Source organism: Bufo gargarizans, chromosome 3 (assembly GCF_014858855.1).
Source record: "Bufo gargarizans isolate SCDJY-AF-19 chromosome 3, ASM1485885v1, whole genome shotgun sequence".
NCBI classification, from domain to species: Eukaryota; Metazoa; Chordata; class Amphibia; order Anura; family Bufonidae; genus Bufo; species Bufo gargarizans.
Window position 1 is genome coordinate 276,584,922 of NC_058082.1, and position 270,246 is coordinate 276,855,167.

At 44.7% G+C, this 270,246-nt stretch overlaps 2 protein-coding genes, 1 long non-coding RNA gene and 3 other non-coding genes across 10 annotated transcripts; 5 read left to right on the top strand and 1 right to left on the bottom strand.

Annotated features, from left to right (window-relative positions):
- The first annotated feature begins 16,802 nt into the window (after positions 1-16,802).
- Positions 16,803-145,885, top strand: LOC122931852 (multidrug and toxin extrusion protein 2-like). Of its 5 annotated transcripts, none has more exons than XM_044285903.1 (17): positions 16,803-16,970; positions 52,556-52,657; positions 57,331-57,399; positions 86,995-87,143; positions 100,665-100,707; positions 103,466-103,510; positions 104,662-104,759; positions 107,013-107,110; positions 107,745-107,858; positions 109,434-109,501; positions 110,129-110,237; positions 125,756-125,831; positions 129,545-129,614; positions 129,701-129,833; positions 136,608-136,702; positions 142,705-142,795; positions 144,658-145,885. In XM_044285903.1, the coding sequence occupies exons 1-17, from the start codon at positions 16,830-16,832 to the stop codon at positions 144,900-144,902; spliced, it is 1,746 nt and encodes a 581-aa protein (XP_044141838.1). In that variant the 5' UTR covers positions 16,803-16,829; the 3' UTR covers positions 144,903-145,885. The 5 variants fall into 5 exon arrangements, with proteins under 5 accessions (XP_044141838.1, XP_044141842.1, XP_044141841.1 ...); XM_044285907.1 differs by having other exon boundaries at positions 142,705-142,872; positions 144,658-144,791; XM_044285906.1 differs by having other exon boundaries at positions 16,836-16,950.
- Positions 145,886-153,165: 7,280 nt separating this feature from the next.
- LOC122931854 (multidrug and toxin extrusion protein 1-like) lies at positions 153,166-227,736 on the top strand. The gene is made up of 17 exons (XM_044285908.1): positions 153,166-153,460; positions 165,856-165,957; positions 168,344-168,412; positions 169,183-169,331; positions 174,340-174,382; positions 176,432-176,476; positions 176,779-176,876; positions 177,749-177,846; positions 179,809-179,922; positions 186,306-186,373; positions 189,665-189,773; positions 191,815-191,890; positions 194,915-194,984; positions 203,641-203,773; positions 208,644-208,738; positions 224,156-224,201; positions 227,443-227,736. The coding sequence occupies exons 1-17, from the start codon at positions 153,299-153,301 to the stop codon at positions 227,616-227,618; spliced, it is 1,653 nt and encodes a 550-aa protein (XP_044141843.1). The 5' UTR covers positions 153,166-153,298; the 3' UTR covers positions 227,619-227,736.
- A 5,183-nt stretch (positions 227,737-232,919) lies between these two features.
- On the bottom strand, positions 232,920-256,162 carry LOC122932141. Its single transcript, XR_006388281.1, has 3 exons — positions 256,100-256,162; positions 247,327-247,448; positions 232,920-233,125 (listed from the first exon to the last, which is right to left on the bottom strand). It is a non-coding gene; the product is annotated as an uncharacterized LOC122932141 (long non-coding RNA).
- Positions 239,797-240,014, top strand: LOC122933485. Its single transcript, XR_006388447.1, has one exon. It is a non-coding gene; the product is annotated as a small nucleolar RNA U3 (small nucleolar RNA).
- On the top strand, positions 246,981-247,198 carry LOC122933493. The gene has a single exon (XR_006388455.1). It is a non-coding gene; the product is annotated as a small nucleolar RNA U3 (small nucleolar RNA).
- Positions 249,110-249,327, top strand: LOC122933486. The gene has a single exon (XR_006388448.1). It is a non-coding gene; the product is annotated as a small nucleolar RNA U3 (small nucleolar RNA).
- Positions 256,163-270,246: the final 14,084 nt, after the last annotated feature.

A 270,246-nucleotide genomic window follows, 5' to 3' on the forward strand; every position in this document is an offset into this window, starting at 1 on the left:
GAGCGACACTTCCCCAGTGTCGTTGCTGGTACCTCAAACCGACCGCCACCCCGAAAAAAATGTCGTGTCTGTAGCAGGAGTGGAATAAGGCGTGACACCTGCTATTTCTGTCCTGACTGTCCTGACCACCCTGCCCTATGCTTAGGGGAGTGTTTCCGAAAGTACCACACACAGGTACACCTAGCATAAGGATCATCTCACCAGGATAGGCACACAGGGCTATTAGGGCCCATTCACTCACAGCTGCTGCAAACGTCTCCTTTCACATGGGACAAAGTGCATAACGCACTTCGCCACATCTTTGGGCGATTTGCGCTTTGCACATTGACCCATGGGGAAGGAGAGGTTTGTTCTATAAAGGTAAAAAAAAAAAAAAACACCAGTAAGCAAACAGGTTAATGTTTAGTTCCAAAAGTTAAAGTTTACATGTTCTGTTCCAAAGTTAATAAAATTATTGCGTTGTGGCCTGGTTTTTTCTTTTTTTTTTTTTTCTTTTTTTACCTTCCAGGTGGACCAACCGATCTACTAGCTGCAGCACCGATGTGCATTCTAACAGAAGCATTGCGCTGCTGTCAGATTACACGCAAGTCGGTGTATGCGGCGCTGCAAGACGGGATTTTCTCCTCTGCAGTGACAGATACGTTTGCCAAGGCATACGAGCTGAGGAGGAGGTGGCGTTCCTATGCTTTGGCAAACACTTTGTATATATATATATATATATATATATATAAAAAAAAAATCCCGGCAATGATTTATTCATCCACATCGATTGATGCGAATGGAGAAATCTGGTTTGCCAGGGCATACGAGCTAAGTGGGTATGGATGTAGGGCGGAGCTCCTATGTCCTGGCAGACGCCTTTCCCCTCCATTTTTTTTTTTTGGGCAGAGATTTTTTCATCCACATTGATCGATGCGAATGAAGAAATCTGTGCCGTTCATTTTTTTCTTTCAGCCCAGAGGCTGAACGGAAAAAAAAATCTCATTACCTGTATGCTCAATATAAGGAGAATAGCAGAAACTCCTAATGCTGGCCATACATGTAATGATTGCGGAGACCCTCAAATGCCAGGGCAGTACAAACACCCCACAACTGACCCCATTTTGGAAAGAAGACACCCCAAGGTATTTGCTGAGGGGCATATTGAGTCCATGAAAGATTTAAATTTTTGTCCTAAGTTAGCGGAAATTGAGACTTTGTGAGAAAAAACAAAAAAAAAACAATTTCCGCTGACTTATACGAAAAAAAAAAAAATTCTATGAACTTGCCAGGCCCCTCATTGGATACCTTGGGGTGTCTTCTTTCCAAAGTGGGGTCACATGTGGGGTATTTATACTGCCCTGGCTTTTTAGGGGCCCTAAAGCGTGAGAAGAAGTCTGGGATCCAAATGTCTAAAAATGCCCTCCTAAAAGGAATTTGGGCACCTTTGCGCATCTAGGCTGCAAAAAAGTGTGACACATCTGGTATCGCCGTACTCAGAAGAAGTTGGGGAATGTGTTTTGGGGTGTCATTTTACATATACCCATGCTGGGTGAGATAAATATCTTGGTCAAATGCCAACTTTGTATAAAAAAATGGGAAAAGTTGTCTTTTGCCAACATATTTCTCTCACCCAGCATGGGTATATGTAAAATGGCACCCCAAAACACATTCCCCAACTTCTCCTGAGTACGGTGATACCAGATGTGTGACACTTTTTTGATGCCAAGGTGGGCAAAGGGGCACATATTCCAAAGTGCACCTTTCGGATTTTGCAGGCCATTTTTTACACATTTTGATTGCAAAGTACTTCTCACACATATGGGCCCCTAAATTGCCAGGGCAGTATAACTGCGCCACAAGTGACCCCATTTTGGAAAGAAGACACCCCAAGGTATTCTGTGAGGGGCATGGTGAGTTCCTAGAATTTTTTATTTTTTGTCGCAAGTTAGTGGAATATGAGACTTTGTAAGAAAAAAAAAAAAAAAAAAAAACATCATCATTTTCCGCTAACTTGTGACAAAAAATAAAAATTTCTAGGAACTCGCAGTGCCCCTCACGGAATACCTTAGGGTGTCTTCTTTCCAAAATGGGGTCACTTGTGGCGTAGTTATACTGCCCTGGCAATTTAGGGGCCCAAATGTGTGAGAAGAACTTTGCAATCAAAATGTGTAAAAAATGGCCTGCAAAATCCAAAAGGTGCACTTTGGAATATGTGCCCCTTTGCCCACCTTGGCAGCAAAAAAGTGTGACACATCTGGTATCGCCGTACTCAGGAGAAGTTGGGGAATGTGTTTTGGGGTGTCATTTTACATATACCCATGCTGGGTGAGAAAAATATCTTGGTCAAATGCCAACTTTGTATAAAAAAAATGGGAAAAGTTGTCGTTTGCCAAGATATTTCTCTCACCCAGCATGGGTATATGTAAAATGACACCCCAAAACACATTCCCCAACTTCTCCTGAGTACGGCGATACCAGATGTGTGACACTTTTTTGATGCCAAGGTGGGCAAAGGGGCGCATATTCCAAAGTGCACCTTTCGGATTTCACCGGTCATTTTTTACACATTTTGATTGCAAGGTACTTCTTACACATTTGGGCCCCTAAATTGCCAGGGCAGTATAACTACGCCACAAGTGACCCCATTTTGGAAAGAAGACACCCCAAGGTATTCCGTGAGGGGCACGGCGAGTTCCTAGAATTTTTAATTTTTTGTCGCAAGTTAGTGGAATATGAGACTTTGTAAGGAAAAAAGAAAAAAAAAGAAAAATTATCATTTTCCGCTAACTTGTGACAAAAAATAAAAAATTCTAGGAACTCGCCGTGCCCCTCACGGAATACCTTGGGGTGTCTTCTTTCCAAAATGGGGTCACTTGTGGCGTAGTTATACTGCCCTGGCAATTTAGGGGCCCAAATGTGTAAGAAGTACCTTGCAATCAAAATCTGTAAAAAATGGCCTGTGAAATCCGAAAGGTGCACTTTGGAATATGTGCCCCTTTGCCCACCTTGGCTGCAAAAAAGTGTCACACATCTGGTATCACCGTTCTCAGGAGAAGTTGGGGAATGTGTTTTGGGGTGCCATTTTACATATAGCCATGCTGGGTCAGAGAAATATCTTGGCAAAAGATAACTTTTCCCATTTTTTTATACAAAGTTGGCATTTGACCAAGATATTTATCTCACCCAGCATGGGTATATGTAAAATGACACCCCAAAACACATTGCCCAACTTCTCCTGAGTACGGCGATACCACATGTGTGACACTTTTTTGCAGCCTAGATGCGCAAGGGGGCCCAAATTCCTTTTAGGAGGGCATTTTTAGACATTTGGATCCCAGACTTCTTCTCACACTTTCGGGCCCCTAAAAAGCCAGGGCAGTATAAATACCCCACATGTGACCCCACTTTGGAAAGAAGACACCCCAAGGTATTCAATGAGGGGCCTGGCAAGTTCCTAGCAAATTTTTTTTTTTTTGCATAAGTTAGCGAATATTGATTTTTTTTGTTTTTTTCTCACAAAGTCTCACTTTCCGCTAACTTAGGACAAAAATTTCAATCTTTCATGGACTCAATATGCCCCTCACGGAATACCTTGGGGTGTCTTCTTTCCGAAATGGGGTCACATGTGGGGTATTTATACTGCCCTGGCTTTTTAGGGGCCCTAAAGCGTGAGAAGAAGTCTGGAATATAAATGTCTAAAAATGTTTACGCATTTGGATTCCGTGAGGGGTACGGTGAGTTCATGTGAGATTTTATTTTTTGACACAAGTTAGTGGAATATGAGACTTAGTAAGAAAAAACAAAAACAAAAACAAACTAAAAATTTCCGCTAACTTGTGCCAAAAAAAATGTCTGAATGGAGCCTTACCAGGGGGGTGATCAATGACAGGGGGGTGATCAATGACAGGGGGGTGATCACCCATATAGACTCCCTGATCACCCCCCTGTAAGGCTCCATTCAGACGTCCGTATGATTTTTACGGATCCATGGATACATGGATCGGATCCGCAAAACACATGCGGACGTCTGAATGGAGCCTTACAGGGGGGTTATCAATGACAGGGGGTGATCAGGGTGATCACCCCCCTGTCACTGATCACCCCCCCTGTAAGGCTCCATTCAGACGTCCGCATGATTTTTACGGATCCATGGATACATGGATCGGATCCACAAAACACATGCGGACGTCTGAATGGAGCCTTACAGGGGGGGTGATCAATGACAGGGGGTGATCACCCCCCTGTCACTGATCACCCCCCTGTAAGGCTCCATTCAGACGTCCGCATGATTTTTACGGATACATGGATACATGGATCGGATCCACAAAACACATGCGGACGTCTGAATGGAGCCTTACAGGGGGGTGATCAATGACAGGGGGTGATCAGGGTGATCACCCCCCTGTCACTGATCACCCCCCCTGTAAGGCTCCATTCAGACGTCCGCATGATTTTTACGGATCCATGGATACATGGATCGGATCCACAAAACACATGCGGACGTCTGAATGGAGCCTTACAGGGGGGTGATCAATGACAGGGGGTGATCACCCCCCTGTCACTGATCACCCCCCCTGTAAGGCTCCATTCAGACGTCCGCATGATTTTTACGGATCCATGGATCGGATCCACAAAACACATGCGGACGTCTGAATGGAGCCTTACAGGGGGGTGATCAATGACAGGGGGTGATCAGGGTGATCACCCCCCTGTCACTGATCACCCCCCCTGTAAGGCTCCATTTAGACGTCCGCATGATTTTTACGGATCCATGGATACATGGATCGGATCCACAAAACACATGCGGACGTCTGAATGGAGCCTTACAGGGGGGTGATCAATGACAGGGGGGTGATCAGGGAGTGTATATGGGTGATCACCCGCCTGTCATTGATCACCCCCTTGTAAGGCCCCATTCAGACGTCCGCATGTGTTTTGCGGATCCGATCCATGTATCCATGGATCCGTAAAAATCATGTGGACGTCTGAATGGAGCCTTACAGGGGGGTGATCAATGACAGGGGGTGATCAGGGAGTGTATATGGGTGATCACCCGCCTGTCATTGATCACCCCCTTGTAAGGCTCCATTCAGACGTCCGCATGTGTTTTGCGGATCCGATCCATGTATCCGTGGATCCGTAAAAATCATACGGACGTCTGAACGGAGCCTGACAGGGGGGTGATCAATGACAGGGGGGTGATCAGGGAGTTTATATGGGGTGATCAGGGGTTCATAAAGGGTTAATAAGTGACGGGGGGGGGGGGTGTAGTGTAGTGTAGTGTTTGGTGCGACTTTACTGACCTACCTGTGTCCTCTGGTGGTCGATCCTAACAAAAGGGACCACCAGAGGACCAGGTAGGAGGTATATTAGACGCTGTTATAAAAACAGCGTCTAATATACCTGTTAGGGGTTAAAAAATTCGGATCTCCAGCCTGCCAGCGAGCGATCGCCGCTGGCAGGCTGGAGATCCACTCGCTTACCTTCCGTTCCTGTGAGCGCGCGCGCCTGTGTGCGCGCGTTCACAGGAAATCCCGGCCCTCGCGAGATGACGCATATATGCGTGACTCTGCGCAGGGCTGCCACCTCCGGACCGCACATCTGCGTTAGGCGGTCCGGAGGTGGTTAAGGCATATAGTGATACATCATAAGAGAGTTATTACCTTAGGCCATTTTCACACTAGCGTTAGTGTGATCCGGCAGGCAGTTCCGTCGTCAGAGCTGCCTGCCGGATCCGCCGATCAGTGTGACAATTGAAAGCATTTGTAGACGGATCAGGGTGCGGACCCGTCTACAAATGCATTGCAAGTATGGATCCGTCTCTCCGCTTGTCATGCGGATCGACGGATCCGACCTTGCAGTCTTTTTCACATGCGCAGACCGGAAGGACAAATCCGTCCTTCAGTTGTTTTGCAATCCTGGATCCGGCACTAATGCAAGTCAATGGGAATTAATGCCAAATCTGGCACCTAATCAGGCATTTTGGACGGACATAATACCGCAGCATGCTGCGGTATTATATCCGGCTAAAACGCCTGACAGTGACTGAACGGAAGGCATACTGATGCAAACTAAACGGATTTCTATCCATTCAGAATGCAGTGGGATATGCCTGATCAGTTATTTTCCGGCATAGAGCCCCTTTGACGGAACTCTATGCCGGAAAAGAATAACGCTAGTGTGAAAGTACCCTTACATTCCCCATATGTCCACTTTCATGTTTGCATCATTTTGTAAATGTCATTTTATTTTTTAGGATCTTATAAGGCTTAGAATTTTAGAAGAAAATTTTTAAGAAAATATCCAAAACCCACTTTAAGGACCACTTCAATTCTAAAGTCAATTTGTGGGGCTTACATAGAAGAAAACATCCATAAATTACCCCATTGTAGAAACTACACCCCTCAAGTTATTCAAAACTGATTTTACAAACGTTTTTAACCCTTGAGGTGTTCCACAAGAATTAAAGGAAAAGAAGATGACATTTTAAAATTTCACTTTTTTGGCAGATTCTTTATTTTAATTCATTTTTCCCTGTAACACATCAAGGGTTAACAGCCAAATAAAAATCAATATTTATTACCCTGATTCTGCAGTTTACAGAAACAACCCACATGTAGTCGTAAACTGATGTACGGGAACACGGCAGACAGCACAATTTTTGAAAGAAAACCAATCATGTTTTTAATAAAAAAAGAATTTACAAGAAAACCAATCATGTTTTTATGTCTCCATTTTCAGAAAGCCAAATCTTTTTTATTTTTTTGGGCGATTGTCTTAGTTAGGATCTCTTTTTTTGCGGGATGAGATGACGTTTTGATTGGTACTATTTTGGGGTACATACTTACTTTGTGATCGTTTGGTATTACACTTTTTGTGATGTATGGTGACAAAATTTATTTTCTGGCACAGTTTTTATTTTTACGGTGTTCACGAGATGGGTTAGCTCATGTGATATTTTTATAGAACAGGTCGTTACAGACGCTGCGATACCTAATATGTCTGGTTTTTTAAATATATTTTGGTTTTAAATAAAAGCATTTTTGAAAAAAATTGTGGTATGAGATGACGGTTTGATTGGTATTATTTTTGGGTACATATGACTTTTTGATCGCTTAGTATTACACCTTTTTGTTAGCACAGTTTAAATTTTTTTACAGTGCTGACTGGACGGGGTGGATCATGGGATATTTTTATAGAGCAGGTTGTTACGGACGCGGCGATACCTAATATGTGTGTTTTTTATTTTTTCTATTTTTTACTATTTTATATGTCTCTTTTTATGGGGAAAGGGCTTTTTTTAATTGAAACTTTAATATTTTTTTTCTCTTAGTTCACTTTTATTATTTTTTATTTTTGTCCCACTATGGGACTTCAACATTTCAGGGTCTGATCCCTGTTTCAATACAGCACAACACATCTGTATTGTGCTGTATTGAACTGTCAGTGCCTTACAGTGTAAGACGCTGACAGTTGTCTAGGAGACCCAGCCCTCAGGCTGGATCTCTTGGGTTTCTGTAGCTGGCAGTCCCATAGCAACCATCGGGTCCCCGTCACCGCAGCACGGGAACCCGATGGGGATGTACAAGCTGCCGCAAACCACCTGTATGCTGCGGTCAGCTCATCCTAAGGCGTTAAATACCGGCCAGTTAGGATGAGCATTCTCGTCCTAGGTCAGCAACCTGTTAATATAAAAAAAGGACAGTGTGTACAAACAATGGGGTTATCATAGAACATATAGCATAAAATATACAGACATATACAAACAGTGCAATATTCTAGGTATCGGTAATAAAGGTCTATAACTCAATATACTGATAACACCTCATTAGGCTACTTTCACACTTGCGTTTGGAGCGGATCCGTCTGGTCTCTGCACAGACGGATCCGCTCCTTGTCACTACCAGAGCTTTGAGACGTTCTCACAGCTCTGTTTCTCCACCCCTGTGATGATGTCACTACTAGAGCTTGGAGGAGTTCCCTCTGCCCTGTTTCTCCGCCCCTGTGATGAGGTCTTTACTTTCGGTTTCCTTCCTCCCAGCTGTCTCTCCTGTGTTTGATTTAGCTGCCTTTAAATCACCCCTCCTCCTCTGTAGAGGTGCGGATTATACTTTTCATTTGAGCTGTATCTCTCGCTTGAGTAGCTTCACCTGTGTGATATCTTTTCACTGGATCTGTGTTCTGCTGAAGCAAGTACTTCGGATATTGTCTGCTGACTTTGGATCTGTTTTCACTGCAGCCGCAGCTCCTTCAGATAAGTGTTCAGACATTGTGTGTTTCTGTTTCTTTGCTGACTGGATCCGAGGCGACCCCGGTTCCGTCCATATACTGAGCAGGGCACCGGTGGCCGTGCCCCTTCCACTATTGTAGGGGTTTCAGTGGTCATCAGCCTGAGGTACGCGGGCATGTCTCGATCCACCATATGGATCTGGACATGTGCATAGCAGCTTAGGGAGAGCTTTTAGGGTCTGACAGGGGTCACCCTTTATCCTCCCTAGTTTGGGTCCGGTCAGTTGCTATTTACTGTCTGTTGCTCACTTACAGCCGTTACATTATAATCCGCCAAACCGTCCTTTTTTGACATGGATCCGCTTTCTGACCTGGCCGCATGCAGGGTTTTTCTTTGGAGGTAGCGGATCTCCGTCAATCTATGATTCAGCTTCAAGCATTGGGCTCTGCTCCGGCCCATGGAGTCTGTTGCGAGCCAAAGGTCTCACTTCCGGAAACGTTCTCCGGGGCAGTGAGAATTTTGTTCGTTTCAGAGAGGCATGCAAACTCCATTTTTGCTTGTGTCCCCATTTCTCTGGTAATGAGGAACAGAGGGTGAGGATTGTCATCTCCCTGCTCAGGGGTAATGCTCAGACTTGGGCTTTTTCGTTGCCATCGGGGGATCCCTCCCTTCGATCCGTGGAAAGATTTTTTGTGGCCCTGGGGCAGATATATGATGACCCGGATCGTGTTGCTCTGGCCGAATCTAACTTATGTTTTTTATGCCAGAACAAACTGTCTGCAGAGCTTTATTGTTCTGAATTTCGGAGATGGGCAGCTGATTCAGGTTGGAATGATGCTCCACTCCAGAGTCAGTTCTCTCATGGTCTCTCAGAGAGATTGAAAGATGCGTTTGCTTTCCATGAGAGACCAACGTCCTTAGAGTCTGCCATGTCATTGGCGGTACGCCTTGACAGGCGTCTAAGAGAAAGAAACAAGACCTCTCTGTCCAGTCATTTTCAGTCTAGGGGCAGTGGTGCGGACTCATTCAGTGTGCAGGGGCCTCATCCTCTCTCGGTTCCCTCTGTGGAGGAGCCCATGCAGCTAGGTCGACTTGCCCCTGATAAAAGAGGATTTAGTCCTCAGAGAATGGTGTGTTTTTGTTGTGGGGGCATAGGTCATTTGGCAAATGTTTGTCCGTCTAGGAAATTCTTGAACTGTACTAAGAGTTATAATAAGAGAAAAACCTCAAAAGGTAAATCATCAAACTCTGCTTCATCTGCTACTTTGGGCAAAGTTGATGTAGGAATTGATGCTTTTCCTCTGACCTGCAGTTACCGTTTTCTCCTTTCTGCCAGGGTAGCGCTAGGGAGCAAAGTCATTTCTTGTGAAGTTTTTGTCGATAGTGGAGCGGCCGTCAATCTTATTGATACTCAATTTGTAGCCATGCATGGTTTTCAGGTTTGCACATTAGAAAAGGCTATACCTGTTTTTGCTATTGACTCTGCTCCACTCTCACAGAGATCCCTGAAGGGCATTGTTCACAATATCCGGTTAGCGGTAGGTGACACTCATGTGGAGGATATATCTTGTTTTGTCCTTAACGGATTGCCTTCTCCTCTAGTTTTGGGGTTACCCTGGCTCACTAGACATAACCCCACTATTGATTGGCAAGGAAGGCAAATAAATGAGTGGAGTGAGTTTTGTAGAGAGAATTGTCTCACAGCGATTTTTGCAAAGGTGTCTACTAAAACGGTGCCATCATTTCTCTCAGATTTCTCGGACGTGTTTTCCGAGAGCGGTGTTCAGGAGCTACCTCCTCACCGGGAGTTTGACTGTCCCATTAACCTCATTCCCGGCGCCAAGCTGCCAAAAGCACGCCTCTACAACCTCTCACAACCGGAAAGAATCGCAATGCGAACTTATATCTCTGAGAGTCTCGATAAGGGGCATATTCGTCCCTCAAAATCACCTGTTGCCGCTGGGTTTTTTTTTGTTAAAAAGAAAGATGGCTCCCTGAGACCTTGCCTAGATTTTAGGGAGCTGAACCGTATCACGATTCGCGATCCCTATCCCCTTCCTCTGATCCCGGACCTCTTCAACCAAATTGTTGGGGCCAAGGTTTTTTCCAAATTGGATTTGAGAGGCGCGTACAACCTGGTCAGGGTCAGAGAGGGGGATGAATGGAAAACGGCCTTTAATACCCCTAACGGGCATTTTGAGAATCTCGTTATGCCTTTCGGCCTGATGAATGCTCCGGCCGTCTTCCAGCATTTTGTTAACAGTATTTTCTACTATTTAATGGGGAAATTTGTATTGGTGTATCTTGATGATATTTAGATTTTTTCCCCTGATGTTCAGACCCATCAGGATCATCTTTTTCAGGTTCTGCGGGAGAATAAATTGTACGCCAAGCTGGAGAAATGTGTTTTTATGGTATCGGAGATTCAATTTCTGGGTTTTCTCCTCTCTGCTTCTGGTTTTCGCATGGATCCGGAGAAGGTCCGTGCTGTGCTGGAGTGGGAGCTTCCTGAGAATCAGAAGGCATTGATGCGCTTTCTGGGTTTTGCGAACTATTACAGAAAGTTCATTTTGAATTATTCCTCTGTTGTCAAACCCCTCACTGACATGACAAAAAAGGGGCAGATTTTTCCTCTTGGTCGGAGGAGGAGCTCGCAGCTTTTTCTAAGATTAAAGAGAGTTTTGCGTCTGCTCCCGTCTTGGTGCATCCCGATGTTTCCTTACCTTTTATCGTTGAGGTGGATGCTTCCGAGGTGGGTGTGGGTGCGGTTTTGTCCCAGGGCCCTTCTCCTGCCAAGTGGCGACCCTGTGCCTTTTTCTCTAAAAAACTCTCCCCGGCAGAGAGAAACTATGATGTGGGAGATAGAGAGTTGTTGGCCATCAAGTTGGCTTTCGAGGAATGGCGCCATTGGTTGGAGGGGGCCAGGCACCCTGTCACTGTTTTTACCGACCATAAGAATCTGGCGTACTTGGAGTCGGCCAGGCGTATGAATCCGAGACAGGCCAGATGGTCTCTGTTCTTCTCCAGATTCAATTTTGTCGTTACATTCGCCCTGGGATCAAAAATGTGAAGGCTGATGCTCTCTCTCGCTGTTTTCTGGGAGGAGGAAACTCCGAGGACCCGGGTCCCATTTTGGCGGAGGGGGTGGTTGTTTCTGCTCTGTATTCTGATTTGGAGGCCGGGGTCCAGGCTGCCCAGACTGAGTTACCTGCCCGTTGTCCTCCTGGGAAGTTGTTTGTGCCTCCTGAGTTACGTCACAAACTCTTCAAGGAGCATCATGATACTGTTCTTGCTGGTCACCCCGGGAGTAGAGCCACGGTAGATCTCATTGCTCTGAGATTTTGGTGGCCGGCTCTTCGTAAGTCGGTAGAGGGTTTTGTGGCTGCTTGTGAGACGTGCGCTCGCACTAAGGTCCCTCGTTCACGGCCTTCAGGTCCCCTTCTCCCGTTACCCATACCTTCCCGTCCTTGGACACACCTCTCCATGGACTTTATCACGGATCTTCCTCATTCCTCAGGGAAGTCGGTGATCCTGGTGGTGGTGGACCGTTTTAGCAAGATGGCTCATTTCGTACCCTTCCCTGGTTTACCCAGTGCTAAAACGTTGGCGCAAGCTTTTGTCGACCATATTGTTAAATTGCATGGCATTCCCTCGGATATTGTTTCCGATAGAGGCACGCAGTTTGTGTCCAGATTCTGGAAGGCCTTCTGTTCTCGCCTGGGAGTTCGGCTGTCCTTCTCTTCTGCTTTTCACCCGCAGTCGAATGGTCAGACTGAACGCGTCAACCAGAATCTGGAGACATATTTGCGCTGTTTTGTGGCAGAGAACCAGGAGGATTGGTGTTCATTTCTCCCTCTTGCTGAGTTTGCTCTGAACAACTGTCGTCAGGAATCTTCTGATAAGTCACCATTCTTTGGTGCATATGGGTTCCATCCGCAGTTTGGGACATTCTCGGGAGGGGCTCCCTCTGGTTTGCCCGAGGAGGAGAGATTTTCCTCGTCTTTGTCTACCATTTGGCAAAAGATTCAGAGTAATCTTAGAAAGATGAGTGAGAAATATAAGCGTGTGGCTGATAAGAGACGTGTGCCTGGTCCGGACCTGAATGTGGGTGATCTGGTGTGGTTGTCTACAAGAAATATTAAACTGAAGGTTCCCTACTGGAAATTGGGTCCCAAGTTTATCGGGCCTTATAAAATCTTGTCAGTCATCAATTCTGTTGCTTTCCGTCTTGATCTTCCACGGGTTTGGAAGATACATAATGTATTTCACAGGGCTTTTATAAAACCATATGTCCAGCCCACGGTACCCTCCTCTTTGCCTCCTCCTCCGATTTTGGTTGATGGCAATCTGGAGTTTGAGGTTTCCAGAATTGTGGACTCTCGCATTGTCCGCGGTTCTCTTCAGTACCTCGTTCATTGGAAGGGTTATGGTCCTGAGGAGAGGATGTGGGTTCCGGTGTCGGACATTAAAGCCACTCGTCTCATCAGGGCATTTCATAGGGCTCATCCTGAGAAGGTGGGTCCTGGGTGTCCGGAGTCCACCCGTAGAGGGGGGGGGTACTGTCACTACCAGAGCTTTGAGATGTTCTCACAGCTCTGTTTCTCCACCCCTGTGATGATGTCACTACTAGAGCTTGGAGGAGTTCCCTCTGCCCTGTTTCTCCGCCCCTGTGATGAGGTCTTTACTTTCGGTTTCCTTCCTCCCAGCTGTCTCTCCTGTGTTTGATTTCGCTGCCTTTAAATCACCCCTCCTACTTTGTAGAGGTGCGGATTATACTTTTCATTTGAGCTGTATCTCTCGCTTGAGTAGCTTCACCTGTGTGATATCTTTTCACTGGATCTGTGTTCTGCTAAAGCAAGTACTTCGGATATTGTCTGCTGACTTTGGATCTGTTTTCACTGCAGCCGCAGCTCCTTCAGATAAGTGTTCAGACATTGTGTGTTTCTGTTTCTTTGCTGACTGGATCCGAGGCGACCCCGGTTCCGTCCATATACTGAGCAGGGCACCGGTGGCTGTGCCCCTTCCACTATTGTAGGGGTTTCAGTGGTCATCAGCCTGAGGTACGCGGGCATGTCTCGATCCACAATATGGATCTGGACATGTGCATAGCAGCTTAGGGAGAGCTTTTAGGGTCTGACAGGGGTCACCCTTTATCCTCCCTAGTTTGGGTGCAGTCAGTTGCTATTTACTGTGTGTTGCTCACTTACAGCCGTGACACTCCTATAATGCAAACGATGGTATCCGTTCAGAACTGATCCGTCTGCATTATATTTCTAAGTCTAATTGTTGGTCAGACGGATCCGTCCTGACTTTGCATTGAAAGTCAATGGGGGACGGATCCGTTTGAAATTGCACCATATTGTGTCAACGACAAACGGATCCGTCCCCATTGACTTACATTGTAAGTCTGGACGGATCCGTTTGGCTCCGCACGGCCAGGCGGACACCCGAACGCTGCAAGCTGCGTTCGGGTGTCCGCCTGCTGAGCGGAACGGAGCCATACTGATGCATTCTGAGCAGATCCTTATCCACTCAGAATGCATTGGAGCTGTACGGATCCGCTTGGGGCCGCTGGTGAGAGCCTTCAAACGGAACTCACAAGCGGAACCCCGAACGCAAGTGTGAAAGCAGCCTTACCTGCATTTACTAATAATGAGTGATGTGCGAATTTACTTCTGATGATTCATTCAAAGTCGATTCGCATAAAACTTTGTTTTAACCCCATAGGGACACAGCCTTATTTCACCTTAAGGACCAGGCCATTTTTTGCAAATCTGACCACTGTCACTTTAAGTTCTGATAACTTTAAAACGCTTTGACTTATCCAGGCCATTCTGAGATTGTTTTTTCGTCACATATTGTACTTCATGACACTGGTAAAATGAAGTCAAAAAAATTATTTTTTTTGCACAAAATAATACCTAATTTACCAAAAATTGCGAAAAATGTGCAAATTTCAAAGTTTCAGTTTCTCTACTTCTGTAATACATAGTAATACCCCGAATAATTGTGATGACTTTACATTCCCCATATGTCTACTTCATGTTTGAATTATTTTGGGAATTATATTTTATTTTTTGGGGTTGTTACAAGGCTTAGAAGTTTAGAAGCAAATCTTGAAATTTTTTTGAAATTTACAAAAACCCAATTTTTAGGGACCAGTTCAGGTCTGAAGTCACTTTGCGAGGCTTACATAATAGAAACCACCTAAAAATGACCCCATCTAAGAAACTACACCCCTCAAGGTATTCAAAATTGATTTTACATACGTTGTTAACCCTTTAGGTGTTGCACAAGAGTTATTGGCAAATGGGGATGAAATTTGAAAAGTTCATTTTTTGGGCTAATTTTCCATTTTAACCCATTTTTTCCACTAACAAAGCAAGGGTTAACAGCCAAACAAGAATGTATCTTTATTGCCCTGACTCTGCCGTTTACAGAACCACCCAATATGTGGCCGTAAACTACTGTACGGCCACACAGCGGGGCGTAGAGTGAAAGATGCGCCGTTTGGTTATTGGAGGGCTGATTTTTATGGACCGGTTTATTTACACCATGTCCTGTTTCAACCCCCCTGATGCACCCCTGGAGTAGAAACTCCCTAAAAGTGACCCCATTTTGGAAACTACAGGATAAGGTGGCATTTTTTGGGGGACTATTTTTAGGGTACATATGATTTTTGGTTGCTCTATATTATATTTTTGTGAGGCAAGGTTACCAAAAATTGAAATTCTGAAATTTCATCTCCATTTGCCATTAACTATTGAGGAACACTTACCCTGGGTTCACACCTGAGCGTTTTACGCGCGTTTTTGTCGCGCGTTTTTATGCGCGTTTTTTGTAATAGTAAACGCGCGTTTGACGCGCGTTTGTGTCATTGACTGCAGTGTCCTATGGCCACAAACGCGCGTCAAAACGCCCCAAAGAAGCTCAAGTACTTGTTTGAGCGTCGGGCGTTTTACAGCGCGTTCGTACGCGCTGTAAAACGCCCAGGTGTGAACCCTTCCCATAGGGAAGCATTGGTTTTCATGTCTTAAGCGTTTTACAGCGCGTTTGAACGCGCTGTAAAACGCTCAGGTGTGAACCCAGGGTTAGAGGGTGAATAAAGTTTGTATAATCAGTTTTGAATACCTTGAGGGGTGTAGTTTCTTAGATGGGGTCACTTTTAGGGAGTTTTTACTCTAGGGGGGCATCAGGGGGGCTTCAAAAGGGACATGGTGTCAATAAAAAAGGCCATCAAAATCGGCCTTCCAGAAACCATGTCGGTCCTTTCCTTTTGCGGCCTCATTTTTACTGATACAGCAGTTTACGACCACAAATGTGGCATTTCTGTCAACTGCAGTATCAGGGTAATAAATATTAACTTTTGTTTGGTTGTTAACCCTTGTTTTGTTATTGGAAAAAACGGATTGAAATGGAAAAGTGCCAAAAATTGCGTTTTTGGCACCGTTAATTTTTTTAACCGTGTTAATCTGGGGGGTTAGGTCATGGGATATTTTTATAGAGGAGATTCTTACGGACGCGGCGATACCTAATATTGGATCTTCAGAGACCCGAATAACCCCGAAACGCAGAAAACCGCAGGTCTGAAATGACCTGCGGTTTTCTGCGATCGCCGACATGGGGGGTCACAGGACCCCCCGGCGCATTTAGCCTAGGTGCCTGCTCAATGATTTGAGCAGGCACCGGGTTCCGATCACCGCCCGCCCGGCGGCAGTGATCGGAACCATACATGACGTACCGGTACATCATGTGTCCTTAAGTACCAGGGCATCATGACGTAGCGGTATGTCATGTGACCTTAAGAGGTTAATACTGTACAGAGCGGGCGCTCTGCACAGTATTAGAATGTATTGGCTCAGATGAGCCAAAGTTATTACTTCGCAAAGTCTTGCGAGACTTCGTGTAATAACTTTGGAAATTTATTTCTACTGTAAAAAAACTTTGTATCGAACTTGCGTTCGGTTCCGAGTATTAAAACTACGTTTTATGCTAATCAACTTCGGATGAAGCATCCGAAGTTAATTCGCTCATTCCTAATAATTACCACCAAAATAACCTAGTCAAGTACCACAAGTCTCAAAAAAAAAAAAAAAGGGACACATCAATTTTTTTTTCTCGGGCACCGTAAAAAATAAAAATAAATAAAGCGCCAATTTTAACAGACTGGACTGTTGGTAACCGTAAAGCAACAGACCCACTGACGTCAAGGAGTCCTAAACAATGCATAAGCAACATGAACTGTATCCATTTTTTCGTACGTGAGGAGGTCATCCAACATATAAGGTAGCTAAAAAGGTGGCCTCTGAAGTTTTTGGCAAACGCAAGTTATTTTGGCGGGAAAAACACATTAGTTTATCACCAAAGTCTCTCTGAGGCGATAGGAGCTCTGCAGCGTTCTTCCACGTTTCGTGTCTTATTACAGCACATAGACGATATTCCTGTCAGGGAATTCCTCTACAATCTCAGCGCTGCCTCACGCCTTTCCTTCACCTCACAAAACGCTGCTGCGCTCTCCTCTATCTACCAGAGATGTACATGGAGGGGGCGGGGCTAGCCGAGCACGTGTTTCCTGTCACTGACTGAGGCAGCTAGTACACATACTGGGCTGTACATCATGGTGATGGGTCCTGCTGAGAGCGGTGTAGAGGTGCAGCCGGGCACGATGTCTCCCCGTGGCCAGACCTGGCTCCACCGCCTGTTGTCGATGCGCTACTGGAATGAAGTGAAAGAGCAGTGTAAGATGGCAGGGCCTGTGGTAAGGAGAAGCTTTACAGTCTACATGGACCGTACATGATGGGTGTGTGCGCTGATCGTGACTACATGCTCTATAAAGAGAGTATATATATATATATATATATATATATATATATATATATATATATATAATGTGTGTGTATAAAATTCTATTCGCATGTGAAATTGCACTTTCCTTTACTTTTCACAGCAAGAATAGTAAAGAACTTTATTTGCTGTCAGTGGGAGGAAATGGTAATTCAATTCTGTAGTAACTGAACTGTGATAACAAGAAAATAGGAGAATTTAGTAATAAGGGGTTAAATTCTCCAGTAACATGATGTGTGTGGTTAGTCGGGGGTCTTGCGGTACTGTTGTTGGTGGTCTGTTGTGTGGATAGAGCTTGGCACTGCAGTGCTGGTCACTTTAAAGAGGTTCTCTGGGACTAAAGGAGGCAGTTTATAAAGACCTGCGGACAAGAATAGGCATTTTCTACGATATTGCCGGCAATTCGCTACGGTCGTCTGATTGAGCCCTAAGTCTGATTGTAATGTTTAGACTAGGTGGTTACGTGACAGCTGTCGCAGCCGGGTTCCCTGGGTAGCGGGGATCCCATAGAAATGAATGGGATTGCCATGGAAGTCACAAGAAATCCATCCGTGTTGGATTTTTTTTGTGACTGACGCAGCGATTCCATTAATTTCTATGGGATCGCTACAACTCAGCGATCCTGGTCGTGCGACCAGTGTAGCCCTAGCCTTAGAGAGGCAGGCTGTGGGCACTTGCTAAAAAAAAAAAACATTATTCCCGGCGGGCCCCTTTTAATTGGAGCAACCCTGACCACTAAACAATGGGCGGAGCTCTGTAGTTCCAGTGTGAGTTCAATGGGTTCGCACAGTGATGTGGGGTGCAAACAGCCGGTGTCCACCTTAGGGTCCATTCACATGTCCATATGTGTTTTGCGGATCTGCAAAACATGGACACCGGCAATGCGGACCGCACATCGCCGGCACTTTCATAGAAAATGCCTTTTCTGGTCTGCAGTTGCGGACCCATTCATTTCTATGGGGCAGCACAATTCCGTTATCGCAAAAAATAGAACATGTCCTATTCTTGTCCGCAATTATGGACAAGAATAGGCATATTCTTTTAGTGCTGGGAATGTGCGGTCCGCTGTCCGTGTTTTGTGGATCCGCAAAACACGTTACGGACGTCTGAATGGAGCCTAAAGCTAAATAAAACAAGAACCTTTGGCTGCAGCTAGTTTGCAGACAAACTACAGCTCCCCCTATCTCTCATTGGCTGCAAAAGGTAGCTAAAATGGAGGAGTTGTGTCATTGGCGCATTTCAGAATCCCTAAATATAGGCTTACCTGGTCTCCTCGGACCCAGTTTGCAAATGGCTCAGAGATTCTCCCTTATTTGACCAAGAGGAAGACAAGTTGGGCTACACTCCTTCCTGATTCTGTTGTCCTCATGTTAGGCTTGATATCCTCCCCTACGGCCTTGAACCGTTCACATTCTTTAGCGAGATTTACATAGTTGCAGGTTTCTCTTTAGGCTGCTCCTACTGCTTATGTTACAACTTATACTTTTGCAGGGCTTTATGGACCCTTACCATGTATCTCCTTTATAACCGACCCTGCTTTACTGACATTTTGCTATATATGTTCTTGTTTTACTGTCTTATGAAAACCTAATAAAAAGAGATTTGACGCAAACAGGCGGTGTCTGTGGTCTGCAGATCCACGGTTTGCAGTCAGCAAAATAAGTCCTTAAAGAGGACCTTTCACCGATTTATGACACTGTGAATTAAGAATACAGACATGTAGAGCGGCGCCCGGGGATCTCACTCCACTTACTATTATCCCTAGGCGCCGCTCCGTTCTCCCGCTATGCCCTCCGGTATCTTCGGTCACTAAGTTATGGTAGGCAGAGATTTCAGTCCCTAAGTTATGGTAGGCGGAGTCTGCCCTTGTTCTGCTCTAGCGCTGGCCAATCGCAGCGCAGAGCTCACAGCCTGGGAGGTTATTTGAGGTTGGGAGGTTGCGCTAGAGCAGAACAAGGGCAGACTCCGCCAACTATAACTTAGTGACCGGAGATAACGGAGGGCATAGCAGGAGAACGGAGTGGTGCCCAGGGATAATAGTAAGTGCAGTGAGATCCCCGGGCGCCGCTCTACATGTCTGTATACTTAGTTCACAGTTTAATAATCGGTGAAAGGTCCTCTTTAAGGGCTCATTAAGACGGACGTATGTTTTGTTATGCACCCGTTCCACATTTTTGCTGAATGGGTGCCGACCCATTTATTTCAATGGGGCCGCAAAATATGCGGACAGCACACCGCGTGCTGTCCACATCTGTATGTCTGTTCCGTAGCCCCGCAAAAAATCTAGAGCATGTCCTATTCTTGTCTGCAATTGCAGACAAGAATAGGCCTTTTCCTATGAGAGTGGTGGCCATGTGTGGAACGCACACGGGCCGGTATCCGTGTTTTGCGGATCCGCAGTTTGTCGACTGCAAAACAAATAGTCATGTTAATGTAGCCTAAAGGGGTTGTCTCATGACAGACAATGTCTTATAGGTGCGGGTCCCACCACTGGGACCCGCACCTATATCGAGAACGTAGCCCCGAAAGTGAAGGAAGGCGCACTGCGCATGCGCAGCCGCCCTCCATTCATTTTCTGAGGGGCCGCTGAAAATATTCATCTATTTCCGTCGAGCCTATACAAGTGAATTTAAGCAGTGGCTGGTCATGCGCGGTGCGCTTCCATTCACTTCTATGGGGAGCCAGCTTGGTGGTGGCCAGACCGGAGTCCTCCAGCCACCACCTTGCGGGGCTCCTTTCTCGATATAGGTGCGTGTCCCAGCGGTTGGACCTACAACTATAAGACAATGCCCCCATTGTCTAAAATAAGACAACCCCTTTAGATATCTGGAAAACCCTGTTAACCCCTTAAGGACTTAGCCCTATTTCACCTTAAGGACTTGGCAATTTTTTGCAAATCTGACCAGTGTCACTTTAAGTGCTGATAACTTTAAAACACTTTGACTTATCCAGGCCATTCTGAGATTGTTTTTTCGTCACATATTGTACTTCATGACACTGGTAAAATTAAGTCAAAATTTTTTATTTTTTTGCATAATAAAATACCTAATTTACCAAAAATTTTGAAAAATTTGCAAATTTCAAAGTTTCAGTTTGTCTACTTCTGTAATACATAGTAATACCCCCCAAAATTGTGATGACTTAACATTCCCCATATGTCTACTTCATGTTTGAATTATTTTGGGAATGATATTTTATTTTTTGGGGATGTTACAAGGCTTAGAAGTTTAGAAGCAAATCTTGAAATTTTTCAGAAATTTACAAAAACCCAATTTTTAGGGACCAGTTCAGGTCTGAAGTCACTTTGCGAGGCTTACATAATAGAAACCGCCAAAAAATGACCCAATTCTATAAACTACACCCCTCAAGGTATTCAAAACTGATTTTACAAACTTCGTTAACCCTTTAGGTGTTGCACAAGAGTTATTGGCAAATGGGGATGAAATTTGAGAATTTCATTTTTTTGCCTAATTTTCCATTTTAACCCATTTTTTCCACTAACAAAGCAAGGGTTAACAGCCAAACAAGACTGTATCTTTATTGCCCTGACTCTGCCGTTTACAGAAACACCCCATATGTGGCCGTAAACTACTGTACGGCCACACAGCGGGGCGTAGAGTGAAAGGTGCGCCGTATGGTTTTTGGAAGCCAGATTTTGCTGGACTGTTTTTTTGACACCATGTCCCATTTGAAGCCCCCTGATGCACCCCTAGAGTAGAAACTCCATAAGTGACCCCATCTAAGAAACTACACCCCTCAAGGTATTCAAAACTGATTTTACAAACTTTGTTAACCCTTTAGGTGTTGCATAAGATTTAATGGAAAATAGAGATACAATTTCAAAATTTCACTTTTTTGGCAGATTTTCCATTTTAATATTTTTTTTCCAGTTACAAAGCAAGGGTTAACAGCCAAACAAAACTCATTATTTATGGCCCTGATTCTGTAGTTTACAGAAACACCCCATATGTGGTCGTAAACTGCTGTTCAGGCACACGGCAGGGCGCAGAAGGAAAGGAATGCCATACGGTTTTTGGAAGGCAGATTTTGCTGGACTGTTTTTTTTTTACACCATGTCCCATTTGAAGCCCCCCTGTTGCACCCCTAGAGTAGAAACTCCAAAAAAGTGACCCCATTTTAGAAAGTACGGAATAGGGTGGCAGCTTTGTTGGTACTAGTTTAGGGTACATATGATTTTTGGTTGCTCTATATTACACTTTTTGTGCGGCAAGGTAACAAGAAATAGCTTTTTTGGCACGTTTTTTTTTGTTGTTATTTACAACATTCATCTGACAGGTTAGATCATGTGGTAATTTTATAGAGCAGGTTGTCACGGACGCGGCGATACCTAATATGTATACAATTTTTTTTATTTATGTAAGTTTTATACAATAACTTCATTTTTAAAACCCAAAAAATGTTTTAGTGTCTCCATAGTCTAAGAGCCATAGTTTTTTCAGTTTTTGGGCGATTATCTTGAGTAGGGTCTCATTTTTTGCGGGATAAGATGACGGTTTGATTGGCACTATTTTGGGGTGCATATGACTTTTTAATCGCTTGCTATTACACTTTTTGTGACGTAAGATGACAAAAAATGGCTTTTTTTACACCGTTTTTATTTTTTATTTTTTACGATGGTCACCTGAGGGGTTAGGTCATGTGATATTTTTATAGAGCCGGTCGATACGGACGCGGCGATACCTAATATGTATACTTTATATTTATTTATGTAAGTTTTACACAATGATTTCATTTTTGAAACAAAAAAAATCATGTTTTAGTGTTTCCATAGTCTAAGAGCCATAGTTTTTTCCGTTTTTGGGCGATTATCTTGGGTAGGGTCTAATTTTTTGCTGGATGAGATGACGGTTTGATTGGTACTATTTTGGCGTACATGTGACTTTTTTGATCACTTTTATTACCTTTTTTGGGAAGTAAGGTGGGCAAAATTTCAATTTTCTCATAGTTTTTATTTTTATGGCGTTCACCGTGCGGGGAAAGTAATATGACCGTTTTATAGATCAGGTCGTTACGGACGCGGCGATACCTAATATGTGTAGTGTATTGTATTTTATTTTTTTAATTTTTATTCAGTGATAAATGTTTTTTTTTTTATCTTAACTTTTTTCACTTTTTTTTACATTTTTTTTTTTTTTTTACCCAGACCCACTTGGTTCTTGAAGATCCAGTGGGTCTGATGTCTGTATAATACAGTACAAAACCCTATATAGGGTTCTGTACTGTATTTTACTTACACTGAACAGATCTATGCTTTTAGCATAGATCTGTTCAGCACCATGGACAGCAGGACGCCTGAGCAGGCGTCCTGTTGCCATGGGAACCTTCCCCGTCTGCCACAACTTCGCAGACGGGGAAGGGTAAGCACAGGGCTGAGGGGGGCTGTCGGGGGGGCTCTCTACCTCTCAATCGGGGGGCTGCAAAGGCACAGCAGCCCCCCGATGGAGAGGGAGGGAGCTCCCTGACCGATGACAGTTAACCTTTTCCATACAGCGGTCCGTATGGACCGCGGTATGGAAAGGGTTAAACGGCTGACATCTGCGCAGATGTCAGCCGTTTATACCAGGGTGTCAGCAATGTGCTGGCACCCTGGTATAACCCACTAGAAGCCAACGAATTTTCAAGGGGAGGCGGGCGGGGGATCGCGATCTCGCCTGCCGCACCGCCCGCCTCCCGCAACGCCCCCACCGCCTGCGACACACCTCCCCCCCCCCCCCGCACCACCCGCCTGCATAAAATCATGCAGGGGTGCAGGGGAGGGTGAAAAATCTCTAATTTAGGCACTCAAAAGGGACCGCGGGGATCAGAAACAGCAAAAAGCGCAGCAAACCGCAGGTCTGAATTGACCTGCGGTTTGCTGCGATCGCCGACACGGGGGGTCACATGACCCCCCCCCCCCCCCTGTCGTTGTGACAGGATGCCGGCTGAATGATTTCAGCCGGCATCCTGTTCAAATTAACCCCTGGGGCGCCGGAATCTGCATTTAAAGTCCTTAAGGACTCGGGAAATAGGGCCTACCGGTACGCCCTGCGTCCTTAAGGGGTTAAAAGACTTTAATTTTGATGACCAGGGTAGGTCATCAGTATCTGATCGGTGGAGGTCCGACTAGAGAAGGTATCAGCGTTGTGAGTGGCGCAACCTTCTTGCAGTTTACCAAGCACAGCACAGTACATAGTATAGCGGCTGTGCTTGGTATTGCAGGTCAGCCCCGTTTACTTCAATGAGACTGAGCTGCGCCTAGGCCATATGATCGATGAATGTCTATTCACTTGGCCTGGGAAAAGCTTCAAGAAGGCCGCGGCGCTATTGTGAACGCTACTGCCTTCTCAAACAGCTGATCGGCAGGGGTCCTGGGTGTCGGATCCCCACCGATCAGATACTGATGACTTATCCTGAAGATAGGTCATCAATATTAAAATTTCAGAAAACCCCTTTAATTCTGTACTATATAATAGGCAAGTGACTGGTATAGTATTTGCCATATAAAAGGTGCGGTCATCCAACAAATGAGCTGTTGAGTGATCAGCCGCATTCACCACACTGGCTTCATTAGGAGAATCCTTCTCTAAATCCGTAAAAAATGGCATGACAAGATGACGCAGCCTGCCGCACTATGTTGTCTGGTGGAATGCTGACCCTGACAGACTTCTTTATAGTCAGTTGGGCCTGTTCGTATCCCTCATGTTTGTGAGTGACCCAGAGCTCCCATTATCTTGGTTGTTCTGCTCCTGTAACTAGGATAGTTATATAACTATAGGGAGAGGGGAGTAAGCCAGAGGCAGACATATTGGGTGGTGGTTTATCTCCCTTGGGGACCAAAGGATAGGAAGTGTTAGGCTGAGTTCACATGAGCGTGTCCGGATGCGTTGCGGCAAACCCGCGCGAGTAGGTACCCAATTGCAGTCAGTTTTGACTGCGATTGCGTTCCGTTGTTCAGTTTTTATCGCGCTGGTGCAATGCGTTTTGCACGCGTGTGATAAAAATTTGACTGTGGTACCCAGACCCGAACTTCTTCACTGAAGTGCAGGTTTGGGTTCGGTGTTGTGTAGATGTTATTATTTTCCCTTATAACATGGTTATAAGGGAAAATATTAGCATTCTTTAATACAGAATGCTTAGTAGGTGGTCAATTGAGGGTTAAAAAATTAAAAATAATTAACTCACCTTCTCCTCTTGATTGCGTAGCTGCCGGTCTGTTCTTACTTCTTTAATCATGAGCTGCCGGCTAAAGGACCTGTATTGACGTCAGATCACATGGTCCATCACCACGGTGATGGACCATGTGATGTGATGTCACCACAGGTGCTTTAGCCGGCAGCTCATGAATAAAGAAGTAAGAAGAAACCGGCAGCTACGCGATCAAGAGGAGAAGGCGAGTTAATTATTTTTTATTTTTGAACCCTCAATTGACCACCTACTAAGCATTCTGTATTCAGAATGCTATTATTTTCCCTTATAACCATGTTATAAGGGAAAATAATACAGTGAATAGACTGTCATCTTAGCAACCATGCGTGAAAATTGCACCGCATCTGCACTTGATTGCGGATGCTTGCGATTTTCACTCAGCGGGGCCTGCGTTGCGTGATAAACGCACAATATAGAGCATGCTGCGATTTTCACGCAACGCATAAGTGATGCGTGAAAATCACCGCTCATGTGCACAGCCCCATAGAAGTGAATAGGTCCGGATTCAGTGCGGGTGCAATGCGTTCACCTCACGCATTGCACCCGCGCGGAAATTTTGCCCGTGTGAACTCAGCCTTATAATTCATCATCCCCAACATCTGCTGTTGGGTAAGGCCATTTTCACATGAGCATGTTCACAGCACGAATCATAGTATGTGTGAACTATCTCTCGTACGAAACTGGCCTATGAGTGGTGACATCCTAAAACATTGGCTTATGAAAATCCAACAGCTGCTCAACTTATAAGATCTGACTTTTAAAGGGGTTTTCCGGGACTGAAAAAGGTTTTCTCAAAGTCAAATCTCTAAAACTTCCCCCGAAAGTGGATACGGCAACACACGTGTGCTCTGCTTTCCATTTATTTCTATTGGAGTTCTGAAAATAGCTGAGCGAGCATGCACGGTTATTTTCATCAGTCCCATAGAAATGTAGACGGCAACCATGCATACACACCTCTTCTCCACTCACTTCAGGGGTCCTGTTGTTCTGGACATCGGCTCGGGTCCCAGAGATGGGACCTGCATCTCTCTGACTTTGGTGGCATATCTTTACCAGATATGGCAACGCCTTTACATATTTATATTCTATCCTTAGGACAAACTGATGGTTAGGAGTTTGACCCCCTGGGACCCTCTGCATTAGCAGAACGAAGTGTCTGCAGCACTCCAGTGGTTGTGGGTACTGTAGACGACTCCCATTTAAAGAGCACCTGTCAGCAGCATCAACCCTGTTACAGCATTCCTACTGCGGTGTAGGGTTGAACCTGTTGATTAAAATGATACTGTCTTGTCAAAATCGATTGCTGTGTTCGATTCAATTCCTCATACAAATGGCAGGTTCGAGAACGTGGTCAGCTCTGGAAAACGGAAGAGCACCAGGCGGGTGTGCTCACACTTCGATGCACTGAAGCCCCTATGTAAGTTATGTAGTGGCACATTTTGAATAGTACATTTTTCCCATTATGCTAGTTTACAAGCCTAATTATGGTGTAGTACTAGGTTATGTGTGTGGATAATAGAAAAAAAGATGAGTCGCTACAGCTCACCTATTTGCCAATGTCCTGATATAAATCTATGGTAGGGCAGATAGAGGAGGTTCATGGGCCACCTGAGGGATATAAAACTGTAGGTAACATCCAAGGAAGAGGCAAGTATGGAAGGTCCAGGACCGCTGTTTAAAATGACAAACTCTCTATTAAAACTTCATATTAAAAACCACATTGGGTAAGAACCAGGCCATCTTGAAACACATAACTTTTAATAAATCGTTTGGAATTTTAAACTTTGGAGTTGGGCTCTCCCTATACATGAGGCTTCTTTTCATGTGTCTGCATGCCTCTTTTCCACTCCTGTGGATATATAGCTGCGTGAGTCACCTGAGTAAAGTTCACATAGATAGATTGCTCAATACAGAACAGTACAGTAAAATAGACCGCAATCAGATAGGAACTGAGTGCACCATAAATCACTGATGCTGTCAGTTAGGGTAAGAGAAGCCACAGTCCAGACTCCAGGATGATACAGATAAGCTTCTGAAAATAAGATCTGCTGTGAATACCGAAGAAGTAGGGGGGTTTAGGACTTACAGGGGTTGTGCAGAGGTTTTGTATTTATAACCTATTCCCAGGATAAGTCATCAATATCTGATCGTGGGGGTCCAACACCCACCATCCTCACCGATCAGCTGTTTGAAGAGGCAAGTGCTGCTTCTTCTTCTTCATTACATTACGCGTTGTCTCCCCTGTAGCGGAAGAGTAGCGTAGTTACAAGTACTTGCTCCATTCAAGTGAACTTGTAATTACACTGCACTTCCCAGACGACGCTCTCATGGAGTGCCACCTCCTCTTCTTACAGCTTATTAGTGAGGGTTCTGGGTCTGACCCCTGGCGATCGGATATTGATAACCTATCATGAGGATCGGTCATCAATATAAAACCCCTGCACAACGCCTTTTTAATATTTGAATGGCTGGAAGAACGTCATAATAGATGTTTCACAGTCCATCAAAATTGCTTTCCCTCATTCTAAATAAATGGAAGAAACCAGATAAAAAGATTTTTTTTTATTATTATTAAAAGAGGAATGAAAATGAAATATTCCTTTGAGGAGGAGATTTGTGATACCCGGGATAAGCTCCTAAAATAGATGTGGCTATTGCTAAAATTTATTAAAAATTGTCTCTTGTGGGGGTTACCAATAGGGATGAGCAAACTTGTGGTTTCAAGTTTGGCGTACAAGGTTTGGGTTATATAAGAATTCTGTTATGGATTCCGCTACCACGGAACATAACTTATGGCAGGGCTCGACAAATCCCAGGCGCCAGGTCGCCATGGCGACCAGGAATTTAGTCCTGGCGCTTGGGTATTTGTCAGCTAGTTTTCAAAGGTGCCTGGGCGATGGGTGTGGAGCGCCGTTCTGTCCGGAGGCAGCACAGGAGTGGAGATGAGCGGAGAGCTGTGTGACGGTGCCTTAGGTTCCCTATACCCGGCTGCTCTTTGGACACATTCCCCGCCCATGGCTGAGCGTACGCCGCGGAAGTCCACTGTGACAGACATGGCGGCGCTCGGTTCGCGCTGGTGTCGGCCCCAGGGTGTGATGAGGAGAAGCTCCGTCCTGCCCCCAGCGGGCTCGGGCCGCCCATCTGGTCTATAAGCGGAATGCAGAGTCTGGCCTGGCAGCACTTAAGCGGCTGCTGTGTCTGATGAGCCGGAGGCCTGACCTGCTGTGCTGGGCCATAGCGCTGACCTGCGCCCTCCTCGTGGCTCTCAGGTTCACCTGCAGGTAACTACACGCCTCCAGTGCAAATTACTACTACTCTCATCCAAGTGAGGCAGGAGCCTGAGGTGTCAGCACATGTACACTGTATGCCATAGTCCTATATACTGTACATATATCATGGTCCTGTATACTGCGTATGTAACATAGTATACAGCACGTACACTGAATGTCATAGTCCTATATACTGTACATATATCATGGTCCTGTATAATGCATTAACCATACCATACAGCACATGTACACTGCATATGTAACATGGTATACAGCATTATTGGGGGGGGCTCCTAGATTCCAAGGAAATTTGTCAAGCCCTGACTTATGGTCCGTGACAACAGAATTCTTAGATAACCTGAACCTTGTATGCCGAACTTGAAACACAAGTTCGCTTAACACTAGTTACCATGGATCAGTCAGACACCCTTAGGTATGTGGTCTAAGGCTACTTTCACACTTGCACTTTCCGTTATTGAGATCCATCATAGGGTCTCAATAGCGGGGGAAAACACTTCCGTTTTGTCCCCATTTATTGTCAATCCAAGATGGATCCAGCAAAAACGCTAGTGTGAAAGTAGCTTAAAAAATACTTTGTGTAGAACTCATCAAAATAATCACAGCTAAGACTATAACCCGTCAGGGGGTACAGTTACTACAGGCAGTATATATACCAGAGCAATTCACAGACTACCACCAAATTAAAACGTAGCCTTTAATAAATATGCATTAAAATGTAACCCCCCCCCCCCATCAACATAAAGAGGGTAATGTACATATACAAAATAATAATTAAATAGTGAAGATTAGGGCACTCATATAAGTATAGATATTGGTACCTAAATGGAGACTATCCCTAATTCTGTCCCTCTGTTGTCGGCCCTTCCTACAAACAGAATGGCCGCCCCAACAGGGGCGATCCCGTATTCAGAAACCTCCTGAATGACCCTAGAAACGAGGCGGCCCACCGTAGTGGTATGGCCTAAAGCACATTTGTTTAATGACAACATAAATGCCAAAAACAAAAAATTTTTTTTTACTTCTAGATACAAGGAATATTCACTAGTAAAATGTCAGATACTGTTTCCACTCACAATAAAGCAAAATGTACCAACACATTGCAAATTAGTCTAATTAAGTGTCCCAATATTCTAGTCAAATAGTCCCAATGCGTTTCGCCCTGTATAGTTTAAGGACTCATCAGGGGACCATGAAAAATCACTCAGTAGTGCTGCCTTTCAGCAGTGGTCACATAGATATAGTGATCCGACAGAATGCTGCTACCAAGAACCACCAATACTACAAGAGGTCAATCACCAGTTATAGTGGCCAGTAGGTCATCTGGCCCCCTATTATGCAATCAGCACAGATAAAGTAGTAGATCACGATAGGTAAATCACTAGTTATCATGGCAAATAGATCTGGCCCCCTCTTATAAAGCAAACACAAGTTAAAAAATCGAAATTCTGCTGTCAAGATAGACAGCCCAGTGATACTTGCGCGTCCCATAGTTTAAGTCCTGATCCCCCAAGCAGCACAGTTTCCAGATGTAGCGCTGACTAGATGTCATGAAGGGCCCGCTGCAGCATGGTGTCCATGATAAAGTGGCTGAGAGATATGGCGCCCAAACGCATATTGCATCACAAAACCAGCTGGCGGCTGCATAGCGCGATACCACATGACAAAGTCATGTGATGTGTCACGTGATCGTTTAAACAGGAGACAAATCCAGCCGTAGCAAATAAATCACATGACCAAATTGGGAGCGATCATGTGATGTATCACATGATTATTCTGTAAGGTCCTCTGTACACCATCAGAAACGGATCAAAAGAGCGGGCAACCTACGGGGGTTTTACATGACTAATGAGTTTAATAGATGAATAGAAAAATTATTTGAAAAAAATACAAATTATATTATGCATAATAGGATGGAATCAAACCTGAATAAAAATATAAACCTCTGTTTTACATACAGAGTTAAAACCATTAGAGAGGTTACAAGACCAAAGGGCAAACAAGTCCATGGTACTGAAGGAATTGGCTACATATTCCCATTAGATGTTATGTACCTAAAAGGTAAGAAGATAGATGCCCATTGTATAATTCGTTGGTTGGCCGTTCACAAAAAACACATATAATCAATACTTTCATTAAGATCAGCAGGTATAACGGTATTTAAAATGTAAATCCATTTAGACTCTTTCTGCCTTAGAATCCTATCAACGTCTCCACCTCTAATAGACTGCTTTATTGTCTCAATCATGGAGAACCGTAGTGATCGTATATTGCCTCCATGATGTAGTAAAACATGTCTAGAAAGTGGTTTGTCACACTTATTGTGGATATCTCCCACATGTTCAAGGATTCTCTTCTTGAACATCCTGCAGGTTCACAATCACATTGGGCTAGGTACACAACCCCCACCGTATTAGTTTGCAAATGCACAAGTTTTATAGATGTGTCCCTGGGTACTATCGGTGAAGGTGTCCCCTACCGCCACAAAGGGGCATGCCTTACATTTTCCACACCTAAAAGTCCCTGGTTTCCGGTTGGACAGCCATGTACTTTTGACTGGGGTTTCAAAGTGGCTATGTACCAATGCATCTCCTATGATGCGTCCCCTTCTAAACGTTATTGCTGGGTAGTCTGGGAGAGCTTTCTCCAAATCCGGGTCTGCTTTTAATAATGATCAGTATCTCCCCAAGATCTCGCGAACCCAAGGTGCATCAGTTTGCTTCAGTTAAGTCTCCATTCCGCTTTGGAGACGGACACCAAAACTGAGCCAAACGGATCCGTCCTGGCAACCAATGTAAGTCAGTGGGGACGGATCCATTTTCACTGACACAATCTGGCACAATAGAAAACGGATCCGTCCCCTATTGACTTTTAATGGTGTTCAAGACGGATCCGTCTTGTCTATGTTACAGATAATACAAACGGATCAGTTCATGACGGATCCGCACAAAACGTGAGTGGGAAAGTAGCCCAAGCAAGAAACCATTAACAGACTGGTACAGTGGAGAAGAGGACACTGCCTTCCTTCCTAAGGTAAGCTCAAATTTTTATAGGTTTATAGGAGATTGTTTTAATTTCCTTTTGTGCGGACCTTAAGGCCCCTTTCACACGGGCGAGTATTCCGCGCGGATGCGATGCGTGAGTTGAACGCATTGCAGCCGCACTGAATCCCGACCCATTCATTTCTATGGGGCTGTTCACATGAGCGGTGATTTTCACGCATCACTTGTGCGTTGCGTGAAAATCGCAGCATGCTCTATATTTCACGTAACGCAGGCCCCATAGAAATGAATGGCGTTGCGTGAAAATTGCAAGCAACTGCGGATGCGGTGCGATTTTCACGCACGGTTGCTAGTAGACGATTGGGATGGAGACCCTATCATTATTATTTTCCCTTATAACATGGTTATAAGGGAAAATAATAGCATTCTGAATACAGAATGCATAGTAAAATAGCGCTGGAGGGGTTAAAAAAATAAATACAAATAATTTAACTCTCCTTAATCCACTTGCTCGCGCAGGCCGCATCTCCTTCTGTCTTCATCTTAGCTGCGTGCAGTAACAGGACCTGTGGTGACGTCACTCCGGTCATCACATGATCCATCACCATGGTAAAAGATCATGTGATGACCGGAGTGACGTCACCACAGGTCCTGTTCCCACACAGCTAAGATGAAGACAGAAGGAGATGCCGGGCTGCGCGATCAATTGGATAAGGGGGAGTTAAATTATTACCCCTCCAGCGCTATTTTACTATGCATTCTGTATTCAGAATGCTATTATTTTCCCTTATAACCGTGTTATAAGGGAAAATATTACAATCTACAGAACACCGATCCCAAGCCCGAACTTCTCTGAAGAAGTTCGGGTTTGGGTACCAAACATGCGCGATTTTTCTCACGCGAGTGCAAAACGCATTACAATGTTTTGCACTCGTGCAGAAAAATCACGCGTGTTCCCGCAACGCACCCGCACATTTTCCCACAACGCCAGTGTGAAAGAGGCCTAAGGCCTCTTTCACACTTGCGTTGTCCGGATCCGGCGTGTACTCCACTTGCCGGAATTACACGCCGGATCCGGAAAAACGCAAGTGTACTGAAAGCATTTGAAGACGGATCCGTCTTCAAAATGCTTTCAGTGTTACTATGGCACCCAGGACGCTATTAAAGGGTTTCTACCACTTAGGTGTCACATATTTAGCTGTCAGACACTAGCGATCCGCTAGTGTCTGCTCTGGCCAACCATCCTAATATAATTGCTTTTGGGGCGGTGGTTTGGCTAAAAAAACTACTTTTATTAATATGCTAATGAGCCTCTAGGTGCTATGGGGGCGTCATTAGCACCTAGAGGCTCCGTCTACCTTCAGAAACTGCCGCCGCCGAGCGCGTCCCTCCAGCCCGCCCATCTCCTCCTGAATGCGATCGTATGTATTCTGCGCATGCGCAGTGAATGTCTGACCGCTTCCTTGCTCAGACATCTCCACTGCGCCTGCGCGATGACGCCATAGTGCTCCGAGGAACAGGCGCAGTGGAGATGTCTGAGCAGGGAAGCTGTCAGACATTCACTGCGCATGCGCAGAATACAGGCGCTCACAAGGAGGATCTCATTCAGGAAGAGATGGGCGGGCTGGAGGGACGCGCTGGGCGGCGGCAGTTTCTGAAGGTAGACGGAGCCTCTAGGTGCTAATGACGCCCCCATAGCACCTAGAGGCTCATTAGCATATTAATAAAAGTAGTTTTTTTAGCCAAACCACCGCCCCAAAAGCAATTATATTAGGATGGTTGGCCAGAACAGACACTAGCGGATCGCTAGTGTCTGACAGCTAAATATGTGACACCTAAGTGGTAGAAACCCTTTAAAGTCCTGGTTGCCATAGTAGGAGCGGGGGAGCGGTATACTTACCATCCGTGCGGCTCCCGGGGCGCTCCAGAGTGACGTCAGAGCGCCCCAGGCGCATGGATGACGTGCCATGCGATCACGTCATCCATGCGCCTGGGGCGCCCTGACGTCACTCTGGAGCGCCCCGGGAGCCGCACGGATCGTAAGTATGCTGCTCCCCCGCTCCCCGCTACACTTTACCATGGCTGCCAGGACTTTAGCGTCCCAGCCGCCATGGTAACCACTCTAAAAAAGCTAAACGTCGGATCCGGCAATGCGCCGAAATGACATTTAGCTTAAGGCCGGATCCGGATCAATGCCTTTCAATGGGCATTCATTCCGGATCCGGCCTTGCGGCAAATCTTCAGTTTTTTTGGCCGGAGCAAAAAGCGCAGCATGCTGCGCTATTTTCTCCGGCCCAAAAACGTTCCGTTCCGGAACTGAAGACATCCTGATGCATCCTGAACGGATTTCACTCCATTCAGAATGCATTAGGATAATCCTGATCAGGATTCTTCCGGCATAGAGCCCCGACGACGGAACTCTATGCCGGAAGACAATAACGCAGGTGTGAAAGAGCCCTAAGACAGAAGGTGAAGAAAGATTTAATTCCTTAGATGTTAGGCAATGTTTATTACAGTATCTTGCCAAATGGAGAAAACTTCAGCTCTTTTTGTTTCCAGGGTCCTAATAAAAGCAGGCCTGCAACCAGGGTGGATTTGATTTAAATCACGATTTAAATTACTAGTCAGTAAGGCTTGATTTAAATCATAGGTTTTTACATAAAGATTCATATTTGGACAATTTTTCTGTTGTACTTAGGAAGGAGAAAAATAATCATTACCTTAATAATAACAATTTAAATAGGATTTATTCAACTGAAACAATAACATTACAGCATGTTATTTGCTTAAACATCCATGTTTGTTGCAGTGTTTGCATTTTGCACGCATGCCTGCCTTACCGATAGGTAAAGGAACTTCATTAAAATATTGCCAAACCGAGTCTCTTTTACGGCCTGCTGCCATTATAGTTTTTTTCCTCCAAGGAAAGAATGTGATAAACCTCAGGTTATACACACAAAAAGATCCAAAGACTTGTCTGTCTGTGGCTGTGCAGTACTGTGCTCAGAAAGTTTCACTTTCATTTTGTAGTACTCCTTGTCTGCTTGCCTTTTCCTCCTTACACTTAGTTTCACTTTCTTCTTGTGCAGATCTATTCCACTCCAAACAATCAGAAAAATATTGTTTTTCTATTCACTGAACTTTAAACTTTGCACTGAAGGGGTTGATTCTGTATTTATAGGTTTGTAGAAGTTAGGATTAAGATCTTTTTCTCAACTCTTTTCATGTTATAAATTCAGTTTTGAGAACTCCAAAATTAAACCAAGCATCTGTGATAATATCTTGTAGGCAGAGAAACTACCCAGTAATCTTACAAAAACCTCTGGAAGAGCATGGCATTGTGAATGGATTAATGGAATTTAACAAAAAATTTAACATATACAGCCTTATTCTACATAATTAAAAAAGTAATCTTTATTTCATAATGAAATAACCTTTGGATGGTAATATATTTTCCTCAAAGAGCATTTTATATAAAAAAAAATCTGATTTAAATAAAAAAATCCGATATTTTTTTTATTTTTATTTTTTTTAATCATTGATTTTTATCCACCCTGCCTGCAACTGAGCTCCTTGGCTATATGGGTTAGATTGGGTATATAACTAGTGTATTTATCTTCGGGGCGTTCTCCTCCTGCAGAATTAAAAGCCCAGTCTACTCATTCTGTTGCTACTGCTTAGCCTTAAAGCGCTTATGCGTTTGAACATCTGCAGGGCTGTAACTTGGTCTTCCCTTTTTCAGACATCTACTTAACCTTCGTTCCTTTGATCCTTCCATGGATGCAAATGGCACCATTCAATGCATAACATTTCTCCCTTTAACAATAAGTTAATAAATAAAGACAGACAACCTTTGTGGAATAAAATGCCCGCAATGCTTTATTAATGGTAACCTTAAATACATTTTCCAGTAATTAACTGGACCACAATTATTGATTATTAAATTAATCAATCAAAATTGTAACTAAACACCGAAGTCCCCTCAGCTAAGTGACACAGCCCCACAAGCCAAGCCTCAACAAGGCAAGGCCCCCCACAAGCACTGCAGCCATTTCTCCACCGCATTCTGCAAACCGACATTAAAAATGTCAAGCCCCACCTCAGACAAATGCACATCATCTCCCCTGTACAATCCGGCCTCAAAACCTTCTAAATCCACATGCCTATAACTACAACCGCCCAACAGCGGAAGAAATTTCGCCATGGCCCTATTCACCCGCTTCTGAATCCTCTCAAAAAAGGCACACTCTGCACTAGGGCTGAAACGATTATTCGAATAACTCGATTAAATCGAGTCAAAAAATTCATCGATGCAGTTTCCCTGCATCGAGGAATCGTTTAAATCACGTGATCACGGAGCGGGAGTGAAATTAAGCGTCTCACTCACCGCTTCCGTGTCCTCCGGAGGCCAGAGAGGCAGGACTGAGCCGGCCGGCACAGAGGAGGGAGGCCCTCCCTCCCCACTGTGCGCGGCTGCCGCTGAACACCAATGAGGACAGAGTAGGAGGAGGAGGAGAGGGACTGTGGCCACTGCACTACCAATGAATCTGCCGGCCATATCCCACATGGTCGTCGTCCCCCCCATCATTGGTGGCAGTTTGCAGTTCCGATCGGAGCCCCAGCAGTGTATTGCTGGGGCTCCGATCGGTTACCATGGCAGCCAGGACGCTACTGAAGTCCTGGCTGTCATGGTATGTTAGTGAGCAGAGAGCAGCGCATTATACTCATGTGCGCTGTGGCCGCCGGTCGCTCCTTCTGTCTGTGCGGCGGATTGCTAATGCTTACAGCATTAGCAATGCGCCGCACAGACCTATGAGAAGGAGCGACCGGCGGCCACAGCGCACGTGAGTATAATGCGCTGCTCTCTGCTCACTAACATACCATGACAGCCAGGACTTCAGTAGCATGACTCCTGGCTGCCTGGGGCTCCGATCGGAACTGCAAACTGCCACCAATGATTAATACTGGGGAGGGAGGGAGGGGGTTGCGTTACCAGAGGGGGGAGGCAGATCAGAGGCTGGGGGAGGGGGAGGCAGATCAGAGGCTGGGGGGAGGCAGATCAGAGGCTGGGGGGGAGGCAGATCAGAGGCTGGGGGCAGGCAGATGGAGAGAGAGTGGTTAATGGAGGCTGCAGGCACCACCTTGGTATGTATAAAGTTATTGGTTTAGAGAGGGGTTAATGAAGGCACCTCCAAGGTGCTTCCATTAACCTCTTCAAACCAATAACTTTATACATGCCTAATGCCAAGGTGCTTCCATTAACCCCTCCAAACCCAATGGGCATGTATAAAGTTATTGGTTTGGAGGGGTTAATGGAAGCACCTTGGCATTAGGCATGTATAAAGTTATTGGTTTGAAGAGGTTAATGGAAGCACCTTGGAGGTGCCTTCATTAACCCCTCTCTAAACCAATAACTTTATACATACCTAATTTCGTACGTTATTTTAAGTAGCTTTTTCTTATTAGATTGTTGTGGAATCATATATCTAGTATCAAATGTATACTTGCTTGTATTATATCTAACAGTTTGCTTAACAAACAAGATGGCCCCTGAAGTAGCAGCCAGCTCCCTTAATAATCCCTTACTAAACACTTTATGATATTGAAATTGCTGACATAGTGCTGACATTGCTAAAGTATGGAGTGATAATGTGATACCTTGTCATGGGACTTAGTAATGTGACAATTAGATCATCAAATTAGCCGAGTCATAAAGTTCCTCTTTTTTGCTATAAAAAAATCATGTAATCTCAATAAACGCAGCATCTTGCATTGACTGACTTCTCTGTGACAGTCTGTGTGTGATCTCTTTCAAGGCGTACGTATGCCAATTATTTTATATCATTCGGAGCAATACATCAACAATACATCACTGACTATTGGAGTCAGATCCAGAACCATATCAAGATTACTCGATGAATCGAGAAATATAATCGATAGAATACTCGATTACAAAAATATTCGTTTACTGCAGCCCTACTCCGCACCCAACACAATCTCGGAATTATCTCAGAAAAAAACAACTTGGTACCAGGCAACATACACTGTAACAAAGAAAGGTCCTTCTTCATTTCCCACAACAAGTCACACGTCTTAACCTTGCCAATATCATTACCCCCTACATGCAAAATAATCACATCCGGCAACGGCCACATAGTAATGAGCCTCCTAACTTCAAACAATACCCTCCTCCAAACCAGACCACGGATCCCCCACCAAAATAACTGCAACTCAGAACTGTTAAAAGCCAAATTCTATGAGTAAGATCAATTTTCAGCTCGCTTCTGAGCCCAGTATATAAAAGAATGGCCCAAGATCCACACTACACCCTGGCTGCTTGCAAAGAACAAACACTAATTAGTGAGATAACAACAAATCCGGTCTCGCATAAAGCTTAACTCTGAGAATCCCAACACCCAATCCTGCGGATTACGGACTTGTCAAGCCCACACATAGCTGCCTCAGTAGCCGCACCAATTCTAAACGAATGCGATGAGATCTTAAGAGAGCTAAGCTCCAAAACACCCAGACATTTCTTCAAAACTGCCCCAAACTGGAATCTAGTCAACGGAGAACAATCCCTATGCAACAAAAACGGGCCCACTTTTGAAGGGCATACCGCTACCCAAGACCTAGCCACCGAAACGGGACACGGCACCGAACCCGGCCAGTGATTCAACCAAATAATCCTACCCCTCCCAACCTGATCCGTCTTAGAGTACCTCAGCAATATTTCCACCGATGAATCCCTAACATACACATCCGAATATGCTAACCCAGAACACACTGACCTACTCGCTGACGCCATCTCCCCAACCCGCAAAGCTGCAAAAAAGGCAAAACAAAACGCTGTTCTAAACAAAAGCACCTCAAACTCATCAAAACAAACATCCGGTAAAACCCTAAACAAATCCAACAACAACGGAATCGAGATCGGCCTCCTAACATCAATATTAGAAAACTGCTTCCTATACCCTCTGCCTAATCTGGAAACACGCCGAAAGAGGTGGATCGCCAAACAAATTCCCCCGGTTCCTTCTTGGGCACAATACCTAACGGGGACAATCTAAAATTTGCAAAAGGAGGGTCCCTGAACGGGCCCGCAATCCTTCCCAACTCCAACTCCTTCTGCAACTTCACTTTAACCACATCCCTATGAACAGAAACAGATTTTAAATTATCCACCCAGCAACAGCCAGTGCCAAGGAACTCAAGAATTTCAAACCCCTCATTGAACCCATCAAAAATTAACTTGGCTTTCTGCTGCTCTGGGTAATGATCTAACCAAGGACACATTGCGGACAATCTCACTGGACTCCATGCTCTTAAGTAACTGTTCCTTGGTACCAGGCTGCTGATGGCTTGATTGAGAGTTTCTTTTGAAGCAACGCACCATGGGATGTGCGCCCCCACAAAAGTCGCACTCGTGCCTGTAACGACAATGATTCAACCATTTACATGAGCTCTCATTAAACGCAAAACAAAGACCTTTCCTAATAGCAAGCTGAGCTGTATTCGCAGTCCTGACTGGGGCTAACTTCTGAGGTAACATCAAATTTACCCATAAACCGATATCCTTCACACCCCACCTAAGCGCAGGGTGGACTGCCAATTTCTGGCAAAAAGTCTCATCATAATAAAACCAGGCTAAGCCCCCAAAATTGCGATACGCCTCAATAATGATATCCATGTGCTGAAATAAACCGGAACAGAATTCCGGGTGCTTCTCACGCAAGACAGCAGAAAAAATACAAAACGCCTGAATCCAATTATTAAGCGATCTAGGCATAAAACGTCTCCTCTCCTCGCCCTTATCCTCCTTCTTATCTGACCTAGTTACATGCTCCTTGACAGAAGGCAGTAATGACATAATATCAACATATTCAGCACGCCAAATCCTCTCCTTAATGCTGATGCTTAAATGAAACCCAAGGGGCGACACCTCACACGCCAACGCCTCCTTAACACACGTCTCTCTGACACCAGCGCCTTTATCCAACAGCGGAACATAAGCATCAGCATTGAGTTGGAGCCAGCGCCCCATACACCAGCAGCAGCATTAGCCGACAACCTGCTCACCGCATTAACCCTCTGACCACCAGCAGCAACACACATATCCGCAGCAGCATTACTAGCTAAACTACTCACTGCGTTAACCCCTTGACTGCCTGTATTAACACACAAATCCGCAGAGCGTTTAATGCGCATGCGCCGGCCCGTACATCCCGATATTTTGGTAGTTTACTTCCGCCGGCTAGATCGGGCCGCGCATGCGCATTAAACGCTCTGCTGCCTCTGCCCTAGTGGGTAATGGAGTGCGCAGGCGCCGGATTTGTCATTAACTGGAGGATGGTATCTGACGAACCGAGGGCGGGCCAGAGGGGTGAAAGGGGAGGGGTTTGATTTGAACAGCGCCGTGGAGCCTGGGCACCGGCCGCATAAACGCCGCCCCTGGGCACCTTCAGAACCTGATTGGCATATGGATTAAAAGCGTTTTTAAGAGAGAATAGGCGACGGACAGCAATATGAAAGGTAAGATTATAATATGGGGAATGTAATGGTTATCATGATGTTTGTGTTGTGTAATGGTCATTTTAGGTGAAAGACTCCCTTTAATAAAACCATGCAAAGCATCAGGGACAGGGGTATCTTACCAGCCTGATGCACCTCCTGGAGACAACCAGAGGTTGAAGGGACCGCTCGTCCTGCAGATTCATGGGGGCCCGGAGAAGGCTCAACCACATCTTGTGGGAACCCCTCAACAGGCAACCGCAACGCTTCTTGAAGCCGGCTGCCAGATCCTAGCACCGGATTAACAGCTTCCTGGTTCCGGGTCAAAATGCTGTCCCCCGCAAAACTGCTAGCATTTCCTCCGTTCTGGACCCTCTGCGCAGCACTCTCAATGGTGCTGGAGGACCGGAGACTCCGACGGCGAGACTGGGCAGACAACTCGCGAGAACCGCTCCTTCAACTTCCAGCAGCAGGGGGAGGGGTATGGGCAGACCTGGCTTTACGGGACCTCTTGCCTGAACGCACCAATGCCCCCGCCCTCCCCGCTCATACCCGGCACGGACATCACAGGCAGGATCGGACCGGAACAGGATGCAGCGCGACGGAACCCGGAACACCGGACAGCGACACGGGCGACGATAACAGGAGGGGTGACATCACACCAGCAGGAGACATCACTGCGGGAAGCGGTGACGGGAGGACCGAAGGCTCAGTCAAAGCCGGACGAGGCGGTGAGGTAAGCGCAGCAGCAGACAGGACATCAGGCGGCGGCATCTCCAGGCAGGCTCTCAACCAATCTTCTCCAGTGCCCTCAGCTTTCTCGATCAAGCGACGAAGCAGTGTTTCCATCTTCAAACGGTGCGATGATCCGGTCTTCACAACTGGCCCAGAAGCGCCGCCGCACCTGGAATATAAAGCCCTAGCACTTCCCGCCACCGTACTCGCCACCAACCAGGGTCCCCGACTCCCCTCAGCAACAGCAGCGGGCCAACCAGCTGAGACCCCAGCTGTCACTAAGATAAACAGGCAACCCAAAACAAGCATCCTGAGGTAACCTGCAAGAAAAAGCGGGAAAAAAGGCAAAAAACACAAGAAAAGAAGGGGGGGGGGGGGAGAAATGGAGAAAAGCAGCCATAACAATAATCTAAAGCCACATAAGTGTAAGGTACTATTGCCCCCATGTGTCCCCCAAGCTAAACGCTCTGGGGGGCCCTCTCATTCGGTAGAAAGTTATACAAGTAGTGGTACCTACCTAGGATGGGTTTTTCCTGTGTTTTTTCTCATAGTGCCGTTGTGGGGGAAAGGAAAACAGTTACCATAATTTGATTTTCTGGAGCCCACAACAGCACTTTTTTATTTTATTTTTTTTTATTTTTTTTTATACCTTCCTGGGTTCTTCTTTGGGTTTCCTGTTTTCAGGGTGGATAAAAAAAACTGATTTAAAAAAATAAATCTGATTATTTTTTTTTATTTTTTATTTTTTTTTAAATGCTGATGACACAAAGATTTGTAACAGGGTTGATGTTCCCTGAGGGATACACCAAATCGAAAAGGATTTAGGAAAACTAGAGGAATGGTAAAAAATCTGGCAACTAAAATTTAATGTTGATAAGTGCAAGATAATGCACCTGGGGCGTAAAAACCCAAGAGCAGAATATAAAATCAGTGATACAGTCCTAACCTCAGTATCTGAAGAAGGGGATTTAGGGGTCATTATTTCAGAAGACTTAAAGGTAGGCAGACAATGTCATAGAGCAGCAGGAAATGCTAGCAGAATGCTTGGGTGTATAGGGAGAGGTATTACCAGTAGAAAGAGGGAGGTGCTCATGCCGCTCTACAGAGCACTAGTGAGACCTCATTTGGAGTATTGTGCGCAGTACTAGAGACCATATCTCCAGAAGGATATTGATACTTTGGAGAGAGTTTAGAGAAGAGCTACTAAACTAGTACATTGATTGCAGGATAAAACTTACCAGGAAAGAAAAAGGACCTTAACATGTATAGCTTGGAAGAAAGACGAGACAAAAGGGATATGATAGAAACTTTTAAATACATAAAGGGAATCCACAAGGTAAAAGAAGAAAAACTGCTACAAGAGGACATAGTTTTAAATTAGAGGGGCAAAGGTTTAAAGGTAATATCAGGAAGTATTACTTTACTGAGAGAGTAGTGGATGCATGGAATAGCCTTCCTGCAGAAGTGGTAGCTGCAAATACAGTGAAGGAGTTTAAGCATGCATGGGATAGGCATAAGGCCATCCTTCATATAAGATAGGGCCAGCGGCTATTCATAGTATTCAGTATATTGGGCAGACTAGATGGGCCAAATGGTTCTTATCTGCCGACACATTCTATGTTTCTATTTCTGTAATTTTTTGGGTAAATAGATTCCATTAATCCATTCACAATGTCATGCTCTTCCAGAGGTTTTGGCAAGATTATTGGGCAGTTTCTCTGCCTACAAGATATTATCACAGATGCTTGGTATACTTTTGCAGTTCTTAAAACTGAATTTGACTCAGCAGAGATCACATGCCTCTTCTCCACAGAAAAAATGTTATAACATGAACAGAGTTGAGAAAAATACCTTAATCCTAACTTCTACAAACCTATGAATGCAGAATCAACCTAATCAAACTAAAATGAAAAGTTGATTTCCTGTCATGCTCCGGAAGCAACTGACCGCACCCAATGAATTAGCGTTTTCCTCGTTCATTGGGTAATCGGCGGCACCTTTACCAGGGCAGATAATCGCTAACGAGCGTTAAAAAAAAAAAAAAACGTTTTCAAAGTTTAATTATTTGTACCTTCTGCCTATTCTAATATAACTTGGTATGCTCGATGGTAATGAGTCTTTAACCTCCTCAGGACCGCCGTACGCAGGATTGCGTCCTGCCGGCGGCCCTGCTCTTCTGGGTGGACGCATATACGCGTCCTCCCGCGAGAGCCGAGATTTCCTGTGAACGCGCGCACACAGGCGCGCGCGCTCACAGGAACGGAAGGTAAGCGAGTGGATCTCCAGCCTGCCAGCGGCTCCATTCAGACGTCCGCATGTGTTTTGCGGATCCGATCCATATATCCATAGATCCGTAAAAATCATACGGACGTCTGAATGGAGCCTTACAGGGGGGTGATTACCCATATACACTCCCTGATCACCCCCTGTCATTGATCACCCCCCTGTAAGGCTCCATTCAGACGTCCGTATGATTTTTACGGATCCATGGATCGGATCCGCAAAACACATGCGGACGTCTGAATGGAGCCTTACAGGGGGGTGATCAATGACAGGCGGGTGATCACCCATATACACTCCCTGATCACCCCCCTGTCATTGATCACCCCCCTGTAAGGCTCCATTCAGACGTCCGCATGTGTTTTGCGGATCCGATCCATGGATCCGTAAAAATCATACGGACGTCTGAATGGAGCCTTACAGGGGGGTGATCAATGACAGGGGGGTGATCACCCATATACACTCCCTGATCACCCCCTGTCATTGATCACCCCCCTGTAAGGCTCCATTCAGACGTCCGCATGATTTTTACGGATCCATGGATCGGATCCGCAAAACACATGCGGACGTCTGAATGGAGCCTTACAGGGGGGTGATCAATGACAGGCGGGTGATCACCCATATACACTCCCTGATCACCCTGTAAGGCTCCATTCAGACGTCCGCATGTGTTTTTGTTTTTTCTTACTAAGTCTCATATTCCACTAACTTGTGTCAAAAAATAAAATCTCACATGAACTTACCATACCCCTCACGGAATCCAAATGCGTAAACATTTTTAGACATTTATATTCCAGACTTCTTCTCACGCTTTAGGGCCCCTAAAAAGCCAGGGCAGTATAAATACCCAACATGTGACCCCATTTCGGAAAGAAGACACCCCAAGGTATTCTGTGAGGGGCATATTGAGTCCATGAAAGATTGAAATTTTTGTCCTAAGTTAGCGGAAAGTGAGACTTTGTGAGAAAAAAACAAAAAAAATCAATTTCCGCTAACTTATGCAAAAAATAAAAAATTTCTATGAACTCGCCAGGCTCCTCATTGAATACCTTGGGGTGTCTTCTTTCCAAAGTGGGGTCACATGTGGGGTATTTATACTGCCCTGACTTTTTAGGGGCCCGAAAGTGTGAGAAGAAGTCTGGGATCCAAATGTCTAAAAATGCCCTCCTAAAAGGAATTTGGGCCGCTTTGCGCATCTAGGCTGCAAAAAAGTGTCACACATCTGGTATCGCCGTACTCAGGAGAAGTTGGGGAATGTGTTTTGGGGTGTCATTTTACATATACCCATGCTGGGTGAGAAAAATATCTTGGTCAAATGCCAACTTTGTATAAAAAAATTGGAAAAGTTGTCTTTTGCCAAGATATTTCTCTCACCCAGCATGGGTATATGTAAAATGACACCCCAAAACACATTCCCCAACTTCTCCTGAGTACGGCGATACCAGATGTGTCACACTTTTTTGCAGCCTAGGTGGGCAAAGGGGCACATATTCCAAAGTGCACCTTTCGGATTTCACCGGTCATTTTTTACACATTTTGATTGCAAAGTTCTTCTCACACATTTGGGCCCCTAAATTGCCAGGGCAGTATAACTACCCCACAAGTGACCCCATTTTGGAAAGAAGACACCCCAAGGTATTCCGTGAGGGGCATGGCGAGTTCCTAGAATTTTTTATTTTTTGTCGCAAGTTAGTGGAATATGAGACTTTGTAAGAAAAAAATAAAAATAAAAAATCATCATCATTTTCCGCTAACTTGTGACAAAAAATAAAAAGTTCTATGAACTCACTATGCCCATCAGCGAATACCTTAGGGTGTCTACTTTCCGAAATGGGGTCATTTGTGGGGTTTTTCTACTGTTTGGGCATTGTAGAACCTCAGGAATCATGACAGGTGCTCAGAAAGTCAGAGCTGCTTCAAAAAGCGGAAATTCACATTTTTGTACCATAGTTTGTAAACGCTATAACTTTTACCCAAACCATTTTATTTTTAAAAAAACATTTTTTTTTATCAAAGACATGTAGAACTATAAATTTAGCGAAAAATTTATATATGGATGTCGTTTTTTTTGCAAAATTTTACAGCTGAAAGTGAAAAATTTCATTTTTTTTTGCAAAAAAATCGTTACATTTCGATTAATAACAGAAAATGTAAAAATGTCAGCAGCAATAAAATACCACCCAATGAAAGCTCTATTAGTGAGAAGAAAAGGAGGTAAAATTCATTTGGGTGGTAAGTTGCATGACCGAGCGATAAATGGTGAAAGTAGTGTAGTGCAGAAGTGTAAAAAGTGCTCTGGTCATGAAGGGGGTTTCAGCTAGCGGGGCTGAAGTGGTTAAAGAGGACCTTTCATGGTTTTGTATTGAGATAAATACATTTACTTGCGGGCTTATGCTGCCACCCTGCCTGATTTTTATTTATTTATTTTTTAAATATCGCTCCTGCGCCCCACTGTGCCCCCGGTATTTTTCGCGCTCAGTATGCTAATAATGAGCATCGGTACAGGGAGGAGACTGCTGAACAGATCTGTGCTAAAGGCATAGATCTGTTCAAAGTGTAACTCAAATACAGTACAATACACTATATAGCGTACTGTACTGTATTATACAGACATCAGACCCACTGGATCTTCAAGAACCAAGTGGGTCTGGGTCAAAAAAATGTGAGAAAAGTAAAGATTACAAAAAAAACACTTATCACTGAATAAAAAAAAAAAAAAATACACTACACATATTAGGTATCACCGTGTCCGTAACGACCTGATCTATAAAACGGTCATGTTACTTTCCCTGCACGGTGAACGCCATAAAAATAAAAAAATAAAAACAATGAGGAAATTGAAATTTTGCTCACCTTACTTCCCCAAAAAGGTAATAAAAGTGATAAAAAAAAGTTGCATGTAAGCCAAAATAGTACCAATCAAACCGTCATCTCATCCCGCAAAATTCATACCCTACCCAAGATAATCACCCAAAAAACTGAAAAAACTATGGCTCTTAGACTATGGAAATGTTTTTTTTTTTTTCAAAAATGAAATAATTGTATAAAACTTACATGAATAAAAAAAAAAGTATACATATTAGGTATCGCCGCGTCCGTATCGACCGGCTCTATAAAAATATCACATGACCTAACTGGTGACCACCGTAAAAAAATTAAAATCAAAACGGTGTAAGAAAAGCAATTTTTTGTCCTCTTACGTCACAAAAAGTGTAATAGCAAGCTATCAAAAAGTCATATGCACCCCAAAATAGTGCCAAACTGGCATCTCATTCCACAAAAAAATGAGATCCTACCTAAGATAATCGCCCAAAAACTGAAAAAACTATGGCTCTCAGACTATTGAGACACTAAAACATGATTTTTTTTCAAAAATGAAATCATTGTGTAAAACTTACATATATAAAGAAATTGGATACATATTAGGTATTGCCGCGTCCGTGACAACCTGCTCTATAAAAATACCACATGATCTAACCTGTCAGATGAATGTTGTAAATAACACACAAAAACAGTGCCAAAAAAGCTATTTCTTGTTACCTTGCCTCACAAAAAGTGTAATCTAGAGCAACCAAAAATCATATGTACCCTAAACTAGTACCAACAAAACTGCCACCCTATCCCGTAGTTTCTAAAATGGGGTCACTTTTTTGGAGTTTCTACTCTAGGGGTGCATCAGGGGGGCTTCAAATGGGACATGGTGTAAAAAAAAAAAAACAGTCCAGCAAAATCTGCCTTCCAAAAACCGTATGGCATTCCTTTCCTTCTGCACCCTGCCGTGTACCCGTACAGCAGTTTACAACCACATATGGGGTGTTTCTGTAAACTACAGAATCAGGGCCATAAAGAATGAGTTTTGTTTGGCTGTTAACCCTTGCTTTGTAACTGGAAAAAAAATATTAAAATGGAAAATCTGCCCAAAAAGTTAAATTTTGAAATTGTATCTCTATTTTCCATTAAATCTTGTGCAACACCTAAAGGGTTAACAAAGTTTGTAAAATCAGTTTTGAATACCTTGAGGGGTGTAGTTTCTTAGATGGGGTCACTTTTATGGAGTTTCTACTCTAGGGGGGCATCAAATGGGACATAGTGTCAAAAAAACCAGTCCAGCTAAATCTGCCTTCCAAAAACCATACGGCGCACCTTTCCCTCTACGCCCTACTGTGTGCCCGTACAGTAGTTTACGGCCACATATGGGGTGTTTCTGCAAACTACAGAATCGGGGCAATAAATATAGCATTTTGTTTGGTTGTTAACCCTTGCTTTGTTACTGAAAAAAATGGATTAAAATGGAAAATTCAGAAATCTAAATTCTGAAATTTTATCACCATTTGCCATCAACTCTTGTGGATCACCTAAAGGGTTAACGACGTTTGTAAAATCAGTTTTGAATACCTTGAGGGGTGTAGTTTCCAGAATGGGGTAATTTTTGGGTGGTTTCTATTATGTAAGACTCACAAAGTGACTTCAGACCTGAACTGGTCCCTAAAAAGTGGGTTTTTGAAAATTTCTGAAAAATTTCAAGATTTGCTTCTAAACTTCTAAGCCTTGTAACATCCCCCAAAAATAAAATATCATTCCCAAACTGATCCAAACATGAAGTAGACATATGGGGAATGTAAAGTAATAACTATTTTTGTAGGTATTGCTATGTATTATAGAAGTAGAGAAATTGAAACTTGGAAATTTGCAATTTTAAAAAAAATATTGGTATTTTTTATAAATAAAAATGATTTTTTTTTTTACTTCATTTTACCAGTGTCATGAAGTACAATATGTGACCGAAAGAGAAGACTTCATCGGCGCAGGCGCACTGAGGGAGTGCTGAGGAGGCGAGCCTCCTCATCTCAGAGCGCCTGCGCCGAATGAACACAGGCGCGCGATTTTTTTAAATGCTGACAGGGCCGGCCAGAGGAGGAGATCGCGGCTGGCCCTGTTAATCAACACGACGAGGGGGCGGTTTTTTGTAGACGCCCTACTTGCTGGTAGAGACCTAATTTACATATTATAAAAGTTCGTTTTTATAAGAAACTGCTGAAGGAAAGTAAGTAACTCCATTATATTTTCATATATCGCAGTATAAGGAATTTACCTAGCCCAAAAGAAAAAAATTACTTTAGTGGGGTGACAGAAGCCCTTTAACCACCTCCGGACCGCCTAACGCAGATGTGCGGTCCGGAGGTGGCGGCCCTGCGCAGAGTCACGCATATATGCGTCATCTCGCAAGGGCCGGGATTTCCTGTGAACGCGCGCACACAGGCGCGCGCGCTCACAGGAACGGAAGGTAAGCGAGTGGATCTCCAGCCTGCCAGCGGCGATCGCTCGCTGGCAGGCTGGAGATCCGAATTTTTTAACCCCTAACAGGTATATTAGACGCTGTTTTCATAACAGCGTCTAATATACCTCCTACCTGGTCCTCTGGTGGTCCCTTTTGTTAGGATCGACCACCAGAGGACTCAGGTAGGTCAGTACAGTCGCACCAAACACCACACTACACTACACCCCTCCCCACCGTCACTTATTAACCCCTTATAAACCCCTGATCACCCATGATCACCCCATATAAACTCCCTGATCACCCCCCTGTCATTGATCACCGCCCTGTCATTGATCACCCCCCTGTCAGGCTCCGTTCAGACGTCCGTATGATTTTTACGGATACATGGATCGGATCCGCAAAACGCATACGGACGTCTAAATGGAGCCTTACAGGGGGGTGATCAATGACAGGCGGGTGATCACCCATATACACTCCCTGATCACCCCCTGTCATTGATCACCCCCCTGTCACTGATGACCCCCCTGTAAGGCTCCATTCAGACGTCCGCATGATTTTTACGGATCCATGGATACATGGATCGGATCCGCAAAACACATGCGGACGTCTGAATGGAGCCTTACAGGGGGTGATCAATGACAGGCGGGTGATCACCCATATACACTCCCTGATCACCCCCTGTCATTGATCACCCCCCTGTCACTGATCACCCCCCTGTAAGGCTCCATTCAGACGTCCGCATGATTTTTACGGATCCATGGATACATGGATCGGATCCGCAAAACACATGCGGACGTCTGAATGGAGCCTTACAGGGGGTGATCAATGACAGGTGGGTGATCACCCATATACACTCCCTGATCACCCCCTGTCATTGATCACCCCCCTGTCATTGATCACCCCCCTGTAAGGCTCCATTCAGACGTCCGCATGATTTTTACGGATCCATGGATACATGGATCGGATCCGCAAAACACATGCAGACGTCTGAATGGAGCCTTACAGGGGGTGATCAATGACAGGCGGGTGATCACCCATATACACTCCCTGATCACCCCCCTGTCATTGATCACCCCCCTGTAAGGCTCCATTCAGACGTCCGCATGTGTTTTGTGGATCCAATCCATGTATCCATGGATCCGTAAAAATCATGCGGATGTCTGAATGGAGCCTTACAGGGGGGGTGATCACCCTGATCACCCCCTGTCATTGATAACCCCCCTGTAAGGCTCCATTCAGACGTCCGCATGTGTTTTGCGGATCCGATCCATGGATCCGTAAAAATTATACGGACGTCTCAATGGAGCCTTACCAGGGGGGTGATCAATGACAGGGGGGTGATCAGGGAGTCTATATGGGTGATCACCCCCCTGTCATTGATCACCCCCCTGTCATTAATCACCCCCCCCCCCCCCCGGTAAGGCTCCATTCAGACATTTTTTTTGGCACAAGTTAGCGGAAATTTTTTGTTTGTTTTTGTTTTAGTTTTTTCTTACTAAGTCTCATATTCTACTAACTTGTGTCAAAAAATAAAATCTCCCATGAACTCACCGTACCCCTCACGGAATCCAAATGCGTAAACATTTTTAGACATTTATATTCCAGACTTCTTCTCACGCTTTAGGGCCCCTAAAAAGCCAGGGCAGTATAAATACCCCACATGTGACCCCATTTCGGAAAGAAGACACCCCAAGGTATTCCGTGAGGGGCATATTGAGTCCATGAAAGATTGACATTTTTGTCCTAAGTTAGCGGAAAGTGAGACTTTGTGAGAAAAAAACCAAAAAAATCAATTTCCGCTAACTTATGCAAAAAATAAAAAATTTCTAGGAACTTGCCAGGCCCCTCATTGAATACCTTGGGGTGTCTTCTTTCCAAAGTGGGGTCACATGTGGGGTATTTATACTGCTCTGGCTTTTTAGGTGCCCGAAAGTGTGAGAAGAAGTCTGGGATCCAAATGTCTAAAAATGCCCTCCTAAAAGGAATTTGGGCCCCTTTGCGCATCTAGGCTGCAAAAAAAAGTGTCACACATCTGGTATCGCCGTACTCAGGAGAAGTTGGGCAATGTGTTTTGGGGTGTCATTTTACATATACCCATGCTGGGTGAGAAAAATATCTTGGTCAAATGCCAACTTTGTATAAAAAAATAGGAAAAGTTGTCTTTTGCCAAGATATTTCTCTCACCCAGCATGGTTATATGTAAAATGGCACCCCAAAACACATTCCCCAACTTCTCCTGAGTACGGCGATACCAGATGTGTGACACTTTTTTGCAGCCAAGGTGGGCAAAGGGGCACATATTCCAAAGTGCACCTTTTGGATTTCACCGGTCATTTTTTACACATTTTGATTGCAAGGTACTTCTCACACATTTGGGCCCCTAAATTGCCAGGGCAGTATAACTACCCCACAAGTGACCCCATTTTGGAAAGAAGACACCCCAAGGTATTCATGTGAGGGGCACGGCGAGTTCCTAGAATTTTTTATTTTTTGTCACAAGTTAGTGGAATATGAGACTTTGTAAGAAAAAAATAAAAATAAAAAATCATCATCATTTTCCGCTAACTTGTGACAGAAAATAAAAATTTCTATGAACTCACTATGCCCATCAGCGAATACCTTAGGGTGTCTACTTTCCGAAATGGGGTCATTTGTGGGGTTTTTCTACTGTCTGGGCATTGTAGAACCTCAGGAATCATGACAGGTGCTCAGAAAGTCAGAGCTGCTTCAAAAAGCGGAAATTCACATTTTTGTACCATAGTTTGTAAACGCTATAACCTTTACCCAAACCATTTTTTTTTTTTGCCCAAACATTTTTTTTTTATCAAAGACATGTAGAACTATAAATTTAGCGAAAAATTTTACAGCTGAAAGTGAAAAATGTCATTTTTTTGCAAAAAAATCGTTACATTTCGATTAATAACAAAAAAAGTAAAAATGTCAGCAGCAATAAAATACCACCAAATGAAAGCTCTATTAGTGAGAAGAAAAGGAGGTAAAATTCATTTGGGTGGTAAGTTGCATGACCGAGCGATAAACGGTGAAAGGAGTGTAGTGCCGAAGTGTAAAAAGTGCTCTGGTCATGAAGGGGGTTTCAGCTAGCGGGGCTGAAGTGGTTAAAGTGACACTGGTCAGATTTGCAAAAAATGGCCTGGTCCTTAAGGTGAAATAAGGCTGTGTCCTTAAGGGGTTAAGTGTACCTAAAGTGGTAATGGTGAACCCTATGGTGGAATGGTAGACTGTAATATATTTTATTGAAAGTGCCTGCTTCTGCACCTATATCTTTTCCCAGGGGTGGACTAGCCACTTTACAAATTTACAGAAGGTGGGTCAGCACAAGTAGGCTGGGCAAACACAAATAGGTGGGGTCAGCCATACTGTCTGCAGTGCAGGCTACAGGCCTCTTCCAACCTGAGGTCTCAGATGTCTGCATCCCTGTGTCCTCTGTATAGGCTTCATGCCTACTGTCCTCTTTCCTACGGGAGTGAACAGCGGGGAAGAAAGCCATGGGCATCTGTGCCCACAGCTGTATTTAACCGTATCACCATCTTGATAATGGTGAACTGAAGAGGGCATCTGTTGTACTTGGCTTGGGTACATAAGTACATGATGCACCAATTGTTAATTAATGCTGAGAGTGTGAGGTCATTGTACTCTGTTAAAGAGGGCTCAGGTGTTCCCGCCCCTGCATGGATCATGTTTCTGAAGTGACTGATTATACCCCTACACACAAGTCTATACACAGCCCATTGAGGTCTGTGAAAAAGGAGAGGAGAAGTCAGACCCAGCTGTAGCTACTACTGGGAGATTCATCTCACACCAGATCAGGTTTATCAGATCAAACATTATCCTTCTCTTGGATGAGATAATAAATCACTTCCTCACAGTTCTGTCTGCTGTAAGCTCATCTCTCTGTTTCATAGACGGTGAACAGGGCAAGGAGTAAGAAATAAATACAGGAACAGGCACTTTTCTTGAAAAAATTATATAACAAAGTTTGCTAGTTTCACATATATTATTGGATTATGAAAAATACAAGTTTGGGTAAAGTTTAAAGGGTTTCTGTCATGAGAAATAACATTATGTAGCTGACTGACATTAGTGATGTGCTAATGTCTGCAGTACATAACAGTATGCTTTATAACTCCCTGCTCCGTCTATGCACCCTATGGCACGCCCAGGTCCAGTTAATTGACTTTCGAGTCCTCCTCAGTGTCCCGTAAATCCCGCACCTGCGCCATCCCGCTTAGTATTCGGCGCAGGAGCAGTGAGTGAAGGACACGCTCCTGCTGCCGACTTCCTCACTGCGCCGAAGGAAGGAAGCCGGCAGCATGAGCGCGTCCTTCACTCACTGGGCCTTCGCCGAATACTAAAAGGGACGGCGCAGGATTTACGGGACACTGAGGAGAGCTCGAAAGTCAATCAACTGGACCTGGGCGTGCCAAAGAGTGCATAGACCGAGCCTCTAGGTGCTGAAGCAACGCCCCAGTAGCGCCTAGAGGCTCATTAGCATATTATAAAAGTCTTTATTTAAAGAGAACGGCGGCAGGCACATCGCTAATGTCAGTCAGCTACATAATGATTTCTCATGACAGAAACCCTTTAAGCTTTTCCCGCTTAATGTTGACATAAATATCAGAAAACACTTTATTGGTATAGTTTGGTCAATATTTATTTATTTTATGCACTTATATAGCATTACTATATTCCACAGTGCTTTACAGACATTAGCATCAAGCTGTCCCCAATAGGCCTCACAATCATTGACATTCATTGTCAATGGGGACAGAACAGAATGCACCAGAATGCATTCTGTTCCGTTTGGTTGTATTACCTTGCTGGATGGAAAAACACTGCAAGCAGCGTTTTCCTGTCCGGCAGGGGATGCGGAGCAAGACGGATCCAGCATGAAACACAATGTAAGTCAATAGTGCCAGATCAGTTTTCTCGGACACAAAAGACATACAGTGGTTTTAGTGCCGGATCCGTCATGACCATTTTAAAAATAATACAACCGGATCCGTTCATAACCGATGCAGCCAGCTGTATTATCCTAACGGAAGTGTGTTTGCTGAACCCTGCCGGAAAATGGAAGTAGCCTAAGCTGAGCAGCATCTCCATTGAAGCATGCATACGTATACATGTTATAAATAGTAAAATCACACTCATACTAATTTCTTGTTTAACTCTTTTTTTCTAGTTCCTCTCGCAAATAATGGTGTTCCTAATTAATATTGTGAGCTCCATATTCTGTGGTCATTTGGGCAAGATTGAACTAGACTCTGTAACACTTGCTGTAGCCGTAAGTATTAGCAATGTAGCTTAACTATAGATTGACAGTAAGACACATCATATGTTAATGGTTTAATTTAAAAAGATTCTCTGGGTTTTTCATAAAATCCTGGCATCTTCCTGTGTAGGAACAGTTAGAAGAGGAGAACTCTTTCAGAATAATCTGATATGGAAAATACAGTTTGACAATTTATGGCTGTGTTGTCTACGTGTTTTGGACCACACTGGTCTCTTCATCAGGAACACAATAACGTGGCTTAATAAAATAAACCATGTTATAAAAAATAAAATAAAATAAAACACTTGAAGGTCAGCGTCCAAGGAATGGGTGGAGAGTATGCAAATAGTTCACAAATAAAGTAATATATAAAATCTAATATCGGAATAATCTATAAAACTGCATGCTCCTTATTGAAATAGCTAGTGCCGCTGAAAGAGTCATCCTCTTCTTACTGCTCCTACTCTTTAGAACCCCGGCCCGGCTGTGGACCAGTAAGGTCTGTGTGCAGCACCTCAAGAACAGTTAATCCCCACTCCCCCTGGGTTTGGTGAGCTGCATTGCCCTGAGCAGCCGTTTGTTGTCTATACTGTCCTATCATGCTGATGTTCTCCCTCTTCTTTTCTTATTATGTGATTGTCCTGTGTAGGAAAGTAGTTTGGTCAGTATTTCTAACGTCTCACGCCCGATGCCGCTGTCCCCGTTTCCTAAGGCCCCCTTCACACGGGCGTCACGGGTGAAGGCCGGATACGTTTAGGGTGCATTGCGGGAAACCCGCACGAGTAGGCACGCAATTTCAGTCAGTTTTGTCTGCGATTTGCGTTCCGATGTTCAGTTATTTTTCATGCGAGTTTTGCATGCGCGTGAGAAAAACCTTAATGTGGTACCCAGACCCGAACCCAGACTTCTTCACTGAAGTTCGGGTTTGGTGTTCTGTAGATTTTATTTTCCATTATAACAATAATAACATTCTTTAATACAGAATGCTAAGTATAATGTCAATTCAGGGTTAAAAAATTATAAAAACATAACTCACCTCATCCACTTGATCGCGCAGGCGGCATCGTCATCTTTCTTTTTCTTTCAGGACCTGCAAAAAGACCTTTGACGTAATCGCGCTCACCACGTGGTGAGCGCGATTACGTCATCAAAGGTCCTTTTCAGGTCCTGAAAGAGGAAGAAAGAAGACTATGCCGGCTGCGCGATCAAGTGGATGAGGCGAGTTAATTTTTTTTAATTTTTTTAACCCCTCAAGGCACATTTTATTAAGCATTCTGTATTAAGAATGCTATTATTTTCCCTTATAACCATGTTATAGTGGGAAAATAATACAGTGAATAGACTTTAATGGGGTCCGGGGTTGCTCATCCCTATAATCTCCTAGCAACCATGCGTAAAAATCGCACCGCATGCGCACTTGTTTGCGGATGCTTCTGATTTTCACGCAGCCCCATTTATTTCTATGGGGCCTGCGTTGTGTGAAAAACGCAGAATATAGAACATGCTGCGATTTTCACGCAATGCACAAGTGATGCGTGAAAATCACTGCTCATCTGCACAGCCCCATTGAAGTGAATGGGTCCGGATTCAGTGCGGGTGCAATGCGTTCACCTCACGCATTGCACCCGCGCAGAATTTTTGCCCGTGCGAGGCTACTTTCACACTTGCGTTCGGAGCGGATCCGTCTGGTATTTGTACAGACGGATCCGCTCCTATAATGCAAACGATGGTATCCGTTCAGACGGAACCGTCTGCATTATATTTCACTAAAAAAGTCTAAGTACAATTTGTATTCAGACGGATCCGTCCAGACTTTACATTAAAAGTCAATGGGGGGCGGATCCGTTTGAAAAATGCACCATATTGTGTCACCTTTGAACAGATCCGCCCCCATTGACTTCCATTGTAACTCTGGACGGATCCGTTTGCCTCCGCACGGCCAGGCGGACACCTGAACGCTGCAAGCAGCGGAAGCCAAGCGGAGCCATACTGATGCATTCTGAGCGGATCCGCATCCACTCAGAATGCATTAGTACTGGACGGATCCGTTCGGGGCCGCTTGTGAGAGCCTTTAAACGGAACTCACAAGCGGAGCCCCGAACGCTAGTGTGAAAGTAGCCTGAAAGGGGCCTAAGTCTGTTTATCTGCATGTACTGTATACTAGGACTCCAACAATTACTCTATGTAATCGACACAAAAAAATCCTCGATGCGGTTTTCCTTTTAATCATCTGACCACGGAGCGTAAGTGAAGTGAAGCCTATCACTCACCGCTCCATGGCCTCCTGTCGGCACCGCGCTGCACTGTCTTGTGACTGGTGTGCACACATCGTTAGCGTGCGCTGCCTGACGCTGTGTGACGTCAGGTCCCAGTGCACGTTGGGAAGTAGAAGACGCTGCGGTCCTTCTCCTGTGGACTCCATATCAGCCAGCCGCACATCCTGCCAGGTGAAGGTAAGTATTACAGGGGGAGGGGGGGGAACATGAAGGGGCGGATGGCACTGTGGGACATGGCATGGAGGGGATGATGGCACTGGGGAACATGATGGCATGGAGGGGGTGATGGCCATGGGGAACATGATGGCATGGGGGGGGGGGTGATGGCCATGGGGAACATGATGGCATGGGGGGGGTGATGGCTATGGGGAACGTGATGGCATGGGGGGGGTGATGGCCATGGGGAACATGATGGCATGGGGGGGGGGTGATGGCCATGGGGAACATGATGGCATGGGGGGGGGTGATGGCCATGGGGAACATGATGGCATGGGGGGGTGATGGCCATGGGGAACATGATGGGGGGGGGGTGATGGCCATGGGGAACATGATGGCATGGAGGGGCTGATGGCCATGGGGAACATGATGGCATGGAGGGGCTGATGGCCATGGGGAACATGATGGCATGGAGGGGCTGATGGCCATGGGGAACATGATGGCATGGAGGGGCTGATGGCCATGGGGAACATGATGGCATGGAGGGGCTGATGGCCATGGGGAACATGATGGCATGGGGGGGCTGATGGCCATGGGGAACATGATGGCATGGGGGGGCTGATTGCCATGGGGAACATGATGGCATGGGGGGGCTGATGGCCATGGGGAACATGATGGCATGGGGGGGCTGATGGCCATGGGGAACATGATGGCATGGGGGGGCTTATGGCCATGGGGGGGCTGATGGCCATGGGGAACATGATGGCCATGGGGGGGCTGATGGCCATGGGGAACATGATGGCCATGGGGGGGCTGATGGCCATGGGGAACATGATGGCATGGGGGGGCTGATGGCATGGGGGGGGGGGCTGATGAGTTTTTTTTTATAAAGGAAAATGTTCTTTTAATTCGTTTTTTTTTCTTATTAGAGTACTCAATTAATCGATGGATTAATCGATGGAATACTTGCAGCTCTACTGTATACGCAGCTGAACAGAAAGAACCTGGAACACTTCCAGTTGGGGTCCAAACGGAAGAGCCTGCTGCCAGTCTGAGACAGCAGCATTGACAATGTGATGGACAGGTAAATAATGATCTATCTTTCCTACACAGGATAGAAGATGCCAGGATTTTATGAAAAGACCTCTTTGAGGGGAGTCTGGCAAGCGGATTAAGCAGTATTAAAGGGGTATTCCCATCAGGAACATTTTATGGCATATTGATAGCATGTCCGATAGGTGCAGGACCCACCTCTAAAACCTGCCTCTCTCAAGAACAGGACCCTGAAGTGAGAGCCAGAAGCAGAGCCAAGAGTTGAGGTTAGGTGGCGCTGCCTACAGTTCAGCTGACCAATAAGGTGCAGAACATCTTCCTGCTTACTGGCCAGCTGAATCTGACTATTCTCACAGATAGAAGCCAATGCTTGCAGCAGTAGCAAGGAGCTTCAGGATCAGTACTTAAAAGGGCTGACATTTATCTGTCCAGCGTTACTGGCTGCATGTGGCATGTATTCAGGTCAGAAAGGGAGCGGGACCATTCAACCTGGCCGGGCCCCATAACGACTGCATGGTCTGCCTCTAACGACGGTATACCACTGATGTCAAATGCTTAATTGTGAGAAACCGCAACTTTAAACATTTACACCCTAAGGGCTCATGCACATGACCGCGCTGTGTTTTGTGGTCCGCAAATTACCAAACTGAATGGGCTGCCTATAATAGAAATGCTTATTCTTGTCAAAACAGACAAGAATAAGACTTGTTCTATTTTTTTTGTGGCCCCACGTAACGGAACAACGGATGCGAACAGCACACTGAGAGCTGTCCGCATCTTTTGCAGCCCCATTGTAGTGAATGGGTCCTCATCTGAGCCTCAAAAAATGGAACCAAACCACATTTGTGTGCATCAGGAGTAAGGGAAGGAAATGACCGTAATCAAATGCATCTTTGGGCTTCATCTCCATTGTTGTTCTCTCTTGATTGTTTCGTTATTATAGGAACATTTCCATCAAGCCTCTCCATGATTTGGTTTGTCTCACCCCAGGTATAGAATTGTAGACCTTAGCGACAAGACACATTTTTTTTTTTTTTTTTTTTTTTTTACATTTACTGTTTTCTTTCCTAAATTTACGTTCTTCTATATTGGACCAGCACGCATTATGATATTGCTGATCGCAGTATATTTTAGAATGAATTAACAGTATAGAAGGTTAGAATGCTATAATGTTTAACTGTCTTTATCCTCTATTAACAGGTTATAAATGTAACCGGTATATCTGTGGGCTCTGGTTTAGCCTCTACTTGCGACACTCTCATGTCTCAGGTATGTTTGACAGATCAGTAGCAGTGGTATAGGTGTAAAAAGTAAAGCGGCACATGGACCTTAGTACCCAACGTGGTCCCAAAGACCCCTCTGTCACACAAGAAGTTCTGTAAATTGCATGTAATCTGTTATCTTATGATAGAATAACTGCTTGTATTTGCAACTACAGTTTTAATACTCTTCTTTTTCAGAGGGGATAATGTAACAGTACCATAATTTGTGTAATATTTAATTTAGTTTTAATTTTAATGTTCCTGAATCAGAAAGTGGGCCTATAAAACAACGGATGCTGAAGGGGTTTTCCAGATTATTTTTTTTCACATGGGCCAAAAAATTTTACAAATATAAAGCATTATTTACCTCCAACGATCCTCCACCACTGCTGTCCCAAAGCTGCTCTGCTAACTGCTGCTTCCCACTTTCTGCCTTGGTTTGACATGCAGGAAATGCTAGAAAAGGCCCAGTAAGGTCTAGAATTTATGCCAGTCATAGGCTATTTATTGGCTGAGCTGGTCTTTCCTGGCCTTTTATGGCATATTAAGCAAGGTCAGGAACTGGAGCAGTGTTTCAGGATTGCAGTATTTGGGGGTACTATATCTCCTTGGGGAGAGAGCGCCTTAGTCGGCATGAGGAGACTTATAGGCCATACATGCTCCTCTGGAATTCTGGGAAGAAAGGGATGCAGATGAGCTCTTAACAAGCTCTGCCTCTAATGCCACCAGATGTAAGGCAGCTATCCTATAATTCAACGTCTGACCATTTGGATAGGCCTAGAGACATGACGCGGGCATTAAATAAGCCAGCACCTCATCTGCAGACAGCTGTTTCAGGATCATTGCCCTTCAGCAGTGCAGAACAGAGAGCACTGGCTTAGCTGGGTGAGAGGCCTAAGTCTGGATTTGCGGGTACCATCTCACCATGGGGACAGAGAGCCTTAGTCGAAGTGAGGAGAATTATAGGCCATTCATGCTCCTGGAATTTTGGGAAGAAAGGGATGCAAATGAGCTTTGAACAAGCTCTGCCTCTGATGCCACCAGTACATCAGGTAGCATTAGAGGCAGAGCTTGTTAAGAGCTGATTTGCATCCCTTTCTTCCCTGCATTGGAGTAGTGAGGAATCGGCTGAATTAAAGGGGTTGTGCCAAGTCTGGAAGTTCTCCACTATCCACTGGACAAGGAATAACTAATTGTGGGTTTAGACAGCCAGATTTTTGGCCCAATTTTTGAGAATGAACGCTCTTTCCAGATAATTGGCCAGTGTAAAGTTGCCGCAGATCACCTGATGAATGAACTAAATGCTGAAATGATCTTTTGTGCAGAACATCAATCATCGTTTCTGAGCAGCAGGTCGTGCTGAGTAAATGAATTTGTATGAATGCCAGTAGCCTTTGCTCATCCTTATACAGTGGAGGTGATCACTGCATGTAAATGCAGCTCTTTCCTCCACAGACGAGCAGGCAGTTATTGGGACGGGACGCTTCTTGATAATTGTCTGCTCATCTATCTTAAGTGATCAGTAGGGGTCTGACAGCTGGGACCCTCAGCAATCCCAAGAATGGGGGTCCTATATTCCCATCTTGATGGAGCGGCAGGCCGCTCTTTTCATTCTCTATGGGACTGGTAGAGATTGAAGGGGTATTCCAATCACAGACAATGGGGGCATTGTCTGATAGGTGCAGGTCCCACCTCTGGAACCCGCACCTACAACAAGAATGGAGCAGGGAGAGCTGTGGCTGGAGGACCCCGGATTTCCCGGGTCCATCCACCACCAAGCGCTGCTCCCATAGAAGTGAACGGAAGTGCACCAGCTATTTTCCGCGGCCCCATAGAAATGAATGGAGGGCGGCTGCGTATGCGCAGTGCGCCCTCAGTTCATTTCCCCGCTCCATTCTCATTGTAGGTGCGGGTCCCAGAGCATGAGCTCATTCTCTCTTGCTAAGAGCGGGGCGCTTTGATTGGATGCGCTCACAGCCAGGGAGAAGATAACCACTCCCAGGGAAAATACAAGTCTCCGCCTAGTATAACCGAGTCGCCTCATTATAATATAAGGCGCCAAAATATACTGGGCCAACAGGTGACAAACGGGGGGAGGGGGGGTTCTTTAGAGAAAAAAAAAGTGCCATGGCATCAGTGGGGGCCGCCCTATAAGGTAGGATAATAATTAGACTAGAGCTAGCCTGATAAAAGGTCCTCTTTAACATTTTTTGGGTTTTTTTTTTTTTCATTTATTTATTTAATTTTGCCTGAAACACCCCTTTAATATTGTTTTACAATCTATTCCGCTCAGCTTAAAGAGGACCTTTCACCGATCCTGACATTGTGAACTAAGTATACAGACATGGAGAGCGGCGCCCGGGGATCTCACTGCACTTACTATTATCCCTGGGCGCCGCTCCGTTCTCCCGTTATTTCCTCCAGTATGTTCGGGGACTTGGTTATAGTAGGCAGAGATTTAGGGGACTTGGTTATAGTAGGCGGAGTCTGCCCTTGTTCTGCTGTAGTGCTGGCCGATCGCAGCGCAGAGCTCACAGCCTGGAAGGTTCTTTTCTCCCAGGCTGTGAGCTCTGCGATTGGCCAGCGCTACAGCAGAACAAGGGCAGACTCCGCCTACTATAACCAAGTCCCCGAACATACCGGAGGGCATAGCGGGAGAACGGAGCGGCGCCCAGGGATAATAGTAAGTACAGTGAGCGCCGCTCATCATGTCTGTATGCTTAGTTCACAATGTCAGGATCGGTGAAAGGTCCTCTTTAAATTATTCGATTATTTAATAGAAGGTTAATAGTTATTCTATGAACAGTCAGTCTCTTGCCTAAGTGATCTGTTACCCTGGACCTGTCATTTATCAACCAGCCTTTTATGTTAATATCCAGACCACAAAACCTCTAATGTTTTTTTATGTTTTATAATTGTATTCTTGCAGTAACACTTGCTTCTGCTGAAGTTTATATAGTTATATATTAGTTTTATTGTATAATGAGATTTGCTGCTTCCACATACAATTAATCGCCCACCATTTCACCTCTTGATACTGAACAGAAGCAATCTTGCCCACATTCATGGTTTGAAAATATGTCTTAAACGAGTCCTGTTCATACATTAGGCTACTTTCACACTTGTGGCAGAGTGATCCGGAACTGCCTGCCTGATCCGTCAAAACTGATCAGTTCTTTTCTGGTATAGAGCCCCTGTGACGGAACTCTATGCCGGAAAAGATTAACGCTAGTGTGAAAGTAGCCTTAGAAGGATTGTTACATTGCTCTTATTTTAAGGCCATTCTCCATGAGTTAAACACAGCAACGACCCATATCTACCTGTTGTCCCAGACTTCAGGCTAATACATTGTTAAAGGCTTATCACCACGTGTGGGCATTGGCTTCAGCTTCATTCACTGACAACAGTGAGAGATGTTGTAAATCATAAACATGTAACACAAAAAGTATATTATTAAGTAGTTAACCCCTTAGTGACCACACAGATTTTTTTTTAAATTGCATTCCAAGAACTTTTTGGTTTTTTCATCAATGTACTTGTATGAGGTCTTATTTTTTACAGGACAAGTTATAGTTTTTAATGCACCATTTTAAGTACATGTAATGATTGATTAAAGCAAGCTGTTTAGCTAAAATCCCCTTTGTTTACGTCAGTAAAAAGGTATATTAGTGGTCACTAAGGGGTTGTCCAGGATAAGAAAAACATAGCTTCCTTCTTCCAAAAACCGCACCACAGTTAGTGCATGGTATTGCGACTTTGCTCAATTCACTTCAATGGAGCTCAGCTGCAATACACATACAACCCCTGGACAGAAGAAAGCAGCCATGTTTTTCTTACCATTTAATTTTTAGTCAAAGCCTTTTAAATTTCATCCTCTTAGTTACCAGAGTGATATCATTGTGTTTCACCTAGAAGTAGCTTTCTGTAGCTATGAAGTAATATTATTTAGCAATAAGAATATACTGTATGTGAAAAATGGCACCTAACATGCCGAACACACATCCAGTTACACTGTGTGATATCTTGAGGCATACAGAAAAATGTTCTTGAATTGTAGTGATGCCACTGACAAAATCTTATGACTAGGAGTATAAAGCATCTCTACATTCATTCCTTTGGTCTCAATAGCGAAGTCTGTACCCAGCAGACAGAGGAGTGTATCTTCAGGGGATGAAAAAATTCAGAGGGTCTATAAATAATTAATGAGTGTTTTAGGAAGACAATCGTGCTATAGAGCCTGCTGTTTTATTGCCTATCAGATGATTGGCACATGGCTTTATCCATACAGTCACATTGCTAAGAATGTTGATTCAACCAAGGTGCTTTTAGCAGTATTCAGCATATTCCTATGCACAATACAATACATTCTCCACAGATGTAATAATTTGTCAGTGATGATGGCACTGGTGTCCTGGGTTCCAATCTGACCAAGGGCGACATCTGCATGAAGTCTGTATGTTCTACATGTTATCTGGTTTCTGACTGCCCTCCAAAGACCTACTGATAGGTAACTGAGCCCCACAGGGAACACCGAGTGGTAAGTGTTTGTAAAACTGCAAGAAAAAGGGGGTCAGCCAGCACATCCCAATGCACAGGTGCACGCTGCGATGGCTAGAAACACGAAGAAAAAAAAAACACAATGCAACAGCACTCTGCAAACGCAAATAAAGTACATTAACCCCTTCAGGACCCTGCCATTTTTCACCTTAAGGACCAGGCCATTTTTTGCAAATCTGATGTGTGTCACTTTATGTAGTGATAACTTTAAAATGCTTTTATTTATCCAAGCCATTCTGAGATTGTTTTCATCACATATTGTACTTGATGACGGTGGTAAAACTGAGTCAAAATATTTCATTTTTATTTATAAAAAAAAATATATAAAATTTACCCAAAACTTAGAAAATTAGCATTTTTCAAAATTTCTATTTCTCTGCTTTTGAAACAGATAGTGATACCTCCTAAAATAGTTATTACTTTACATTTCCCATATGTCTACTTCATGTTTGGATCATTTTGTAAATTACATTTTCTTTTTTGGGGACGTTAGAAGGCTTAGAAGTTTAGAAGCAAAATAATAAATGTGGCTGGCTGCCAGTAGTTTGCAGGTGCTTTTACTTCATCAGTGCTGCATACATATAATAACATAGTATATAAGGCCAAAAAAAGACATTTGTCTATCCAGTTTGGCCTGTTATCCTGCAAGTTGATCCAGAGGAAGGCAAAAAAAAAAACTGTGAGGTAGAAGCCAATTTTCCCGACTCCAATCGGAATAACTCCCTGGATCAATGACCCATCTCTAGTAGCTATAGCCTTTAATATTATTACACTCCAGAAATACATCCAGGCCCCTCTTGAACTCTTTTAGTGAACTCACCATCACCACCTCCTCAGGCAAAGAGTTCCATAGTCTCACCGCTCTTACTATAAAGAATCCTTTTCTATGTTTGTGTACAAATCTTCTTCCCCCCCCCTCGCCTATGACAGCACCCATGGATAGCATCCGCCCCCTTCCTCAGGACAGGAAACAGGAAGCACAGCCTCTTCAAAAGGGAGGTACAACCCCCATCATGCCAGTTCTGTTTCCTGTCCTAAGGGACAGGGTGGAATGCACAGCATCAAGAGACGGAGCTGCGGGAGCCCCTTGGTTTTTTACCCGTGGGAGGAGGGCCTACCCGAGTGGCGTAAGCCTTCCTTGGAAGCCGCTGCTGAAGCCTGGACCTCTGGACTCCCCCTCGTTCCAGTCACTCCCCCGTCGGGGCTGCCTTGGTGTCCCCAGTACGGCGAACCTCTGCGGCCGTGCCGTATGTTCGGCTGCTGTCTGGCGTTCGCGCGGGTGCGCGACGCCGTCACTTCCGGGTAGGTCAGGCCGGCGCTGACGTCATTAGTCGGCGCCGGATCCTGGCCTTCGGATTCAGCAGTGGGAGGGGGCGTGGCCTTGGGCCGGAAGGGGAGGGGTGCCGGTACGCGCCCAGCAAGTTCAAATCAAGCCAGCTCTCACTGCAGGCTGGTGTTTTGGCCTGCAGTGACCTCCATAGACGAAAGCGAGTGGCAGAAAATGGAGCCCACACAGCGCGCAGAACCCACTGAAACCACCAACGAATCCTTGGTACCGGTGGGGGTAAGAGGGGTGAATGCCCTGCCTTTTTCATTTATTACATTATCCTGATGGGAGTCTTTGTTTATTCTGTGTGTCTAGACTTCCAAAGAGAGAAGGGGGTCAAGGTCCAAGGAGCGGGGCTGCACTATTTGCAAAAGAAAGCTACCGTCCAGTTGGGGTAAACCTGCCTGCCAGACCTGCGTGGGCAAATTATTGGAGGATGAGCCCCTTCTCTCTTATCAAGCCTAAAAAAGATTATCAAGGATGAGGTCAAAGAGTCAGTGAAGGAGTCCTTGAGTAATCTGCTTAAAGATCGCCCTTGCACTTCTGCTGCTGTCTCTATTCCCGCTTCAAGTGATCAGGAGTTGTTATCGGGATTAGAGAAGGAGGGAGAACTACCGTCCTCGGATCACTCCCAGGATGAGCAATTGGCAGGCAGACCTTTGTTCCTTCCAGAGAACATTAATTCCCTAGTCGGGATCGTCAGGGCAACTATGGGACTTGATGATCAGTCAGAACCCCAGTCTATGAGGGATTCTATGTTTGAGGGCCTAGGTCCTAGGAGGCTGAAGTGTTTTGACGTGCATGAAAACATAACTTCTGTAATTAAGAATGAATGGAGTAGGCCGGATAGAAAAATTTTCGTGCCTTCTGCCCTAAAAAGGAAGTATCCCTTCGAAGACAAAGCCTCAGCTGATTGGGACAGAGCCCCGAAACTAGATGCTCCGGTAGCGAAGATCTCTAAAAGAGCAGCCCTCCCGTTTGAAGACTCGGGAACTCTTAAAGATCCAATGGACAGAAGAGCCGAGGTCTATTTAAAGAAGAACTGGGAAGCGACGGCTGGCTCATTCAGGCCCGCTATAGCCGCCACTTCTGTTGCCAGGTCTTTAAAGGTCTGGATGAAAGAAATGGAAGAGCAAATAAAGAAGGGAGCGCCCGTGGAACAATTGCTTTCGTCATTTCCAACTCTTTATAGTGCCATTGATTTTTTAGCAGATGCCTCAGTGGACTCCCTGAGGCTGTCAGCAAGAGCCGCTGCTCTTTCAAATTCCGCCCGCAGAGCGATTTGGCTAAAGGATTGGAAAGGAGATGCAGGTTCAAAGGCGAAATTGTGTGCTATTCCCTGTCAGGGGGAATTCCTCTTCGGGCCCACGTTAGACGATTTGGTGGAAAAAGCTTCTGACAGAAAAAAGGGTTTCCCCTCTATACATCAGCAGCCTCCTAAGAAGCCCTTTCGCTCTCAGACATCCAGATTTAACTTCAAGAGAAGAGAAACTCCCAGACAATCCGGTAATGCGGCCAGAAGGAACAAAGGATTTATTTTTTCAGGTGGAGAGGCCTCTAAAAAGCCTCCGCAATGACGCCAGATCCCCGGTTGGAGGTCGTCTCTGTCTCTTCGCAGAGCAATGGCGGAAGATCTCGAACAGCCCCTGGATTCTTTCAATCATTTCAGAGGGCTATTGCCTGAACTTCCTAAGAACTCCTCCAGAAAGGTTCGTTTTGACGGACTATCGCTCCAGCCCAGAGAAGCTAGAGGCATTACGTCTGGAGATTTCGGATTTGCTGAAGAAAAAGGTCCTGCAGGAGGTTCCAGCTCAAGAGAGGGAGACGGGCTATTATTCAACGCTTTTCCTTGTAAAGAAGCCGAATGGCACCTTCCGTACTATAATAAATCTGAAGCTGCTCAACAAATACCTGGTGTACGAGAGATTTCGTATGGAGACTATCAGTTCCATAATTCAAAATTTATTCCCAGGCTGCTACATGGCGACCCTGGATCTCAGGGACGCTTATTACCATGTTCCAATCCATCCCAGTCACCAGAGGTACCTAAGAGTAGCAGTTCAGTTCCCGGACAGACTCCTACATGTACAGTTTCGGGCCCTGCCGTTTGGGTTGTCTCAGGCACCCAGGCTTTTCACAAAGATTGTAGCAGAGATGATGGCTCATCTGAGGGAGAAGGATCTGATTGTCATTCCCTATCTAGAGGATTTCCTCCTCTCTCGGGAACCAGGCCAGTTAATCGATCGGATTTCCTGGTTCAGGGAGGTGCTGGTGAAGTTGGGTTGGGAGTTAAATCTCCAAAAATCCAATCTTGTGCCAAGCCAGATATGCACCTTTCTGGGGCTACTCCTGGACTCCCAGAAACAAATGTGTTTTCTTCCAACACGAAAAATATCTCTGCTAGTCTCCAGGGTTCAGGACATTGTAGCTCGCCACTCCATCTCTCTAAGAGAAGCTATGTCAGTTCTAGGCCTAATGACGGCCGCAATCCCGGGGGTGGAATGGGCCCACTTCCACTCGAGGTCACTTCAGTTGCAGAACCTGGGGGTTTGGGACAAAGATCCCCAATCCTTGGATTCTCTTTTCCCTTTCAACTCAAACGTTAAAAGATCTAGAATGGTGGACGGTACCTTCCAACCTTCAAAAAGGAGTCCCTTGGTCAAGGAAGGATCCCCTTACTCTGACTACAGATGCAAGCCCTTGGGGTTGGGGAGCTCACACAGATTCTCTACTTCTGCAGGGACAGTGGAATCAGGAGATAGTTCCCAAATCTCACAACTTCAAGGAACTTCTAGCGATCCTCATGGCCTTGAAGAGGAGCCTCCACCTCTTAAAAGGCAGAAATATTTTGATCTACTCAGACAACATGACGGCAGTAGCTCATATCAATCGTCAGGGGGGGACCAGATCTCCAGACCTAATGTCTCTCACCAAAGAGATTTTCGAGCTAGCAGAGGGTTTCCTTCCATCGATCAGGGCAGTACACTTAAAGGGAAAGGAGAATGTAACGGCAGATTTTCTGAGCAGGCATTGTGTTCGGCAGGGGGAATGGTCCCTGGATCAACAGGTCTTCAACGACATTGTGGCTCTTTGAGGTCTCCCGGTGGTAGATCTCTTTGCCACAAGGGAAAACAGAAAAGTGAAAAGATTCTTCTCTCTATCCCCATTAGAGCAGCCCACGGCGGTGGACGCATTGGCCCAATCATGGAGAGTAGGCCTCCTGTACGCCTTCCCTCCTATAAAGCTACTCCCGAGAGTCCTGAAGAAGATTCGGGAGGAGAAGGCCCTAGTAATTACTATAGCCCCCTTTTGGCCCAGGAGGGTCTGGTTTTCCTGGGTACTTCCTGTCTTCCCGGGGCTACTAGTGCAGGGGCCGATACTTCATCCACAGTTAGAGAGCCTGCACTTGACAGCTTGGCTGTTGAGAGGCAGATCCTAGAAATGAAGGGTCTTTTCTGGGGAAGTGATAAACACCCTTTTGTCCAGTAGGAAAGCTGTTACTTCTAAGATCTATTTGAGGGTTTGGAGGGCCTTCCTTAGATTTGCAAATAAGCCAGTTAATGTCTTGGAACCCCCGGAGTTGCCTCTAGTCCTTAGCTTCCTCCAGGAGGGCTGGAATAAGAAACTGAGGCCTAGTACTTTAAAGGTCCATATCTTTGCCTTAAGTGCTCTCTTTGAGTATAAGTTAGCAGACCACCCCTGGATTAAAAGATTTGTCGTTGCAATTTCTAAACTTGCTCCCGTCCAGAAGTCCAGAGTTCCCCCCTGGGATTTAAATCTAGTCTTGTCTGCCTTAACCGGGGATCCCTTTGAGCCCATTGAGGGTATCCCAATAAAAATCTTAACCTATAAATTAGTTTTTTTGCTAGCCATTACTTCAGCTAGAAGAGTGAGCGAGATATCAGCCTTCTCAATTGAGAGACCGTATCTTAATATTTTAGAAGATAGGGTTATTTTATCTCCTGACCCTGCCTTCCTTCCAAAGGTTTCATCATCCTTTCACCGGTCTCAGGATGTAGTTTTACCTTCCTTCTGTCCCTCACCCAAGAATCAGAAGGAAAGGGAATTCCATTGCCTCGATGTTAGAAGGTGTCTAATTCAATACCTTTCTGCCACTCAGGACTGGAGGTCGTCCTCTAAGCTTGTGGTTTCCTTTCAGGGACAGAAGAAGGGCTCCCCTGCTTCCTCTCAGTCCATTGCCAGATATATTAAACAAGCCATTTATCTTGCATATTCCTCTAAAGGGGTTCCTCCTCCTGCCGGGTTTGGAGCACACTCAACGAGAGCGGTGTCTACATCCTGGGCAGAAAGAGCTTCCGCTTCTATTGACCAGATTTGCAGAGCTGCTACGTGGAGTTCTTCTCATACCTTCTTTAAACACTATAGACTGCAGCTTCCGTCACAGGAAGGTTTAGGGTTTGGGCGTAAAGTCCTCCAAGCAGTTGTCCCACCCTAGATAATCTCGCCTAGATTAGTTGAAAATTTAGTTGAAAATTTAGTTGAAAATTTGAAAAAGTTGAAAATTTAGAAAAAAATTAATAAAATTTTATATATATATATATAGAGAGAGAGAGAGAGAGAGAGAGATATACGTGTTTGTATGTACTTCTATATACACACGGATATAAGCGTTTGTTCTGTTGTAGATTTGTTGTGGTGTAGTCTGATTTTTGTCTCCTTAGTTCTTGGAATAGGACTGGCATGATGGGGGTTGTACCTCCCTTTTAAAGAGGCTGTGTTTCCTGTCCTGAGGAAGGGGGCGGATGCTATCCATGGGTGCTGTCATAGGCTCAAGAAAAAACGATTACCGGTAAGTGTAATCCCATATTTCCTCCAGACGCAGAGGATGTCCCCTCGTCACAGTCCTGGGGATAAATAGAGCATGGGAGAGATCTCTGTACTGACACCTGATATATTTAGACATGGTTATTAGATCTCCCCTTGTCTTTTTTCTAAAGTGAATAACCCTAATGTTGATAATCTTTCAGGGTACTGTAGTCCAACCATTCCAGTTATTACTTTAGTTGCCCTCCTCTGAAACCTCTCCAGCTCTGCTATGTCTCCCTTGTTCACAGGAGCCCAAAACTGTACACAGTGCTCCATGTGTGGTCTGACTAGTGATTTGTAAAGTGGTAGGACTATGTTCTCATCACAGGCATCTATGCCCCTTTTGATGCAACCCATTATCTTATTGGCCTTGGCAGCAGCTGCCTGACACTGGTTTTTACAGCTTAGGGTACTTTCACACTTGCGTTTTTCTTTTCCGGCATAGAGTTCCATCACAGGGGCTCTATACCGGAAAATAACTCATCAGGCATATCCCCATCAGGGGTGTGGAATTCCTATCGCCCGACGCCCGGGACATGCAGTTTTACCAACGCAAGTGTGAAAGTACCCTTAGTTTGGTCCTTTTCCAAGTCAGTGTTACCCAGTGTTTTACCATTTAGTTTGAATGGGTGACTTGCATTATTCCTACCCATGTGCATAATCTTTCATTTGTCATTGTTAAACCTCATCTGCCACTTATCTGCCCAAGCCTCCAATCTATCCAGATCCATCTGTAACAGTATACTGTCCTCTTCCGTGTCAATTACTTTACACAGTTTAGTGTCATCTGCAAAAATTTATATTTTACTGTGCAAGCCTTCTGCAAGATCATTAATAAATATATTGAAGCGAATAGGGCCCAATACTAACCCCTGAGGTACTCCACTAGTGACAGTGACCCAATCTGAGTGTGTACCATTAATAACCACCCTCTGTTTTCTATCAATGAGCCAGTTACTTACCCACATACAGATGTTTTATCCCAGTCCAAGCATTCTCCTTTCATGTACTAACCTTTTTTGCTGTACAGTGTTAAATGCTTTGGAGAATCCCAGATGTACAACATCCATTGATTCGCCGTGGTCAAGTCTAAAACTTACCTCCTCATGGAAACTGATTTAAATTAGTTTGACATGACCGATCCCTCACAAAGCCATGCTGATATGGCGTTATTTGCTTATTTTCATTGAGGTACTCCAAGATAGCATCTCTTTCAAAACCTTCAAACAGTTTACCCACGACAGATGTTAAACTTACCGGCCTATAGTTTCTGGGCTCTGTTTTTGGACCCTTTTTGAATATTGGCACTACATTTGCTATGCGCCAATTGTGTGGAACACTCCCTGTCAGTATAGAGTCTCTTTAAATATCAGAAATAAGGGTCTGGATATGACATTACTTAATTCTCTTAGGATACGGGGGTGTATGCCATCCGGTCCTGGCGATTTGTCTATTTTAATCTTTTTAAGTCGCTGTTGTACAAACCGGATTCCAAAAAAGTTGGGACACTAAACAAATTGTGAATAAAAACTGAATGCAATGATGTGGAGATGGCAAATGTCAATATTTTATTTGTAATAGAACGTAGATGACAGATCAAACATTTAATCCGAGTAAATGTATCATTTTAAAGGAAAAATACATTGATTCAAATTTTCACGGTGTCAACAAATCCCAAAAAAGTTGGGACAAGTAGCAATAAGAGGCTGGAAAAAGTAAATTTAAGCATAACGAAGAGCTGGAAGATCAATTAACACTAATTAGGTCAATTGGCAACATGATTGGGTATAAAAAGAGCTTCTCAGAGTGGCAGTGTCTCTCAGAAGCCAAGATGGGTAGAGGATCACCAATTCCCACAATATTGCGCAGAGAGATAGTGGAGCAATATCAGAAAGGTGTTACCCAGCGAAAAATTGCAAAGACTTTGCATCTATCATCATCAACTGTGCATAACATCATCGGAAGATTCAGAGAATCGGGAACAATCTCTGTGCGTAATGGTCAAGGCCGTAAAACCATACTGGATGCCCGTGATCTCCGGGTCCTTAAACGACACTGCACCACAAACAGGAATGCTACTGTAAAGGAAATCACAGAATGGGCTCAGGAATACTTCCAGAAACCATTGTCAGTGAACACAATCCACCGTGCCATCCGCCGTTTCCAGCTGAAACTCTACAGTGCAAAGAAGAAGCCATTTCTAAGCAAGATCCACAAGCTCAGGCGTTTTCACTGGGCCAGGGATCATTTTAAAGGGCTCACTAAACCCTTTTTTTTTTTTCCGTTAATATTAATCCCTACACTGCAAGCTCCCTGTACATATGCTAAATATTCATTTTCGTTCAGTAGATATTGTTAAAAATCAAGTTTTATCATATGTAAATTACCTTGCTACCAGCAAGGGCGGCTACTTGCTGGTAGCAGCCGCATCCTCCTCTCATCATGACGCACCCTCCGCCGTTTGATTGACAGGGCCAGGGAACGGGTTCGTTCTCTGCTGGCCCTGTTCGAATTCAAAATATCGCGCCTGCGCCGTACCTTTCTTTAATCGGTGCAGGCGCACTGAGAGGCGGCCTCTCTTCCGGCCGCTCCATCCTCAATGCGCCTGCGCCGGGTGTAGATGTGACGTCATCGGCGCAGGCGCATTGAGGATGGAGCGGCCGGGAGAGAGGCCGCCTCTCAGTGCGCCTGCGCCGATGACGTCACATCCACACCCTTAAAATGACGTCACATATTTTTCCCTTAAAATGGTACATTTTCTCAGTTTAAACTTTTGTTCCGTGATTTATGTTCTATTCTGAATAAAATATTAGAAGTTGGCACCTCCACATCATTGCATTCAGTTTTTATTCACGGTTTGTATAAGTGTCCCAACTTTTTGGGAATCCGGTTTGTACTTCTTCCTTGGTCAGACAGGGCACTTTTAATGGGGAATTAACTTTTTACATTCTGCATTTCATCTGACAGTTTATTATCTTAAGTGAATACAGTGGAGAAAAAAATATTTACCGGTAATAGCTTTGCTTTCTCCTTATCGTTCTCTGCAACTCCCCTCTTATCACTCTGTAGAGGGTCAACACCTTCAGATTTATACTTTTTACCATTTATATAATTGAAAAACATTTTAGGGTTAGATTTGCTCTTTGGCAATTAATCTCTCGTTCTCTAGTTTGGCTGCTTTTATTAGTTTTTTACATATTCAATTTTTTTCCTTAGTTTTTCAGTGCTTCCTCGCTACCCTCCTGTTTTAGTGATTTTTAAATGCTTTCTTTTAGTAATTTATTGCTATCTTTACAGTTCTATTTATCCACATTGTTTTTTTTTTCTTTTTCCTTAACCTTTTATTCCCATAAGGTATGTACCTCACAATTAGATTTCAGGATGCTTTTAAAAATATCCCATTTTGTGGCAGTATTTTCATTTTTGAGGACTTTGTCCCAGTTAGTTAGGCCTATGGCCTCTCTTAGTTGGCTAAATTTAGCTTTTTTGAAGTTTGGTATTTTTGTTCCTCCCCGAAGAAACACTCTTTTGAATGATAATTGGAAGGTTATTACTTTATGGTCACTATTTCCCAGGTGTCCTCCGACCTGCACATGTGTTCTGTCAGGTCTATTGGTTAATACGAAGCCCAGTATGGCTGCCTCTCTAGTCGGGTCCTTAACCAGTTGGGAAAGGTAATTGTCTTTGGTTATTGCCAAGAACCTGTCTCCTTTATGAGCTATACAAGTTTTCAGTTTCCCAGTCTATATCTGGGTAGTTGAAGTCCCCCATAATAACCACCTCATTATGATTTGCCGCCTCGTCTATCTCGTTTAGAAGTAGATTTTCTGTGGACTCTGGTATATTAAGTGGTTTATAATAAACTCCTATTAGTAATTTATTATTGTATTTGCCTCCATGTATTTTTACCCACAGTGACTCCACATGTTTATGTCCCTTACTTATTATCTTTCTGGAGTGTGGGCTTTAGACAGGACTTTACATAAAGGCAGACCCCTCCCCGTCTCCGGTTTACCGATCCTTTCTAACCCTGTACATAAACCGCCCAGTCATAGCTATCATCCAGCCATGTCTCAGTTATTCCCACTATGTCATAGTCCTCCTCACACATTACTAATTCCAGTTCCCCAGTTTTATTAGTCAGGCTTCTGGCATTAGTATACATACATTTAAGAGGTTTATGTATATTTTTTTTACCCTACACTTTTCCTTCTGAGCTGTTCTAGTTCCTCCCCCAGTCCCATTACCTTTCCCCCGGTCTCTATCTGCACTATCTTCCCATCCTATAACGTAATTACCCTCCCCCAGTCCCTAGTTTAAACATTCCTCCAACCTTGTAGCCATCTTCTCCTCCAACACAGCTGCCCTTCCCCACTGAGGTGCAGCCAATCTCTACAATAGAGCCTGTAGCCAACAGAGAAGTTGGCCCAGTTCTCCAGGAACGCATCAGGGCAGGAGGCAGGAGATGAGCTTTAGCGGCAGGCGGACACAAGTGGGGGCACAGATCGGGGGGGGGGAGGGCACGAGGACACTACCTGATTTCAGGCTCTGATCTGCAGAGCGCAGCTCAGAGCATGAAACCGGCATTTTTTCACTGCCGCGATCCGATTGGTTAGTCTGCACAGACTAACCAATCGGATCGATTGCCGGCAAGGGGCCACTCTGATTGGTCCCTTGCCGGCATTACTGAACTGTATGCTGTCCATGACAGCAGCAGGACAGGGACAGAAGCTTTAATCCAAGTGCTTTGCAGCGCTTGGATTAAAGAGCTGCCATGACGTCTATACACGTGGTAGCTGCACGGGGTATGTGCAGCTATCGCGTATATATACGGATTGCGGTCGTGAAGGGGTTAAGGACACTCCACCTACCTCTAACTTTGTCATTGGTTCCGATATATGGACCATGACTGCTGGATCTTCTCTATCCCCTCCCAGTAATCTGTCAACCCGATCCGCGATGCATCGAACTCAAGCGCCAGGAAGACAACACACAGTTCGACGATCCCGGTCTTTGTGACAGATCTACCTATCTGTACCTCTAAGAATTGAGTCTCCCACTACCAGCACCTGTCTGGCCTGCCCTGCTCTCCTGGTCCCCTGCTTACTGGAGCGTACATTCCCCTGACTGGCAGAGGAAGTGTCTGTCTGCAGCAGTGCTCTCCCTGAACCGACATCCCCCTCATCTGCAAACTTTGAAAACTTGTTGGGGTGTGTCGGATCAGGGCTAGCCTCCCTGGCACTCTTCCCTCTACCTCGCTTTCTAACTGTTAACCAGTTGGCTACCTCACTTTCCTAAGCCTCCTTCCTACCACCCTCCCCCACATCTATCCCATAAAGAGCTTGCTCAGTAAGCAGCAAACTCTTTTTTTCAAAATTGTCAACGCTTCTCAGTGTGGAAATTTGCCCATTTAGATACTCGATGTGCGATTCCAAACGGGCAATTTGCTCACATTTTGAACAAAGATATGCACCCTCAAACGGCTGTTCCAGGACTGCATGCATTAGACAAGATGTGCACTGGACTGAGCTGTCAATAATGGAACACATACTAGGTGGGGATTACGCAATAAAAGAGAAAAATACAATCTAGTGCAGTGATAAGAATCTAACTTACTGTAGTCCCCTCCTAAAGTCCCTTAATCTCAAGTCACGTAATCTAAAGTCACACACTTAAAGGGGTTCTGCAGTTTGTTTAAACTGATGATCTATCCTCTGGCTAGATCATCAGCATCTGATCGGCGGGGGTCCGACATCCGGGAACCCCCGCCGATCAGCTGTTTGAGAAGGCAGCGGAGCTCCAGCAGCGCCGCAGCCTTCTCACTGTTTACCGCTGGGCCAGTGACGTCACGACTAGTATCAACTGGCCTGGGCTAAGCTCTGTTCACTTGAATGGAGCTTAGCCCCGCCCAGGCCAGTTGATACTAGTCATGACGTCACTGAGACAGTGGTAAACAATGATAAGGCCGCGGCACTGCTGGAGCGCCGCTGCCTTCTCAAACAGCTGATCGGCGGGGGTCCCGGGTGTCGGACCCCCACCGATCAGATGCTGATGATCTATCCAGAGGATAGATAATCAGTTTAAACAAACTGCAGAACCCCTTTAATACAAACACACACTTAAAAATCAAACACGTGAACGCTCATAAACTTGCGGTATTTGCCTGCTTGTATAAATGCAGATCTCAAACCAGCCTGCTTCTTTTTCCTTTTGGATTATATAAAACATTTAATAAAATAACCATCTCCAAATACAATTCTATGTAATAAAAGTCCTTATGTTAGGTTGATAAACTTGATCCCAATTGAATGTGGAGCTCGCGCATATGCAATTTTCAAAATAAATAAAACAAATGCTGTTTTCATATGCAGTTACTTGGTTTTAGGCATCTGGTTAGGTGGTATATGATTTTGCTTGATTCAATCGCCTGATATGGATAGATTGAGATATGTCCATATAATTTTTTTAAACTCGTTTTTATTGAAGTTTAACAATAAAGGCATGTTACATCAAAATGAATGAATCAGGGGTAAATCCCACGCAGGGGATACAGTACTAGCACAGCACAATACTATACAATAGTCTTGCAATAGCTCCGGCATAAAAAGAAAAAGCTTCCATCTTAGTCAGCGTCAGGAAACAGCATGAATAATGAAACATTAGTTCAGGACTCACGGTCCACATATTATCATTCATCGGCTACCAAGTACATGCATGCATTATGCAAAGTCAAAGGGGATGCACACCACTCGCCCCACACCTTGTCAAATTTTTGTGGGCATTTCCTATCAATAAAGACAACTTTTTCCATGCTAACAGCTTGATTAACCAATGACTTCCACTGGCCTATTGTAGGTGTTCTATCAGCCATCCATCTCAGGGCAATAGCTTTCCTAGCAAAGAATAGCGTTTCACTCAGGAAAAATCCTGTGGTGATGTCCCCAGACCTCCTCATCTAGGATGCTGAGTACGCAGCTTTTAGGGCATAACGGCACTACAGTTTGGACCATATTGGACAGCACTCCTACTACTGTTTCCCAGAAGCTTTTTAAATATGTGCAGTCCCACATGAGATGCCAGAAATCGGCCCCCTCCTGATGGCATCTATGACATATGCTATGTGACAATCTGCCCATTTTATGCAGTCTGACAGGTGTAAGATAACTTCTGTGCAATATAAACAGCTGGATCAGCCTATTATTAATTGATTGAAAAACCCTTGTTGGAGACTTCAATGTTTCATTCCAATCATCAGCCGATAGTGAAGGAATGGAATTCCTCCATTTCCCTTCAATGTCCATATCATTTATGACACTATATTCTTGTGTCTATTTTGATCAATGCGCTTGGTTGCAAATAGTTTGCATTCATATATGTGCATGCTGGTAAAATGTTCATCAAATCCATGCTTTCATATCACAAAATGATCCAAATATACAGGGTGGATTTGATTTAAATCAAGATTATTTAAATCGCAATTTAAATCACTAGTCAGTAAGGCTTGATTTAAATCATAGTTTTCTACATAAAGACTAATTCTTGCTGGTATAACTTATAATATGCAAGTAGATGAAGATTTTTAGAATAACAACTTTTCATATTAGTTTGATTAGGTTGATTCTGCATTTATAGGTTTGTAGAAGTTAGGATTAAGGTCTTTTTCTCAACTCTGTTCATGTTATAAAATTTTTGCTGTGAAGAAGAGGCTTGTGATCTCTGCTGAGTCAAATTCAGTTTTGAGAACTGCAACAGTAAACCAAGCATCTGTGATAATATCTTGTAGGCAGAGAAACTGCCCAATAATCTTGCCAAAACCTCTGGAAGAGCATGGCATTGTAAATGGATTCATGGAATTTATTTACCAAAGAAATTACACATATAGAAACATAGAATGTGTCGGCATATAAGAACCATTTGGCCTATCTAGTCTGCCTAATATACTAAATACTATGAAAAGCCCCTGGCCCTATCTTATATGAAGGATAGCCTTATGCCTATCCCATGAATGCTTAAACTCCTTCACTGTATTTGCAGCTACCACTTCTGCAGGAAGGCTATTCCATGCATCCACTAAAGTAATACTTCCTGATATTACTTTTAAACCTTTGCCCCTCTAATATAAAACGATGTCCTCTTGTAGCAGTTTTTCTTCTTTTAAATATTCTCTCCTCTTTTACCTTGTTGATTCCCTTTATGTATTTAAAAGTTTCTATCATATCCCCTCTGTCTCGTCTTACTTCCAAGCTATACATGTTAAGGTCCTTTAATCTTTCCTGGTAGGTTTTATCCTGCAATCCATGTACCAGTTTAGTAGCTCTTCTCTGAACTCTCTCCAAAGTATCAATATCCTTCTGGAGATATGGTCTCCAGTACTGAGCACAATACTCCAAATGAGGTCTCACTAGTGCTCTGTAGAGCGGCATGAGCACCTCCCTCTTTCTACTGGTAATGCCTCTCCCTATACAAGCAAGCATTCTGCTATCATTTCCTGCTGCTCTATGACATTGTCTGCCTACCTTTAAGTCTTCTGAAATAATGACCCCTGCATCCCTTTCCTCAGATACTGAGGTTAGAACTGTATCACTGATTTTATATTCTGCTCTTGGGTTTTTATGCCCCAGGTACATTATCGTGCACTTATCAAAATTAAATTTTAGTTGCCAGATTTTTGACCATTCCTCTTGTTTTCCTAAATCCTTTTCCATTTGGTGTATCCCTCCAGGAACATCAACCCTGTTACAAACCTTTGTGTCATCAGCAAAAAGACACACCTTACCATCGAGGCCTTCTGCAATTTCGCTGATTAGATGTTAAACAATATGGGCCCCAGAACAGATCCCCGAGGTACCCCACTTGTAACAAGACCATGGTCTGAATATACTCCATTGACTACAACCCTCTGTTGTCTGTCCCTCAGCCACTGCCTAATCCATTCAACAATATGGGAGTCCACGTACAGCCTTATTCTACATAATTAAAAAACGATTTTTTTTTTTTTCATGATGGAATAACCTTTGGATGGTAATATATTTTCCTCAAAAAGCATTAAAAAAAAAATAATTAAATCCCAAAAATCCGATTATTATTCATTTTTTTTTTTTTTTTTTTTATTTTTATCCACCCTGCAAATATATAGGTTGTGCTCAGAGGACACTCATTTTCATCCACACTCAAGTGTAACTATAGTCTGTGTTACTCAGGACCTTATGTGGTTTTCAGGACCAGTTCAGGTCTGAAGTCACTTTGTGAGGCTTACATAAAAGAAACTACCCATAAATGGCCCCATTTTAGAAACAACACCCCTCAAGTTATTCAAAACTGATTTTACAAACTTTGGTAACCCTTTAGGTGTTCCACAAGAATTAAAGGTAAATGTAGATGAAATTTCAGAATTTCACTTTTTGGCAGATTTTGTATTTGAATCAATTTTTTCCAGTAACAAAGCAAGGGTTAACAGCCAAACAAAACTCAATATTTATTGCCCTGATTCTGTAGTTTACAGAAACACCCCATATGTAGTTGTAAACTGCTGTACGGGCACACGGCATGGAGCAGAAGGAAAGTAACACCATATGGTTTTTGGAGGGCAGATTTCACTGGGATAATTTTAAGTTGCCATGTCACATTTGAAGACCCCCTTGATGCACCCCTAGAGTAGAAACTCCCCCCAAAATTACTCCATTTTGGAAACTACAGGATAAGGTGGCAGTTTTGTTGGTACTATTTTAGGGTACATATGATTTTTGGTTGCTCTATTTTACACTTTTTGTGAGGCAAGGTGACAAAAAGTAGCTGTTTTGGCACCATTTTAATTTTTTGTTATTTACAATGTTTATCTGACAGGTTAGATCTTGTGGTATTTTTATAGAGCAGGTTGTTACGGACGCGACAATACCAAATATGACTACTTCTTTTGACTACTTTTTTTGGTTGTTTCAGTTTTACATAATTAAAAATATTTTTTCAAAAATGCTTTGTGTCTCCATATTCTGAAATCCAAAGCAATATATAACTAAGCTAAGCAAGTTTTATGCAAAAAAAATATATATTTCCTTATTTCCCAGTTTTTTTTCTGGCCCTTGTTTACATGCAATAACAACAACCTCTGCCCCTCCTCCGCTCTGCAAAAGGAGTGAATGCAAAAGCTGCCCTGAGTGACATGTCTGCCTGCTGGGAGAATCGGCAGCATGTTGTATGTGTAGGACTACAAGTCCCGCCTGTATAATGACACTGCTAATACACACAGGATCTTCCCCCTACCTTCTTGTGCAATGCTCTCTCTAGTCTGTCAGCTCCTGTGCCCAGAATTGTCACTGCCTGCAGCTACCCAGTCTGTGCAGGTGAAGGGGGGCGTGGCCAGCACAGTGACCTCTCGTTTACTAACCGAACTTTATCAGAGCAGGGAGAGAAGCTGACATCAAAGGTCATGTGACCCTCAGTCAAATCTGATAAACCAGGCACTGCAATAAAAGTGAGTTAATTGTAAAGTTATCCCCTCCGGTTGCCCCTTGGTGAACGGCTGCCCCTCATTTAACTACTAGACTACCCATATGTGTAGATACCCACCACCCCATCAACAAAGACTCAATAAACACATATGTCGCAAATTATGGGCCTTAATGATACTGACATCACTACCGTATCTAAGGTATCTCACACTATGAACTCACTCAGGCCTCCTTGTACCCTATCCTCCTTCCTTGGAAACGCACAGAGAGAACAAATCCGGATATTCACTGGGTCTTTATTACGGACCAGTGATGTAATGGATACCTCCGACTGTGCGTTAAAAAAAAGGGATTGTGCTGACAACTAAAGATGTACAAATACCTCTAGATCTACCAAATCTTGCCTCTAAGCCATATTTTCACCACTGCTTTCTGACACAGATGGGAATGTTAACCCCAAAAATCACTGGGTCTTTTATACCTCGGACCAGTGATACAATGGGTCTATCCCGAAGATGTATCCACAACCTGGGATTTCAATATTCACACAATGAATCCTCCTCTTTTTGACACAGACAGGAATGTTAATCCCAAAAATCACTGGGTCTTTTATGCTACGGACCAGTGATATAATGGGTTCATCCCTGGTACGTGCTCACAACCAGTAAACCCCCATCATGGGATATCACTTATAACTAGAAAAATACATAAACTGTAATATACCCCCATCTATAAGTTCTATACACCACTAAAAAGATCCACATAGAAATTGATTTGTGATGCTATATTATATGTAGTGGTGCACTCCTATACCTAACGACACTGGGCGAGGTATTCTCTCACATCATATAGAACATATGAAAGTCCCTCCTGAAGTATAGGGAATAATCATGACATTGCCCTTAATAATTAGATTAATCATTTTACTATGGGAAGAATCACCATCAATTATATATATTCCTATATGTACTTGAATATATATTTTCTCATATTTTTCCACTTATTTTTATTATATTTTTCAACTTTTTCATATATATTATCTTATATAATTCTCATTACCCACTTCTTAATGAACTACTCACACAATAATACCTAATGGATGTAATTGTAATAAAACAATTAACCCTTATTTTTATATTCAAACACTTTATCATTATTTTTTGAGAACCAGAAGATTTCTCTATACATCTTTTACTCCAGCCACATATTTATGCACCCATTGAAATAAAGTAACCAATTGAATACATCAACCAAGATAAGATAGTAACTTTATTGGTGACAATAATTGGTTAACAAACAGGTTAATCACAGCCCTATAAAAATCACAGCATCCGCAATAATCCTCCACTTACTGATGAAGGGATAGAGTCCCGAAACGCGTTTAAGGAAGCTGAGGATTACCGGAACACTCACCACTCACATAGAGTTGGGAGAACACTGTGAAGGCGCTTGAGAGAGAGTCCGTGATCACGTGACCATCTACGTCATCCGCCAGACGCGCGAACCACGCCCCCCGGCATCCCTGGTAACACGAGGCACGCCGCTGTCTCTGGAGAACCGGACTGGATTGCAGGAGCCTCCCAGGAACAGCAGACCATCACCAGAGAACCCAGGAGATCAAGCGCCGGGAAGGGTAAGTGATCTCTGTAGCCAGGGACAGTGCGGGACGCCGCACCTAGGCACAGAGCACCACTTTCCTCCACAGAATTACCACCAGTTATAAACTGTTATTCTCTAAAAGGCACATCAGGGATCCTATACAGAATGACAATCTAATTTTCACTAAGGGGCATCTAACAGTGGATGATCATCCTGTAGATCTTCAGTTATTTATATCCTGATCAGTGATTTTTATATGAAAGACTTTGTGGACATTTACCTTTTTTAGACATCTTTTATCTGAAAGACTTTTATCTGCATCTGAAAAATTGTAAACCGCTTTTTTTTCCCAATTTTCCACAATTTTTTTTATATATATATTCAAAACATCTATTCACCATTTTTATATCCATATTTTTTAGGGAAAATGTGCTAAAAAAAACTTACCACCACTCCAACATACCTCTATTAAAAAGGAACTACCAACAATTTTTTACCAGATTACACATATATTAAATTATCAATAAATAATACTTGTACCCAAATAAGAGTGTGCCTGCTTATCTCATATTCATTTTTAATTGTAAAGTTGTTATATTTGCCTAGTTAGGAACATAGAAAGAACAAAAAAATAACTGACAACCCCTTTAAGTTTTACACAATAATATAATTTTTGAAACGAAAACAAAAAATCCTGCAGGATCCCGCACGTGCCACAGTTAGCGCTGACCGCGGCTGTGCGAGGGTAATGCGCCAGCATCTGTGTTTTCACCCATGCCGACACATATAGCAGGGGTCTGGCTAACAGTGACTGCCGGACCCCTGCCGCTGATCGGGCGGGCGCGGCTCCTGCACCTGCCCGATCAGCCAGCCATACATGTACGGCGCTGGTGCTTAAGTCACGTCCACCAGCGCCGTACATGTACGGCGCGCGTCCTTAAGGGGTTAATGTCATAGTTATAGAAAGTATTCTGGTGCTAATGTTACGCTTATTTTGTAAATTTGAGATTCTTGGCAAATACATTTTGCAAAAAATTATTTGGGCCAGTCTTCCGGCGACAAGACAAATCTCTATAAGACGGGAACCTTACACTAAATACTACCTGTTATGTGCCATACTGGCCACCATAAAATTCAGGGAATGCAGGTTCCACTACATTCTGGGACAACTCTGCCTTTTACCATTTTTGTTGGTACAAAATGTATTTGCCAAGAATTTCAAATTTTCAAAATAAGTGTAACGTTACTAGAATATTTTCTATAACTATGGCATTATTGTACGTAATTTGTGTTTGCAGAGTGCTGTTGCATTGTTTTCTTTATTTATTTATTTTCTGAGTGTTTGTAAAGCAAATATTTTGGTGCTGGGGGACATGGCCAACTACCAACATGGTGAGACGTGTCTAGCTACAGCCCACCAGTTTTTGCATATCCTTTTATTTTGCTTAACCCCTTAAGGACTCAGCCCTATTTCACCTTAAGGACTTGGCCATTTTTTGCAAATCTGACCAGTGTCCCTTTAAGTGCTGATAACTTTAAAACACTTTGACTTATCCAGGCCATTCTGAGATTGTTTTTTTCGTCACATATTGTACTTCATGACACTGGTAAAATGAAGTCAAATGTTTTTTTTATTTTGCATAAAAAAATACCTACCGTATTTTTCGCCGTATAAGACGCACTTTTTCTTCCCCCAAAATGGGGGAGAAATGCCCCTGCGTCTTATACGGCGAATGCAGTCAGTTTTACATCGCTGGATGCGATGTAAAGCGAGCGGGGACTCGGGGAGGGACTGGGAGGAGGAGCTGGGGCCGGCAATAGCGGCGGGGCGGTGCAGTCACTGTACTAAAGGCCCGCCCCGCCGCTCCGGTGTACTAATAAAATGTCATATTCAATTAATGGTTACTAGATATGCCCCTTTATGCCTAATGGTACCTTAAATCCTAAGCGCATCCGTACAATGCAGGCCGGGCGGGCGGCAGCGTAACTCCCTGATGTCACGTGCCTGCGCCGCCTACTTTATGAATGAAGCAGGCGGCGCAGGCAAGTGACGTCAGTGAGTGACGCGCCGCGCCGGCTGCCCGGCCTGCCGGCATTGTACTAAAGCGCTTAGGATTTAAGGTACTTTTAGGAATAAAGAGGCATATTTAATAACTATTAACTGAATAAGACATATTATATTAGTATACTGGAGCGGCGGGGGATCTGTGGATGGCACAGTTATGGGCTGGGAGGGTCTGTGGATGACACATGTATAACAGTGCCATCCACAGATCCCCCCCCTGTAACAGTGCCAGCCACAGATCCCCCCATAACAGTGTCTGTCATCCACAGTTCCCTCATAACAGTGTCCGTCATCCACAGTTCCCCCCATAACAGTGTCCGTCATCTACAGATCCCCCCCATAACAGTGTCCGTCATCTACAGATCCCCCCATAACAGTGTCCGTCATCCACAGATCCCCTCATAACAGTGTCCGTCATCCACAGATCCCCCCATAACAGTGTCCGTCATCCACAGATCCCCCCATAACAGTGTCCGTCATCCACAGATCCCCCCATAACAGTGTCCGTCATCCACAGATCCCCCCATAACAGTGTCCGTCATCCACAGATCCCCCCATAACAGTGTCCGTCATCCACAGATCCCCCCATAACAGTGTCCGTCATCCACAGATCCCCCCATAACAGTGTCCGTCATCCACAGATCCCCAGTAATAGTGCCATCCACAGACCACCTAGTTCCAAACCCACAGCACACCTTTTGGTTAAAAATTTTTTTTTTCTTATTTTCCTCCCCAAAAACCTAGGTGCGTCTTATACGCCGGTGCGTCTTATACGGCGAAAAATACGGTAATTTACAAAAAATTTGGAAAAATTTAAAAATTTCAAAGTTTCAGTTTCTCTACTTCTGTAATACATAGTAATACCCCCAAAAATTGTGATGACTTTACATTCCCCATATGTCTACTTCAGGTTGGAATTTTTTGGGGATGTTACAAGGTTTAGAACTTTAGAAGCAAATATTGAAATTTTTCAGAAATTTACAAAAACCCAATTTTTAGGGACCACTACAGCTCTGAAGTCACTTTGCGAGGCTTACATAATAGAAACCACCCAAAAATGACCCCATTCTATAGACTACACCCCTCAAGGTATTCAAAACTGATTTTACAAACTTTGTTAACCCTTTAGGTGTTGCACAAGAGTTATTGGCAAATGGGGATGAAATTTGAGAATTTCATTTTTTTGCCAAATTTTCCATTTTAACCCATTTTTTCCACTAACAAAGCAAGGGTTAACAGCCAAACAAGACTGTATCTTTATTGCCCTGACTCTGCCGTTTACAGAAACACCCCATATGTGGCCGTAAACTACTGTACGGCCACACAGCGGGGCGTAGAGTGAAAGGTACGCCGTATGGTTTGTGGAAGCCAGATTTTGCTGGACTGGTTTTTTGACACCATGTCCCATTTGAAGCCCCCTGATGCACCCCTAGAGTAGAAACTCCCTAAAAGTGACCCCATCTAAGAAACTATACCCCTCAAGGTATTCAAAACTGATTTTAAAAACTTTGTTAACCCTTTAGGTGTTGCACAAGATATAATGGAAAATAGAGATACAATTTCAAAATTTCACTTTTTTGGCAGATTTTCCATTTTAATATCTTTTTTCAAGTAACAAAGCAAGGGTTAACAGCCAAACAAAACTCATTATTTATGGCCCTAATTCTGTAGTTTACAGAAACACCCCATATGTGGTCGTAAACTGCTGTACGGGCACACGGCAGGGGGCGCAGAAGGAAAGGAATGCCATACGGTTTTTGGAAGGCAGATTTTGCTGGACTGTTTTTTTTTTTTTACACCATCTCCCATTTGAAGCCCCCCTGATGCACCCCTAAAGTAGAAACTCCAAAAAAGTGACCCCATTTTAGAAACTACGGGATAGGGTGGCAGTTTTCTTGGTACTAGTTTAGGGTACATATGATTTTTGGTTGCTCTATATTACACTTTTTGTGCGGCAAGGTAACAAGAAATAGCTTTTTTGGCACCGTTTTTTTTTTTTGTTATTTACAACAATTATCTGAAAGGTTAGATCATGTGGTAATTTTATAGAGCAGGTTGTCACGGACGCGGCGATACCTAATATGTATACTTTTTTTTATTTATGTAAGTTTTACACAATGATTTCATTTTTAAAACAAAAAAGTTTTAGTGTCTCCATAGTCTAAGAGCCATAGTTTTTTCAGTTTTAGGGTGATTATCTTATGTAGGGTCTCATTTTTTGCGGGATGAGATGGCTGTTTTATTGGCACTATTTTGGGGTGCATATGACTTTTTGATCGCTTGCTATTGCACTTTTTGTGACGTAAGATGACAAAAAATTGCTTTTTTTAAACCGTTTTTATTTTAATTTTTTTACGGTGGTCACCTGAGGGGTTAACTCATGTGATATTTTTATAGAGCCGGTCGATACGGACACGGCGATACCTAATATGTATACTTTTTTTTATTTATGTAAGTTTTACACAATGATTTAATTTTTGAAACCAAAAAAATGATGTTTTAGTGTTTCCATAGTCTAAGAGCCATAGTTTTTTCAGTTTTTGGGCGATAATCTTGGGTAGGGTCTCATTTTTTGCGGGATGAGATGCCGGTTTGATTGGCACTATTTTGGCGTACATGCGACTTTTTTGATCACTTTTATTACCTTTTTTGGGAAGTAAGGTGGGCAAAATTTAAATTTTCTCCTAGTGTTTTTTTTTTTTGTTTTTTTTTTATGGCGTTCACCGTGCGGGGAAAGTAACATGACCGTTTTATAGATCAGGTCGTTACGGACGCGGCGATACCAAACATGTGTAGGGAATTTTTTTTTTTTTTCATTTTTAATTAGTGATAAATGTGTTTTTTGATTTTCACTTTTTTTCACTTTTTCTTACTTTTTTTTTGACCCAGACCCACTTGGTTCTTGAAGATCCAGTGGGTCTGGTGTCTGCATAATACAGTACAGAACCTATATAGGTTTCTGTACTGTATTTTACTTACACTGAACAGATCTATGCTTTCAGCATAGATCTGTTCAGCACCATGGACAGCAGGACGCCTGAGAAGGCGTCCTGTTGCCACGGGAACCTTCCCCGTCTGCCACAACTTCGCAGACGGGGAAGGGTAAGGACTGGGGCTGTCTGGGGACTCTCTCCCGATGGGAGAGGGAGGGAGCCGCATCTTACTGTTAACTCTTTCCATACAGCGGTCCGTACGGACCGCTGTATGGAAAGGGTTAAACGGCTGACATCCAAGGGTTAAACGGTATACCCACTAGAAGCCAACGATTATTCGGCGGGAGGCGGGCGGGGGATCGCGATCCCGCCTGCCGCCCACACCGCCCGCAACACCCCCCCTGCACCTCCCACCAGGCTAAAATCATGCAGGGGTGCAGGGGGGGTGATAACTATAGATTTGTGCCACACTAAAGTTTCTGATCGCCGCGGTCAGGGACCGCGGCGATCAGAAATAGCAACATACCGCAGGTCTGAATTGACCTGCGGTTTGCTGCGATCGCCGATACGGGGGGTCATATGACCCCCCCAGGCGTTGTGACAGGATGCCGGCTGAATGATTTCAGCCGGCATCCTGTGCGGATTAACCCCTAGGGCGCCACAATCTCAATTTAAACTCATGACGTACCGATACGTCATGGGTCCTTAAGGACTCGGGATCCATGCCGTACCGGTACGTCATGGGTCCCTAAGGGGTTAAAGGGGTTGTCCCATGAATAATATTGTACAGTTTACAAACCAGCACCTGGATCTTAATACTTTCGTAATAGCAAGTAATTAAAAATTTGGCATAGCCACTGAGTTATTCAATAAAATGTATGTGTAAAGCACCACCTGCTGTTTTTTTTTATTCTTATTACTTTGACCTGCTCACTGAGAAGGCTGCACATGCTCAGTTTCATCCCTCATCTGCCTCCTGAGCTGTGATGGGAAGAACATAGACACACCCCCTTAACTGCAGCAGAAAAGACACCCCCCCCTTCTTGAGCTGTCAACTTGATATAAATCCAGCAGAGCAATGAATGGGGAGATGTCTGGATCCATGTGAGGTGCAGGGCTGGTTCTAGCTTTGATAGCAAGAGATTTTCATGTACTATATGATGTCTGATTTTCATTTTTTACGTTAGTCATGGGATAACCCCTTTAAGACATCTCTGCCATAACACAAATGGTTGTGGTCATTTTAAAGTTGTTGTTCAAGAATTTCATATTGATGGCCTATCCTCAGGATAGGTCTTTAATATCAGATCAACGAGGGTCTGAGGATAGGCCATCAGAAGGTGTGGAGGGGAAAAAAAAGACTAAAATTTACCTAGTCCTGAATGGTTTTCCAGGAGTTTTCCAGGAACATAACTATTCCTACCTTCTACACTACCCTTATCTATATAAGCAGCATATATAACCAGTTTTTATTGCACTTTCTGCTCTTTGCACTTCTGATTAGATGCAAATTGTATCTCGTTACTCTGTATTTATAAATGTGTAATGACAATAAAGTTGAATCAAATCAAGAATATTTACTTTTTTATCTAATGCACGCATTCTGCCTTTGAAGATTCATACTTAGCTGCTCTGGTCCTCCACGCTGGCTCCCACTTATCCATGTTCCGGTCCCTAGCTTGTTTACAACCAGCATGGCATGGTCACATCATCTGCTGCAGCCAATGGCTGGCTACAGCAGTGATGTGGCCACATGGAGCCAGCATAGAGAACCGGAGCATGAAAATATTTCATTCTTTCCATCCTTCAACATCATTGTAGCTTTTACTTTCTGTTAACTTTATAGAGCTACGGAGGAAAAAACATGAAGCGCGTGGGGACAGTATTACAGAGAGGGATTCTGATCCTGATGTTGTGTTGCTTCCCATGCTGGGCCATATTCATCAACACTGAACAAGTGCTGCTCTTGTGTAGACAGGACCCAGATGTTGCCAGGTGAGCATTGTTCTAATATCGCATTGTATACTATTGTATAAACCTTACAGTGGGTCTCACAGTGGCCTGTTGCTTTAAATGCAGAGGGCCATTTGGATATTTGTAACATCGTTCGGGGGTCATACAAAATTCTCAACTTAAAAATTTGACTGCTATATTTGGTCAAACATATAAGTGACTTAGGGCCCTTTCACACTTGCGTTGTCCGGATCCGGCGTGTACTCCACTTGCCGGAGGTACACGCCGGACCTGGAAAAACGCAAGTGTACGGAAAGCATTTGAAGACGGATCCGTCTTCAAAATGCTTTCAGTGTTACTATGGCAGCCGGGACGCTATTAAAGTCCTGGTTGCCATAGTAGGAGCGGGGGAGCGGCATACTTACAGTCCGTGCGTCTCCCGGGGCGCTCCAGAATGACGTCAGAGCGCCCCAGGCGCATGGATGACGTGTACATGCGATCACGTCATCCATGCGCCTGGGGCGCCCTGACGTCACTCTGGAGCGCCCCGGGAGCCGCACGGACTGTAAGTATGCTGCTCCCCCGCTCCCTCTACACTTTACCATGGCTGCCAGGACTTTAGCGTCCCGGCAGCCATGGTAACCATTCAGAAAAAGCTAAACGTCGTATCCGGCAATGCGCCGAAACGACGTTTAGCTTAAGGCCGGATCCGGATCAATGCCTTTCAATGGGCATTCATTCCGGATCCGGCCTTGCGGCAAGTGTTCAGGATTTTTGGCCGGAGCAAAAAGTACTGCATGCTGCGGTATTTTCTCCGGCCAAAAAACGTTCCGTTCCGGAACGGAAGACATCCTGATGCATCCTGAACGGATTTCTCTCCATTCAGAATGCATTAGGATAATCCTGATCAGGATTCTTCCGGCATAGAGCCCCGACGACGGAACTCTATGCCGGAACCGGCCAACGCAAGTGTGAAAGGGCCCTTAGAGGTAAGTTACACAAATTGCACTTCAAGTTAAAAAAAAAATCTACAGCACTGTATTTTTGCAGCACAAAATGGCGCCTGCACTATATATATCACATATAGTACAGGTGCCATTTTTACCACATCTAGCAGTCTAATTTTTAAGTTGAGAATGTTATATATTTAGTTCTTTATTTGGCATTAATGGCAGCCAAGCTAAACCCAGGGGGTCCAGAGAGGGGTTCACCCAGCATTCACTTTCCCTGCCTTTGTCCCTTTCTCAGCCTCAGATCTGCCCCCACCTCCATCAGCCTCCTATCAGACCCCCGAGCCTACATCCGCCTCAGATCAGACCCTAACTAGCCTGAGATAAGACCCCCAGCCTCAGGTCACACCCCCCAGCCTCAGATCAGACCCCCATCAAACCCTCCCCACCCTCCATTAGTTTCAGATCAGACCTCAGATCAGACATTTAAAAAAAATAAACTTGCCTCTCCAGTTCCGGACAGCGCTGCCACTTGGCAGATTCACTCACCCTCCCTGGTCGTCTTCTTGCCGCGCTGTACTGTGACCTGACAACGTACAGCATTTGGTCATAGTGCGCATCTACATGCACTACGTCATGACACTGTAGTGGGGCTGGAAGAAGAAAGGTGAGTACAGCCAGTGCTGTTCTCATTTTCCTGTCATTAGCATTTTCACAGGGAGGGGGGGGGGGGTCCACATGAAATGGTTGTATGCGGCCCGCGGGCCGGAGGTTACCCACTCCTTCCGTATCCAAAGAATAGGAGATAACTGTTAGATCAGTGCTGGTCCAACCACTGGGACCACCATCTATCACTAGAATGGGAGCCTGTACTTTGCGTGGCCCTCTGAAATCCATAGAGCAGCAGGTCAGCATGCACACTGCCTCTCCATTCATTTCTATGGGACTACTGGAGATTGGTGTTATTTTCATTTGTTTGATTAGTTACAATATATTGTAATGTTACGAAACAACACAAATGTTTGCTGGTGTTTTTGCTGCTTTGTGGAACAGTATGTATAAATAGCTTCATAATAAATAAAAAAAAGTGCTGTAGTTACATTGCCATTTTTGCAATCTGCAAACCATGGATCCGCAAGATACGGATACCGGTTATGTGCGTACTGCCCATTCTGCAGGCCTTATTGTATAAATCCCTATTTTTGTCACCAAAATAGACAAGAATAGGACATGGTCTATAATTTCAGGAATGGCCTCACGGATGCAGGCAACACACAGATTACATCCGTGTGCTGTCTGCATTTATTGCATCCCCGTAGAAATTAAGGGGTCCGTGTGTGATCCGTAAAAAATGCTGTCATTTGCATGAGGCTTTACTTTTTATCAGCTGTAGACGTTGAAACATTTAGCAACACCAGGAAACGAACGAAAAATGCTGACCTGGTTAAATAATATTTTGTATTAAAAGGGTTTGCTAGGACTTTACTACTGATGAGCTATCTTCAGGATAGGTCATCAGTAGGCTTGAGCAAATCGAGCTTCACATCAATTTGTTAAAAAAACTTTGTAATGATGTTTCGATACAGCATAAAAATGTATGGGCTCCATGTAGCAAAACTTTGTCTTGGCCGAAGTTGCGTGAGACTTCAGTGAATGACTTCGGTATTCCTATCTGCGTATTTAAAAACATTTTCAAATAGGAATTCGAAGTTGGCTTTCGTACCAAGGTACCAGCCAGTACCAAACCTGACTTAGGATTCCTATTTTAAAATATTTTTTATTAGGCAGATGGAAATACCAAAGTCATTCACCGAAGTCTCGTGCAACTTCGGGCTTCACAAAGTTTGGCATTTTAATGCTGTACGGAAACAGAATTACAAAACAAAGTTTCTCGCCCATTTTCCTTGGGGGACACAGAAGACCTTAGGTATAGCTCAGCTCCCTAGGAGGGATGACACTAAGTTAAAACTGTTAAGCCCCTCCTCCAACAGCTATACCCTCAGCCTGGAGAGAGAGACTGCCAGTTTTTTGCTTAGTGTCCAAGGAGGCAAGACACTCCCTCCTCTGCAGGGCTGTTTTCTCTTTGTTTTAGTTTTTGATTTTTACTTTTTCTTTTTCTTCCAGACCATCAGGGACAACAGAGACGCACTAGACCTCTCCGTTTCTCCCGAGGTTGAGCTGCGCCAGTGCCGATTACCCGCACTGCTGCCTCCCCCACAGAAGGCAAGGTAGACCAGGGCAGCCTAGCTCCCCTGCATCCCACCAGCGCAAGGGTCGCCCGCACGCCAAGTCCCTCCTCCAGCGTCCTGCCACTACGGTGCCAGTAGCTGAAGGGGCGACCCTGCTGGAACGGACCGAGGGTGAAGACGGCTGATGGTGAGAGAGCGGCTTCTCCAGCCCTACGTCCCCACCACCACCACCACCACCTCGGTCTCCTGCGTGCCTGGCCCCCATACTGGTGCCTCTGGACCCTTCCCATGCTGGACCTAGACTGGCCCCTGGGGTGCCACAGGGTGGCAATATGCTTCCTCTCCTCCCCTCCTGGCCTCCATAGGACGCCGCTGGCTGCAATAGGTTCAGCCTAATTGCATTCCTTCTCCTACCGGAGTCCCTTCTATCGTCGGCCACCCGGTCTTACCTGTGCGCTGCTAAGGGCCTGGGGCCCGCTCCTGACGGCAGTGGCGTTGCAATTTTGGCCCAGGCTTCGCGACATGCTGGGCCGGCGCTCCTTCCCGGGCCCCTGACTCTTCGGCCCGCGGGGTGGGCACCTGAAATGCCGCCTCCAGGGGATCGCAGCGCCGGATACGGCGCTTGCCAGGTGCATGCGGCCCTTTCTATAGGCAGAATTCGTCACCCACTCCAGTTATGGTGCCTGCCATGTGCTTGACCCTCCTTTCTAGGCGGAATACTGCACTCTCCCTGGCTGCGGGCTGGCCTTGTGCACCCCCTTCCATAGGCGGAACGCGGCGCTCTCACTGGATTCGCTGCCGGCCATGTGAGTAACCCCCTTCTATAGGCGGAACGCTGCACTCTCACTGGATTCGCTGCTGGCCATGTGCATGAACCCCTTCCAATAGGCGGAATACTGCACTCTCACCGGATCAGTGCTGGCCATGTGCACGTCCCCCTTCCATAGGTGGAACACTGCACTCTCACTGGATTCGCTGCCGGCCATAGGCATGACTCCCTTCCGTAGGCGGAATTCTACTCTCTCACTGGATTCGCTGCCGGCCATGTGCTTGACCCCCTTCCATAGGCGGTATGCTGCACTCTCATTGGATTCGCTGCCGGCCTTGGGCATGCCTCCTTACCTCAGGCGGCATACATACTCTCACTGATTGGGGTTGTTCTCTCGCCGGTAGGTTGCTGGCCATGTGCATGACCCCCTTCCATGGCGGGGTGCTTGCACTCTCATTGGATCCGCTGCCGGCCATATGCATGACACCCCTTCCGTGGGCGGTGTATCGCACTCTCACTGTATTCGCTGCCGGCCATGGGCATTCCTCGTTTCCTCAGGCGACATACATACACTCTCACTGACTGTGTTTGTTCTCTCGCCAGTACGTTGCTGGCCATGTGCATGACCCCCATCCATGGCGGGGTGCTCGCAGTCTCCCTGGATGCGATGCTGGCCATGTGCATGACCCCCCCCCCCTTTCTGGGCGGCATATTGCACTCACTGGCATGGCCCTCTAACATGGGTGGAATGCTTGCACTCCCATTGGATACGGTGCTGGCCTTGTGCATGACCACCCCTCATTCCATGGGCGGAATTTTGCACGTTCACGAGATTCACACCTGTCCTTGTATATGCGGTGCTGGACTGGTACACGTCCCCCTCCATTGGCGGAGTGGTTGCACTCTCATGTAATTCGGTGTTGGGTGGATTATTGCACAATCACTTAATGCTAGGATAACCCTGTGCATGCCCCCCTTTCACTAGGTGGACCTTCCTGCGTTCCTGCTGGATACTGTGCGGCCATGTGCATGGCCCCCTTCTGGGCGGAATATGGTATGTCCTACTTTTCCGAAGTAGGTACTGGCCTTGGCATCCCCCCCTTTTTGGGGCGGGCCTTTGCACTCTTGCCGACTGCAGTGTTTGCCAGGTACATTTCCCCCCTTTCTGGGCGGACTGCTTGCGTTCCAAGCATGCCGTACTAGTCTTGTGCATAATTCCCTTTCAGGTTGCACTTTGCACTTCCGTAGATACTGTGGGACTCTCTGGCTAGCCCCCTTCGCTGAGTGACTATTTTTGCAGTGAGCGGACGTTCTTGTGCGCTGTTTGGGCCGTGTATGCCTTCTCCTCCCGTAGGTGGGTTGCCTTCTCACTGCTTACGGGGCTGCGCGTACGTATGCCTCACTTCCTCCTGCGACATACTTTTTTCTCTTGGGATACGATGCTTGTCGCAAGCCTTGCACTCTTCTCTGAAGAGATCATTGTGTCCACCTGTATAAACCTAAGTTGTTGTCAAACAAACAATAAAATTAATATATACTTTATATATAAATAGAAGGGCTCTACTTGCTTTCTACTGCACCGAGCTGGGTGGTACTCATTCTCTGGTTTGGATTGAATATTGTGGTCCCGTTGTGACGGCATCCACCATGTTCGTTGGCCCTTACACCTGGGGAGTGTTTGTGGTTCCTAGATGCGTACCCATTCGTCCTCCCGCGACATTGCTTCCCTGCGCAAGTGGTCACTGGGTCGAGAGTGCTGTCTGCAGTGCCACTAGACTTCTACATTGGCTCTGGCGGGACTACTGTTCCCTCGCCTACTACCATTTCCTCCTCTTCGGATGCAGTGTGGTATGAGTCCTTTCTATTGGTGCCCTCTGCGCTTCAGGCTGATCTGCTACCAGGTTCGGGCTGCTCTTCTCGGGTAGGTCACCCAACTTCTCTTGGGTGCTCGATTATCCAGGTCCGGGGGACCTCCACTTTGGGTTCTTCAGGGTATTCGCCTTCTGCGAGGCGGTGAGCAGGGCGTCTCACAGAGTAGCAGGGATTCTGCTTTTGAGCTGCCATATGGCTTCCTTGATGCCCACTCCTCCTTTCGGTTCGAGGGTGTTATGCCGGCCTCTGTTTCGACTGCTTTTCCTCGCCGGCTCTGTTTTGGCTCCCGCTTGGGGCATATCACCCCGATGTGGCTTCTGCCCCATCCAGGCTTCAGAGGCTGTTTCTTCACTGCCTCCCCCCCTCCCTCGGGGGAGAGCATGGTTGTTCACTTGGATGGTTCCGGTGTTCCTTGTGGTCTTGTACCATCTCCCTCGTTCTCACTGGCAGTACTAGCTGTGTCAGACGCCGGCTGTTGGTTCGGCACGTGCATCCATCCTGCCGTACCCCACACAAGCCATTAGACCTTCAGGCCAAACAGTACCTGGGTCATTTTGGACTACCAAGTCCCTTTCAGTCTGCGCCACTCAATACCCAAACCCCCCCCCCCCCCCCCCTGCATCTGCTATAACCATACAGATGGACTGAGAGTGGGGGTTCACATCCTACCTTACACCCCTGTCCCCTGATGATTTAAGGGGTTTTTAATAGGTAGTGACCTTTGGGACTCAGAGTATTCCCCACACAAGCCTGGGATCCAGAGCTTGTCTCCATTGTTACCCCAATATTAATAGCCTTACCCGGGTTTAAAGCCACATAGGGCCACCTCCCTGTTCTGACAGGGTTATCTAGGGTCTTCTATTCCAGGGCAAAGTTCCGGACGGGGCCACCCCTTGCGGGGATAGGACCCCGTGTTAGGAGGCACTATAGGGCTTTCTAGGCCAAGTAGGGCAGTACCAGGGACAGACTCCTCCCTGTGGCCCTCCTGTACAAAGTGACCACCAACTGGAGGACGCATCCACACGTGAGAACACTTTCTCCGGGGTTTCGGACCTGTAGACCAACCCTTATACAGGTCCTTCTAAAAAAATTAGCATATTGTGATAAAGTTCATTATTTTCTGTAATGTACTGATAAACATTAGACTTTCATATATTTTAGATTCATTACACACCAACTGAAGTAGTTCAAGCCTTTTATTGTTTTAATATTGATGATTTTGGCATACAGCTCATGAAAACCCAAATTTCCTATCTCAAAAAATTAGCATATTTCATCCGACCAATAAAAGAAAAGTGTTTTTAATACAAAAAAAGTCAACCTTCAAATAATTATGTTCAGTTATGCACTCAATACTTGGTCGGGAATCCTTTTGCAGAAATGACTGCTTCAATGCGGCGTGGCATGGAGGCAATCAGCCTGTGGCACTGCTGAGGGGTTATGGAGGCCCAGGATGCTTCGATAGCGGCCTTAAGCTCATCCAGAGTGTTGGGTCTTGCGTCTCTCAACTTTCTCTTCCCAATATCCCACAGATTCTCTATGGGGTTCAGGTGAGGAGAGTTGGCAGGCCAATTGAACACAGTAATACCATGGTCCGTAAACCATTTACCAGTGGTTTTGGCACTGTGAGCAGGTGCCAGGTCGTGCTGAAAAATGAAATCTTCATCTCCATAAAGCTTTTCAGCAGATGGAAGCATGAAGTGCTCCAAAATCTCCTGATAGCTAGCTGCATTGACCCTGCCCTTGATAAAACACAGTGGACCAACACCAGCAGTTGACATGGCACCCCAGACCATCACTGACTGTGGGTACTTGACACTGGACTTCAGGCATTTTGGCATTTCCCTCTCCCCAGTCTTCCTCCAGACTCTGGCACCTTGATTTCCGAATGACATGCAACAGTCCAGTGCTGCTTCTCTGTAGCCCAGGTCAGGCGCTTCTGCTGCTGTTTCTGGTTCAAAAGTGGCTTGACCTGGGGAATGCGTCACCTGTAGCCCATTTCCTGCACACGCCTGTACACGGTGGCTCTGGATGTTTCTACTCCAGACTCAGTCCACTGCTTCCGCAGGTCCCCCAAGGTCTGGAATCGGTCCTTCTCCACAATCTTCCTCAGGGTCCGGTCACCTCTTCTCGTTGTGCAGCGTTTTCTGCCACACTTTTTCCTTCCCACAGACTTCCCACTGAGGTGCCTTGATAAAGCACTCTGGGAACAGCCTATTCGTTCAGAAATTTCTTTCTGTGTCTTACCCTCTTGCTTGAGGGTGTCAATGATGGCCTTCTGGACAGCAGTCAGGTCGGCAGTCTTACCCATGATTGCGGTTTTGAGTAATGAACCAGGCTGGGAGTTTTTAAAAGCCTCAGGAATCTTTTGCAGGTGTTTAGAGTTAATTAGTTGATTCAGATGATTAGGTTAATAGCTCGTTTAGAGAACCTTTTCATGATATGCTAATTTTTTGAGATAGGAATTTTGGGTTTTCATGAGCTGTATGCCAAAATCATCAATATTAAAACAATAAAAGGCTTGAACTACTTCAGTTGGTGTGTAATGAATCTAAAATATATGAAAGTCTAATGTTTATCAGTACATTACAGAAAATAATGAACTTTATCACAATATGCAAATTTTTTGAGAAGGACCTGTATGTGCCGCATGGCATGTTTGTAGACCACGGCACACCTGCTACGGTCTCTTGTTTTGTTAAACGTCTATTGGTCACATAGTCCACCTCCGGTTACATTCTGAGACGTGAACGGGTATCTGACCATCAGGCGACCTGTTACTTCAGGTCCTCTGTTGTTTTGTGTTCTGTTTGTCTGGTAGGGGTTCTCCTCCCACCACTGGGACTTTTAATAACCCTAATAAAAGTTAGGTTTTAAAACGTTACTACCCCTTTCCTTTTCACTCAGTACTAGCTGTGTGCCTATTTACCGGGTCTACCGCGTTCTGTCCTCCCGCTGGGTGCAGATTGCGTTTTCCATTCCGGGCATGGTCCTGCTGTGGACTTACCTTCTCGGTAACTTGAAAAGGGACTACCCTTCGGTCAAGATTGTCCTTAGATCTCCTACACCGGGACTGTAGAACACCTTCCTGTGGTGGCTATGTCGACATGGACTTTAACCTGTTTTGTCCTGGCATCTGTTGGATGCTGGGCGGACCTTTTTCAGTTCCTTCCGTCTGTCCTTCTGCTCCCCCACTCCGGGTGGATACAGGACGACGTTGCTCGGGGGCTGACGGGACCAGTTTTGCCGACCCTTCTGCCTGTGTTACTGGTCTGCGCCTGATCACATAGGGTTTTCTCCCGCTTGCCAGGCGATTCCAGCAGGCACGCTAGTGTTCGCTCCCGGCCGTGCTTCGTCCAGGATCTGTTGTCGGACTTAGGGTTCTTACCTGGGGTTCGGTGGGAAGCGGGGCTTTCCCCCACTCTGCCTTTCTCTCCCTATGGTTCTGTCTTTCTCCAGTCCGGCCTGGACCTGGGACTGGGACTCTGTTACTTGAAGTGTCAAGTGTCGGCGCTGTCCTTCCTCTTACAGAGTTCAAGACCTTCTTCCACGGAGTGGCCCTTTGGTTCCTCTGTACCGTTCCGGTACCGCCCTGGGAACTACATACTGAGCTCTTGGCGCTCCAATCTTTCCCTTGGAGCCGTTACAGAAGTTCTCCCTACTCCTTCTGTCCTGTACAGTTGTGTTTCTGTTGCCATCGGGTGTCTGCATGGCGGCCCCTTCTTGTTCCGAGCCTTCTGTCCTTTTCCAGGACAGGGCTGTTTCTCCATCCCGTCCTTTCCTTCCTTATGAAGGTGGTATCTGCCTTCATCTCAATGAGGCTATCGTCCTCCCCTTCTCATCTCCGGGAATGGACACTTCACCTATTGGACGTTGTTTGTGCCTTGCAGTTTTACTTGGAGATCTCCGACTCTTGTCGGAGTTCGGTCTCTTGTGTTTCCAGGAGGTCCGCACAACGGTTTGACGGCCCCCAGGGTGGCTTCCCTCCGCTTCATCAGAATGGCTATTACTGAGGTTACCGCACCGAGGACAGGGATCTGCCTTTGGTGTCACCGTTCATTTCACCAGAGCGGTCGGTGCCTCCTGGGCCGGAGGCATTGGGCTTCGGCCATGCAATTGTGCAAGGCGGCGACCGGTCTTTCTTGCACGCCTTACCAAGTTCTACAGGGTGCATACTTGGGCTTCGGCGGATGCTGCCTTAGGCCGCCTGGGTTTGCAGGCGGCGGTTCCTTGATGCCTTCGGGTGCTTTGCCTTGGAGTTGTGGTCCCTCCCCTCTTGGACTGCTCTCGAATGTCCCAAGGTCTTCTGTGTTCCCCAAGGAAAATGGGCAAGAAAACGAGATTTTTGTATAACTTACCAGTAAAATCTTTTTCTCGCTCTTCCTTGGGGGGACACAGCACCCACCCATTCATTGTTTTATTCTACACGGTTTCCGGATTTGGTTTACCCCGTTGGGTAGTTGGCTTGTTGGTTCCACTTGTTAGACATTGCCTTTTCTCACTACTTAGACACGCAACTGGCAGTCTCTCTCTCCAGGCTGAGGGTATAGCTGCTAGAGGAGGGGCTTAACAGTTTTCACTTAGTGTCACACCTCCTAGGGAGCTGAGCTATACCCAAGGTCTTCTGTGTCCCCCAAGGAAGAGCGAGAAACAGATTTTACTGGTAAGTTATACAAAAATCTCGTTTTTTTTTATCTGAAGCTCAATTCGCTGAAGCCTAGTCATCAGTATCTGATTGGTGGGGATATGACACCGATGACCCCCGGAGATCAGCTGTTTGAGAAGCCATTGGCACTCTGTGTCGTTGCCTTCTCAGACAGCTGATCAGCAGGGGTCCCCAGTGTCAGACCCCCACCAATCAGATATTGGTGCCCTGTCCAGAGGATAGGTCATCAGTAGTATAGTATCAGAAAACCCATTTAACTCTTCATTAATTCTGTAACTTTAAAATCGGTGTCATTAAAGGGTCAGTGAGTTTTCATAAAACCTTTGTCCTAGAGAAAACCTTTGTCCTGCAGCAAGGAGAGTAAACACAATCAAATCCTTTGGTATGACATTAAGATTTTTATGAAAACACAATGACCCTCATTGACCCTATGTATGAGAGGTTGTCCATATTTTTTCAAATACCCCACTCTCCCAGCGGGACCTGTCAAAGAAGCATATTTACCTGAGGCCCGACACTCTGTTTCAGCTCCATGGATCACTGTGTTTATTGCGCCTTGATCCCTGCCTATAAGCTTTCAGCAGGGACAGGGTCATGTGCACTGCTGCAGCCAATGAGGCACGTCACTGCCGAAACCAGGTAAGGATGCTTCCCTTGACATGTCACGATGAGTGGGGAAGGAGAGGATTTAAAAAAACTTTTATGGGCTTGTACAGGCCAATGATATTGATGACCTATCCTTAGGATAGGTCATCGGTACTGCTTTTTTCATGCTGAAAAAAGACACTTGGATTCTGCAGTGAGGTTTTTATTTTTATTTTTTTAAGCATGCTTCTCAAAATCAGTCATGTGAACTGGCCGTATAATCAGATTTAAAAAATGAATGAAGCCAGCAGAGGAGGCAATATGGAGAATCACAATACATAAGTCTTGTATTAACTTTATCCATAGAAACATAGAAACATAGAATGTGTCGGCAGATAAGAACCATTTGGCCCATCTAGTCTGCCCAATATATCTGAATCCTATGAATAGCCCCGGCCCTATCTTATATGAAGGATGGCCTTATGCCTATCCCATGCATGCTTAAACTCCTTCACTGTATTTGCAGCTACCACTTCTGCAGGAAGGCTATTCCATGCATCCACTACCCTCTCAGTAAAGTAATACTTCCTTATATTACTTTTAAACCTTTGCCCCTCTAATTTAAAACTGTGTCCTCTTGTGGTAGTTTTTCTTCTTTTAAATATGCTCTCCTCCTTTACCGAGTTGATTCCCTTTATGTATTTAAAAGTTTCTATCATATCCCCTCGGTCTCTTCTTTCTTCCAAGCTATACATATTAAGGTCTTTTAACCTTTCCTGGTAAGTTTTATCCTGCAATCCATGTACTAGTTTAGTAGCTCTTCTCTGAACTCTCTCTAGAGTATCTATATCCTTCTGGAGATATGGCCTCCAGTACTGCGCACAATACTCCAAGTGAGGTCTCACCAGTGTTCTGTACAGCGGCATAAGCACTTCACTCTTTCTACTGCTTATACCTCTCCCTATACATCCAAGCATTCTGCTTGCATTTCGTGCTGCTTTATTACATTGTCTTCCCACCTTTAAGTCTTCTGAAATAATTACTCCTAAATCCCTTTCCTCAGATACTGAGGTCAGGACTGTGTCAAATATTCTATATTCTGCCCTTGGGTTTTTACGCCCCAGGTGCATTATCTTGCACTTATCCACATTAAATTTCAGTTGCCAGAGTTCTGACCATTCCTCTAGTTTTCCTAAGTCCTTTTCCATTTGGCGTTTCCCTCCAGGAACATCAACCCTGTTACATATCTTTGTGTCATCAGCAAAAAGACAAACCTTACCATCGAGGCCTTTTGCAATATCACTTATGAAGATATTAAACAAAATTGGTCCCAGTACAGATCCCTGTGGAACCCCACTGGTAACATGACCTTGTTTTGAATGTTCTCCATTGACTACAACCCTCTGTTGCCTGTCCCTCAGCCACTGCCTAATCCACTCAACAATATGGGAGTCCATGCTCAATGACTGCAGTTTATTGATAAGTCTTCTATGTGGGACAGTGTCAAAAGCCTTACTAAAATCTAGATATGCAATGTCTACTGCACCTCCACCGTCTATTATTTTAGTCACCCAGTCAAAAAAATCTATAAGATTTGTTTGACATGATCTCCCTGAAGTAAACCCATGCTGTTTTTCATCTTGCAATCCATGGGATTTTAGATGTTCCACAATCCTATCCTTTAATAGGGTTTCCATTAATTTGCCTACTATTGATGTCAGACTCACTGGTCTATAGTTGCTCGATTCCTCCCTACTACCTTTCTTGTGAATGGGCACGACATTTGCCAATTTCCAATCTTCCGGGATGACTCCTGTTACTAATGATTGGTTAAATAAATCTGTTAACGGTTTTGCCAGCTCACCACTAAGCTCTTTTAATAATTTTGGGTGTATCTCATCAGGCCCCTGTGACTTATTTGTCTTCACTTTAGACAGCAAACTTAGAACATCTTCCTCTGTAAAGACACATGCATCAAACGATTTATTAGTCATCCTTTCTAGTGGAGGTCCTTCTCCTTTTTCTTTTGTAAAAACTGAACAGAAGTATTCATTAAGGCAGTCGGCTAGCCCTTTATTCTCTTCTACATACCTTCCGTCCTTTGTTTTTAATTTAGTTATTCCTTGTTTTAATTTCCTTTTTTCATTTATATATCTGAAGAATGTCTTATCCCCTTTTTTCATAGACTGAGCTAGTTTTATCCACATGATAAATGTAGCTGTTCAGGTAAACCTTCCTACAAAGTGATCGGTAGGGGTTCCGGTAGTCAGACCCCCGCCCATCTGATGTTGATCTTGAGGATAGGTCCTCAATATCTGCAGCCCGGACAAACCATTTAAGGAAAAATTCCTTTCCTTGCATAAATGGATGACACAATAAAAGTTAATTTTTACAAGATAATGTCACACAGATTAATCATCTCATCTTTCACAAGATTGCATGAGTGACCTTCGTTTACACTTTGACTTTGATCTAAGTTCATTAATAAATACCTAGGTTTGTAAATGCCAGGTGTTTTTTTCTATTTCCTAGGTTGACACAGACCTATGTGATGATATTTGTTCCTGCTCTCCCTGTAAGTTCTCCCTTTTTGCTTTCTTTTAATACATTAGTGAAACAAGGAAATGGGCAAAGCAGTGATTCGCATTGTAAACAGTCACACACAAAACTTTGGTTTTCCAGTTTGTTGAACAAATTATTTAAAGGGAGTGTCACCAGGAAATTCACTGCTAATTCCGTTATAGGTTCCGTTATAACAGAGTGATAACTGAATTCTAGGACGGAATGCAAAATGGAAGTCTTTAAGAGGCGTTCCGTTTTGCCCTGTCCTAATACATGTCTGTAGGGGGACATAACTGTTCCCTTTGTTTCCGTTATACATGACGGAAAAAATTGTCCTATCGACAGGACAATTTTTTTCTGTCATGTGTAACGGAAACAAACTGAACCGTTATGTGCCCCCGTAGACATATATTAGGACGGAGCAAAACGGAACGCTTAAGACTTCTATTTTGCATTCCGTCCTAGAATTCCGTTATAACGGAACCTATAACTGAATTCAATAATGCTAATGTAAACCCGCCCTAAACCAGGCACAATGCCTTGTGGGGCTAGCTCAGCTGAATGCAATTATACTTTTCACTTCGGAATCCGCTGCTTCATTATGGAGGAAAATTATTTTGAATCCATATGCTAATGAACAGTTAAGTGCACTGAGGGCGGTTCCAAGCCACTCTCTGCATCCTTGTTCCTCCTAATTCCTCTGTCAGACCCTTCCTCTCCTCCTAGATACGATCCGCTTCCTGCATCATCACCTTGGCTGGCCCTGTCAGTTAAGAAGGAGAGGCTGACAGAAGAATCAGGGAGAGTGAGGGTGCACAGAGTGGCTTGGGCCTGCCCTCGGTGCACCAAACTTCTCATTTGCATATAGATTAAAAAGTACTTTCTCCAGAATGAAGCAACGGATCAGTGAGCGAAAGGTATTACAGGCAGCTGAGCTAGCCCTACAAAGCATTGTCTGGTTTATCCCTTTAAGGCCTCATGCACACGAATGTATTTTCATTCTGTGTAGTTTCACTCCATGTGCATTCGACTTCCGTATGTCCGTATTTCCGCTCTGCAAAAAAAAATAGAACATGTCCTATTATTGTCCGCATTACGGACAAGGATTAGGACTGTTATAGGGGCCAGCTGTTCCATTCCGCAAAATACGGAATGCAAACGAATGTCATCCGTATTTTTAGCGGACTGCAAAATACATATGGTCGTGTGCCTGAGGCCTAACTCTCCATTCGCATGGATGCAAAAAGTATATTTCTTCACCTTACAATTCAAACCTTACAATTCAAGTTTCAAAAAAGTGCAGGCACCAAATAATTGTTTTTCCACTGATGTTGTTGGATTAAAATTTTTCCACAGGTACAAATACTTGTGTTTTCTGTGTAAATTATAAGCCAGGTTATCAGCCTTGTATACTTCTCCTTATTTCTGTTATTTTATTCTAATTTTGATTACATATTGGGGTTTATTTATCAAAGATTGGCATCAGACCGGGTCTTGCTGGTGGATGCCCCTAAATTTAATAAAGAGGCGTGATCCTCGCATTCTGCATTTTATGGAACGTCCGGCCCATAATAGAACAGTCCTATCCTATGTTTTGGGGGGACAAGGTGACAAAAAATGGCAAATCGCGCGTTTTTTTAATGTTAAGGCGTTCACCGCATAGGAAATATTTTTTTAAATTTTAATAGTTTAGACTTTTTCGGGCGTGGCCATATGTAATATGTTTATTTTTTGTTTGTAAATTTTATATGTAAAACTGGAAAAGGGGACGATTTAAACTTTTAATATTTTGGTGTTTTTTTGTGTTTTTTTTTTACTATTAGCCCCCTTAGGGGCTAGAGCCCTTGTCCTATTCACCCTAATAGAGTTCTATTAGGGTGAATAGGACTTCACACTTTCCCTGCTCCCCTGTGCATAGTACACTCATCAGCAGGGAGCTTACCATGGCAGCCAGGGCTTCAGTAGCGTCCTGACTGCCATGGTAACCAATCAGAGCCCCGCGATTACACTGCTGGGGCTCCGATTGGAACTGCCACTGCCACCAATGGAGGGGAGGGGACCCTGTGGCCACTTCCACCAATGAATATAACAATTGGGGTGCACTGCGCCACCAATGAATGTAATTAACACATTAATTCAAGTATAGGAGGCAGCGGTATCACAGACTTGGCACCCGGCCTTAATAACAGGGCATGCAATCCGCCAAACCGCAGCAATTAACCCCTCAGGTGTGGCACCTGAGGGGTTAATTGCTGAGGTTCGTGGGATCGCTGTGCCCTGTTATTGAGGCCGGGTGCCGGGGCTGTGATACCCCTCCTCCTCCCTGCTATCTCCCCATTGGTGGCAGCGGCAGCCACGTCACAGTGGGGAGGGAGGGACTCCCTCCTTCTCCACTGTGCTAGTGAAGAGAACATGGCACGCGCTGAGAGCTGCGCATGCCATATTCTCTAACTGATACTATGCTGCGCTGCTGTACAGCCTAGTATCAGTAAATAGTAAGACCCAGTATCGTATCCATACTTCGATACCTAATCCAGTCCCTGAAACAGGTGTAAAAGTTAATGAATTTGCCTGGGGCAGCGGGCCTGGGCCCGCCACTCCCCGGTGCCAAGGACAGAGTAAAATTTTGTTGCATTAAAAGGTCACGAAACGGGGTCTTGCAACTTTTTTTTTTTACACCAAAAACCCTCTTAATAAATAACCCCCATTGTTTTGTGAATCAGTGTATGTTGATTTTACTGCTATGTTTTGTTTCTTATTTTCCATTACAGGCAGTGTTCCTTTATCAGCTACAGACACGATACTTGACAAACCAGGTACATCTTGTGATATTTGAACTCTTTAACTAAATTAGAGATATTTTGTACAGTTGTTTTCCTTAGTTTCTCATCATATTGCATGTTTCTATTAAAGGAGTTTTCCAGGGACAAATAAAAATAAAAATGGACAATGTTAAAATTAAAATTAAAATAAAAACTGTTCCCCCACTGATCTCCTGCCATCACTGTCCCAATGCTGCTCTGGGCCCCACTGCTCTCCACTATATGCCTGGCTCAACACAGCCAGAAACTGAAAGAAAGTCCCACATGGCCGATCACTGATTGAGGTGCGCCACCACTAAGGGTAGTGATTGGCTGTGTGTCCCTTTCTTGCCATTTTTACCCAAGACAGGAAGCAGCATGGGAAATGCAGTGGCATTGATCAGTGGAGGTGCAGTAACACTTTTTTTTTTTTTTCTTTGTCTTACCCTTTGAGCCCACATGAGCCAGTTTGAGCACTGTATGGCTGAAATGTCCCTGAATTCGTAGGGGTACCATCATATTTCTGCTGCTTCTGACTCGTAAAGAAAAAAAACAAGAATATTTATATGATAAAATTCACAATAATTTAAATAAAGATATATATATATATATATATATATATATATATATGATATAAAACAAAGATTATATTTAGAGATGAACGAATTTCATATTTTGAAATTCGAGTTCAGGTTGTGGTATAATCTGAATTGCGTTATGTATTCCATTACCACGGACCATAAGGCAATTCCATGACTGAATGCATAACGGAATGCCTTTAGAGGCATTCTGTCATAATAGAAGTCTATGGCCCGCATAATGGATCCGTCCGGTTTCCGTTATGCAGGAGAGGACTCCAGCATAACGGAAACCAGATGGACCTGTTATTGAGGCCATCGACTTCTATTATGACTAAATGAATAACGGAATGCCTCTAAAGGCATTCCTTTATGCATTCTGTCATGGAATTACGTTATGGAATCCATAACGCAATTCAGATTCTACCACAACCTGAACTCGAATTTCAAAATATGAAATTTGCTCATCCATAATTATACTCCATATCTGTAGCATATTGCAGTTTGTACCGTATCCGAACTTTTACACAGATTTTACTATCTTTTCATTATTTTGAAGTTTATAATAATTTTTTTGTTTCCACCCAGGGTATAATATGGCCTCAAGTTATTACAGGTCTTGCTGTAAACCTCATTAATGTAGCAGTGAATGCCATCTTTATGTATGGCCTGAATCTGGGCGTGGTGTGAGTCTTTTTACATATCATAGTTATTCGTGCAGTGTCCTTATCTGTCCTTAATATATACTTCAGAAAGTTAATTATTCTGTTTATGTAAGCTTTACTGTGTGTACTGAATACATGAATTTTACACAGGGAAAAAAATGTGTCCTATAAGGGTGCATGTGGTGTAGTATAATGTAACTAGTCCCATCACTGTGGCAGCATTGTGAAAATACATGCGCACAACTGTAGTAGTATTTTAAAGCGACCAACCACCCTGCCCCTCACGGTATAACTGGGAGTGAGCACAGTACTTACCTGCTGCCCTCCTTGTCATATTTTTAGCTGCAGATCCCATCCGGGATGGCAGCACTACTTCTCAGACTACCAGCATTTGATAGTCCAAGACACTTCCTGCTGCTTTGGACTGCTCATGTGAGCAGGGCTGGACAATCAGGAAGTGTCTTGGGCTACTGATCCACAGTGTGCATCAGGTAGTCTGAGAAGTGGAGCCGCCATCTTGGATGACAGAATAGGAGTCTGGCAATCGTCAGATCTGCAGCTGAAAAGATGAAATGGAGAGTACCAGGTTAAGTGTTCTGTTCATTACCCAGTTAATATGTGTTTTGTGTTTTTTGAACCGGGGGGGGGGGGGGGGGCATTTTAACATTATGCTTATAGTTACTAGCAGGGGCTGATTGGCCATAGACTTTACAGGGAAATTTCCCAGTTGGACGATGCCCAGGGAGCCACCCAAGCCCTCCTCTCTGCCAATGGCCAGGTACATAATGAGTTCTCGGCAATAATTAGCACTGTGAGAATCAGGTACTCATATACACAGCCGGTGACAGCACATACCCTGCTGAATTCAACTGATGTGGCTGGCATCTCTCCTCCTAAGGCCCCTGCTCCATATCTTAATCAGAAACAACTGGAGGTGTAGGGCAGAAAATGGCATTTAAGAGGGACTGCTTTTGCGGATATATATTGTGCTGCACTGTGGTACATAGTTCTGCTGGGACAGCCCTACAACATAGGGCCACTTTTAGTTTTTTTCCCAGGGCCATTTTAAGTTCCCAGTCCGCCCCTGGTCAATAAAGAGCAAAGATTGTGTTGGCGAGCTATTTCCTGCATATGATAATCGGTTCACATTACAGAAGAAGTGATTTTTCCAGTGTTGCTTGGATAATGAATGAAATAGTCAACATTTCTGATTTAGTAATAAGGAAAAAGACAAACCAACAAAAACACTAAAGTATGACAGGCAATTATTGGGAATAGGGCTGGGCGATATGGCCTAAAATCTATATCTCTATATAATATGAAGCATGTGCGATATAACGAAATATCGCGATTTATTATTTTCCTCTGTATGTATACAAATTACAAAACAACATCAGCCCCATGCCATTGCCATTTGCCATCATCCATGTCCCCTAGCCAGCGCCATCAGCCCCATGCCATTGCCATATCATCCATGTCCCCCAGCCAGCGCCATCTGTTCCATGCTATTGCCATTATCCATGTCCCCCAGGCAGCACAATCAGCCCCATGCCATTGCCACCATCATCATGTCCCCCAGCCAGCGCCATCAGCCCCATGCTGCCATTGCTATTTGCAGTCATCCATGTCCCCCAGCCAGCGCATCAGCCCCATGCCATAGCCATCCACCCCCCCTCGGTAGATTCGGGCCCCTGCTTATATACTTACCTTTCCTGCAGGGTGCGCAGCTGGCTGATGGAGTCCGCAGGAGACGGACTGCGTCTTCTTCCCTGCATGCACAGGGAGGGACCTAGCGTCAGCCAGCGTGCTGACAATGTGTGCACGCAAGGGCCTGGCCAGTGCAGTGGCGGGAGGCCACGGAGAGATGAGTGAGAAGCTTCTTCAATTCACTACCGCTCCGTGGTCATCTATCGAGATATAGACGAAATCTGTATCGTTGCCCGAATTTATATCGTAGATCGTTTATATCGCCGACCCCTAATTGGGAACATACCAAACGTTCCTGATAATTGCCTGACTATGGGCCAAGGTAAAAAGCTATATTTACATGTAGCAATTGTCTCCCCTGTACAGGGACGAGCAGAAAACGATGAGCTGAGATGATAAATTTGGGTACCGCATCAATAATTCTTTCCCCCTATGACCAGTGGCACATTTACATGGGTCAATTATCGGAAACCAGTTCATATGCTCAGTAATCTGCCAGTGTGAAAGGGCCTTAAATAAGAAAAATACATTTTCATTTACTTGTCTGTGTTTTTTGGTTTCCTGTAGGGGATCGGCATGGTCAAACACATTATCACAGTTTGCAATGTCTGGATTGCTTTTTATTTATACTATTTGGAAAAAGCTCCATCTTTTAACCTGGGGAGGTATGTGACTATTAATAAATCTACAGCTACTGTCATGGAAATGGGGAACTATGCTAGAACTGCATAGTACTTTTTTTATCATTTGGGTTTTTTAAAACCTTATGTATATCACACTGTTGGTGCTGTAACACTGACAACTTTATAGATGCAGGTTTTTTCATGGTTATTAGGGTACTTTCACACTTGCGGCAGGACGGATCCGACAGGCTGTTCACGATGTCGGATCCGTCCTGCGGCTATTTCGCCGTGCCGCCGGACCGCTGCTCCGTCCCTTTTGACTATAATGGGGACGGGGGCGGAGCTCCGGCACAGCACGGCGGTGCATGGCGAGAGCCGCCGGACTAAAAAGCCTGACATGCAGTAATTTTAGTCCAGCGGCCTTTCGCCGTGCTGCGCCGGAGCTCCGCCCCCGTCCCCATTATAGTCAATGGGGACGGAGCGGCGGCACGGCGAAATAGCCGCAGGACGGATCCGACATGGTGAACAGCCTGTCGGATCCGTCCTGCCGCAAGTGTGAAAGTAGCCTTAGTCTTTCTTTTTCCATAATATTTTTATATATTTAATATAGTTCTTTTATTTGTTCTCATCAGGATTCTTGTTCACATTACTTATAGAATATGATTTTTTTTTTAAGGTTGGTCCAGGGATTGCTTGCAGGAATGGGGCTCCTTTATACGCTTGGCCATACCTAGCATGCTCATGGTGTGCATTGAATGGTGGAGCTTTGAAATTGGAGGATTCTTTGCAGGTTAGCCCACACATATTTCTGCAAAAAAAAAATTCTCTTAAAAATGCTTTTAAACATAAATCCCTGAGTCTTCAATCTATGATATAGATTAAAGGGGTTTTCCCCACAGGATAGGGGATAACTATCAGATTGGTGGGGATCCTACCACTGGAACCCCCAATGATTATGAGAAGGGGGCCCTGTACCCTGTAGATCCCCCCCCCCCCCCCCCCCTTTAAAAGGAGGGAGTGGCTGGTCGGAAATGAGCACTGCCGCTCCATTCACTTCTATGGGAGTGTCAGAGATGAGCTCTGTACTCGGCTATCTTCCGCTCTCCCATAGAAATTAATGGAGCTGTGGCCATTTCCAACCAGCTGCACCCTCCAATTCAGGGGGGCTCCACAGAGTACAGAGCCCCCATTCTCGTGATCTGTGGGGGTCCCAACAGTATCCCCCACCTCTAACTCGCCCATTAATTCATTTACAGGAGGCGGGTGCTGGCTGCAGAGTCATAAAGCCACACCCGACCTCTATGAGCGGTAGCTGCGATCCGCAGCAGTTAACGCCTCAGGTGCGGATGGCAGCTACTTGTCATAGAGGTCGGGTGCGGCTATATGATTTTGTAGCCAGCACCCGCCTCCTGTTAAATTTGAATGAATGAGTGAGTTAACATCATTGGTGGCGCAGTGACCACAGCCCCTCCCCTCCTCTTCTTCTTTCTCCTCTCATTGGTGGCAGCAGCAGCACAGGGGGAAGGGAGACACTGCTTGTGTTTCATCCCCATTCATTGTTTTGGATTGTGCTGCTGTCAGAGCGATTCGTGTTCCCGATTCGTTATCGGCATATCGGCAAAATAGATGCTGATACCGATAACTTTGAATCCTGAATATCGGCCGATAATATCGGTAAAAAACGATAATCGGTTGATTCCTAGTCTCCAGAAATGCCAAAATACAGAACAGTCCTGGAGACCATAGAGAGGAACGACAGATGCATACAGTCTCCTCTTTTTGTATAGTGTTGCTATAAGGTTATGTTCACACAATAGAAATACAAGTTGCTAAAATATCATGTGTATTTTCTGCAGTAGCCGCAGATTCAAACCTGAGTCTTGGATTTCTGCGGATCCATCCATAAATTTAGCCCCATCACTGAAACCATGGCAAGGATCCTTGCACATATAAATCTGTACTATGGTGTAGATTATCATTATAATCAATGGGCAGTTAAAGGGATTATCCTATTACAGTAAGCGTCTGATAGGCAGAGGTCCGACCACGGAGGCCCTCTACGATCAAAAGAATGGTGACCCTGTGTTTCCCCGTTTGAACTGAGAGCAGTCACGCTTGCATGCTACTGTTCCATTCACCTTTATGGGACTGATGGAGATAGCCGAGTACAACTCTCCAGCAGTCCACAAAGGATAGCTGACGAGCAGTAGAACAAAAGGCAATGGTAACATGGCAAGCATGAAAAAATATTTTATAGGGATAGTAACATAATTTTTTTTTTAAAGTGTATAATAAAAACCTGATCTAAAAAATAAGATCTTAATTAATTTGAGGGTTTTAGCTTACGTTCATTTTATTTCCTTAGGGCTTATCAGTGTTGTGGAGCTGGGGGCTCAGGCTATAATGTTGGAACTAATGACCGCTGCTTACATGGTAAGTTAAAGAAGTTAACAGAGACCTGCTGCAATCCCAAGCACGGCCACTATACAATGTATGGTGCTGTGCTTGGTATGCAGTGCAGAGGCTGAATTGCTCTTCTGAGTGCAGCGGTCCCTTCATTGAGCTGATTGGTGAGTGTCTGTCTACTGGCATCCCCACCAATCAGATATTGATCTATCCTGAGACTAGGTAATCAATCTTTAATTTCTGGAAAACCCCTTTAAGGATACAATCAATAGTTCATTGGATATGTAGCTTTACTATTTGTATTAAGCCTGTTTCACATCTGCGTTTGACAGATCTGGCAGGCTGTTCCATCACTGCCAGGTGCTGCTGGAATTCGGTCCGGCCCCATTAACTATAAGCTAGCCATGTTTGCCAGGTTGCAACCGAATCTCCGCTTGTCCCCATTATAGTCGATTGGGCTGGCGGGTGTCGGTTAGCATCCGGCAGTGTCAGATCCAGAAATTTTGCCACAGGCTGCTCCCTGCCAGAACAGCCTACCATAGATGCCAATGCTAGTGTGAAACTATCCTTACCAAGAAAATGTTAGATATTTCTCATAGACACTGAGTTTATAAAGCATGTTTGGAATTTGCAAGCAATCTTTTTTCCACTCAGATTTCTGTTGGATTCAGTGTGGCCGCAAGTGTGAGGATTGGGAATGCTCTTGGAGCAGGAGATGTGGAGCAAGCTAAAACATCCTGTAAAGTTTCCCTATTATGCATAGGTAAGACTGATGATACTCATTAAATAATTATCTACAGAAATACCTATGTTTCAGCAATTTATTGATATTCAAGTTTATTTGGCATTTAGAGAAAATCTAATAGACACGGATTACTGGTGCAACAAACAGATGTTTTCCGGTGTGTTTTCTTTGGTTGGATATGTCTCTACAAACCTGAATTCTGTCAACCCCACAACGGGGAGCCAGAATTGTGTCTCAAATTCTGCCAAAGAAGTAGTGTGTATGTGTATGGCATATGACCAATGTAAGGGAAGTCAGAAAAATTGCACCATTCTACAGCATTTTATAAGCACACAGTATTGGTGTACTCCACCTAAGTGATGGCCTGAGTAAAAGAAAAATGTGTATCCTGTATAGCAAGGTGAGCCAGATTAAGGCTACTTTCACACTAGAGTTTTTCTTTTCCGGCATAGAGTTCCGTCACAGGGGCTCTATACCAGAAAAGAACTGATCAGTTTTATCCTAATGCATTCTGAATGGAGAGAAATCCGTTCAGGGTGTCTTCAGTTCAGTACTTTTCGCCGGAGATAAAACCGCAGCATGCTACGGTTTTATCTTTTGCCTGATCAGTCAAAACGACTGAAGACATGCCAGATCCGGCATTTTTTTCCCATAGGAATGTATTAGTGCCGGATCCGGCATTCAAAATACCGGAATGCCGGATCCGTCCTTCTGGCCTGCGCATGCGCAGACCGGTAAAAATTTGAAAAAAGATACAAGACAGATCCGTCTGTCCACATGACAAGCGGAGAGACGGATCCGTCCTTGCAATGCATCCTTATAATGTGACAGTGCAAAAATACCCCCTTGTGATGCCCTCAGTTGAGCTAATGTTCCCATAGTGCCCCCATAATGTGCCAGTATAAAATACCCCTATATAGTGCCCCAGTAGATGCCCCTCAGTGTCTGGCCTCTGATAGGCTGCCGGCCTAGTGTCCCCCATAATGCCCCCCAATAATGTGCCAGTAAGTGTCCCCATAGATGCGCCCCCATCATGTGCCAGTATCAAGTGCCTCTCCCCCCCCATGTGCCAGTATCATAGTGCCATCTTCCCCCCCCCCAAAAAAAGTGCCAGTATCCTAGTGCCAAACCCACCCATGTGCCAGTATCAAGTGCCAAACCCACCCATGTGCCAGTATCAAGTGCCAAACCCACCCATGTGCCAGTATCAAGTGCCAAACCCCCCCACATGCCAGTATCAGGTGCCTCTCTCTTCCCCCCCCCCCCCATGTCCCAGTATCATAGTGCCATCTCTCCCCCCCCCCCCCCAAAAAAAGTGCCAGCATCAAGTGCCTCTCCCCCCCCCCCATGTGCCAGTATCATAGTGCCAAACCCACCCATGTGCCAGTATCAAGTGCCAAACCCACCTCCCACGTGCCAGTATCAAGTGCCTCTCTCCTCCCCCCATGTCCCAGTATCATAGTGCCATCTCTTCCCCCCCCCCTCCCCCCCCAAAAAAGTGCCAGTATCAGGTGCCAACCCCCCCTCATGTGCCAGTATCAGGTGCCAACCTCTCTCCCCCCATGTGCCAGTATCAAGTGCCTCCCGCTCCCCCCATGGCAGTAACAGTCGGGTATTAAAAATAAAATAAAAAACCACTTCTACTTACCTCCATGTCAGCAATGCGATGCAGCCTCTTCTTGTGTCCCGCCCTGTATGTCCATATATGGAGTCAGTGCTTGTATTTCAGAAAAGTTTCTGCTGGGATTCGAACCCACGACCTTCTGTATCAGAGGCAGAGCACCTAACCACAAGACCATAAAAGCTGCCTTGCTGCTGACTGAAAAAAATATGAGACTTCTACTGTTATAGCTGGGTAAGTGTACATCTATACACATGACAGCTGCCCTAACACACCCAGCACTGCTATATCTCTATATGACAGCTGCCCCAGCAAACCCAGCTCTGCTACATCTATGCACATGACAGCTGCCCAAACACACCCAGCACTGCTATATCTCTATATGACAGCTGTCCCAGCACACTCAGCTCTGCTATATCTCTATATATGATAGCTGCCCCAGCACACCCAGCTCTGCTACATCTATATCTCTAAGTATTGCTATACAGTAGATAGATATATAGAGATATAGCAGAGCTGAGTGTGCTGGGGCAGCTGTCATGTGTATAGATGTAGCAGAGCTGGCTGTGTTTGGGCAGCTGTCAGGTGTATAGATGTAGTAGAGCTGGGTTTGCTGGGGCAGCTGTCATATATAGAGATACAGTAGAGCTGAGTGTGCTGGGACAGCTGTCATGGTGTGTAGATGTAGCAGAAGTGGGTGTGTTTGGGCAGCTGTCATGTGTATAGATGTAGTAGAGCTGGGTCTGCTGGGGCAGCTGTCATATATAGAGATATAGCAGAGCTGAGTGTGCTGGGACAGCTGTCATATAGCAGTGATATAGCAGTACTGGGTGTGTTGGGGATACTGTCATGTGTATAGATGTACACTTAGCCAGCTATAACAGTAGAAGTCTCATATTTTTTCAGTCAGTTGAAATGCAGCCTTTATGGCTGTGTGGGTAAATGCTTTGCCACTGATACATTAGAGGTTGTGGGTTCCCTCGTGGTGGGGGGCCGCCTGCTTTCTTATCAGCAGGTTTGGAGGGCTCCTGTTCAGGACGCATGGGCTCTAGAGATTGTAACGTCTGGTTACAAGATAGAGTTCTCCTCCAGACCACCGGAACGTTTTTTCTCCTCTCGTGTTCCGGGGGATCCGACCAGAGCCTCAGACCTCTTACGGGCAGTTTCTTCCCTTCTGGACCGGGGGGTTATTACCACCGTTCCTCCAGAGGAACAGGGCACAGGTTTTTATTCAAACCTGTTCGTGGTCCCAAAGAAAGAGGGGTCGGTGCGTCCGACCCTGGACCTAAAACTGCTCAACAAATCTCTACGGGTGCGGAGATTTCGAATCCCTCCGCTCCGTTATTGTTTATCTTCTTCCAGGGGAGTTCCTCGCGTCCGTGGACATCCAGGACGCTTATCTGCATGTTCCCATCGCAGAATCTCACCGACGATTCCTGCGCTTCGCCATTGGGGCTTGTCACTATCAGTTTGTCGCCCTTCCTTTCGGGTTGGCAACCGCCCCTCGGGTCTTTACCAAGATCTTGGCACCGATCATGGCGCTTCTTCGTACTAGGGGCATTCTTTTGCTGCCCTATCTGGACGATATCCTGATGAAAGCCCCCTCGCTTCCGCAGGCCGAGGACCGCGTCCGGATCACTGTTCAGACTCTGGAACAGTTCGGCTGGATAATCAATTTCGCAAAGTCCTCTCTCCTCCCATCCCAGAAGCTCCCCTTCCTGGGAATGATTTTGAACACCTTGTCCGCCAGAGTGTTCCTGCCACCCTCCAATTCCTCCCAGATCCAGGGGGCAGTGTCGCATCTACTGCGCTCCCATTTCCCATACGGGAATGCATGAGGGTCCTGGGTCTTATTGTGGCATCTTTCAAAGCCGTTCCATATGCCCAGTTTCACACTCGCTTGTTACAACAGGAGATCCTTTCCCTCTGGGACAAAACCTCTCTGGGTCTAGACGATCGCATCCGCTTGTCTCAGCGGGTTCGGGCAGCTCTCCGTTGGTGGCTATCCCCATTGAACCTGAGGTCGGGGAGATCCTTTCTCCTGGACGGTCGTCACCACCGATGCCAGCCTCCTGGGTTGGGGCGGTGTTCTCCAGTCTCGCACGGTTCAAGGGATTTGGTCGGCGGCAGAGTCTAGCCTTCCAATCAACATTCTGGAACTAAGGGCGATTTTCCACTCTCTCTCCCATTGGACCCCTCTCCTTGCAGGCCTCCTGGTGAGAATTCAATCGGACAATGCCACGGCCGTGGCCTACATCAACCATCAGGGCGGGACCCGCAGTCGGATGGTGGTGCAGGAGGTGACGAGAATTCTGACGTGGGCGGAGTCGCACGTTCTGGTGTTGTCAGCAGTTTACATTCCAGGAGTGGACAGCGGACTTTCTAAGCCGCAACAAGGTAGATCCAGGCGAGTGGTCTCTGCATCCAGAAGTGTTCGAAGAAATCTGCCACAGATGGGGCCGTCCGGATGTGGACTTGATGGCGTCCAGGCTCAACAGCAAGCTCCCAGTGTTCCTGGCTCGCGCCCGAGATCCGAAGGCGTACGGAGTGGACGCGCTGGTGTCTCCGTGGCAGGACTTCAGCCTCCTCTATGTCTTCCCTCCATTTCCTCTCCTACCAAAGGTTCTACACAAGATCGAGGCGGAAGGGATCCCGACCGTTCTCATCGCCCCCAGAGTGGCCTCGCCGCGCGTCGTTTTCGAACGTGGCTCGGATGCTGGCGGACGCCTCTTTCCGACAGACAGGACCTACTGTCTCAGGGCCCGCTCTTCCACCAGAATTTACGGTCTCTTCGTTTAACGGCGTGGCTGTTGAAACCGCCATCCTGAAGAAGAGGGGGTTCTCGGATTCAGTGATTAGGACCATGATCAGAGCGAGGAAGTCTTCTTCCTCCCGGATTTACTATCGTACCTGGAAGGCCTTCTTGTCCTTTTGTGAGGGTTCGGGGTTCCCTCCCCTTCGCTTTTCCATCCCGATGGTGCTGTCTTTTCTTCAGTCCGGGCTTGAGAAGGGACTGTCGCTTAGTTCCCTGAAAGGTCAGGTTTCGGCGCTGGCCGTCTTTTTTCAGAGGTCCCTTGCTCTTATGGGTCCTGTGAAGACCTTTCTTCAGGGGGTGGCACATTCGGTTCCTCCGTATGTTCCCCCTTTGCCTCCTTGGGATCTCAATTTGGTCCTGCGCGCTCTGCAGTCGGCCCCCTTCGAGCCTTTGAGGGAGGTCTCTCTGACTGTTCTCACCTGGAAAGTGGTCTTCCCTGTGGCCATAACTTCCATCAGACGGGTGTCGGAGCTGGCCGCTCTTTCCTGTCAGGAGCCTTTTCTGGTTTTCCACCAGGATAAGGTTGTGCTCGTCCGGTCCCCTCCTTTTTGCCCAAGGTGGTCTCTCCCTTCCACCTTAATGAGTATCTTGTCCTGCCTTCCTTTTTGCCCTTCTCCGGCTAACCCCAAGGAACGCACTCTGCATTCCCTGGATGTCGTACGGGCCCTGAAGGTGTATCTCGCGGCTACTGCTTCCGTCCGCCGTTCAGATTCCCTATTTGTGATTCCCGAGGGGCCTTGCAAGGGTCTGGCGGCCTCCAAGGTCTCTGTGGCGCGCTGGATCCGCTCGGCTATTTCCGCGGCTTATCGCACTCGTGGTAGAGTTCCCCCGGCTAGGATTACCGCTCACTCCACTAGGGCGGTGGGGGCTTCCTGGGCAAGACGCAATTGTGCCTCTGCGTCTCAGCTGTGTAATGCGGCCACCTGGTCGTCCTTACATACCTTTACAAAGTTTTATCAGTTGCATTCACTGGCTTCGGCTGATGCTGTCTTTGGCCGCAGGGTCTTGCAGGCTGTGGTTCCTGTTTGACCGTTGGATGTTCCTCCTGGTGGTGCTGATATTTTTTCCCACCCCATGGACTGCTTTAGGACGTCCCATGGTCTGTGTCCCCCAATGGAAAAAAGTACGAGAAAAGGAGATTTTTTTTGTGAAACTCACCTGTAAAATCTTTTTCTCGTCTTTTCCATTGGGGGACACAGCCCCCACCCATTCTGCCTCTTGCAGGAGGGGTCTTCAGTTCAGTTTGTTTGTGGTTGGACCTTATGGCTTGGTCCGATGGTTTCCATAATTTTTTTCTTGCTCCTTCTCCTACTGCTTGTGCAACGCCTGAGTTCCTCCTGGTGGAGTCGGGAGGTATAGCCCGATGAGGAGGAGCTCTTTTGTATTTGCATAGTGTCCCTCCTACTAATACCTCTAAGCTATACCCATGGTCTGTGTCCCCCAATGGAAAAGACGAGAAAAAGATTTTACAGGTGAGTTTCACAAAAAATCTCCTTTTTTACTTTCACTTTCAGCTGCATTCACAGTATGCGATTTCTATCAGTGATATCTTCCCCTGTACTGAACATATTTTTGTCATTGTGGTATTGTACGAAAGCATGGAATGTCAACTTTCAAACAAGAACAGTTGCATCTTGCTGCTACCATTCAGGAGATATCACCATCTAAAGCAGCCCTTCCCCCTCCAGTAAGCTACTTTTCCCACTGCTGGAGCTGTACTGGGGCAAAACAGTTAGAGGGTTAAGCTGACCATTGACATTAGATAGTTGTTTGGTCCCACCAAAATCGAATGTATAAGGGGGCCTACTGACAGACGATGTTGGGGGGGATAAGGATCAGACTTGTTGGATTTCACCTGCCCATTCATTTTTTTTATTTTTGGGGACCTAAGCCACAACCAGAAAAGTCTGGTAGCAACTTACTTCCCCTCTTAATACCAAAAACACATGCTTGCTTGGTCAAGCCGAGAAGGTATGTGTGTGAGGGGATCAAGAGATAGAGCTGAAGGAACAAGACTGGGCATTTGCGTCCATGAAGTTACATTAAAGGGGTATTCCCATCACATACAATGGGGGCATATAGTTAGGATCGCACCTACAAGGAGAACTGAGTGGGGAAAGCTGTGGCGGCCGGAGCCAGGGTTCCGTCCACCACCAAGCGCTGCGCATGCGTGGCCCCTGCTCCCATTCATTTCTATGGGACAGACTGAAATATATATTCGGCGGCCCCATTGAAATTAATGGGGGGCGGCTGCGCATGCACAGTGCGCCCTCCATTAATTTCCCTGCTCCTTTCTTGTTGTAGGTGCAGGTCCCAGAGGTGGGACCTGCACCTATCAGACAATGGGGGCATATCCTAGCAATATACCCCCATTGTATGTGATGGCAAAACCCCTTCAAGGCCTGGGCTAGACTGCGACTTTTTGTAGCTCGACTGATTGATTTTGACTATTGAACTACAGCTGTAGTCCAAATGAATGCATTCAGTTGAACGCAATCTTGGGGACAGCAGCTGTCATCGATGAGTTAAAATCAATCAGTTGCACTGCAAAAATTATGTATAATGTGTAAATGCAAAAATAATTTATAATAATGGGCTGGATTTAACTATAAATATTTTCTTTGTGGGACAACCCCTTTAATCCAATAGGATATACCATAAATGTCTGGGACATGTTCTTATATCAAGAATGGGCCTGGCTGTGAATGGAGAGCATACCTTACATGCATGGTGTCCTCACGTTCACTGTTATGGGACTTCCAAAAATGGCATCTGAAAATCCTGTGTTCAAATCAACTTTAATGTAAGCTGTCTTAGGGTACCTTCACACTAGCGTTTTTCTTTTCTGGCATAGAGTTCCATCCTAGGGGCTCTATACCGGAAAATAACTGATCAGGTATATCCCCATGCATTCTGAATGGAGAGTAAGGGTACTTTCACACTAGCGTTAGTTTGATCCGGCAGGCAGTTCCGTCGTTGGAGCTGCCTGCCGGATCTGCCGATCAGTGTGACAACTGACAGCATTTGTAGACGGATCCGGGTGCGGATCCGTCTACAAATGCATTGCAAGAACGGATCCATCTCTCCGCTTATCATGCAGATCCGCCAAAAACAGAGCTACAGCATTCAACAAGCGCCCGCAAGCCACAGAGCCATACCATACAATACAGCCATACCATACAACGCACCACAGAAGTCCATACAGGAATATTAGGATCACAGAAGTCCACATAGAAATATTAGTAAGAGGCTCATCCAGTGATCTGACGAAGGCTGTAAACCGAAAAATGTTTAATTTGTATACTGGAAAACAGCCTATGCAATAAAGTACTGCACTTAAAGCAAAAAAGTGGAATTCAGGAGTCTTTCTCTACACAGTGACTGAACGGAAGGCATATTGATGCAAACTGAATGGATTTCTATCCATTCAGAATGCATTGGGATATGCCGGAAAAGAATAACGCTAGTGTGAAAGTACCCTAATCCGTTCAGGATGTCTTCAGTTCAGTCATTTTGACTAATCAGGCAAAAAGAGAAAACCACAGCTTTCTACGGTTTTATCTCTGGCGAAAAAAAACTTGCCTGAATGGCATTTTTTTCCAAAGCATTCAAAATACCGGAATGCCGGATCCGTCCTTCCCGTCTGCGCATGCGGAGACCGAAAAAAAGGTGAAAAAAAATTAATGTCAGATCTTTTTTGCCGGATGACACCGGAAAGACTGATCCAGCATTTCAATGCATTTTTTTGACTGATCAGGATCCTGATCAGTCTTACTAATGCCATCAGTTGGCATACATTTTGCAGGCAGTTCCGGCGACGAAAGTGTGAAAGTAGCCTTACATTTAGAACTGGCACTGGATATGCCGAAGTTATGTAGAGGCCAGCGCCTCTACATAACTTCGGCAATCCACCGCTAGTGCAGGGGCTTTTTAAGACCGGTGTCTAAAACGCTGGTCTTAATAAATGTGCCCTTAAAGAAGGGAAAGGGGGATATGATCTAAACCTTTAGGCTTATTTCACACGAGTGATACAGAATGATTTGGGGTCTGTTCAGAGACAATTTGATGGTTTTGCATGCACGTTCAATTCGTTTTATCTGCAATTGTGTTCAGCGTTTGTTTCTCTCCACATGGAAAAAAAGGGCACATACCCATTGAAATGAATAGGTCAGGATTCGGTCCAGATGCTATCCGTTCTGTACACTCATTGCATCTGAACGGTATGATAAGGGCATAAATAAGGTTCAGGAGGGAAGTGTTCTCAATACAAATAAAAAAAAATCAACACAAGATCAAGGGGGCATAATTTAAAATTAGTTGAGGGGAAGAACAGAACCAATATCAGAAAATATTTTTACACCCAAAGAGTAGTTGAGAGGTGTTTGGGAAATCTACAGGAAGTGAATCTAAACATGGCTGACATAGGACAGGTCTATCCTAAGATACAGAAGAAATAAAACAAGGCCGGACAAGATGGACCATGTGGTCTTTTTCTGCTGTCAATATTCTTTGTTTCACTATGTCACTTTTGGCTTCTGCACTTTATTAACGCAAGGTTTCTTTGTGCAAACAATATTCCAGAAGAAAAATGCATTAAAAAAAACCTTACAAAAATTGTGTTTTGTCTATGTTTACATGAATCCAAAAGACGCCATCATGCGTTCTACACATTTCATTTGTTGTGCATTTGGCTGGCGTGTTCTCAGAGCACAGTCCACGGCATCGGGGCAGCATAAGGAAACCAGCACGTAATGTTTCAAGTGGGTCATGACCCTCGAAATGTTGCGTGGCTTATGCTGCTCTGAGAACACCCTAGCCGAGTGCACAACAAATGAAATGTGAAGAATGCTTGATAACTAAGGCGTCTTTTGAATTCAAGTGAATATGGACATTTTTGTAAGGTTTTTATTACATTTTTCTAATTAAATCCTGTTTGCACAAAGAAACTTTGTATAGATGATAAAAGTGACAGTGTGAAGCTGATGTGAACACATGATTTCTCGTGCTTTTTTCCATTGGGGGACACAGACCATGGGTATAGCTTAGAGGTATTAGTAGGAGGGACACTATGCAAATGAAAGAGCTCCTCCTCCTCGGGCTATACCCCCAGACTCCACCAGGAGGAACTCAGTCTTTGCTTAGTGTCTGGTGAAGGAGGTTGACACTCTCTGATTCTACTCCTTTTTGTTATTTTTATTCTAGATGGGGACACAGGTCGGCATGGCGCCTTCCTGGTCCCCCGTGGAGTGCCCGCCGCCGTCTTTGGGACGTTGCCTGGCTGCCTCCATTTCCCCCCAAGAAGATAAGTGGATCCGGGCTCGACCTGTTAGCTCCGGCATCCCACCAGCTGCTGGGACGCCTGCTGCCTACCCTCCTCCAGAGCACTGTTCTCCTGGATTGGAGTCAGAAGTCTGAAGAGGCGCATCCCTGCTGGTCTGGACATCGAGGGAGCATGCTGAGCAGATAAGTGTTGCACAATCCCTCCCCCTCCCTCTGTGTCTATTTGTCTGTGGCTGCCTGGGTGAGCTTGAAGAAGGATCCTGATGGGGCACTTTCTTCATTTTGGCACTGGAGTACTGGCATCTCTTCCCCTTAAACTGTGGGCTTCAGCGCTTCTCTCGTCGGGCCTTGGCTGCTGCGCTCCCTCAGCGCCCGCCGGCAGGCCGCTCCTCCACGTGGTGCGCTTATTTTCGCGCATATTTTCGCGCGCGCGCGCTTATTTTTCGTGCGCGCGCTTATTTTCGCGCGCTTTTTTCGCGCCATAATGACGCGTTAGGGGAGGCGGAGCCTCGGCATGCCGCTCTGACTCTCCTTACACCGGAGACTCTGTTTGCTCATGGCCGTGCAGCTCCTCATCACTCTACTCCGTTTTGTGCCAGGCAAGCTGGTAGCTCAGTGGTACTGCTGCTGTTGCCCCATGTCCAGGCTTTCTGAGTTCAAAGCCCCTTTCAGCCTTCAAAAATTGTTTATATTATTCTAGATGGGGACACAGGTCGGCATGGCGCCTTCCTGGTCCCCCGTGGAATGCCCGCTGCCGTCCTTGGACGCTGCCTGGCTGCCTCCATTGCCCCCCAAAGAAGACAAGTGGATCCGGGCTCGACCTGCAGCTCCGGTATCCCACCAGCTACTGGGTCTCCTGCTGCCACCCTCCACCAGAACACTGCACTCCTGGACAAGGAGTCAGAAGCCTGATGAGGTGCATCCCTGCTGGTCCTGGAGTCGAGGGAGAAGTTCTGCAGGAGCAGATAAGTATTACCTGCATCCCTGCCTTACCCCCCTCCTCCACCCCTCCTCCACGTCCCTGGGGGCCTGCGGTCCCCGCTTGGGCATCTGCCATGTCCAGCGCGGCCGCTAAATTGGTCTTAGTCACCAAGGCAACCATGTCCTTTAATCCTGTGGCGCTAACGACTCCATCTCTCTCAGTGGTCCCCACAGTGGGTGACTGACTACGAAGAGGCAGCGTGAGCGGCAGCATCCCACCTCGGATGTCTCTGTCTCTCCACCCCCCTCACCTCGCCGGTGGCGCTTGCGGACTGCTCTTCCCCCTCCCTAGGGAGAGTACTCCGAAGGAGAATTATCCGGCTCGGACGAGCCACGTCCTTTTTGGACTATAGGGCATTTTCAAATCCTGTGACGCCAACCACCTCTCTAAGTGGTTTTCCACAGAAGACGCCCGAATACTAACAGGGAGCGTGAGCAGCAGCATCCCTCCTCGGATGGCTCTGGCTCTCCCCCCCCCCCCCCCCCCCCCCCTCGTCTAGAGGCGTTCGGCGATCTCCCCTCCCTTAGGGCGCAAGTCTGAAGGAGAATTTCCGGCTCTGATTAGGTCATGGAGCGGGACCCCTCGCCTAAGCTCTCCACCAGGGTGGCTGACTTAGTGGTGACTGTCCGAGACACCTTTATTCTCCAAGGGGATTCTCCTCCTTCCACTGGTCAGGAGTTCCCCCTTTTTCCGTCCAGGCAGTCGGAGACTACCATGTTCCCGGTCCATGAGGGATTTTTCCGCGGTCATGTCCAGGGCCTGGGGTGGTCTTAATAAGGTTCTCGACCACCCAGCGCATGAATATACTTTCCTTTCCCTGCTGACGGCGAGGAGAGGTGTCTCCTCCCCCTAAGGTGGATCCTCCGGTGGCCGGATTAGCCAATTATGTGGCCCTTCCTGTCTTAGTCAGTTCCTCTTTCCAGGATGCTGTAGACAGACGCATAGACTCTCTTCCAGGTCCTTTTTTCGCTGGCAGCGCGTCCCTGTGACCTACCTTTCACTCAGCAGGGGTAGCCAGTGCTCTCTCGGTGTGGTTACAACACCACCACCAGGAACTGGCGGTACGAGATGCGGCTACTAACACACTGGAGTTGGTTCTCCAGATGTCTCAGGCTTCTAACATTCTTTGCGAAGCTTCTAGGGACATTGTTTCCCTCTTTGCCCGCAGGTTGGCCATCTCTGTCACTCAGCGCGAAGAGATCTGATTGAAGGTGTGGGACGCTGACGCCTCCACCAAGCGTTCCCTTGCTAATCTCCCCTTTGGGGTTTCCAGGCCTTGTGGGGATCAGCTGGACGAGTTCGTCTCTGCATGCCTTTTGCCGTTTCTCATCTGGTAGGCCGTCGCCTGCTTCCTCCGCCGGGGGTCTCAGGTCGCCCGCAAAGAGGCCTTCCTTTGCACCAGCCTTCCCGGCACTAGAGGGCCCAGTCAGCCCGCCCTGCTGCTCCTAGGCCTATCACATGTCCTGATTGCGGAATCCCACCATCGATTCCTGCGCTTCGCCATTATGGGTCGACACTGTCAGTTTGTCGCCCTTCCTTCGGGTTGGCGACCACCCCGCGGGTCCTTGCCACGGTCCTGGACCGCTCATGGCGCTTCTTCGTACCAGGGGCATTCCTTTGCTGCCCTGTCGGGACGATATCCGGATAGAGGCCCCCCTCTCTACCGCAGACCACGGACAGCGTCCGGATCACTGTTCAGACCCTGGAACGGTTCGGCTGCCTGGTAACTTTCCCAAACTCCTGCCTCTTCCCGTCCCAGAGGCTCTCCTTCCGGAGGGTGATTTTGGACACCTCGGCTGCCAAAGTATTCTACCAGCCTTCAAGTCCTCCCAGGTCCAGGGGGCAGTGTCGCATCTGCTGCGCTCCCCGTGCCTCTCCATTCGGGAATACTTGCAGGTCCTGGGTCTTATGGTAGCCTCTTTCGAGGCCTTTCCATATGCCCAGTTTCACACTCGCCTGGCGCAACAGGAGATCCTTTACCTTTCAGCGGGTTCGGGCAGTTCTCCCTTGGTGGCTGTTCCCAAAGAACCTGAGGTCGGGGAGTTCCTTTCTCGCATTCTCCTGGACGATCGCCGCCACCGATGCCAGCATCCTGGGTTGGGGGGGCGTTTTCCAGTCTCGCACGGTTCAAGGAATTTGGCCGGCGGCAGAGTCTCGCCTTCCAATCAACTTTCTGGAATTGAGGGCGATTTTTTCCGCTCTCTCTCTCCTATTGGACCTCTCTCCTTGCGGGCCTCCCAGTGCGGGTTCAAACGGGCAATGCCGCGGCCGTGGCCTATATCGACCATCAGGACGGGACCCGCAGCCGGATGGTGATGCAGGAGGTGAAGTGAATTCTGACGTGGGCGGAGACTCACGTTCCGGTGTTGTCAGCAGTTTGCATTCCAGGAATGGACAACTGGACAGCGGACTTTCTAAGCCACAACACGGTGGATCCAAGCGAGTGGTCTCTGCATCCAGAAGGGTTCGAAGAAATCTGCCACAGATGGGACCGTCCGGATGTGGACTTAATGGCGTCCGGGTTCAACAACAAGATCCCAGTGGTCCTGGCTCGCGCCCGAGATCCGGAGGCGTACGGATGGATGCGCAGGTGTCTCCGTGGCAGGACTTCAGCCTCCTCTGTTTTCCTCTCCTGCCAAAGGGTCTACGCCAGTTCGAGGCGGAAGGGACTCCGACCGTTCTCATCACCCCAGAGTGGCCTCGCCGCGCGTGGTTTTTCGGACGTGGCTCGGTTGCTGGCGGACGCCCCATGGCCTCTTCCCGACGGACAGGACTTACTGTCTCAGGGCCCGTTCTTCCACCGGAATTTGCGGTCTCTTCGTTTACCGGCGTGACTGTTGAAACCGCCATCCTGATAAAGATGGGGTTCTCGGATTCAGTGGTTAGGACCATGATCAGTCCGGGGAAGTCTTCTTCCTCCCGGATTTACTATCGTACCTGGATGGCCTTCCTATCCTTTTTTGAGGGTTCGGGGTTCCCTCCCCTTCGGTTTTCCATCTTGATGGTACTGTCTTTTCTTCAGTCTGGGCTTGTGCAGGGACTGTCGCTTAGTTCCCTGTAAGGTCAGGTTTCGGCGCGGGCCGTCAGAGGTCCCTTGCTCTTAAGGGTCCGGTGGTGACCTTTCTTCGGGGGTGGCGCATTCGGTTCCCCGTATGTTCCCCCTTTGTCTCCTTGGGATCTCAATTTGGTTCTGCGCGCTCTGCAGTCGGCTCCCTTCGAGCCTTTGAGGAGGGTCTCTCTGACTGTTCTCATCTGAACTTCCTTGTGACCATAGCTTCTGATACAGCTACATAGCGTAGTGATTAAAGTTCTGGGCTATTATGCAGTGGCTGTGAGTTCTCGTCCCATCACGAGCTTTTAGGTCAGACTGGTGTCGAAGCTGGCCGCTCTTTCCTGTCAGGAGCCTTAATGGTTTTCCTCCAGGATTAAGTTGTGCTCCGTCCAGTCCCCTTCTTTTTGCCCAGGGTGGTCTCTCCCTTCCGCCTTGATGAGGATCTTGTCCTGCCTTCCTTTTGTCCTTCTCCGGCTAACCCCAAGGAACGCACTCTGCATTCCCTGGATGTTGTACGGGTCCTGAAGGTGTGTCTCGCGGCTACTGCTTCCGTCCGCCGTTCTTGGCGCTCTGGATCTGCTTGGCTATTTCCGCGGCTTGTCACGCTTGTGGTGGAGTTCCCCCGGCTAGAATTGCCGCTCACTCCATTGGGGCGGAGGGGGCTTCCTGGGCAAGACGCAGTCGTGCCTCTGCGTCTCAGCTGTGTACGGCGGCCACCTGGTCGTCCTTGCATACCTTTGCAAATTTTTGTCAGTTGCATTCACTGGCTTCGGCTGATGCGGCTTTGGCCGCAGGGTTTTGCAGGCTGTGGTTCCTGTTTGACCGTTGGGGCGTTCCTCCTGGCGGTGCTGATATTTTTTCCCACCCCATGGACTGCTTTTGGACGTCCCATGGTCTGTGTCCCCCAATGGAAAAAAGCACGAGAAAAGGAGATTTTTGTGAAACTCACCTGTAAAATCTTTTTCTCGTCTTTTCCATTGGGGGACACAGCTCCCACCCATTATTCCTGTTGCAGGAGGGGTCTTTAGTTCAGTTTTTCTGTTTCTGGTTGGACCTTATGGCTTGGTCCGATGGTTTCCATGATTTTTTCTTGCTCCTTCTCCTACTGCTTGTGCAACGCCTGAGTTCCTCCTGGTGGAGTCTGGGGGTATAGCCCGAGGAGGAGGAGCTCTTTCATTTGCATAGTGTCCCTCCTACTAATACCTCTAAGCTATACCCATGGTCTGTGTCCCCCAATGGAAAAGACGAGAAAAAGATTTTACAGGTGAGTTTCACAAAAATCTCCTTTTTCCATTATTGTGTATATAAATTGAGTAGTGGAGCTTTGAATTGTATTCTGATTAGTAGCCACTTGATTTTTGGTGTGAAGGACTTAAAATAGCCCAGCTCAGCTATTTTCCAAAGTCCCATAGCGGTGAATGGAGAGCAAGTTGCGCGTGCATGGCCACCACTCCATCTACTGCTACAAAACCTCAAAAAAATAGCTGAGCGCTAGCTTATTTTCGACGTCCCTTCGTGGTAAATGGAAGCCCGATGTCTATTCACTTCGAGGCCCCATTCGTGAGATAAAAGTGGGTCCCAGAGGTGGGATGTGAACCTGTTGGACATTTATGGCGTATTCTATCCAATATATCATTCCCAGATGGGAATACCCCTGTAAGTAGTAATTGTTTTAGAGTAGATACAAAAATGTTTTTCTTTTTTTTGTTGTAGAAAAGCAAGTTATTGCCTTCAAATAAATCTAGAGTCTATAGTAATGTGATCATGATTTTCCTTTGTGTTTTAGTGTTCTGTTCTGTTCTCACTGGTAGTTTGTTGGCCGGGCTAAAAGATGTGATAGCTTACATTTTCACTTCAGACAGGTTGGTGAATTGAGTTTTCTATAATTACATTTTTTCCCCTTTTTGCAAATCATTATTTCATAGAATTTATATATTTTTTGAGTAATGCTACATTTACACTGGGAAAAAAATTCAAGGGGTTCTGCAGTCTGTTTAAACTGATGATCTATCCTCTGGATAGATCATCAGCATCTAATCGGCGGGGGTCCGACACCCGGGACCCCCGCCGATCAGCTGTTTGAGAAGGCAGCCGCGCTCCAGCAGCACCGCGGCATTCTCACATGTTTACCGCAGGCCCGGTGATGTCACAACTAGTATCACTGGCCTGGGAATGAGAGAAAAGCTTGTCATCAGGTAATCTGATCATTTGTGCGCATGCAAAAATGATTGTTTACTGGCAGCAGATCATTCTGTATAAACACGATATGCTGCCAGCAATTGAGTCAGTATAGAAAAAAACTATAGTATTAGTGATCGCTTCTCCCCATACTGTGGAGGAGATCACTGCATGTAAATGCAGCGGTCTCCTCCACCAACGAGCAGGGGATTGTCAGGAAGGAACGCTTCTTTCCCGACTATCTGCTGTAATATCGTCCCATGTAAAGCGACCTTTAGTGTCCATACAGAGATTGCTGTTAGTCACTGATAACACCTCCCTGCTGTATTGATAGTTAGTTAGATATACAGGTGAATATCGTGCAAAGTTTATTTATTTCAGTAATGCAACTTTAAAGGGGACACTAACATATGAGAGAGACTCATTACATGCAAAGCAAGATATTCCAAGCCTTTATTTGTTATACTTTGGATGATTATGGCTTACAGCTTATGAAACCCCAAAGTCACAAACTCAGGTACCCTTTGGTCAGGGGGTATGGATTAATTAGCTGACTAGAGTGTGACACTTTGAGCCTAGAATATTGAACCTTTTCACAATATTCTCATTTTAAGCTGCATTAATGCAATTCCTTTTAATTTGCATTACTGAAATAAATGGATTTTTGCACGATATTCAAATTTTTCGAGTTTCACCTGTATATGTATAAATTACAGGTTTTTCAGAATCTTTTCCCACAAAAATATATATCAATCTGCTTGGCTTCTACCGCTATATAACATAGTACTTTCAGATTGCATTGCATTTTCTGGTGAGAGGTCCTCTTTAACCGCCTCCGGACCGCCTAACGCAGGATTGCGGTCCGGAGGCGGTCGATTCATTCCTGCTTGGTGCGTCATCTCGCGAGACGCGAGATTTTCTGTGAACGCGCGCACACAGGAACTGCAGGTAAGCGAGTGGATCTACAGCCTGCCAGCGGCGATCGTTCGCTGGCAGGCTGTAGATGCAATTTTTTTTAACCCCTAAAAGGTATATTAGACGCTGTTTTGATAACGGCGTCTAATATACCTGCTACCTGGTCCTCTGGTGGTCCCTTTTGCTTGGATCGACCACCAGAGGACACAGGCAGCTCTGTAAAGTAGCACCAAACACCACTACACTACAAATTGGCTTCTCAGCTGTTCCATGGCCAGGTGTGTGTTATTCCCTCATTATCCCAATTACAATGAGCAGATAAAAGGTCCAGAGTTTATTTCAAGTGTGCTATTTGCATTTGGAATCTGATGCTGTCAACTCTCAAGATTCGATCCAAAGAGCTGTAACTGTCAGGCTGGGTTCAGACCTGAGCGTTTTACAGCGCGTTCCTACGCGCTGTAAAACGCTCAACAGGCAAGAACCAATGATTCCCTATGGGAATGGTTCTCACCTGAGCGTTTTACAGCGTGTACGATCGCGCTGTTAAAACGCCCGACGCCCCAAGAAGTACATGAGCTTCTTTGGGGGCGTCTTGTCGCACGTTCCCGTACATAGACTTCAGCGGGAACGCGCGACAATGGGCGTTCGCTTGTCTCTGTATGCGCAATTGCAAACCCCCGTACAATCGCGCATACAGAGCTTACGTTCAAGTATGCTCAGGTCTGAACCGAGCGTCAGTGAAGCAAGCCATCATCAGGCTGAAAAAAAAAAAAAACAACCCCATCAGAGAGATGGCAAAAACATTAGGCGTGGCCAAAACAACTGTTTGGAACATTCTTAAAAAGAAGGAACGGACCGGTGAGCTCAGCAACACCAAAAGACCCGGAAGACCACGGAAAACAACTGTGGTGGATGACCAAAGAATTCTTTCCCTGGTGAAGAAAACACTCTTCACAACAGTTGGCCAGATCAAGAACACTCTCCAGGAGGTAGGTGTATGTGTGTCAAAGTCAACAATCAAGAGAAGACTTCACCAGAGTGAATACAGAGGGTTCACCACAAGATGGAAACCATTGGTGAGCCTCAAAAACAGAAAGGCCAGATTAGAGTTTGCCAAATGACATCTAAAAAAGCTTTCACAGTTCTGGAACAACATCCTATGGACAGATGAGACCAAGATCAACTTGTACCAGAGTGATGGGAAGAGAAGAGTATGGAGAAGGAAAGGAACTGCTCATGATCCTAAGCATACCACCTCATCAGTGAAGCATGGTGGTGGTGGTAGTGTCATGGCGTGGGCATGTATCGCTGCCAATGGAACTGGTTCTCTTGTATTTATTGATGATGTGACTGCTGACAAAAGCAGCAGGATGAAGTGTTTCGGGCAATATTATCTGCTTATATTCAGCCAAATGCTTCAGAACTCATTGGATGGCGCTTCACAGTGCAGATGGACAATGACCCAAAGCATACTGCAAAAGCAACCAAAGAGTTTTTTAAGGGAAAGAAGTGGAATGTTATGCAGTAGCCAAGTCAATCACCTGACCTGAATCCGATTGAGCATGCATTTCACTTGCTGAAGACAAAACTGAAGGGAAAATGCCCCAAGAACAAGCAGGAACTGAAGACAGTTGCAGTAGAGGCCTGGCAGAGCATCACCAGGGATGAAACCCAGCGTCTGGTGATGTCTATGCGTTCCAGACTTCAGGCTGTAATTGACTGTAAAGGATTTGCAACCAAGTATTAAAAAGTGAAATTATATTTATGATGATTTTTCTGTCCCATTACTTTTGGTCCTTCACCAAGTGGGAGGCACATATGCAAACTGTTGTAATTCCTTCACCGTTCACCTGATTGTGATGTAAATACCCTCAAATTAAAGCTGACAGTCTGCAGTAAAAGCACATCTTGTTCGTTTCATTTCAAATCCATTGTGGTGGTGTATAGAGCAAAAAATGTTAGAATTGTGTCGATGTCCCAATATTTATGGACCTGTTGTGGGTTGTGCATGAAAGGCATCCCAGAAATATTGATGAACTGATACACATCTGAAATTCCTCAATGTCAAATCTTATTTGCAGTGAATGAAACGTTTGGTGGAGGGGATTGCTGCACTCACTATGCGCACTTACCCATATGGCCAGTATAACTCAGTGTTATTAGTTTTGTTTGTCTATAGATAACCTTCTATTAGTAATTGACGGGGTTATTTGAAGGGGACCCCTGGAACCCATATCAATTCTGAGAATAGGAGTCCCATGTCCTGAGTATGCGATCTGCTGTGCCATTCATTCTCTATGGGACAGCCGGAAATAGCCCCTACCTACATTTCACCTCACATGCTCACATCAGTTGCTAGGGCGAAATGTGCTGACAAGGTGTATTTTCCGATTCATGCAACCTCTTTTTTGGTCAAAAGTATTGCACATCAATTTATAGATTGCATTTACCTAAATATATATATATATTTTTTTTTCTGCAGTGAGATTGTTGCTCTGGTTTCTCGCCTCATGCTCATTTTTGCGCCATTTCATCTGTGTGACGCTATAGCTGTAAGTACTTGGGAATGCTTGTCACATGTCAATGTATAGTTTAGCATTGCTTGTTATAATTTACACCCTTTATTGATCATTTTTAGGGCACTTGTGCTGGTATACTTAGAGGATCTGGAAAGCAAAAGATCGGTGCAATTACAAATGCTGTTGGGTATTACCTTGTGGGTTTGCCAGTAGGAATTTCATTGATGTTTGCAGGAAAACTTGGAGTAATAGGTAAGCACTGCTATTATTGTATTGTGATTTGTAGAGGGATTGTCTCCGAGTAATACAGTCTGTAAAGCTTAATGCGTAAAGGGAATCTGTGAATAAAATGTTCAAAATGTTATACACACTCCAAAATAGTATTAATAAAAACTACAGATCGCCCCGCAAAAAAAAGAGCCCCCACTCCGCTTCATAGATGTAAGTAGACAAACATATTTAATATTAAAACGCACAAAAAACTATAAAAATTTGTTATTGCTGTAATCATACTGACCCGGAGAAGGAGATAACAGGTTAATTTTACCGCATAAGGAAGGCTGTAAAAACGAAACCCATAAAACTGTGGCGCAATTGCTTCCAACTCCACTCAGATTTTTTTTCCAGTTTCCCACTTCATCGTATGAAATATTACAAGGCAGGGTGCTGAACCAGTCCTTCCAAGGCATTGCAGCCAGAATCCTACTCCGTACTGATGAGGGGCAAACACCCCGAAAAAGCAGTCTACGGTTGGATATTTGGCTTCGCTATATTCCCTTGTCAAATCCCAAGGCTTATTGGAAAGTGAGATCTTGATTTATAGGGACTCTTGATTTATAGGGGCCACTTCCAACATGTGACGCTGGTGAGATGGTTCTCTTTCTTTCTTGCATATTCGTTTGGAGCATTGCCAATAAGTTTCCATAACATGGAGTATTTCCAGTAAGTCTCCATACAGGACTGGCCCCTAGAGGAGATTCATCACTCTGCCTAATGAGTCAATGGAAGCTCTTAGCGCACATATTTGATCAAATATGTGCGCTAAGAGCTTCCATTGACTCATTTATAATAGGTATGATACCACTTCTATTTAGAATGATCCCCATTTCTTAGCTCTATTGTTTGTATGTATAATGGTGTGCAGCTATTTTCTTTTTTATTATCGTGTTTGCTTTATGGATATGCACCTGTGATTCTGAAGGTTCTAGTCTAAATTTTCTTGTAGTATTAATTGAGGGTAGCGCCTACTTTAGACTGAACACGCCCATCTACCTGGGACTTCTGAGCAGAGTATGTTTGTAGCTGGTCTCTACACTGCCCTGAATATTGTAGGCTTAGTTGAGTCCAAAGAGAGGCAGTATATTAGTGTCAGGGACCCATCTGCGGAAGCCACCTTGACGCCTGGTAGATGGGCCCGACACACGTTTGAGCAAATATGTGCGCTAAGAGCTTCCATTGACTCATTTATAGTAGGTATGATACCACTTTTATTTAGAATGATCCCCATTTTTTAGCTCTATAGTTTGTATGTATAATGGTTTGCAGCCATTTTCTTTTTTTATCAATCATGTATACACATTCATACGGGGATGGTTGTAAATCACTGAGATGTAACCATTATGCGTTTGGTACTAGACAATTTATACTAAATCTTTTCCCATAAAGCTATATGTCTGATCAGATCCTCCTGCCCTACAACATGCTCCCTTCAGACTGAACTACATTTTCATATTGAAAGGTTTGTTTAAAGGGAACCTGTCACCTTAAAAATACAATGCAATCTGCGGGCAGCATGTTATAGAGCGGATGGAGCTGAGCAGATTCATATAGCTTTATGGGAAAAGAGTCTCCAATACTTGTAATTTATTCATTTAAATCTGGGATCTAAATGGGATTAGAAGTCCATTGGGCATTCCTGTTGAGTGATTGACAGACCTCACTGTATACAGTCTACAACTGATAAGACCACCCATTGGACTCCTAAGCACAGAAACAGTGGAAATAAAAACAATGTTTTACAGAATCATTCCCACACAACTATATATGTCTTTTTTTTTTCTCCTTCTCTATAACATGTTCCGTAGGAAAGTGTCCAAAATTAAAAACCTAAAATTGAAATGCAAATACCTATTTGCCATTTTATTTTCAACCCATGTGTGCAAGATTCATGTCATAATAAAAAAAAAAAAAGGAGATACTTTTATTTGGATCTTCATTTTCATCCTAAGCATGGGTAATATGTGATAACTTTAAATTTTCTGTTTTGTCATTTAATTATCATCACCTTTGGTATTTTATGATCGCAATAAAAAATCAAATGCATAAATGAAAGGCCATTTTTACATATCTACACAGATGAAAACTGTGGTTTTGACTTTCACTTATGCATTTTGCATTACATTTTTTAATTTTGACTATAAAATACCAGTATATGATGATAATTGAAGAGGACCTTTCATTACAATAAAAAAAATCTAAACTAAGTATGCTGACATGGAGAGCGGCGCCTAGGGATCTCCCTGCACTTACTATTATCCCAGGGCGCCGCTCCGTTCTGCCGGTATAGGGTCTAGTATCTTCAGATTTTTGGCTCAACTGGGAGGAGCCTGCTCTTGTTCTCCTGGGCGTCTCCTTCTCCCAGGCTGGAGTGCTGGCCAATCGCAGCGCTCAGCTCATAGCCTGGGAGAAAAAAACCTCTCAGGCTATGAGCTGAGCGCTGCGATTGGCCAGCGCTACAGCCTGGGAGAAGAAGAAGATGCCCAGGAGAACAAGGGCAGGCTCCTCCCGGTTAAGCCGAAAATCTGAAGATACCGGAGCCTATACCGGGAGAACGGAGCGGCGCCCTGGGATAATAGTAAGTGCAGGGAGATCCCTAGTTTAGATTTTATTGTAATGAAAGGTCCTCTTTAAGCTTTTTTAAGTTTTCTTACATATTACCCATGCTTCAGTTGAAAATATAAATTGCAAAAGAAAGTATTTTGTTTTATTTTTAATGAATTTTGCACACATGGGCTAAAAATGAAATGGCACATATGCATTTCAATTTTATGTTTTAATTTCAATTTTGACCGCTTTTACCATCCATATAACATGCTTCCTGTAGATTGCACTGCATTTTCATGGTGACAGGTTTTCTTTAAAGGGTTTCTGTCACTAGAATTTTTACAATTAAACTGGCTGACATTAGCGATGTGCTAATGTCAGCTGCACCTAACTCTACTATTCTTGTGATTATTCATGCCCCTGTTACTGCAGAATTCTTACTTTTATAATATGCAAATTGGCCTCTAGGAGCAGGGGGGCGTTGCTCCTGCCGCCCCTGTGCGCTGGGGAAATCTCGCGCCGTTCAGTAGTCGACGCAGGCGCGTTAAGGAAGCTGGCAGCCGGCGAGCGTCCTTCCCTGCGCAGAATACTGAACGGCGCGAGATTTGCCCAGCGCACAGGGGCGGCAGGAGGATGCGAACGCTGCCTGGCCCTGTCAATCAAGACTTGGAGGGCGTGTAATGAGGTGGGAGAACGGAGCCTATAGCAGCAGGAGCAACGATCCCCCCCTGCTCCTAGAGGCTAATTTGCATAATATAAAACTAAGAATTCTGCAGTAACGGGGGCATGAATAATCACAAGAATAGCATAGATAGGTGCAGCTGACATTAGCACATCGCTAATGTCAGCCAGTTTAATAGTGACAATTCTAGTGACAGAACCCCTTTAAAAGGGGTTTTCTGAGACTTTTATACTGATGACCTATCCTCTGGATTAGGTCATCAGTATTATCATTGAAGGGATTGTGCTTGGTTTTGCAGCTCACCCTCAAGTCGCCATACAATGTACGCTACTGTGAGCGACACTGTCTTTTCAAACAGCTGATGGCCGGGGGTCCCAGGGGTTGGAAAACCCACATATCTGATACTATTACCCATCCAGAGGATAGGTGATCAGTAAAAAAAAAAAAATCGGAAAACCCCTTTTAAATAGGTTAATGTGCCAAGTACTGATGCAGTGGAATATGTTGACACTACATAAACAATAGGAATAAATAATAATAGAACATAATTACAGAGACGATAAGGTCATTTCTTGATCTAAAATAGCTTATTTGTAGAGACCTATACGATTCTAGGGTGAACTATGAGATAGAGGATGTTGTGCAATACCTTGAGGATTTGGAATTTAAACTTTAACGCAGGAAGCAATGGACAGTTTGGAAGCACCCATAACTATCTTAGAGGTACAGGAGGCCATTTCACAACTGGCAAGGGGCAAGACCTCGGGCCCTGATGGAATACCTTTAGAGGTGTACGTTAAATACTCTGCTCACATTATACATTTTAAGCAAAAGAGGAATAATGACGCCTTCAGAAATGGAAGTTTCCCACCAACAATGTATGATGCGACCATAGTAGTGCTTCTGAAGCCTGGCAAGGAACCGGTTGAATGCGGGTCATATCGTCCGATATCCTTGCTAAATATAGACTATAAGGTTATAGCAAAAATATTGTCTGTACGACTGGGTAGAGTGGCCACCATACTGGTACATCCAGATCAATCTGGATTTATGCCAGGTAGATCAACTACTGACAATATCAGAAGAGTGCAGGTAGTGACTCAGATTGGTGTTCAGAGGCAGGAGAAATGGGCTCTAGCTTCATTAGACACAGCGAAGGCATTCGATTCGGTTGAATGGCCATATTTGTTCCAGGTCCTGAGGAAATTCGGCTTTGGCCCTAAATTCAGAAGATGGGTGGAATTATTATATAAAAGCCCCAGAGCGGGTATATTAGTGAATGGGATACTGTCAGACAACTTTGACCTGAAGAGAGGAACCAGACAGGGCTGCCCCCTATCGCCATTACTGTTTGCTCTGGCTATAGAGCCACTGGCCATGCGCATTAGATCAGACCCACATTATCATGGCATTCAAATAGGTGAACAAGAAGATAGAGTTGGGCTATATGCCGATGATATGGTACTTTTCATGTCACAAGCGAAGTCCACACTCCCCAGGGTAATTTCCACAATTGAATTATTCAGCCAATTCTCGGGACTACGGATAAATTGGTCAAAATCGACTCTCTGTCCTTTATACCAATTGGAAGATACCTTTGACTCAGGAGAACTGCCCATTGTGCACAGCTATAAATATCTGGGTGTACATATCACCAACAATGCCATGTCCTTCCATATACTAAATATTCAACCTTTGCTGACGTATTGTAAGGAGAAGTTTAGGATATGGCAGAACTTGCCTTTGTCTGCACCAGGGAGAATCAATTTGATAAAATTGATTATCCTGCCAAAGTGCTTATATATTTTACAGCATGCACCATATGCAGTTCCAAAAAAGTTCTTTCAAAATCTCACCTCGTTGATGTCACCCTTTATTTGGGGCGCTAATAGGCCCAAGCTATCGATAGTTAACTTGTCTCGTTTTAAGAAGGAAGGGGGCATGTCTTTACCTGATGTATACTTATATTATTTAGCTGGACAATTGAGGAATATTAAATCTTGGTTGTCACCGGGAGATGAACTGTACAGACAAGAGAGACAACTAGCTGAATACCTGGGTATCTCCAACTTGTGGCCGGTATTGGAGCAACCTGGTATATTCTCACGTAAGCTACTACCAATTCATAGGGTGGCCATTCAGGTTTGGAAAGCTAGCAAGGGCCTACATAATATAGAAACGGATCTGCAGGAGACCCCGATTTGGGATAACCCCATGTTCCCTGATTTATTGGCAATGCAAGAAAAGGTATTTTGGAAGGAACATGGGGTTGTCACATTGGGCAATCTCTACAGCAATAATGTTTTCAATGATTATGAGTCCATGAGTCGTAGGCACGAGCTACCTAGACAGGCTTTCTATAGATTTCTGCAGTTGAGGCACGCCTTGCAAACTCATTATAGGGATACCCCAATCTCACTGTCCAATTTCCCAATGATTGGAGTTATTCGTTCACAGGGACCGCGGGGTTTCATTTCAACATTGTATACCCACTTGTTAGATGTTAAGCTGAAGGGCACCCCAATACAAGCACTCAGTAAATGGAAGGATAGAATTCCAGATTTAACTAGCGAAGAGGAGGCAGACATTCTAGAATCCCCCACATTAGTGTCACCTGCCGTGAATAATAAGTTTATTCAAGTATGCATAATACACCAGAGCTACTTGACCCCGCTGAGGCTAAACAGAATGGGCAGACTTGCACACTCTGAGTGTCATAGGTGCGCGGCTATAGATGCTGACTTTTGGCACCTTATATGGGAATGCTCTTACGTGCAAACGTTCTGGGAAAGGGTAGTTCAACTACTCAAGGATTTATTGGGATATGTAGTACCACTGCACCCGAAGATCTGTCTCTTTGGGATAATGGATGAGAATATGTACTCACATCATATTAGGATATTCCTCAGGGAGGTATTGTTCGTGGCGCGGAAGGCGAACGCCATGAGGTGGATGGGTGATAGACCGCCCACCTTGACACAATGGAAACCGCTTGTCAACGCCATTATACCATATGAAAATATTGTATTCAAGAATAGAGGGTGTGTATCTAAATTTCAAAAGGTATGGGGGACTTGGTGCACTTCCCCGAGTACTGCTTACTCCGCACATAGATTGTCTGAGGCCTTAAGGACAGAACAAGGCGAACAGCAGTGATTTTGTGGTGTAGAGGGGAACAGAATGTACTGGAATAAATCAATTGGGATAAATATGCAATGGTCATATGTTTCTATTTGCTCTGGGGTGGAAGAACCTTCGGCTAAGTGTAAAGAGGCAAAGTAGCGATACAGCACAGAAGTTTATTGTCAACTGTTATTTTATTATTTCGTCTATTTTATTTAGTATTATAATGCACAAGTCATATGTACACCTTTACAAGATAACAATATTGTACAATTAATGCTGGATTTTGTACTGAGACTGTCATTATTGTTTGCTTTGTGTATTCAATAAAACGAATATAAAAAAAAATTGCTTATTTGTTTAAGCAAACATGCTTCAATTATGTTTTCTTTTTGAAGGCCTCTGGTCTGGAATGATGTTTCCGGTCTTTTTACAAGCCTCATTTTTCATGATCTATGTTTTGCGCATGAACTGGGACAAAGCATGTAAAGAGGTATGATGCCCTAGGCCATTGCAATTTTAACTTGTGATTAAAATGGGAATAGATTTATATAGTATGCCGTTAAATAAAAAGTTTAATGTAAACATAATTATTCATAATTGTTGATGGAATTTTCATTGCTCGAACCATGATAATATTTACTTAAAGGGTTTCTCTGGGAATTAAGAAAATGAAAATACTTTAATATTACTTCCTTATAAATATATTACCAAATACATTTCATTAGTTATAATGGCTTGTTTTGTCAGGGGAGCAGTCATTAGGAAAAATAAAATGGCCACCATTTCAGACTACAGGTCCGAATAAAACATTTCCTATTTACACAGGAGGACAAGTTAGAGCTGGGCCATCTTCCTCTCTTACTTGTCAGGGATTATGATCCTAAATACCGTTTAATATGATCTTCAGATTAATTTCTGTAGGAATGGAGTTAGAAACATTAAGTACAGAGAGGATAGTGGGGGTGTAGATGATAAGCAGCAGCACTTGTATGCAGTCTTCATTACCACAGTCTGTCCTTTCTGTTCTCTCTGTACTTCATGGCTCCTCATCAACTCCATTCCTACAGAGATTCAGCTGAAGATCTTCTCATCTGTATTCGGGATCATAATCCTTTGCAAGCAGATCAGAGAGGAGGATGAGGCAGCGCTTTACCTCAGTGTTATGAAGTAACTTGTGCTGCTGTGTGATTAGGACAGGTTTTGTGTGTGCTAATAGGACGGCGGCCATTTTATTTCTCCTAATGACTGCTCCCTAGACAAAATGAACCATTATAGATAATGAAATGTATTTGAGAATATATTTATAATAAAGTAATATTTAAGTATTTTCATTTTCATAATTCCTGGAGAACCCCTTTAATATTATAATATTTAAGGGCATGTTGCACTATTTGTTACCATGCAAATATGATAAAGTGCTAGTCATGTTACCATATTTTAGTTGTATTGTAGTATGCTTTTTAATACATTTGAACTCCTTTTAGAGAAATATTTCCTCTTTCAGACATCTGATCTGGTCTGTCTTGTGTATTGTAGTTTTCAGGGAATAAAAGATTTAAAGAAGTTGTTACAAAAAATATTCTATATTTTTCAAACCAGCACCTGGATCTGAATACCTTTGTAATTACATGTAAATAAAAAATGTAGTATAGCCACTGAGTTATTCCCTCAAATCTATCTGTATAGACCTGCCTGCTGTTTTGACCTGTTTATAAATTCTCTGTTCACCTCACTGAGGTTGACATACATGTTCAGTTCAGTTCCATCCTTCAACCACCACCAGCTGCAGCAGAAAGTACGTACCCCCTGAGAAATTGCTTAAGCTGCCAGCTTGAAATAAATGTAGCCGTGCAATTGCAGCAATGAGTGGGCAGATCTCTGAATCCGTGTGAGGTACAGGTCTGGAAGTTTGGGATAACCCCTTTTAAGACTAATTTCAAATTTACCACACCCCTGGAATCATCCTAGTGAAAAAGCTCTTCAGCCTTTTACGTTGGGGAAAAGTACAAGCATACACAGGGCTTGACTCGCCACCTTTTAAAAGTAAAATATAGTAAGAAATTAGAATATGTCCTACCAATGTCTCTCTTGTGCTATCCTTTAATCCCCAATCTTCTTGTATGATCTTTGATGTTGACATCTCATCCACTTACAGTATCCAATGAACATGTGCTGCAGAGGGCACAGGCATGCTCAGTGTATACTGTGAGACCATAGTCCACATTAAGGAATGTAATGTGCAGGCGCCGGAAGGGCCAGAGAGCGCTCCTGCAGAACACAACTCTGACGTCTAGGGAGAGGGGCGGGATGGTACAGAGGATAGGGGGAAGCAATGGAATCGTCTTGAATCGCTCACACCTGCCCAGCTGGACACTTTGTGCCTAATACACATGTAGATTAAAGTTTGAGGATGAGGTCAAAGTGTGGAGATATAAAAGTATATTGGCAATGGTGTTTACGTGTACTACTATTAATTCCTGGTAGATTAACATGTGAAATGTAGGTGACAGATTCCCTTTAAAGGGGTTGTCTCACTTCAGCAAATGGGATTTATCATGGAGACAAAGTTAATACAAGGCACTTACTAAGGGTCCATTCACACATCCGTATGCATTTTGCGGACCGCAAATCGTCGGCACTCTCATAGAAAATGTTCTATTTTTTTTGCGGATGCGGACAGCGCATTCTCGCCCTGTTGAAAATGAATGGGTCCGCACCTGTTCCACAAAATTGCGGAACGGATGCGGACGTGTGAATTGACTCTAATGTATTGTGATTGTCCATATTGCCTCCTTTGCTGGCTAGATTAATTTTTCCATCATATTATAAGTTTCTCATTTCTAGGGGTTATGACTAGGGATGAGCGTATCAACTTCAGATGAAACATCCGAAGTCGATTTGCATAAAAGTCTGGCACTTTTTTTTTTTTTTACCATCCAACAGATATGATAAATTAAACTTTTTTTGTATGTTTAAGTTAAAGTGTGCGCTTTCTGTAGCTCATCAGCAGGTTTGGTAGCACACAGAAACTCAACAGAATAGGGCTGCAGCTAACGATTATTTGAATAATCGATTAGTTGCCGATTAATTTCTACGATTAATCGATTAATCTGGAAAAACGACAAAATTACAAAACAAAGCGGTTTATATGATTTTACTTGAAAAATTATGTTCAAAGGCCATATTAAAACAAATTGTGGATGGCACTGTTATGGGGGGATCTGTGGACGACACTATTATGGGGAGATCTGTGGATGGCGCTGTTATGGGGAGGGGGATCTGTGGGTGGCGCTGTTATGGAGAGGGGGATATGTGCACTGTTATGGGGAAGGGATATGTGCACTGTTATGGGCATAACAGTGCACAGATCCCTTTCCCCATAGCAGTGCCATAGACAGATTTCCCCCTCCCCATAGCAGTGCCATAGACAGATTTCCCCCTCCCCATAGAAGCCCCGGCCCTGCTGCTCACAGCAGACTAATCACTCACTGTATCTTTATTTTACCTTACAATCGTGACGCTCCAGTAACAACTAACAGGCTGAGCAACGAATCCAGTTATCGATTATTATCGATTACATCGATTAATCGTTGCAGCCCTACAACAGAACATCATATAGAGGCATAACTGTGTAAAAGGCTTCTCACGTACATGACCAATAGTAGTCCTGTGGACAGATTCTCTCACCTGAGCTGTGGCTCTCTGCAGCTCCTCCAGAGTGACCAAAAGCCTTTTGGCTGCCTCTCTAATTAGTGCTCTCCTTACCTGGGCTGTCGGTTTGGGTGGATGGCCATAGTTGGTATGCTTACAGTTGGGCCATACTCCTTCCATTTTCCGATGATTGATTGATTGGTTGAATCAATGTTCCATGAGATGTTCAGAGCTTGGGATATTTTTTTATAACCTAAGCCTGCTTTATACTTCTTCACATCTTTATCCCTGACCTGTCTGGTGTGTTCCTTGGTTTTCATAATGCAGTTTGATCACCAATGTTCTCTTAACAAACCTCTGAAGCCTTTTTTCAAAACAGCTGTAATTACGCCTCATTCACAAAGTCAGTGTTTGGTCAGTGATTTCCATCAGTAATTGTGAGCCAAAACCAGGTGCGGCTCTAAACACAGAACAGGTGCTGATCTTTCCCTTACCCTGCTTTCACACCTGAGCGTTTCTCAAACGCGCGTTTTTATGCGCGTTTTTTGTAATAGTAAACGAGCGTTTGACGCGCGTTTGTGTGATTGACTGCAGTGTCCTATGGCCACAAACGCGCGTCAAAACGCCCCAAAGAAGCTCAAGAACTTGATTATGCGTCGGGCGTTTTACAGCGCGATCGTACGCGCTGTAAAACGCCCAGGTGAGAACCATTCCCATAGGGAAGCATTGGTTTTCATGTGTTGAGCGTTTTACAGCGCGTTTGAACGCGCTGTAAAACGCTCAGATGTGAACTTAGGGTTATACCTTATGTCTGTGGAGGCTCCAATCCTGATTTTGCTTCACAATCGCTGAAGGAAATCACTGACCAAAACACTGATGTGTGAATGAGGCATTATACTTAGAATAAATTACACACAGGTGGACTCTATTTACTAATTAGTGACTTATGAAGGCAATTGGTCTCACTGGATTTGATTTAGGGGTATCAGAGTACAGGGGGTGAATACAAATGCATGCCACACCTTTCAGATTTTATTTAGTATTTATTTAGTATTTTGAAAACCATGTATCATTTTCTTTTCACTTTACACATTTTGTTTGGTATTTTTGTTGGTCTGTCACATAAAATCCCAATAAAATACACTGAAGGGGTATGAATACTTTTTCAAGGAACTAGATGGATATATACACACACACAAAGTTACATATATATTTGGACACTGACACAAATTTTTTTGTATTACCTGCTTACTAAAACGTATTCAAGTCATAGTTATATAATCCACATAGACATAAAGTCCAGACTTTTAGCTTTCATTTGAGGGTATACACAATAAAATTGGATGAAGGGTTTAGTAGTTTCAGCTCCTTTACCTGTGACATCCTGTTTTTAAAGGGACCAAAAGTAATTGGATAATTGACTCAAAGGCTGTTTCATGGGCAGGTGTGGGCAATTCCTTCATTATTTCATTCTCAATTAAGCACCTAAAAGGCCTGGAGTTGATTTGAGCTGTGGTGCTTGCATTTTAAAGATTTTGCTGAGAAGTAAACATGCGGTCAAAGGAGCTCTCCATGCAGGTGAAACAAGCCATCCTTCATCTGCGAAAACAGAAAAAAAAAATCTGAGAAACTGCTACACTATTAGGAGTGGAAAAATCTACAGTTTGGTACATACTGAGAAAGAAAGAAAGCACTGGTGACCTCAACAATGCAAAAAGACCTAGACGCCCACGGAAAACAACAATGGTGGATGATTGCATAATATTTACCATGGTGAAGAGAGACACCTTCACAACAGCCAACCAAGTGAACAACACTCTCCAGGATATAGGCGTATCAATATCCAAATCTACCATAGAGAAGACTGCATGAAAGTAAATACAGAGGGTTCACTGCACGAAACAAGCCACTCATCAGCCTCAAGAATAAGAAGGCTAGATTGGACTTAAAAAACCAGCACACTTCTGGAAGAACATTCTTTGGACAGATGAAACCAAGATCAACCTCTACCAGAATGATGGAAAGAAAAAAAGTATGGCGAATGCATGGTACAGCTCATGATTCAAAGCATACCACATCATTTGTAAATCACGGCGCAGGCAGTGTGATGGCTTGGGCATGCATGGCTGCCAGTGGCACTGGGTCCCTAGTGTTTATTGATGATGTGACACAGGACAAAAGCAGACAGATGAATTCTGGGGTTTTCAGAAACATACTGTGTCCTCAAATCCAGCCAAACTGATTGGTCAGATGGACAATGACCCAAAACATAAAGCCAAAGCAACCGAGGAGTTTATTAAAGCAAAGAAGTGAAATATTCTTGAATGGCCAAGTCAGTCACCTGATCTGAACCCAGTAGAGCATGTATTTCACTTGTTAAAGACTAAACTTCAGACAGAAAGGCCCACAAACAAACAGCAACTGAAAAGAGCTGCAGTAAAGGCCTGGCAGAGAGTATTAGAAATTAACATTTTAAGTACAATTATTTATTTTGTCCAATTACTTTTGAGCCCTGGAAATGAAGGGATTGCGTTTAAAAAATGCTTTAGTTCCTCACATTTTTATGCAATCATTTTGTTCAACCCACTGAATTAAAGCTGAAAGTCTGAACTTCAACTGCATCTGAATTGTTTTGTTCAAAATCCATTATGGTAATGTACAGAACAAAAATTTGAGAAATGTTGCCTCTGTCCAAATATATATGGACATAACTGTGTGTGTGTGGTGTGTGTGTGTGTGTGTGTGTGTGTATATATATATATATATATATATATATATATATATATATATATATATATATATATATATATATATAATATATATGATTTATTTATTTCTTAGGCACAAGTTCGAGCAGGAGTAAAGAAAGAAGATGAAGGGCCCAGCATTTCACAGAAGGAAACTAGCTCAGGATTTGGCATGTCTACATCCGGCAAGTATCTGGCTTATATATACAGTGTACCATGATGCAGTGTACCATGATAGCACAAGAGCTCTGCTCACTATACAGTAAGTCTGAATAAAGCTTCACATGTCAATCAAAAAGTAATAAGTAACAAATAATAGGAGATTAAATATGGAAAGAAGAGTTGTTCTTGACGCTGGGTTCACACCTGAGCGTTCTGAAAGGAGCGCTCTGTATGCGCGATTGTACGGGCGTTTGCAATCGCGCATACAGAGACAAGCGAACGCCCATTGTCGCGCGTTCCCGAAAGTCTTTGTACGGGAACGCGCGACAAGACGCCCCAAAGAAGCTCATGTACTTCTTGGGGCGTCGGGCGTTTTACAGCGCGATCGTACGCGCTGTAAAACGCCCAGGTGAGAACCATTCCCATAGGGAATCATTGGTTTCTACTTGTTGAGCGTTTTACAGCGTGTAGGAACGCGCTGTAAAACGCTCAGGTGTGAACCCAGCCAGAGCGTTTTCACAGACATGAAGGCTATCTCTGCAGGAATAGTCTATGACTAGGCCATGAATATTATTTTAGTTTTGCCTCAGGTAGTATTACCTGGGTCTTCTGTTGTATGAAAGGCCCTTATTCTCTTTGTGGAGATCCTGTGAGAGTCTGTAGAGAAATCGAAAAAAGTATGCAAAATAGTTCTCCTACCTACTGATAACTTGGTAACTTAAGCTTCAGACATTGACTTGACACTAGAGACAGTTTTATGCATTTTGGAAAACAGCTATTTTGGATTACCATTGAAAATACTGAAAACCTTTTTGTGTCTAACACAGCTCCTTCCACTTCAGCTGTGTTTATGTACGGCATAGGGATGGCACAGACTCTGCAGCTAAGCCCACATCAGCTGCAGTTAGTGACAGCTGAAACTATACTGCACAGTTAGGATTGGAGAGAAATCTGATTCTGGCTGATTAAAGCGCTACTGCATCTTGAAATGCTTAATTTTGTATCATTTTTGGCTACAAACTTCTCAATGAACTCCAATTAGTAAATGACCTATAAATATGGCTTTATTTAAACTACCATAAATTACCGTTATGTAACCAAACACATAAAATTATCAAATTCTCTCTAGTACATAATGTTTTTTTTTTACTAGTAATTCAAGGAAGATTAACACAAACAGGATGAGTTGGTTATCTTTTAAGCCATTAAATGACGTGGTCAAGAGGAGGCACTTCTGTTACCCAAATGCAATGAAGCCCATCTGGATTGCCATCTTTGTACACCTATTAGGCTCTGCCATAGATGGGGTCTAACAGGTTTCCAGTGATTATTATGCTGCCAAGCATAATACAGAAGTATTGCAGTGTATTGCATGAACGATCATGTGATCACGTGTCCTAACTGTAAAATTATCACGAATAATGGAAACAATAAAGAAATGATGAAAAAGTTATATGTACTGCAAAATATGAAAATGTTAACCCGTCCCTCAAAAAAACAAGCTCTCGTGGATTAAACCCCAAGATGTCTTTTGTGGGTAATTTCGTCCCAAGAAAGGGATACCTGCCGATGCTGCAAGTGCCCAGGAGATGGTCTCTTCGTGTTTTAACAAGTGCAGATCCGCGCATCCCCCCCTCCTTCCATCTGCACTGTGTGACAGCTCTATATGATATCCGAAGGTCATTGTTTTGCAACTTTTCAAAGAATTCTGGAGTTCAGGGCATGATAAATCCCCCCCATAGTGTATTATGCAACTTAAAAAAAAAAATCTTTACTATGTTATTTATGTTAAGCTATTTCTGACATATTGTTACAGAGTCTTCTGTAAGATGAGTTGGTTGCATCTGATTAACATTTTTAATGTATGTATTTTCTATCTGTTTAGATGATGAATATTCTGCTGTGGATCAAAGTATAACTGCAGGCGCCGCCATCTTGCCAGATGTCTTTTTTAGTGAAAGTCACTCAGATTATCTGGTTCTTGAAGATGATCCATCCGAGGCTTCCGATATAGTTGGCGAGGTCCTTTCCACAAGACAGCTGATTCTCAGACGGGGTCTAGTAGTCTGTTTAGCTGTAGTGGTGCTGCTGACTGGGATCATAATTAAAGTTTTTACTGGTAACGGATAGAATGGTCATAAAGCCATAAACTGAGTTAAGCCAATGTCTAGAATCCACCCTGTCCACACTGCAGTCCATGTTCAGGTGACGGGCCACTCTGGAGTACAAAGGACAGTTGTTAACAAATTAATTTCTATTTTAATTCCAGTCTTTAGAATAAAATTTCTCCATTACATTACATGTCTTCTGACACAACTTCACTGAGACAATAGTAAAAAGGATCTGCCGTACACAGAGCTACTGATATGGATACATTTTAAATAACTTACCCATATCACTGCACACTGTGCAGCTGAGTCTTCCTACTGTTATGGATTGAAGAATTGTTCCGCAGAGCACCAGTAACCTACAGTGTACGGTACACTTTCTCCATTAATTAGATCAGAGACAAGTTATATGTCATTGGTTTAATCAAATAAACTGAGACACTGCCCCCCGCACACACACACACACACTGACGGATTGCTAGAACAATAGGGCTGCATGTGCTTCTTACCATTTATATCAATAGAAGATCCAGTGATCCAGTCCTGTTGCCATGTCAGTGAGAGTCTTGACAACTGTATTCCCAATGACATGTCAGGTGATGTGAAATGTACTTCACTATAAGTACATTTATCAAAATATTTTACACTCTAGAAGTTTTTCTATTAAAGGGGTTTTCCCATCTTAGACAATGGGGGCATATCGCTAGGATATGCCCCCATTGTCTGATAGGTGCGGGTCCCACCTCTGGTATCCGCACCTACAAGGAGAACGGAGCGGAGAAAGTTGAGGAGGGCGCATGCGCAGCCGCCCTTCATTAATTTCTATGGAGCCGCCGAAAATAGCCGAGCGCTGGCCTGGCTATTTCCGGCGGTCCCATAGAACTTAATGGGAGCGGTGGCTGCGCATGCGCAGTGCGCTCCCTTTCGCTTCAATGGGAGAGGTGGGGAGCTGCGCCTGGTAGTGGACGGACCCCGGGGTCCTCGAGCCACAACTCTCCCCGGCTCCGTTCTCCTTGTAGGTGCAGGTCTCCCCTCTGGGACCCGCACTTATCAGACAATGGGGGCATATCCTAGCGATATACCCCCATTGTCTAAGATGGTATAACCCATTTAAGTACCAAAAATTGAACATTTACATTATTGTTTTTGATTGGTGTGTTTGTATACAAGGTTCTGCCCACATTTGCACTATTCTCTTTTTGTCCAGGGTTTCAGTAATTTGGTGGCAAAAATAGCACAGTCTGAAACGCATTATTAGTCAATGAGATCTGTTAGGAGCTGTTGATGACTGTTTGAAAACAGATTATTCATTTTTTTATAGGCAATTTTTAACATGTTGTGGACCAGTGATGAGTACTGTACGGTTGACATGAGCGACAGGCAGTTGTTGCATATTTCTGTTGCTGTACCTGTGTGATTAGGAGTAGTACTACGGCTACTATAGCACAAAGACTAGAACATTTCTTCATTGCATTCTGCATTACCCTCAACATCAAAAGTGGAAGAAACCTCAACCAAATGCCTCCAACAGACGCTTATGAGGCGGGTGCTAGTTCCCACTAACTTTAGTAATGACGTTGATGACAGTAACTAAGACTGTTTGAGGTACTGTACCTTTAGATGTATCTGCACAATATGCAGCTTCAGGGATAAAAAAAATGGGCACTTGTGAATTCCCATAAAGCTACCTTGTGTTTTTTCTATAAATGTGTATGTTGTAATTAAATATAAATAGTATATTAAACATTTATATTATACCCAAGGTTAAAATTTGTACTATTTTACAGTACATCTGTCTTTTCTGCTACATTTTTTACTTAAAATGTCCTAGAGAGTGATACCAAATAAATTTGAATGTTTGCCTGGAAAACGTGTTTTTTTTTTTTTTTTTTTTTTTTTTGTGTTCCATATTTAACCTAGTAGCAAAAATGTCTGCCACTGAAAACTAGATCTGAACGGTGGTGTTTTTATGGAGAGCACACAGATTTCTGCACACACATGTGGCAATTTTTTTTTAGACCATTGTGTTCCTGTACCATTCTTCTGAATGAGGTTTGCAGAAATCCATGTGTTTGCTCACGAAAACAGTGCCATTGAGATAAATGGAACTGAAATGCAGTTGCAGAAATTATAAAGATATTATTGCTCTTTTTTTATTCACTTCTAGTTTTGGCTTTAAAAGCTGCAAAAAAAAAAAAAAAAACCTGAACATTCCTGCACACACAACAGCCTAAGGCTACTTTCACACTAGCGTTTTTGCTGAATCCAACAGCCTAAGGCTACTTTCACACTAGCGTTTTTGCTGGATCCAGCAAGATTCAGCAAAAGCGCTACCGTTAGGCCCCTTTCACACGGGCGAGTTTTCCGTGCGGGTGCGATGCGTGAGGTGAACATATTGCACCCGCACTGAATCCTGACCCGTTAATTTCTATGGGGCTGTGCACATGAGCGGTGATTTTCACACATCACTTGTGCGTTGAGTGAAAATCGGAGCATGCTCTATATTGTCCGATTTTCACGCGACGCAGGCCCCATAGAAGTGAATGGGAAGCGTGAAAATCGCATAGCATCCGCAAGCAAGTACGGATGTGGTGCGATTTTCACGCACGGTTGCTAGGAGACGATCGGGATGGAGACCCGATCATTATTATTTTCCCTTATAACATGGTTATAAGGGAAAATAATAGCATTCTGAATACAGAATGCATAGTAAAACAGCGCTAGAGGGGTTAAAAAATTTTTAACTCACCTTAGTCCACTTGATCGCGAAGCCGGCATCTCTTTGTGTCTCCTCTGCGCTGAACAGGACCTGGGGTGAGCATTAAATAGAGGTTAAGGACCTTTGATGACGTCACTCCGGTCATCACATGGTCTTTTACCATGGTGAATCACCATGGTAAAAGATCATGTGACGTACCATGTGATGACCGGAGTGACGTCATCAAAGGTCCTTAACCTCTATATAATGCTCACCCCAGGTCCTGTTCAGCGCAGAGGAGACACAAGGAGATGCCGGCTTCGCGATCAAGTGGACTAAGGTGAGTTAAATATTTTTTTTTTTTTTTTTTATAACCCCTCTAGCGCTGTTTTACTATGCATTCTGTATTCAGAATGCTATTATTTTCCCTTATAACCATGTTATAAGGGAAAATATTACAATCTTCAGAACATCAATCCCAAGAAGTTCGGGTTTGGGTACCAAACATGCGCGATTTTTCTCACGCGAGTGCAACGCATGACAATGTTTTGCACTCGCGCAGAAAAATCGCGCATTTTCCCGCAATGCACACGCCTCTTATCCGGGCCAAAAATATGACACCCATGTGAAAGAGGCCTTACTGATAATACAACCATCTGCATCCGTTATGAACGGATCCGGTTGTATTATCTGGCTTATATGCCATTGAAAGTCAATGGGGGTCAGATCAGTTTTCTATTGTGTCAGAGAAAACAGATCCGTCCCCGTTGACTTGTATTGTGGGTCATGACGGATTAGTTTTGCTCCGCATCCCAGGACGGAAAGCAAATTGCAGCATGTTGCGGTTTGCTCTCCGGTATGAGAATGGAATGCATTTTGGAGCATTCCATTCTGTTCAGTTATGTTTTGTCCCCATTGACAATGAATGAGGACAAAATGGAAGCGTTTTTTTCCGGTATTGAGATCCGTCATAGGCTACTTTCACACTAGCGTTAATATCCTAAGAAATGCACTTAATTTATGACAAATTGCATAGATTTCAGTTATTTACTTCAGTAAATTGGTGTAAATGTTATCTGCCAAGACCAATGACCCTGTTTGAGCAACACCTGCACCAGTTTTCATGAGCAGAGTTCCTACTTTTACCCTACCCATTGGAAAGCAATTGGCAGGCTCCTGTGTATATACTTGCATACATCAACATGTTGATCACCGTCCTGAAGGGAGGCCGGGTAAAAGGTCTGCTTATTAATACAACCAAATTCATATGAGTCTGGTGTGTTCTTTCAGTGCTGTTAGCAACCAAATAGCACAATGTTTGGGCCATTTTGGTGTGTTGTACTACAGGTCAGTAGCTGAAATATGGTTCACATAATACATATTAAGCTGACAAATCTGCTTTAAGCACAATCAAGGGAAAAGCATGAAAATGTTGAAAATTAGATTCAAAAGATCATGGTTACAGAACTGCATAGTTTAGTAAAACCTTGAGGTTTCCAAATGTCATAATTCATGAAGACAACACCTCAATGACCAGAAGCTTTAGTGACAAGTTACATAAAAGTAGCCTTTCCTATCAAGCTTTTAGCCCCCAGAGCAAAGTAACCTTTGATGTATGTATGTGTGCGTTTGTTTTTTTTATCTATCTATCTATATACACGTACACAGTGCCCAAATAATATTTCCAGGATGTCCTCCATTACTTCACTACAGAAAGATGTACTATTGACCTCTAAAGGGACAGAAAAACAGAGGTTAAAAGGCCCCTTCCACTACCACCCACTAGTTTTTTTCCTGTCCCCATAGAGGACAGGTACTGTAGAGGTTTTACGTTCCCTGAGGCTGAGGCTTGATCAGGGTGGACCTTTCCTCTATGCTGCCCCCTTCAGCCCAGCTAACACCTATTGGGACAGAGGTCCCTTAGCCTGGCAGCAGGACCTGCATGAATAGTTGACTACTTGCCAGCCAATGGTCCCATTGCTGCCAGCTAGCAGGTGTTTTCTGGAATGCTACACTGCTGGCCAGCCTCCCCCCACAATATGGCTTGCTCTGGTGTTGGAGGACAGTCGCACAGGGTATGGCACTCATTCTTGGAGTGTGTCCAACGGTTTCCCTCCCATGTCACCACTTTGTATGGATCTGTGAGTGACCAGCACACCAGAGGCAGCACACTGGTGGACGTGACATCATAGGATTAGAAGGGGCCTTTGTCTCAGCGTCTGCTCATACCATAATTTCAGTGCTTCTGCTGGTATGTAATGCTGTGCTTGGAAAGCTCCCGGGAGCCTGCATCACTCACCAGAGCTCCAGTGAGTGCAGAGGTTGCCCTGAATCTGCTGACTGGCATTGGTGCCAGGACTCGGACCCCCTAGTTCATAATTTCTCTTTTCCAGGATAACCCCTTTAAGAGCGATCTTCAAGACTCTAAGAAGTGCTCAAAACTTGTTGAAAGGGTTTTATCTAAGAATTCTACAGCATCACGGATGGTTTCTTTCCTTCGCCATCAGGGAGATATAAAGTATCACTATCTTTAGACTTTACCAGGAAAAATCTTCACTTGGGAAGAAATGTGGGTGACTTTTATTTCAGCGATTTTCACCTAAGGGGCTCGGAAAATCTGACCGCAGACTATCTAAGTTGAAGACGGCTTCAACCATGAGAGTGGTCATTACACAACGATGTCTTCATTCTTCTGGTAGAGAAATGAGGCCTTCCCCAGACAGACTTGTTCGCGTTCTGGAAAAACAAGAAAGTTGCTGCTTTTCTCTCAACAAAAGGGACAATCCCTTAGCTGTGGAAGCTTTGTCCCAACCTTGCGACATGAATCTAGTCTATAATTGAAACAGTCTCAGATCTCTGTGGTTACTTATCGGCGCTGCAGATCCACCTAGCGACGTGGGTAAAGTTCGCTTCACAGTCAAAAGTTCCAAAAGATGATCGCTCTGCCTATGAGTGTAGGATTCCAATCCCAGGTTCTTATCCCAAATGCGCAGTTGTTTCACCTTGTAGCCAAACAAATTAATTCTAGAGGCTGGAACTTCTCTCTAGGGTGCAGGTGTACGTGAGCGCACCAGCCTCTGGAATCCGATTGTTTGGCTACAAGGTGAAACAACTGCGCATTTGGGATAAGAACCTGGGATTGGAATCCTACACTAGAATTTACAATAGAATCTAGTCTATGCTTTTCCTCAAGTCATCAGGGAAGAATCAGCAAAGATTATCCTAGTCCTCCTGTCCTGATACATTAGGAGTTGGTTCACACCCCTGAGACTTCTGGCACTAGAAGATTAAATTCTTCCGATCAGGAGGGGCCTGTTATCTCAGGGTCTCCTTCACCTGGGTGTTCAAAGCCTAAAGGGTATATTAGATGGGCAGATTTTCTGCCCGATAACCGCTATTCCTATACCTATGAATGCTCATTAGGGTCTATTCACACGTCCGTAGTGTATTGCGGATTCGCAATACACCGGGTCGGCACCCCTATAGAAATGCCTATTCTTGTCCGCTATTGCGGACAAGAATAGGACATGTTCTATTTTTTTCGGGAGCCGCGGACCGGAAATGCGGCCGCATCCTTTCCGTCCCTATTGAGAATGAATGGGTCGGCACCCATTCCGCAGACGTGTGAATGGATTCTTAGCGATCATCTGGCAGTCTAATGCTGCCTCTATTGCAGACACTCGTTCATCAGCCAATTCAGATCTTTCAGCATGCTGTGTAATCACAATTTGCCGCCAGCAGACCGCTGTCCTGCATGGAGACAAGCGATGGCACAGCGATCTCTCCTCCTCATTCTGCAGAGAACATCACTGCATGTAATTGCAGCGGGGTCCTCTGCTAGCTATCTGGCGACTGCCGGGAGGAAACTCTTCCCTCTCGACGATCGCTTGCAGCATTTGGGGGGTCTAATACACCCTTAAGTTTTGCTTGATCCTGAAATTGAATCCCTAAAGAAACACGCATCAACAAATAGAGCCATTTCCACTCTTCAACAAAGCCGTAAACGGGCGACATCTGCTATCTACCTCAAGATATGGAAGAAAAAAAAATATCTGCTCTTGGTTAGGTGTTGAGTCCCCATATTTATTTAAGTACAAATTCCGCCCTTAGTATCTACTTACATTTTTCCTTGGCTGAGCACGGTGGGTTAAGAGATTTGTCACGGATATTTCCAGGATTATACTCATCCATGAGGAAGGCAGCTCCTACTTAGGATTTGAATATAGTCTTCAAAAGTCTATGCTGTTCTCCCTTTGAATCTTTTGGCCTCTATAATGATCCCCCCACTAATGCCCGGACCCCTAAGATAGGTTATACACCGGGCCGGCACCCCTATAGAAATGCCTAGTCTTATCCGCTATTGCGGACAAGAATGGGACATGTTCTAGTTTTTCCAGGAGCCGCGGACTGGAAATGCGGATGCAGACTGCACAATGTGTGCTGTCCGCATCCTTTCCGTCCCCATTGAGAATGAATGGGTCCGCACCCATTCCGCAGAATTGCGGAACTGATGCAGACCCATTCTACGGACGCATGAATGGACCCTAAGATTTGTTATTTTACTACTGCATGTGTTTATAATTAGGAATTAAGTAGTGCTAGTTATTCATGTGGAGGAGCACACTGAGCATGCCTAAAGAAGGGGAACACCCCCGAAACGTCGTGGTAGCTTTATCTGCCTCTGTGATTTGGTATGTGTTGATTCAATTTTTTGAATAATGATGAAATAAAGATGTTAATGTAATACAGGAGGCTCTTTTGCTGCTTGGATTGTTATTGACTCGCTCATATCCTTCCCTCTCTGACCATAGTGAGTGATCTGACAAAGTTAAGAAAGGCTGTATGCCGTTCTAAAGGTCCAAACAAAGGAGGAAGTTAAAAAGCCAGGACAGGAAGTAATGTAAACTTTAAAAAAAATCATATCCAGAAAACCATCTACCTGTTTATGTAAAATAAAGTACATAGAATATTCACATATACCCTGTAGGTTATACAGAATATTGTAATGGTAGTGTCCCTTTAACAACACATTTGACAATAAATGCCCAATTCTTCTACCCCGTATAATGTTATTTAAAACATTACTTTTATCACAGATTATTAATTAACTCGAGAAAAAAAAAGTGTGTATCAGGCTATAATACTTTCATCCTTGGATTTATGCTGTGCATCTCTCACAGTTTATGGTCTGTGGCAGAGGTAAAATCATAAGTTTGCAGGCCAGGCTGTGCTGATGCTGTCGTGTGCTGCTTGCACTGATTCTCACAGATGGATCACGCACTATTAAAATTAATTCCTAACGGCACCATCCTTAGAGCTACCATGGCTATTAGTGGCTTTCACATTGGATGGGTGGTATTTATAACCTCTTAGTGCATCAAGGGGAGGCGCCACTCCTGCTCCAATCACAAGTTAGTTTTATTGGCATTAGAGAGAGCATTATTTCCGTTTTTTTCTTATTTGGATATTCAATGAGGACCCAGGGTATTGAAGTCCACTGGGGTAGACAAGTGGCAAAAAGCTGTGTTACATTGTTTAGCAATGGAAAATGTTCAGTTTTTCATTCCAGGTTATGTGTGTAGAGAAATGGGTCAAGTGGTAGACAAGGATATTAAACAGTTTCTTTCAATAGATAAAAGATTTTTGTTAATGAGTAAATCTAGATCTTTCAAGCAAATGTGATTTACAAGTAAGTTATTCAGTTGTACTACAGTCAGCAGATGGAGCATATCACCATGAAGGATCAAGAAAATGGAATAACTCAGAGATTTCCTCCCCTGCTACAGAAACGCTGTAGTGCTTTTCTGCAAAGACTCCGCCAGACTTTCCCAGGTAATCCCACAGTTGAAGTTAAGCAGCTATGTGGATTAGCAGGACCTTTGGTAAGTCAATGCTGATATTTTACCCCACAGTTAAGGCTTGCATATACTTATACATGTACAGCATATGAACAGTTTTTGGCGCATGTATTGAGTTACAAATAGGTCAAGCTACGCAGCTGGTTGTCATAATTTTTAAAGTTTTCCTCGTGTCCCGTATTGACGGTGTGGAATAATGTTAATTCAATATTTGACAAACGGTTTTCAAAGGGCATTGCTGAAGGTTGACTCCACACCTTAATTAGAGCCAGGAAACAGAGATTAAAAGCCCGCCCCACCCTCATCCACCATTTTTTCCTGTCCTTACTGGGGCACGGCAGAGACTTTTTTTTTCTGGCGAGCTCCTTTGCCAATGGCAGAGTTTTGCTGAAAGTACTCACCAGACAGCAGGAATCGATTGGTCTACCTTCCTCCTCTCTAGCTGTTCCTCTCTCCTTCAATGCCAGGACTAGAGATGAGCGAATTTTTAAGAAATTCGGTTCGCCAAATTATATTTTTTTTATTTGGTTCAATCCAAATATATTTGCGGTGAATTTTGTTAAAAACGGCTATTTCCTGGCTGCAGAGAGCCTTTATAGTGGTATCGAACACTGTGCCTTGCAGTAACACCCATAGGGAGTCTGCTTTGGTAGTGAAATAATACTGTGAGTCCGTATGACATGCAGATGACTGGCGTCGCTCTTAGAATCACTGCACACTTCACTTATTTGTGCAGTCACGGGGCCAAAACTGACCAAATAACTCAAGTAGGAACTCTGCCTTACAGGTCAATGTTAGCGCCAAGAAGAAGCGCACTCCTTTTACACCGTCGTCAGTTGATTCTGCATAGATATCTACAGAACCTGTTCTATTAAACGCTTATACAAGTTGAGCCCCCCGACAGAGTGGAGAGGGTGTCCGCAGTAAGTTTGTGTTGACATCACTGATTATTTTGCCCTTCCTCTGATCCGTCAGAACAATAACCCACAAAAAACAGATCCTGTTTGTAGAGCATCTGCCTTCACTCGGCAGCATTTGGTCAGTAATCCATCAGTATTGCTAATGCCCAAAAAACAGGAGTGGATCCAAAACGGAGATGACACGTGAACGGAATATTTGCTAAAGGAGGGTGTGCTTTGCGGTGTAAGAGTGGCTGAAGTGCATGCAAAGTTTCCTGGGCCTTTTTTTAGGATATCTTGCAGATGGGTGGAAGACTTCAGGAACCGCTTAACAACCAGATTGAACACGTGTGCCATGCAGGGCGCATGGCTCAGCCCTCCATGACGCAGCGCCGACACCATGTTCTTCCCGTTGTTGGTCACTATGGTTCCGATTTTGAATTGTCACGGAGAAAGCCAGGATTCGATTTCTTGCTGAAGGACACAAAGCAGTTCCTCCCCTGTGTGACTCCGTGCAGAACAGCGTGAGAGTGATGAGAAGGGGTCGCACATGGCTTGCATACACTACATGCCTCCAACATAATTCTTGGATCTCTACATGGAAATTATGCATTTGCTGTAAATCGCGAGAGGGGCATAGTTGGAGACATTGACTTCACAAGAGATACACAGCAGCGGAGTTCAGCCACCTCTATGTGCTTCACGGTGTTTACTACTCCTGGATTAAAATTAGGGCAACCAGCTTCAGCTTTCTCTGATGTGTATGCCTATGGAGTCCTTTTTGTTATGGCTTTGCACAGGGAGCAAGAATGTTACGCACAATTCTGATGGAACTCCTGATCTTAAGAGACTGGACTTGGACTCCAAAGCAGAGGCTCTCCTGTCATGTCTTGTGTGCTGTGTAGATCGAATGCAGACGGAGCAGATAAAAACACATGAATATTTTCAACTTACTGAAGCTGCTTGATTTAATTGTGAATAGATGGTAAAGGCAAAGTCTGCTGGTGTGTTGTCATCAGCGTCTTCATTATGTTTACTGCAGGACCCAGGATGACTTAATTCGGTCCATACAGCAAAAGGAGGTGTGCAATCACCCATGAATTTTCCCAACAAATGCCAGTTTCACATCAAAAATGTCACCACTACGTAATTCGGTCCATACAGCAAAAGGAAGACTACAATCACCCATCATTTTTCCTGAAAAAAGCCTGTTTCACAGAAAAAAAATTCACCACTATGTTATTCAGTTCATACAGCAAAAAGGGCTTTACCACATATAACTGCACCGCTGAACGGCAAATAGGCCCTTCTTTTTTTTTTCCACTTTTCCACTACACAAAAGGCTTTTCAACACCGCTGAACGGCAAATATATTTTTTCTTTTTCAACTAATACACACCACAAAAGATTTTAGAACAGATAACTGCACCGCTGAGCTGCAAATATATATTTTCTTTTTCCACTAATACACGCCACAAAAGGTTTTAGAACAGCTAATTGCACCACTGAGCGGCAAATATGTTTTTTCTTTTTCTGCTAATACACGCCACAAAAGACTTTACAACAGATAACCACTGCTGAGCAGCAAATATATTTTTTCTTTTGCCACTAATACACTCCACAAAAGGCTTTATAACAGATAACTGCACCTCTGAGCGGCAAATATATTTTACTTTTGCCACTAATACACATCAAAAAGGGCTGTAATTTTAGCACTTTACCACACAACAGCTAATAAGCCCTTTTTTCCCACTAATACAATCCAAAAAATGCTTTAGAACATATAACTGCACCGCGCAAGGACAAACAAGACGTAGAAATATTTCCTTGTAATAAACCCTGTCAATGCCTGTATCAATCAGCACTTGCACCCTAATAAGAACGGTCTGGAATTACAGGGCTGTATCATGGCAATTTGGATCCCCAGTCAGTGCAGCAAGGTGTAATAGAAATGTTACAATTACCCAGGCTGTAACCTCCCCTACTGAACGCTATTCAACATAAATGCTGTGGAATGATTCCTCCCTATCCTTTATGATAATATTTGCAAAGACAGGTGCACTCTGCGGTCTTACTAAACCCTCATACTGATGTTAAAATGGAGTGATTAGCCAACATATCCTACTGTGGAGGACATGTCTGAGCCCGAGCACTGTGCCAAGGTTTCTCAAATAGCTTGGGACCTAACTCTCACTTACCTGTGCCGTATGGGCAATACCAGGAGCCAGTGGGCAAATTACAGGAGCGTAAGGTCCGACTCACATCCAACTCACCAGTTACCTCCAGAATGTAGCCATACCTGCAATGGGAGGAGGGAGGAGTCTGTGAGTCCCACTCAAGACTGGCTGATATGGCCCAGGCCTCACAGGTGCACCTAAATGTAGCCTGTGGATGGAAAACAGGCACATTTAAATTGGAGTTTATACACCTTCAAGCATCTCTATATACAAACCAACAGAAAAAATGGCGTGGTGTTAAACAGGCAGGAAGTACTCAAACCCACATGCAGTTGTGCATATCTATACAGAGGAGCAAATCCTGCACTTGTGGCCCGTTGCTAATGGCGATCCCCAGCAAAAATGCATACAGTGGAGGATGCCCGCAGCGGACCACAAGTACCACAATAGACATCCTACACAAGATAGCAATTATGTGGATGTGATGACCAATATAACAATATGATAACATTTGCAAAGACAGGTGCACTCTGTGGTCTTACTAAACCCTCATACTGATGTTAAAATTGAGAGATTAGCTAACATATCTGTAACGGATCACCTGGCACCCCGACTGAGTACCTCCGTTGATGGATCTGGCAGACCCCACAATCACCGAACCGAAGAAGCATATAAATCCTCTCCTGCATATGAATGCTGTAGACAGTGGAATAGGAAACCATACGAATAGGTTTACGCTCCTAGCAGTCAAACTGGAACAGCATACCATAAATCCTCCCCCAAGAATGAGACGACACTTCACTTTGAGGGTTAAAACAGGAACTGACTGTACTTGCACGTACAGCCTCTTTTATAAACAAACCACCAACATAGTACTGCCCACAGGGTTTTGAAATACAACCAATCAATATATTACAACACATACAATGTAAGTACAGCAACCAATCGTTCACGTCCCTAGGGGGCCAGAAGGGAGACTGCGACACAGGACAGATACAACATCATGGTTTCCTCCTCTCTGCCCTGGAGACAACCGGGAAGAAATCCAATTATCTCTCAGGACAAAGGGAAATCGCCAATACACATGTGGAGACAACAGGACAGACATCACCATTTAAACACACAATGGGACAATAGAAACACACCCAGCATATTCCTCCCCTCTGTCTATCCACTCAACTATCTCCCAAGCTGACAAGTTACACTTATTATAAATTGTTACAACTTTGTGAGTTTACATTGTCCATACATATAACTTACATCAATTTAACCAGTATAACTTGGGGACAAACCTATCCAAAATTCACTTGAATAGGTTCAGGGGTTTAAAAGTTAGTATGGGCCATAATCCTGAGGCAAGAGGCTGGTAAACAGGCCTCTCCAAAACCCAGTGGCGAGGTTGGTTTCGCCACAATATCCTACTGTGGAGGCCATGTCTGAGCCTGAGCACCGCGCCAAGGTTTCTCAAATAGCTCGGGCGCACTGCGCATGCGCCCGACATCCTGTATCAAACGCGCCCGCGCCCGGCATCTGGGCGCGTTTGATACAGGATGTCGGGCGCATGCGCAGTGCGGCGAAAGTAAGACGGCGCGTAGTACGCGCGGCAGCCGGGACCGCGCTCCTGCCGCCCTTTACTGCGCATGCGGCCGTTGAGCGCGGTCCCGGATTCGGAGTTCGGCTGTCAGTCACAGAGGCAGGGGGCGGGGAGAGGGCCATGTAAGACGCCGAGGCCGCTGCCCCCGTGACTTCAAGCCTGACTTGAAGCACGGGGCAGCAGCTGAATATAACATCGATTTCTGACTGAGCATACATGCGGCAAAACGAACAAAAAGTGCATCAAGAAACGACTATACAGCACTATAAGGTACTGTAAACAGCTTAATAGGCGATTTTTGGGTGACAGGTTCCCTTTAAAGTCACCCTGATATCTCTGACCTATATAACGTAGAAATTAAAGTCTTTATTTACCTTCCTCGCGATACCTGAAGTATCTGTTCTGAATCTGCAGAACACTGTGTAAAACCCAACCCAGTAAGTCTGCTTAGGGGTATGTATTATTTTTTATTTATTTATATAGACACTATATTTCGCTGTGCTTTACAGACATTAGCATCACACTGTCCCCAATGGGGCTCGCAATCTAAGTTCCCTATTTCCCTATCAGTATGTCTTTTTGGAATGTGGGAGGAAACTAGAGTACCCTGAAGAAACCCACGCAAGCACGGGGAGAACATACAAACTCCATGCAGATGTCCTTCGTCAGATTTGAACCCAGGACCCTAGCACTGCTAATCACTGAGACACTGTGCTGCTGGAGCTTTCCATATATTTATTCCCTCTCCTCCTCCACTGTAGGGTGACAAGGATGCTTCCCAAAATATCTCAGAGGAAAGCTCATGTGCACATTTTTTTATTTTTTTTATTGAAAAGTTAATTTATTAACTTTTATGTCCTCATGCATACAAAGTACTGCGACGCAGCAAAGGCCATGAGGCAGCACTCAGTAAATAATACCATTTGTCATTCATAGCATGTTATTGTAATGTAAAGCCCAGGCTAGCCTACACTATACATCACAATGCATGCTACACTAACATTCCTATACGCTCACAAATTAACATAATCCTCCAATGCAACTGCCTGAAGCTTTTTTTATACACAAAAAGGACAGACACAAAAGTGGGGAGAGGATGCTGTAGTCCAGCAGCAGGCTGTGCATAAGCCTGCGGCAGTCCAGGACAGACATCCTCTCCCTCCTGAGAATAAGGTGATTCCTGGCAACCCATATAGTGTCCAGTGTCCTTAAAACAGTTCATAAAGTGGCAGGCTTCTTGGATGGCCACAACAGTATAAATCCCAGGAAATAGTCCATACAGCACCGAGGTGTATTGTAGGCTGTTCCTGGGCACAGACTCTTTACAGTTCATGTTCCAGGGCATCCAACAGGCCCTGTGCAAAGGGGCACTAAAAAAACTGGTGCAAAGATGTTTCTTCCGTGAAAGGGCACCTGGGGCAGTAGTGGGTTTTGCACAGGTTGCAGATGTGCATAAATGACTAGATAGCCAAGCCTCCCAGGATGCCCATCCATGACAAGGCCTTTTGGTTAACTTGACTAAAGACACATTAGTCCATACAGTCTCTGCAGGTGTTATTAGGGAGCCCTTCAATTGACTCCACCAAGTCCTTTGCCCTGATTAGGAGCTTGTGGATATTCTACTTAACCCATGCAGAAACTATGCAATGCTTCCATTATACCTTTATTTCTGTGTAGGTGCTACTCCTGGTTTTGGTTCACAATCACTGATGGAGATCACTGACAAACACTATCTGTGTGAAAGGGTCCTAAGAGGAACTGTCCACTTTAATTTAAGATATTTAAAGGGTTATTGCTATTTCTGCCTTTTGTATCTGATATGGGACTAACCTGAGTAAGCATCGGGGGGGGGGGGTTGTTCCTCTGTTTCCATAACTCCCATAGCAGTGAATGGGAGTCAGTGTAGTCTAGCAAAGGAAACAACACTGGTTCCTATAAATTGTCAATTTCATAAACAGTGTAGCTTGCTGTGCTATACTCTACCATCTTCTATAGTTCAAAAAGTGTTACAGGACTACAGAAAAATACTTCAGATGCAGGTGATACCGTATATACTCGAGTATAGGCCGACCCGAGTATAAGCCGAGGCCCCTAATTTTACCCCCAAAAAATGGGAACAATTATTGACTCGAGTATAAGACTAGGGTGGGAAATGCAGCAGCTACTGGTAAATTTCAAAAATAAAAATAGATACCGTACCAATAAAATTAGATTTTTGGGAAAACACCAGTTCATGCGAATTTTTATGCGAAAATTTGAATGCGATTTTTTTGCGAATTTTCGCAATCAAGAAAATACCCCTCCCTACTTCATACTTAACCAGGGAGGGGGGGCTGTCCAGGGGGAGCGGGGGATTTCCAGGGGGAGGGAGGGCTGTCCAGGGGGAGGGCAGGCTGTGCAGGGGCCGGTACTTACTGCCGGTGTAAATCTCGCGGTCTGCTCCCAGTGTAAATCTCGCGGCCCGCGTGTCTCGCGAGATTTACACTGGGAGCTTAACAGAGGTGCCGCGCGGGCGTGCTGGGAGCTGACCGGAGCAGCTGTAAAGGTAAGTAACAGCTTCTCCGGCCCCCAACATGTCATGGTCTGTATTATGGCAATGTAAGTTGCCATAATACAGACCTAGACTCGAGTATAAGACGAGGGGGCTTTTTGAGCACAAAAATATGTGCCAAAAAACTCGTCTTATACTCGAGTATATACGGTACTCCAGTTCCCCTGACAGAAAGATATCTAGGCCATTGTTCCTTGTTCTTGTAAAGAAACAGAATGGATATTTTAGAACAATAATTAATGGTATAATGACCTTCAGGATGCATATGATCACATTTCCATACATCCTCAATATGAAGTCTCTCAGATTTGTAATTATCTAGGATCATTTATCAATATGAGTTCACTTGCCTTTCATTTGGATTTTACCTACCTCATGCCTCTAGGCTTGGCTTGCTTTTTAGCCCTGAAGGCAGAAGGTGGATTGTTTTTGGAGTACTTTTAGATTCTCAAAGACAATCCTCCTTTTTCTCGCAAAAAATTACAGATGAAATTAGAGGTTTACAGAAGAAAATATTTTTATTCTAAAAAACAACTTAAATGTTTCTAAGAAATGCAATGCCTGCCCTGAGATCGATGAGGCCTGCATCCAAGCATTGTACCAATGCCACTTCAGTCAAGACCACTTTAAATTCTAATCCTAAATTTGGGAGAAGAATTCTCTATCGTTCAAAGGTCTAGTCAAGATTTCACTTCACTGGTGGTTAAAAGCAAAGAACTTGAAGAAGAGGGTCCTTTGGCATCAGTATCTACTGGTATTAGTTAATACTAATGCCAGCAAAAAGAGGTGGAAAGCTTGCACCTTTCAGAGTACTAGGCGCCAACATTTGAACTCTATTCACTTAATTGGGGCTGAGCTGCAACTAGGCCATACGACCAATGTATGGCGACATCACATGGCCTTCTTGCAGCTGAATGGAGGAGGTCCCAGGGAGGTCCCAGGTGTCGGACCCCCGCTGATCTGATATTGATGACCTATTCTGAGGATAAACTGCTAGGACTTGATTCAATCGAAGTAATCTTACAGCAGTCACCACTGAAGTCAATAGAGCTGCATTAATTGCAAAGGGTATCTAACTCTTTAGACAAGATTACTTAAAATGTTCTAAAATCCCTGAAATACATTTTTGCTATATACAAACCGGATTCCAAAAAAGTTGGGGCACTAAACAAATTGTGAATAAAAACTGAATGCAATGATGTGGAGATGGCAAATGTCAATATTTTATTTGTAATAGAACATAGATGACAGATCAAACGTTTAATCCGAGTAAATGTATCATTTTAAAGGAAAAATACGTTGATTCAAATTTTCACGGTGTCAACAAATCCCCAAAAAGTTGGGACAAGTAGCAATAAGAGGCTGGAAAAAGTAAATTTGAGCATAACGAATAGCTGGAAGACCAATTAACACTAATTAGGTCAATTGGCAACATGATTGGGTATAAAAAGAGCTTCTCAGAGTGGCAGTGTCTCTCAGAAGCCAAGATGGGTAGAGGATCACCAATTCCCACAATGCTGCGCAGAAAGATAGTGGAGCAATATCAGAAAGGTGTTACCCAGCGAAAAATTGCAAAGACTTTGCATCTATCATCATCAACTGTGCATAACATAATCGGAAGATTCAGAGAATCTGGAACAATCTCTGTGCGTAAGGGTCAAGGCCGTAAAACCATACTGGATGCCCGCGATCTCCGGGCCCTTAAACGACACTGCACCACAAACAGGAATGCTACTGTAAAGGAAATCACAGAATGAGCTCAGGAATACTTCCTCAAACCATTGTCAGTGAACACAATCCACCGTGCCATCCGCCGTTGCCAGCTGAAACTCTACAGTGCAAAGAAGAAGCCATTTCTAAGCAAGATCCACAAGCTCAGGCGTTTTCACTGGGCCAGGGATCATTTAAAATGGAGTGTGGCAAAATGGAAGACTGTTCTGTGGTCAGACGAGTCGCGATTCGTAGTTCTTTTTGGAAATCTGGAACGCCATGTCATCCGGACCAAAGAGGACAAGGACAACCCAAGTTGTTATGAACGCTCAGTTCAGAAGCCTGCATCTCTGATAGTATGGGGTTGCATGAGTGCGTGTGGCATGGGCAGCTTGCATGTCTGGAAAGGCACCATCAATGCAGAAAAATATATTCAGGTTCTAGAACAACATATGCTCCCATCCAGACGTCATCTCTTTCAGGGAAGACCCTGCATTTTTCAACAAGATAATGCCAGACCACATTCTGCATCAATCACAACATCATGGCTGCGTAGGAGAAGGATCCAGGTACTGAAATGGCCAGTCTGCAGTCCAGATCTTTCACCTATAGAGAACATTTGGCGCATCATAAAGAGGAAGGTGCAACAAAGAAGGCCCAAGACGATTGAACAGTTAGAGGCCTGTATTAGACAAGAATGGGAGAGCATTCCTATTTCTAAACTTGAGAAACTGGTCTCCTCGGTCCCCAGACGTCTGTTGAGTGTTGTAAGAAGGGGAGATGCCACACAGTGGTGAAAATGGCCTTGTCCCAACTTTTGGGGGATTTGTTGACACCATGAAATTCTGATTCAACATATTTTTCCCTTAAAATGGTACATTTTCTCAGTTTAAACTTTTGTTCCGTGATTTATGTTCTATTCTGAATAAAATATTAGAAGTTGGCACCTCCACACCATTGCATTCAGTTTTTATTCACGATTTGTATAGTGTCGCAACTTTTTTGGAATCCGGTTTGTATTTTATTTATAGATTTTACAGTTTTTTCTAAAAAAAGAAAAAAATAGTCTCCTGAAATTCAGGTGTCTATTGCACTTTGGAATCAGTACAGTCCTTATGGTAATGTACTCCTTTCAATTATGAAGGTGGTCGTAGAAATACTCTTCAGCCCTAGACTGTACAGTTAAGAAATTTGTTGCACTACATGAATCATATTTATTAATCTATATAACTAAAAGTAATTAGTGCAGCAACGTTAAATGTCAGCAGAGATTAAGGATATTCAGATTCTTTTCAGGCCAAATCTGATGTAGATGTGGGCTGAGTATTGAGTGGGGAAGGCTTCCAACAGTATGCTGATTCTCTAAGGCACTACTTCTTAAAGATAAAAAGGAATCACATTTATTAATCCATATAACGAAAAGTAATCTGTGCAGAAATGTAATTCTCTCAGCGCACAGGTCGTGACCTTCCCCGCTCCATACTCACCCCATGTCTACACCAGATTTGGCTTGATAAATGTCCATTCTGGACTGAAACAATGCTTGCTTGAAAGAATCTGGATTTCCTTGATCTATGCTGAGAAAAACATGTTACATTGCTACACATGTAACATTGCTACACATTTTATTTTATGGATTAATAAATGTGATTCATTTTGGATCTTTAAGAAGTAGTGCCACAAATTTCTTAACTGTACTTGTAATCAGTATACTCGTACATTGCAGTGTACGGATGTATGGATTCCACTGTACTGGCATACTGTAGCATATGGTCTCTTTAATGTACTTGGAAATCTCCAAACTTTGGAGGAAAGATCAAAATCTTTATATTCAGTCTCAGCGAACTAACAATGGAGAGAAAAGATCCAAAAATACCCCATGCAGCTGGATAAAGTGTCTATTTTTGAGGCTTACGTAGCCCACGAATACCATCTCCAAAAGGACAGGAAGTCCATTCCACTAGGGCTGTTTCTGTCACCTAGGCTGAGAAGGCTGGAGCATCCATTGAGCAGAATTGAAAAGCTCTGACCTGGTCTACACACCATATGTTCTTGATATACTAAATATTGGATCTGCTGTCAATTATATGCCCCTCCCCAAAAATTATTATTTGGTATTCTCCTCTGCTGCTGTCATGGAGGATGAATTGAAAAAAAAAATATTTGTTGTTCTTACCGGTTATTCATTTTCTAGGAATCCTCAGCGACAGCAAGCTTATTTCCCTTCCCTTTCTTATGTACATAATATATTCTAATGTAAATAATGACAATGGTTCCTAAGTAGCTATGTGTAAACATTGATGGATGAGGATATGGAGGACCTGTTGACATCTCATGTTATGAAGGATTCCTAGAATTACCGGTAAAATCTCCTTTCCATGATCTGAGCAATTATCAGGAAAGATCGCTCCTAGGAATGCTTGTTCCTGAAAATTGCCAGGTGCTGCAGATCACCCAATCAATGAGCAAACACTCTAATTGTTTTTAAACAGCAATCTGCTGCCCAGAAACAATAATTCTTTATGGGGACTAACTATCACAGCAGCAATCCCTGGTCCCCATACAATGCTCTATTCTCTTCTGATGAGCAGGCAATTATTGGGAATGAACAGAACATTCCCAATAATTGCCTGCTTTGGCAGTCCATGTAAAGGGGCCCTCAGAACTGATTGGATTTTTACAGCCACTTTTGCTATCTGGTCGTTCATTGTGTGGTATCTATTACTTTCTGCACTATGGAGCTTACTCGTCCTACATTGATCTGTGCTAATAGAGCTGAAACTAATAAGTGCCCCTTCTGTCTGGCTGCCAAGAGGGTTAATTTTCTAGTCATCATAGCGACCTGACAATTCCAACTTGTTCTATTGGTATCCATGAGCCCAACAGTTTAGCACTGGGTTTATATAGGTGGAGTCAATTCCAGGTCTATAACTTAGCTTTTTAGCAATGTTATAAATGCAAACATGATATCTTTATTTGCTATGCAACATGCAACTCAGATGCAAAAAAACATGCAACATGAAACTGACATGCAAAAAAAACAACAAGATATGTGCAACTCACGTGATTTTAAATCGCAGTACAATTCAAAGCTAAGGCTACTTAAAAATCACATGAAATTAAACGTTGCAGTCAGACATTGTTGCTCACTTCTGTACTTGTCAGCGTGATTATCACTGATGTCTCCAAATACAATCCCCTTAAGAGAAAATAAGCAAAGGTGTGGGCACTTGTGACTGCATGCAATCTGAAGTTGTGGTGTAGTCCTGCCTCCAATGTGTACTTCTTTAAAGCATCATTCAGTATAGTGTGTTAGGATAGCCCACTTGCAACAAAAATCCATTTGCTAATGAATTGAGTGTTAACTGGCTGTTATGGCCACACGGGTTTAGGAAAACCACGTGACCAATTATCAATAACCAGTTGCCTCTCAAATCATTTCACGTTTATACATAAAACACAAGATTCTTTCTTTTTTTCTTGGTACAGATTCTCTCGCAGGTGCTGTGTTTCTCCATCAATATTGTCAGCTCCATATTCTGTGGTCACCTGGGCAAAGAAGAGCTGGATGCAGTGACACTTGCCAATGCAGTAAGTTTAGACTCCAAAAACTCAGTAAAGATGCCCCTACATGTTGTGCCTGAGCTGCGGTGCTGCACCTGTGTTTGCAACTTGAAACCATGGTACTGGTACTGGTGCAAAATGGAAATGAACGTTTATCTGCATGTGGTTACTGCAACTCAGCTGAAACATGTCAGTGGTCAGTGATTTCCATCAGTGACTGTGAGCCAAAACCAGGATTGGAGACTCTACAGACATAAGGTATAAGGAAGATCTGCTCCTGTTCTGTGTTTAGAACCGCAACCGGTTTTGGCTCCAAATCACTGAAGGAAATCACTGACTATACACTGACGTGTGAATGAGGCATAAGCGTGTCAGGAAAGATAATATTTTGTGGATGGAAGGTAAATTAATGGTGGGAATGCAGAAGACTGTTCCATTATATTCCATGAAAACAATCGCCAACTTGTAGAAAAAGAAAACAAAAGAAAAACACATTGATTTGTTGCCCCCCTTACCACTTGTGAATATACTTTTACAAAGAAAAATCATAATGTATCCTTTTCCTAGGACAAGAGAGCTTAGCAATCGCCCTCCAACCTTGGACAGGGAGAATGAGGCCAATTTGAGCTAGGTCTGTGTCACTTTTGTGCAGTAACAATCACAGGGACTGCTGGTAACTGCAAATAGGGAAATCACTATGCTGAAAACCAAGCTAAATGCTTACTATGTTTTCTTACATCCATAAATCATTTAATTGAGAATATGCATCTTCCTTCCCATACAGTATACTTTCAAATAGTATACAAATAGATATATGAAGTAGTATCAAGTTATACTAGTCATGCAGTATGGTGCCTAAGAAAACAATGTTTTACAGTAATGCTACCAATATACACTGCAAAAAGAAAAAATAATACTGTATACAGTTCCTTTCCTACATAGCAATACCACAGAATAGCAAAGTAAATGCCACCCTCCAATGACCAAATTACAGCTTCATGCAAAAAGCAATTAATAACAATTCTATATAATGTCAATACTTGTGTACAATTAGTATTAAAGAGAGTCTGTCAGCAGTTTTTACCATGCTGTTCTGACAACACTAGAGAGGGGCTGGGAAAAGCAGGGCAAACAAACCTTTTGTGGAATTTTTCTAGTCACTTCAATGTGAGCAGCACGGCAGCGTCAAGCGCTGCCCAATACAATATAGAATATGCAGTGCTATTCCAGCGCCGACTTTCAGCAATGGAGCTACACCCAAACAGCTGATCGGTGGGGATGCAGGGTGCCGAATCCTTGCCGATCAGCTAGTGCTCGCCTATCCTGAGGATAGGCCATTGCTTAAAAAAGGTGGACAACCCCTTTATGTGCACTGGAAGCAGGGCTTCACTGTAAAGTGCTCACATTGAGCTGCTTTATAGACCTTCCCCTCTGCTTTGAGTGACGGCTGTAGCATCTGACCAGTAGACCTCTATGGCTGTCACTCAGAGCAGAATAGAGGGGCTCCAATGCAGGGAGCCCTCAACATGAAGCTCTGCCTCCAATGCAAGGTGCATCAAAGTTCATATTCTAACTACTATTACTGATGATAAAAGCTCCACAATAGGGAGTAAGGGTCCATTCACACATCCGTGGTGTGTTGCGGACCCGCAAATTGCGGATCCGCAACACACCCGGCCGGCATCCGCTATAGAAATGCCTATTCTTGTCCGCAGCTGCGGACAAGAATAGGACATGTTCTATCTTTTGCGGAGCTGCGGACCGGAAGTTCGGGGCCGAAACCCGGAAGTTCGGGGCCGTGCTCCACAAATGTAGAAGCGGAGAGCACATAGCGTGCTCTCCGCTTCACGTCCGGGCACATAGAGAATGAATGGGTCCGCACCCGTTCCGCAAAATTGCGGAACGGGTGCGGACCCTTTTGCGGACGTGTGAATGGACCCTTCTTCTGATTGCAGTCGGGAAGGAATGTTCTTCCCCTAAAGTGAGGAAAATTGGCTTCTACCTCACAGGGTTTTTTACCTTTTTCTCGATCAACTTGCAGTGTAGGCTGAACTGGATGGACAGATGTATTTTTCAGCCTTACAAACTATGTACAGTAACAGTACCATGTAATAGGTACATTTGTAATTCTCTCCGTAGTTGCTACCTCATGCTGTCCTCACAAGCCTCTGACACCAGTCGAGGCATCCCCTTTAGCAGCCATGGCTGATGCTCCCAGACCCATGTACCCTGACCCCAGCTCCACCACTAAGTCTACATTATTATGTAACATCATTAAATAAAGATAAAATCATTTTATTCTGTAGCTTTCATTCATCCAAGATGCTGCAGCGTTTTTAACCTTATTAGGGTGTGTGGATGCTTTCACTCCTCGTACTATATAGATATAATTGCCTATGTTCTTTGATTTTAGGTTATTTCAGTCACTGGACTTTCAGTAGGACTTGGCTTATCTTCGGCATGTGATACACTCATATCTCAGGTTTGTTGCTTTGTCAACAGAACAATGTAATTTTCTTGTAACATTATTGTCAACATTATGTTGTGGCCTCTTCAAGTAGTACAACTTGACAAGACCCTTGGAAAAATATGTACAACTCTAGAAGAACCACTTATTTTGCATAAAGCTTTGTACAGAAACGGATGGTACAATTTTAACAAAATAAATGTACACTCACCTAAAGAATTATTAGGAACACCTGTTCTATTTCTCATTAATGCAATTATCTAGACAACCAAACACATGGCAGTTGCTTCAATGCATTTAGGGTTGTGGTCCTGGTCAAGGACAATTTGCACGAGCTCACCAAAATTGGACTGTTGAAGACTGGAAAAATGTTGCCTGGTCTGATGAGTCTCGATTTCTGTTGAGACATTCAAATGGTAGAGTCTGAATTTGGCGTAAACAGAATGAGAACATGTATCCATCATGCCTTGTTACCACTGTGCAGGCTGGTGGTGTAATGGTGTGGGGGATGTTTTCTGGGCACACTTTAGGCCCCTTAGTGCCAATTGGCTATCCTTTTAATGCCACAGGCTACCTGAGCAGTTCTGAAGGCAAAAGGGGGTCCAACACCGTATTAGTATGGTGTTCCTAATAATTCTTTAGGTGAGTGTATATTGATACAATTTTATTTGATTTGATGTTTTTCTACATCTACCCATTGGTTTCAATATCGTTACAGTAAATCTATTTATAAAGAAATCATATTTTTATCTTGGTTGGGGACACCTTTCTATTCCCTCTTTCAGATATTTGGAGGTACAAATCTAAAGCGAATTGGCATTGTGCTGCAGCGTGGGATCCTCATACTACTTCTGGCTTGTTTTCCTTGTTGGGCGCTCTTTATAAATACTAAGAATATTCTACTACTCTTCCGACAAGACCCAAAGGTGGCCAGGTATAACATCAAATCATGATGTACAGTTGAGTTCAGAATAATAGCAGTCGGACATCACTAACCTGATCAACAGGGCTCGAGTCCTGCAGGAACGCGTGGGAACGGCGTTCCTGCACTTTTTTCTTAGCAGGAACGCCGTTCCCTTTCAGCAGGGCAGCGCATTGTGCCCCTCAACACTGTCGGCGCCCCGCTCTGGCGCAGCATGAAGAGAGGGACTGACAGGAGGGAAGCGCCTCAAGTGTATCGTGGCTGAGCTCTGTCCGGTCCGTGGTACAGGAGCTTTTGTTTCCTGTACCCGGCCGGACTGACAGGAAGTGCTCACTTAGTGTGCACTTCCTGTCAGTCCGGCCAGGTACAGCAAATGCTCCTGTATCACTGACCGGACAGAGCTCGGCCACGCTACACCCGAGGTGGGTGGGGAGAAAGAGAGAGTGACAAGGGAGGGAGGGAGGGGGGAGAAAGAGAGTGACAAGGGAGGGAGGGAGGGGGAGAAAGAGAGTGACAAGGGAGGGAGGGAGGGGGAGAAAGAGAGTGACAAGGGAGGGAGGGAGGGGGAGAAAGAGAGTGACAAGGGAGGGAGGGGGGAGAAATGAGAGTGACAAGGGAGGGAGGGGGGAGAAAGAGAGTGACGGAGGGAGGGAGGGGGTGAGAAAGAGAGTGGACAAGGGAGGGAGGGGGGAGAAAGAGAGTGACAAGGGAGGGAGGGAGGGGGGGAAGAAAGAGAGTGACAAGGAGGGAGGGAGGGGGGGGAGAAAGAGAGTGACAAGGGAGGGAGGGAGGGGGGAGAAAGAGAGTGACAAGGGAGGGAGGGGGGAGAGGAGGGAAGGGAAGGGCGGGAAGAGAGTGACAAAGGGAGGGATGGGAGGGGGGAGAAAGAGAGTGACAAGGGAGGGAGGGAGGGGGCAGAAAGAGAGTGACAAGGGAGGGAGGGAGGGGGCAGAAAGAGAGTGACAAGGGAGGGATGGGAGGGGGAGAGAAAGAGAGTGACAAGGGAGGGAGGAGGGGGGAGAAAGAGAGTGACAAGGGCGGGGAAGGGAGGGGGGAGAAGAGAGTGACAAGGGAGGGAGGGAGGGGGGAGAAAGAGAGGACAAGGGAGGGAGGGAGGGGGGAGAAAGAGCGTGACAAGGGAGGGAGGGACACAGAGAAAGAGGTGACAAGGGAGGGAGGGGGGAAGAAACGAGAGTGACAAGGGAGGGAGGGGGGAGAAAGAGCGTGACAAGGGAGGGAGGGGGGGGAGAAAGAGAGTGACAAGGGACGGGAGGGGGGAGAAAGAGAGTGACATAGGGAGGGAGGGAGGGGGGAGAAAGAGAGTGACAAGCGAGGGAGGGAGGGGGAGAAAGAGAGTGACAAGGGAGGGAGGGAGGGGGGAGAAAGAGAGTGACAAGGGAGGGAGGGAGGGGGGAGAAAGAGAGTGACAAGGGAGGGAGGGAGGGGGGAGAAAGAGAGTGACAAGGGAGGGAGGGAGGGGGGAGAAAGAGAGTGACAAGGGAGGGAGGGAGGGGGGAGAAAGAGAGTGACAAGGGAGGGAGGGAGGGGGGAGAAAGAGAGTGACAAGGGAGGGAGGGGGAGAAAGAGAGTGACAAGGGAGGGAGGGGGGGGAGAAAGAGAGTGACAAGGGAGGGAGGGGGGGGGAGAAGAGAGTGACAAGGGAGGGAGGGGGGAGAAAGAGAGTGACAAGGGAGGGAGGAAGGGGGGAGAAAGAGAGTGACAAGGGAGGGAGGAAGGGGGGAGAAAGAGAGTGACAAGGGAGGGAGGAAGGGGGGAGAAAGAGAGTGACAAGGGAGGGAGGGGGGAGAAAGAGAGTGACAAGGGAGGGAGGGGGGAGAAAGAGAGTGACAAGGGAGGGAGGGAGGAGAAAGAGAGTGACAAGGGAGGGAGGGAGGAGAAAGAGAGTGACAAGGGAGGGAGGGGGGAGAAAGAGAGTGACAAGGGAGGGAGGGAGGGGGGAGAAAGAGAGTGACAAGGGAGGGAGGGAGGGGGGAGAAAGAGAGTGACAAGGGAGGGAGGGAGGGGGGAGAAAGAGAGTGACAAGGGAGGGAGGGAGGGGGGAAAAAGAGAGTGACAAGGGAGGGAGGGGGGAGAAGAGAGTGACAAGGAGGGAGGGGGGAGAAAGAGAGTGACAAGGGAGGGAGGGGGGAGAAAGAGAGTGACAAGGGAGGGAGGGAGGGGGGGAGAAAGGGAGTGACAAGGGAGGGAGGGAGGGGGGAGAAAGGGAGTGACAAGGGAGGGAGGGAGGGAGGGAGGGGGGAGAAAGAGAGTGACAAGGGAGGGAGGGGGGAGAAAGAGAGTGACCTTCCCTGCCCTTTGCGTACGCCGCGTGCCGTGACTTCACGCGGAGGCACTGGATCTTGGGTGAGTTCCCACACTTTTTTTCCCAGGACTTGACCCCTGCTGATCAATCACTGTTTTTGGTAGAAATGATATTTTTACATGGCAAATAATTTACTAGCAGGTGTAGTAGAGTAATAGAAATCCTACAGACCCAACAGTCATGACATGCATGTTGCTGATTCTGTGTAATTTAATCACTAATTGAAAGGGGCATGTTAAAAATAATAGCAGTATGGAGTTCAATTAGTGAGATCATTCATTCTTTGAAAAGCAGGTGGCAATTATTGCCCTTATTTAACCTCTTGCAGACACATGGCATACTGGTACGGCATGATGTCAAAATGGAAAATCTGCCCAAAAAGTGAAATTTGGAAATTGTATCTCTATTTTCCATTAATTCTTGTGGAACACCTAAAGGGTTAACAACGTTTGTAAAATCAGTTTTGAATACCTTGAGGGGTGTAGTTTCTTAGATGGGGTCACTTTTATGGAGTTTCTATTCATGGGGTGCATCAGGGGGGCTTCAAATGGGACATGGTGTAAAAAAAAAAAAAGTCCAGCAAAACCTGCCAGCGGTTTATGACCAACCAGCGGTTTATGACCACATATGGGGTGTTTCTGTAAACTACAGAATCAGGGCCATAAATATTGAGTTTGGTTTGGCTGTTAACCCTTGCTTTGTAACTGGAAAAAAAATTATTAAAATGGAAAATCTGCCAAAAAAGTGATTTTGAAATTGTATCTCTATTTTCCATTAATTCTTGTGGAACACCTAAAGGGTTAACAAAGTTTGTAAAATCAGTTTTGAATACCTTGAGGAATGTAGTTTCTAGAATGGGGTAATTTTTGGGTGGTTTCTATTATGTAAGCCTCGCAAAGTGATCCAAACATGAAGTAGATATATGGGGAATGTAAAGTAATAACTATTTTTGGAGGTATTACTATGTATTATAGAAGTAGAGAAATTGAAACTTGGAAATTTGCAATTTTTTACAAATTTTGGGTAAATTTGGTATTTATTTATAAACAAAAATTAATTTTTTTGACTTCATTTTACCAGTGTCATGACGTACAATATGTGACGAAAAAAAAATCTCAGAATGGCCTGGAAAGTCAAAGCATTTTAAAGTTATCAGCACTTAAAGTGACACTGGTCAGATTTGCAAAAAATGGCCAAGTCCTTAAGGTGAAATAGGGCTGAATCCTTAAGGGGTTAAAGGGCATCTGTCAGCAGATTTGTACCTATGTAACTGGCTGACCTGTTACATGTGCGCTTGGCAGCTGAAGACATCTGTGTTGGTCCCATGTTCGTATGTGCCCGCATTGCTGAGAAAAATGAAGTTTTAATATATGGAAATGAGGTCTAGGAGCAACGGGGGAGTTACCGTTACACCTAGAGGCTCTGCTCTGTCTGCAACTGCTGCGCCCTCTGCATTTTAATTGACAGGGTCAGGCGTGATGATGTTTACACATCCTGGTCCTGTCAATCAAATTGGAGAGTTGCAGAGAGCCTCTAGGTGTAACAGTAACGCCCCCGTTGCTCTTAGAGGCTCATTTGCATATATTAAAACTTCATTTTTCTCAGCAATGCGGACACGTATGAACATGGGATCAACACAGATGTCTTCAGCTGCCAAGTGCACATGTAACAGATCAGCCAGTGTCATAGCTACAAATCTGCTGACAGATAATTAAATCAAGTTTTTATATAACAATCATATTTATATATATATATTTTTTTTTTCCATGTCACTCTCTATATTTAAATCAAAATCCTAAAATCCTGGAGCTTTCACACTGGCTACTAGGCCTAAATCATGTCAAGACATGTTCTTTGATAGCAGCCACATGGGCCATAGACACAATAGACCTCAATTGAGGACCTCAATTACTTCTATGGGAGATTTTTCTAGGCATGCTCTGTGACCTGTGCAGAGGTCAGAAGGGAGTAGATAAGCTGTGATATAACCTATTGTCATTGGTGGGTCCTGTGTTATCTATATAGAAGTGAGATCTGTCATTGTAATTCTGCCTGTGGTGATAATGATAATGGCTACTGAAAAGTTATCTGTAGAGAACAGGAAATCATCACCTATTATTGAGTATGAGAATTGCAGGATTATATACATTTTATAAAATTATAAATAGTAACATGGAAAATAAAAAGAAAAACTTTCTAAAAAATATGTTTAACATAAACAATAGGTCATTTAAACAATAGGTCATTTTTTTAATGGCACATTTCCTTTAATGAGACCTAATGGGAAATGTCTATCTGCACCGTTTCTGATCAAACAAGAAGGATGTTCTGAACAAAACAAGAATATGGCACATGGCTGCTATCGACATGTACTGCATCTACTGCACAGTGTGACAGTCATAAGGATTACCTGTGGTTGGCACTATGAAAAGTTTACTACTGGTAAATGTAAGTTTATACAGCTCTCATTGAGTTCAACCGGCTGTAATCTGAAATGAAAAGAAATGGGGAATGTTGATATGAGTCCCTAAAATTTCTGTGTACATCCATATATGTTCAAAACAGATTTATAAAATTGCGGAGGAGAAATATAAATATTTTAGATGAGAGAGAATTTCTACAGCAAATTTCAGAGTAATTATTATTTGAAAATAAAAATTTCACGTTTCAGAGATTTCATATTTAATTCTGTTACAGTTTGGCAGAAGAATATGTTCTGGTTTTTATTCCCGCTCTTCCAGTAAGTGCTTTTCTAATAGTACATTTACCCAAAAAGAGATATCATCTTACAAGCTTCGATCTCTAATTATTTTATGAATAATTGTGTTAGTTATATTTGTCTTAGACCTCATTCACACGAGAGTGAAAAAAAAAAACACACTGGAGACACTCACTCCTCAAACCCTCGCTCCTCACTGGATGCAGCAGGAGCTGTGCTCCCAGCGTGATGATGCCACATGATTACGCAGGTGACGCAGGTCCTGCAGCATCTGGTGAGGAGCGTGTGTCCCTGCGTATTCAAGTGGATGAAGTTTTTGGGGGGGTTTTGTCGGCACTATCTTAGGTGGGGGGGCTAAAGGGAGCATTTTATAATATTAGGGGTCACAAAAGGGGGCCATTATCTGTAGTGGGGGGCGATAATGGCCATTATCTATACTGAGGTCACTGCAGGAGTTGGGATAAAAAAAATAAAAAATATATATATAAACTGATGCAAAACAGACCATAAATGGCCTTTAAAAACAGATAAACAGCCAGAAAATGGATCAACACACTGAAATGGCCATGAGAAACTGACAGTTTATCTGTTTTAATGGTATTTTTTTTCCACTGTCGTGTGAATGTAACCTTTCTAACATTATTGAGCAACAGAAATGATTATAAAGATATCTTCGCTTTTCACTATAGCCAGAAAATTCCCTGCTCGCTTCAGTCTCTGTAGCTGTCCTGCTGTGATGATATTGCGGCCACTCGCATGTGATAAAAGTACTCAGAAGATAAACTTGCCTAAATTTTGTCCATCTGTAAATTATTGAAACAATCTTTCCGCCTGATTCCTTTCAATTTAGTCTGACGGACTGTTTATCGGATTAAGTCAAAGACATAAACTAAGGAATTGCTGACATTCTGTGATGTTTGTTAACATATTTTTACATTTTGTGTTTCTTTATCTTGTGCTTTCTTCCACCAAAGTGTTACAAAAAAAAAGTGCAGCATGCAGCACAAAAACATGCACAAGGATGCAGTCCATCACAATCCCTCTCCAAAAGGAAAAGGGCACCTAAAGTAACCATTCCCCAAACATCCAGACCAGCAGGCCAAAGGGTCAGTGATTGCTGAAGCTTAGGGAGAGACTGTCTTGTTCCTGGCTTCTGTCTGCACTGCCATCCCAACTTTCACTAGAAGCTATCAGTCATAGGTTTTGGCTTCCCCGAAGTGAAGGCCAGGGCTGCTGGGGGATGTGGAACCTGATGGCCATACCCACACCCTCTAGACCTCCAGGTGGGACACCCCAGAAGGAGTCTGCGTCCTAAAAAGATCTTGTGACAAACTTTAAAAGTGAACACACAAGTGAACATAAAGGATGAATAAAATAGTTTACTCATCTGGCCCAGCCTAGCAGCTGGCAGTGTAAATATCCTCATATCTCACCTAGTTCGAAGGCTAAAATAGAGATGCATTCAAATGCTGTGAAATGCAATAAAAAGTGCACCATCCAATCATGTAGGCTGCCACCCCGAAGTGAATTTCAGGTGCCCAGCATGTTACTACTCTAGGGCACTTTGCATCTCAGGTTTTAAAGGGATTTTCCAAGTTTATTTTATTTTATTTTTTTACTGATAACCTATCCTCTAGATAGTCCATCAGTATGTGATCGGTGGGGGTCTGACACCAGTGGGACCCATGCTGATCAGCTGTTTGATTAGGCACTGGTGCTCTCAGTAGCATTGTGGCCTCTTTGCAGCTTTGCCTAGGCTATGTGACATCACGTTGATTGGTCACGTTGCCAGAGCCTCAGGCCCTTTGAAGTAATAGGGGCTCAGCTGCGATTTTCAGAAGTACCATAGCAGTGAATGGAGGGGACACTGCACATGTGTGACCATTTCTCCATTCACTGCTATGGGACTTCTGTGTGCTGTCCATTCATGGTGGAGTCCTGTTCTTGAGATATCAGTGAGTGTCAGAAGTGGGATCCACACCTATCGGACATTTGGCATATCCTTTTGATAAGCCATAAATGTCCCAGATGGGAATATCTTTTAAAAATGTTTCTGTTATTTATTTATAGGCTGCATTTCTATACCAACTGGAGGCACGATACTTACAAAATCAAGTATGTATTCCAGATCAAAGAAAAATGTATCTCTCTGTGTGTATGGTACAGTATATAATAGTGTGATGTACATTAAATTATAAATTACATATAGTTACATACATAGTTACATAGTTGACACGGTTGAAAAAAGACATGTGTGTAGAAGCAGCAAAAGCTCTCATATTTGCAAATAAAAGGGTTTTTGAATCTCCCACTGGGACAAACACACACTCCTATACCCCTCATCCTAGTAAATTAGGTAGTAAATATGCAGTGGGGAAAAGGAATAAGGATACATTACTAATGTGATTCTTTTGCAGGGAATTGTTAAAACACAGATCATTACCAGCACTATATCAAATGTCATAAATGCTCTGGTGAATTATATCTTTCTCTTTGAACTGGAACTTGGAGTTATGTAAGTTCATGTTTTCTCCCTTTAAATTATGATGGATCACCTTGGTCTTCTGTGTACAAAAACATTGAAGGACATTCATCAAATTGTTGATGCCTCTATTGCCACTTTTGTGGTGAGACAAATGGGTTGGGCTTAGTGGGAGAGCGGGCATATCACAGCTCGACAGATTTATGCCAGAAAACAGTCATGAATGATAGTTCAAATCTACCCCAGCTCCTAGCTAGTGTAGAATTGAAAATCTGGCACATGGACTGCCTGGAAATGCACCAGGCCTGTGCCGCTTAATAAATTTGGTTCATTCTGTGCCAATAGACATTATAGTAAGTACTGTATAGTCATTTCTTGTGGCTTGATTTAATGGGAATCTATATGGCTTATACCAATGGGGGGTCTGGCTTTCAAAAATTCAAGGTTTAGCCACTATAAAAATTAAAAATAATAATAAAAAAAAAGGTTTTAGTGTCAAATTCCTAAAATTTTTACACAGGGTTGTTTTTATTGCATTTTGAGCCGCTGGAAAAATATTTGTGACAGTGATTAGCTGGAGCGGTCATGTGCCATATACTAACACGTCACAACTGCAGCCAATCACTGTCCTCAGTGGTCTAATGCTGAGGACATTGATTGGCTGCTGTGGTGACGTGCTGTATACTGTTATATTAGTGCTGCAGTTTGTAAATATGAAGCAGTTTGTAAACTGAACCAGCGCCGCAGAGAATGGCGTATGGCGCTGGAAAAAAAAATATGAGATGATTTTTATTTTAGGCCATCGGAGGGCTTGTCTGAGATTTTTAATTATCTCAAACAACACCTTTAATATTTATTTTATTTTGAAGAAAATGAAGTAATTTAATATATTTATTTTTTTACAGAGGATCAGCATGGGCGAACGCTATTGCACAGTTTTCTCAAGCTATGATCTTATTCCTGTATATTCGTGTCAAGAGGCTACATGTAAATACCTGGGGAGGTATTGCTCTATCGATTACTAAAGCTTATTGATCCCATAATACAGGGCTGGCCAACCTGTGGCTCTCCAGCTGTTGTAAAACTACAATTCCCACCATGCCCTGCTGTAGGCTGATAGCTGTAGGCAGTCTTTGCATGCTGGGAGTTGTAGTTTTGCAACAGCTGGAGAGCCTCAGGTTGGCCATCCCTGCCATAATACATTCAATATATACAAAATAAACTAGCCTATTCCCAGAAATGTTGTCAAACTTGTGAAACAAACATCTCTGCTTATTATCTTAGGGTACTTTCACACTTGCGGCAGGACGGATCCGACAGGCTGTTCACCATGTCGGATCCGTCCTGCGGCTATTTCGCCGTGCCCGCGGACCACCGCTCCGTTCCCATTGACTACAATGGGGACGGGGGCGGAGCTCCGGCGCAGCACGGCGCTGCACGGAGAAAGGCCGCCGGACTAAAATTACTGCATGTCAGGCTTTTTAGTCCGGCGGCTTTCTCCGTGCACCGCGGTGCTGCGCCGGAGCTCCGCCCCGTCCCCATTGTAGTCAATGGGGACGGAGCGGCGGTCCGCGGGCACGGCGAAATAGCCGCAGGACGGATCCGACATGGTGAACAGCCTGTCGGATCCGTCCTGCCGCTAGTGTGAAACTAGCCTTAAAAAGAATAATCACAACGTAGACAACTTTCTATAATTTGTAATAAAGTATATAATAGTTTAGAAATATTTTTATAATCTTAAAGGACATCTGTCAGCAGATTTGTACCTATGACACTGGCTGACATGTTACATGTGCACTTGGCAGCTGAAGACATCTGTGTTGGTCCCATGTTCATGTGTGCCGGTATTGCTGAGAAAAATTATGTTTTAATATATGCAAATGAGCCTCTGGGAACAATGGGGCGTTGACATTTCGCCTAGAGGCTCTGCTCTCTACAACTGCCGCACTCTCTAAACTTTGATTCACAGGGTCAGATGTGATGATGTTTTCACTGCCTGGCCCTGTGAATCAAAGTGGAAAGGGCACGGCAGTTACAGAGATTGCTGAGCCTCCAGGAGTAATGGCAAAGCCCCCCATTGCTCTTAGAGGCACATTTGCATATATTAAACATTCATTTTTCTCAGCAATGTGGGCACATATGAACATGGGACCAACACAGATGTCTTCAGATCTTCCGGTTTCGAAAGGTACAAATCTGCTGCCAGATGCCCTTTTAATACACCTACTCCTACTGATTGGAGGAAGAGAGAGGGCTGTTTCATATTTAGGTAACACACTGATGCTGACATCGCAAAAAATTATTTAAGATAGGACATCCATTCTTCTGAAGCTGCTGTAGAGTTGGCCTTATGATTCTCTTATGGTGGCCCAGTAAGAAGTTCAAGGTGCCACTCAGTGGGTGCAATACCTTAACATGAACCTTAACAATCATCTTGATTACAAGATGGCCAGTACATTTGTTCATACCTTTATTAGATTACAGAAGGCTAGTAGAGACAATTGCCTGTCTGGTAAATCAAATGATGATGTTTATATCTGATGGTATGAAAATGGTTAGGGGCCTACTACATCTGATCACTAACACTACAATACAGCCTTTATATGTCATATCAGTAAGGCGCACAACGGTGTCCATTTTGTGGTCCCCAAACCGTGGATCCGAAAAATATATATGCGCTCCATGTGCATGCTGCAATCTGTTGCAGATCCATTAGCTTCAATGGGTCCGCGGTCCACACTTTGTAAAAAAGTATAGGACATGTTCTATCTTTTGTTGAACTGACAAATAGATGTGAATAGCACATGGACCACATCCATATATTGCAGATCTGCGGTCTGTGGACCACAAAACAGACAAGGACGTGTACATGAGACCTAAAGGTTGAGCACTGTACATAATCAAATAAAAGGTATTAAGCAGAATTTGAGATATTAACTAAAAATAATCATGTTACATTTTTTAGGTTGGTCCAAAGAGTGTTTACGAGATTGGAACTCCTTTGTAGCACTAGCTGTGCCAAGTATGCTCATGGTATGCATAGAATGGTGGACATATGAAATTGGCAGTTTGCTTGTGGGTGAGTGGAAGAAGAAATATAACTAAAACATGTTGAAAAGTGGAGGCTAAGCAAAATCTACAGTGTGTCAGCTTTCTCTTCACTATGGAGTCTTTTCATTTTTGTTTCAATACAGTGGTTCCTCAATATTAATCTGTTCTGGGATAAACATTGTTGAAACCATTTTAACTTGAGATTATAACTAGACTAGCTGAAGGACCTGGCTTCGCTCGGGTATTTTAATCTATTTCATTTAATGTTTGTGTGTGTCGTTAAAATATATCAACACTATCTACTATAACAGTGACCTCTACAGCACCCCGTCCCCAAAACAGTGATCTCCACAGCCCCCCACCCCTTAACACTGCCCCCCCCCCACAGTGCCCTGTTCCTTAAAATTGGACCTCCACAGCAGCCCACCCCCTTAACGTTGACCTTTACAGCAGCCTTCCCCTTTAACAATGACTTTCACAGCATACCATCCCCTTGACAGTGACCTCCACAGGGGCCTGCCCCCTTAACAGTGGCCTTTACTGGATCGGAGGCATGTACTTTTGAACAGCTCACTCTAAGACAGCAGCACTGTACTGTCTGAGTGTTATCTGCAGGGAGAAAGTCACCCTCCCTCCCACCCCTGCAGCTGACAGAAGTTGATTTTTACCTTAATTTTTCAATCCCCGTCGGCTCAGGAGTGGGAGGGGGCATGGCCTAACCAGATCTGGGTGTGGTTTAGCGGGACCTAGAAGTTATTTTTTTAACTTCATTTTTTAAATCTCAGATGGCTGAGGAGTGGGAGGGGGCATAGCCTAATTGGATCGGGGGCATGTCCTTTTGAACAGCTCACTCTAAGACAGCAGAACTGTGCTGTCTGAGTGTGAGCTGCAGGGAGAAAGTCACAGAAGTTGATTTTTACCTTCAATTTTTCAATTCCCATTGGCCCAGGAGTGGGAGGGGGTGTGGCATAACCAGATCAGGGGCGTGGCTTAGCAGGACCTGGGGCGGGGTTTTAAGTCTTCTGAGGGTAGACACATTGTGGCAGGGGGCGTGTCTGGGCTCCTTCCTGCAAGAGTGACGCCCCTCTGGGCACCTTACTGGCTCATTTGCATACCAAATAAACTGGATTTTCAGAGGATAAAAACATCTATTGCTGGAACAAAGGCACATCTTGAAATAAGGTACTAAGTGCTATTAGGACATGGCTTTACTTCAATAGCAATAATCCTGGTGACAGATTTCCTTTAAAGCTCACCTACAACAGTGAAGAAAAATGGCTGGTTTGTTATGGAAACCTGGAGTAAAACTGTGTATGTGGAGACTAACGGCCTGCAAGCTTCTATTGGCTGATAAGGATCATGTGACCAAGCTTCTATTGGCTAATGCATTTTTGGGGAATATATCAGGAACGGTACGCCCTAGAGAGCTGAGACCTGGTCTGAAACCTTCCCGGACACCTGATGTACCTGTGCGCCAAATTTCGTGATTGTAAATGTGACGGTGCGGATTCCTTTAGCGAACATACATACATACACTCAGCTTTATATATTACATGAAAAAACTTCAATTGGTTTGAAAGCCATTAAAATGTTAACTTCAAATAAGAATCACTTTCTGTGTTGTGAATATAGATTCTTCATGGTCTGTACAATACACAGTTTGGTGAACTCATCAATGGCTTCATACCCGAAAACTGACATACAAAATTTGCAAATTTGGTGCAAGCGATTGTTAGCCCAGCAGTCCGTGCCGGTGCTGCTGTCCCTAACCGCGGGCAAGGGTGCCGGGCTCCCCCTTTCCCTGCTACCAGCAGATAGCTTAACTATGGTATCTGTGTTCCATGCCAGAGTTTCCTTCCTGCTGGAGACTTGTACTGGTGTTTGAGCCTAAATTGGTGTGTCTCTCTCCACCTATGAAGCAGCACATACACGCCCTCTGTCTCACCAGCCTATGGCTGGATTGCAGGAGGTATTTAAAGGTGCTTCCTACCACAGGAAGATGCCTGAGCAACCTCATGGTTTTAGCTGGTCTATCTCCAAGTGCTAAGGTGTCTCTCTTGTCTACTTCACTGTGTACCGGACCTTGCTTATTGAACTCCTGGACTTTGCCTGTTTGCCACTTGCCTCTGACCTCGGACTTCGTTTATGAACATTGCCTGTTTGCCGCCTGCCCCTGACCTCAGATCTCGTTTATGGACTTTGTTTGTTTACCGCCTTCCTCTGACCTTGGACTTCGCCTACTGCTTGCACCGAGTACTCTGACCCCCTGGTCAGCTGCCACTGACTCGGGGACTGCTCTGGAGTAGCTCCTGGCTACTACCTTAACGGCCCAAGCCTATCCTCACCATCAGAGGCTCTAGTGATGACCAGGTAGTGGCTTAGTTACACCCCTCTAGAGTATACCCAGTCAGTGGCGTAGTGGGTCCACACCTGCTTGCATAACAGCGATCCTGTGCCATACACCACTAAGGCCAGTGATTGGCTATAGTGGTGTATGAGACGTCACCGCCGCAGGCGCGACAATTCATCAGGGGTGCACCTAACCTTTCTGCTGCTGAGGCGAAAACTGAAACGGCGCCCCCTTCTCCCCATGCTAATTTGTTAACCTTCCTTCAGCCCTAATGTTAAAGACATACTTGGAAATCATTACATACAGAACAACAAAACATACAGGGTAATACAGCCCCCCATACCGCTTACATCCAGTGACATGTGCTCTGATGTAGACATTCTCTTCTCCATTCAGACCAGACCACCATGATTATTTCTTTAAGCCATCTCTTGTCACTGCAGAGTTTGACAACTACCTTTCCATCCTCCTCCCCACCTTCTGAACACCCCATCCTGCTGCCTCTAATACTGTGGCCACTATGCTTCCCAATAGAAACAGATAATCCCCCTGAAAATACTATTACCACACAGATAGTTCGCCTTCAATAATTACTGGCACAGAGTGCCCTAAAAAATAACTGTGCCCGGCAAATAGTGTCCCTGAAACTCAAAAATAATTGTGCTAAGCTGGTACTGTGCCAGGTTGCCTCCCAATGTAACAGTCCTCCCAAAAGTCCCACCAATAGTAATAATTATCTGCCAGAGAGCACTATGTGGTAACAGTGCACCTAATAGTAATAATGTTCCTCATTTTGCCCCCAGAAGTAATAATGCCCCCATAGTGCCGCAATAGTAATAATTCCCACTATAATGTGTGCCAGTAAAATTATTCCCCCTTGTAGTGTGTGCCAGTACAAAAATGCTCCCTTATAATGTGTGACAGTACAAACATACCCTCTTATCTGTGCCAATACAAAAATGGACCCTTATGAAACCCTTTAAGTGCCCTGTGTAGAAGAAATGTCACCATAGTGGCCACCTTAGAATGTGTGTCAATACAAAAATGCTCCCTTTATATGTGCCAGTACAAAAAAATGCTCCCTTATAAACGTGTCTCAGTACAAAAAAATGACCCCCTTTTAGTGCCCCCAGAACAGCAAATGTCCCCATAGTGGCCCCCTTATAATGTGTACCCGTACAAAAATGCTTCTTTTTAGAGCCGCAATGTCCCAATAGTGCTTTATTCAATTACAAAATAATGACCCTCACCCCATTGTGGCCCAATACCATGCTGCCAAATAAAAAAAAAATAAACTCAAATACTTACCTCCATTCTGCTGTCAGCGATGCAGTGCAAGACATAGACCTCTTCTAGTCTGTGCCCCGAGCTCTATGTAGCCCGACTCAGGCAGCGTGATAATGATGAGACTGGCCTCTGGTAGGCTACATTAACTAGGAATACAGCCTATTAGAGAAAACAGTGGGCCAGGGAGAAATCGCTCCTGTGTCCCTTCGCAGCCTTCAACTGTATTGTTTTCCTGAGTACATCGATGCAGTTGAACATGTAGAGATAAGCGTTTCCACAAGGATAGCGCTCATTGCCCATGGCCCTTCTGCTGCCATCCTCCTTGCCCCTACCTGGTGCTGCCTTAGGCGATTGCCTCACCTGGCCTCATTGGTGGTGCACCCCTATTTAGCTAAACTTGAAATTTATACACTTTTACATTTGCTTTGTCTGAACTTGAGACCACTCCCATATACAGCCATCATTGATTGACAACTATCTATGTATTTACACTTACACAGAGAATGCTATTGCTAATAACACCTCCCCAGTGTACAGTTATCATTGACTGACAGCTATCTATGTATACACACTTACACTTAGAATACTGTCAATCACTGATAACACCTCCCCCGTGTGCAGCTATCAGTGACTGACAGCTATCTATGTACAGTACAAACCAAAAGTTTGGACACACCTTCTCATTCAAAGAGTTTTCTTTATTTTCATGACTATGAAAATTGTAGAGTCACACTGAAGGCATCAAAGCTATGAATTAACACATGTAGAATTATATACATAACAAAAAAGTGTGAAACAACAGAAAATATGTCATATTCTAGGTTCTTCAAAGTAGCCACCTTTTGCTTTGATTACTGCTTTGCACACTCTTGGCATTCTCTTGATGAGCTTCAAGAGGTAGTCACCTGAAATGGTTTTCACTTCACAGGTGTGCCCTGTCAGGTTTAATGGGATTTCTTGCCTTATAAACCGGGTTAGAACCATCAGTTGCGTTGTGGAGAAGTCAGATGGATACACAGCTGATAGTCCTACTGAATAGACTTTTAGAATTTGTATTATGGCAAGAAAAAAGCAGCTAAGTAAAGAAAAACGAGTGGCCATCATTACTTTAAGAAATGAAGGTCAGTCAGTCCGAAAAATTGGGAAAACTTTGAAAGTGTCCCCAAGTGCAGTCACAAAAACCATCAAGCGCTACAAAGAAACTAGCTCACATGTGGACCGCCCCAGGAAAGGAAGACCAAGAGTCACCTCTGCTGCGGAGGATAAGTTCATCCGAGTCACCAGCCTCAGAAACCGCAGGTTAACAGCAGCTCAGATTAGAGACCAGGTCAATGCCACACAGAGTTCTAGCAGCAGACACATCTCTAGAACAACTGTTAAGAGGAGACTGTGTGAATCAGGCCTTCATGGTAGAATATCTGCTAGGAAACCACTGCTAAGGACAGGCAACAAGCAGAAGAGACTTGTTTGGGCTAAAGAACACAAGGAATGGATATTAGACCAGTGGAAATCTGTGCTTTGGTCTGATGAGTCCAAATTTGAGATCTTAGATTCCAACCACCGTGTCTTTGTGCGACGCAGAAAAGGTGAACGGATGGACTCTACATGCCTGGTTCCCACCGTGAAGCATGGAGGAGGAGGTGTGATGGTGTGGGGGTGCTTTGCTGGTGACACTGTTGGGGATTTTTTCAAAATTGAAGGCATACTGAACCAGCATGGCTACCACAGCATCTTGCTGCGGCATGCTATTCCATCCGGTTTGCGTTTAGTTGGACTATCATTTATTTTTCAACAGGACAATGACCCCAAACACACCTCCAGGCTGTGTAAGGGCTATTTGACCATGAAGGAGAGTGATGGGGTGCTGCGCCAGATGACCTGGCCTCCACAGTCACCGGACCTGAACCCAATCGAGATGGTTTGGGGTGAGCTGGACCGCAGAGTGAAGGCAAAAGGGTCAAGTGCTAAGCATCTCTGGGAACTCCTTCAAGACTGTTGGAAGACCATTTCAGGTGACTACCTCTTGAAGCTCATCAAGAGAATGCCAAGAGTATGCAAAGCAGTAATCAAAGCATATTTTCAGTTGTTTCACACTTTTTTTGTTATGTATATAATTCCACATGTGTTAATTCATAGTTTTGATGCCTTCAGTGTGAATCTACAATTTTCATAGTCATGAAAATAAAGAAAACTTTTTGAATGAGAAGGTGTATCCAAACTTTTGGTCTGTACTGTATACACACTCACACAGAGAATGCTCTCAATCACTGATACCACCTCCCCAGTGTACAGTTATCAGTGACTGACAGCTATCTGTGTATACACACTTATACAGAGAATGCATTAATGCCGGATCCGGCAAGTGTTCCGGCAAAACGGATCCGGTTTTCCGGTCTGTGCATGCGCAGACCTTTGAAAATGCAAATAAAATAATAAATACCGGATCCGTTTTTCCGGATGACACCGGAGAGACGGATCCAGTGTTTTAATGCATTTGTTAGACAGATCCGCATCCGGATCCGTCTACAAATGCTATCTGTTATCACACGGATTTCTCGATCCGGCAGGCAATTCCGGCGACAGAACTGCCTGCCGGATTTTCACAACGCAAGTGTGAAAGTACCCTTAGTTCTCTGCATTTTCTGAAAGTTGGGAAGTATGTGTTTATTCAATGTAAAAATGTAAAAGGGTACACCAGACTTTGACAATTTTCAAACATCCCAGAATATGTATTCTTCATCCTTCTCATAGTTTCTCTATTGTCTTCTTTACAGGTCTGATTAGTGTGGTGGAGCTTGGTGCTCAGTCTGTCATATACCAAGTGGTGACTATAGCATACATGGTATTAATACTTGATATACTGTACTTCCTTTTCACATAAATGTTGTTTCTATCATGTGAACACTTCAAATTATCAGCTATGTTTTCCATTCAAATCAGATATTTAACAAGGAGCATATCCTATAAATGTGTTTTTAGTTATTGTTCTGTAAAGTAGTTATACAATATTACACTGCCATGATTGCCCTTCTAAACTATGCTAAATGTGGAGTATACACGAATGTATTTTTTTTCCATGTGCATTTTTGACTCCGTGTGCATTCCATGTCTGTATGTCCCAATGGCCGAGCTGCAAAAAAATAGGACATGTCCTATTATTGTCTGCCTTAAAATCATACTTTTATCGTATGCAAATTTCTTCATTACCAGTAAGTTGGGCGTGCATTGGCAGTCTTCTCTTCCGGGTGTGGTGTTATGTAATTGGCGTAGGCGCACTGAGGAAGGAGCTGGCAAATGCGCGTCCTTCACTCAGTACGCCTGAACCGATCGAGGAACGTTATGGCGCAGGCGCGGGAATTCAGTAGCAGACGGGGCCAGCTGGAGGAGGAGAGCGCTTGCTGGCCCTGTCTATCAAGAGGAGACGGGGCGTATCTAGAAGCGGCAGATGTGGCGACTACCAGCAAGTACACGCCCAACTTGCTGGTAGTGAAGAAATTTGCATATGATAAAAGTATGATTTTTACAAGAAATAAGCCACAGACAAAAGGTAGGACATGTATGATTGCACTCAGCTGACATTAGCAAATAGCTAATGTCGGCTAATGAAAATTGCACAATGGGGGGTGACAGAAGCCCTTTAAGGAAAAGGAAAGGACTGTTCTATTAGGGGCCGGTCCTTCCATTCCGCAAAATGCGGAATGCACATGGCCGGTATCCATGTTTTGCAGACCGCAAAATACCCAACGGTCGTGTGAATGAGCCAGTATACCCAGGTAAACCTCTTGTAGGGCTAGCTCAGCTGAATCTAATGATACTTTTCACTTTGCTGTCCATGCTTTATTTTTTTATGCTGGGGCTACACTGCGATCTTGGGTGCAACAGTTGTCGCCCAACCAAACCTGCTGGGGTTTTTTTTTGTGTGCAATTCTGGGGTTGCAGTCACAGAAAACTTGCAAGTTATGCTGTGATCCCATTCATTGCTTCAGTTACACTGCTACACTGCCATCTTTGGTCGCGAGACGCCTGTGTAGCCCAGCCATAATCCATATGCAAATAGCAGTTAAAGGGATTTTCCCATGTGGGATATTGATGGCATATCACAAGGGCATGGCACAAATGTACCTGAGGTGGGACCCGCACTTATCTCCAGAATGTGACCCTGAAATGAAGGTAGAGAAAGCTGCACAAGCACCTCCACCGTTCATTCACCGTCATGGGACAAAAATAGGCGAGCACTGACTATTTTCGGAAAAATCCCATATGTGAATGGATAGGTGGCCGCGCTTGTGTGGCTTGCTCCCCATTTGCTGCTGTGGGACTTCTGAGCGAGTGCCCTTGGCTATTTTCAGACATCCCAGAGCGCTAAATGTTTTAGACAGTTTTTGTTACATTTTCTTGTCTCAGATTACTGGCCTAGTTTGCATGAATTTGGAATTGTCTTAAAATGTTGCACTTGAAATTCAGTGCCAGACAAGTCTGTTAAATATTACCTTTGTATCTGTTGTGCCGTTCATGAGGAATTAAACTTGTACTGATTATGCAAATTAGATATTCAGTACACTGAGGTGCAAGCCTGAGCCTCTCAGTGCACCTTAGCTCGGCAACTTCGTATCGTTTTCCCTTCCACTTGATTGACAGGGAAAGGAATCTTACCTGGCCCAGTAATCCAGCTTCTGTGCCATAGATTACATTATCAGCAAATACGCAATACTTCTGTTTCCCAACCAGCGCAGAGTTCTACTGCACAGATTTCTTCAGAACTCATGATCATTTAGTCAAGTCATGTAATAGACGTCTTCTCAAACCGAATGTCTCTTCTTCCGGATCAAGGATGATGTCATCAGCACATGTGCAGTAGTCATCTGCCAGATGCCTGGCCCTGTCAATCAAGTGGAAGGGCATGATTTCTGGACCAGGCAGGATGCTCATTTGTATAATCATTACATGCTGAATTCCTCATGAATGGCGCAACAGATTTACAGAACAAAACCATGCTTTTACTCTGTGGGATCAACCATACCAGGCAATTATGCCTGGATAATTAGGGATGAATATGCTGACAGATGTCCCTTAAGCCTCATTCACACGTCAGTGTTTCACGTACGTGTGCTGTACCTGTTCTCCACGGACAGCACACGTCCCCATTCATTTGATTGTGTGTATTCACACATCAGTATTTTAGCACGGTCCGTGGGTCCGTGTTTTCAGCACAGATGCATGTCCTATCTTGGTTCGTGTTCCAGGATCCCTCGCGCCCATTATAGTCAATGAATCCGTGAAAACCACGTATTTCACGGATCATTAAGAAGAGATGCTTTGACAATTATTTTTCAGCTGCCCAGTGTCAGTGAAACACGGATGGCACACGGACAGCAAAAAACGGACCCACGGATCCTTCACAGACAGCTTCACGGATGCATCACTGACCACCTGCTCACGGACTTGAGCACTGACACGGACATGTAAATAAGGCTTTAAAGGGGTTCTCTGGGAATTAAGAAAAAATATATATATATATTCCCAAATACCTTTCATTAGTTATAATGGCTCATTTTGTCTGGGCAGCAATCATTAGGAGAAATAAAATGGCCGCCGTCCTATTAGTACACACAAAACCTGTGCTAATCACACAGCAGGACAAGTTATTTCAGAGCACTGAGGTAAAGAGCTGCCTCATCCTCCTCTCTGCTCTGCTTGTCGGGAATTGTGCTAATTACTGCAAAAAGGAGAAAAGTGGTGCACAGTGTTGCAACATGGCGTGAAATAAAGGAAAAAAATAAAACACAAAATTCACAAAGGATTAATTAGTGTATAATGGCATACAAGTCACAAAAATAATCTAACACTAACAATACAGCACATTCACTAAGGATTAGGACATTGGCTCCTGAATTTGGCACAAAATTGACCATCTTGTCTAAAAGATAGATGGAGCATTAGTCAATCTGAGGCATGGTGTCTCTTCTTGTACAATGTTAGACGGTTTCTCTATTATGCAGCAGGCAGAGACACGCAAAAAGTTCTTCAGGTACCATTCTAATGTATTTTCTCAGGAGACATCTACTGCATCTGGTTTACAATTATGTATTTCTTTACATGTGCAATTTTCAGAAAGTAATCTACATTTTTACAGATTCCATATGGTATAAGTATGGCTACCAGTGTACAAGTAGGCAATGCCCTTGGTGCGGGAAATATTGAACGGGCAAAGAGGTCCATGATGCTTGCTTTTCTCATCACAGGTATTTTTGTAATAAAATAAATATGTAGCTAAATGGTCTGAATATCACACCCAAAGGCCTCATGCACACGACCGTTCTGTTTTTTGCGGTCCGCAAACCGCAGATCCGCAAAAAACGAAAGCCGCCCGTGTGCCTTCCGCAATTTGCAGAACGGAACGGGCGGCAAAACGGACAAGAATAGGACATGTTCTATTTTTCTTTTTTGCGGGGCCACGCAACGGAGCAACGGACAGCACACGGAGTGCTGTCCGCATCTTTTGCGGTCCCATTAAAGTGAATGGGTCTGCATCAGAGCCGCAAAAACGGCGGCTTGGATGCGGAACCAAACAACGGTCGTGTGCATGAGGCCAAAGGCTTACAATAGGCATGCCTGTCTCATCAGCATCAACAATCAATGACATGCTTCCAGATTTCCCAATTTACCACCAGTGTGGGAATGTAAAGAACTGGGTCTTCACATGTCAAAAAAGCTACTCGCTAAACATTCTCATCAAATGAACACAATGCTAAAACATTATTTTTATACATCAGGGCAGATGTACTAATACTGTGTAAAAGGTTTACAGTGTAACTGTAGACAGGCAGTCCTAAATTGTGCGAGATTCATCACAGTGGCAGATGCTGAATGATAAATCTGGCACATGTGTAGTCTAACATTGCACCACCTATCCAGTATGTAGACTTAGTTCATGGCCCTTATCTGCCATATATTTGGCACACAATGGTGAGTTTAAGCCACACCCATTTTCATACAAATCCATGCCCCTTTTCTCATAACCACACCCCCTTATCGGACAAGGCATAAAAAACTGTCTAAGGCCAGTTTCACACTCGAGTTTACGGCATTTTGGCTCAACTAGAACCTTTTTCAAACATGCATAGCCCTCACCAAACGGTCAGTATTTAAATACCCTGCCTGCCTCACAATGATGACCATAGTAACCAATAAACAAATGTTTATTAATTGTTTATTGGTGACTGTTGGCGAGGGGTATGCATGTGTGAAAAAGGCTCTGGTAGAGCTGAAATGCGTCACATTTATGTATCTAATGTGACAATAAGCTAAGGAGCATTACATTTACAGTAAGTGATGGTCTATTTCAGGCATCCTCAAACTGCGGCCCTCCAGCTGTTGCAAAACTACAACTACCAGCATGCTCGAGCAGCCTACAGGTATCAGCCTACAGCAGGCCATTGTGGGAGTTGTAGTTTTACAACAGCTGGAGGGCCGCAGTTTGAGGATGCCTGGTCTATTCTCTTCCCAATGTCTCAGTTAAAGGGAACCTGTCACCGGGATTTTGTGTATAGAGCTGAGGACATGGGTTGCTAGATCGACGCTAGCACATCCACAATACCCAGTCCCCATAGCTCTGTGTGCTTTTATGGTGTAAAAAAAACTATTTGATACATATGCAAATTAACCTGAGATGAGTCCTGTCCCTGACTTATCTCAGGGACAGGACTCATCTCAGGTTAATTTGCATATGTATCAAATAGTTTTTTTTACACCATAAAAGCACACAGAGCTATGGGGACTGGGTATTGTGGATGTGCTAGCGGCGATCTAGCAACCCATGTCCTCAGCTCTATACACAAAATCCCGGTGACAGGTTCCCTTTAAGTCCACTATCCTGTAATTCTTTTATTATTATTATTTTCATATGATTTCGTTGTTACCTGTATCTTCTGAGATTTGTTATATTTGGCACAATACAAATGGAGGGAACATAGCAGACATTCAAAATGCCCATACATATAATTATGAGACTACCGTGGGTAAGATACCGCAGAGCCCCCATAGCGGTAGAGAAACCTGAAGCTTTTCTGTTTTATGTTGTTGGACAAAGCACTAAGCTTACAGGACTCTCAATGCCATATGAATGTGCTTTCCGCAGTGGGCAGCACACCAGATCTGCATGCGATCTTCTGGCCTTCAGTTAGACATTAAAGCTGTAGAATTATCTAAATCACGTGTGAGCAAAAAGACCGATTCCATGGGGGACCACACAAATTAATATGTCAATATCTTTGTCCTTCACAGCTGTTTTCATTATTATAGATATTATCCTGCTTGCGTCCTTGAAGGATGTATTTTCCTATGTATTCACTAGTGATGGGTACGTTTGATGAGTTATTATTGCTAGAAAGCATTTTCTTTATCCTGTTAGACCTGTAATGGCTGACCTCCGGCACTCCAGCTGTGGTAAAACTACAACTCCCAAGATGTGCACTTGCTTGGCTGTTCTCAGAACTCCACAGAAGTGAATGGAGTATGCTGGGAGTTGTATTTTCACCACAGCTGGAGTACCAGAGGTTAGCCATCACTGTGTTAAACTATTAGACTATATTAAAACGGTTTTCTAGAAGTAAAATATTGATGGCCTATCCTCAGGACAGGTCATTAATATGTAATCAGTGTAAGTCCGACTCCCGGCATCCCCACCAATCGACTGTTTGAATAGGCCATGCTTCCTCTCCCTCGGCAAGTGATGTCATGTTTGTCGGTCACATGGCCTAGACGCAGTTCCTTCCCATTTAAGTGAGTGGACCTATTCTGAGGCTGCAATACCAAACACCTCCCCTATACAATGAACGGCACTGAGCTTGGTAACCTGCGAGGAGGCCACATTGCTCAACAGAGGGATGCAGCCTCTTTAAGCAGCTGTCGGATCCCCACTAATTAAATATTGATGACCTATTCTGAGGACAGGTCATCTGTGATGGCCAGTTCTCCGTGTTCGCCCACGAACACATGCGGGCTGCCATCTTAACTCACAAGTCCGGCGAGGCACAGGTAAGCCCTTACCTGTGCCTGTGCCGTGAGCCGGTCTGAAAACGAATACAGTCAGCGGGAGCAGGCAGTTCTGAGAACAGCCGTCGGGGGCCTACATCGGGCTGTTCTCGGAACTGCCTGCTCCCGGTGACCACATTTGTTTTCAGACCGGCTCGCGGCACAGGTAAGGGCTTACCTGTGCCTCGCCGGACTTGTGAGTTAAGATGGCAGCCTGCATGTGTTCGTGGGCGAACACGGCGAACTGGCCATCACTGCAGATCATCGCTATTCTACTCTCGGAAATCCTGTTTAATTATTAGAGAAACGAGAAGCTGCTTGATTTGATAAAAAATTGTCTACTTGGTATGGAAAGAAAGACTTGAATAACAGTCTAGATATGTCAGAGGAAGGGAGAGGAAACAGAAAAGGATATTTTTTGAGGGATGTGGGAAATTTAGGGATTTAAAGGGATATTCCAATCTCAGACATTGATGCATATTGCTAGGTGCATGTCCCACCTCTGGGGCCCACTCCTATCTTCAGAACAGGACCCTGAAGTGGAGCGCACACTGCTCATGTGGGGCATGCTCTCCATTCACTGCTATGGGAGTTCTGAAAACAGCTGAGAAAGTGCGTTAGCAGCTGCCCTCTCTTCATTTCTAGAAATAGGAGCGGGTACCAGAAGTGGGACCTGCACTTATCTGGCATCGATGGCATATCCTAGCGATATGCCATTGATTTCTTTAAATAAATTTATGAGATTATGTGTTTCTATTGTTATATACTGTATAAAGCATATGTAATTAAAGAGAATCCGTCACCACAATCCTAGACTGTTATCTGCAGTAATACATACAGATTGCTATTTTTTTTTTTCCTACTGCCCCACATTCTCCCGTTGTCAGAGTTTAATGCTGCAATGAAATACATTGTCAGATCCTGGATGCTGGACTAAGCTGACTGTCCAGAATCATGGTGAGGTAGTAACCTGTTTTATGTTGAGACAAAAAATAACCCTCTGGCAGCGACATATCTCTCCAAGAACAAAAGGATTTAGCATGTTGAAATCCAACTTTCCTATCCTTATCTCCCCCAACATAATTTCACTGGGGTCGAGTCAGGAGGCCCCCATGCACATTAGATAATTGGCTTAATAAATCTATGGTGTATGGTCATCTTAAAGGGAACCTGTCACCAGGATTTTGTGTATAGAGCTGAGGACATGGGTTACTAGATGGCCACTAGCACATCCGTAGTACCCAGTCCCCATAGCTCTGTGTGCTTTTATGGTTTATAAAAACCGATTTTATACATATGCAAATTAACCGGAGATGAGTCAGAGCTTGAAAATATGACTCTTCTCTGGTCACACAAGTAAGATATGACTATTTTATGTTAATTTGCATATGTATCAAATCTGTTTTTTTTACACAATAAAAGCACACAGAGCTATGGGGACTGGGTATTGTGGATGTGCTAGCGGCCATCTAGCAACCCATGTCCTCATCTCTATACACAAAATCCTGGTGACAGGTTCCCTTTAACTGCTTTCTTTCCTCCCTAGACCTTTCAGGGCCATGTATTAAATGCAGTAATATAGTACAACTTAAGCCTCATTCACACGTCAGTGATTTCCATCAGTGATTGTGAGGCAAAACCCGTAGTGGAGCCTCCACAGAAATTGGGTATCGTGAAAAGAGATCCGCACGTGTTCTTTTTTTTTTTTTTTTTTTTTTTTACTCCTAGCACCTAATTTTGGCTCACAATAACTGATAGAAATAACTGACAAAAAACTGAAGTGTAAACTGAACCTAATGGTCCATTCAGATGTCGGTAGGTGTTTTGCGGTCTGCAAATTGCGGATGCGCAAAATACGGACACCGCCAATGTGCGTTCCGCATTTCACGGACCGCACATCGCCGGCACTATAATAGAAAATGCCTTTTCTGTCAAGAATAGGACATGTTCTATTTTTTGGGGGATTGGAATTGCGGGTCCGGAAGTGCAGATTCGGAAATGCAAATGCGGACAGCACATAGTGTGCGGTCCACATCCGTTCAGGCCCCATTGAAAATGAATGGGTCTGCATCCGTTCCGCAAAATTCGCGGTACGGATCCGGACCCAAGTTGCGGACGTGTGAATGGACCCTTACACAGGGGTGTTATACTCAACAAGATTCAATAAAATAAACAACTCTTTACATTTTATACATGACCACAAATGTCTACATTATAGGCTGCAGTCTGGTGGCTATCCAACCACCGGGACCCCGTATATCCTTCCTGGAAAGTCTGGGTGATACAAAAACAGTTGAATGAGCAATTAATATGCAATAAATCCTTTAACAGATTTTATTTTATTTTTTAGAGAAATAGCTGCTCTTGTGTCTGACGTTATACCTGTATATCTCATATTCCACCTATTTGAATGTATTTCTGTAAGTAAAATACATAATTATAGCTAATTTTAATCACTAACATACCATAGAGAATCAATCTGTTGCAACTTGTGACTGATTTTCTTCCCTTTTATCTACTGCATTATCATCTTATTAACAATAAGCAATTGTTTTTGTTTTAATTTCACATTCTGTGATGCGGTGCGATTTTCACGCACGATTGCTAGGAGACGATTGGGATAGAGACCTGATCATTATTATTTTCCCTTATAACATGGTTATAAGGGAAAATAATAGCATTCTGAATACAGAATGCATAGTAAAATAGCGCTGGAGGGGTTAAATAAAAAAAATAAAAATTTAACTCACCTTAGTCCAATTGATCGCACAGCCCGGCTTCTCGTCTGTCTCCTTTGCTGAACAGGACCTGTGGTGACGTCACTCCGGTCATCACATGATCCATCACATGATCTTTTACCATGGTGATGGATCATGTGATGACCGGAGTGACGTCACCACAGGTCCTGTTCCTGCAATGAATGCAAAGGAGACAGACGAGAAGCTGGGCTGCGCGATCAACTGGACTAAGGTGAGTTAATATTTTTTTTATTTTTTTTTTAACTCCTCCAGCGCTATTTTACTATGCATTCTGTATTCAGAATGCTATTATTTTCCCTTATAACCATGTTATAAGGGAAAATAATACAATCTACAGAACACCGATTTTTGGGTACCAAACGCGCGCGATTTTTCTCACGCGAGTGCAAAACGCATTACAATGTTTTGCACTCGCGCTGAAAAATCGTGCATGTTCCCGCAACGCACCCGCACATTTTTCCGCAACACCTGTCTGAAAGAGGCCTAAGGCTACTTTCACACTTGCGGCAGTGTGATCCGGCTGCCAGTTCCGTCGTCGGAACTGCCCGACGGATCCGCCGATTTTGATGTGACTGAAAGCATTTGTGAGACGGATCCGCATCCGCATCAATGGTCTGATATACTAGAAGCTGTGCCTATATCCAACACACAGCCACCCCACCATTGCAAGAACGAATCAGTCTCTCCGCTTGTCAGGCGGACAGACTGATCTGTCTTGTATCTTTTTTCACATTTTTACTGGTCTGCGCACTGATCCGGTATTTTGAATAATACACTAATACATTCATATGGGGAAAAATGCCGGATACGGCATTCAGGCAAGTCTTCAGTTTTTTCGCCGGAGATAAAACCGTAGAATGCTACTGTTTTGTCTTTTGCCTGATCAGTCAAAACGACTGAACTGAAGACATCCTGATGCATCCTGAATGGATTACTCTCCATTCAGAATGCATGGGGATATGCCTGATCAGTTATTTTCTGGTATAGAGCACCTGTGACGGAACTCCATGCCGGAAAAGAAAAATGCTAGTGTGAAAGTACCCTTAGGCCGAATAAACATGAACGTGAGCAGTCCGTGGTATCCCGGCCTGGATTCCTGCTGAGTGCAGGAGCACACGGCGTCATTGGTTGCTATTATGCCGTGCGCTTCGTGCCGCCGCTGTACCTGTGTGAAGTTGGCACCCCATGTTCTTAAATTTCAAAAAGAAATACACCATTCGTTTGTGCTGCGTTTGTGCTGGTTTGTGCCGCAAAAATGTCCGTTTGTGCCGGTTCGGTTCCTGAGATATTGCGCGTTAGATTTTTATGAAGCCCCGCCCATTTTCCACCCCATGTTCTTAAATTTCCAAATGAAATATACCATTCGTTTGTGCTGCGTTTGTGCTGGTTTGTGCTGCAAAAATTACATTTGCGCCGCTTTGGTTTCCGAGATATTGCGCGCTTAATTTTCTGAAACCCCGCCCATTTTCCACCCCATGTTCTTAAATTTCAAAAATAAATACACCATTCGTTTGTGCTGCGTTTGTGCTGGTTTGTGCTGCAAAAATGAACGTTTGCGCCGCTTTGGTTTCCGAGATATTGCGCGCTTGATTTGCTGAAACCCCGCCCACTTTCCACCCCATGTTTTTAAATTTCAAAAAGAAATACACCATTCGTTTGTGCTGCGTTTGTGCTGGTTTGTGCCGCAAAAATGAACGTTTCTGTCGGTTCAGTTCCTGAGATATTGCGCGTTAGATTTTTATGAAGCCCCGCCCATTTTCCACCCCATGTTCTTAAATTTCAAAAAGAAATACACCGTTCGTTTGTGCTGCGTTTGTGCTGGTTTGTGCTGCAAAAATTTACGTTTGCGCCGCTTTGGTTTCCGAGATATTGCGCTCGATTTGCTGAAACCCCGCCCACTTTCCACCCCATGTTCTTAAATTTCAAAAAGAAATACACCGTTCGTTTGTGCTGGCTTGTGCAGCAAAAATTAATGTTTGCGCCACTTTGGTTTCCGAGATATTGCGCTCGATTTGCTGAAACCCCGCCCACTTTCCACCCCATGTTCTTAAATTTCAAAAAGAAATACACTGTTCGTTTGTGCTGGTTTGTGCTGCAAAAATTAACGTTTGCGCCGCTTTCGTTTCCGAGATATTGCGCGCTTGATTTGCTGAAACCCCGCCCACTTTCCACCCCATGTTTTAAAATTTCAAAAAGAAATACACCATTCGTTTGTGCTGCGTTTGTGCTGGTTTGTGCTGCAAAAATGAATGTTTGCGCCGCTTTGGTTTCCGAGATATTGCGTGCTTGATTTGATGAAACCCCGCCCACTTTCCACCCCATGTTTTTAACCCTGACTCTAGACCCCCCAGGTGTGCTGCAGCTTGCCCCCCTCCCGCCCCCTTTCACAACTTTTTTTGGGGCACAAGCATATTATATATTTTTTTCTGCGTACTCTGACTGTGGCCGGGACTCTTAGCGTCACTGTTAGCGCATCGCACGCCCCACCGCTGATCAACTTCGGACGGTTGATCAGCGAGTTTGAATAAAAAAAAAATCACATTTTTGGGCCTTTTTTTTATTTTTTTGTCTGTAAGGTTTAGGGTAAGTTCCCGAACACCCGTCCCCCCCCCCACACACGCACACCAAATAAAGTTTATCACACACACACACTCCCCTATGGCCTGCCGGATGTTCTAGGCGGCATATGCCCAGCTTGCCTCCGAGTCCGAGAGCCCCAGTGAGGACGAGGATAACCCCACTTTCCTTTTGTCATCCGCGTCCTCCTCATCATCTAGCAATGATGATGAGACCCCAAGGCGGCGGAGACGCCGCCAGGTGGAGCAAGGAGACCGCCATGCTAGGGACCCTGTGGCCCACACTAGTACGAGAAGCTCTGGGGCTCGTACTAGTTTTCCGGCCCACCAGTTAAGACCACCGGAGCCCCCTACTGGTGAACTTGTCTGGTATACCCCAGAGCGTTTTGAGCCCGTGATTCCTGATTTTGTAGGCCAACCAGGAATCCAGATTTCCACAGTGGGCTTCACTGAATGCGACTACTTTAGTCTTTTTTTCAGTGACCCCTTTGTGAATCTGATGTTGGAGCAGACGAACCTGTACGCCCCACAGTTCATTGCTCAACATCCGGGCTCCTTTTTGGCTAGGCCAGGTGGCTGGACTCTGGTCTGTGCAGCCAAGATGAGGACGTTTTGGGGCCTCATGCTGCATATGGGCCCGGTGGCGGCGCTGCAGCACAAGCAAGTGCAAAAAAAAAAAAAAAAAAACGGCATTCATTCATTCTTCCGTTCTTCCGCCCTGCGCAGGGCACGCCCTAAGGCAGCCGCTTGGTCTGCCTTATGGTAGCGCCGGCCCTGTATGGGCCTAGTCAAGAAACCTAGTGTCAGGCATTACTGGAGTGGGGACGTCCTCTACCAGACCCCACTTTACAATTATGCAGATAATGCAGCATTTCCCCCCCAAGGTGATCCTGCCTATGACCGCCTGTACAAAATCAGGTCGGTCATCGATCACTTTGGGGCCAAATTTGTGCAGGTCTATGTACCTGGAAGGGAAGTCGCGGTTGATGAGTCTCTCATTGCTTTCAAGGGGAGACTCATTATCCGCCAGTATGTTCCCTCTAAGTGGGCGAGGTATGGCGTGAAGCTGTACAAACTTTGTGGGAGTACCTCAGGGTGCACTTACAAGTTTTGTGCGTACGAGGGGCGAGATTCCCGTATTCAACCCCCAGAATGTCCCCCCGCTCTGGGTGTTAGCAGGAAACTTGTGTGGGACCTTATGTACCCACTGCTAAATAAGGGTTACCACCACTCAATGTGACACGTGCCCCGATCATCCGGTCCTCTGATTATTGGTTGCTTCAAGGAGTACCACACTTCCATGGAGTACTACATTTATGTTCCCCTTCCCCATTTTAGCCCCTGACAATCGGATATAAAACTATGGGGATACTAGTATAAAAGTTATCCACGTGCAGGTGGTAGCCCTTATCTAGCAGTGGGTGCATAAGGTCCCACACAAGTTTCCCGCTAACACCCAGAGTGGGGGAACCTTCTGGGGGTTAAATACGGGAATCTCGCCCCTCGTACACACAAAACTTGTAAGTGCACCCTGAGGTACTCCCACAAAGTTTGTACAGCTTCACGCCATACCTCGCCGGCTTAGAGGGAACATACTGGCGGATAATAAGTCTCCCCTTGAAAGCAATGAGAGACTCCATCAACCGCGACTTCCCTTCCAGGTACATAGACCTGCACAAATTTGGCCCCAAAGTGATCGATGACCGACCTGATTTTGTACAGGCGGTCATAGGCAGGATCACCTTGGGGGGGACATGCTGCATTATCTGCATAATTGTAAAGTGGGGTCTGGTAGAGGACGTCCCCACTCCAGTAATGCCTGACACTGGGTTTCTTGACTAGGCCCATATGCAGCACGAGGCCCCAAAACGTCCTCATCTTGGCTGCACAGACCAGAGTCCAGCCACCGGGCCTAGCCAAAAAGGAGCCCGGATGTTGAGCAATGAACTGTGGGGCGTACAGGTTCGTCTGCTCCAACATCAGATTCACAAAGGGGTCACTGAAAAAAAGACTAAAGTAGTCGCATTCAGTGAAGCCCACTGTGGAAATCTGGATTCCTGGTTGGCCTACAAAATCAGGAATCACGGGCTCAAAACGCTCTGGGGTATACCAGACAAGTTCACCGGTAGGGGGCTCCGGTGGTCTTAACTGGTGGGCCGGAAAACTAGTACAAGCCCCAGAGCTTCTCGTACTAGTGTGGGCCACAGGGTCCCTAGCATGGCGGTCTCCTTGCTCCACCTGGCGGCGTCTCCGCCGCCTTGGGGTCTCATCATCATTGCTAGATGATGAGGAGGACGCGGATGACAAAAGGAAAGTGGGGTTATCCACGTCCTCACTGGGGCTCTCGGACTCGGAGGCAAGCTGGGCATATGCCGCCTAGAACATCCGGCGTGTGTGTGGGGGGACGGGTGTTCGAGAACTTACCCTAAACCTTACAGACAAAAAAAAAAAAAAAAAAAGGCCCAAAAATGTGATTTTTTTTAAAATTCAAACTCGCTGATCAACCGTCCGAAGTTGATCAGCGGTGGGGCGTGCGATGCGCTAACAGTGACGCTAAGAGTCCCGGCCACAGTCAGAGTACGCCGAAAAAAATATATAATATGCTTGTGCCCCAAAAAAAGTTGTGAAAGGGGGCGGGAGGGGGGCAAGCTGCAGCACACCTGGGGGGTCTAGAGTCAGGGTTAAAAACATGGGGTGGAAAGTGGGCGGGGTTTCATCAAATCAAGCACGCAATATCTCGGAAACCAAAGCGGTGCAAACGTTCATTTTTGCAGCACAAACGCAGCACAAACGAATGGTGTATTTCTTTTTGAAATTTTAAAACATGGGGTGGAAAGTGGGCGGGGTTTCAGCAAATCAAGCGCGCAATATCTCGGAAACGAAAGCGGCGCAAACGTAAATTTTTGCAGCACAAACCAGCACAAACACAGCACAAACGAACGGTGTATTTCTTTTTGAAATTTAAGAACATGGGGTGGAAAGTGGGCGGGGTTTCAGCAAATCGAGTGCAATATCTCGGAAACCAAAGCGGCGCAAACGTAAATTTTTGCAGCACAAACCAGCACAAACGCAGCACAAACGAACGGTGTATTTCTTTTTGAAATTTAAGAACATGGGGTGGAAAGTGGGCGGGGTTTCAGCAAATCGAGCGCAATATCTCGGAAACCAAAGCGGCGCAAACGTAAATTTTTGCAGCACAAACCAGCACAAACGCAGCACAAACGAACGGTGTATTTCTTTTTGAAATTTAAGAACATGGGGTGGAAAGTGGGCGGGGCTTCATAAAAATCTAACGCGCAATATCTCAGGAACTGAACCGGCAGAAACGTTCATTTTTGCGGCACAAACCAGCACAAACGCAGCACAAACGAATGGTGTATTTCTTTTTGAAATTTAAAAACATGGGGTGGAAAGTGGGCGGGGTTTCAGCAAATCAAGCGCGCAATATCTCGGAAACCAAAGCGGCGCAAACGTTCATTTTTGCAGCACAAACCAGCACAAACGCAGCACAAACGAATGGTGTATTTATTTTTGAAATTTAAGAACATGGGGTGGAAAATGGGCGGGGTTTCAGAAAATTAAGCGCGCAATATCTCGGAAACCAAAGCGGCGCAAACGTTAATTTTTGCAGCACAAACGCAGCACAAACGAATGGTATATTTCTTTTTGAAATTTAAGAACATGGGGTGGAAAATGGGCGGGGCTTCATAAAAATCTAACGCGCAATATCTCAGGAACCGAACCGGCACAAACGTTCATTTTTGCGGCACAAACCAGCACAAACGCAGCACAAACGAATGGTGTATTTCTTTTTGAAATTTAAGAACATGGGGTGCCAACTTCACACAGGTCGCCGCTGTACTACAGTAATACACAATACGAGTGTATTACTGTAGTGCAGCGGCAGCATGAAGCGCACGGCGTCATAGCAACCAATAACGCTGTGCGCGCCTACTCTCAGCAGGATGCCAGGCCGGGATACCACGGACCGCTCACGGCCGTGTGCATTCTCCCTTAGGGTGATTTAACACAGACATTGGTAGTAGGGGAAAAAATTGGTCCCTATAATGACTGCATTTCCCGACATAGAAATATAGAAACATAGAATGTGTCGGCAGATAAGAACCATTTGGCCCATCTAGTCTGCCCAATATACTAAATACTATGGATAGCCCCTGGCCCTATCTTATATGAAGGATAGCCTTATGCCTATCCCATGCATGCTTAAAGTCCTCCACTGTATTTGCAGCTACCACTTCTGCAGGAAGGCTATTCCATGCATCCACTACTCTCTCAGTAAAGTAATACTTCCTGATATTACTTTTAAACCTTTGCCCCTCTAATTTAAAACTATGTCCTCTTACAGCAGTTTTTCTTCTTTTAAATATTCTTTCCTCTTTTACCTTGTTGATTCCCTTTATGTATTTAAAAGTTTCTATCATATCCCCTCTGTCTCGTCTTTCTTCCAAGCTATACATGTTAAGGTCCTTTAATCTTTCCTGGTAAGTTTTATCCTGCAATCCATGTACCATTTTAGTAGCTCTTCTCTGAACTCTCTCCAAAGTATCAATATCCTTCTGGAGATATGGCCTCCAGTACTGCGCACAATACTCCAAATGAGGTCTCACTAGTGCTCTGTAGAGCGGCATGAGCACCTCCCTCTTTCTACTGGTAATTCCTCTTGCTATACACCCAAGCATTCTGCTAGCATTTCCTGCTGCTCTATGACATTGTCTGCCTACCTTTAAGTCTTCTGAAATAATGATCCCTAAATCCCTTTCCTCAGATACTGATCTGGACTCGCTGCATCAGTGTTCTTTGATGCTCTGAGTTCCAGCCCGACACAGGGGCTAGTGTCCTGTAGCATACCTTGCATATGGGATGGTAAACCCTCAGTTGGGCTGGAACTCAAAGCATCATAGAGCCCTATGATGCAGCGAGTTTGGCTGAGACGAGCCGTGGCTGGTCTGTGAAATACGTCCATCACATGGACTATTTTTCCCGGACCACACATGTCCGTATAAAATCAACCTTAATAAAAGCAATGAGTCTGAGAGACTGATTATCTCACCTTTATCTTCACTGGCTGGGCCCCATAGTTACACACCTGCTAATTTGCTGCAATTTTCTGGAACGTGAGCCGTAATCCAGAATGCACAATAAATCAATCTAATTTACAGGAATGATTAAACTGATTTTCCAGGATTACTATTGTTTTTAACAGATATGCTCTTATAGCTTCTTACCTCATGTATATCTTCCCCATGCTTTCTCTTTTTCAATTTGTACTCTCCAGACCCCTTCTCACCATAATAACCAAATCCCTCTGGTTTTATTACATCCTGTACGTAGCACTTCCTGTTGCTGTATCCAACCAAACCCTTGATGCACTTCTTCTTTCTCTGCCACAGCTTTAGCACTGCCCCTAACTTATAGCTCCTCCCACCCAGCTACTTACATAGACACTATCCTATCACTGCCTCTGTTACTGCTTTGACACGCCCATGGACATAATATAACAGGAAATAAGAAAGAGCTGCATGGACATGGTCATGTGACCCCAACCCAGTACAGAAGATAGCAGCAATAAAGATAAAAGAAATACATTACAAAATTACAGCTATCTTCAAAAATGATTATTTTACAGAATGTTAATGCAAATCAGAAAACCCCTTTAAGGATGATACAATGTGGATGACTTGTCAGATTGATCAGTACATTAGCACATTCTCTCTTTGCAGTGTGTTTCAAGTGGAGTATTGAGAGGGATAGGACGACAAAAGATTGGTGCCATTATCTTTGCCATTGGCTATTACATGCTTGGACTACCAATTGCTGCTGCTTTTATGTTTGCAGCCAATCAAGGCATTAAAGGTAAAGGTCTGCTTATAAAAAATGTATTGTGTTCAGGGCTAGAATTACCTATAGGCACAGAAGGTCTATGTCTAAGGACAGCCCTGTGGAAAGGGTAAGATTACACATAAATATACAGGACCATGTGTATTCATATGTATATTTGTATGTTAATTGTGTGTCCATGGGGTTGTAAAAATGAGCCAACTAGGAGGGACAAAGGGAAGGCTGCAGAGCTAGATATTGTGAGGAGCACACCACAATGTTCTGCTTTATTTTTGAGCTGATTAATATTTTTATAGTTATACAAACTTAAATTTTAAATGTTGTTTTCATATAATTTAGCATGAAAAACAAGTTACTTTTGTCATTTACTCTCTGTTACAAAGATGCTCCATTTACTTCATCATAATGTCGCCACCTGGTGGTTAATCTATATAGCACTGCTACAGAGGTGGTCGCACAAGCTCAGTTCCATCCTTCAACTGCCACCAGCCATATTTACTGTTAGAAGCTGGATCAGTTACAGGGGGAGAGCTGCAAAGACACATCCCCTGAGAAGAAAAAAGGCCCCTAAGCTGCCAGCCTGAAGAAAATCTAGAAAAACATTTGAAGGAATGAATGGGGAAATCTCTGACACCATGTGAGATATAGGGCTGGTTCTAGCGTTGTTGGAAAGAGATTGGAGGGAGCACCCTTCCTTCCCTCAGCACACCCTCTGATGTTAGGAGCAAGGCAGGAGGGCAGGTGCAATGCCTGGCGTCAGTAACCAGAACAGTTGGTGTAATAAGTCTCTCTTTACTAAAGTGAAGAATAGGAGTAGTAGTACATTTACAAAGCAGATCACAGTGCAAATCCTTCCCCACTAGCAAAGTATGGACAACAGCAATGATGGGGATTATAGTACTCCTTTCTGTTTCTCTCAAGTCTCTCTGCAGAACCTTTGGCATGAAATGAGGTTCTTGGTAAAAGTTTCTGCTAATTCCTGGACTGAGGGGTGCAGCTTTAAGATACAGTTGGCTGGACCTCCTCCAAATGTGGAGTGCATTAGAAATGTCCCTCTAAGGCTAGTTTCACACTTGCGGCAGGACGGATCCGACAGACTGTTCACCATGTCGGATCCATCCTGCGGCTATTTTGCCGTGCCCGCGGACCGCCGCTCCGTCCCCATTGACTATAATGGGGACGGGGCGGAGCTCCGGCGCAGCACGGCGGTGCACGGAGAAAGCCGCCGGACTAAAAAGCCTGACATGCAGTAATTTTAGTCCGGCGGCCTTTCTCCGTGCACCGCCGTGCTGCGCCGGAGCTCCGCCCCGTCCCCATTATAGTCAATGGGGACGGAGCGGCGGTCCGGCGGCACGGCGAAATAGCCGCAGGACGGATCCGACATGGTGAACAGCCTGTCGGATCCGTCCTGCCGCAAGTGTGAAAGTACCCTAATAGCAGCAAAGTCTCTCTGCCATAAACGTGCACAATACCTTGCTGACTGACTCTAATGCACAGCACTGTAGATTCTGGACCTTCTCATTTATCCTTCTCTCAAGCACTTTTGTGTAGCAAATGCTCCCTTGGCTATAGATAGCACCAGAGACAAAGGTTCTCTGAGCTCAGACCTAGGTCTGAGGAGCTTACACATGCAATTCCTCTCTCTTCCTCAGCTAAGCACAGAACTGACTAACTAACCAGGGGTCAGACCCAAGTCCATCTCCTGGCATCCTAATGGAATTAGCCAAGGACTTAACTCTTAGCTGCCCATACAATGCTATTAGGTATGCAAATACAGTAAATGAGAACATTTTACTTAAAGGGGTTGTCCCACAAAAAATATTCTACAGTTTTAAAAGCAGCACCTAGCTCTGAATACTTTTGTGATTGCATGTAATTAAAAATTTTGTATAGCTACTGAGTCATTCAATAAAATGTATCTGTATATCGCCATCCACTCCTTTCCTCCTCATGGTGCGAGTGACGTGATCTCCGTCATCGCGTCCCCGTTCATGTGGGCGGGTGTTTTGAGTCGCGCCGCTCACGTCTATGAGGATGGGGCGGATCGTCGGGCTCCGCGCCTGCGCATTGCACACACAGGGACGCCCGATACATGCAGACACACTGAACCACCAATGGTAAGCTGGTTTTAGTTTGAATAATATCTTCATCTAATACAGCTGTATTTTTAACAGCTGAAGATGTCATTTTAACCATTTAGCACCAATGCACAGGCTCACAAATCTTTTTTTTTTATGTGCCATAATTATTATGTATTCACCATAATTATGGAAACTTCACATTATGAATTGTATGGTTTTTATTATATTTATGCACTGTTTTAGCTTGAGAACTTGTTATGTGATTATTTGATGTTATGTGTCCAATTGTTCAATTATTAACTTAATATGCATCGTGTGATTCCTTTGCACCTTGGTATTTTGGGTATATATACTCATTGCTTTGCTTGACACTATTGCTTTGCTTGACAAAGGCCTCATTGAGTGGGCCGAAATGTTGTCTGGGAAATAAATTGGGGCATCGCCTGAGACACGCCTCCTGAGCTGTGATAGGGAGAGCTGAGACACGCCCCCTTAGCTGCAGCAGTAAAGACACACCCCTGAGCTGTCAACTTGATATAAATCTAGCAGTGAATGTGGAGATCTCTGGATCCATGTGAGGTGCAAGGCTGGTTCTAGCCTTTGTTAGAAAGAGACTGTCATGTACTATATGATGTCTAATTTTCAGTTTTTATATTGGTCATGGGATAACCCCTTTAACAATACAACATTACCCTTTTGCAGTAACCCTGTTCTGGGGTGCTGCAATTATCAGGTACTATATGATGTCTATTTTTTATTTTATTTTTTTATCTTAGTCATCGTATAATCCCTTTAAAGCAGGCATCCTCAAACTGCGGCCCTCCAGCTGTTTCAAAACTACAACTCCCAGCATGTATGAACAGCCTACAGCAGGGCATTGTGGGAGTTGTAGTTTTACAACAGCTGGGGGGCCGTAGTTTGAGAATGCCTGCTTTAAAGGATGGCCTACTTGATCGGTGGGGTTTATAACACCTGATAATATATGCTTATAATACCCTGAGATGCAAATCTGGTGAACTAAATCTGTCTGTATGATAAAACCTGCTCTCCTTGTTTTTATCTCTGCCACTATCATGTCTAAACATGGCATATCATCTTAGGCTGAGTTCACACCAGCGTTCAGCCTTTCCGTTCTCCTGCTCCATTATAGGAGCAGGAGAACGGAAAGGACGGATTGGGCACATAACTGAGGCGAGCGGAGCCTACGGACCCCATATGCATGCAGGACTTTTGTCTCCGCTCCAAAATCATTTTCTGAGCGTAAACCTAACGGACCCCATTATAGTCTATGGGGTCCGTAGGCTCCGCTCGCCTCAGTTATGTGCCCAATCCGTCCTTTCCGTTCTCCTGCTCCTATAATGGAGCAGGAGAACGGAAAGGCTGAACGCTGATGTGAACGAGGCCTTACTTATGAACTTGTTGCTGAATGCAGCTGAAACAGCTCTGTAGCGTAGGTGTAGGTGTGCTTACATGTTGCAATTTTGTAAAAAAACACAATTGTGGCAAAAACGCAGCATTTTCTTAAAGCAACACAGAAGCAATGTGTAAACCCAGCCTTAAAGCGGTTGTTAAACACAGTAAAATAGTGATTGAAAACTCAAATTCCTGCAGGCACACAAAACTTACAACCATTGCAGAATTACAAGTCTATCTAAAGGATGATAAAGGTTTGGTAACTACTAGGAACCAGGGGCGTAGCTATAGGGGGTGCAGAGGTAGCAGTCGCTACTGTGCCCAGGAGCTGGAGGGTCCCATTATAGAAAGTGCATGCTGGTCAAGTTACACTGCTGGCTGGAGGCAAGGGGTTAGGTCAAGAATTTGGCTTGGTGGGCAGCATGAAGGCTATGTACTTCCCTGCCCCTAGCCATAGTTTGATATGTTGTAGAGACATATCAAAAGATTTGATCAGTGGGAGGTCTCATTGCTGAGACCCTTACCAATCAGTAGAATGAGGAGAAACAAGCAAGTGCACATCGCACTCTCTCTGCTCACTGCAGGAGATGGGCCTGTCTTGAATGTCTTTATTCCATGCTCTGCAGCTTCTCTCTACTCATTCTATTGATGGTGGGGGTCTCAGCACTCAGACCCCTACCGATCAATACTTTCCATATGTCTATAAGACATATCAAAAGTTTTACCCAAAACTCTGTGACCCTTTAAAGGCTATGGATATCTTTGTGGACCTGTGGATCAATCTGATTAGAATTTAGCTTTAGGGTCCATTCACACGTCTGTAGTGTATTGCGGATCCGCAATACGCCCGGCCGGCACCCCCATAGAACTGCCTATTCTTGTCCGCAATTGCGGACAAGAATAGGACATGTTCTATTTTTTTCCGGAGCTGCGGACTGGAAGTTCGGGGCCGCGCTCCAGAAATGGGGAAACTGTGTGCTGTCCGCATCCATTCCTGCCCCATAGAGAATGAATGGGCCCGCACCCGTTCCAGATAATTGCGGAACGGGTGCGGACACATTCTACGGACGTGTGAATGGACTCTAAAAGAGAGCACTCACAGTATGAGCGCCAAGGAGAGCAGAGAGAAGGACTTCTGACCTAGCCATCAGATAGCTCTTTTGACAGAATTAGTACTGAACAGAACAAAGCAACCTGCATTGTAAGTGAAAACATGCAAAGTGCAGGGTAAAAACAATTGAACAAAAACATAGAACAAAAAATAAATCTAACTTTTACATACATTACAATAAAAAGATGAACAAAGGCGTCCATAGCTTTTAAACTGCTAAAAACATGCTGACAGTTAGGTAGAATGACTGTGTGAAATGACCATTTCATTTCTTGTAAAGGTCTTTGGTATGGAATGATCCTCTGTGGAGTGTTTCTGTCTTTGTTTTTCACCATCTACCTCTTCAGAATAAACTGGAAGGATATTGCATTTGAGGTAAGTGTCCACTGCAAAAAACAGCCTATAAGGTTTATAAAAAAAATTAAGGCTATTTTTCTCCAAGGACAAAATTGATTTCCACTTATAACTTCAAAGAGGGGTTTATCATATTAAAGGGATTGTGCAGATGATAGTTTAAAAAAGGTTCGGAATGGTATAAAAACAATATAAAAAGTCATGCTCCCCTCCCCGATTCCCTGTCACTCCTATTCCAACACTTCCTCTTTCAGTATTAAAGGGGTGGTCTCACCTCAGCAATTGGCATTTATCATGTAGCTAAAGTGAATACAAGGCACTTACTAATGTATTATGATTGTTCGTATTGCTTCCTTTGCCGGCTAGACTAATTTTTCCATCACATTATACACTGCTCATTTCCATGGTTATGACAACTCTTCAATCTAGCATCGGTGGCCGTGCTTGCATAAGAAAACACTTTTTTCTATAGTGTGCAAGCATGGCCACCAATGCCGGATTGAGGGTGGTCGTAACTAGAGATGAGCGAATCAAAGCTGACAAAGTGGAATTTGTTACGAGTGTCAGGAAAAATGACTGCTGCACGTGTGAGGACATGGAGAAAGGAACTCTGGTAACGTGGGATCACCCATAATGCCATACATGCAGCCAATCAGCAGCCAGCCCTGTGATGTCACAACCCTATAAATAGCGCATCCATCTTAGATTCAGCCATTTACCAGTGTATTAGTGCAGGGAGAGACGTCTGCAGGCGCTAGGGACAGTGTTAGAAAAATCTATTTAATTGTTCAGAAAAAGCAATTTACCAGTGCAGGGAAAGATAATTCAAGTAACATAGTAACATAGTACATAAGGCCGAAAAAAGACATTTGTCCATCCAGTTCGGCCTGTTATCCTGCAAGTTGATCCAGAGGAAGGCAAAAAAAAAAACCCTGTGAGGCAGAAGCCAATTTTCCCCACTTTAGAGGAATAAAAAATTCCTTCCCGACTCCAATCAGGCAATTAGAATAACTCCCTGGATCAACGACCCCTCTCTAGTAGCTATATCCTGTAATATTATTACGCTCCAGAAATACATCCAGGCCCCTCTTGAACTCTTTTATTGTACTCACTATCACCACCTCCTCAGGCAGAGAGTTCCATAGTCTCACTGCTCTTACCGTAAAGAATCCTCTTCTATGTTTGTGTACAAACCTTCTTTCCTCCAGACGCAGAGGATGTCCCCTCATCACATTTACAGTCCTGGGGATAAATAGATGATGGGATAGATCTCTGTACTGACCCCTGATATATTTAGACATCGTTATTAGATCTCCCCTCAGTCGTCTTTTTTCTAAAGTGAATAACCCTAATTTTGATAATCTTTCAGGGTACTGTAGTTGCCCCATTCCAGTTATTACTTTAGTTGCCCTCCTCTGGACCTTCTCCAGCTCTGCCATGTCTGCCTTGTTTATTTAAACTTTATTTTTTAAACGTATAACCATTCCAACACATCGATAACATAATATAACACAATCCATATTACTACTATAATAGATATTATTAATTAAAACCCAAATACCCACCCACCACCCCCTGGAGAGAAAGGAGAGAGGAACAACAACAACAAAAAACTCACCTAATATGGCCATTTATTCCATATCTCAACCGGTCCTACTGGATTTTTAGTATATCGCTCAGAAACCCGTTGAATTTTAATAAGATTAGCTACTGCTTCACACCACTGTCCCACTGTGGGCGAGTCTTCCTTTATCCATTTCCTAAGTATAAGGAGTCTAGCTTGAAACAGCACTTTACACAAAACCGATCGTACTTCCTTCTTTAATTTCAAATGTTCAGTTGCTCCCAATATACAAACTACTGGATCTTCTAACAGCTGAACATCCAGGAATGCAAGTACAATCTCTGCAATCTCCTTCCAATATCTAAAAAGTCTGGGGCATCTCCAAAAACAATGTATTAGATCTGCATTCCCCTCACTACATTTTGGGCAATGTCTGCCTTGTTTACTGGAGCCCAGAACTGTACACAGTACTCCATGTGTGGTCTGACTAGTGATTTGTAAAGCTGTAGGATTATGTTCTTATCACGGGCATCTATGCCCCTTCTGATGCAACCCATTATCTTATTGGCCTTGGCAGCAGCTGCCCGACACTGGTTTTTACTGCTTAGTTTGCTGTTTATTAAAATTCCTAGATCCTTTTCCATGTCAGTGTTACCGAGTGTTTACCATTTAGTATGTACGGATGACTTGCATTATTCCTTCCCATGTGCATAACTTTACATTAGCAAAAACAAAAAATACGACATAAGGCGACCTTGACGTGGCGAGTGGCTTATTACGCTTTGGCCAAAATGTACACCAATGCCTCATTCAACATCCAGCATAAAGGCAGGGCAGAGTGCTGGTCGCATTTTGTGTTTTTGCGTTTGTATCTGTATTTCGCCATAGCAATCTGCACCTGCATAGGGTTGTGCGGGCTGAATCCCCCATATTTTTTCTTTGTAGTATATATTGGAGGCGTGGCGATCTCCAAGCAGTCATGCACACCTGACCAGTTAGTATGCCCTGGAGGCTGGTTTTAAAGTCAGTATAAAACTGAGTCTGCTTATATAGCACCTACCAGTAGCCATTAGGCTCCAGGAGAAGTATATAGTGGGCTCAGAATGCATGTTGGTACTTGCATCCCTGGATCCGATGAAAGCTGTAATGGCACCGGACGGGGTAAAAGCAGAATGTGCTTGGTGTGCATGCTGTACCTGCGCTCCCTGGACTTTGTGTGGCTGTCATGGCCCATAACAGGTAGGAACTAGTGTTAGGGACCACTCATTAAGGCGACCTTGACGTGGTGAGTGGCTTATTACACTTTGGCCAAAATATACACCAATGTTTAACATCCAGCATAAAGGCAGGGGAGAGTGCTGGTTGCAGAGTGCGATTGCATTTTGTGTTTTTGTGAATCCCCCATATAACTTTACATTTGTCAGTGTTAAACCTCATCCGCCACTTATCTGCCCAAGCCTCCAATCTATCCACATCCCTCTGTAGTAGTATACTGTCCTCTTCAGTGTTAATTACTTTACACAGTTTAGTGTCATCTGCAAAAATGGATATTTTACAATGCAAGCCTTCTACAAGATCATTAATAAATATATTGAAGATAATAGGGCCCAATACTGACCCCTGAGGTACCCCACTAGTGACAGTGACCCAATCTGAGTGTGTACCATTAATAACCACCCTCTGTTTTCTATCATTGAGCCAGTTACTTACCCACATACAGACGTTTTCTCCCAGTCCGAGCATTCTCATTTTATATACTAACCTTTTATGTGGTACAGTGTCAAATGCTTTGGAGAAGTCCAGATACACGACATCTATTGATTCGCCGCTGTCAAGTCTAGAACTTACCTCCTCATAGAAACTGATTAAGTTAGTTTGGCATGACCGATCCCTCACAAAGCTATGCTGATATGGCGTTATTTGCTTATTTCCGTTGAGATGCTCTAAGATAGCATCTCTCAGAAAACCTTCAAACAGTTTACCCACAACAGATGTTAAACTTACCGGCCTATAGTTTCCAGGCTCTGTTTTTGGACCCTTTTTGCATATTGGCACCACATTTGCCATGCGCCAATCCTGTGGGACATTCCCTGTCAGTATAGAGTCTGCAAATATCAGAAATAAGGGTCTGGCTATGACATTACTTAAATACCTTAGGAGACGGGGGTGTATGCCATCTGGTCCTGGCAATTTGTTTATCTTTTTAAGTCGCTGATGTACTTCTTCCTGGGTCAGACAGGACACTTTTAATGGGGAATTTATTTTTACATTCTGCATGTCATCTGACATTTTATTTTCCTCAGTGAATACATTGGAGAGAAAAATATTTAACAGCTTTGCTTTCTCCTTGTAGCTCTCTGCGACTCAAGGTATAGGGAAAGAATAGGGAGAAATCATTCCACAGCATTTATGTTGAACAGGGTTCAGTAGGGGAGGTTACAGCCTGGGTAATAGGAACAATCCGATTACACCTTGCTGCACTAACTGGGGACCCAAATTGCTATTATACAGCTCTGTAATTCCAGCAAACCATTCTTATTAGGCTACTTTCACACCTGGGTTTGGTGCGGATCCATCTTGTATCTGCACAGACGGATCCGCACCGATAATGCAAACGCTTGTATCCGTTCAGAACGGATCCGTTTGCATTATTCTTTAAAAAAAAAGTCTGTCAAAACAGATCCGTCCTGACTTACATTGAAAGTCAATGGGGGACGGGTCCGTTTTCAATTGCACCATATTGTGTCAGTGAAAACGGATCCGTCCCCATTGACTTACATTGTAAGTCAGGACAGATCCATTTGGCTCCGTATCATCAGGCGGACATAAAAACGCTGCAAGCAGCATTTTGGTGTCCGCCTCCAGAGCAGAATACAGGCGTAACGGAGCCAAACTGATGAATTCTAAACAAATCCTTATCCATTCAGAATGCATTGGGGCTGAACTGATCCATTTTGGGCCGCTTGTGAGATTCCTGAAACTGATCTCACAAGCGGACCCAGAAACGCCAGTGTGAAAGTAACCTTAGGCCTTAGTTGTTTTTCTCTGCATCCGTCTCGTTTTTTTGGCTGATAGTTACCCATGCATTTCTATAGAGCTGTTAAAATTGCGGTGTAGTCAACTATTTATTTTCCGTGTCCGCTGTCCGTGTTTCCCGTCTGCAAAAAAAGTATTGTATGTCCTATTCTTGTCCGCAATAAACATTTTGCGGACCCATTAAAGTCAATGGGTCCGCAAAAAAATGCGGACGACCAACGGGAGCCATCCATATGTCATCCGCATCCTTTTTTTTTGCGTATGGTTGCTGGGAAACCTGTATATATAAAATATTAAGAATTACAGCCTTCAGGGGGGTTTTTTTGCGGACCGCAAAAAAAAAAAAAATGAAGACACACGGAAACACAACCTACAAAATTTGCGGACAAACGTTGTGTATTAGTGGCCAAAGTAAAATATATTTGCCGGTCAGCGTTGTGGTTATCTGTTATAAAGCCATTTTTGGTGTGTATTACTGGCAAAACCAAAATATATTTCCTGCTCAGCGGTGCTGTTATCTGTTTTAAAGCCATTTTTGGTGCGTATTACTGGCAAAACCAAAATATATTTGCTGTTTAGCGGTGCAGTTACCGTATATCTTTTAAAGCCTTTTGTGGCGTGTATTACCGTAAAAAGAAAAAATATATTTTCTGCTCAGCGGTTTAGTTATCTGTGGCAAAGCCTTATGTGATGTGTAATATCGGCAAAAAAAATAATATTTGACAATCAGCGGTCCACTTATCTGTGGTAAAGCCTTCTGTGATGTGGAGTGTATTAGTGTTAAAAAATAAAGTGCTTATTAGGTGTTGTGTGCTGCAGTGAGAAAATTACATAGTTTTTTGGGGTGTTTTAATTTCCTTTTATTTCTTTATTTGATCTAACAGTATGTCAGACAGAGAAGTGCCAAGCCCTGCAGAGGGGAGTGGCAGAGGCCTAAATGTTCTTGAATGGTTGAGGCTACTTTCACACTAGCGTTCATGGGTCTGTTCGTGAGCTCCGTTTGAAGGAGCTCACGAGCGGACCCAAACGCCTCCGTCCAGCCCTGATGCAGTCTGAATGGAGCGGATCCGCTCAGACTGCATCAGTCTGGCGGCGTTCAGCCTCCGCTCCGCTCGCCTCCGCACGGACAGGCGGACAGCTGAACGCTGCTTACAATGTAAGTCAATGGGAACGGATCCGCTTGAAGATGTCACCCTATGGCTCAATCTTCAAGCGGATCCGTCCCCCATTGACTTTACATTAAAAGTCTGAACGGATCCGCTCAGGCTGCTTTCACACTTAGAATTTTTTCTAAGTTATTAATGCAGACGGATCCGTACTGAACGGAGCCTCCGTCTGCATTAATATGATTGGATCCGTTCATGGATCCGATCAAGCGCAAGTGTGAAAGTAGCCTGACTCGGTCATCCACTTCCTCCCAAGTGACATCAGACACCCCCAGCCAAGAGTCGGTGGGTTCCTCTGACACGACGCTTAGTTGGCATGACCTAGGAGCAGGCCCTGTGCCCTCACCTGTCCTCAACCTGCCTCTGTCCTTTTCTATTCCCTCACCGCGAGAAGTATTATATGCTGTGGGCTCAGCTCCACTATACAGTGAGGATGAGCTACTAGAGGACAGTCAGCAGTTACTGCCTAGCCAAGATCTGGAGGAGACATCTGCCACTTCCTCCACTAGGCGGGCAAGTAGTGATGGGAAGAGTGGCCTGGGAGCAGGTGTTGCGAGTAGTCAGGCTCCTGACCCAGAGACGTGCAGACAGTACTCAATGATGATGATGTAGCTGATCGCACTTGGGAGCCCGGTGATGAAGGGGCTTCATCATCATCAGGAGAAGAGGGTGGCAGCTTGCTCGTGATGCAGCGGCATAGACAGCAAGTCACCTAGCGTGGCTGGGAATCAGCATGGTGGCAGCAGTGGGAGGTCGGGAGCAAAACGGGCTTCGCGGGAGCCTACCTGCCCAGGAAGTAGCGGTGAAGGGGTTCACGAAGGCAGCGGCGGTAGAAGTCATTAGGTGCGTACTGTTGGGGGTAAAATCACCACACCGGTGGTGTCAGTTTTTTTTAAAGCCACCACAGGAGGTGAACGTGGCCATATGTAGAATCTGTGGGCAGAAGGCGAAGCGTGGCCAGGGTGCCAATGTTGGCACTATGGCCCTGCGTCAACATATGCAGCGTCGCCATACAGTGGCCTGGGAGAACCGTGGCTCTGATGTGGTGGTCCAGCTTGCATAAACCGCTGCATCACCCAGTAGCACGCACCTGAAATCAGGCAGTCAAGGCTCCACCACCTCGGCTGAAGGGAACTGTCTGTCCTTTCCATCATCTGCTGGTCCTGATGCTCCTTCGCCTCCTCCTCCTACTCCTCGTCAGTCGATCAGTGAAGCGATTGCCAAGAGACAACAGTATGCGTACACTCATCCAACAGTGCAGAAGCTAAATAAGCTCCTGGCCGAGTTGCTGGTGCTGCAGTCCCTCCTTTTCCAAGTGGTGGACTCTGCACCTTTCTGAGAAATGATGGCTTGTGCCGAGCCAAGGTGGAGAGTCCCAAGCCATCATTTCTTTGCCAAAAAGGCAGTTCCAGCCTTGCACACACATGTAGAACAGAAGGTGAGCCAGTCCTTGAGCCTGTCGGTGTGTGCCAAAGTGCACAGCAGCACCGATGTGTGGAGCTGTAGCTATGGTCAGGGACAATACATGTCCTTTATGGCCCACTGGGTGAATATGGTTCCTGCACAGCCACACCAGCAACTTGGCCAGGTGACGCCGCTTCAGCCTCCACTTTCTCACGCTGTTGGTCCTGCGACAATATCCGCCTCTGCCTCATCCTCCACCGAGTCCTCAGTCTCCACTGCAGGGACAATTCACAGTGCCCCTCCAGCATACCACATGTGCAGGACACGGCGGTGCCACGCTGTTCTGCACCTCGCTTGCCTTGGCGAACGGAGTCACACAGGGGAGGAACTGCTCCATGTCCTTCATCAAGAAATCGAATCCTGACTTTCTCCGTGAGAGCTGAAATTCGAAAACATGGTGACCGACAACAGAAAGAACATTGTGTTGGTGCTGCGTCAAGGAGCGCTGAGCCATGCGCCCTGCAAGGCACACGTGTTCAATCTGGTTGTCTAGCGGTTACTGAAGTCTTCCACTCATCTGCAAGACATCCTAAAAATGGCCAGGAAAATTTGCATGCACTTCAGCCAATCATACACCGCAGAGCACACCCTCCTTGAGCTGCAGCGGCAGAACGGCATCCCCCAACATAGGCGGATATGCGACGTTTCCACCCGTTGGAATTCCACCCTCCATATGTTGGACCGACTGTACGAACAGAGAAAGGCCATAAACGATTTCCTGATGATCCAAGCGGACAGGAGTACTCCCCTGTGTAACTTCGATGTCAGCCAGTGGCAGCTCATGCGTGACACCTGCCGTTTGCTCAGGCCATTTAAGAAAGTTATTTGTCAGTCGCCAGGACTACGGGATGAACAGTGTCATTCCAATGCTTCATGTCCTGGAACAGATGCTGGTAAATCTGGCCAGTCAGGGGACTGTAGACATGATGCCTAGATCTCACGGCCACATGAGCCCTGTGGGAGCTAAACTGGAGGAGGAGGACATTAATGCACAAGCAATGTGTAGCAAAATGGGTGGTTTTTCTACACAGGGGACAGGAGAGGGGGAGCATGAGCAGCCAGAGGAGCTACAGGGTGATGAGTAAGATGAGGCAGAGGACCCAGACACTCCGTGGCAGTATGCAGTGGAGATAGAGGCAGGGACTCACTCCGAGTCACTTGCACAAATGGCCCGCTGCATACTCGCTTGCGTAGTGACAGCAGAATTGTCACCATTCGGCAGCGGGATGCCTTCTGGCTCTCCACCTTGTTGGACCCTCGCTACCGGTCCAAAATGGGGGCTTTTTTTACACCAACTGAGAGGGAGGACAAACAGAACTACCAAAGTGACATCCTATGTAGTCAGTTGGCGGCTGCCTATCTGCGTCATCGTCCATCCTCTTGCAGGGCTAAACAGGGGGCCCTCTGTGCTACAGTTCCACAGCCATGGCTGCTGGGGAGGGGTGGGGTGGCAGGAGCAGTACCAGCTCCATCAGCAGCAGCCTGAGTCTAGAGTCGCTGATGAGCCGCTTTCTTCAACCGCCTAGTCAAGAAACTACTCACCAGCAGCAGCATCTAGACCTGGAGCAGAACCTGAACCAGCAGCAGGTGGCATACTTGAAGTGCACCCTGCCAGCCTTTATTGAAGTTCCGCTGGACTACTGGGCAGCCAAACTGGATTTGTGGCCACAACTGGCGGAGTTTGCCCTGGAAAAGCTGTCCTGCCCGGCCAGTAGTGTGGCATCAGAGCAGGTGTTTAGTGCAGCGGGGGCCATAGTTACCCCAAGAAGAACTCTCCTGTCCACCCAAAATGTGGAGAGACTGACCTTTGTCAAGATGAATAAAGTGTGGATCAGCCAGGATTTCCACCCACCAATTCCTGATGCATCAGACTAGATCATCCATGGTGCCACACCAACACTTTGACAAAAGAGACCGGTTTCTTCTAGCTACATGACTCGGCTACTATTCTGATGCTGCCACCCGCCTGATGCCAGACATCTGATGCCAAGTGCCCCTTATTTGACCCACCATCTTCAGAGGGTACTGGTATTGCCACCCACCTCCACACTATGTCACTTTGCCACTCGGTGGCCTCCTCATGCTGCTGCCACCTCCAAACTATGTCACCTTGCCACTTTGTGGCCTCCTGAAGACTGCCACCACAAGACTGTCATTATGCCACTCTGTGGCCTCCTGATGCTGCTGCCACCTCCACACTACGTCACCTTGCCACTCTGTGGCCTTCTAATGCTGCTGCCACCTCCACACTATGTCACCTTGCCACTCAGTGACCTCCTGATGCTGCTGCTGCCACCTCAAGACTATGTCATTGTGCCGCTCTGTGGTTTCCTCATGCTGCTGCCACCTCCAGACTATGTCATTGTGCCACTCTGCGGCCTCCTGATGCTGCCGCCACCTCCAGACTGTTTTATTGTGCCATTCTGTGGCCTCCTAATGGTGCAGCCTCCTTCAGACTCTGTCATTGTGCCACTCTGCGGCCTCCTAATGCTGCTGCCACCTCCAGACATTGTCATTGTGCCACTCCGTAGTCTCCTCATGCTGTTGCACCTCCAGACTCTGTCATTGTGCCATTCTGCGGCCTCCTTATGCTGCCGCCACCTCCAAACTCTGTCATTGCGCCACTCTGTGGTCTCCTCATGCTGCTATAAAGTACAAGCCGGTCAGCACTAAATCATGTTGCACAGGAGGGAGCAAACTCCACATCAAGTGAAAGGAAAATCACAGCAATCGTGTCTTGCTAATGGGTAAAAAAAAATAATCTAAATATAGTCATAGATTATACAACTTAACGCGTTTCGGCAAACAGCCTTTCTCAGTAGACATGTTGCCTTCACTAGAGTCACATATTTATAGATAAGTGAAGCAATTACACACAAGTGCCAATAACATTCAAAGTAGGTGGCAACAAATCAACTCAAACAGTGATGGCCAGTTTGCAGTGTTCGCCAGCAAACACATGCGGGCTGCCATCTTTAGGAAGGTAGACTCACCCGTCCGGCGATGCACAGGTAAGCCCTTACCTGTGCCTGTGCCGGGAGCCAGTCTGAAATCAAACGCAGTCACCGGGAGCAGGAGGCAGTTCCGAGAACCGCCCGATGAAACCCCCCCGGCGGCTGTTCTCGGAACTTCCTGCTCCCTATGACTGCATTTGATTTCAGACCGGCTCTCGGCACAGGCACAGGTAAGGGTTTACCTGTGCATCGCCGGATGGGTGAGTCTACCTTTCTAAAGATGGCAGCCCGTATGTGTTCGCTGGCGAACACTGCGAACCTGTCATCACTGCTCATAAATACAAATGCTAAACACATTGGGTTCCATTAATGAATATAAAGGATACCGTGTTGTTCATTTGGGTAATCAGCGCAGGGAAGAAGTCTAAAAAAAATCAAAACAAAATGCAAATTAATCTCTACAGACATACAATCTCATAGTCTCGATTTAACCCCTTGGGGTGTATCGTGTCCAATGTGCGGATCCAATACGCCTCTCTGAGGAGTAAAAGTTTCTTGACATCCCCTCCTTGGTCTAGTGATTTTCTCTAAAACCTGAAACCTCAATTGTGAAAATAAATGTTTGTTTGTCAAAATGATTTGGGAGCAGTAATAAGAGGTTTTTGGTCCCTATTGTAGACTTATGCTCACATAGTCTCTAATGGTTTGCATCGTCTCTCCTATATATACTAAACCACAAGGGCATTTAATTAGATAGATCACATTCCTTGAATCACATGTAAAAAAGCCTTGGATTTCAAAGGCTTTTCCTGTGTGGGGTGATAGAATACAGTGCCCTTAGTGTTATGAGCACATTGGAAACAATGGAGGCAAGGAAAGGTACCTCTTTTTTGTGTAGTTAAGGTGCTTTGTTTTAATGTCCCTTTCTTGCTACCTAAGTCAGCACGTACTAATTTGTCCCTCAAGTTGGGGTTCTTTTTATTGCAAATCAGTGGGGGACTTTTGAACTCTTCAACCGCAGGATAAGATTTAGTTAGCATATGCCAGTGTTGACGGATCAATTTGTCAAACATGAAATTGTGTGGATGGAATTTATGAATAAATGCTATCCTCCTTTGCTCCATATTTCTGGGGGAATAGGCTTGTGCAGTGAGTTCTGCTTTGGCCCTGTCCAGAATCTGTCTGGGATAACCCCTTTCAATAAACCTTTCTGTCATTTCACCCAGTCTCGGGTTCCTTTTAACAGGTTCAGAGACAATACGTTGGATTCTCTGGAATTGAGATTTAGGAATTGCTCTTTTAAAGGGGGGGGGGGGGGGGCACTGGTATAGTGCAATATACTATTCCTGTCCGTAGATTTCCTAAATAGGTCTGTGAAGAGACAACCATCGTCATCTTTTACCACTGTGGTATCTAGAAAATTCACCAACCATTTATCAGAGGACATCGTAAATTTTAAACCAGTATAAACAGAGTTTAAATGAGAAGGAGACTAGGGATTCGTGTGGCCCCCGCCATATGCAAAAAATGTCGTCTATAAACCTTTTCCACACCAGAATATGTTCCCGGTATACCTCAGTATTGTAAATGAATGCTTCCTCAAAGGACGACATAAAGGCATTAGTATAGGGCGGGGCCACATTCGAACCCATCCCGCTCCCCCGTCGCTATAAATAATAGGTATCCTCAAACATAAAGTAGTTCTCAAAGAGGAGTAAACGCAACATTTGTAAAAAAAAAAAATCCTGTTGTATCTCTGGATAGTCACTGGTGCGTAATAGGTCTGCTACAGCCTGTATTCCCTTCTCATGATCTATAGACGTATATAGACTTACTACATCTATAGTCACTAACCCGCTTCCTAGTGGGACAGTGCTCAGATCTGTAATCACCCTCAAAAAGTGAGATGTGTCTAACAGGAAGGATTTTGTACTTCTAACCAATGGTGTTAGCACTTTTTCTAACACAATTGATAGAGGGGATAGAATTAATTCTACTGAAGCTACAATAGGGCGACCAGGGGGATCTATCAGTGTTTTATGCACTTTGGGAAGTACATAGAACACAGGGGTGAACGGTGACTGGTTTATAAGAAAGCTGCACATCTGTTCATCAATGATACCCATATTATTGTAATGGTTCACCATTTTCACAATTTTTTCTTTTATCACAAACACAGGGTCATATTGGAGACTGCTATAGGTCTCTATATCAGACAGCTGGCGCATTATTTCTTGCACATATCTGCTTTTGTCCATCACCACTATAGAACCCCCTTTGTCAGCAGGTTTCAACACTAAGGATTTGTCCTTCATCAATGTATGGATGGCATTTTTTTTTCTTGTAAAGTTATATTCTAAGCCATTTGAAATTCTCCCATTTTAATAGAGTACATCAATTTCTTGGCTTCCTTGGAGACCAGTTCCACATATGTCTCCACTGGGTGGTAAGTTTTTGGTGGCATAAATGTACTTTTAGCACTAAGACCCAAATTAGTCATACATAGTGTCCCTCGTTCCACCGTATTAGTTGTTACCGCTGATTGTGTCCCAGGTTCAGAAAAATGTGCCTTCAGTCTCCCTTACGAAAAAGCGCTGCAGGTCTATATCAAATTGGAAACTGTCAAAACTCGTTGTGGGGCTAAAGGTCAGGCCTTTTTGTAATGCCTTCATTTGATCTGGAGCAAGATTTTTAGATGACCGATAAATAATCAACGATTCATTCTTACCTGGGAGCGGGTCTGTATCACCTGGCTCGTTCCTAATGTAGTTGCTTTGGCGGTGCCACCTCCAGACTCTGTCATTGATTGTGCCACTCTGTGGTCTCCTCATGCTGCTGCCACCTGGAGACTGTCATTGTGCCGCTCTGTGGCCTCCTGATGCTGCTACCACATAAACACTCTGTTATTGTGCCGCTCTGTATTCTCTTCATGCTGCTGCCACCTTCTCACTGTCATTGTGTCACTATGTGGCCTCCTCATGCTGCTTCAACCTCACCACTATATCATAGGGCCACTCTGTGGACTTCTTATGCTGTTCCCACCCTCCCCACTTCATGACTTGGCCACTATTTTGCCTTTTGGCTTGGCTGACATCATCATTTATGCAAACCTTCTTCTGATCTGCCAGAAGGAAGGAAAAATAAGATGCACAACGGATCCTGTCTGTGTAGTAGCTGTAAAGCCTGTATGTTCCCATCAAGATTGGCTTATGATTTGGTAGCCAAAAGCAGGAGTGGGTACAAAACACAGAAGACTTGCAAATATTCCATTCATGTATCATCTCTGTTTTGGATCCACTCCTGTTTTTTTGACATTAGCAATACTGATGGATTACTGACCGAGTAAAGGCGGATGCTCCACAGACAGGATCCGTTTTTGGGGGGGTTATTATTCTGACGGATCAGAGGAAGGGCAAAATAATCAGTGACATCTACACAAACTTACTGCTGACACTCTCTCCACTCTGTTAGGGGGCTCTTTATAAGTGTTTAATAGAACAGGGTCTGTAGACATCTATGTTGAATCGGCTGACCACGGTCTAAAAGGAGTGTGCTTTTTCTTGGCGCTAACATCGACCTGTAAGGCCTCATGCACACGACTGTTGTGTGCATCCGTGGCCGTTGTGCCGTTTTCCGTTTTTTTTCACGGACCCATTGACTTTCAATGGGTCCGTGGAAAAATCGGAAAATGCACCGTTTGGCAGCCGCATCCGTGATCCGTGTTTCCTGGCCGTGAAAAAAATATGACCTGTCCTATTTTTTTCACGGCCAACGGTTCACGGAGCCATTCAAGTCAATGGGTCCGTGAAAATCACGGATGCACACAAGATTGTCATCCGTGTCCGTGATCCGTGATCCGTGATCCGTGTCCGTTTTTTCCTATCATTTCAATGGCAAACTTGACTTAGATTTTTGTTTCATTTTTCATGTCCGTGGATCCTCCAAAAAACAAGGAAGACCCACGGACAAAAAAACGGTCACGGATCACGGACCTACGGACCCCGTTTTTGCGGACCTTGAAAAAAAACGGTCGTGTGCATGAGGCCTGAGGCTGAGTTCACACTTGAGTTATTTGGTCAGTTTTGGCCCCGTGACTGCCCAAATAAGTGAAGTGTGCAGTGATTCTAAGAGCGACGCTTGTCATCTGCATGTCATACGGACTCACAGTATTATTTCACTACCACAGCAGACTCCCTATGCGTGTTACTGCAAGGCACAGTGTTCTACACCACTATACAGGCTCTCTGCAGCCAGGAAATAGAAGTTTTTTAACGCGATTCGCCGCCAATATATTTGGACCGAACCAAATTTTTCCTAAATAAATTTGGCGAACCAGCAAATCAATTTTTTTTTTTTATTTGCTCACCTCTAGTTGTAACCATGGAAACGAGCAGTGTATAATGTGATGGAGAAATAAATCCAGCTAGTAAAGCAAACAATATAAATATAACAATACATTAGTAAGTGCCTTGTATTAACTTTCCCTACATGATAAATGCCACTTGCTGAAGTGAGACAACTCCTTTAGTCTTGGAAAACCCTTTTCAATTTTCTTGGAATAGATAATTAATAAATAAATTGTATTTCCCTTAGGCTACATGCACAGGACCGTATGTGTTTTGCGGTCCGCAAATTGCGGATCTGCCCCAAAAATGGATGACGTTCCGTATGGCATCCGTTTATTTTTTTGCGGATCAGTTTTTTTTTGCGGATCCATTGTAATAATGCCTATCCTTGTCTGAAAACTAGAAAAAAATAGGACATGCACAATTTTTTTTGTGGAGCAACGGAACGGACATACTGATGCGGAAAGCACACGGTGGGCTGTCTGCGTTTTTTGCGGACCCATTGAAATGAATGGGTCCGCATCCTATCCGCAAAAAAAAAAATGGAACGGACACTGAAACAAAATACAGTCGTGTGCATGAGGCCTTATACATAAAAAAAATGAATTGGAAAACCATAATAAATAATAAAGTCTATAAGTAATAAATGTCTATAGCTCAATATACTGATGAGAACTCATTACCAGAATTTACTGTGAGCAGTAAAATTATGATAATTACCACCAAAATAATCTAGTCAAGTACCACCCGCCTCAAACAAAAAAAATCACAGATACATCTATTTTTTTTCACGGATACAGGAAATAAGTCACCCATTTTAACGGACTGTCCAGAAAATTCTGGACGGTTGACAACCCTGCACCAGTAATGTCACATACATATTTATTAAGATTTCAAATTTTTTTCAGGCTCAAGAACGAGCAGGGATGACTTGCAAAGAGACTCTTCCTTCAGGTACTTACCTAATGAACTATAATACTTTTCTTAGCATAAATTACAAATATCAGATTTTGTTCTAAAATCTACTATGGCCTCTTACACACAACTGCGTGCATTTCTCCAGTTCGCAGAACAGGACCATACTGTGGCCATATAGTTACATACAGGGTGCTGTATATTGGACCAACCAGGCAAACACTTGTGTATACTGAAATGAAAAATACTATACAGTGGTATGCTTGCCCCCATTAAAATAAACGATATGGCCAAAAGAATGTGGACACCTCTTCTAATTACTGAGTAGCGGTGATTCAGTCACACGCCTTGCTAACAAATGCATAGAATCAAGCTCACAACTGTTCAATCTCCCTATACACAATTATTGGTAGCAATTAGGGATGAGCAAACTTTGTGTTTCAAGTTCGGCATACAAGGTTCGGGTTATCTAAGAATTCCATTATAGATTCTGTTACCACCAGGGGCGGATTAAGTGCATGATAGGCCCAGGGTTGTCTACCAAACTCGTTTATTATTTTTATTTTTTTTCTGTATGAAGAGGCTGCGGTGCTTCGTAAGCGCCAAAGTCTCTTCCTAGGCCATATGACATCGTTCACATGGTCTCGGTGCAGCTCTGTCTGATCTGAGTGATTGGGTCTGAGCTGCAGTACCAAGCACAGGGCTATCAAATGGACAGCGCTGTGCTTGGTAAGAAGCAAAGAGGCTGTGACGCTCACTGGAACATTGCGGTCTCCTCAAACTCTCTGAGTACAGATTTCATAGATGTTACCTGCAGTCCTATGTAACACCCCACAGAACACAGTGAACTATTGTGTTCTGTGGGGTGTTACATAGGACTGCATGGAACATCTACTACATTATCTGCACACAGAAAGTTATCACTGTTATGTGGGCTGTTACATAGGACTGCAGGTGACAAATAAAACATTTCCAAATTTAAAATACCTACGATTAAAATAATAAAAAAAAGACTTGGAGGAGAAGATGACACAGGTCACAGTAGTAAGACAGCTCTACATATAGGGGAATACAACATCACATACCTGTTACATCCAGTGACATCTCCTGTCATGTAGATCTTCTCTTTCCTCTTCTCCTCCATTTGACCCAGAGCGCCATGACAAATTCTTTCAGTGACATCTCGTCTCTACAGAGTTTGTTACAGACACATTAGATTTCTCATAATTGGGGTCATTTTATCAAACTGGTGTAAAGTACAACTGGCTTAGGCGCCCATAGCAATCAATCAGATTCCACCTTTCATTTTTCAAAGGAGCTGTGAAAAATGAAAGGTGAAATCTGTTGCTATGGGTAACTAACCCAGTTCTACTTTACACCAGTTCGATAAATTAACCCCCATATAGTAATTTCCCCTACACTGCCCCATATAGTAATTTCCCCTACACTGCCCATATAGTAATTTCCCCCACACTGCTTCCATATAGTAATTTCTCCCACACTGCTTCCATATAGTAATTTCCCCCACACTGCCCCATGAAGTAATTTGCCCCCACACTGCACTCCCATGAAATAATTTGCCCTCACACTGCACTCCATGAAATAATTTGCCCTCACACTGCACTCCCTGAAGTAATTTGGCCCCACACTGCCCACCATGAAGAATTTGCCCTCACACTGCACCTCCTTGAGGTGATTTGCCCCAAGAAATAATCTGCCCCACATGAAGTAATTTGCCCCCATTTAATAATCTGCTCCCCCCCGAACCAATTTGCTACCACACTGCCCCATGTCCTTCTCTGCCCCCCCAAAAGTTGGCACACACAAACATTTTTTTTTTTTAAAGCTAATACTTACCTGTGTCCGGCATGGTGAGGCAGGCACTCATTCTTCATTGTCCTGTGTCCCTCCCGGCACAGGCGCGCAATGACATCATCACTCACTCCTGCGCCGGGATTTAACTACTGCATAGTCCTCAGGCCTACTAGGCCTGAAGCCTATGGCGGTGATCGGCAGCAGGGCAGGGAACTATTCGCTCCCGTGCCCCGCCGCAGTATGTGGGCGTTCGGGTCAGCGTTGGGCCTTTCAGGGATGCCGGGCCAGGGGTTACCGACCCGAACGCCCTATTATAATCCGCCACTGGTTACCACAGACCATATCAGTTATGGTCTGTGGTAGCGGAATCCATAACGGAATTCTTAGATAACCCGAACCTTGTACGCCGAACTTGAAACACAAAGTTTGCTCAACACTAGTAGCAATATAAATCTTACAGGTGAACTCATGGGGAGACATTTACTAATGGTCTTATGCCGTAAAGTGTGCAACTTTTTAAGCTTCTCTGCACTTTTGTCAGGTGCTGAGGAAAGGGTTCGGGTTTAGTTGAGGTCCTGCTGGATTTACTATAACTTTCGGCAGAAAGTGGAGTAAGAGATAGCTGAAGTCTACACCAGCCTGTAGCTATCGTAGACATAAGTATCTGGCGCACGACAGGACAAGGATGTGCCAGAAAATTTATACTAGCACATCCAAAGTCAAGGTTCACATCAATAAACAAAATATGGCAGCACACTGTTATACATGCAAACAGTAAAACTAGGGATTATTCTGGATTACAGTATATATACCTACTATACATGAAAAACTGAAGATCTTTGCGCACATTTTTGATCAAGTGTGTGTCGGGCCCACCTACCAACATCAAGGTTGCTTCTGCAGATGGGTACCTAACACTAAAATAACTCCCTCTCCTTGGCCTAACTTAAGCCTACAATGTTCAGGGAGGTGTAGAAGCCATATTTTGTTTGCAGTTTGAATGTTAGCTTTATGGATGTGCACCTGTGACTGGATGTGCTAGTCTAAATTTTCTTGCAGTGGATTTGGAGGCTAGCTGCCTCCTTTTAGATTATGCACTCCCGGCCATCTGCCCAGGGCTTCTAAGCAGAGTATGACTATAGCTGGTTCCTACACCGCCCTGAGCAACAGGCATGTCAGGAGAGGTTACAGGTCCTTGTTAGGGCCCATGGTTTTAGAAGGGGATGTCCAACAAGCTCATATAGGTGTGATGGTCTAATGTCCACATACTTTCCACCATGCAGTGTACATTAGCATAATTTTCAAGATATGTGTAAAACAAATCCTGAATAGGGCACATGAGGCTTAACTAAGATGTCTATTACTTTTCAAGTCTAATGTATATTATGTGCCTTCCCCGAATATTGTATTATTTGTGTTATGATCCATTTTGTGCACTTACTGAAAGTAGTATTTGTGTTCACAGTGGCAAATAACCAGTCAGATATTACATTATCAGAGCTGCCCTTCCCGGAAGAACCAGGAGCCTCCAAGAATCTTTTGCCAATGAAGGAAGTGATTGTTCTACGTGGACTAACTCTGGCACTGTCCATTGCTGTCCTCTTAACAGGAGTTCTGGTAAAAGTGTGGACATCTTACTAAATGAAGATGGGCTTGTAAAAACCATTTAATTCTGTAGAAGAATTGTGGAGTATGATTTTATGAGACTGTACAAAGTAGCTTTGTATTAAAGTTATTGGATAAATTCTCTATAAATATACTTCATTGTGCTAAATTTGTCCAAACTTCTTGACCAAAATCGGTGGGTTCGAAAATGTATGATGTTATTTTTAATTTTCTGTTGTGTATATTTAAAGGTAATCTGTCACCAGGAAGTTCTCAAACCAGGTACAATGCTAGGGCGAGCTTGGCTGAATGTAGTGATCCATTGCATTCATTATGGAGAAAAAATATTGTTATTCCATATGTAAATGAGTGGTGAAGTGCACCAAGGGCAGGCCCAAGCCGCTATGTGCACCCTTGTTCTCCTGCTTCCTTTGCCAAGTTTCCCCCTCCTTCTTGATTGACTACCATTCACAATTGGTGATGGACACAGCTCACCTCCTCCCCCTCCCTGCACAATGATCTGCCCAGATCACAGGGCATGCCTAGAAAACTCTCTCATAGAAGTGAATTAACATCTCCTATCCAAGGTACCTATGGTCCTTGTGGATGCTGTAAAGTCTCTAAATGCTGGAAATTGTAGCTCAAGCAAGATGGCTGCCCCTATAATCATGTACAGAAATGATAATAAACACACCATCTACAATCAGAAAATAAAAACAGAGGAGAAAAAGGGAATATATTTCACTAACTGGTTTTAATTAATACATTAAAATATAGGTGATAGATTCCCTTTAAGGCGCATCTGTCAGCATGATCAACCATATTAAACCAGGCATACAGCCTAGTAGGTTTGATCATACTGATAAAAACGACACCCTGATTATGACTGTCCGTTGCCCAGTTGCTGAGAGAAAGGCGTCTTTATTCATATGCAAATTACCTTCCTGGAGCACTAGGCCAACCAGAGCCCTCTGGGCAGCAGTTTGTTTACACCCCTTCAGCTTTAGTCCCTTCCCTCCCCTGGATTGAAAGGACTAGACACCTTGTCTACACCTGTCTTCTTGCGTGAGAACCATGTTTTCTGGTCTTGGTGATAGCACAGCTGCCGCTGCTCACCGAGAAAGCGCTGAAACCTGTCTTCTCGTACCTGTGCCGTGTCTCCAAGTCTTGGTACGTGTTCATTCGGAATAATCTGCTCTGCATGAAGAGTAGCAGCAGATGCAGTGTGCAAGTGCCAAGACTGGAAGGCATAGCACAGGTTCAGAAAGACAGGCCTAAATGAGTTGTATAACCCTGTCAATTCAGGGGCAGAAGAAGGACAAAAGTTGAATGGATGGATGTAAACAAACTTGTCATCTGTGGGCTCTGGCTGGCCTCTTTGTGTTCCAAAAAGGTAATTTGCATATCAATAAAATGTTTTTTTTCTTTTTTTTATTCTCAACAATGGGGTAATGGACAAATATAACCATGGTGGGTGTCTGGTTTAATAGGGTTGATTATACTGAAAGATGCTCTTTATGGCTAAAATGATATGAAACCACAGTGGATGGTGCCTTGTGAATAATGCAGATATGCATCTCTTTCCAATGTTTACTAATAACGGCCATCCTTACTTTCTGGAGATTATATGCTATGGGTGTATTTTACTGCCAAAGAAATGCAATTTCAGGATATCTTGGTATTTGATCAATAGCAATATGGTTTGTAATGGAAATTACAGTCACACAAAGCTGATAATTTTTATAAGATGGGCTCTACCTGACAGATTCAAAGGCAACCACATCCATCCCTCTAATTCCTGTGTGATTTTATGTATCAGGGGGTATAGTTTAACCCTTTAATGACCACCCATACATGTTTTTACGGCGGTCACTAAGGGGACTTACGCCAGGCTGACACTTTTTTACAGCAGCCCAGTCTAAGCGCTGCACTGGTCCCCCGTGCAGCGGGGAGCGGGGGCCCAGCTCTCACATGAGAGCCGCGGCACTGCTCTAACAGCCCGGATCGGCAGGAGTGCCAATCCGGGCTGTTTAACAATGGCGCCCGCCGCATGTAAAGTGCTGACAGAGGGAGCGGACTCCCTCTGTCTCCCATCGGCACCCCGCAAATGTGATCGTGGGGTACCGTGTGTGAAGGTTGGCTGGGGTCTCGTGTAGGCCCCAGACCAGCCTTAAGTAATTTCTATAGGGATAGTGCATTGCATTTTAAAAGCAATCAAAATACTGTCTTTTATAGTCCCCTTATGGGACTATTAAGTGGTAAAAAAAAAACGGGGAAAAAAACCCCCACATTTGTGAGGAATATGGATTATCATTTATTGGCAGCCCTGATTGTCATTTGATTCACTTTTTGGCATGTATACAGTCAGTGTACATGCTAAATATGTTTTCACCCCCCAGCCATCTGATGTCAGCTATCAAGGGAGGAAGCCCCAGGGGTCCAGGCTTCAAGGAGGCCCCAGGTGGATAAGAGCCACAGCCCTTGCCCAGGATCAATGATACCCAGACATGTTGGCACCTACATTTCATAAAGAATTATGAATCGCCCGGCCATCGCAGGCGCAAACCAGATACATATTCGTGTCCCGGTGGCCACGATAAATATGCCCATGGTCTTAGTTTGATGGTGCGATGCCAGGGAAGGGAGATATACATATCTCCCCCACAGAAACCCAATAACGGTACCATGTTTGGACTCTACTTGTAGCTGGAATCCAGGCGGATCTGTTGGTCCCAGAACCATCCCCCTGTGATGTTCTGGTCTGGAGCTATGAACCCTAAAGGGTTTTGTGAGTCAGTGAGCTGCCAGGATCAGCAGGAAGGGGAGGACCACTCCCAGAGGCCGTGAGGGGAGGGGCCTGCTACAGGTTAAAAGGTTTGTGCCAGCAAGCGGGCGTGTCTTTTTTGAAGGGGGTCACATCGTGCCAATGTGTTTGGAGAGACCAGGAACCAGCTGACATCACTACAGCCAAGGACTATTCCACCCTTATCACCCTAAGGAACTTTCATCTACCCCTTAACTGACTTTTGCTCGGCTTAACCCTGTTGTACCTATATCACCTGTATCTGTAACCTCAGACCACTGTATATATTCTCTATGTATATTGTGTTATATCTAGTGTGCCCTTAAGGCGATTAAATATATCATTTAATCTTATGCTATCTTGTATCTCGATCACAAATCCCCATGTCCATGTTTCGGCCTAGTTATAAGCTACCGTGGGTTGGTTTCTCACCCTATATAATACCGCTAACGGACCGGGCTTATATCAAACGAGAATCGGGTGGCAGACTTCCCGGGCTGAGAACACTGTTTCACTGCGGCAGTGAAAAGGCTCTCTCAGCTTGCTTCTCTGTGCCCACGTGGACAAGAGGTGTCTGTGTAAACGGTACCAAGCTGACCTTACCTGCTCCTCTGGAGGGCATAACGTCACCCTTTGGTAATAACTGACCATACTGTGTCTCGTGAGCTAGACGTAGGTAACGTCAAGTGGGCACGAGGCGTGGTATTCGTCACAACATTCATTAAATAAAAAAATTCTATAAAAAAAATATGCGGTATTGACACGCATAACAACCCGGACTACATAAATCTTATGTAATATGAAAATAACTCCAGAAATATCACGATAACCGTAATTTTTGAATCATGCATGTTTTTTTATTGTTCAATCTGCGGCTGTTACGTTTCGGCCCATTTAGGCCTTTATCAAACTGTGACAGAATAGAAAGATAACATAGATAACATGATTTAGTGGAATACAAAATGGCAGTGGTCAGCTTAACATGAGGACAAAAAAAAAGCACATGACATAAATAATCAAAATCACATGATCTGACAGAATTAAATTATAAATGAAATAGACGAAAATCATAACGTAGAATAAGCATACCAGGGACTATAACCCGAGCAATGGTATATGAGCATAAAGTAAAGACAGAGAATATAAAATCTAAAGTAACAATAATCCTTGATCGAAATAAAATCATGTAAGGGGATACCTGGTGCCGCTGTACACCACAGGGGTGTTTGCTTATGTAGAGACCACCTGGAACAGGCTTATGTTTTTGGTGGAATTGCTACAAAATGCCCAGCGTGCACCATTAGCATAAAATGACAAGCTGCTGATTAACCCCTTCAGCCCCAGAGATTTTTTGTTCCTTACTCCCTGTCTTCCAAATGCCATAACTTTGTTATTTTTCCATTCACATAGCCATAAGAGGGCTTGTTTTTTGCAGGACAAATAGTACTCTCCATTTACTGTTGCATACAATGTAGTGGAAAGCTGGAAATAAATCCCAAATGCAGTGGAATTGGAAAAAAATCTGCTACAGGTTCTTGGGTTTTATTTTTACAGCATTCTCTGTTAAAACTCACCTGTTTTCTTCATTCACCAGATCAGTACAATTAAGTTTTTGGACGCGGCAATGCCTATGATTAGAGGTGAGCGAATTTCATATTTTGAAATTAGTTTGCGCTTCGTTTAGTGGTAAAAGCAGAATTGGGTCATGGATTCCGTTATGATGGACCATAACGCAATTCCATAACGGAATGCCTTTAGAGGGAGGAGTCCTCTCCTGCATAACGGAAACAGGATGGATCGGTTATGCAGGCCATAGACTTCTATTATGACGGAATGAATAACTGAATGCCTCTAAAGGCATAGAATTGCGTTATGGTCCGTGGTAACGGAATCCATAACGCAATTCTCGTTTTACCACCAAACAAAGCGCAAACAAATTTCAGAACATGAAATTCGTCCATCCCTATCTATGATGTTTATTTAATTTTTATTTTTTTTGTTCTGGAAAAAGGGGGTAATTTGAATTTTATATTATTTTTCATTTTTTCTATAATTTAAAAAAAACTTTTTTAGGCTCCAGAGGGGACCCCAACATGCAGTCATAAGATTGCCATTTGTGTTAAACAATGGGATTTTATTCATTACAGAATACAATAATCAGTATATTCCAATGCAGTGCTGCCACCTGTGGGCCTGAATTGGACTATACCAGTAATAGGCCTAGAAGCCTTGTACAAACTTTGGCCTGTTACTACTAAAGGAACACCTTCCCCGTTCTCACCAAGGGGAAGGTGTTCCTGCCCAGGAAGACCACAGTCTAAGTCTTAGACTGTGGTCTTCCTGGGCAGGAACACCTTCCCCTTGGTGAGAACGGGGAAGGAGTTCCTTTAGTAGTAACAGGCCAAAGATTGCAGACATTTAACCCCTCAGATACCGGGATCAAATATTACCACAACATCTTAGACTCTAAGATGTTGTGGTAATATTTGATCCCGGTATCTGAGGGGTTAAATGTCTGCAATCTGTGATCGCAGACATTGGCTCTGGGTATCTGCTTTGTGAAACAGCAGGCACCGTTCGGGCATGGTGCTTGCTGCGGAGTGGGTGCAATCTTTAAAGACCTAACTGCTGCTGTACATGTTAAGCTGCACCCACGCTGCTCGAGTCCTCTACTCTGTAGGTTTCTTCCTGTAGCAGAGGAGTAGAGGAGGAAGAAGGGCATTGCATAGTGGAAAAAAAACTGCAAACAAACAAGAAAAAACAGTCAGAGATCTGCACTTATTTCTTAAATCTTAAAGTGTAGCTGCCGTTTCATTTAGTATTTTTTTTTTACTAATCTGTAGAGAGGGACAGTGAGAGGGAACATTTTTGTAATATACTTTATTTAGGCAAAATGTTTATTTGTGGTAGAAAGCTGGAGCTGAAATGTCCCTTAGTAGCGCTCTCTCACATGAGCATTGCTAAGGCACATCCGTCTTCTAGCAGCATAGGAGAGACGGGCTGTGCCAGTAAGGATGCCGGTAATTGAATTAAATGCGCTGGGTCTCGCTGAAGAGACCCAGAGTATTCAAACTGCTATTCTTATTTTGGCCACCAGATGGAAGGCCAACATAAGAAATGAGCAATAGACAGTAATAAACTTATTTAAAAAAATACATGATTGTTCAAAATTAAAAATTAAAAAACTGATTTTATAGGCTCATGAGTTTCAAAATCATTACAAAAAATAAAAATTTTAAATCCCCCCCCCCCCCTTTCCGTGTGATAAAATAAATATCTAAATAACAAAAGATATAAACATCATGGGCAGGGGCGTAGCTAGAAGTGACTGGGCCCAACAGCAAATTTTTGTATGGGCCCCCCCAACCCCCGCCGCACTTCGCAACTCCATCCTCCCATGCAAACCACACTCCTTTGGCTAGTCAAGATCGCAGACAGGGGGCAGGCCCAGGGGGGTGCAGACAGGGGCCGTGGGGTGCAGGCAAAGGCCAGGTGGGGCACATACAAGGGCCAGGGAGGTGCAGACAGGGGCCAGGGGGTCACAGATAAGAGCCAGGGGCACAAACCAGGACCAGGGGTGCAGACAAGGGACCAGGGGGAGCAATGGACAAGGGACCAGGGGGGGGGGGCAATGGAAAAGGGACCAGGGGGAGCAATGGAAAAGGGACCAGGGAGGTGCAGACAGGGGCCGGGAGGGCACAGGCCAGGGCCGTGCAGATAAGGGCCAGATGGGGCGCAGATAAGAGAAAGGGGGGGCAACAGGCCAGGGCCAGGGGGGCACAGACACGGGCTAGAGGGGGCACAGGTCGGGGGGGGGGGCACAGACAGGGGCCAGGGGGTGCAGATAAGGGCTAGAGGGGGCACAGACAAGAACCAGGGAGATGCAGACATGGCCCAGGGAGGGGGGCACAGACAGGGGCCAGGGGTTGCAGATAGGGCCAGGGAGTGTGCAAACAGGGGCCAGGGGAGTCACAGACAAGGGCCAGGGGGGGCACAGACAAGGGCCAGTGGCTGCACTGAAAGGGCCAGGGGGCAGTGTTCCCTCTAAGCCTCTGCTGTTGCTGAGCTGAGCAGTTAGGTAGCTGGGCAATACATCATGAACAATCTCTTACTAACGGTGCATTCCTATGTAGCAACGACGGGGTAACCTGCAATACCGTGTGAAAGGGGAATTCTCATCTAATGTTTCTGTGGATTTAAAATAAATGAGCGACAGATGCTGACTCCTCTGGCAGTGTATGGAGAGGTGGCTCAACATGTGTGGCTCCTTCTATTTACTTCTATGGGAGAATGAGACCTGTGGTATCTGAATCTATAGGACTCCTGTGGATATTCTGTAAAAGATTTATCTGCAGTCCTATGTAACACTACAAATAACACAGTGATAAATCGTATATATACAGGGAGTGCAGAATTATTAGGCAAGTTGTATTTTTGAGGATTAATTTTATTATTGAACAACAACCATGTTCTCAATGAACCCAAAAAACTCATTAATATCAAAGCTGAATATTTTTGGAAGTAGTTTTTAGTTTTAGCTATTTTAGGGGGATATCTGTGTGTGCAGGTGACTATTACTGTGCATAATTATTAGGCAACTTAAAAAACAAATATATACCCATTTCAATTATTTATTTTTACCAGTGAAACCAATATAACATCTCAACATTCACAAATATACATTTCTGACATTCAAAAACAAAACAAAAACAAATCAGTGACCAATATAGCCACCTTTCTTTGCAAGGACACTCAAAAGCCTGCCATCCATGGATTCTGTCAGTGTTTTGATCTGTTCACCATCAACATTGCGCGCAGCAGCAACCACAGCCTCCCAGACACTGTTCAGAGAGGTGTACTGTTTTCCCTCCTTGTAAATCTCACATTTGATGATGGACCACAGGTTCACAATGGGGTTCAGATCAGGTGAACAAGGAGGCCATGTCATTAGATTTTCTTCTTTTATACCCTTTCTTGCCAGCCACGCTGTGGAGTACTTGGACGCGTATGATGGAGCATTGTCCTGCATGAAAATCATGTTTTTCTTGAAGGATGCAGACTTCTTCCTGTACCACTGCTTGAAAAAGGTGTCTTCCAGAAACTGGCAGTAGGACTGGGAGTTGATCTTGACTCCATCCTCAACCCGAAAAGGCCCCACAAGCTCATCTTTGATGATACCAGCCCAAACCAGTACTCCACCTCCACCTTGCTGGCGTCTGAGTCGGACTGGAGCTCTCTGCCCTTTACCAATCCAGCCACGGGCCCATCCATCTGGCCCATCAAGACTCACTCTCATTTCATCAGTCCATAAAACCTTAGAAAAATCAGTCTTGAGATATTTCTTGGCCCAGTCTTGACGTTTCAGCTTGTGTGCCTTGTTCAGTGGTGGTCGTCTTTCAGCCTTTCTTACCTTGGCCATGTCTCTGAGTATTGCACACCTTGTGCTTTTGGGCACTCCAGTGATGTTGCAGCTCTGAAATATGGCCAAACTGGTGGCAAGTGGCATCTTGGCAGCTGCACGCTTGACTTTTTTTCAGTTCATTTTGCAGTTATTTGCGCCTTGGTTTTTCCACACACTTCTTGCGACCCTGTTGACTATTTTGAATGAAACGCTTGATTCGCTTGATTGTTCGATGATCACGCTTCAGAAGCTTTGCAATTTTAAGAGTGCTGCATCCCTCTGCAAGATATCGCACTATTTTTGACTTTTCTGAGCCTGTCAAGTCCTTCTTTTGACCCATTTTGCCAAAGGAAAGGAAGTTGCCTAATAATTATGCACACCTGATATAGGGTCTTGATGTCATTAGACCACACCCCTTCTCAATAACAAACACAGATTGGTCACTTATCTTTCTACTTGGAGGCTGCAGGAGTGGAGCAGTCAGGAGGCACGGAGGGAGGAGGGGGAGCCATGCTGATAGCATGCAGAGAGGTTTTTTCTTCCTGACCTCTGCATGCTTCCTTCTGGAGCGCGGACCTGGCAGCATCAATCAGTGTCAGCAGGCACGTGTCTAGAGCCGGCTCCTCATTGGCTCAGCGTGCCTGCTGACGTGTAATGCTGCAGCCCTGCGGTCCTCCTGAGCCTGCACGCCTGAGTGAGTCCGGACACATACATATAAATAGCTTTCTTTATAGGGCTGACAAAGGGAGGGGGGATTGGCTGTCGGCGGTCAGGGACTGATGGTGATGTGACCGCACTGTAAGGGAAGTGCCCGGCCTGAGATAATCCCCATGTTGTCTGACACTGAGACACTGCTCTCAGGTGGACGGGCCCCTTGTCAGCTGCTTCCCTGGTAGTTACGCCACTGATCATGGGTATCACCGCGACCGAAAATGCCGTACTATTAAAATACTAAAATATTTTTCCAATATGGCAAATGCAATAACGGAAAAAAGGGTCAAAATGTTACAAAAAATTCACACACACTTCAAAATGGTATCAATAAAAACTACAGATTGTCCCACAAAAAATGAGCCCCCATACTGCTCAGTAGATATAACTATACAAAAGTGATGGGGCTCAGAATATGGTAAAATTACATTTATTTTGGGACCTACTAAAAGAAATGACAGAATGGAATGCCCATAGACTTTAAAGGGGTTGTCCGGGATTGGTGATATTTGCTTAAGTGCACTGTAGTCACCTTAATTGTACATACATGCCTGCATTATCTTTATTTTCCTTTTCTGATGCCCCGTATTCTAATCCAAATTTGGAGCCGGAAGTGCGGTTTCTCTACAAGTTAGTGACGTACCGGGCCCCTCAGTGGAGAGCAAAGCCTCTTCTTCCGCTTTGCAAGGAGCCCGGTGACTCACCGGCACCCACGAACATTATTCAGAGCGCAGAGAGGGCGGGTAGTAGGTGGCAACAGGCTGCGCTAAGTAACGGTCTGGTGACGTCACCGGCACCCACAAACATTATTCAGAGCGCAGAGAGGGCGGGTAGTAGGTGGAAACAGGCTGCGCTAAGTAACGGCCCTCTGGTCCGGTGACGTCACCGGCACGCAAGAATATTATGCAGAGCGCAGGGAGGGAGGTTTGTAGGAGGTAACTTCAGGGCTATGTAACGCCCCTCTGGTCCAGTGACATCACAGGGCATTGTGCAGCCTTAGCTATGAAGATAGAGAGGAGGTATATGCGGGCAGGAGGCGGAATACAAATGAGGGGGGAGGATGCACGGAGGAGTGGAGACTGATCTGACTGACAGCCCGGACGCCGCTATGCTGCGCTGCCTTGTGGGACCCACAAGGCAGTGCGTCAGGAAGTTACCACAGATGTACACAAACATGTCAATATTCAGTGGGGGACCGTGGAAGCACTGGAGGAGTGCTAAAAATGCAGGAACACAACAGGAGGACCTTAAATCAGCTAGACATGGTAAAATATCATGTTTTTAAAAATCTTTTTGATCCCGGACAACCCCTTTAACAGGAAAGTGGAAAGCCCATAGAGAATAATAGAAATGTAATATTTGAATTAGAGACAAAACCATTTGACATATCTAATGATTATTTAGCAGGCTTACTCTCCAAATTCAGTCGGATTATTTAATGTTCAGATTAAGTGGAATTATCACTGTTTTCTGCAGAATGACGAGGGTGAATGACACAAAGGAATGCCCATAGACTATAATGGAAAGTAAACTATGAGCTCATTTGCAGGTAAATCTGTGTTATGTAGGACATTAACCTTTACCGCAAGTGTTCCCTGGGTAGAGTAAAATATTGTAAAATGAAAATTACCTTGGATTATAACCGTTTTCTATAGAATGCAAAGGTGATGGAATGCCCATAGGCTATAATGGGAAGTAAAACGTGACTTTGGTGCCTGAACCATTCAACATATTAAATAAATCTGTAGCAGGCTTACTCTTCAAGTTCTGTGGGATTATTTAAAATTGAGATTAAGAGACATTATCATGTTATTAATAACATGTAATAACAGATTTACCTGCAAATGAGCTCAGAGTTTACTTCCCATTATAGTCTATAGGCATTCCATTATGTCATTCCTCTTGTCATTCCATAGAAACCAATGATAATCCCACTTAATATTAATTTAAAATAATCCCACAGAACTTGAAGAGTAAGCCTGCTACAGATTTATTTGATATGCTGAATGGTTCAGGCACCAAGTCACGTTTTACTTCCCATTATAGCCTATGGGCATTGCCGCAAATGAAACGCTGTGGGAACAAAACCCATAAAATAGTGGAGGAATTGTGTTTCTTTTCCAATTCCACCCCATTTGGAATTTTTTTTAACCACTTCCCACTATGTTATATGCCATAATTAACAGTCGTATTAGAAAGAATAACTTGTCTTGCAGACAGCTATGTGAACAGAAATATAAAAAAAGTTATTGCTCAAGGAAGATAGGGAAGAGAAATGAAAACGCAAAAACCTCCGGTAGTGAAAGGGTTAACTTATTTAATAAGACAGTGCTGACTTAATTAAATTAGATCCTGCGGCTTGTGAAGCTGTGTGGTACTGGATCACAGCGCAGCCGCATCATGAGGTTGTGTCCTGATGAACACAGCTAACCACACAAACCACCCCACCCACTTTTCGAAACGTTTGCGCAAATAAGCCCAAAAATTCCCAAACTCCTATTTTGCTACTTTTTAAAGCCAAATTACTGGTGTGCAGGCGTATTAAATTCTCCCCAAAATTCTCTGACATGTTGCAAGGAGCACCAGATCTGTCACACAGCACTGCCCTGTAATAGATCAGGCTCATCTGACTGCAGTAGATGTGGACCAGTGAGTTCTGAGGTGGGTAATGTACGGTATAAGATCTGTGCCCGTGCTGTATATGGCTCCTCTGCACTACAACGTAAGGTGTACTATGGTCCAGCCTGCTCTGCAGTATACTGTGTGTTTGTGTTCCGATGACTGTCAACAAAGCTATTTACAATGTAAAAAAAATAAAATGCTGTATGTTTGTGTTCTGATGACCAATTGTAAATAAAGCTAGTTTCAATAAAATAAAAAACCTGCAGAATGACAGAAATCCTGAATAGCAGGCTAGTTAGTGGCAGATGTAGGGAAGCATTACGTGTCCTGTATGGCTCTCCAGTGTCTTGCTGTGTCTCCTATGCAGATGAAGCAGTAACAGGAAATGCGGGTGGGGGTGGGTGCTGCCTGCATGTCACTCATCACATTGCTCCAGTGAGTAGGTGGGGCAACAGAGCCGAGCTTGTTTCCTATTGGCTGCCTGAACTCACATATGCTAATTGAGATAGGACAGCAGTTGCATTGTGGGTATTAGGTTTTCCAGCTTGTATTTCCAGTGGAGCGCTGCTTCTCCCCGTCCACAGTACATCAGTGACTACAGGGCTGACTGTGAGGTCTCCCTAATGTTACAGGCAGGGACCTATCCCCGGGGCTGTCATTGCAGCAGGTAGCAGGTTAAGACTATACTTTCAGGGATCATTTCTATAGTTTTTATACTCGGAAATGTGCTCTAAAGTGTCTGAGCTCACCAACCATGAGGAGGAGCTGTAGTGATCTCTCCTGAGCGTGAAGAGAGCTCTCAGTCCTGCTTCATTGCAGCTGCTGATTGCTATTGATGATCGTTCTCCTTCTCTGTCATGGAGAAGGTGGAGGGAGAGATCACAAGCTGAGTGGTTGGTTTTATTCTATGGTTAATAGAAGATTAATACTGTTATTATTTCTAATGATCACTAGTGCTGTGATCTCGCATTGCATGCTTGCAATGTTTTGGTCTTACTGTGATTTGTAAACCACAGATACATACTTTGTGTGTTCTGTCCTCTGTAGAACTGGTCAATCCTTGTCTGTGAAGCAAAGAGATATAGGACATGTTCTATGTTTTTTGCAGCCCTGCAGAACAGACATACTGATGTGAACCCATTGAAATTAGTAGGTCTGTATTCGTCAGCAAAAAATGCAGATCGGATGCAGGAGCCCATATTTCTCGCTAGTATCATTGGGGGACACAGACCGTGGGTATAGCTGCTTGCTGCCACTAGGAGGCGACACTAGGCTAAGAAGTGATAACTCCTCCCCTGCAGGCTATACCCCCTCCAGCCTGGAGAGAGCATATCAGTTTTTAGCTTAGTGTCGTAGGAGGCAGACCTCCCTGCTTTTGCAGGGCGGCTTACTTTTATTATTTTATCTTTTTCCTTTTTTTTTAGGTTTGGGGAAACAGAGTCGCCTAGCCAATCTGTCTACCCCGGGAGCAAGGCCGGTGTCGGAATCCCTCACCGCTCGCCCTCCCCAAGAAACGAAAGTGGACCAGGGCAGCCCAGCTCCCCTGCTTCCCGCCAGCCAAGGGGTCACCTGAATCCGGCGAGACCCTCCGCCATCCCAGTCTCCTGCCACTTCGTGTGCCAGCGGCTGAAGAGGTGGCCCTGCTGGTACTCTGAGAAAGGGTGAAGAGAAGGGGATGAAGATGGGGTGAGTAGTCCGCATTGGGTAAGTACCTCGGCCCTTCCCCTTCCCCCCGGTCACCTCAGCATAAGATGGAGGACCTTTTTTCCTCAGGTGAGCCATTCCTGGTGAGGGCCCCACATTACCTCAGGCCCCAATGTAAGTTTGGGCTTCTGTCCAGACGGGGGCCTGGGTTCTCCTCAGATTCCGTCCAGCAGCCGGCACTGGTCCAGTTGTACGGCCTGCGGGGTGAGCTCCCGCGGCCGGTGTTCGGCCAGGGCGCTTGCAGTGCGCCGCTCCGGTCACTCCACTTCCCGGCCGGCTATTCGTTCGGCCGGCGCTAAAAATTTAGGCCCCGGCTCCTCTTCGGGCCTACCGGGACTCAGCCCGTGCAGCTTTTAGCGGCACGGGATGGGTTCCCGCAGCGAGAGGGGACTCACCCCCTCCAGATCAGTGGGCAGACATCGGCGCTGCTCTTCAGGCCCGCTGTGGTAACCGGCCGGCAGTACCGCCCGGTCGGCTGTGCGCCAAACTTTACGTCCCGGCCTTGCGGCCTACTAGGCCGCAACTTTCATTCCAGTTATGGAGGGGGCGGGTTCGTCCTTTAGGCGCGGATTCTCCCCGACTAGCTGTCGCTCCTCCCCCAGGTGCCCGCTGAGCTCCGCTCCCGGTCCTCTGAGCTGGGTTAACCCTTTGTGGCAAGTCGTTTGTTTGCAGCTGGCTCTGCATTATTCGGTGTCCCCTTCTGCAGGCCAATTACCTTAGATTAGGAAGTTAACCCTAACCCCTGCCTGCCGGCATGTCCACCCTGGTGGTAGGGTATGGGGCTGGGCCCATGTCCTATGGACAGGGGAGGATTGCTCACAGTTTCCTAATCCGCCCTCCGGGGCTGTTTGGTTGAGAATGCACACAGGAAGAATTCTCAGACCACCCTTCTGGGTCGTCTGGTGTATAGGCCACCACATGTGAAACCCAGGGGAACACATCTTCCCAATCCGCCATAAGGGCCGTTTGGTTTATAATGCTCCACCTGCACAAATACAGGGGAGCACATCTGAAGGATTCCCAATCCGCCCGCTGGGCCGTTGGTTGATGATACTCCACCTGCACAACTACAGGGGAGCACACCTGAAGGATTCCCAATCTGCCCGCTGAGGCCGTTTTGGTTTATAATGCTCCACCTGCACAAATACAGGGGAGCACATCTGAAGGATTCCCAATCCGCCCGCTGGGCCGTTTGATTGATAAGACTCCACCTGCACAAATACAGGGGAGCACATCTGCAGGATTCCCAATCCGCCCGCTGGGCCGTTTGGTTGATAATACTCCACCTACACAACTACAGGGGAGCACATCTGAAGGATTCCCAATCCGCCCGCTGGGCCGTTTGGTTGATAATACTCCACCTGTACAAATCCAGGGGAGCACATCTGAGGATTCCCAATCCGCCCGCTGAGGCAGTTTGGTTGATAATACTCCACCTGCACGGATCCGGGGGAGCACATCTGAAGGATTCCCAATCCGCCCTACGGGGCTGTTTGGTTGATAATGCTCCACCTGCACGGATCCGGGGGAGCACATTTGCAGGATTCCCAATCCACCCTATGGGGCCGTTTGGTTGATGATGCTCCACCTGCACAAAGCCAGGGGAGCACAGCTGCTGGATTCCCAATCCACCCCTCTTGGGTCATTTGGTTGTTAACCCACATGCGCAATCCAATGGAGGACCTCGGGCAGTTCCCAATCCACCCTCCTGGATTGTGGGTGGGTTGGTTGAGTGCCGCCCACACAATCCTGTGAGCGGTCAGATAGGGATGCTGATTCCACCTCCTGGGTGTTTTGATGGTTATATCACTGCCGTCACAGCCTACAACTGCCGTGGCTGGATGATCAGGGGTAGAGCTGCGCACGAGCAGGACATTTCCTCCTCGGTCTCCTCCGCACCTCCACCCTTCCTCTTTAGGGGGATATTCAGAACCCTCCCTTCTGACAGGGGTTGGTTCTGAGCGAACAGGGAACAGTTCTGCGGACTCTGATATGAATCTTCTAGACTGCATCCATGCTACCGGCAGTACTGATTGTCTGCATTGCCCCTTCCTTAGGCGGCATTTGCATTGCTACTGGATACAGTCCTTACCCTTCGTATTCCCTTCTTCCACAGGTGGACTGACGGCACTTGCACGGGTCAGTGCCAGCCATTCGCGTCTCCCCTTTCGGTTGTTATCGGATTGCTGTTCCACTGGTACAGTACTGGCGTTACGCATTAGCCTCTCTCATAGGAGGCGTTATGGCTTTATCGCGGGTGGCAATGTTTGCTGTAAGTATTACCACCTTGCTTAGGTGGAGGAATTCTCTACCCACCGGGTACGGGACTATTCATATGCATTATCCTCTTCCATAGGGGTGTAATTCTCTGCCATTGGGGTCATTTCCTACTGGGTGCGTTACCCCCTGCCATAGATTAGGTACTTGCGCTAACTCAGGATACAGTACTCCCTATATATTTTTCTCCCCTTCATAGGTGGAGTGGTGGCACTTCCATTGAGTGTAGTGCTTACAGTACGTGTTACCCCCTCCATGGAGGGGGTTATTACACTACCGTTGGATGCGGTTCTGATCATCTCCCTACCTCCCTTCCTTGACGGAGGATCGCGCTACCACTGAATACTATTCAACAGTCGTGGCATTACCCCCTTCTACATCTAACAGGAAATCACTGAGCATCTGTGCATGCGTTAATTCAACTAAGCCTGCGCACTAGATGCCTTGGATTCCTTCACGGGTGGGCCGCGGCAACAGTCGTTGCCATTGGTGCCTGGTACTCTTCGTCTAAAGGTATATGGATACTGGGACTGCTCCCATACTGTATCCTTCCGTCTCTTCTGGTGCTGGTTGTTGGCGCAGATAGGTCGTTCTTTGTTCTCTTAGGGGAGTCGCTCAGCAACTCTTCAGGTGCCCTAGATTCCCATCCCTATGGGCCTCCACCGTTCAGGTCGGTCAGAAATTGGTCCTCTACAGCGTGCGGGTGCACGCCATTGTACAAATGTTGGGATTACGACCCAGCGAGGCCAAGGTTGCACTGACTCTGTATTCTGGGCCACCACTATTCCTCATTAGGTGAGGGTGTTTTGCTGGCGTTCTGCATGGACTACTACAGCGTGTTCTCTAAGTCAGGATGGCCGAGTGGTCTAATGTGCCGGACTCCAGAGTTAATATCTTCCGTGTGTGGGGTGTTCGGGTCTCCAAATGGAGGCGTGGGTTCAGATCCCACTTCGGACAAAACAGCAAGGGTAGTTTTCACAAGGGCCGGAGATCGAACACATGGCAGTGGGTCAGCCCCCTCAGATAGGGGTTCTACCCTGACACTGCTTCGGCGGTTGCTCTGGTTTTGCCCCCTTTTTAGATGGAGTGCCTCATGATGGCTCTGGTTGACTGAGATACCTTGGTTCCATGCTACTTCTGGGTGTCCTTAGGCCTCTTCCTCAGTTTTACGCTGGGAGGGGCAGGCTGTAGCTATTAACTGTACAAGGGGTATTTACATCTCCGCTACATGCTAGGGTTCCTACTGAAATTCCTATTGCACGGTTCCTTCGTCAGACGGCGGTTTCTTCTGACTTTGGGATTGGTATCCTGTACGGGGTAGCCTCCTCCTCAGCTGGAGTGTGGCCTTTGCGTTACTCTGGCAGGCTTCCTTTGTATGGGCTCCTCCTCAGGGGTGTATTTCATTACCAAGAGATCTGTACAGTGCCAGTCCCTGATGGCAATGGGCTTCGCCCTGACCTCTTCATGGTCTTCGTTACTGTTAACTGTCCGTTGCTCTGACAACTATTGTTCTTGTGTCGTCAACTTGGGTTTGGCACTGGCGTCAATGCCATGGCTGTCAGCACCTTACTTGGGCGCGCTCGACTGGATAGCTTAGTCCCTGTGGCACTCGTCTACCACTACGGGGATACCTTCCTTCAGATATGTTTAATTAGTCCCTGTGGCACTCGTCTACCACTACAGTGATTCCTGCCTTCAGTTAGGATTACTTCTGTGTCACATCAAGCGATGGTGGTCATTCCTTTCTCTGCTCCTTCCGGGGGCGGACTACGGTCCCCCCAAGCCAGGCTGAGCGGGTGACCGTCACACCTTGTCACCTCTGGTAGGGATTTCGTTCCTTGAACGGAACACCCCTATTTTTCTTTCCTGTCCTTCCTCTAGCTGGATTGCCGACCACCTTTCCCTTCGGTCTCCTCGACCGGTGGCAATGGGTTGTATAGCTAATGGAATCCGGGACCTATTTTTTTATTTATTTTTTTCCATGGAGAGTATTCTCTTATCTTGGTCCCTGCCCGGAAGTCCATATATGTCAATTATGGGGTTTTTCCATTACCGGTTCCCTTTAACCAGAGGAGGATCCTGCGAACCTGGATTTTGGTTCCGCTTCCACAGTTGTGGTCAACAACCGGCTTCGCCCCGACGGTCGGTAGATCGCTGGAGGCGTTTCAGGAACAAACAAGCCCCCCCTCTGGGACTTCTTCTTATTGTACGTCCATTTGTCCTTTGGCATTTGCATCAGGCAGTGCTCTGCCAGAATTTTCTTCTGGCGGAAGGTCGCCGCTTTCCGGGTCATCTCGGACATGGTTTTCTCTTCTTTCTCCCTCGTATCTTGAGGGCGGACTCTCCATCTGCCATCCATTTTGGCCTCGGAGATTTGCTGGTCCATATCTGGCGCGTTCCGCTGTATGGGTTTTCTGCCTGTTTTTCTTGGAGGTCCTTGTCATAGCTGGCGTCTTCCAACGGGATGCTTTTTTTCCTGGGATGTCTGGCGGTCGGTTGCTTCGTAGCGGAGTGATGGCCTGGCCGACCAGCGGTCGTCATTTCTAGGGTTCATCTACTCCAGACATCGCTTCTAGAGGGCAGCGTCTTGGTCTTCCGGCAAGTTCGCCGAGTTTTCGGGGGGCTTTTCTAGACATCAACTGTTGCTGCTCCAGGCAGCAAGATCTTGCAGACTGCAGCGGATGACGCATCCTTGAGGGCGTTTTTTCCCCAGGGGCGTGTGATTTGTTTCCCTCCCCGTGGACTGCTTTAGGACGTCCCACGGTCTGTGTCCCCCAATGATACTAGCGAGAAAACGAGATTTTTGTGAACTCACCTGTAAAATCTCTTTCTCGCGTAGTTCATTGGGGGACACAGCTCCCACCCAGTGTTCTGTTTGCCGCACATATTGGCGGTTGGTGGGCCAGTATGGTCCTCAGTTCTGGTTCATCCGACTGATGTTGTCACTTACTGGTTGTTTACTGTATTTTCCTTATTGATTTTTTTCTCCTACTCCTATTGCTTGGGCACAAACTGATATGCTCTCTCCAGGCTGGAGGGGGTATAGCCTGCAGGGGAGGAGTTATCACTTCTTAGCCTAGTGTCGCCTCCTAGTGGCAGCAAGCAGCTATACCCACGGTCTGTGTCCCCCAATGAACTACGCGAGAAAGAGATTTTACAGGTGAGTTCACAAAAATCTCGTTTTTTGGTCCGCATCCAATCGACATTTTTGCGCATGTGATGTGCACCCATTCATGTCAATAGGACAGTACACCGTGTACTGGCCTGACAAAAAGATAGAACATGTCTTATTCTTGTCCATTATGCAGACAAGAATATGTGTTGTGTAGAGATGAGCGAATCGACTTCAGAAGAAACATCCGAAGTCGAATCGCATAAAACTTTGTTCTAATACTCTACAGCGCAGGAGCTCCGAACAGTATTAGAATGTATTGGCTCTGATGAGCCGAAGTTAGTGCTTTGCGAAGTCTAGCGAGATTTCGCGCAATAACTTCGTAAATTAAATTGTACTGTAAAAACCATTTCCCGAATTTGGGTTCGTTTCCAAGTGGTACGTCGCCTAGTGCATGTTTTTTGTGTGGCACACTGCACGTTTTTGTTGCACTGGTGTAGAAAGCAGGCTCCTTGGGCTTTAAAAAAACAAACAAAAAAGAAAACTGCCGAGCTTGTTTCCTATTGGCTGCCTGAACTCACATATGCTAATTGCGATAGGAGAGCAGTTGCATTGTGGGTATTAGGCTTTTCCAGCTTGTATTTCCAGTGGAGCGCTGCTTCTCCCCGTCCACAGTACATCAGTGACTACAGGGCTGACTGTGAGGTCTCCCTAATGTTACAGGCAGGGACCTATCCCCGGGGCTGTCATTGCAGCAGGTAGCAGGTTAAGACTATACTTTCAGGGATCATTTCTATAGTTTTTACACTCGGAAATGTGCTCTAAAGTGTCTGAGCTCACCAACCATGAGGAGGAGCTGTAGTGATCTCTCCTGAGCGTGAAGAGAGCTCTCAGTCCTGCTTCATTGCAGCTGCTGATTGCTATTGATGATCGTTCTCCTTCTCTGTCATGGAGAAGGTGGAGGGAGAGATCACAAGCTGAGTGGTTGGTTTTATTCTATGGTTAATAGAAGATAAATGCTGGTATTATTCCTAATGATCACTACAGTGCTGTGACCTTACATGGTATCTGCAACATTTAGTCTTACTATGATTTGTAAACCACAGATACATACATTGTGTGTGCATCAAACTTCTCGATGTCTAAGTGCAGAATTGGTGCGTCTTTGACACAGATCTCACCCATCCATTGAAATTGATGAAATCCTCAGCTGTAACCGCAAACGTAATTGATGTGCTGCAGATTTAGAAATATGAAATGCATGTCAATTTCTACATGGAAAAAAAATCTGTGTACATGATATTTGAGCGATCGTGCACAATTTGCTGGTACTGTAATGTGCTGGTTTTCTTCTGCAGCAGGTTTTGTTACAGAAATTTCTGTGACTGAAAATCAGTTCCACACACTTGAATGCAGCTTGCAGATCGATGTGAATTAAACTTATTTTCTGCAAAGGACAGTTCAGATTTTATTTTTTTTGGGCACTGATTTTGTAGTGTTCAGCTCAAAAAAACGCCTAAAAAAAGGCTGATTCATTTCAATGGGAAGCAGCACTTGCTTTTTTTTCCACGTGGAAAAAAGCAGCATGCCCTATATTGGGGCAGAATCAGCGCGGAATCTCCCATTGAAATGAATAGGAAGCATAAAAAAGGCTCCATGTAAGTCCATGCATTTTTTTCCTGCATTTTTCGCACATTTTTTGCGCAGATCCACGCCAAAACCCTCAAGCTGAAAATGCAGCTGTGATCAGTTGCCTGTGCCTGCTGGATATGTATTTAGCTTTTTCCACTAAAATGTAGGGAAAATTCTTGAGAAATGCAATTAATATGATAGTTTGATGATTATCGCTGCATCCAACAAAGTCTGAACTATTAAAATATTTTAAAAAATGTTCCTGTGCAGTGAATGCTGTAACGAAAAAAAATAATAAAACAATAAAAAAATGCAATTCCACATTTTTTTGTCACCTTATCCCCCCCAAAAAGTTGAATAACAGTGATCAAAAAATGTATGTACCCCAAAAATGGTACTACTTCAGTTTGTCCCGCAAAAAACAAGCCCTCATACAGCTCTGTTGAGCGAAAATAAAAAAGTCATGACTGTCAGAAAATGGCGATGCAAAGAAAAATCCCCAATAGAGAAAAAAATTGCCTTATTTGTTTTTTTAAAAAGCACAGAACTCAAAATGTGATCAAAGTATTGGTGTCATATAACAGCCAGTGCTAACCCACGCCCTGAGTCACGCCCCCCCAAGCCACACCCCCAAATAATCATTCAATAGCCAAAATCGAGGTTACATGTTTAATTGTCATTTTCATTTTTGTCATATTAATTTCATATCATGAGCTTATCGCCCGTAACAGGTAAATATCACAATAATTGCATTTCTCAAGAATTTTTCCGACATTTTAGTGGCAAGAGCTAAATCCATAGAGCCAGCAGATGCCACTATGTGTACTACTACTGCTAACTAGGAGATTCCTAGTTAGAATGACAGAAATCCTGAATAGCAGGCTAGTTAGTGGCAGATGTAGAGAAGCATTACGTGTCCTGTATGGCTCTCCACATGTCTTGCTGTGTCTCCTATGCAGATGAAGCAGTAACAGCAAATGCGGGGGTGGGTGCTGCCTGCATGTCACTCATCACATTGCTCCAGTGAGTAGGTGGGGCAACAGAGCCGAGCTTGTTTCCTATTGGCTGCCTGAACTCACATATGCCAATTGCGATAGGAGAGCAGTTGTATTGTGGGTATTAGGTTTTTCAGCTTGTATTTCCAGTGGAGCGCTGCTTCTCCCCGTCCACCGTACATCAGTGACTACAGGGCTGACTGTGAGGTCTCCCTAATGTTACAGGCAGGGACCTATCCCCGGGGCTGTCATTGCAGCAGGTAGCAGGTTAAGACTATACTTTCAGGGATCATTTCTATAGTTTTTATACTCGGAAATGTGCTCTAAAGTGTCTGAGCTCACCAACCATGAGGAGGAGCTGTAGTGATCTCTCCTGAGCGTGAAGAGAGCTCTCAGTCCTGCTTCATTGCAGCTGCTGATTGCTATTGATGATCGTTCTCCTTCTCTGTCATGGAGAAGGTGGAGGGAGAGATCACAAGCTGAGTGGTTGGTTTTATTGCTAAGTGTAAATAACAGGTTTAAGCTACTTGGCGGTGATACTGTAGACTTACATGCAAGTTTTGTTAATAACAGTTGATTGCTTTTAAAGTGAAATTTCATCAGTTACGGACAACTGTAATCGTGAAAACTGATAGATGGCGCTATGCAGTAGAACGTTAGGGATGAACTGTATTCTACAAGGAAATCTCATTATCAAGGTGTAAAAGCGATAGATGGCGCTAGGCAGTCAGAGATAATTGTAGTCAGTAAACTGTACCCAGATGTTACTCAATGTGCAAACCGATAGATGGCGCTAAGTAGTGGAATATCATGGATGACCGTAGTCTGTAACTAAACCTAATGTTCGAGGTTTAAAACCAATAGATGGCGCTCAGTAGTCGAAATCATTACACGTAGAAGACAATAGATGGCGCCAATTGATTCAAAACATTGTAACCAGTTTGTTGCTCGATATGCAAGACCAATAGAGGGCGCTAGATACTTCAGGATCGTTACACTTTGAGGACGATAGCGTGCGCCTTCAGTGCTCACTCCTCGCATCTCTTTCAGTCGTTTTGCGAGGTTCCTGCGGCGTTTTCATTGTGTGCTGGGTGTATGTGGCAGCACCATTTCCTGCCCAGTATGCTTGATTTCATGGGCAATGTCACTTTTACATAGTATCATGTATAAGACTTTGGGCCAGATATATCATTAGGCAAAGTCACTTTTGTGGAGTGGAAAAGTCGCAAAAAAGTCCCAAAAGCTAAAACTGCGCACAAATTTGCGACTTTTTTCTGCTCTGCACTATGCTCGCCAGTTTTCTGAAAGTGGGCGTGTTTTCGTATGTAAATGAATCTCTAGACAGATTTACTATTGGGACTTTTTTAAAAAGTCGCAAAAAAGTCGCAACTTCACTCCAGTGAGGACCATGCTTATCTTATGAGACTTTTCAATAGAACATGCGACTTTTTCATAAAAACGTGCGACTTTTGTAAAGCTGCTTACTGACGGATAAACTGCTACTGTCAAACCACATTTATTACAGTCTTAAAGGGGCGATCATAAATCTGACTTGGCTAAAACTGACTAAAGTTTAGCCATATGTGAAAGTGGAGTGAGCTGTCAGAGTCGTGATAAATCTGGCCCTTTGTGTTTTCCTCAACCTCATTAACCACTTGCCGCACACTTAACGCCAAAAGGCGTCCGGGCGGCGTCAGGCTCAGCGATGCCTATTGGCGCCATCTCGTGTGAGCCAAGAGTTCACGTGAACGTGCGTGCGCAGCTGAGAAGTTGAACTACAGCCTGTCGGCGCTGATCATTCTCATTCGCTGGCAGGCTGTAGATGCGATTTTTTTTTAACATCAGAGAGGTATATTAGACACTGTTTTGTTAACAACGTCTAATATACCTGCTACCTGGTCCTCTGGTGGTCCCTTTTGTATGGATCGACCACCGGAGGACACAGGCAGCTCTGTAAGTAGCACAAAGCACCACACACACAATACACCCCCCCCCCCCCCCGTCACTTATTAACCCCTGATCACCCCATATAGACTCCCTGATCACCCCTCTGTCATTGATCACCCCCCTGTAAGGCTCCATTCAGATGTCCGTATGTGTTTTGTGGATCCGCAAAACACGGACACCGGCAATGTGCTTTCCGCACATTGCCAGAACTATATAGAAAATGCCTTTTCTTGTCCGCAATTGCGGACAAGAATAGGATATGTTCTATATTTTTCCGGAACGGAAGTGCAGACCCGGAAGTGCAGATCCGCAATTCCGGATCCGAGCGGGACAAAGTCTGTCCCCATAGAAATTAATGGGTCCGCAATTCCGTTCCGCAAAATGCGGAACAGAATTGCGGACGTGTGAATGGGGTCTAAGGGTCCCTCATCACCGGCAGTTAGTTAGCTACTTGTCAGGAAGTTAGCGCCCAGCCCACCGCACTGCAGTCACTGATTAGTCGCTGATTAGCGTCATCGCTGTCGCTAATCAGCACTAGTACTATATAGTATCTGTAAGTGATCAAGACTGATCGCAACCAGATCTATATCAGTACATTAGGGTCACCTTAGGCTCTACAAAAAACGCAGTGTTCACCCGATCAGGCCTGATCTTGTGCGCACACTTGCGTTCAGTCCGCCCCACCGCAGTGACAGAATGTTTTTTCTGATCACTGCAAAAACACCGTAAAATCGCTGCGGCGCTATAAAGATCACTTTTGAGGGGCATGGCGAGTTCATAGAAGATTTTTTTTGGGCACAAGTTAGCAGAATTATTTTTATTTTTTTCTTACAAAGTCTCATATTCCACTAATTTGTGACAAAAAAATAAAATCTTTCATGAACTCACCATACCCCTCACGGAATCCAAATGGGTAAAAATGCCCTGTGAAATCCTAAAGGTACTCATTGGAATTTGGGCCCCTTTGTGCATCTTGGCTGCAAAAAAGTGTCACACATGTGGTATCGCCGTACTCAGAAGAAGTAGGGCAATGTGTTTTGGGGTGTATTTTTACATATACCCATGCTGGGTGAGAGAAATATCTCAACTTTGTATAGAAAAATTGAAAAAGTTGTCATTTACAGAGATATTTCTCACACACAGGATGGGTATGTGTGAAAATACACCCCAAAACACATTGCCCTACTTCTCCTGAGTATGGCGATACCACATGTGTGACACTTTTTTGCAGCCTAGGTGTGCAAAGGGGCCCAAATTCCAATGAGTACCTTTTAGGAGGGCATTTTTAGACATTTGGATTCCAGACTTCTTCTCACGCTTTAGGGCCCCTAAAATGCCAGGGCAGTATAAATACCCCACAAGTGACCCCATTTTGGAAAAAAGACACCCCAAGGTATTCCATGAGGGGTATGGTGAGTTCATGTAAGATTTTATTTTTTGTCACAAGTTAGTGGAATATGAGACTTTGTAAGAAAAGAAAAAACAAAAAAACATTTTCCGCTAACTTGTGCCAAAAAAAACCTTCAAAACTTCTATGAACTCGCCATACCCCTCACGGAATACCTTGGGGTGTCTTTTTTCCAAAATGGGGTCACTTGTGGGGTATTTATACTGCCCTGGCATTTTAGGGGCCCTAAAGCGTGAGAAGTAGTTTGGAATCCAAATGCGTAAAAATGCCCTATGAAATCCTAAAAGTACTCATTGGAATTTGGGCCCCTTTGTGCACCTAGGCTGCAAAAAAGTGTCACACATGTGGTATCGCCATACTCAGAAGAAGTAGGGCAATGTGTTTTGGGGTGTATTTTTACATATACCCATACTGTGTGTGAGAAATATCTCTGTAAATGAAAACTTTTTAATTTTTTTTATACAAAGTTGTCAATTTACTGAGATATTTCTCTCACCCAGCATGGGTATATGTAAAAATACACCCCAAAGCACATTGCCCTACTTCTTCTGAGTACGGCGATACCACATGTGTGACACTTTTTTGCAGCCTAGGTGCGTAAAGGGGCCAAAAGTCCAACGAGTACCTTTAGGCTTTATAGGGTTACTCACAATTTAGCTCCGCCCAAAATGCCAGAACAGTAAACACACCCCACAAATGACCCCATTTCGGAAAGTAGACACCCCAAGGTATTCACTGAGGGGCATAGTGAGTCCGTGGGAGATTTTCTTTTTTTTTTGCTAGAAGTTAGCAGAAATTGAAACTTTATTATTATTATTTTTTCCTCAGAAAGTGTAATTTTCCGCTAACTTGTGAAAATAAATGAAATCATACATGAACTCACCAAAATAAACTTTTTTTGAGAAAATTGCGGTCTATTTTGATTAATATCAGAAAAAAAAAAATCTCAGCAGCAATCAAATATCACCAAAAGAAAGCTGTATTTGTGAGAAGAAAAGGAGGTAAAATTCATTTGGGTGCCAAGTTGCATGACCGAGCAATAAACCGTTAAAGTTGTGAAGTGCCGATTTGTAAAAAAGGGCCTAGTCACTAGGGGGGTATAAACCTGTGGTCCTTAAGTGGTTAAACATGTCTGACAGCCTGTTACTACCCATCTCTTAGCTAACATCATTTCCTCCCGGAGGAAGTCTGAGCTGTCTAAGCAGAGGGTTCAGACTAGAATGGAGTTGTTAGTAGGAGGTCCTTCCCCTGGAGTCAGTATTCTAGCCCAGCGGTGCCCACCCGCCGGGCCCTGGAAGATTGTTTGCCGGACCGTGGCAATCAGGGCTGTCTTTAACGCAGTACTAATGAAGTGCTTTGATTATGGAAGCGATCATTAGTACTGGAGGACCAGGAAGCAGTGAAGGATCTGTACTCACCGCTTCCTGGTCCTTGGCTGCGCAAAGCGAGGGCGCAATGTGACCTTACACTGTGCGCCGCACCCACGATACACAGTCGACAGCAGGATGAAGAGGATCGCGATGGTGAGGAGTGGTGGCATCCAGGAGAGGTGGATTTTTTTTATTTGTGCTGATGGCTGGCTGACATGGGGTCTGATGGCTGACATGAGGGCTGATAGATGGCTGAAGGTTGGGGTGTTGATCTGAGGCATTGGGGGTCTGATTGCTGGTCTGAACTGAGGTGTAACGGAAAATATTTTTTTCTTTTTGTTCTCCTCTAAAACCTAGGTGCATCTTATGGGCCGGTGCGTCTTATAAGGCTAAAAATACCCCGTCCCAGAATCCCCCACCCCATCTGGTCCCTGGGAAAATTGTCTTGCATGAAACTGGTCCTTGGTGAAAAAAAGTTGGGGAACACTGTTCTAGCCTGTTCAGTGTAGATCGGGCTAGAATGGAGTTGTTCGTAGGAGGTGCTCCTCCTGGAGTGTATTCTAGCCTGTTCAATGTTCTGGTTCTAGGTGTTTATTTTTTTGATAATTTATTTATCAGTGAGGAAGAACCGTCAGTGGTTAGAGAAAAAAAATTAATAAGGAAATAGTTGAAGGTAGGGTGGCGGGTCCTTGTAGTTCTCTGCCTTTTCAGAATGATCTGTTGGTTTGTTTCCAAAAAAATCTTTAAATGATTTTTGTCTGATTTATCATCTTCTCTCAATGATGAATTAGACCAAAATCTAGTTTCAATAGCGTACAGTTCATTTGATAATGCTATTAACTGAATTCTGATTGAATTCTTATGGTAAAGGTAGCTTGATGGCAAATGCCGATATTAAATCAGCTTTCCGCCTCCTTCCTGTTCACCCAGATGGTTTTAATTCATTAGGTTTTTATTTTGATGGTTCTTATTATTTTGGCAAGTGTTTACCTACGGGTTTTTTGTTATCATGTTTTTATTTTGAATCCTTTCTACATTTTTACAATGGGTTGTTGAAGAAAGTGTTAAAGGGTCGTCTGGGTTCAGAGCTGAACCCGGACATATCCCTGTTTTCACCCAGGCAGCCCCCCTGACTTGAGCATAGGAGCAGTTCATGCTCCGATGCTGTTCTTTTGCCCTGCGCTGAATCGTGCAGGCAAAAACATGTTTTGGAGTTTCGGTGACGAACCAGGCTCTCCTTAGGGCTGCCAGGCAGAGGCTTTCGCCCATCAGAGCCAGTGACGTCACCGAACACACTGCTGGGCGGAAGCCTCCACCCAGCAGTGTGTTATGGTAAATAAAAGAGCCCTTGCCCTGCGCTATCCAGTGTAGGGCAAGGGAGCGCATGGGAGCATGAAATGCTCCGATGCTTACATCAAGGGGGCTGCCTAGGCAAAATTAAAGGTATGTCCGGGTTCATCTCTGAACCCGGACAACCCCTTTAAAGGGGTGGGGTTATTCATTCATTTTTTGTTTCTTGGCCCTGTTGATTCTCTAAGGGTCCATTCACACATCCGCAAAATGGGTCCGCATCCGTTCCACAATTTTGCGGAACAGGTGCGGACCCATTCATTTTCAATGGGACCAGAATGTGCATCCGCAATTCCGTTCTGCAAAAAAAAACGGACGTGTGAATGGACCCTTAGTGTGTAGTAATTTGTTGCAGTGTTTTTATGGTATATGCGATCATTTTGGTATTCCTTTAGCGTCAGAGAAGACAGTTTTCTTTAACCACCTCCGGACCGCCTAACGCACATGTGCGTTCCGGAGGTGGCAGCGCTGCGCACAGTCACGCATATACGCGTCATCTCGCGAGACGCGAGATGACACGACTATGCGCGCGCGCATGCGCAGTTCGCGCCGGCATTTCTTTCAGGACCATTTCGTCAGCAACCTGCCAGCCAATGATCGTGGCTGGCAGGTTGCTGATTTTTAAAAAATCCAATCAAAGTGCCAGATAGCAGATCATATTTGTAAATATGATCTGTTATATGGCCGCCTGCTCCTCTGCTGGTTCTTTTCGTCGGTTGGATCCAGCAGAGGAGCAGGCTTCACAGTGAGTACACCAACACTACACTATAGCCCCTGATCACCCCCCTGAACCCCAATTAACCCTTTGATCACCTCTTTGATCACCCCCTGTCAATCACAAGTGAAAAGAAAAAAGTGATCAGTGCAAACTGTCACTTTTTTTTTTCACTGTTATTGACCGTTAGGTTTTAGGTATAGTTTAGGTCCCTTGGTTAGGTAGTTAGCGATCAGTTAGCGCCCAGCCCACCGCACCGCAGTCCGTTATTCGCTGATTAGCGTATCGCTAATCAGCATTTGTACTTTTATAGTATCTGAAAGTGATCAAAACTGATCACGGTCAGATCTATAATAGTACTAGTCAGGGGCGTTGCTAGGGTCTCAAAAGATCCGGGGCACAAGCCCCAATAAATATGCCCCCCCCCCCCCCGCCGCACTATGCTGTACTTGCTATACAGCGGCACTTACCTGTCACATCCAGGGCCTCCAGGTGACGTCTCCTCTCTGTCATCATCTTCTCGGTCTGGACAACTTCTCTCAGCCGCCTCGTCTCTGCAGAGTGTGACACACAGACATCTTAGCTTCCTCACTTTCTATCATTATCCCCCAACTGGAGTCCCCACAGTGTTATCCTGCTGCTTTCTATGCCAAAACCTCAACCCCCCCCCCCCTCATACCCCCAAATACTATCCTAAAGAAACATTACTGCCCCCATAGTAATAGTGCTCCTCATAGTCCCACCAATAGTAATTCCCTTCTAGAATGCCCTTATTAGTAACACTGCCCCAACCGTGATAATGCTCCTCAACAATGCCCTCCCATATTAATAATACCCTCACAAAGTCCCTAGTAGAAATAAGGCCCCCTATTGTTCCCCCAGTGGCAATAAAGCTCCCTACAGACCCCACAGTAGTAATAAGGCCCCCATAGTGCGCTTAGTAGAAATAAGGCAGATCTACAAGACCCTCCTATAGAGCCCCCAGTAGTAATAAGAACGCCTATAATGTCCCCTGGATTTGCAGTGCCCCCTGCAGTTATAATCCTCCCTCCACCATACAGTCCCATGTAAATAACATCACCTCTTCCCCAGCCGCCTCCAACGCACAATCCCATGTAAACATCACCCCCTAAGGCTACTTTCACACTTGCGTTCATGTACTTGTACAGGACGGATCCGCACCGATATAATACAAACGAATGCATCCGTTCAGGACCAATTTGTTTGTATTAGATTTTAATTTCTAAGTCCCAATACGGATCCGTCCTGACTTACATTGAAAGTCAATGGGGGACGGATCCGTTTACAATTGCACCATTTTGTGTCAATGCAAAGGGATCCGTCCCCATTGACTTACATTGTCAGGACGGATGCGTTTGGCTCCGCAAGGCCATGCGGACACAAAAAACGCTGCTTGCAGCATTTTGGGGTCCGCCTCCAAAATGGAACGGGGGACCGCACGGAGCCGAACGAATGCATTCTGAATGGATCCGCATCTATTCAGAATGCATTGGGGTTAAACTGATGCATTTGGGGCTGCTTGTGAGAGACCTGAAACGGATCTCACAAGCGGATCACCAAACGCAAGTGTGAACGGACCCTAAACATTAAGTCCCATTTACATAAACATCATTCCCCCCCACCATCCACTTTCAACATACAGTCCCATGTAAATAACATCCCTCCCTCCCCCCAGCCACCTCAAGCACACAGTTCCATGTCAATAACATCCCTCCCTTCAGCCCTAAAATACATCCCAGTTAAATAACTACAACTCCCAGCATTTCTCTACCTCTCCCTTCACTTACCTCGCCTGTACAGACATCACTATTAGGCTCCTTCTCCTCTTGACTCCGGTCCAATCCTGAACTGGGAAGAGGCGAAAGACCTTTGGTGACATCACAGGCCATGTGATCAGCAAAACAGGCTGTGATAGGATGACCTGGATGGTGACATCATCCAGGTCATCCTATCACAGCCTGTTTTGCTGATCACATGACCTGTGATGTCACCAAAGGTCCTTTGCCTGTTCCCAGTATAAGATTCAATTGTATTTGCCGTTCTGTGTACGGCAATACAGTTGCATCTAGCAGGCAGGCAGGACATTCGGGGCATGGGACAAAACATCCGGGGCCCAGGCCCCGAATGTTTTAACCTAGCGACGCCCCTGGTACTAGTGTCACTTTAGCTCGCCCTCCACCCAAAACGCAGTGTTTGCCCGATCAGGCCTGATCGGTCGCCCACACGTGCGTTCGCCCACACCCGCCCCACCGCAGTGACAAAAAAAAAATTTTTTTTTGATCACTGCACATTCACTTTACACGAACTGCGGCGATAAAAAAATCAGTTTTGATATTTTTTATCAACCGCAGCGGCCTCCGGTACTTCGCTAGCCTCCCCTTTGTAAGACAGGCTTGCTTTTTTTTTCTTGGGTAGTCTCAGGGAATACCCCTAAATTTAGTTGCCCACATGTCAAACAGGGGGTATTCTTCTGAAGAGGCCTACAGGCTTCTGACCAAGTCGGATGAGGAGTGGGAACCCTCATCTGATGAATCCAGCGGGTCAGAATACGAACCTGTAGAAAGCAGTGGCTCTCTGACCCAAAGTTCGGACGAGGAGGCTGAGGTCCCTGATAGCACCAGGCGTACCCGGCCCCGTGTCGCTAGACCGCAGGTTGCGCAGGATCCGCTTCAAGAGCAGCAGAGTGGGGCTGGTGCTGTCGGATTACGTGGTGAGGCATACACCAGCAGCCCAGCCCTCCCTGGACCTAGTACCAGCACTGCCGTACAACCTGGTGAAGTAGCGAGCACCAGAAGGGCAGTTGAAGCTGGTACGGTGGCACGTGCAGTAGTGACCCCGTCGCAGCCACCGCAAAGACGTGCCCGTAGAGCCCCTAGAATCCCAGAGGTGCTGGCAAACCCTGATTGGCAGTCCCCAACTTCAGCCGCACCTGTAGTTTTCCCTTTCACTGCCCAGTCTGGAGTTCGGGTTGAGACGGCTCAGATCGGTTCGGCCCTGGGATTTTTTGAGCTGTTCTTGACTGCGGAGCTTTTAGACATAGTTGTGGCCGAAACAAACAGGTATGCCACACAATTTATCACCGCTAACCCGGGAAGCTTTTATGCCCAGCCTTTCCGGTGGAAACCAGTCCAAGTTTCCGAACTTAAAACTTTTCTGGGCCTCCTCCTCAACATGGGCCTGACAAAAAAGCATGAATTGCGGTTATATTGGTCCACGAACCCGATTCATCACATGCCCATGTTCTCTGCTGCCATGTCCAGGGCACGTTTTGAGGCCATCCTGCGGTTCCTGCACTTTAGTGACAACACCGCCTCCCGTCCCAGGGGCCACCCTGCTTTTGACCGGCTCCACAAAATTCGGCCCCTCATAGACCATTTCAACCAGAAATTTGCAGATATTTATACCCCAGAGCAAAACATCTGCATAGACGAGTCCCTGATACATTTTACCGGGCGCCTTGGCTTCAAGCAATACATCCCAAGCAAGCGCGCCCGGTATGGGGTCAAATTGTATAAGCTCTGTGAAAGGGCCACAGGCTATACCCACAAATTTCGGGTCTATGAGGGAAAAGATCAGACCCTGGAGCCGGTCGGTTGCCCTGACTACCTGGGGAGCAGTGGGAAGACAGTTTGGGACTTGGTGTCACCCTTATTCGGCAAGGGGTACCATCTTTATGTGGACAATTTTTACACAAGTGTGGCCCTCTTTAGGCATTTGTTTCTAGAACGGATTGGCGCCTGTGGTACCGCGCGAACTAGTCGCGCGGGCTTCCCCCAACGGCTCGTTACCACCCGTCTTGCAAGGGGGCAGAGGGCCGCACTGTGTAACGAAGAACTGCTCGCGGTGAAATGGAGAGACAAGCGTGACGTTTACATGCTCTCCTCCATTCACGCAGACACAACAATACAAATTGAGCGAGCAACCCGTGTCATTGAAAAGCCCCTCTCAGTCCACGACTATAACCTCCACATGGGAGGGGTCGACTTCAATGACCAGATGTTGTCTCCGTATTTAGTTTCCCGACGCACCAGACGCTGGTATAAGAAGGTGTCTGTATATTTAATTCAATTGGCTCTGTACAATAGTTTTGTTCTCTACAGTAAGGCTGGGAGAACTGGATCCTTCCTCAAATTTCAGGAAGAGATCATTGAGAACCTCCTGTATCCAGGAGGTTCCGTGGCCCCAACCACCAGTGTAGTTAGCCGTCTACACGAGCGACATTTCCCCAATGTCGTTCCTGGTACCTCAACCCAACCGTCACCCCGAAAAAGATGTCGTGTCTGTAGCAGGAGTGGAATAAGGCGTGACACCCGCTATTTCTGTCCTGACTGTCCGGACCACCCTGCCCTATGCTTTGGAGAGTGTTTCCTGAAGTACCACTCACAGGTACACTATTAGCATAGGGATCATCTCACCAGGACAGGCACACAGGGCTATTAGGGCCCATTCACTCACTGCTGCTGCAAACGTCTCCTTTCACATGGGACAAAGTGCATAACGCACTTCGCCACATCTTTGGGCGATTTGCGCTTTGCACATTGACCCATGGGGAAGGAGAGGTTTGTTCTATAAAGGTAAAAAAACAAAAAAAAAAACAGGTAAGCAAACAGGTTAATGTTTAGTTCCAAAAGTTAAAGTTACATGTTCTGTTCCAAAGTTAATAAAATTATTGCGTTGTGGCCTGTTTTTTTCTTTTTTTTTTTTTTTGTCTTTTTACCTTCCAGGTGGACCAACCGATCTACTAGCTGCAGCACCGATGTGCATTCTGACAGAAGCATTGCGCTGCTGTCAGATTACACGCAAGTCGGTGTATGCGGCGCTGCAAGACGGGATTTTCTCCTCTGCAGTGACAGATACGTTTGCCGAGGCATACGAGCTGAGGAGGAGGCGGCGTTCCTATGCTTTGGCAAGCACTTTGTATGTATATATATATAAAAAAAAAAATCCCGGCAATGATTTATTCATCCACATCGATTGATGCGAATGGAGAAATCTGGTTTGCCAGGGCATACGAGCTAAGTGGGTATGGATGTAGGGCGGAGCTCCTATGTCCTGGCAGACGCCTTTCCCCTCCATTTTATTTTTTTTGGCAGAGATTTTTTCATCCACATTGATCGATGCGAATGAAGAAATCTGTGCCGTTCATTTTTTTCTTTCAGCCCAGAGGCTGAACGGAAAAAAAAATCTCATTACCTGTATGCTCAATATAAGGAGAATAGCAGAAACTCCTAATGCTGGCCATACATGTAATGATTGCGGAGACCCTCAAATGCCAGGGCAGTACAAACACCCCACAACTGACCCCATTTTGGAAAGAAGACACCCCAAGGTATTTGCTGAGGGGCATATTGAGTCCATGAAAGATTGAAATTTTTGTCCTAAGTTAGCGGAAAGTGAGACTTTGTGAGAAAAAACAAAAAAAAATCAATTTCCGCTAACTTATGCGAAAAAAAAAAAAATTCTTTGAACTTGCCAGGCCCCTCATTGGATACCTTGGGGTGTCTTCTTTCCAAAGTGGGGTCACATGTGGGGTATTTATACTGCCCTGGCTTTTTAGGGGCCCTAAAGCGTGAGAAGAAGTCTGGGATCCAAATGTCTAAAAATGCCCTCCTAAAAGGAATTTGGGCCCCTTTGCGCATCTAGGCTGCAAAAAAGTGTGACACATCTGGTATCGCCGTACTCAGAAGAAGTTGGGGAATGTGTTTTGGGGTGTCATTTTACATATACCCATGCTGGGTGAGATAAATATCTTGGTCAAATGCCAACTTTGTATAAAAAAATGGGAAAAGTTGTCTTTTGCCAACATATTTCTCTCACCCAGCATGGGTATATGTAAAATGACACCCCAAAACACATTCCCCAACTTCTCCTGAGTACGGCGATACCAGATGTGTCACACTTTTTTGATGCCAAGGTGGGCAAAGGGGCGCATATTCCAAAGTGCACCTTTCGGATTTCACCGGTCATTTTTTACAGATTTTGATTGCAAAGTACTTCTCACACATATGGGCCCCTAAATTGCCAGGGCAGTATAACTACGCCACAAGTGACCCCATTTTGGAAAGAAGACACCCCAAGGTATTCCGTGAGGGGCATGGCGAGTTCCTAGAATTTTTTATTTTTTGTCGCAAGTTAGTGGAATATGAGACTTTGTAAGGAAAAAAGAGAAAAAAAAAAAAATCATCATTTTCTGCTAACTTGTGACAAAAAATAAAAAATTCTAGGAACTCGCCGTGCCCCTCACGGAATACCTTAGGGTGTCTTCTTTCCAAAATGGGGTCACTTGTGGCGTAGTTATACTGCCCTGGCAATTTAGGGGCCCAAATGTGTGAGAAGTACCTTGCAATCAAAATGTGTAAAAAATGCCCTGCAAAATCCGAAAGGTGCACTTTGGAATATGTGCCCCTTTGCCCACCTTGGCAGCAAAAAAGTGTGACACATCTGGTATCGCCGTACTCAGGAGAAGTTGGGGAATGTGTTTTGGGGTGTCATTTTACATATACCCATGCTGCGTGAGAGAAATATCTTGGCAAACGACAACTTTTCCCATTTTTTTATACAAAGTTGGCATTTGACCAAGATATTTTTCTCACCCAGCATGGGTATATGTAAAATGACACCCCAAAACACATTCCCCAACTTCTCCTGAGTACGGCGATACCAGATGTGTGACACTTTTTTGATGCCAAGGTGGGCAAAGGGGCGCATATGCCAAAGTGCACCTTTCGGATTTCACCGGTCATTTTTTACAGATTTTGATTGCAAAGTACTTCTCACACATATGGGCCCCTAAATTGCCAGGGCAGTATAACTACGCCACAAGTGACCCCATTTTGGAAAGAAGACACCCTAAGGTATTCCGTGAGGGGCACTGCGAGTTCCTAGAATTTTTAATTTTTTGTCACAAGTTAGCAGAAAATGATGATTTATTTTTTTTTCTCTTTTTTCCTTACAAAGTCTCATATTCCACTAACTTGCGACAAAAAATAAAAAATTCTAGGAACTCGCCATGCCCCTCACGGAATACCTTGGGGTATTCCGTGAGGGGCATGGCGAGTTCCTAGAATTTTTTATTTTTTGTCGCAAGTTAGTGGAATATGAGACTTTGTAAGGAAAAAAGAGAAAAAAAAATAAATCATCATTTTCTGCTAACTTGTGACAAAAAATAAAAAATTCTAGGAACTCGCAGTGCCCCTCACGGAATACCTTAGGGTGTCTTCTTTCCAAAATGGGGTCACTTGTGGCGTAGTTATACTGCCCTGGCAATTTAGGGGCCCAAATGTGTGAGAAGTACCTTGCAATCAAAATGTGTAAAAAATGGCCTGCAAAATCCGAAAGGTGCACTTTGGAATATGTGCCCCTTTGCCCACCTTGGCAGCAAAAAAGTGTCACACATCTGGTATTGTCGTACTCAGGAGAAGTTGGGGAATGTGTTTTGGGGTGTCATTTTACATATACCCATGCTGGGTGAGAAAAATATCTTGGTCAAATGCCAACTTTGTATAAAAAAATGGGAAAAGTTGTCGTTTGCCAAGATATTTCTCTCACCCAGCATGGGTATATGTAAAATGACACCCCAAAACACATTCCCCAACTTCTCCTGAGTACGGCGATACCACATGTGTGACACTTTTTTGCTGCCAAGGTGGGCAAAGGGGCGCATATTCCAAAGTGCACCTTTCGGATTTCACCGGTCATTTCTTACAAATTTTGATTGCAAAGTTCTTCTCACACATTTGGGCCCCTAAATTGCCAGGGCAGTATAACTACGCCACAAGTGACCCCATTTTGGAAAGAAGACACCCCAAGGTATTCTGTGAGGGGCATGGTGAGTTCCTAGAATTTTTTATTTTTTGTCGCAAGTTAGTGGTATATGAGACTTTGTAAGAAAAAAATAAATAAAAAAAATCATCATAATTTTCCGCTAACTTGTGACAAAAAATAAAAAGTTCTATGAACTCACTATGCCCATCAGCGAATACCTTAGGGTGTCTACTTTCCGAAATGGGGTCATTTGTGGGGTAGTTATACTGTTTGGGCATTGTAGAACCTCAGGAAACATGACAGGTGCTCAGAAAATCAGAGCCGTTTCAAAAAGCGGAAATTCACATTTTTGTACCATAGTTTGTAAATGCTATAACTTTTACCCAAACCATTTTTTTTTTGCCCAAACATTTTTTTTTTATCAAAGACATGTAGAACTATAAATTTAGCGAAAAATTTATATATGGATGTCGTTTTTTTTGCAAAATTTCACAGCTGAAAGTGAAAAATGTCATTTTTTTGCAAAAAAATCGTTACATTTTGATTAATAACAAAAAAAGTAAAAATGTCAGCAGCAATAAAATACCACCAAATGAAAGCTCCATTAGTGAGAAGAAAAGGAGGTAAAATTCATTTGGGTGGTAAGTTGCATGACCGAGCGATAAACGGTGAAAGGAGTGTAGTGCCGAAGTGTAAAAAGTGGCCTGGTCATGAAGGGGGTTTCACCTAGCGGGGCTGAAGTGGTTAAACTGGCTGGTTTTTCTCCTTTGATTTAATTTTTTTCCGGTGAAACAATTTTTAAATGGTCTTAAAAGAAGTGTTTGAGATATGGATCACTGTCCTCCAATCACAGGTGAGCTCTTAGGGCAATTAATTAGTGTCTTAGAGAACATTGTTTTTTCGGTACATGAGTTCATTTTGTTTTGTCCGATTTTCCTTTGGATATTTTTGGGGACATTTCGCATAGAACTAATGGCACCTAACAGTTTTTTTGGGCTTTATTGTTGTTTAGTGATGTTCGTTTTGACAGTTGTTTTGTGTTATTTTTTATTAGGAGATCGAAGATTGATCAGTTAGGTTGGGTCGCTTTTGTGGTTCTGTTTGTCCATTTCAGGTTTTATTCTCCTGTTCGTCCTGTGGTTTCAGGTTCTTTCTTCATACATGTGGATAGAAGCTCTGTTTCTAGATTTCAATTGAATTTAGTTTTTAACCACTTCACATCCAGGCCATTTCCCCCTTCCTGACAGAGCCTCATTTTGCAAATCTGATGTGTCAAGTTATGTGTTAATACCTTGGGAGCGCTTTTAGTTATCCAAGCCATTCAGAGATTGTTTTTTTCATGATACATTGTACTTCATGACAGTGGCAAATTTGAGTCGATATATTTCACCTTTTTTATAATCCAAAATTTACCCCAAATTCAGAAAAATTAGCAATTTACAAAATTTCAATTTCTCTGCTTTTATAACAGAAAGTCATACCTTAGAAAATATTTATTACTTAACATTCCCCATATGTCTACTTTATGTTGGCATCATTTTGGAAATGTAAATTATATTTTTTTAGGACCGTTAGAAGGCTTAGAATTGTAGAAGCAATTCTTAAAATTTTAAAGAAAATTTCCCAAACCCACTTTTTAACCCCTTAAGGACATAGGACGTACCGGTACGCCCTATTTCCCGAGTCCTTAAGGACCAAGGACGTACCGGTACGTCCTGACTTTAAAATCGGCATTCCGGCGCCGCAGGGGTTAATTTGAACAGGATGCCGGCTGAAATCATTCAGCCGGCATCCTGTTAAAACGCCAGGGGGGGTCATGTGACCCCCCCGTGTCGGCGATCGCAGCAAACCGCAGGTCAATTCAGACCTGCGGTTTGCTGCGCTTTTTGCAGTTTCTGATCCCCGCGGTCCCTGACCGCGGGGATCAGAAACTTTAGAGTGTCTAAAATCAATATAGTACACCCCCCCCCCCGCACCCCTGCATGATTTGATGGCAGCGGGTGGTGCAGGGGGGGTGTCGCAGGCGGTGGGGGCGTTGCGGGAGGCGGGCGGTGCGGCAGGCGGGATCGCGATCCCCCGCCCGCCTCCCATTGAATAATCGTTGGTGTACAGTGGGTATACCAGGGTGCCAGCACATTGCTGGCACCCTGGTATAAACGGCTGACATCGTTGATGCGATGTCAGCCGTTTAACCCTTTCCATACAGCGGTCCGTACGGACCGCTGTATGGAAAAGGTTAACAGTAAAAGGGAGCTCCCTCCCTCTCCGATCGGGGGGCTGCTGTGCCTTTGCAGCCCCCCGATGGGAGAGGGAGAGAGCCCCCAGACAGCCCCCCCAGAGCCCCGTCCTTACCCTTCCCCGTCTGCGCAGTTCTGACCATAACTGAGCAGACGGGGAAGGTTCCCATGACAACAGGACGCCTGCTCAGGCGTCCTGCTGTCCATGGTGCTGAACAGATCTATGCTGAAAGCATAGATCTGTTCAGTGTAAGTAAAATACAGTTACAGATACCTATATAGGTTCTGTACTGTATTTTACAGACATCAGACCCACTGGATCTTCAAGAACCAAGTGGGTCTGGGTCAAAAAAAAAAAAAAATAAGTGAAAAAAGTTAAGATAAAAAAAAAAACATTTATCACTGAATAAAAATTAAAAAAAATAAAATAAACTACACATATTAGGTATCGCCGCGTCCGTAACGACCTGATCTATAAAACGGTCATGTTACTTTCCCCGCACAGTGAACGCCATAAAAATAAAAAAATAAAAACTATGAGAAAATTGAAATTTTGCCCACCTTACTTCCCAAAAAAGGTAATAAAAGTGATCAAAAAAGTCGCATGTACGCCAAAATAGTACCAATCAAACCGTCATCTCATCCCGCAAAAAATTTGACCCTACTCAAGATAATCGCCCAAAAACTGAAAAAACTATGGCTCTTAGACTATGGAAACACTAAAACATCATTTTTTTTGTTTCAAAAATAAAATCATTGTGTAAAACCTACATAAATAAAAATAAAGTATACATATTAGGTATTGCCGCGTCCGTATCGACCGGCTCTATATAAATATCATATGACCTAACCCCTCAGGTGACCACCATAAAAAATAAAAATAATAAATTGTGCAAAAAAAGCAATTTTTTGCCATCTTACGTCACAAAAAGTGTAATAGCAAGCGATCAAAAAGTCATATGCACCCCAAAATAGTGCCAATCAAACTGTCATCTCATCCCGCAAAAAATTAGACCCTACTCAAGATAATCGCCCAAAAACTGAAAAAACTATGGCTCTCAGACTATGGAGACACTAAACAATTTTTTGGTTTTAAAAATGAAGTTATTGTATAAAACTTACATAAATAAAAAAAATTGTATACATATTAGGTATCGCTGCGTCCGTGACAACCTGCTCTATAAAATTACCACGTGATCTAACCTGTCAGATGAATGTTGTAAATAACAAAAAAAAAAAACGTGCCAAAAAAGCTATTTCTTGTTACCTTGCCGCACAAAAAGTGTAATATAGAGCAACCAAAAATCATATCTACCCTGAACTAGTACCAACAATACTGCCACCCTATTCCGTACTTTCTAAAATGGGGTCACTTTTTTGGAGTTTCTACTCTAGGGGTGCATCAGGGGGGCTTCAAATAGGACATGGTGTCAAAAAAACCAGTCCAGCAAAATCTGCCTTCCAAAAACCGTATGGCATTCCTTTCCTTCTGCTCCCTGCCGTGTGCCCGTACAGCGGTCTACAACCACATATGAGGCGTTTCTGTAAACTACAGAATCAGGGCCATAAATAATGAGTTTTGTTTGGCTGTTAACCCTTGCTTTGTAACTGGAAAAAAAATATTAAAATGGAAAATCTGCCAAAAAAGTTAAATTTTTAAATTGTATCTCTATTTTCCATTAAATCTTGTGCAACACCTAAAGGGTTAACAAAGTTTGTAAAATCAGTTTGAATACCTTGAGGGGTGTAGTTTCTTAGATGGGGTAACTTTTATGGAGTTTCTACTCTAGGGGTGCATCAGGGGGCTTCAAATGGGACATGGTGTCAAAAAACCAGTCCAGCAAAATCTGCCTTCCAAAAACCGTATGGCATTCCTTTCCTTCTGCGCCCTGCCGTGTGCCCGTACAGCGGTCTACAGCCACATATGAGGTGTTTCTGTAAACTACAGAATCAGGGCCATAAATAATGAGTTTTGTTTGGCTGTTAACCCTTGCTTTGTAACTGGAAAAAAAATATTAAAATGGAAAATCTGCCAAAAAAGTGAAATTTTGAAATTGTATCTCTATTTTCCATTAAATCTTGTGCAACACCTAAAGGGTTAACAAAGTTTGTAAAATCAGTTTGAATACCTTGAGGGGTGTAGTTTCTTAGATGGGGTAACTTTTATGGAGTTTCTACTCTAGGGGTGCATCAGGGGGCTTCAAATGGGACATGGTGTCAAAAAACCAGTCCAGCAAAATCTGCCTTCCAAAAACCGTATGGCATTCCTTTCCTTCTGCGCCCTGCCGTGTGCCCGTACAGCGGTCTACAGCCACATATGAGGTGTTTCTGTAAACTACAGAATCAGGGCCATAAATAATGAGTTTTGTTTGGCTGTTAACCCTTGCTTTGTAACTGGAAAAAAAATATTAAAATGGAAAATCTGCCAAAAAAGTGAAATTTTGAAATTGTATCTCTATTTTCCATTAAATCTTGTGCAACACCTAAAGGGTTAACAAAGTTTGTAAAATCAGTTTTGAATACCTTGAGGGGTGTAGTTTCTTAGATGGGGTCACTTTTATGGAGTTTCTACTCTAGGGGTGCATCAGGGGGCTTCAAATGGGACATGGTGTCAAAAAAACTGTCCAGCAAAATCTGGCTTCCAAAAACCATACAGCGTACCTTTCACTCTATGCCCCGCTGTGTGGCCGTACAGTAGTTTACGGCCACATATGGGGTGTTTCTGTAAACGGCAGAGTCAGGGCAATAAAGATACAGTCTTGTTTGGCTGTTAACCCTTGCTTTGTTAGTGGAAAAAATGGGTTAAAATTGAAAATTAGGCAAAAAAATGAAATTCTCAAATTTCATCCCCATTTGCCAATAACTCTTGTGCAACACCTAAAGGGTTAACGAAGTTTGTAAAATCAGTTTTGAATACCTTGAGGGGTGTAGTTTCTTAGATGGGGTCACTTTTATGGAATTTCTACTCTAGGGGTGCATCAGGGGGCTTCAAATGGGACATGGTGTCAAAAAAACTGTCCAGCAAAATCTGGCTTCCAAAAACCATCCGGCGCAGCTTTCACTCTACGCCCCGCTGTGTGGCCGTACAGTAGTTTACGGCCACATATGGGGTGTTTCTGTAAACGGCAGAGTCAGGGCAATAAAGATACAGTCTTTTTTGGCTGTTAACCCTTGCTTTGTTAGTGGAAAAAATGGGTTAAAATTGAAAATTAGGCAAAAAAATGAAATTCTCAAATTTCATCCCCATTTGCCAATAACTCTTGTGCAACACCTAAAGGGTTAACAGAGTTTGTAAAATCAGTTTTGAATACCTTGAGGGGTGTAGTTTATAGAATGGGGTCATTTTTGGGCGGTTTCTATTATGTAAGCCTTGCAAAGTGACTTCAGAGCTGTAGTGGTCCCTAAAAATTGGGTTTTTGTAAATTTCTGAAAAATTTCAAGATTTGCTTCTAAACTTCTAAGCCTTGTAACATCCCCAAAAAATAAAATATCATTCCCAAAATAATTCAAACATGAAGTAGACATATGGGGAATGTAAAGTCATCACAATTTTTGGGGGTATTACTATGTATTACAGAAGTAGAGAAACTGAAACTTTGAAATTTGCTAATTTTTCCAAATTTTTGGTAAATTAGGTATTTTATTATGCAAAAAAATTAATTTTTTTGACTTTATTTTACCAGTGTCATGAAGTACAATATGTGACAAAAAAACAATCTCAGAATGGCCTGTATAAGTAAAAGCGTTTTAAAGTTATCAGCACTTAAAGTGACACTGGTCAGATTTGCAAAAAATGGCCTGGTCCTTAAGGTGAAAATGAGCCTGGTCCTTAAGGGGTTAAAGGACCAGTTCAGGTCTGAAGTCACTTTGTGGGGCTTACATAGTGGAAACCCCCCATAAATGACCCCATTGTAGAAACTACACCTCTAATGTTATTCAAAACTGATTTTACAAACTTTGTTAACTCTTTAGGTGTTACATAAGAATTAAAGGAAAATGGAGATGACATTTCTAAATTTCACTTTTTTGGGCATATTTTCAATTTTAATTAATTTTTTAACACATCGAAGGTTAACAGCCAAACAAAACTTAATATTTATTACCCTGATTCTGCAGTTTACAGAAACATCCCACATGTGGTCGTAAACTAATGTAAGGGCACACGGCAGGGCACAAAAGAAAAGGAGCGCGGTATGGTTTTTGGAAGGCATATTTAGGCTACTTTCACACTCTCGTTTGGTGCGGATCCGTCATGGATCTGCACAAACGCATCCGTTCAGATAATACAACTGCATGCATCCGTTCAGAACTGATCCATTTGTATTATCTTTAACAAAGCCAAAACGGATCTGTCTTGAACACCATTGAAAGTCAATGGGGGATGGATCAGTTTTCTATTGTGCCATATTGTGTCAGTGAAAACGGATCCATCCCCATTGACTTACATTGTGAGCCAAGACGGATCCGTTTGGCTCAGTTTCGTCAGCATGCAAGCAGCATTTTGGTGTCCATCACCAAAGCGGAACGGAGACAGAACTGAGCCAAACTGATGCATTCTGAGCAGATTCTTATCAATTCAGAATGCATTAAGGGCA

Excerpts from the sequence above, each read along its gene's own strand:
- LOC122931852 (XM_044285903.1), top strand. The coding sequence starts at position 16,830 with ATGGTGATGGGTCCTGCTGAGAGCGGTGTAGAGGTGCAGCCGGGCACG. Across the intron at positions 100,708-103,465 it reads TATTTGTTCCTGCTCTCCCT|GCAGTGTTCCTTTATCAGCT; the intron begins GTAAGTTCTCCC and ends TTTCCATTACAG. Across the intron at positions 129,615-129,700 it reads ATCTGTGTGACGCTATAGCT|GGCACTTGTGCTGGTATACT; the intron begins GTAAGTACTTGG and ends GATCATTTTTAG.
- LOC122931854 (XM_044285908.1), top strand. The coding sequence starts at position 153,299 with ATGGAGCATATCACCATGAAGGATCAAGAAAATGGAATAACTCAGAGA. Across the intron at positions 168,413-169,182 it reads GTGATACACTCATATCTCAG|ATATTTGGAGGTACAAATCT; the intron begins GTTTGTTGCTTT and ends TCCCTCTTTCAG. Across the intron at positions 176,477-176,778 it reads CACGATACTTACAAAATCAA|GGAATTGTTAAAACACAGAT; the intron begins GTATGTATTCCA and ends ATTCTTTTGCAG.